Source organism: Nyctereutes procyonoides, unplaced genomic scaffold (assembly GCF_905146905.1).
Source record: "Nyctereutes procyonoides isolate TBG_1078 unplaced genomic scaffold, NYPRO_anot_genome, whole genome shotgun sequence".
NCBI classification, from domain to species: Eukaryota; Metazoa; Chordata; class Mammalia; order Carnivora; family Canidae; genus Nyctereutes; species Nyctereutes procyonoides.
The window spans coordinates 31,773,524-32,061,881 of record NW_026575043.1 but is presented as its reverse complement, the minus strand read 5'-3'; positions in this window follow the sequence as shown (position 1 = coordinate 32,061,881).

Below are 288,358 nucleotides of genomic sequence, written 5' to 3'. Positions count from 1 at the left end.
ATACTAGATTTAAAATAATATATGAAAGTTATCATTTCTTTCTAATCATGCCAAGATATAAGTTTTCCTGAGCCAAATAATCCCGATGGGTTTGAGGATGGAGACACTAATTGGTATTTAGCTTTGAAGTTGTGTTAATCACCTGAACCAGTGTTACAATTTATCGTTGTTGCATGTTCATGTCTGGATGTGCTCTACTTATTCTTAGGTAATTACAAATACACAGAAAACAGAAAAATCTTTGGAGCATATGCACTTCATAGAGAGTGTCTTTAGACCTAACTTCTGTGAGATTCCTGTTGATAAGAATCATGTGGTGTTTCGGCAGAACTATTGCAGAGTTCTTAACTGCCGAGAAGTGCTGTGTGTGCAAATCTAGCCTTTATACAGAGCTGTGTAATCACAAGCAAGACTACAGGCCAGTTCTCTGTGAAGACTGGTGCGGACAGAGTAGACAAAATGCAGATATCCAGGAGCAACCTGCACGGCTGTGGCCAGGAGGCAGGAGGGCTAACTGGAGGAACAGAGGTGTGACCACTTAGCAACTAGGTGACCTTGGCCTGTCACTTACATCTTTGAAAATATTTTTCCATAAGTCTTTCTCTTCTGTAGCTACTTCATTTTAAATCCTATGTTATGAATTTCATCTTTTCTCCTGATTGTTTTCATTGTATGCATCCGTATTTGGAAAAAAAAATTACAAAACTCTTGGTGATGCTCCAAAAAAATTAATTCTATAATATAGTTGAAGAAAAAATAGCAAATTCCTAGTTGTGGCTAGATTATCTTTAGAAATTCAGGTATAGGATCCCTGGGTGGCTCAGCGGTTTAGCGCTGCCTTCAGCCTGGGGCTTGATCCTGGAGACCCGGGATCGAGTCCCACCTTGGGCTCTCTGCATGGAGCCTGCTTCTCTCTCTGCCTGTGTCTCTGTCTCTCTTTCTCTGTGTGTCTCTCTCATGAATAAATAAATAAAATCTTTAAAAAAGAGAGATTCATGTATAACTTTATATGTTATCAGACATTACTATTATTGGAAGAAAATATGTATATGACAACTACGCACGTGTGTATGTTCACAAGATGGATTAGTCTAAGAGTTAGACCATCTAGTATTTCTTTCTAGACTCTAAGTAGAAAGCAAATCATATCTGCCTTGCGTATAAATGGACAAAATATAAGGTACATCAGTTTTATAAATATGTATATCATGAATCACCAGGTATTAATCGTGGAGGTTTGCATAATTCTTGATATAATACCCAAATTATTTTTAACATTTTTTTAAATTTTTATTTATTTATGATAGTCGCACACAGAGAGAGAGAGAGAGAGAGAGAGAGAGAGGCAGAGACACAGGCGGAGGGAGAAGCAGGCTCCATGCACCGGGAGCCCGACGTGGGATTCGATCCCGGGTCTCCAGGATCGCACCCTGGGCCAAAGGCAGGCGCCAAACCGCTGCGCCACCCAGGGATCCCAATACCCAAATTATTTTAATTCATTGAGAAAACAACATTTGGCAGTACAGTAATTTTATTCTGAATATCATCATTGAGCAAAATATTTTAAAGTATGTTTTTAAAAATGATATTAATGTCTCTTCCATATTTTGTGCAGGTAATTTGCAAATTATCTACAAGGAAACTCAAACTTGAGTGTGGATAACATAACTGAGCTATTTAGGAGAATATATGAGGGGACAATTACGTTGTATTTACTGTACATCATTCTGTTTAATTTTTTAAAAATGCAACACTTGGGGGCACCTGGTGGTGAAGCGTCTGCCTTCGGCTCAGGTCTTGATCTCAGGGTCCTGGGCTGGAGCCCTGTGTCAGGCTCCGTGCTCAGCGGGGAGTCTGCTTCTCCTTCTCCCTCTGACCCTCCTCCTGCTCATGCTTGCTCTCTCGCTCTCAAATGAATAAAATCTTAAAAAAAAAAAAAAAGGAATGCAACACTGAATTTTTAAGCCATTGGTAGTGGCTGCCTATGCAGATGAGAAATGTAGGAAGTTAAGATAGTTGGGATTTTCTCCCTCCCCAGAGAACCCTGGGATATATGAAGTCATGATGAGAGTCAGAGTGGCAAAGCCAGGGCATGAGGGGTGAGAAGAAATACTTACAAACTTTAGTTAACCCAAGAATTAGTGACCTGGGATTTTCCAACATTGTCTCATGGGCCAGAATTTCTGGAGATCTCTGCTTCTATCTCCTTCTCCGCAGGTTTGGTGTCCTCTCTCCCATAATAAACACTGCATTGAGTCTCTGTGAGAACAGTGTAAGAGGAAAGGCAGCTAAAATACTCCAGAAAACACGGACAGTGATATGCCGTCTGTTGTAATATTGAAATACTCCTACGTACAGGGAGGCGCTTAAGAAGAGAGAATTTGGAGACAGAATAAACCTGAGTAGATCTCTATCCATCATGAACTCGTTGTGCATCACTCACTCAATAATTTTAGTGTAGTATCCCTGATTTTTCTACTCTAATGGGAAGATGGTGTTCCGCATTTATGAGAATGTTTTAAGGACAACGTGAAATAACGATGTGCTGTGTCCTCAGCAGAATACTGGACAGAGCGTTTCATCACCTCTGGTTGGAAACCAGATACTCAGGCAAGGGGAAGGGTGGTTACCAACTGTACAGGTAAATGGTGAGAAATGTCCACAGGTGACTCTGACCTCCCATCCCCCTGCCCTCCAAACCATCTCCATCCCATATAGGAAGTCATTTTCCCATACATAGTACAGATGACTTGTGTTTTATGGGGATGTGTATTTTTTTTTACTCTAATTCAGTTATGTGTTATATTTTTCAACATAATTGGTTTCAGTAATTTTATTCGGGTTCCTAAAATTTAATTAGCCATTGTCAATGATTCCATTTCACTTTCCCATATAACACAGAGGCCTCACAATATAATGTTTTATGTCAGCCTGTACGATGTAATAAATCAACACACCGTGGATAACCTAAAGAGAGATGTGAAGAGAAATCCACTTAGGACTTATTAAAAAACCATTTGGGAGTGGATGTCTGCCTGTTAATTCAAAGATTAATTGCTGAACATGATGGACAGCAGTGGGGTCAACTTCAAAACTTTGAAGAGAAAAGAAAACTAAAAGCTTGTTATTTTGACTTTTCTAGTTTTAAAACATTTTTTCTGCTACCCAATGGGGAAACCTTTTGAAAAGCCATCTATTAAGATATCAGCTCTCCATGGCTTGTTTTCCATAGTTTCATTTTAAAATAATTTTGTAGGCAGAGATTTTATTGGAATATTGAATTTCTAGAAAAAAAGTAATAAAGGACAAGAACCATATTTTTTGTGAATTCCCCACTTGCCAAACCTCTGCCATGAAGAAGGGAGCCTCTGGCTGAAGGGCTGTTCTCGTGGTGTTGGGAATTAATGATGCTTCGTGCCTTGGGGTTAAGTTCTATAAAGGCAGGGAGTTCTCTTGTTCTCCCGCACAGACCTTGCTGCTGGTCGTGATCCAGGACACACCTGTGGAATTATTTTATTACTATTATTTTTATGGATTTTTAAGTGTCCTTTTTTTTTAAATTAAGCTGGGGATACTTCCTTCCTTCTGTTATTCTTTCATTTCATGCTAAAAATAGTGCTCATGAAGGTAAGAAATCTAGTTCCGAGAATGCTGGCCTGCAGTTCTGTGTTAAATACAACAGAAGGGGCTCATCGTGAACCCATAAAACATTTCTATTCTATGTTCCTTAGAAGACTCAGAGTCCATGATTGGGGAACTCATGTTTTATCTGTTTTTAAAAACTCAAGGGTGCAGTAGTTCTCACCTCTCAGCACATGTGTGGTGTTGCCACCTGTGCGATGAGCCCTTATGACCTTCATCCTTACAGGTGGATCTGCCTGCTGTCAGTTCCTAAGGTTTCAAGACGGCCTAGTCAGTGCCCTTTCTTTTTTTTCTCCCTCCCTCCTTCCCTCCCTCCCTCCCTTCCTCCCTCCCTCCCGTGTTTCTCTCTTTTTGTTTCTTTGTTTCATTTCTCTTTATCAATCTTTTTCTTCCTTTTTCTCCCACTCTCTTTCCCTCCTTCTCTCCCTCTTTCTTTCTTGCTGGTAAAATGTTTTTTGCTTACTCTAACGACTGATACCCTTTAACACTGGCTTCATCTGGCATTCCTTACCTTTACGACAGAAAAACTCTAGGTTGCATGAGCTGGCAAAGCAAAGTTAATAGCTTCCTTTGATTCTTTTTTTTTTTTCTTGATATGGCACAAATGGGTTTTTATACTCATGGCTTATTTACAATAATCTCCTTTAGCCACTTGCCCTGGAGCAACATGAAAAGACAATTCAAAAATTAGCCATAATAGTGACTCAGCAGATGTAATTCCCAATCCCCATATTACAGGCTTCTGTAATGGAGCATTGCTCCCTTGATTCACAGCATGTGAATACCAGAGGCCCTTGACGTTTGTGCAGAGAGCTGTGTTAGTGGAGTTGAATGATCATTGCTTGATTGTCAAATGTCACCTAATAGATTGAGTGCATGAATATTAAAAAAAAACAGCCTATGTTCATATATAAGAATGAACATTTCAGAATCACACCTTTTTGCTGTTGGGCCAGTATTTGTAGACATCTAGTCCACATTTCTCATTTCATGGGCTCACAGTGAATTAGCTACAGATTGGGCTAAAGTGTAGATTTTGATGTGCATTCTCTAGCATCACTTTGCTACCAAAAGGAGAGGATCTTGGGGGACAATCCAGAACATACTTATACTGAGCCTTCATTTAGGACTATTTATGTAGTTTTTCAGTCTGCCCAATAACTAATCTTCAAAACTCTCATCTCCCAGTTTTTCCAGTAAAGTCTATTTCATAAGAGCCAATAAAGTGAGATTGTTATCCATTTCATAAATTTTCAAGAATGCTGATGCTAATTCATCTGGTTAAATGCCTTCAGTAAACATGGGGCCCTAATAAACTCCAAACACGGTGCTAGACAGGAAGGAAAAAGAAGTAAACAAGATACAATTATTGTACTGAGGTCACTGATGTTTAGTAAGTAGTTAGGGCTATGCAAGAACTTCCCTCTGAACACAGTTGTAGAACTTCCTGATTTAAGGGCATTCCTAATTACCAAGCTCATGGATTCAAACTTATTAACTCACTTTGATGCCCTTCCATTCTTAGGATAGAAAGAAATCTAGAGAAGCTGCCCAATCAGAATATCTTGAAAGCAAAATAGACTTCAGCATGATGACCAGATTTTCTGATACCAGGGAACATATTACGAAACTTAACTGATTTTCTAAGTAGATGGTGTATGAATGAAGGAACTAAAGCCACCTTCTCCGGAAGGCAACTTTTATTACACACCATAATGTAATACTTTACAATATTATATTGCATTTGAATTGCACAGATCACAAATCTCTGGCATTATTGACATTATTTATCCATCTCAGAAGCACTGGTTAATTTCCAACTTTGTGATACATGCTATGAAGTATGGGTGTCATAAAATTGTGTGTGCATAGATATGGCTGTGCATGTAGGTTTTTTTAATTCCTTTCTTCAAAGGACAGTAAAACCTGACTTTATTAGTAGCATAACCAGCTCATAATCAAAATCTCTAAATATGAACTAATCTGGGATGGATTACAAATAGTTTAAATTTAACATTGTCATTTTATAGTGAAAATAAAGGGTTATGGTAGTTTTCTGGGTGATCAAATTCATTCCAGTTCACTTCAACTATGTATATAATCTTTTTTCAAAAACACTCCTAAATGAATGGAACAATTACAAAAATTTTTAGTAACTTATGATGTGCCAGCCATATGCCGGGGACATAGCAGTGAAGGAGATAGTTATGTCTCTTGCTTTTGAGATATTTATATGCTGATGGAGTAGACTGATTTACAAGAAATAAAGAAATGAGTTAATTATAGATTGTTAATGTTAATTATAGATTGTTAATAAAACAAGGATTTTAAAGTAAATAATGAGAGATATATTTTATTGAGGTTTAAAAATCTCTTAGAAAGTATCTTTTTTAAACATTTTTAAAATTATTTATTTATGATAGTCACAGAGAGAGAGAGAGGCAGAGACATAGGCAGAGGGAGAAGCAGGCTCCATGCACCAGGAGCCCGATGTGGGATTCGATCCTGGGTCTCCAAGATCGCACCCTGGGCCAAAGGCAGGAGCTAAACCGCTGCGCCACCCAGGGATCCCTCTTAGAAAGTATTTAAACTAAGTTCTGAGAGAGAAAATGTATGTACCCACAGAGAAGAGTGAGATTTCGAGCATGGGAAGAAGTGTGAGCAAAATCTTGAGATAGGAAAGGAACCAGGGAAGCAAAGTTACTCATCGGCAAAAGCTTAAAATAAAGATTACTGTGGACTCACCCTAACAAAGCTTAGAAAAAAGTCATGAAAAGATTAGATATATCCCAAGTCACTGATCTTCATACTGGAACAAAATCAACATTCTAGAAATATGCAAAATCAAGCCCTCAACAATATAAATCTTACTTCATCAAAATTTACCTTGAAAAGGAAAGAGCCAGAAAGTCACAAATGGGCTGAAAAAACGGCAATGCAAAGACCAACCAAAGCCCCTCCAGCCGTGGTAGTGAGTCAGGACTGTCTCATGTAAGGGGAGTGGTTACAGAATTTGAAGCCAAGGTGAGGCATGGCCCAGTGGACCCCTTTGTAGGATACTCTAGTGAAGAATATGGACTGGAGGGGAAAGAGTGCAACCTTTCTTGGGAAGCTGTTGTCATGATCTGAGTGTCTCCTCTACAGACTTTCTGCTACATGTTTGATAAGGAAAGCTGATTTTCCTGTAATAATTTTCCTGTGAGTGATATACTGTATCTTTATCCCAATTTAGTGACTTTTCTGGCTCTTAAAAAATAGGAGGATTAGTACAAGCACCATTTCTAAAGGACGTGTCTTTAAAATTCGTGTATCATCATAGATGAGAATAGTATATAACCTGCATGTTTTAAAAATGAAGTTTGAAAAAAAAAGAAAGAAAATAGCTAAAAGACGAGCCATTTTAAGAGATGTTTAAGTTATGACTATTGGATTTTACCCAGAAAAATGAAATATGCCTGAGTTGTAGTATTCTTATAACATTAAAATATATTGGGTCTTTTAGCTTATTTCTTCAAGCTAAGCAGTTTTTGTCTTAGACTATTTTTTATGGTCCCATCTGTATTGCTTTGTGACTCACATTCAAGATGCTGATATTAAAAAAAAAAAAAGTAAATATATTGCCTTCCACTTAAAATGACTTGCAAATAAAGCATGACTACAAGTTCAAAAGAGCTAGGACTGATATTTTTATATTTTGCTTACCTTTGTAACTGTATTATTATCCTATATAAATAGCCATGAAACTCTAGCAACGTGGCTTGGCTTTGCTAAAACTCTGTGAATTGGGGAATTTTGCTATTTAGTAGAAAATGAGATATAAGTGTAGCTCTTAGTCTTCTGGGAATAGTTGCTCCCTATTATCACTGAGGGAAGTGGTAAGAGGTGATTTTTTTAAATTAATTTTTTTAAGATTCAATGTAGTTAATATACAGCATTACATTAGTTTCAGGTATATAATATAATTATTCAACAGTTCCATACATTGTTCAGTGGTCCTCAGGATAAGTGTACGCAATCCCCTTTGCCTATTTCACCCACCCCCTACTCACTACCCCTCAGGTTGTTCTCTAGAGTTAAAAGTCTTTTTTTAGTTTGTCTCTTTTTTTCTTTGTTTGAAAAAACAAATTCTACACATAAGTGAAATCATATGGTATTTGACTTTTTCTGAGTGGCCTATTTCATTTAGCATTATATATTGTCCATGTTGTTGCATATGGCAAGATTTCATTCTTTTCAATGCCGAGTACCATTTCACTGTATATATGCCACATCTTCTTTATCCATCCATTTATGGATGGACAGTTGAGTTGCTTCTGTATCTTGGTTATTGTAAGTAATACTGTAATTAACATAGGAGTGCATAAATAGTTTTAAATTATTGTTTTCATATTCTTTGGGTAAATACCCCATAGTGAAATTAGTGGATCATATGGTAATTTGGGGAGAACACGGTTTGGTGCCTATCAGAGTATATTCATCTTTCCTGTATTTAATTTGTTTTTTCAACTCCTGAATCTTGTCTGAGAGAGGAAGGCTGAGTAATTGATCAACTATCAGGGACACACATATCACAACCAAAGGCCCAGGAGAGAATCTTATTGCTTATTTCTTTTTTAAATTCAATCAGGTTGATTAGGTCTCATTATAATCTGTACAGCTATTTATCTTATTTAGTGAAACATGTTTGATATATCAAAACATATTCTATACAGTTCATGCTGAGCCTTTAAAATAATCTTAGTACTTAAATTATTTTTAATGGTAATTGTGACTTAGCAAATAGAAATAGATGTTAGTGTGACTCATTAATCTCCATCTCCCTCAGGGTGATATAATCATTGAATATACAATTTCCAAAGTTTTTATTAAAAATTATACTTTTATCCCACATGAGTCAATTACACAGATAAGCTTTATTATTTAAAATAAATAGTTTTAAACATTACACTTACAGTGCTGTTTTCTATAGTTGTCTATACTTTTCATGTTCATAGACTGAAATGATCAGTCAGATAGACATCTAAGAATTATTATCAGGAAGTATGGTTTCTATAATGTCTGATAAAAATGTATAAGCAAATTATTATAATAGTAGAGGGCAAGTTGGATCAAGAGGAATATAAGATGGGTAGTAGATGCCAAAAGGCTCTTAGTTACATAAAAATAGGAAACAACTGAAAGAGATGGGGGAGGAGCACCCAGGTGGCTCAGTGTGTGAATCATCTGCCTTCTGCTCAGGTCATGATCCCAGGGTCCTGGGATCTGGCCCCAGTTGGGCTCCCTGCTCAGTGGGGAGTCTGCTTCTCCCTCTGTCTCTCCCTACTGCTTGTTCTCTCTCTCTCTCAAATAAATAAAATCTTCAGAAAGAAAAAAAAAAGGTGGGAAAGGAAAGAAAAAATATGAAATGTACCATTTTATAAGATTGGTTTAAGATTAACTTTGATTTCATAGATGAACATATGAATGTCTAAAAGGGAGCAAGGGATTTGAAATATCATAAAACACCTCTTACGTAATTTAAAAAGAAACTATCTTTCCAAGATGATCAGAGAGAAATGCAAAACCTATATATAAAATACATATTGCATACCACAAAAAGATTTTAAAATGTGTTATATATATTTTACTTATACATATTATGCATATTTTATATACAGCTGGCCCTTGAACAACATAGGTTTGAAATGGATGGGTCCATATATATGCAAATTTTTAAAAATAAATACAGTATAGTACTGGTAAATGTATTTTCTCTTTCATATGGTTTTAACATTTTTTCTAGCTTATTAATGATAAGAAGATAGAATGTGGTACATGTAACATACAAAATGTGTATTAGTCGACTGTTATCAGTAGGGCTTTCAGTCAACAATAGATGATTAGTAGTTAAATTTTGGAGGTGTCAAAAGTTACACATCGATTTTTGACTGCATGAGGGGGTTATGCCCCCAGTCTTCACATTGTTCAAAGGTCAACTGTATTAATTGTATAACGATAGGGGCGCCTGGGTGACTCAGTAGGTTAAGTATCTGCCTTCAGCTCAGATCATGATCTCAGGGTCCGGGGATCAAGTCCTGCATCAGGCTCCTTGCTCAACTGGGAGTCTGCTGCTCTCTCTCCCCCGCCCCTCCCTAATTTATGCTCTCTCTCAAATAAATAAAATCTTTTAAAAAATTATATAACGATAGTGTTTTTTAAATAGGAATAAAGGGTACTCACTGTACTAAACTGAGGCACAATTGTGCCTTGTTTATAAATGTTCCTTTAGGAAGTTTTGAGACTATAATTCATATATATATATTTCTAACCATAATTGGAACAAATGCTTTTCGTGTTAATGGAAAGTTTCTCTGGCTGGTATTTAATAATATGCATTTTTTTTTTTGGCATCTTCAAGGAGGTTTGTTTGCCTTCATTTTACCACATTATTTTTTGCCACTGGGCATTTGCCATTTCTTTTCTTCAGTACTGTCATCTTTGAACATGAGCGTGAATATCGACCTGTTCACATTAGAATTTATCTGAACCTTCCATTCCGAGATTTCCAGTGTGCATGGTGTGAAATTTGACTTGTGCACTGTGGCAATCAATATGATCTTCTATATGAGTTCCAATACTTAATATCTTGAGATTTTATTAAATCTGTGATGCCTCTATTAAATTAAATGTCAGCTTCTCTTAACCATTACTTCCAGGCTTTCTTGACACTTTGGATTTGTGGAATATGCAAAACTCTGCCATCTGGAGGATGATCTAGAATCTGTTTTTGCTGCCACTGCTCTATTTTCAAAACTTCTTTCCCAAGGACTGTTCTCTCCAAGAAGAGAACAGGCCATGATTTGTGTTCTTACCAAATGTACCCTGTTTCCTAGAAGTTCTAGATTCAGAATAAATATAGAAACTTAAGTACTCATGAGACTGTGTAGGAGAAAATATTTGACCTTAAAATCTGCTAATGCAATAAAGTATTTTGGTTGGCTCAAAACTTATATTCCTATTTTAGAAAGTTGGAAGAAAAAAAAAAAACAAAACCTTGAATCAATAGCTTTCTCTAAACTTTCAGTGGTGATGGAAGAGTCTAGGTTGATAATTTTGATGCAGTTTCAATTGCTTGATTTAATGGAAAATTGGTAGATTATCTATTTTGAGAGATTGATTTAATAGATTATCAATATTTTCATGATTTTAGTGATAATGCGGGCAGATCTACAAATCACTGTTTTAAGTTATATAGCCTTGCAATTTTTAAAATACTTTTTGCAAATTTAGTGGTAGAAAAATCAACTGTAAGTTAAAATAGTTTTCTAAAATTAAATATATTATTTTACTATATCTCATGGGCTTACTGAAAGTTAAACTATGAATTAAATAGAATAATGGATATGATATTTCTCGTCACTGGTGTTCTTATCTGATTGTCAGAGGAGATTGTAGATGTAGTCGATACATTTCATCCCCCTCATGTTGTCATAGCACTTTAAAGTTCACAAAGTATGTATATAAGCACTGTCAAATTTTGTCCTTTTAAAGATTTTGTAAGTGTGATTTCCATGCCTATTTTACAAAGATGAAAATTGATGTTTCTCTTGATGCTCTTGCCTTCCCCTGTGTTGGACAGCAAGAGAAGAGATTTGCATTCAGGTTGGTTCTTTCCTGTTGAAAAGTATGCAGTTCCTGTTTGCACCAGACATGATGATAGTTCAGAGGATGCAGAAATAAATAACATGTACTCCTTTAATTTTTTCTCCGTTGTGTCTCCCTCTCCTATAATGGCTGGGAAGCTCTATGCCATGAGGTGATATAGTGCCAGGAGGCCCAGCTGCTGTTGTGGGTCTCCACTCCAGTATCAGGACAGGGAGAGACTGCCCCTCCCAGCCTCTGCTGCAACAGATGTTCTTGCCTGGCAGGAATATGTCAGCTGGTGGTTAAAGAATCAAAAACATTTCATCTCTGCTTCTAAGTGGTATCTCCCTCAACTCATATGCTTTGTTTGAGCCAAAGGTTGCAATGAAAATTAAATTATGAAGCCAGGCAGACGTGATTCAACCAGTGGGTCATGAGCTAGACCTCTAGGTATAGGCTTTGGTTCATTCTTCCATTGCTGGCAGTGCCTGAGATGATGCCTTTTGTGCAATGGCACTAGCCACTTGAGAAATAAGCCAATGTGACACTTACTTTTTGTTCTGGATGGAATATGGAAGCAGTGCCTGTTATAGCTACCTTTTTCACAGACAGTTTTACTTTCTTCTGGAAAATTATAGGCAGAAGCCCTTTGGTTTTATGAGTCTTCAAAACCATCTGTGTTTGAGGTACTACAAAAATACTGTTGGGGCTCCTTGTGGCTCAGTTATTTAAGTCTCTTCCCTGAGCTTAGGTCATGATCTCAGGGTCCTGGGGTGGAGCCCTGCATGGAGTCGATGCTCAGCAAGGGAGTCTGCTTCTCCCCCTCCTTCTGCCCCTCCTGCAGCTGTGCACAAGCTCATTCTCTCTCTCTAATAAATTGTATTTTTTTTTTTAGATTTTATCTGTTTGAGAGAAATACTACAATTCTCTAAACTATTACATTGTATATTAGAATTTGATATCTCTGTTCCATAATCATCAAGTAAGATATAAAGGAGCCTTAGAATGTACAAGTACAAAGAGTTTTTAGATATTGCCAGGCCAGTTGGTCCTGTGGGCTACAGCAGGTAACCTATAATTAACCTTGTATTACAAGTGAACACTGAAGCCGGGACCCACAAAATGATGGAGGCTAGTGGAAACAATCAAGTAGCTGAGTGCTGATGAGCCCTTTGCTCTTTTGTCGATTATTTTAGAATTTTTATGTCATTACAATCTTATGTAGGGTTGAAAGCAATACTTTCTTTTTTCATGTGTGGAAGCTTTGTGAAAGCAGTTTGGAGTTCATCAAAAACAGGTTGGAAGGAAGATGGAATAGACATATTTTTCTTTTTTGTGTATTTTTTCTTACATGTATGATATTTTCCCTATGTTCCTTATAGGAGATAGATAGATAGATAGATATAGATAGATAGATAGATAGATAGATAGATAGATAGATACACACACAGGCCTCTGAAAGAGAAAATAAGGCATCTTGGCTAGGGATTTTGGAATGTGGAGAAAGTCACTGTCATGGTGCCCCTGGGTTTTTTTTTCTGTGCTTCACGTATCCCAAAGTGTATGCTAGAGAAGATGACAACATGGAAACACCTAATGGGTTCAAATTAAAAAAAAAAATCTCCCTTGAAAGTCTGCTCTTTCTATCCCAAATACCAAGATGGAGGCAGTGTAGCAAGATAGAAAACTTGTAGGCAAACACCAAAGAAAAAACTGGGGCCCCTCCTACCCAGGGCAGCAAAGGGGAAACCTCCTTGCCATATTTGTAACACTGTGCCCCAAACATACCACCATTAGAAGCACAGCAATAAAGCAGTGGTTGGAGGTAAATGTATAGCATGAAACACACGCATTAGAAGAAGAAAATCCAAATCAATTATGCAAGTTCCCTCCTCAAGAATGTAGAAATGAGGATCAAAATAAATTCAGAACAAGGAGAAAGGAGAAAATAATAAAGATAGGATCAGAAATCAATGAAATTGAGAACAAAGGGAAATCCACAAGGCGTAGGAAAATCAATGAAGTGTTTTATTTTAAAATATTGATAAAATTGACAAGCCTCTCGGCAAGTGGACAAAAAGAGAGGGAAGCAAGTCAGGAATATCTCATCAGACTCTGCAGATATCCAGAGGATAAGGGAATGCCAGCAACAATTCTGTGACCCAACTTCGACAACTTACATGGAATGCACCAATTTTCCTGAAAGCAACGGATACTAGAATTTACCTGATGGGAAATGGATCCTCTGAATGGCCCCATAACCCGTAAAAGTATTGCACTGGGATTTAAGACTGCTGTTGGACCACTTTGGATTCACAGCTCAGAATCAACAGGCAGCGAACGGAGTCAGTGTGCTCCTTCATTCTTGGACCTGAGTACCGAGGGATAAGTAGACGGGTGTGCCACGGTGGGTGGATGCAAGACCAGCATGTTGGCAATGTAAGAAATCTCTTAGTAGCGTGAGGCCCTGGGAGTAAAGTCAAAAGAACACTACCACAGCTTCATTCAGGCAGCATTACAGTTGGGGATGGCCCAGACCCTATAGGAATGAAGGTTTGGGTCACACCCACGTGTCAAGAATCACAACAGTGGAGGAGCTTGATTGAGGGCAAGTTTAATAAAGATGAACTTTTCAACAATCTGTGCTGCAGCAATTGAACATCCACATACAAAAGAATGAATCTCGACGTGAGTCTCAGGCTTCACACAAAAATTAACTGGATTATGGACTCAACTACGAAAGATAAAATTATAAACCTGTTAAGGTAATAACTTAGGAAGAATCATTCAGATCTAGACTGAAACAAAGAGTTCTATGATGTGGCCTCAGAAAGTATGATTCATTAAAGGCAGACGGGAAGTTGGGCTTCATCAAGATGAAAACTTTTGCTCTACAGAAGATCCTGTTAAGGAGATGGGAAGGGATGCTTCAGATTGGGAGAAAAAATTGCAAACTGAACTAATTTGCAAACTAATAAAGACTAGCATCGAGAATATACAAGAGCTCTCAATACAGAACAATAAAAACAAATCAAGTAGAAAATGAACAAAAGACAGGAAGAGATATTTTACAAAACTTCTAGACGAAGAAGCTCATGAAGAGATGTTTAAGGAAACATAGCCATTAAAGAAATGCAAGTTAAAACCATAGTCAGGTATGTGTGCACCCCTGTTAAGGTGGCTAACATGAGTAACTGTTACCACACCAAATCCTGGTGGGGAGGTAGAGACACCATGACCATGCATTGCTGGTAGGAATGTAAAATGGTACAACTACTCTAGAAAACATTTGGCAGTGTCTTGCAAAACTAAGTAAGCCTCTACAGTATGACACACAATTGCCCTCCTAGCCCTTATCCTAGAGAAAATGAGACATTCACACCAAAACCTGTTTTCAGACCTTCCTGTCAGCTTTCTGGAGAGTAGCCCCACCCTGGAAAGCCTCCAGGCATCCGAAGGATTAAACAAACAGATGGTACATTGAGGTTGTGAAATACTACCCAGTAAGAAAAGGGAAGGAAGTGTTGACGCATGCAGCAGCCTGGATGAGTCTCTAGAGAAAAACGAGTGGGAAGGAGCCGAACCCAACAGCGATGTACCCTACCTACAATTCCACTGATATAACATTCTTAAAATGGCAAAACTCTGAAAATGGAAAACAGATGAGTGGTGGCCACTGTGGTGTCTAAGAAGGGTGTGTTTCCTGATTGGATAGGGGCCCCCAAATGTGGGTCAAGAATGGGGTGGTGGGAGCGAGTGGTGCAGGAGGTGATGCAGAACAAAGGAGATGAAAGTTCTAGAATACAAGGCAAGGGAGATGGGGCAGGACCACAGGGGAGCAGATGTCAGCAAGAAGGCAGTGGGTGGGTGCTGTTGGTATAGGGGGAAGATGACGAGGTTCCCTCTTAGGGAACTGTGCCTCATTGTAAGGAGCCCATTGGTCAGCGAGGGCCTGTGTGTCCTCTAAGCTGGGCCACTGTGACCCTTTCTAAGTTGCATTGCTCAAGACTATTTGCCTAAAAGTGTCCTCTAGACCTAGGAGGAAAATTTGGGCAAGGGCAGGAAGCACGTGGTGGGTATGACTAGAAGTCAGAGTGAAGGACCTTTGTGGTGGTGAAAACAGTCTGAATCCTATCAGTGTTAAGATCAATATCCAGGTTGCGATATTGTCACATGATTTTTCCGAGATGTTACTATTGGCAGTGACGGGGAAAAGGGGCAGGAACCACCTGTGTTGTTTTTTTAAGACAACACGTAGAGCTACAGTTATCTCAAAATTTTAATTAAAAATACAAAGTAACCCATTAAAAAAAATGAAGTTGGCTCCAATCCCTAGTGTTACCAAATGTGATAATGAAATCTGAAACTTCTTATAAACAATATTTTATCTAAATTGAATCAAATTTAAGTGAAATACATGAGCTCAATTTTTAAAGGATACCAAGGGGAATCCCTATTTAGATAAAAAATATGCAAGTCGTGATTTAAATATTGAGCACGGTTCCATTAAAAAAAAAAATCCATGTATTTTGTGTCTGTTTGAGGGAATGTGCTTTCATGAGCCCCACTTGTCAATGTGACATGCCAAGAGATATGTTGCCTGAGAGAAGACATGACACAGGATTTTCGGAATCCCTCTGCTCCTGTGTCTTGGATTTCACTGCGCCTCCGAATGCACCTCTTTGGTGGGTGCATCCTGCTTAATGCATCTCTGCCACAGTGCGCGTCAACACGTCACTCTCTGGTGAAGGCTAAAATTACTTAGCAGGCTGTTTCGCTGGTGCTTGTATCTGCTGGAAAGAACCACTTCCTCTTCAGCAGTGGCCTCAAAGAAAAATGTCAGTGATGGATGTGGGTTAAATTTGGGTTGCAGTTTCAGTGGCCAACAAGAAGATTTTTTTTCAGGGGCTAATGGAGATTAATCTCTGGCTTCCAAGTGGAAGTGGTAAAAGTATCATCTCAGGTCTCTTACAGAAAGAGACCATAAGAAATATTGTTAAAGGGTGGTGTTAAGACTTGTACAGTTGTCTAATAGAAATTTGCTAGCGTCTCATGTTATCGTATTTACTAGTGTGAAATTAATAGATCAGGGATGCATTTAGACGTTTCTGAGTTACGTAATTCTGTATTCTTCAAGGGACAAGCTGCGTGCATCTCTTCTTCAGTGTAAACCCAAATTCACTGGTATATAAGCAATGGGACCCATGGCTTTCTGGCCTTCAGAAGGCCAAAGAACCCTCACCACGTGCCATCTGGTTTAGCCATAATGGAAGACTGGCCTCAGGCTCAAGGAACCAAGGCACCTGACTGTTGAGCTTGTGATTGAATTCTGAATATTAGCATTTGAATGACAGTCTGTCCTCCTGGTTGGAAACTCATTTTACTGGGAAGAGTAAAGAATCTCAAAGACATTTAACTGTAAAAAGTATGAATTTGCTAACGAAAGACCAGTCAGTTAAAGCCAAATAAAAATTTTGCCTGAGTCTGGCAAAAGGATTCCTCTTGATTTCAGATGGTTTCCTAACTAAATGTTCAACACTTCGCCGTACAGTTAGAAGGATATCATTTTGTGATATATCTAATTTATAGAATTAGGGTCATAGGTGAGGTGGGAAAGACATTAGGCTTCAAAGCTGAAGGCCGAGAAAGAATTCTTGAGACATCTTTGCTGCAAAATGGTGGTTTTATTAAAGCAGGGGTACAGGACCCCTGGGCAGAGAGAGCTGCCCTGGGGTCATGAGGAATGGCCCATTAGATACTTCTAACTTAGGGGGGGGGGCGGTTAGGGAGAGCTTTGATCTCTAAGGAATTTGGGAAGCAAGGTTTCCAGGACCTTGAGGGGCCTGGCTATTGTTGGGAGAAGGTCATTTATTACCAGCTAATAAAAACTGGATCATGAGAACCTTCAGATGTATGTTTGGGGTCATATGCTTGGGGGATGATCGCAAACTTGTATGGGTGGGGGGTTAGAGATAAAACTTGTTTCTAAAGGAATTTTTACTTGTGAAAGCAGACTCCCAGGCTCCTGGGGGTCGGGCTAGGATTGCCTGTTGCCCTCATCAAAGTGTCCACACCGAGGCCGCTGAGCCCCCAAAGGAGGATCCCTCTCCCTGGTTCAAGGACTTGTCTGTGGGTTGTAGGGAGTAAGAACATTTCATAATTTCTCTTCTGCCTTTATTTCCCACATCAATAAGGTGTACCTTTGTTTCCCACATAAATAAGCTTTTTTCCAAAAGCTCATAAGGTCTGTTGACCTCAAAATAGTTATTTGACTAGCAAAACAAGGTGATTTGGGAACTGGGAGTGGCAGAGGAAGGGCCGTAGGAGATGAGCAAACTACTCAACCCAAAGTCAAGTCTCAAGAGAAAACAGCAAGGGCAGCTTTTGTTAGTTTTGGAGAGTTAAATAGAAGTTCATCGCAGAAGAAGGAGACTTCAGGCCTGTGGCAATAGTGTTGGCTGCCAGCAGTGGCTAGTGTGCCTTTGCAGGGCAGGGAGGACTCTTCTTTTCCTTAAAAGCAGGAGAGGAACCTCCTACATGAAAAGATTGTTCCTGGTTAGGATGATCTTTCCTGGTTTCTGCTGGTCCTGCAGCAGCTGCAGCAAGTGCCCCAAGCGTGAATCAGGTCAGGGCTTCCTGACTCCCTTGTAAGGCGGTTTCTTTATCATCTTTTCTCAGGTGGAACCTGAATTGTCCCTTATTTGACCAGGGGAGGAATGACATACCATTGTTTATCTTTAAATACAAGCCACACCACGTGAATTTGCTGAGATCCAAGGGGAGAGGATTTAGGGCTTTCTTGCTATTTCCACTGCTCCCTCAGATCGAGGCCACCATAGGTCTGATGAAGTTTTGGAATATAGATGAGGTCCCCGGGAGCCAACGACTCAGAAAGAATTCTTGAGAAGTCTTTGGTGCAAAATGGTGCTTTTTTTAAAAAAAAGCCCAGGGACAGGACCCACAGGCAGGAAAAGTAGTTGCCCCGGGACTGGGAGGGGTGGCTGATTATACACCTGGGAGTTGAGAGGGGTTTGGGGCTAGCTTTACTCTAAGGAATTTGGGCAGCAAGGGTTCCAGGACCTTGAGATGACTGGCAATTGTTGGAAAAAGGTCACTTATTACTTACTGTCTAATAAAACCTGAGTTATGACACCCTTCAGATGTGTATTGATGGGCCATGTGCTTGGGGGATGATGGCCAACACGTATCTTGGGGGGGTTTAGAGACAAAGGAGATTTCTAAAAAAAAAATTTATACATTAAAGTAGACTTACAGGATCCTTTTGCCCTTAACGAGGTAAGAACATTGAGGCAGTTGAGTCCCTAGAGGAATGCCCCTCTCCCTGTTTCAAGGACTTGAAGTGCTGCCCCAGTCTTGTGCTTTGTCCTCAGCTAGTCCTCTGTTCCCTTGTCAAGACTGGGCTACCAGGGAGGAGGAGCTCTCTTTTGCAGAGTCAGGAGCTAATCATGAAAGGGGACCAACTGAGGACTGAACATAGGTTATATGGAAATAGGATGTTAGCTCCAATGTATAGTGAAGTAAGAATGTTGAAAAAAATCAGCTGTTAGCAAAATATCTCCAAATGGCCATCTCATTTCTGACATAGAGAAATCTGTGCGGAGGACCTTGTAGATAATGGTGTTTAATCTAATACTTATGAGAAGATTACAGAAGCTACTCAGGACATCGGGATCCTGCAATAAAGTACGTGAATGCTATCTTCTCCTCTCCCATTAGTTGTACCCAAATCAAAAGGTTTGTTTTCCACCTTTTCAGAGTTCAGTGGTCTTTAACTCACATCTATTCAGCTTCGTGCCCGGAATCTGTGATGCTTCAGGATTTACCTAAGGAAAACCTTCAGTTTGTCTCTTCTTGGTTGAAGATTATTTTACACCTGGATGGTGATGGAGCAGAAGGCAGGCTGAGGACCAAGCAGGAGTTGACACCCCACACCTTCCTGCCATGGGATGTATGTGACATTCCAGAGGCTCTTCTGGGTCCCCTAAAGCTAAAGGAAGGGAAAACACATGGTTAACTGCAGGGCAGGAGGCTCCACTTTTCCAGTGTCTCAGTGATTTATAAGGAAAAAACATTCTTGACACCCTGACTTCAAGAGATCCATAGACTCAATTTCCTGGAGCCCTAACTCCACACTCTCCTCCATGAGTGATGTGGGAAACTGAGGCAGAAGGGAGTGTAAGTAAAACTAAATGTCCTTATAACCTGTAGCCCACTGACAAATATTGGAGGTGAGCAGAGTATCTTGTGTTTCCAGGAAAACTCCCAACTGTCTACTCCTTGATGCCTTACAAGAAGGAAAAATAATCTCAACTTCACAATAGTTAGGCCTCCAGGATCCCAGAGTCTTCTTTAACATATGAAAGCCCTTTAGAAACCTCCCTGTGTCCTTACCTCCCCCAAGTCTCAAATATACAATCAGTCCCCTCACAACCCTGGGGCACACAGGTCCTCCTGTCCCTGTGCCTTAATAAAATCATCTTTGCACCAAACACTTCGCAAGAATTTGTTGGCTGTGAGCTCTGGACCCCGACAACACTCCAAACCACATCATGAAGATCCTATGAACTACATGGGATTAAATGACTCTGAATTTATAATCTTTATGATCTCAGGTAATGATCAGATTATGTTTTCTTCTTACTTTGTTCTTGAAGATTCTTTACGCTTTGTTAGAAAACTTGGATTTAAATCCTGTCTCTGTAATTTCCTATTCTCTCTATGTGGATAAATCACTTGACCTCAGTTTAAAATTATTTGGTCTGGTGATTATTTCATTGAATTTATGTAAATAATATAGAACTGTGTCCAGCATTTTGTGAACATCAATAATTATTAACTATTATTTCTTGTTAAGCATAAAAGTATATTTTTCTTAAAACACATTTTTATTCCAATTTAAATTATATAAAATGCATACTACAAATATGGATTTTTATATTAGTATACAATATTTTATATATTGGTATATATATACACACACACATATATATATAAGATGTACACATGTATATATTTAAAGTGTATACTCAAATATTTTATAATTTTCCATAAAAATTTACAGGGTAAATATTATATATTAAGCTTAATGCCGAATTTCTGGGAATAAAACAAAACTTTCTTTTAAAAAAAATCCTTAACAAATGTAAAAATTTCATTCTACTTTGTCCTACTTTCTCCTTTCCTTTATGTATATGCTCTGGATTCTTTCATACGTGGAGGCCTTCCTCACTTCTGATTCCTGGCCATTATTTCACACTTAAGAGAGAAAACTTGAAGTCCGCTGGGAAGCACCCTCTGGGCCAGCAGAGCTTGTTGCCTGGAAGGTTTCACGTAGAGCCTCAAGAGTGACCTTGTCTGTCCTTGGAAACCGGGAACGAAAGTCTGTACACCTGACCGGTCTGCTCCCAAGAGACAACCCTGTGGTCAGTCTCCTGCTGGGAGATGCACCTGCCCTACAGGTGCAGTGGATGACGGTTCCCCTATGGGAGTTAGATGATCTCATAATTAAATCCCATTCTATTTGCTTCAAATGTTTACATCTGTTTATAATCACTCTCTATCCCCTACTCAAGGACATCCCTGTCTATTCCTCATGTGCCCAAGTCCCAAACTGCTTTACGTTTCCGCAGTACAAAAGGGCTGCAGAAGTGTGCACACAGGTGTTTGTGTATGAGTGGTGTGTGTGTGTGTATGTGTGTTGTACTCTTTGTGATTTTCTGGTTTTCTGTTTCAGATGCCTATTTTTATTTTATGGGATCTTGTCATTCTCCATATATGGTCTTGGAGCTCAGACTGGTGGTTTGGGTTTCACTTGGGCTTCACCTTAGTATATATTAATCCCACTTTGTGAGTTGGCATCACTCATACTTGCAGATTAATAAGCTTCTTGATCACCTAAAGTTATGCGAATTGGGTGTTGAGAGGATGGGGTTATAATTATACATGTTAAAACACTATTCAACACATTTCCAACTTAAAATAACTTTAGCCTTACAAATTTATATCAAGACATTTCCTGACTATGCAATTTTCAAATATGAAGAAGAGATGAATTTAATTAGAAATAGAAACAATGCAAGATAGAGAAAAGCAGAATCAAAGATAGGATACACAAAGGTGTGATATACTTAGGACGTTAAATTCAATACATTTTTTTAAAGATTTTATTTATTCATGAGAGACCCACAGAGAGAGGCAGAGACACAGGCAGAGGGAGAAGCAGGCTCCCTGCAGGGAACCCAATGCAGGACTTGATCCCCATATCTGGGTATCATGTCCTGAGCTGAAGGCAGATGCTCAACCACTGAACCTCCCAGACATACCAAATTCAACACATTTTCATGTAAATTCACTAAAAATAGGTGAAAATTTTCAGATTAAATGTCATATAAGGATTTATTATGTTAATTATTTATTCACGAGAGACAGAGAGAGAGAGGCAGAGACACAGGAAGAGGGAGAAGCAGGCCCCATGCAGGGAGCCTGATGTGGGACTCGATCCTGGGACCCTGGGATCATGACCTGAGCAGAAAGTAGATGCTCAACCACTGAACGACCCAGGCATCCCTGTCACATAAGGATTTAGCATTTAAAAATCTTTATGGCATGAGTTGCTCAGTGGTCAGCTTATTTAAATTTTCAGTCATCCCTCTGCAAATCTCTGCTTCCAAACTCCTGCTGTAGGACATTTTTTTCTAGTGTAACATATAATGTTTTTATTTATTGTGTTTATCCTTTACGACTTGATCCCCTACTCAACCCGACTGAGTATGTACCCTGCACAAGGTGGAGATACTTCCTATTTATTCATGTGCCCAGTGCCCACTCTAGTGCCTGACAGTAGCAGTTACTAATCTTTGTTGAAAAAAATAAATGAATTGTTTCTAGAAATTTTTTAAAAAGTAAAATTCATCATGCAGAACAATTATAAAATAGAAATGATGAAATTGGCCTGAAAAACATTTGTGTTTATAATGTAAAGAGTTATAAAGGAGAGCAAAAGGTGATTTTTTTTTCTTTGGGGGGGGGACGGGGAGTGATGAGATTATTCCATGTTTTGATTGAGATGATCATTATATGATTATATGTGTCAAAAGTCCTAGAACTGTACACCAAAAATCTTACTGTCAACTTTTGAAAAAGAAGTTAAAAATCAGGTCCATATTCACAAAAAAAGTATGAGAATCAAGGTATAAATGTTCCAAATAATATTCTTTGGAAATATACTAAAAAAAAAAAAAATGTGAAGCACATAATTTGCCCGTAGTCCCAGGATGGGAGGGAGAATGTGCATCTAAGGCCATGTTAGGTAAACCTGATCTTTCTCCCTTCTCTACAAAGGAGGTGAGAACATTGGAAATTCATAAAAGTATTTCTGGATGTGTTGCTTTGCTATACTTTGTAAATAATTTTTTCTAATCACATTGGTGGTGTCTCTCCACAAATTGAAAGGAACCCTTGCCTGAGGCTGACTTCACATACATGGGCTTGTGACGTGAGCCATCCTGATAACCCGGGAAAAGAGATTAATGCCGGAACTAGAGTTTCAGACCATCCTTGCTTTTAATATACTTGTACGCTCGGAATAGTTGTAGAGATAGAATGGAAGCAGTAAATAGAAACTTAAAGAGAAAGTAAAATTGAGACTCGGTATAAAGGGTTTATACATTAGAAATCAGACATAATTTTTTTCTTTCTATGGATGTTGACACAAAGTCATTCTCACATTTTTTCTGATGATGTTACCAGAGAAAAGGTTCCAGAAAAATCTTCATCCTTTGAGATAGCTGCTGTACAAATAGTTTTTTTAGAAGCATTATTTTTTAAAACGTGAAACATTTCCTACTAATTATTTTAACAAAAATAGTCCAGAAAAAGTACCATTTTACTTATAACAAGATCAGAAAGACATTCTGTGTAATACAGAAGAAAAGGAATCTTGATTTTTTTTTTTTGTCTTCTGAGAGTTGTAAGCTATTTTTATTTTAGAAAAGTTTCAGAAATAGGCTTTGCTCTTAATAGGTGGATCAACCGTGGTTCAGAATACACATAATACCTTAGGGTCAGCTGGCCCTGCGTCAGTGTAACTGACTTCAGTGTTTTCATGGGCTTATTGTAATTCAGAACCCACTGAAGTCCTAAACAAAGCAGCATCAATGAGATTTGGTAACAGATTTCTGTAAACAAGGCTTCATGAACAAAACATACAGGAATAAAGCATCACAGTTATGAAAGGAAAGTATTACTGATTCAGGAACAAGAAATGTTTTCCATAGTGATCGCCTCATCATCCAGCCCCTTCTGAGTTCCCATGCCATCAAGATCATGCTTTTTTTTTTTTTTTTTTGTCCTTTTTGTGTCTGGGTTATTTCATTGAGTACAATGTCCTCCACTCCTCTGTTAGGTTGAAAATAACAACTTTTCCTTCTTTTTTATGGCTGAATATTTCATACTGTGAGTGCCTAGGTGTACAAACACACGCATTTTCTTTATGCATTCATCCATCAGCAGACACTTGTGTGTGTACAAGAACATATGGCTCGTATAAAATTCGTGTATGTTTTACCATATTGATAGACACTTACATGGACAGATTGATTAATTGATGTTGTTTGTATAGATATCACTTTAAGAAACCCACAGACTCATATATGCACATTCTGTTAGGGGCTCATAAGATATTGAGCAGAGAAGCCCTGTGGTAATGATTGCCTCTGTAGGTGATGTGTCTCCCCCATTTTTTTAAAGGTTTTATTTATTGATTCATGAGAGAGACAGAGGGAGAAGTGGCCTCTTCATGGGGAGCCTGATGTGGGACTCAATCCCTGGATCCGGGATCATGCCCTGAGCCAAAGGCAGACACTCAACCACTGAGCCACCCCAGGTGCCCTATGTCTCCTCCATTTGGGTACCTTTATACCTTTCTGAATATCTTAGTTCTTATTCTGATGGGCTTTGTACATGGATTTATTTGATTTACCTTGCTTGGTTGAGATCATGCTGTAGTCAAAACGAAATGGCTTATATTCTATGATTCTGTCCGTTTTGAGCATAAACATTTCCTCTTGATTTGGGGCAAATTTATGCCTTCAACCGGCTCATGTAGTCAGAGCAGCTAGCTTTTGGACCTGGTCATGGAGCAGCTTCTAGCCCAGGGCTCCTATTCACCGTCTCTGCCCACGTCCTCATGCTGAAGGCCACTGAGGGCTGGGCTGGAGTCCACCTGGTGCCAAAATTACTTAAAAAATTTTTTTGGGGTAATAATTAAGCAGAAAAGTGTGGCTTTACTGAAGTAGTTTTTCCAGAAAAACATTCAAATCAGTGATTTGCATCATTACATGATAGTGTTGGGGAAGTTACCAACCATTGTTGGTTTATTCCAGTTACTCATCCAATTAGTCAGCCCTTAGTCAAAATTTAACATTTATTAAATGTTAGGCACTATAATCAGAGCAAGGACTGTACAAATGGATAGAACACAATCCATTACAAAATTTGCACATGCACTTTAATTTGACTTTTAGGCAAAACAACAATAGCCTCATCAAACTTTAAACATGGAGCAGACTTGAGTAGAACCTTCCTCTCAGTACAATATCCTCTTTTCTTTCATCCCATGACGACTCCAGATTGCTGTTCCTTCCTCTAATGGCAAGTGTGAACATATTGTAATCAATAGCTTTTATGTATTAGGACCATGCGTCTGTATCAACGAAGAACACTTTTCAGTTCTAAATATAAAATAAGGCCTTATTTTAGGCAAAAATAAGTGAGTAATAATAGGCTAGCTTTAAATCATGGAACTGATTTGAGACTTTAAAAGAAAATTGAAGCGTTAACAAATGGATCCTAAAATAGCAAGTCCATTAAGTCAGTACTTGGTTCATACTAATGCATGGAAAGAAATATGTAATAAAACTTGGAAGTGTGAGGATATAAAGAGAAATATCCTTCATCATGAGCATTGGAAATAGGCTGTGTCTCACTGCTCAATCAAAAAAAAAAAAAAGATTATGCAAAATAGAAGCAGACTGCGATGGGATGGATACAACCCAGTGGGGGCAGATAGGAGGCTCCTTGAGGTCTCAGTTGAGGGCCAGTTTTTTTTTTTTTTAAAGATTTATATATTTATTTTATGATAGACATAGAGAGAGGCAGAGACCCAGGCAGAGGGAGAAGCAGGCTCCATGCAGGGCCAGTTTTGAAGTAGAGATCTGTAACCAAGTTTGCTCTGCTGTCTGCTTTATTCAATGTTGCATCCTTACTGCATGGAGCAGCACCTGCACGTGTAATATTCAGTGAATATTTGTGAATGAATGAAATAAAACATCCATATTCGCAAACTCAGACTGCAACTACAGGTGTAACCAGATCTGATGGTTTTCTTTTATAAAGTTATCTTCTGCATCACAAATTTATATACATACATAACATTCAATGGTCTCATCCAAATCCGTAGTGGGAGAGCTGACAAGAACAGTTGTATGACATCACTCAGGTAAAGTAAGCTACAGAGAGTGCTGTTCTGGAAACTAGCTATTGCCTAGTAGCGCCTAAATGCAGAAGCTTACTGCTGCACGGTATTAGCTCCCAAGTGGGGTTTTCAAAAGGCAGATTTTCCTTTACAGTTTGGGTATTTTTAATGGGAAAAAAAAAAGCATCAGTAGATGTTAGAGTTCATTGCTAGGTTATTGCTGTGTGCATCTTAAAAATATAAAATTTCATTTTTATAGCATTTCAGAAATTTTCTTCACAGGTGTTATTGTTCAGCTGTTTGAATAATGTGTCAAAAAGAAAATAAAAGAACATCTTCCTTCCCAGGTGCAACTGTACTTAACTTTGAGTTCAATTCTCATATACACTTCACTACGGCAGTGTTAATAAAGGGAGTTGCTTGCCACGTCTAGGTGTTTCAGTTGTGTAACAGCGGGCTGCTGTTCTGGAATGATCACACTGTCTCCTGCAAATTACCTTTAATTCTTTCGGAAAAGGAGGATGCTCAGGGACAGGCCAGCGCTCTTAATTACACATTTGTTCCCTTAAAACTATCCATTCAGTATTTACTGACATCTACAAATATCCATTCGGTATTTACTTCCACCTCACTTTACCCAGGCTTGTTAGCGATAGGAATTTATCCAAAAGAAACAATACTGAACGAAAACAAAGATTTGATCCAAGGAGTCTACATAATATGAAGAAGGCAGGGCAAGAAACAAGAACAAAAAAAGAATCTGAACATCCTACACTTTTAACAACAAGGGTTAAATCTAAAAGATACATTACAGGCACAATTCTCTGTACCTTGAAAATGATGTTGTGAAGTAATATCAATATAAAATATACACATGGTATTAACTTTTTTTTAAAATCTCTGGTTGGTGTCATGAGAGAAATTATTTTTTTTTTAATTCGTTGCCTGTCTGGAGAGAACATATAACCCACTGTGTATCTGTATTTAGGATACAAGAGGATTGGAAGCTCCATATATTTGGAGCTATTGAGAAAACAATTGATCTCTAGTTAACGATCAGTTTGTTCTGTATTAGGATTTGAGGGCTTCACGTTTTTCCTTCTTTGTTTCTCCAGATTTAGGATCCTCCTGTTGTTTACACCACCTGTTGATCATTTCTCTTTGTCTGAACTCTGATTTGCAGTGGATATTTAGAAGAAGCCAAAGATTAGCATTACACGCTGCCTGGTGTTTCTAAAAAAATGCACTAGACATTTGGCATTTGTCTCGATGCAGTTGTAATCTACTGCCCCCCGCCCCCCTCCCCCACCAAGATAATTGTGTCTCTGCCTTTCCTGCCCAAATGGCAGGAATACGGGAGCATGGGCAGTCCTATGGAAGGATTGAGATCCAACACATCCAAGCTGGGAATTAAATGCTGGGAGAGTTCAAGAGAGAAACCTGAAAATTTTTGCCATGATGAAAGCAAGTTGGGTGACAGGTCAGAATCAATTATTAGGATATACCAGTGAGAAATAGGGAAAAAAAAAAAAAAAAACAACGTAGGAGACAAGTACAAGGTCAGAGTTGTAGGATCATGGACTGTTAGAGTCTCTGTGTAAACTCCACCTTTATGACCCTAACTCACTCTTTTGAAGAAAACAGCCCTGATTCTGAGTGATATACTCTATTTTTAATCCCTTTAAGGGAACGTCTTCTCATCATGAAACTTCTCTCAATTTCCCTTCAGTGTCATTGAGATCAAAGGGAAGTGGAGTTTACTGCTGGTCTCCAGCCGGCCCTAATTTACTGGGGCGGCTGCCTTGGGTAACTCCCCCTAAAAAGGGTTGAGAGCAACCGCAAGACCATTAACCTCAGTAACATGGCTCTGAGCGTCTTTGTAAAGTACACCCAACACCTGAAAGAGCCCCATGTTTTGATTAGGAAACTGTAGACAACGTTCTATCTCGTGTGAGATCTGTGTAGACTTCTCTGGAGCGTTCACTTGATTGCTCAGGGCTTCAGATCTGAACTCTCGGAAGGGGCTTAAAGGTGTGAATTCAGTTTAAATCTAAAACATTATGATGGTCAAAGTCATTTTTTTTATACAGGGCTTTTTAACATCTAACTTTATTCTACTTTCCTCACTGAAGTGGAGCTGACACACGACACGACATCCATTTCAGGTGTGCACCATAGTGATTCCACATCTGCCCGTGAGATGCTGGGCTCAGCACCAGCGTAGCTGCCGTCTGTCGTCATACGACACTGTTATGGCATCGTTGACTATTCCCTTGGTTGCACCATTTGCCCTTGGACTTATGAATTCCATAACTGGAAGTCTGTACCTCCTGTTCCCTTTCACACCCTTCTCCCCTCCCCCCCAAACTATTCTCTGTACTTATTGGTCTGTTGCTGCTTTTTGTTTTATTGTTTAGATTTCACATACAAATGAAATCATACAGTATTTGCCCAACTCATTTCAATTAGGAAAACATCCTTCCATCCATGTTGTCACAAATGGCAAGATCTCATTTTCTTTATGCCTGAGTAATATTCTGTTCTAGGTATACAACCACATCTTCTTTATCCATTTAACTGTCCGCGGACACAGGTTGCTTCCTTGTCTTGGCTGCTGTTATAAATAGTGCTGCAGTAAAAAAAAAAAAAAAAAAAAGGTGCATATATATTTTCTAATTAGCATTTTTGTTTTCTTTGGGTAAATATCCAGTGGTGGAATTATCGGATGATATGGTATCTCTAGTTTTAATTTTTTGAGAAACCTTCACACTATATTCCACAGTGGCTGCAGCAGCTTGGATTCCTACCAACACTGTTCCCCTTTCTTCACATCCCTTACCAATAACTGTTGTTTCTTGTCTTTTTGATACTAGCCATTCTATTAGGTTTAAAGTGATATCTCATTGTGTTTTGTTTTGTTTTTTTAAGATTTTATTTATTCATGAGAGGCACACAGAGAGAGAGGCAGAGACACAGGCAGAGGGAGAAGCAGGCTCCATACAGGGAGCCCGGTGCAGGACTCGATCCCAGGACCTTGGGATCACCCCCTGAGCCAAAGGCAGATGTTCAACCACTGAGCCACCCTGGTGTCGCTCATTGTGGTTTTGATTTGTATTTCCTTGATGATGAATGATGCCAAGCATCTTTTCATGTGTCTGGTGATCACTGTATGTCTTCTTTACAAAAATGTCTATTCATGTCTTCTGCCCATTTTTAATGGAATTTTTTTGTTATTGTTGAGTCATAGAAGTTCTTTATGTGTTTTGGATACTAACCCTTTAAAAGATATATCATTCACAAATATCTTTTCCCATTGAATAGGTTGTCTTTTTGTTTTGTTGAGATGTTTCTGTACTGTGAAAAACTGTTTTATTTTGATGTGGTCCCAATAGTTTGTTTTTGCTTTTCTCTTCCCTCTGGACACATATCTAGAAAACTGTTGTTACAACCAATATCAGAAAGATTAATGCCTGTGCTCCGTTCTGCAAATTTTATGGTTTTGGCTGTCATGTTCAGGTCTCTTTAAGTCATATTGAGTTTATCTTTGTGTATGGTTTAAGAAAGAGGTCCAGTTTCCTTTTTTTGTTGAAGAGACTTTTTCCCCCCCATTGGATATTCTTGCCTCCTTTGTTGAAGATTGACTATGTAGGTGTGGGTTTGTTTCTGGGCTCTTTATCCTGCACCACTGATCTCTGTGTCTTTTTTTGTGCCAGTGTCATACTGTTTTGATGACTACAGCTCTCTAGTGTTATCTTGAAACTTGAGCTTTGTTCTCCTTTCTCAAGTTTGGTTTGGCTATTTGGGGTCTTTTGGGGTTCCATACAAATTTTAGTAGTGCTTATTCTTTGAGCAATGCTCGATAAGAATTGCAATGCATAGCTCATGTAGGACTTTGTTTTGATTTGTACATTTTATAAAACAAATTAGAGTGATAGACATTCAAAAATAATGATAATGACGAATATTTTTGAGTCAACTTTCAAGTTTACAAAGTAGTTCTATGAGTTGTTTTTCCAGTTTTTAAAACAGTCTTCTCAATAGATTATTCCATTTCTTATCTTTTTTGACAAGCCACTAGCTGAGAATTATACACCCAGAAAGTTTTAAAAACAGAATTGAATACTCTTATTTACTAATTAATTCAGCATAGTTTATTGAACATCTAAGGTACACAAAGCTCTGTGCTAAGTACTCAGTTGTGAGTGGAGAAAGAAAGCAGAAAGGAAGGAAGAAGAGTAAAGAAAATGGTAAGGATATCTATTCTTGAAACCCTCTAAAGGCCTTGGTTTATCCTATTGAAATGTTTCTGAATAGTTTGTGTAAATTGGCTTTCATATACTATCAGTTCATTTGTTCTTGCAAAAAATTATTGATTTATTCAATAATTGTTTAATAAAGTCTTCATAGAGAAGACTCGGGCAGCTTGCTCTATTAAGATGCATAGATAGATATGTAGATAGGTAGCACAAAATCCTTGAGAGTCGGTGCAGAATTCCAACAATTAATAAATAATAAAACAATAAAACAGGGTTATAGACTCGACATAGTGTGCAACAGCGCAGAATGCCTGGGCTTGCTCTAGTCTGGAGTAGGGTGGATGAGGAAGGGAAGTCTTTATGAAGGAGTGATACTTGAGCTGAGATCTGGAGGCAAAGTTGGAATTAAGTGAGCAACAGAGAGGAAGGGAGGGAATGCACTGTAGGAAGAAGAGACCCCATGTACAATGGCTTTGGGTATATAGTGAGCCAAGTATTTAAATGAGACGGAAATCAAGGACTGTGGCCCAAGATCGGGAAGTGAGGGGCCTAATAGGTAGTCATGTTAAGGATCTTGGTGTAGTCCATAGGAATGAGGGGTAGCTGTTGATATTTAAATAGGGGAATTAAACTATTGAATTTGAATTTTTTTTAAAGATTTCATTTTTATTTATTCATGAGAGACACACAGAGAAAGGCAGAGACACAGGCAGAGGGAGAAGCAGGCTCCATGCAGGAAGTCTGATGTGGGACTCGATCTCGGGACTGCACGATCACGCCCCAAGCCAAAGGCAACTGCTCAGGTGCTGAGTCACCCAGGCATCCCTGGGTTTGAATTTTTAATTATTGTTCTTCTTGAAGACTGGAAAACAAGTTCCATACTAGTCAACGTGGACATGATCTTTGTAAAGCCACTTCATCAGTTCAGGTGAGAAATGATGTCTGCATGGATGGAGCATACTTGATGAGATGGAAAAAAGTGAATAATATTTATAAATATCTGAGGAGCAAAACCATATTGGTAAAGTTATAGAAATGGTAAGTACAGGGGAGGAAAATATTAGAAATGAGTCTGAGATCTCAATCCTATATAACTGAACATATAGCATAGCTTGAAAGGGAATATTCTGGAGCAGGATCCTTTTTTTTTTTTTTTTGTCATTGTTTCATAGAATAGGGAGTGAAGCAATGATTATGAGTTTTATTTCATGTATGCTTTTACAGACTTAGAAAAATCTAAGTTCCAGGTTTCAAATGTATGAATTTGATCCACAGAGATGAGAACTGATGTGGAGGCACTCATGGGCTTGGTCGTAGTACTGGGTATGAGTGAGACTTCCTGTGACATACTTAAAGGACTGGGAATAAGATTTCATTTAATAGGGCACCTGGGTGGCTTAGTCAATTAAGCATCTGCCTTCATCTCAGGTCATGATCTCACGGTCCTGGGATGGAGCCCCACATCTGGTTCCCTGCTCAGCGGGGAATCTTCTTCTCCCTCTGCCTCTGCCCCTACCCCTTCTCATGTTCTCTTTTGTGTGTGCGCGCTCTCTCTCTCTCTCTCTCAAGTAAATGCATAAATATTTTTAAAAATATTTCATTGAATAAAAGGATAGGATGAGACTGCCTAGGAAAATGAATAGTAGGGATCAGGGACACAGGAAGGAAAACAGTTATCATGTCTGAAAAGGTAAGAGTTTCACAGGAAAGCAAGTGTGTTATCAGAAATGCAGTGCTGAGGACTGATAGGATGGGGAAAACCCACAGAGCATTACATAGGGTAGTGTGGATGTCATTAAAGAGCTTAGGAAGCATTGCTTTGATGGAATTATTGGGGGGAGGAAGCAGGTTGTGCAGTTAGGGCAGGGGGAAGGTGAGGAGGAAAAGGCAGGCACATGGAATCCTCCCCCCCAATACTGTGATTGTGTGCTTCATGTCCCTTGCTAAACATGGCTTCTGCATTTGTGAGTACTTGGGATCAAAAAGGAGACTCTTTTGGAGGTGGAGAAAAGAAAAATGTTGGAGAAAATAACTAATATTTAGTATGCATTTAGTAGTCCGATAGCATCATACCAACTCAGGTGTTCCTACACTAGATTATTAATATGCTACAGTTTTAGGATCTTTTTTTCCCCCCACTCAGTATCTTCTTTAACATCTGGCTGCAGTCTATTATGGATAAGTTAACTTGCAAAAATCCATTATGTGCTTCAAAATTAGTTCCGTAATTGTATTATCACTATGGAAGAATTGGCTACATTTCAGCATAAAATATAAATGGATCTGACTTTTCTCATTAATATTTGATGGTACATGGTTTAATATTGAATTGAAGCAGAACCCTGAGGTAGTCCTGAAAAGGACAATTTATAAATGTGAATTTAGCCAGGGACTGATAAAATAAATCTTAGTTTTAGTTCTTCTAGCTGAATGTAGCTTACTAGACTCTGTCTACTCATAAGGCATATTCAATTAAAAGCAGAACATCTTTATTACTATGATGCAGAAATAATCAACGTCTCTCCATTTAATGTTGTTCAACCAATGTGGCTTATGGAGAATCAGCAACACCCTATCTTTCTGGCACAAACTCTAGCCTCTATCTTTGTAAACAATTGACAGATGCTGAGATATACTCTTGAATCCTCATTTCTTTCCAAGGTGGGGGTTGATTGACTTTATCCCTATCATATGAAATTTCAACATTAACAAATGGGCTACTTCTGTTAGTTCCATTCACGTTGCTTATCCATGTAGCAAATAAATTCTATTGGTTGTCTTTGTTCTGAGAAGATAATGTCTACCAGTAAACTACCTTATTTTATGTAGAATCGTATCAGATGGTTGTAGATTTACTGTGGTTGATTTTTTTTTTTTTTAGAAAACAGAACTTGAAAGGCACCTAACAAATAATGCCATCTCTTCCTAACTAAGCTGTGGGTTTATTGTAAGAAATTCAAAACCGTGGTGTTAAATAGTAAGAGAAGTACCTGCATGCCATTTTGTTTTAGGAAATCCAAAAGGCCTTGAGGATTGGGCATAGTTATTCGTAGGCGCTGTTCTTATTCCCTCCCCATGGCTATCAATCTGCAATTTAGGAAAACATGCAACAGATGTTTTGTAAATTGCTTCTTTCCCCCATTTAACCCCATTTCTATTATGGGAGAAGCAAGACTTGTTACATAATCTTTGGGACCCTGTACAAAATGACAGTTTGGGACCTCTTCTTCAAAGATTCTGAAGAATTTCAAGGCAGCAACAGCAGAGGACTAAACCAAGTGTGGTACCCTTCTAAGTATGGAGGCTGGGCAGCTGCACAGTTTGCCAGTGAAATCGGCCTGGTAATGAGACATCTGAACAGTCCTGAGAAATCTAAGCCAGGATCTAAAAGTCCATTCCAGGGGAAATCAAATACAGAGGTTCTGTGTGTATCTCTTACAACACATAGTCCTCTCCAAAAGAAGTTCACTGTTCTTATCCTTGCAATAATTTTCTGAACTTAAACATCTATATAATTTCCATGCACATCTACTACATACATACATCCCCCCCCCCAAAGGTTCTTCTTGGCATTGCATATCAATCAGATGATCTTGGACCACCTGCTGATGAAACTCACTGTTTTCAGAATATATTGTGTAGCCCCTTTTGAAGGAAGGCTCCCTTTGTGTAGTTTTATGGCCTTTAGTCTAGAAAAAAAAAATCAAATGTGAGTTTCACAGTTATATACACAAGGGCTCTTACCCCTTTGGGGCTTCCAAACCTTGGTTTGCCCAAACTGTCTTTTCATGAGTGTTTTATTGAAACCTGTGGCCCAAATCAGGTGGATGCTGGGAGTTTAACACTGCAGACTAAAATGAAGTTTGAGCATTGAAATGAAGTGTTAAATGGAGTATAAAATTGCAGTGAGCCTGTTTTGGAGTGTGGGCTTGCCTCGGGCTCTGAGCTGCTATCAGGAGCGCTCAGACTCTGGGTTCTTCTCAGGTGGACAGAAATTGCAGACTCCTGCCTGAGAAGTCTTAAAGTGAAAGAGATGGCAAGGATTTAATTTTTTTTCTTTTTTTATTTATGATAGTCACACACAGAGAGAGAGAGGCAGAGACACAGGCAGAGGGAGAAGCAGGCTCCATGCACCGGGAGCCCGCCATGGGATTCGATCTCGGGTCTCCAGGATCGCGCCCTGGGCCAAAGGCAGGCACTAAACCGCTGTGCCACCCAGGGATCCCTGGCAAGGATTTAAAACCCTCATCACATCCTGGCCCTCTGTTTTGTTTTGTTTTTCTTTTTGTTTTTCTTTTTTTAAAATATTTTATTTATTCATGAGAGAGAGAGAGACAGAGACAGAGACACACAGGCAGAGGGAAAAGCAGGCTCCCCCCAGGGAGCCCCATGTGGGACTTGATCTTGGGACTCCAGGATCACACCCTGGGCTCAAGGCAGGTGCTAAACCACTGAGCCACCCAAGCATCCCACATCCTGGCCCTCTGATTCAAACATACTTTTTACTTTATCTTATCAGTTTATTAATGAAGATGATTTAGGAGTTTACAAATATACATATTCAAATGGAAACATCCATATTAGAAATTCCCTTTGATTCTGTCTAAACTAATTATCTTACTTGATAGGCAGCTCTTTATGGAAAGCAGTCTTGTTGATACGGGTGACAATGATCATTGTCTTAACACATGAGTCTCGTTCAAAATGTGCAAATAACAATCAGATCTGAAAGACAATAAAATCATGAATAGGGTAGTGATTGGTTAAAGTTTTGATATATGTTTATATATCAGCCACAACTAGCCACAACTTTCTTTAGGTTTTTAACTCTTTTTTGGGGGGAGGGAGGTGTTCATATGCTTTAAATTTTCATGAAAAAAATGCATATCCATCCGCAGCAAGAACAAGACAATGACAGTGACAGTGACATATAAAAGCTACACACACAGATCAGTTACAATGCTTGTTAGGAGCAATCTCAACAATATATTAACTGATCTACTTCTGTCTATTGATGGTTTGGCATTTATTTATGACATACTGTTTCTTTACTATGTAAATACCACAAAGGTATTCCTAAAATTGAGTTAATGCTCTAAAGTTATATTTAGAACACAGTTACTTCCAGATGAACCTAGATGTAATGTCTGTAATAATGAATAGCAATAGTAAACAGGCCCAAGATGTTGGCAAAGAAGATCAGAAGAGATATATTTTGAGAAGATGCGTTCTCTATTTAAAAAATGGTAATTTGTCCTCTAATGAACATTTTATGAGGTGGAGTCTCATCACTTAGCAGACTTTGAGACCATGATAGCCTTCCTAATTACTCTGTTAATGGTGGTAGCATAATGGAGATGGTGCTTATAGGCACAAGCAAAGTCAGGAGATAATTACTCTGGTTCTTGAGTAGAGTGAAAAAAAAAATCATCTCAGAAATACCCTGTGACAAGCTCCACATTGAAGCACATCTTGAAAAATAAGCTTGGATCATTCGCTGTTTTTAGCGGTCTGTCATTATACTGGCTTTTTAGTTTCCAGCAAAGCAGGTCAAATTATCACAGGAGTGTACAGGTTATCAGATCCTCTCTGTGAGATATTTCAGAATGAATGGATATCCAGAAAGAAAGAAATATGATATTTACGAGTACATAGGTGTGTTTAGTATATAAGATGCCTAACTTGCCCAAACTGAAAAGCATGAGTAGATCGAAATCCACATGTTGGCACAATTTCTCTTTTTCAAAATATAACACATCATAGGGCTATTTTACAAAGGACTTTTTCTAATGCAGCTGGTATCTTATACTAACAGATTATAAGCTACCTAAATAAAGACAAATTGGTTGCCAGGGCACTTATATTGGACTTTTTAGGTCTCTTGCTCTTTGATGGCCAACCTAAAATCAAGACTATGTCAAACTGGAAAATACCAAGAAAATCAGAAAAAAAATGTTGATAAGGGACAGTACGGTAAATGAGATACTCTGATTCTCCAGACTGGAAAAAAAATATATATATATATCTAGATAAAATATTTTAAAAACATATTTTAAGAACAAATCTGTGAGCTAATAAATAAAATGAAAGATTCTGCAAATCTTCTAAAGAATGTAGAATCAGAAATGAGAGCTTTAAAGCAAACCCTCTTATTGCAGGATTCTTCTAAGCCTTCAGGTCTTACACTTCTGCTTCCAGAGCCCTGGGGATGTTAGAAGGAAGACCAAGCCTAGGTCTTCCCAGTCAGTCCTAGTTAATAAGGAGGCGCATAAATACAATTAGGGAACCAAAGAGATCTAGAAGAGGAAGGGTGAAAAAAGAAATGCATCCCTCTCTATGGAAATAGAGAGTGAAATGCTGGTTTTCACAATGGGGCTTGAGGGAAGAAGTGTAATTTTACCTTGAAAATTTGGAATCAGAAGGTAGCCCACAAGCAGATTCCCAGTCATGATACTCTGTATTCTGGAAAAAAAAATCAGGCATGTATATAATTTCACATGTACGCTGGCTGGTGATGTCCTCATTTGTCTGATAGAAGCAAACTAAAGTTATCTATGGATGAATTCAACTTTAACCCAGGATTAAAATTTCCGTAGAAAAACTGCAGTTGGCACTGAACAGTTTATAGTGAAACAGTACAAAATTAACAAGAAAATGAAGCGCTCTGAATGAAATAATAGTTATAACAAAAAAAAGACCCACAGGTTCAATACATTAGAAAATGCCGATACAAAGTATCAGAAACAAAGTAACAATGACATAAATATGAAAGAAAGGAAACAAAGTAACAATGACATAAATATGAAAGAAGATCTACCAAAGTTAGTTTGGAACTAGTCCTCTCATGTTAGTAGAGGACATGACAGTATAATGATAAAGCAAATTAAACACATCCTTCAAGTTACAAAAATAATAACAAAAAAGTCAGGGGACACAGTCAGCAGGAAATTAGGCTGAAAGAAGCAGAGCCAGAAACTGGTTAGAATGTGTGTTTTATTTTTAATCTGCTTTATCATTAATGGAGAATATAAAATGTCACCATGTAAGAATTATGGAAGAGAGATCAAAAAGTCATGTTTAAAGAGAAATTTGTTTTATTTTAAGAAACAGAAAATGGGGAAGAGACAATATAAAAATATCGAATAGTTTTCCCTGAATAGTTGAAAAGTTGAAAGACATATATTCAGGTTTGCCCAGCAGATTCATAAAATTTATATAACGGTGTTGCATTTGTCTCATTGTAATAAATTATTAACATAATCTCAAAAATATAAAGCAAGAATTTCCAAAGAACAAGAAGAATTTGAGGGCGATTTTATCATATATCCCTTTTTTAAAGGTTGAGTAATTATGTGACATTTAGGAAATTTACCCCAGGACTGTTATAAAGGTGGATTCAACTCGTACCCAAAGAATGGTATCATACTGACTTCACACCCTGACCACACTGAGTTACATTAAAAAAATAAAATGCATGTATCAAAATTTTGGTTAATTATGTACCTCTAAATAATACATGATCAGAAGTCATAGGGCAAAATAGTGTATGTGTAGAACCAAAAAATAACAACATATCTAGTATACAATGTGACTTTGAGGTAGAACCAATAGGTATTTTATAATCCTAAAGGCTTTGACTAAAAGTGACCACAAAATCTAAAACTTGATGAGCATCTAATTTTAAAACTTAGAGCAGCAGGAGATACCTGTGTGGCACAGGGGTAAAGCATCCAACTGGTGGTTTTGGCCCAGAACACCATCTCGGGGGTCCTAGGATGGAACCCTGCATTTGGCTCGGTGCTCAGTGGGGAATCTGCTTGAGGTTCTCTCCCTCTCCATCCCTCTTCTAACTTGTGCTCTCTCTCTATAAAATAAGTAAATGAAATCTTTTAAAAAGACAACTTAGAACAGCTGAGTAACTCCCAAAATATAAATGCATAAGTAATACCTATAAAAACAAATTAATGAAATAAATATTAAAGCTGTAGTAAAAGTGATTAGTGAAGATGTTGAAGGAGATTATTCCAAGTGATTAAAAAATTGGGAAAAATCTAGAAGTATGAATTGTACCAAAGAGAGAAAGCACAAATAAATTATAGTGGGAATGAATATGAGACTATAGCCAAAGATCCTAAAAAAAAATTAAAAAAAAATTAAAGGAGTGATTATCATAAAAAATATCAATATGTTGGCAAATATAGATTACTAGAAAAATACAATTTTCCTAACTAAAGAAGCAAAAGAAACCTCTGTTGTTTTTTTTTTTTTTTTTGCTGAATTCCAGTGAAGTTAACATACCATGTTTTATTAGATTCAGGTGTAAAATATAGTGATTCTTCTTCAACAACTAAGGACAGTAGTTAAGTCATCCTGTAAGATAGTGTCAGGACTAGAAACTTTTGCGGACAAATTATATATATATGAATAAATAGTCCAATGATACATCTAATAAACCTGAGAATAATAAAATAATGAATTTTTTTCTGAAATACTTTATGAGACAAATATAAACTTGGTAAGCTATCAAGTATATATAGTGCAAGAAACTAAAAGTACAGGCCTAGTAGTAAAGTTTCTAATGAGAATATGAACATATTGAATCCAGAAGTTATGAAGATGTGTACTTGTCTTTATTCCCAGAATGTAAGTTTGGTGTAGTATTAGAAAAGTGATTGAGGTAATACACTGCATTAAAAGAAAGAGGAAAACATGATAGACTCAGCAAATTTTTAAATGCTTTTGATTAATTTTAATACCCATTAATGACCTAAACCATATCAGTAAACTAAAAATATTGTAAAGGTCATGTATTTCCAAACACAAAATCCTTTTAATGGTACCACATTTAACGGTGATGTGTTGAAAACATTCCTTCACAGTCCAGAACAAATCAAGGACGCCCACTCTGACTGCTTCTACTTTACACTGTAATTGAAAATTTTACGAGTTTGTAAGAAAAAAATCTAAATTTTGTAAAGCAAGAAATTACACTTTCATTACTTGCATGTTATGCAGAAAGCCCAGAAGAATCCATAGGCAGAGGTTTAGAATTAATGTGTTTTGGTAGGCCTCTGGATGCAAAATCAATTTACAGAAAATTTGTTTTTGTTTTGTTTTACTAGCTACAGTTAGAATCTATATTTAAATAGGTACTGTGTGACATAACAAAAATACTATGATGTGCCTTAGAATAAATATTATTTATGAAAAATTACAAACCTCCTTTGAACAACTGAAGACACAAGTATTTATCATCATATGCCTAATTATGGGGTAGAAATAAATAATTATAAATTATATGCTATACTATAAATTATAAAGATTTATTGTAAATAATTATGCTAAATAGAATTGTATATGTAAATAAAAATTCACTAGAAAGAATGTAATGTACAGAAACAAATTCTCCTGAAAATTGATAAATAGAGCTTGGATAGAGATTAGAGGGTAAGGATAGTGTTGGGATGAAAGAAAATCACTTTTATGTGGATTAGTGATACTAATGGAAACAAACTACAGCACATCTGTAGGGGTGCTTGGCTGCTCAGTTGGTAGAACATGTGGCTCTCAGTCTTGGAGTCATAAGTTCGAGCCCTGTGCTGAGTGTAGAGATTACTAAAAAAAATTAAGCTTAAAGAATATTCCCAAAGCACATCTAGAATATAATATAGAAGAATATATTAACATATTTATAACATGATTTTGGAAGAGGTGTCTCAACTCAAAGAGAGCACAAACCATACATGGTATAAGGGACCAATTCAATAGTGTTGACTCTGAGAACTTCTAATTGTCAAGAGAGTCTACGCCATACCACCCTGAACGCAACTTCTTGTCTAATTGTCAAGAAACCCTAAAATGAAAGTGAAAACATAAGTTGTGAGCAAGGAGAAGGTATTTGAGAGTCACATTCAGAATATATAAATGTTATGCATTAATCAGTTTGATGAATATTGCTAACCAATTAGAAAAATTGGACAGGAATACATTATCAGGAATACATTATCATGGAAGGATCCAGAATATAGTAGGATGGCTAAGGATTAACTTCACAAGCACCAATAATTCTAGAGAAATATTCTAAAAATGAGAGAGAGAGAAGAAACAGAAGAAAGACTGTGTATTTTTAGGTTAGAAAGAAGCACTTGGCAGCGTGTGGCCTCATTGGTGAATGAGGTAACCTGGCTTCCCGCAGGTGGGTGCATCAGTAAGATCTTGGAGTCATAAGACCGTAATGGGACTCTAGGAGAATGGGACTGCCAACACTTCCCAGTGAGCTCAGTTCCCACCACGAAGGATATTTAGACAAACTAGAGGCCAGCGTGAGAGTGAGAAAATCTGTCATTTCCTTTTGAGTCAAATGTGTGGGGAAAGTACATACATAGAGCAGGTTTTCTTCCTACTTAGTTTTAGTGACAGAAAGCCCACTCTTTAGGCAGTATTGTCAGGTTTCCTGCCAATTTCATGCATCACAAACATCTGCAGTGTATATTCTTGGATCCTATTGGGGTCTTTTAAATCACCATTACTGAGGGACCTATTTCAGAAGTGCGAGGCGCGTTGAGATTTCAGCACCTGTCATGGTTGGTTACAAACTCAAGTTATGGCTCAGTAGACATGCTGAGTAGATGTTCCTGGAAGTTGTCTCACAGAAAAAGGAAGTTTCTGGGTAATTCCGCATAATTCGGACTGTCTGCCTATGCACTCGTCGCACATCGCGCATCGTGTGTGTGTTTGTATATGCGTGGGGATGTGTTAACTCTTGCAGTGAGCTTATTCATTATCAAGCCTAAATTCCTACACTTTCCACATCCCTGCTTCAAAGGGTATGCGAATTTTCTAAATATATATATATATATATAATGGGTTTTATGCTCACTACAAACATTCTCTTCCCATTCCTTCTTTTCTCCTACGTGAGATTACACACTTCTCTTCAGGGAAGTCAACGTCAGATGGTTAACTTCACCTCTCTGTGTAGATGATGATTGGGTACTGAGGATGCAGGATGGTTCTAGCTGGGAGCCTACAGTTAAACACGTTCCCCTTTGCCAGGCAATGATGATAACTTAGTGGATGTAAAGTCATTTGTCTTGTTACATGCACACTTTCTTGTTTGTGGACTTCGTCATGAATCTACCAGTGGCCTTTATAGATGGGTTGACGAAGCATCTTCATTAACTCCTAATTACCTCCTATATGAAGACACTTGTCAAATCAAGTGGAGCCAGTATTAATAATAAATGACTGCTGCCTGAATGCAGTCTATCTCTGAGGTGGTTATTTATTCATTTTTCCTTCTTAGCAGTGGGTGTAGTGTAGTAATAGTAATGGCACCTTTTTTTTTTTTTAGGGGGGAGGATGATGTAGCCCATTTGAATCTTTGATCAACCACTTACCAGCTATGTAAACAAAAATAAATTTATGAATTTTAGCATAATTTTCCTAATTGGAAAATGAATGTTAAATACTACTGAACTCTAGATTGAAGTGAACTTACAAAATGTGTTATGCACAAAATATCTGAACGTTATTCTATAGTCTTCCATTGAACATCAGAAACAGTGTCACTGGGCCCAGTGCAGTATTCCATTTAGGACTTTATAAATGAACAACGAGATTTCTCTCAGTGTCCACAGCTTTCTAATCCAATAGGACCTGCAATGGACCATTTGGTAGGGTTTAGTTAAGTACTGTGATAAAGACATATTTGGAGGATCTTAGGAATTGGACAAAGGGAACGAAATCTTGAGAAGTGTTAGCGACCTAGAGTGTTAGCGACTGCAGTGAGGAAGAATGGTCCATCCAAGGGGAGAGGTGAGAGTATAGAACTTCCTTTTCCTATCAATGCTTTTATCTGCCCAACCTCATCCCACCTTCTGATGCTGAGTTTGAATTCTTGTTTGAAAAACATGGGGAAAAATTCTTGTTTGAAAAACATGGAAGGTGGGACTTCTGGGTGGCTCAGTGGTTGAGCATCGGCCTTTGGCCCAGGATGTGATCCTGGGGTCCTGGGATCAAGTCCCCGATCAGGCTCCTTGCATGGAGCCTGCTTCTCCCTCTGCCTGTGTCTCTGTGTCTCTCTCTGTGTCTCTCATGAATAAATAAATAGAATTTTTTAAAAAAAGGAAGGTTGCATAAGAATTGTTAAGATGTCTATTTCAACTTATCATAGAAAATTATCCCTGAGTGGTTTTGTTATCACCCATTGGTGTTCTTTTCCTTGCTGACAGATTGAAAGATTAAAGAACAAAACAAAACATTTACTTGGTCTTCTCACTGGCATAAGCTTCAGAATAATTGTTCGTTTCTCTTCTATGCTACTTTTATGAAAGGAATGATCCCGAAACAGCATAGTCATTTACCCACACTCATAGCTGGTGTCTGTTCCCAGACAGTGGGTGTCATTACCTCATAACAGGGTGAGATGCAGCCCTGATAATGGTACTGCCAACAAGATTTCATGAGTTACATAAAGTGGAATCAATTCCACGTACCATTCCTGTCAAAACCGCCCTTGTGGAAATAATGGGTTTTTATTGTTTTCTCTTAGATTTTTTTTTAAATATAAAATACTTAGTTCACATGTACAAAACTAGTGAACGCAAAGCTGCATCCCTTGTGGAATGGATGTTTTGTGGGATGCAGGGAGATGAGTCTTAGGAAGCTGCGTAGAGACAAAAGTCTGCGCTTCACACAAACCTGTGTGGTTGAAGAGGTTAGGGAGAGGAGAAGAAGCACAGAGCCCTGGCTCTGCCATGTGCAGGGACGTGGGAAAGTGCATATGCCTCTGAGAACATGGGGGATCGCTGTTTCAACCTGCTGGGTCCTAACAGTCAACCGTCCTTCTCCCCAGCTATCCCTAAATCTGCTTGAATGTGCTGAGACCTATAAAGCATAAACTGTGTGCATCCTGAGGCTGCCTTCTAATTAAATATGAAGGCACCTATCAGCAAAATGGCAAAATCATTCTAAACATCTTTACAGTGCTGCTTCTTCCTTCTTTTCTTTAATTGAAGAATAATTGGCATGCAAGATTGCATTAATTTCAGGTGTACAACTGAGTGATTTGATATTTGTATACATTACAGAATGGTCACCGCAGTAAGTCCAGTTACCATCTGTCACTATACAAAACTGTTTTGTTGATTCTGTTCCCTATGCTGTACGTTCCATCCCCATGCCTCATCTATGTTTTAACTGGAAGTTTGTACCTCTTAATCCCCCTCACCTATTTCATCCATCCCCCCACCCACTTCCCCTCTGCAACCATCACTTAGTTCTCTATAACTTTGAGTCTATTTCTGTTTTGTTAGTTATTTTTTTAGATTCCACATATAAGTGAAGTTATATGGTATTTGTCTTTCTCCGACTTATTTCACTTAGCATAATACCCTGTAGCTCCATCCACATCAACACAAATGGCAAGATTTCATCCTTCATATGGCTGAGAAATATTCCATTGTGTGTGTCCACAGACACACACACACACACATCACATCACATCTTCTTTATTCATTCATTCATCAAAGGACATTCAGGTTGGTTCCATATCTTGGCATTTTTTCAATAATGGTACAATGAACAGAGTGGTATGTGTGCCTTTTTGAATTAGTGTTTTCATTTTCTTTGGAGAAGTACTTAGAAGTGGAATTATTAGATTATATGTAATTCTATTTTTAATATTTAAAAAGGGTTTACTTATTTATTTATTTACTTACTTACTTACTTATTTAGGAGAGTCACAAGCAGGGGGTGCAGGGGGAGATGGAGAAAGGAATCTCAAGCAGACTGCATGCTGAAAGCAGAGCCTGACATGGGGCTTGATCTCATGACCCTCAGATCATGACCTGAGCCAAAACCAAGAGTCAGTTGCTTAACACACTGAGCGACCTAGGAGCCCATCTATTTTCAATTTCTTGATGAACCTTTATATTGTTTCCCATAGTGGCTGCACCAATGAATTTAGTTATTTTGACTGGCTTGTAATACTGTTAAATATATCTATGGAAAAAAAAAAACACTTCATTTTAGGACATATTTCTCCATCCTTTTTTTTTTTTAACTTTTATTTATGATAGTCACACAGAGAGAGAGAGAGAGGCAGAGACACAGGCAGAGGGAGAAGCAGGCTCCATGCACCGGGAGCCCGACGTGGGATTCGATCCTGGGTCTCCAGGATCGCGCTCTGGGCCAAAGGCAGGCGCTAAACCGCTGCGCCACCCAGGGATCCCATTTCTCCATCCTTATTCTCATTAATTTAGTTATCCATGAGGTAACTGCATGCCACTCACTGGTTTAAGCTTTACTTGCATTCTCCCATTTGAGTGTCATTTTACCTTGACTTATAATTGTTGGTTGCCCTAATTCACAGAGAAGAAACCCATCTCAAGTCCAAGGGACTAAGAAGAGAGAGACTTTTATTTTAAATTAGGTCTCTGATTCCAAAGTATAGCAGGTGTGTCCTCTTCCTTTGTATGTACCTGTTTCCACTTAGTCATCTGGCGAATACCTTCTGAAACTGGTCAGAAGATTTGAAGTAATAGATTAGTTCATTAATCAATCTTCAAGTGCTCCCAGCAAACCGGGCACACGTCTAGCTGCTGGTGTTAGGGCAGTGTACAAAAATAAAATCCTGCCTCTCGTGGAAATAGCTTTCTAGATAAATAGAAACATGTCTGTTAAGTGCTTTATTGACTGTCTACCTGGTTGGCCAAACCATAAAGGGCTTCTCCGTCCGATTTTTGAGAGTAGGTACAATGTGTTTCACTTCTGATTCCCTTCTGTCTGACTCAATGAGGATTTAATGAATCGGTATGTAGATTAGACATGTAGATATATAATTTTGTGCTTCCAAGGGCCGTGACATGTCACATACTGCCTAGGTCTAAATCCCAGAGAAACAACCTTTTTTCCTCTTCAAGTAATGTATTTGCTCTGTGATTCAGTCTGACCATCTGTCAAGTAGTGTAAGAATAATGTCAACGTGTAGGTTTTAATAATAAGTACATGAATGGGCACGTTGAAATTCCTTAGAAGAGTTCTTGGAGCAGACTGAGGTCTCAGTCACTGTCACCCATGAGTCACAGGCAGCTATGACGTGACGTAGAGAACACAGGACTTGGGATCAGAAGTGAGCCTCGGTTCTAATCGTAGGACTTTGTTGTGGCTTCACCTTCTCTGAACCGATGTTTCTATAGTGATATAAATAGGAAATTGTCATTCTGTTCCTGAGAAAAATTTTATTGTGAGGATTAAGTTCAACATGAATTCATTCAAGAACTATTGTATAACAAAGATGGCAAGTGATAACACTGTGGTGCTTGCTAGAAATAGGAACAAAAAAAGACATAGGTGTGTGTTTATGGAATTTGCAGTGGAAAGTTAATTAGTTGTTCTGGATATTTTCTCCTTTATGTAGCTTGGGTTTGGTATATCAGGCCTAGATGAGATGAAATATTTAAAGAGTGACTTGTGTAGCCAGGAGTAGCATAAGATGATTCATAGTTGGGTTTATCAGGGTGAGAACTAAAATTTTTTCAAAGTATTATAACTAAATCACAAAGATTTCTTCTTTCTATATTGACAAGCCTAAAGAATTATTTTCTTTTAAAATTTGAATTTTACATAAACCTTGTTTGTCATCTCTCTGAGTACTTAAATTATTTTAATGACAACATCTGAGGATTTATCTTCAGAGATTATATATATCAAATGTATGTATTTCCCAACAGCAAAATTAAATTTGTAGGAAAAAATGTGCAGAAATCAGAAGTAGGGGATCCCTGGGTGGCTCAGCAGTTTAGCGCCTGCCTTCGGCCCAGGGCATGATTCTGGAGACCCGGGATCGAGTCCCACGTCGGGGACTGCTTCTCCCTCTGCCTGTCTCTCTCTCTCTCTCTTTCTCTCTCTCTCTCTCTCTGTGTGTGTCTCTCATGAATAAATAAATAAAATCTTAAAAAAAAAAGAAATCAGAAGTAGTCTGTATTTGGCTTTGACTTTCTGTAGATCACATTTTCTTTTTATGCTAATGCAATGAAGAATGACCTTTTATTGGAGATTTCAAGCATTGATGCAGGCAGGCTGGGTCTGAGGACCCAGGGGGGCTCCCACAGGACCAGACAAGAGGGCTCCTGGCTGTATACAGGATGGAAATCAAATGCGAGCCAGGCGGGAGTGAGAACAGAGTTTGTTGAGGGTATAGTGAGACAGCAGTACAGACAGTGTGTCTGGGAGACTCAGAAAGGAGAGTCTCATCTTTTTGCAGGGTCTGGGGACTCTCTTGAGGATTGTGATCTGGTGTGCGTGTCCTCTCAGGCATCCTGGAACCGGTTGGAACAAGGACAGGTGTCCAGGTATCTTCCATACATCACTTATTCCGTGGAGCCAGGGGCTCTTGGCGCCGATGTGTCTAGCGTCCGTAGTGATGCTCCCGCTTGGTCACTCCTTAGAGGTTATCTGTTGTGCTGGAAGACTGAAGAAATTACCAACTCCTTGTCCCTTACAAAGAGGATATACCTCACTTGTACTATGGGGCGGGTGTAACGTGGGAGTGTGGGTCCTAGCAAGAATAGAGACAGGAAAAGGAGCAAAAAGCAGATTTTTTAAATGGAATTTTTAAAGTAGAGAGATAACGTACACATACTTTTTGGATATGAGTTTAGAATTTACTTATTTTTTAATATAATTCACAAAAAAAAACAACTTCTAATCATCTCAGGTTTGAAGTTTCGGGGACAGAGGTTTCTGAGCTCATTAAAACTTTTGAAATTATTATAAGTATTATAAGGCATTTTGGGAAACTTGTAGGAATAATTATCTATAGGCATCAGGATCCTTGCTGTCCTGTTCCCTCCAAACTTAGCTAAGTATCAGTGGGTGTAGTGTGCAATTCCGTACCGATGAACACACTAACATCTTAACGCTGACTTCCTGCAGGTGCAGTGAGCAAATGTGTGCAAAAGCATGGGTGTAACATGGTGATTCTGGGGGACAGCAGTAGCAGCGATCCAAGGGGGACCCTGGATGTTTGCACAGTAAATGGGCTTTTTACCACCCATGAACAACAGTGTAAGGATGGTCATACGTGCATCTCGTGCCCAGACTTGTTATGCCCATCTGTCTCCGCCCACGCAACTTCACCTTCAGCGCTAGGATGCCACTGTGAGGAAAGGTTAGCCTTAGAGCAGGAGGTTTATGATGGAACGCTGCAAGGAGACAGGGCCTTCCGATTCCCAGAAATTGCATTTCATGTGTCATAACCACGCATTTGGCAAGGCCTTATCAGGGCATATGTTGAATTAATTGGGCTGCCTCATGCCACTTAATTAAAGCCTGAGGAATTGTGATTAGTTGCAGGGCAGGAATGGCACAGGCAGGTGTACCGTGCTGGGTCTTGTTTCCTAAGCATCTACAGATTTTGTCTTTAGCGACAGCGTGCGTGGAGCCAGTCAAGTTTACCCAGAGGTATCCCTGTTCAATAGGAGAAGAGCTAACAAGCCCAGAGGATTTAACTGTGAGTCTGTTCATTAGACAAGACCCAGTTCACAGATCACTTGCAATGTGAATTTGAGCCCAAACTTCCTACAAAGATCAAAGTCTTTTGTCTTTCCATTTGTCTTCCCACGTGACACGTTGCATTTTGCAACTGGAAGCCCAGTACTTAAAAAAGAGTTTGCTGTCTGTCCTTTGTGTAACATTTTAAAAGCCTTACAGGGAGGATGGATCCTGAGTTAACTTGTTAAATGCAAATATGGCATATGTCATTTGTATTTAAATGACTTTAACATCCTACAATATTACCTAGAGGTTTGCCTTCCAAATGGGTATGAAGACTATTTTAATGAAGTCAACTACAACCAAAAACTAATCTTAGGAGACTGTATAAATTGGCTTAATGTATTAAACTCTATGGAAACATTGATTTAAAAAAAAAAAAAAAAGGAAAGGAAAATGTTACTTGTTTGACCACTCCATGAATGCATTAAAATTCTGTTTCTTTTAGTCAAAAGACGTTGACTTCATTCATTTTTTTCTTTTTTTTTTAACTGCGTCCCAGTTTGTTATTTATTTTTTTTGTTCTTTTTTTCTTTTTTTTTAAGTATGGAAGCTCAAGTATAAGATGTAGATTTTCTTTTTTTAAGCTTTACAAAAAAACAAAATAAAACAAAAAACTCCTTTTACATTCCATAAAAATTGACAGAAAAACACCTGGCCAGAGGAGCAGACGGTCAGCAGGCCCCACTCTGCGCCCCCACCATGTGGGCTCCGTGGGAGAGGGGCCAGTCTGTGCAGGACGACGCTGAGGGCCACCTCCTTTCTCCGGGAGCTGTCCCCTATCCCCCCGGCCCCAATCCCAAGCAACTTCAAAAGCCAATAATAATTTTCTTCCCAATTTTATTTCTTCTCCCAAATAATGTGGAGACCATTTCTTTGTTCACTAGGCAATCCATCCTTTGCTTCTGAGCATCTCTGTCTCCCCTTTGTAGCCTCTGTCTTCCGCCCATCTCTTTTCTTCTCTGTCACCTTTGCACATATAGTGTACTGAGCAAATGGAAATGATCATGTTGGAACCACGTTATGGGAACAGGGGCTCCCCGATACCTGTGCTGTTCTTCAGATGCAGTGGAGACGCGGTCCGTGCTCCTGCTGCCTGGGCGAGCATCGTTCCAGGTGTGCACACTGGATCCCACCCTGCCCCTGCTCAGGAAGTGCTCACCTGCCACCGTCCCTTAGCGTCCTGGCACTATCCAGCTTTCACCTTCTCCTGGATTATTTGCGTTGGCCTAAAAGCAAGTTGTACTATTGACTATCTTTCAAAAGTTGACTACATCCCTCTCTGGGGCTCTTAGGCTTCTCTTTTCTTCTTTCTGGCCACTTAGGAAAGAGACATGTAGGGCATGTCTCCATGTCCTCAGGTCTCCCTCTTCTATCCCTGATTTACTCCAGCCAGTCTTTCCCCACCCCGTGGTGAATTAAGGTGGTGTACACCCCCGATTTGTCAAATCCAGTGACTGCTCCTGGGTCATTGCCTTCTACTGAGGCCTGGCCACGGGCAAGCACAGGTGACCACGCCAGGTCCCCTGAGATACCTTCTTACCTCCCCAAACAACTTTGCAGTCTTCCTTTCTTTTGCCCCTTCTGAGCACAGGGTTCGATTCTTGAACTTTCTCTTTTCTATTCAGCATTACTTGCGAGCATATATGTTGTCCTAGGCATCAAATGGCTTCGACATGCGTATTATTTCTGCGTCTGCAAATACAGACTGGTCTCCTGAGGTTCATATCATATGTTGAACTTCTTGGTCGACCTATCCTCTCGAATATTCAATAACTATACCAAACTTACATCAGAGGGCTAGACTACCTTTCCCCTTCTTGCCCACGCCAAGCTTCACCTCACCAAGTCTTTCCAACCTCATAACTGCATTATTCACCTGATGGTTTATCTCAGATGTGGAAGTCATCGTTAATTCTTCTGTGGGCCTTGGTCCCAGCATCCTATTCATCTCCTAGTCCTATGTTGGATCTACTTCTAGAACATGCCCTGAATCTAGCCATTGTACATTTTTCCTCTCCTTAACCATGGAGCCTTAACCAGGACCACTGCGTACCGTTGTTTGTGTTGTACACAGCAGCTTAGATTTCCAGCCCCCAGCATCAGTCACGATACCCAAGTGGCATTTAGGCTCTATGTGTCACGTGATTTTATTAATGGCCCTTCGCCCTCATTTCAGAACGTGACCAGGTTTCCCGGTCATTACACAGAATTCTCAGTGGGGCCTCATGGAGTCAGTCTCACCCTCATATTCTTTTTTATGGCAAACATTAGGGCTCAGTCTCCTTTGCCTTATCTTACAGCCCTCCTGGTTCTCTTACACACATGCACACACATGTTCAAACGCACATGTACATAACCTACACACAAGACACACATGCCTCTACACACATGTGTGTACAAACAACCCACACACAACACACGTGTATATGCAACACACACATGTACACACAAACACACATGCATTTATATGCAGGGAGATTTTTAAGGTAGAGAATATAAAATCTTTAGATTCTACTAATGTGGTGGTACCTGGGGGGCTCAGTGGGTTGAGCGTCTGCCTTGGGCTCAGGTCATGATCTCAGGCCCCGGGATCAAGTCCTGCATTGGGCTCCCTGCTCAGTGGGCAACTTGCTTCTCCCATGCTTGGGTGCTCTCTCTCTCGCTCTCTTGCTCTCTCTCCTTCTCTTTCAAAAATAAATAAAATCTTAAAAAAAAATTCTACTGAGGTGAAGTTACAAAGTGACAATGGTTTTTTCCCACAAAGCTCTATGGCCTAATTTTTTCCAATTCTTCTACTCTTGGTTTCATGGTGAATTTCAAAATTATTTCAAAGATGATTTTTTCTCTGTGCACATGCTGTTGCATCCTCCTGGCTCTGTTTCATCTGTGCCTGGCATCTTTAAGTTTTAAGTTCTGTCCCTGGCCCCTTCCTGTGCACCTCCCCAGACTGGCCTCAGTGGACTGGTGAGGGCTGATAAGGTCTCAGGCCTCAGCCCCTGCTCTTCCTCCAGGACCAAGGCACATGTGTGCACTCCCTCCTTGCAAGTACGACTCCCATGCACCATGCCTGCTGTTTCCTCATACCCCACCCCTGCACTTCCCAGAACGTTTCTTTACTGCCTGCACACGTCTCAAAAATTGAATCTTCCAGAATTGTGTGTTGAGAATCGTATTAGAATCTCTCCCCTCTTCTGTCCTTCATTTGCCATCTGGTCCCATCGGTGGTGGGTTTACACTGAGACTCCACTGTCTTCCCTCTACCAATACTAATCTACTTCTAGTTTTCCTTAAGCTCATAAACTCCACTCCATAACCTCTTTCTTCCTCAAACTCTGTTTAGAAGCAAATCCAATTTTCTAAAATACTGCAATTATCCTATCCCTCTTCTTCCTAAAAACCTATAGCAAATTCTGACTACGAACAGATTAAATCCAAGTCATTCTATCCTCAACTTATCTCAAAATCCAGTTATAGTTTACCTATCCAAACATAACCGCCAACTTTCTGCAGCATATTGCAGACAACACGATGAATCAGGATGCTTCAAGCTTGCCTAGCTGGACTACGCTGGTCAGTGCCCATGGCGTGAGGTATGGGGTGGGCTGCACTGTTTCTAACACATCTTGAATTTGAACTTTTAATTATTCACAATGTTCTTGATCCAGCAAGGTTAAGATCTAAAAATATCATCTTTTGCACAAGCCTTTCAATAGTTCGAGTCCCATAAATGTCACAAAACTTTTCCTGTTTATCAAAAGTCACAGAACGGGTTGTCTTTATCGTATATTCCAACATATAACTTTTCCTCATACTGATTGTTTCTGTATGTTAAAAAGATCCTTTGAGAAAAGAAGTCTTCTTTTATACTTTGTATGCCTTGTGTTGTCCAAGTAGTAGAGGATTATAAACCTCTGTTCAGTTGAACTGATCCTCTTTGCCTTAAGTCTGTAACTCACCCTTCCACTGACAGCTCACTACTAGACAGGACACCTTGCCCTTATTACAAATGTTTCCAAATGGTGCGATGGATCCAGGCTTCCAGATGCTGCTTAATTGGAGCCCTGACCTCTCTGAACCACAGTCCCTAGAAAATAGCATCTTCCAAAACCCTCACTTAAAAGCAACTTCTTTTTTTTTTTTTTTTTTTTTTTTTTTACCATTACCACATATAAAGTCAGGGGCAAGAGTTGATCCTTCCTGGAAAAACCTAGCCTGGGAGGCATCATTTCTTGATATGGGAAATAACTATTGTTCCTGGACCACCTATGAATAGATTTTTACAGCTTAATTTCAGTTAGTGAAACATTCCTGTTTATTGAATTGATGCATTCCTTTCACATACATTTTTAAATTGTAATGAATACATTTTTGTGCACGCGCTCAGTAACAAGCATGTTGCTTTCAAAGCAGTTTTGGGTATTAAATCGATGCTTAGATATGAAAAGTTTTTAAAAAAAGATAAAAGAAATTCAGACTAATTAGCATTTTGGGTAATTTTCTGTCCAAATTACAAATTTATTTCAAATTTAATATTCTTAGCTAATCACTGAAATGGCATATTTGCATGGTTGACTACATTGCGATGTGCAATGTGCTTGACTTCAAATGCACAATATATTGTTTGAACCATTATGTACTTAACTCAGTGAACCAAATAGTGAAGTGGTTTAATTTTTTCACATTTTACAAATGGTGCCACAAACTTTATTGATCAATCAGCATACTTGAGTAGTGCAGTTTAATGTGCATTGCTGAATGAGCCGTATACTTTACAAGAACAGCTTTATATGTTTCTGGGATTTAGCTGCAAACTCTCCTAGCCAAAAGAAATACCTTAGTGGTTCACTGGCAGTGCACATTGCCTAATTGTGATTCCAGACTTTACTGGTAAAGCTGCCTTCTCCATGTAACTCAATTCCTGTAACAATTAGCAATTCGATGCAAATGAAATTATAGGCATAAATGAATTCATGGCTTAGGTAGTGACATTTTAAGAGACATGGGAGTCAAAATATGTAGTTAAGGAAATGACAAGAGGGGATAAGTGTTACCCAGTTCAGCTGTTTGGAAAGAAATTATTTTTACCAAATAATTGATTTTGGGTAAATTCTGATTAAACCCCAACCCCTCTCTCTCTTTCCCTCCACTCTGTCTCTGTCTCTCCTTCGAATGAATTCCTTATAACCTCATTTAGATGCAGCCCACAGGTTAGATGAGTCTACAAGTAATTTCAACCTCATGATAGTTGAAAATCAAACAGCTATCGTGGTCCCTAATATTTATACTTAAAATTTTTTTGCCTTATTAAATAAAATGTCCCCACACCTCTCTTACATTTTTTGTTCTACGCAAACATGAATTGATAAACATCCATTTGTGTTCTAATAAATTTCTTCCCTATGTCACTGAATGTTGGTTCAAATTATGTACTTCCTGAAAATTATGAAGGTAATTGAAAATTATGAAAAATAACTTATTGAAAATAATTATAAACAATTAGTAGCTCTCCTGACTTTGGTCTGTAGAAAATTTTGATTCCTCAATAGATTCATTTTAACTAGTTTTAACAATATTTTACAGATTTTTTTTTTTTTAGTGACTGAACTTCGTCTTCTCATTTCTATAGTTGTGTGTATCTGTGTGTGTTTGATTTTAGATTATTATTCTTTTTTGATGACTTTTACTTTTTCTGAAGATATAGTCAAAATTCTCCCCTCAAATTTTAAGGCTAATTTGACACAGATTCTTATAGCTCTATATCCCTTGGTTTTGTGTTTTATTGTCACTCCAGTGATAGTTTAGACTGCTCCGTGTTACTTTTAAATTAATGTCCCCTTTTCTGAATTATTATCTTTTTTATTTTTATTTTTTATTATTTTTATTATTATTAGCTTTTTTTAAATTGCTTTTGCCACAAAAATACTTTTGATTGGCTTCCTAATGAAAGAACTAAAGCTGGAGAGTATAGAAGTTCTACTATTAGCGCCAATATTATGTAACTTCAGAAAATTAATGTAAATTAGAAGTAAACATTTTAAAAGAAGGAAATAGGTGAATATTCCTGTTTTTACCAACCACTTTTTTTTTCCCCAAAGGTAGAAGTAAACCCAGGCCAAAGAGATGTAGCACTTGTTGATTTATTGAACCAAAGAATATCCAGATGTACAAATTCTTTTTATTTGCACTCCTTTTTGTGTAGGACGTAACTTGCTTGCCCTGCAGAATGTACCTTTGCTGATATCTTGCTCTGTTGGGAATTTCACTGATAACGCTCTGTAACAGTCTCAGGAATCCCAGGAGAGTAAATGTTACCAAGTAGTTATACTTTCTTTGTGCAACAAGTATTATTTGGGTGATTACAGAAACATAGTGAAAAATACAACAAATAGAAGTCCAGTTGCTCGTTAATGAGACTTGTTATGAAAAATATTGTTTTGAGAACTTCCTCATCCTCTTTTTGTTGTTTTCCTCAAGGTATGTTACCAGAAATGTATCAAGTTCTTTTCTGGGTAAAAGTTGTGGTGTTTTGTTTTTGTTTTAAGTTGTGGTGTTTTTGGATCTATTTATTTGAGAGCAAGCAAGCAAGTCCAAGTGGGAGGAACAGAGAGAGGAGAGAGAATCTGAAGCAGGGTCTGTGCTGAGCGCTGAGCCTGATGAGGTGCTTAATGTGGGGCTCAATCTCATGACCCTGAGATCATGACCTGAGCTGAAACCAAGAGTCCGATGCCTAACTGACTAAGCCCTTTGGAACTCCAGTTCCTCGATAGGAGATTTAAGAACCAATGGCAGACTTTGCCCTACTTTAGCGAAGAAGTCTTGGAAGATAGATCTTTTCCTTTACCTGTAATTCTTAATTACGTTAATTTTCCAAATAAAATTGGTGAACTCTGAACAAGATCTGTGGATTATAGTGATGTCAGTATCCTGGTTGTGATATTTATTATAATTTTGCAAGTTTCTCTCATTGGAGGAAACTACACAGGCTATGTCTGTATTATTTCTTACAACTGCATGTGAATATTCAATTATATCAGTAAAATTTATGATAATAAAACATAAGATTACGTCAAATGTACAAATTATAAATATTGCATAGTGAGCAACATATACTTGTAATGTTGGTAATTTAATGATATTTCTGGTGTGCATAAAAGCAGATCATGTGACAGAATATTGTCTGTAAGAATTTGCTTAAATTTCTCAGATCCTTTAGATATTTACATTTATTTCTTTACAAGTATCTGAACTCTTTAAAAAGATTAGTGTGTTTGATCTAAGGAGAATAAGAAAAATAACTTCTTTAAAATCCACATTCTTTTTTTTTTTTTTAAGATTCTAGAGATGTCATAATCTATCCACATACCCTTGCACCAGTGGATTCTTCAGGTTAATAAAAAAAGGCAGAAAAAGACTTGTTAGGATCATGTGCAGAATCTTGTTTCACGTATTAAATAAAAAAGCAAATATAAGCCAGAATTTCCTTCTGTCTAAAATCAACATTTTTAGAAAATCATAATTAAATAAGAAAAAATACATATATTAAGAACATGATGTCTATTAGGTGTTTAATTGGCATATATATATATATATTACATCTACAACTATAGCATAATATCTCCATGAGTTCCCTCAAAGACAAAATATGTTCTATTTAAATTTAACATGGAAATATAGACACAGTATTACTACGGTGTCAGAAAGGTGTGAGCGGCACATCTATAATGTAACAATCAGAATGCTGCACTTACATGAAAATTACTATAGATGGAATATTCAGTAAATATTGTTTGACAGTACTTTCTTTTTTCTTTTAGAAAAATAACCATATAAATAGATTATTTTTAAGACTTCAGAGGAGCAGAATAAGATCAATCATAATATTTGACATATTGAGCACTATTACCATTGATCATACATGGGCTGCTTCTATTTCATTTATTTCATTTTTATTTAATAATGTACAATAATACAGTAAACACCATGAAATCACTGCCCATCCCAAGAACTGAAGCATCACCTAAAACTTACACTTCCCTATGTATTTTTGCACTGTATTATTCTCCTACCACTCCCAAAGGTAACTACTATGCTTTCTTTAAAAAAAAATCATATATATATATATATATATATATATATATATATATATATATAGGGGGACACAAAATCTGGCTTGGTTTTGCCTGACTCTTAACTCTGCAAAAGGGATATTGTCCTATATTTTATCTTTTTGATATTTTCATCTTGTCAGCAAAACATTTTAAAATTATACTGTACCACCTATAAGTACAGTTCATTCCTCTCACTAGGGTATGTAGTTGAAGAACAAACCTATACCTGCTTCACTTTTACATTCTCCTGTCTACTGGAGGTTGATTGTATTCACTTGTTTGTACTGTTACCATCCAGGTGTCCATGAATATTATGGTCATGATACTCTCCCAACCCTGGAGGGGTCAAGTCTTTTCCTTATCAATTTGAGTTTCACACTCATTATTTGTTGGCTTCTGTATTGCAGATACCTCTTCTCAGTTTGTAGTATCTTTTCCTTTCTTAAGATTTTGTTTCCTTAAATGTATAGTGGGGTTACTGGATCATATGGCAATTTGATTTTTAACTTTTTGAGGAACCTCCACACAGTTTTCCAGAATGGCTGCACCAGCTTGCATTCCCACCAACAGTGCAAGAGGGTTCTTTCTCTGCATCCTCAGCAGCATTTGTTGTTTCTTGTGGTATTGGTTTTAGCCATTCTGACAGGTGTGAGGTGGTATCTCATGGTGGTTTTGACTTGTATTTCCTTGATGCCCAGTGACGTGGAAGATCTTTTCATGTGTCTTTTGGCCATCTGTTTGTCGTTTTTGGAAAAAGTCTATTCAGGTTCTCATTCCATTTTTAATTTGATTACTTATTTTCTGGGTGTTCAGTTGGAGAAATTCTACATATATTTCCAGTAATTACCCCCTATCAGATATATCATTTGCAAATACATTCTCCTATTCAGTAGGTTGCCTTTTAGTTTCATTGATTGTTTCCTTTGCTGTACAAAAGCTTTTTTATTTTGATGTAGTCCCAATAGTTTATTTTTGCTTTTGTTTCCCTTGCCTCAGGAGGCATATCCAGAAAAAACAATATATTTCCACTGCCAATGGCAAATAAATTACTGCCTGTGCTCTTTCTAGGAGTTTTATGGTTTCAGGTCTCACATTTAGGTCTTTCATCCAATTTGAATTTATTTTTTGTGAATGGTTTAAGAAAGTAGTCCAATTTTATTATTTTGCATAATCCTGTTGGCTTTTTGATTAGGACTATAGTAAATATAAAGACTACTTTGGAAATAATTGGGACTTATTTCTTTATTTTTAGAGAGAGGGCATGAGGGGCACCTGGGTGACTCAGTGGTTGAATGTCTGCCTTCGGCTCAGGGTGTGATCCCAGGGTTCCAGGATTGAGCAACCTCATTGGGCTCCCTGTGAGGAGCCTGCTTCTCCCTCTGCCTATGTCTCTGCCTCTCTCTGTGTGTCTCTCATGAATAAATAAGTAAAATCTTAAAAAAAGAAGGCATGAAAGGGGTTGGGAGAGTGTCAGGGAGGGAGAATCCAAAGCAGGCTTCACACCCAGCATGGATCCCCATATAGGGCTTGATCCCATGACCCAAGCTGAAATCAAGTCAGACAACCAACTGAGCCATCCCAGCATCCTAAGAATTGACATTTTTATAATACTAAGTCTTCCTATCCATGTTTATTAGTTTTCCATTTATAATCTCATGCATGTTAGCCTTTATTTCACACCATGCTTCAAAACACATTACAAATGGATTAAATAGGTAAATGAAAAACAAGTTTCAGCAGAAAACATAAGCAGATATGTTTAAAATATTTGAATTGAGGGTATACTTCTGAGATAGACACAAAACACAAAAGCTTTTTAAAAAATTGACAAATTTGATTAAAACATTAAAAAAAATAAAAAAATAAAAAAAAATAGGGATGCCTGGCTGGCTCAGTTGGTTAAACATCTGAAACTTGACCTCACCTCAGGTCTTGATCTCAGGGGCTGTGAATTGAAGTTCCGTGTTGGACTCCACACCAGGTGTAGAGCCTTCGAGAGAGAGAGACAGAGACAGAGAGAGAGAGAGAGAGAGAGAGAGAGAGAGAGAGAAAGAAGAAAAAGAAAAGAACGAAAGAAAGAAAGAAAGAAAGAAAGAAGAAGAAGAAGAAGAAGAAAAAGAAGAAGAAAAAGAAGGGAAGGAAGGAAGGGAGGAAGGAGATGCAGTGCAATTAGAGAATAAAGGAAGTACATTTCCTATATATTAACACAAAATAAAAAATAAACCTCTAGGAGGAGGGGCAAGACGGCGGAAGAGCAGGGTCCCCAAATCAACTGTCCCCACCAAATTACCTAGATAACCTTCAAATCATCCTGAAAATCTACGAATTCGGCCTGAGATTTAAAGAGAGACCAGCTGGAACGCTACAGTGAGAAGAGTCCGCGCTTCTATCCAGGTAGGAAGACGGGGAAAAAGAAATAAAGGAACAAAAGGCCTCCGAGGGGGAGGGGCCCCGCGAGGAGCCGGGCTGAGGCCGGGGCGAGTGTCCCCAGGACAGGAGAGCCCCGTCCCGGAGGAGCAGGAGCTGCACCAACCTTCCCGGGCGGAAAGGGGCTCGCAGGGAGTTGGAGCAGGACCCAGGAGGGCGGGGATGCCCTCGGGCTCCCGGGGACACTAACAGACACCTGCGCCCCGGGAGAGTGCGCCGAACTCCCTAAGGGCTGCAGCGCGCACGGCGGGACCCGGAGCAGCTCCGAGGGGCTCGGGCGGCGGCTCCGCGGAGGGGGCTGCGGGGCGGGAGCGCGAATCCACCAGCGCAGGCCCCGGAGCACAGGGCGCCGGGACACAGCCCAGGATCCGGCCTCCCCCGGGACAGGCAGAGGCCGGGAGGGCCCAGGACAGCGAGGACGCTCCTGCCCCGAGCTGAGCAGATCAGAGGCCCCGCCCCGGAGCCTCCAGGCCCTGCGGACGGAGAGCCCCGTAGTTCCTGCGGAGGCTGAATCCAGGCTTCCAGAGCTGCCATAGCCACTGCGGCTGTTCCTCCTGGGGCCCCACGGGGTAAACAACCCCCGCTGAGCCCTGCAGCAGGCAGGGGCAGAGCAGCTCCCCCAAGTGCTAACACCTGAAAATCAGCACAGCAGGCCCCTCCCCCAGAAGACCAGCTGGACGGACCAGTTCCAGGGGAAGTCAAGGGACTTAAAGTCTACAGAATCAGCAGATACTCCCCCGTGTTTTTTGTTTTTTTCTTTTTTCTTTTTTCTTTTCTTTTTGATTTCTGATTGCTTCCCCCCCCCTTTTTCACCTTTATTTTTTCTTTCTCTTTTTCTTCTCTTTTTTCCTTTTTCTTCTTTTTCTTTTTTCTTTTTCTCTTTTCTTTCCTTCTCTCTCTTTCTCTCCTTTTCACAATACAACTTGTTTTTGGCCACTCTGCACTGAGCAAAATGACTAGAAGGAAACATCACCTCAAAAGAAAGAATCAGAAACAGCCCTCTCTCCCACAGAGTTAGAAAATCTGGATTACAATTCAATGTCAGAAAGCCAATTCAGAAGCACCATTATACAGCTACTGGTGGCTCTAGAAAAAAGCATAAAGGACTCACGAGACTTCATGACTGCAGAATTTAGACCCAATCAGGCAGAAATTAAAAATCAATTGAATGAGATGCAAACCAAACTAGAAGTCCTAACGACGAGGATTAACGAGGTGGAAGAACGAGTGAGTGACATAGAAGACAAGTTAATGGCAAAGAGGGAAACTGAGGAAAAAAGAGACAAACAATTAAGGGACCATGAAGACAGATTAAGGGAAATAAATGACAACCTAAGGAAGAAAAACCTACGCTTAATTGGGGTTCCCGAGGGCGCCGAAAGGGACAGAGGGCCAGAATATGTATTTGAACAAATCCTAGCTGAAAACTTTCCTAATCTGGGAAGGGAAACTGGCATTCAGATCCAGGAAATAGAGAGATCCCCCCTAAAATCAATAAAAACCGTTCAAGTCCTCGACATTTAATAGTGAAGTTTGCAAATTCCAAAGATAAGGAGAAGATCCTTAAAGCAGCAAGAGACAAGAAATCCCTGACTTTTATGGGGAGGAGTATTAGGGTAACAGCAGACCTCTCCACAGAGACCTGGCAGGCCAGAAAGGGCTGGCAGGATATATTCAGGGTTCTAAATGAGAAGAACATGCAACCAAGAATACTTTATCCAGCAAGGCTCTCATTCAAAATGGAAGGAGAGACAAAGAGCTTCCAAGACAGGCAGGAACTGAAAGAATATGTGACCTCCAAACCAGCTCTGCAAGACATTTTAAGGGGGACTCTTAAAATTCCCCTTTAAGAAGAAGTTCAGTGGAAAAATCCACAAAAACAAGGACTGAATAGATATCATGATGACACTAAACTCATATCTGTCAATAGTAACTCTGAACGTGAATGGGCTTAATGACCCCATCAAAAGGTGCAGGGTTTCAGACTGGATAAAAAAGCAGGACCCATCTATTTGCTGTCTACAAGAGACTCATTTTAGACAGAAGGACACCTACAACCTGAAAATAAAAGGTTGGAGAACCATTTACCATTCAAATGGTTCTCAAAAGAAAGCAGGGGCAGCCATCCTTATATCAGATAAACTAAAATTTACCCCGAAGACTGTAGTGAGACACGAAGAGGGACACTATATCATACTTAAAGGATCTATCCAGCAAGAGGACTTAACAATCCTCAATATATATGCCCCGAATGTGGGAGCTGCCAAATACTTAAACGAATTATTAACCAAAGTGAAGAAATACTTAGATAATAATACACTTATACTTGGTGACTTCAATCTAGCTCTTTCTACCCTCGATAGGTCTTCTAAGCACAACATCTCCAAAGAAATGAGAGCTTTAAATGATACACTGGACCAGATAGATTTCACAGATATCTACAGAACTTTACATCCAAACTCAACTGAATACACATTCTTCTCAAGTGCACATGGAACCTTCTCCAGAATAGACCACATACTGGGTCACAAATCGGGTCTGAACTGATACCAAAAGATTGGGATTGTCCCCTGCATATTCTCAGACCATAACGCCTTGAAATTAGAACTCAATCACAAGAAGAAGTTTGGAAGGACCTCAAACACGTGGAGGTTAAGGACCATCCTGCTAAAAGATAAAAGGGTCAACCAGGAAATTAAGGAAGAATTAAAAAGATTCATGGAAACTAATGAGAATGAAGATACAACTGTTCAAAATCTTTGGGATGCAGCAAAAGCAGTCCTGAGGGGGAAATACATCGCAATACAAGCATCCATTCAAAAACTGGAAAGAACTCAAATACAAAAGCTAACCTTACACATAAGGGAGCTGGAGAAAAAACAGCAAATCGACCCGACCCCCAGCAGAAGAAGAAAGCTAATTAAAATTCGAGCAGAACTCAACGAAATTGAGACCAGAAGAACTGTGGAACAGATCAATAGAACCAGGAGTTGGTTCTTTGAAAGAATTAATAAGATAGATAAACCATTAGCCAACCTTATTAAAAAGAAGAGAGAGAAGACTCAAATTAATAAAATCATGAATGAGAAAGGAGAGATCACTACCAACACCAAGGAAATACAAACGATTTTAAAAACATATTATGAACAGCTCTACGCCAATAAATTAGGCAATCTAGAAGAAATGGACGCATTCCTGGAAAGCCACAAACTACCAAAACTGGAGCAGGAAGAAATAGAAAACCTGAACCTGAACAGGCCAATAACCAGGGAGGAAATTGAAGAAGTCATCAAAAACCTCCCAAGACACAAGAGTCCAGGGCCAGATGGCTTCCCAGGGGAATTCTATCAAACGTTTAAAGAAGAAATCATACCTATTCTACTAAAGCTGTTTGGAAAGATAGAAAGAGACGGAGTACTTCCAAATTCATTCTATGAGGCCAGCATCACCTTAATTCCAAAACCAGACAAAGACCCCACCAAAAAGGAGAATTACAGACCAATATCCCTGATGAACATGGATGCAAAAATTCTCAACAAGATACTAGCCAATAGGATCCAACAACACATTAAGAAAATTATTCACCATGACCAAGTAGGATTTATCCCCGGGACACAAGGCTGGTTCGACACTCATAAAACAATCAATGTGATTCATCATATCAGCAAGAGAAAAAACAAGAACCATATGATCCTCTCATTAGATGCAGAGAAAGCATTTGACAAAATACAGCGTCCATTCCTGATCAAAACTCTTCAGAGTGTAGGGATAAAGGGAACATTCCTCAGCATCTTAAAAACCATCTACGAAAAGCCCACAGCAAATATCATTCTCAATGGGGAAGCACTGGGAGCCTTTCCCCTAAGATCAGGAACAAGACAGGGATGTCCACTCTCACCACTGCTATTCAACATAGTATTGGAAGTCCTAGCCTCAGCAATCAGACAACAAAAAGACATTAAAGGCATTCAAATTGGCAAAGAAGAAGTCAAACTCTCCCTCTTCGCCGATGACATGATACTCTACATAGAAAACCCAAAAGCCTCCACCCCAAGATTGCTAGAACTCATACAGCAATTTGGTAGCGTGGCAGGATACAAAATCAATGCCCAGAAATCAATGGCATTTCTATAACAATGAGACTGAAGAAAGAGAAATTAAGGAGTCAATCCCATTTACAATTGCATAAGATACCTAGGAATAAACCTAACCAAAGAGGTAAAAGATCTATACCCTAAAAACTATAGAACACTTCTAAAGAAATTGAGGAAAACACAAAGAGATGGAAAAATATTCCATGCTCATGGATTGGCAGAATTAATATTGTGAAAATGTCAATGCTACCCAGGGCAATTTACACACTTAATGCAATCCCTATCAAAATACCATGGACTTTCTTCAGAGAGTTAGCACAAATTATTTTAAGATTTGTGTGGAATCAGAAAAGACCCCGAATAGCCAGGGGGATTTTAAAAAAGAAAACCATAGCTGGGGGCATCACAATGCCAGATTTCAGGTTGTACTACAAAGCTGTGATCATCAAGACAGTGTGGTACTGGCACAAAAACAGACACATAGATCAATGGAACAGAATAGAGAACCCAGAAGTGGACCCTGAACTTTATGGTCAACTAATATTTGATAAAGGAGGAAAGACTATCCACTGGAAGAAAGACAGTCTCTTCAATAAATGGTGCTGGGAAAATTGGACATCCACATGCAGAAGAATGAAACTAGACCACTCTCTTGCACCATACACAAAGATAAACTCAAAATGGATGAAAGATCTAAATGTGAGACAAGATTCCCTCAAAATCCTAGAGGAGAACACAGGCAACACCCTTTTTGAACTTGGCCACAGTAACTTCTGGCAAGATACATCCACGAAAGCAAAAGAAACAAAAGCAAAAATGAACTATTGGGACTTCATCAAGATAAGAAGCTTTTGCACAGCAAAGGATACAGTCAACAAAACTCAAAGACAACCTACAGAATGGGAGAAGATATTTGCAAATAACCTATCAGATAAAGGGCTAGTTTCCAAAATCTATAAAGAACTTATTAAACTCAACAGCAAAGAAACAAACAATCCAATCATGAAATGGGCAAAAGACACGAAGAGAAATCTCACAGAGGAAGACATAGACATGGCCAACATGCACATGAGAAAATGCTCTGCATCACTTGCCATCAGGGAAATACAAATCAAAACCACAATGAGATACCACCTCACACCAGTGAGAATGGGGAAAATTAACAAGGCAGGAAACCACAAATGTTGGAGAGGATGCGGAGAAAAGGGAACCCTCTTACACTGTTGGTGGGAATGTGAACTGGTGCAGCCACTCTGGAAAACTGTGTGGAGGTTCCTCAAAGAATTAAAAATAGACCTGCCCTACGACCCAGCAATTGCACTGCTGGGGATTTACCCCAAAGATCCAGATGCAATGAAACGCTGGGACACCTGCACCCCGATGTTTCTAGCAGCCATGTCCACAATAGCCAAACTGTGGAAGGAGCCTCGGTGTCCATCGAAAGATGAATGGATAAAGAAGATGTGGTTTATGTATACAATGGAATATTCCTCAGCCATTAGAAACGACAAATACCCACCATTTGCTTCGACGTGGATGGAACTGGAGGGTATTATGCTGAGTGAAGTAAGTCAATCGGAGAAGGACAAACAGTGTATGTTCTCATTCATTTTGGGAATATGAATAATAGTGAAAGGGAATATAAGGGAAGGGAGAAGAAATGTGTGGGAAATATCAGAAAGGGACACAGAACATAAAGACTCCTAACTCTGGGAAACGAACTAGGGGTGGTGGAAGGGGAGGAGGGCGGGGGGTGGGGGTGAATGGGTGACGGGCACTGAGGGGGACACTTGACGGGATGAGTACTGGGTGTTATTCTGTATGTTGGTAAATTGAACACCAATAAAAATTAATTTATTAAAATAAAAAAAAGCATAAAAAATAAAAATAAACCTCTAAAATAAGAGTACATGTAAATGCAGATGACACATTGAAACAAACTATTACATATATAGGAATATTTGTCTATATAAATATAATGCATGTATATATGAATATACACATTTTTTAAGATGATATATTTTTTAAAATTTTTTATTTATTTATGACAGTCACAGAGAGAGAGAGAGAGAGGCAGAGACACAGGCAGAGGGAGAAGCAGGCTCCATACACCGGGAGCCTGATGAGGGATTCAATCCCGGGTCTCCAGGATCGCGCCCTGGGCCAAAGACAGGCGCCAAACCACTGCGCCACCCAGGGATCCCAATATACACATTTTTATATAAATGTAAATAAATACACAATTACTGAGTATAAGGAAAGGCTATAATAAAAATAAGAAAAAAGTCAAGATTCCAGTTTAATAAGAAAATAATAAAACTTACAAATGCAAAAAACTTAATAGAATTATAATGGCCATAAACAAATACAGAACTACGCTGCTCCTACTTTCCTGTTTGACAAAAATGAAAAAAATATCCTTAAATAATATGCTGCTTAGCCTCTCATATGCTCTTTGAAGAGTATAAACTGGCAGAGCTTTGGAGAAATGAATTTTACTGCCTTTCAGGTTGAAGATGAACATGTCCCCTTTCACCAGGCCATGTTCTCTGAATTCACTTTGAAGAAATATTTTTGTTTTTGGATGACTATATGAATCCAGGATTTCTACCACCAGTGTTATTTCACTATAATGAAAATATGAACTTTCTAATAGGCTGACAAATGTGGGTGTTTATTTTTTTAAAGGTTTTTTATTTATTCATTCATGAGAGACATAGAGAGAGAGGCAGAGACACAGACAGAGGGAGAAGCAGGCTCTCTGCAGGGAGCCCAACGTGGGACTCGATCCTGGGGCCTCCAGGTTCATGCCCTGGGTCAAAGGCAGGCACTAAACCCCTGAGCCACCCAGGGATCCCCAATGTGGGTGTTTAAATGAAGTGTTGCCAGTCTGCACTAAAGATTGCCCTCGTAGTGATCTGAAAGATTGAGATAGACTCTCCTTAACTGCCGTGAACAAACTCCAAATACACTATCAGTTGATGAAAGATACAGAGAATACCAGCTTGAAAGTAGGACTTTGTTTGTGTGAAACACGTACTCACCTGTGTGGCACCTGCAAATCTGTTTGGAAACATAAGTGTATGTGTATCTGGGCCTGAGCTTTAACTGGTGTGTGTTAAATCAATGAATAGAAACAGGACCAGAGACTGTACACAAAACACACAATAAATGAGCTACTCTTGGGAGAAAAATAAGGTTGGAAGTGTTGACAAAAGGGAACGTTGTATATTTTTCACTGTGTTCCTATTTGTGGTTAATGTTAATGTTTTTCAAGAGAAATATTAGTTTAAAAAACAAACAACTGCTAAGTCTTCATAACACTGTAATTTACTGGACTCTTCGGCAAGCTCATCTGTAATAAGTTATTATTGAAAATGATATATAACCATCGTAACTTCTGATCTCCAGGAGCACAGACATCTGATTAGAGCCCGTGGCTTCCCTAATTCCTTGCTTTGATCCAATAATATTTACTTCTCTCACCGAAAGCAGATTAGAAACTAAAGTTTCCTAAAATGGACTATATTTCTATTTAGGTAATAAATCCAAGAATTCTTATAACTGAGAGCCTTTTAATTTGAATTTGAGTGTTTTCTTGTTACACATTATTCTTCTGTAATTGGAGCCTGTCTTCTTCACTTGGGTACTGGAAAATTAGCTGAGAAAATTATAATCATTCAGACTCCCTCTCATACATGTTGCTCAATGCAGATAACTCATATTTATTTCTGTATTGTCTTTATTCCCAGAGTAGCAATTTTTAATATGTCCCTGCATGTCTGATTGGATATCATTAGGAGGCTACGAAAGCATGTCTAGAATTCAGATGCGTGAGGGAAATAACCTGCAGATAAAGTTTCAGGTACTGTGATATTTATCCACAGGCAGATATCCACAGTGAAACTTCTAAAATGTTCCCTCATCTTGACTCATAATTGAGAAAAGCTCCATGGACAGCTTCCTGCTGGAACAGTAAGACACTGGAACAGTAAAACATTTACTTCTGGGCCATTGATGCAAACTTTGGATCTCCTTCTTGATGTTCCAGATGCTGCTCTGTGTAGGATATTGGCATTATCATGGTGCCAGGAACTGACGTTGCAGAGAACTGATTGCCAACTGCACATCTGCCCAAGGGTGACCTTCTAAGCATGGTTGCCAGCATAGAATATTTTCTGGTTTGGGTTTTTTGAGGCTGCCTGCTCCGATTTAAGAAAAAAAGTATTTTCGAGAAGTGGTAACTGGTTTCCATAAATTCCTTTTACGGTATCCATCATGGGGTAGTGGAGAAAAGTAGAACAGCCAGGTCAGGCATTGGCTCTCATGGTATTGATCGTATTGCTGGAGTGCCATCTCATTTGAAATTTATCCTGAGATATAAGATGATGTTTTGAACACTCAGATTTATGAATTTATTCCCAGAGCCTGCCTTTCTCTTTGAGCAACATTGCAACACTGAAAGGGTTTTAAAACAGATTTTTAAACACAAATAGAAGGAATTATGGTCTATGAATCACCTAGTATCCTGGAGTAAATGTTTGTGTTCTCCAAAATTGGTATGTTGAAATCCTAGCTCCTGCTGTGATGGTGTTGGTAGGAGGGTCCTTTAGGAGGTGACCAGGTCATGAGGGTGGGACCTTCATGGAAGAGATCCATGTCCTTGAAGGAAGAGACCAGAGGGCTTGCCCTCTGCCCTGTGCAGTGGATACAGTGAGCATGTAGCCATTGGCGAACCAGGAGGGAGGCTCTACTCAGACCTGGGATTTGCTGACACCTCAGTCTTGGGCTTCTTAGCCTCCAGAACTGTGAGAAAGAAATATTTGTTGTTGAAACCACCAACCGATGATATTTTGTCACAGTAGCCCAAAGTGAATAGAATACCTGGTATTTTGAATTTTAATCTGGTTGAAGAAGGCTCTAAAATTCTGTAGTTTGAGATAAGAATCAACCTCTGGAAATATGGATACAACCTTCAAATGGGATCTGAATAGTTCAAGTATAAAATAGTGCAGCAATACAGATGCATTGAGGTTTTAGCTGCTTTTCAGTCATTTTTAATTTATTTTTGCTTTGTGGTTTTCATAACTTCCAAATCCAGATTAGTAGTTTCCTATTGCGTTATTTTGAGGATCTCAAGTTTGACAACATGACACTGTATGTTTCTAGATAGGGACGAGTGAGTAGAATTTATCTTTAAACTCTTATTTTCTTCTCCTAGAGAAGAGAACTAAAACAATAACTTCTACCTTTATGTTTTACACATTATGCTACACTCTAAAGAGTGATTGATTTTTTGACAGCCAGCTTTGTGCTTTAAACTCATGCAAAACTACTTCGATTTTCATCTCTTGCATGAGTGCCTTGCTAAAACTGGTCCAATTTCAACACTTCAGAGCAAGGGGAGCCTGCACAGTAGGAGGCACAAAGAAAATTTGTATCATTTGTTTAAGAAAACAATAATAGGGAAAAAATAATGTCACTGTGAGGAAGGACTGTGGTCCAGAGCATAGATTTGATTTACTATACCTTCTAAAATGATCGTATTTCTTTTAGAGTTTCCCATTGTGTTGGATGCCTGACTTCTATCAACACCCACATTTCTGCACATTCTAGATTCTGTGAAATCATTTTTTCCCATTAAAAATTAACGGGTTCCCTTGTTTCTGACATTGTTTCTCAGGGCAGTGAATCCACTGGAAGATCAAGATTACATTTCAACACATGGATCTCACTTGTTTCTAGGAATATCAGGATGTGAAAAGACAGAAAACCCAGGTAGTTGATGGCAAATTTTATTTTTTTTCCCAATTGTTGCACAAAGAATAACCCAGAAACTTTGGAAACTTGCCTATTTTCTTGTTCATCTCCCAGAGATCCTGCTTCCATAGGCCTGAGGTGGGATCTAACAATTGTCACGTTTTTCAGTATCCCCATGGTGTAGAAAAGCACTGTCCAAGGAGGAATGGGAGTGGTTTCCTTCTGTTTACTATTTGTACAGGTCCATGCATGTTAATGTGCAAAAGCTGAATTTTCTTAATGCTGAAGAGGGTGGCATATCATTCATTCTACCAAATGGTGTCAAAGGATGAGCATAAGTGAAAGAGGTCCCGTGGCGAGTAATAAAGAGAACTATCACAGTGAAGAAAGGTGGACCCTACAGAAGGCCCTCTGGAAGGTAGCATGCTGCTTCGTGTGGGGCTGGCTCTGTGATCTCCTGCAGCCCACTGCATTTTGATCCACAGCCACGTGGCTCAACCATCTCTAAAGAGAATTAAGGATGAGCCATCAGAGTATTCCATTCTGTGGACATTTAATTGACGTATTTAAAGTCCATACAAGTATCCAAGACTACGCTGGTTTTTAAGCAACGCTTTTAACCTGAATTTAAACTATTTTATAGAGTTAAAGGACAGGTGAAATGAGAAGAAATACGAACATTTAGCGTTCAGAGAGGCAGTAAGGTATGGGTGATTTCTTTCAAACAAAGGAATCCATTCGAGAACATACTTCGAGCCCAGTGTTCAGTGATGTGAATGAAAGCTGTTTTGAATTTGGAAATAAATGAGACACTCAGAACTCACTTTAGACAGAGCCTGTGTTTGAGGCAGCCTCTTAGAGCCATAATTTTGATTATTATTGTCGGTTAATTATCCGTTTTCACATTTATCGAGTGCCACTATTGTGGTAGCCACAGGACAAACTATGGCTTTGAAAGCACTGTTTCCTACTGAGTGGATGTATAGTTTTCAGTTTGGGATCAGATAAGGCTTATGTCAAGCGCTATACCTACATGAACCGTCCTGAGAAAGGTAAAGAGATTGAACAGCAAACCGCTGTAACAACAAAACCTGGTAAATAACCATTAAGTAGAGGTTCTTGGAGAGTCTGGTATTGTTATTCACATAAATTATCTTCCTAAGTTGCAAACTGGGACCACAATTTCCCCCCGGTATCTTCATCACAATTTAGATTCAGCAGAGTCTCCTTTTGCCATTTACAATTCCCTGCCTGCATTTAATATTTATGCAATATTGAATTAAATAAAATCCTGGAGTTCTGCTCTTGTTCATTTGTTGTGTGTTTGGGGGAAGCTGTGCAGAGTTCAATAGAATATGAAAATACACAGTATTATACTCATTATGAACATAGCTGCTTACTGATAGACCATCCAGGGAAATAAACTTCCCTTTCAGGCAATGTTCTTCTGTTTTCTTTCACCAACTCATACTTGTTTTGTTTTCCACCATGAATGCAAGTTGTTGCGAAAAAGATCTATAAGCACCCACAATTTGCTTCAACATGGATGGAACTGGAGGGTATTAAGCTAAGTGAAGTAAGTCAATCAGAGAAGGACAATCATTATATGGTTTCAGTCATATGGGGAGTATAAAAAATAGGGAAAGTGATTATAGGGGAAAGGAGGGGAAATGAGTGGGAAATATTGGAAAGGGAGACAGAACATGAGAGACTCCTGACTCTGGGAAACGAACAAGGGGTGGTGGAAGGGAAGGTGGGCCGGGGGTTGGGGTGACTGGGTGGTGGGCACTGAGGGGGGCACTTGACGGGATGAGCAGTAGGTGTTATGCTATATGTTGGCAAATCGAACTCCAATAAAAAAATATACTAAATAAATAAATAAATAAATAATTTTTTTAAAGAAGAAAAAGATCTATAAGCAAACTTTCTTGTAATATCTCCATTCTATTTCCCCTGAAAAATATCTGCTAAAATTGTGGACACTCTCCCATCCTAGTTCCATATGATCCCCCCCCACCCAATGTCCTCCTACTGGTGTTTAACTCCTTCTACTTATCCTAAGTTGAGAACTCATCATTACTTCATGCTAACCTTCTGTAATTTTGTCTCCTATGTGACATTCCACTAGACCTTCAACACTCCGAATGTGTATAAGGCCTCTTCTGCTTTATGTGTGACAATGACTCCAGTCTTTTAAGTCTAACCAGGACTTTTGTCTAATGCTGTATTTTCTAAGGACGTTTTCAACGCCTGGGACTATGATATATGTATCCTAGAGTCCCCCTTCTCCAGAAGACTTCCTCTCTTCTAGCATCTTCTCTAACTTTTCAATTAAAAAACAAAACCTTGGGTGTTCCTGGGTGGCTCAGTTGGTTAGACATCTTGACTCCTGATCTCAGCTCAGGTCACGATGATCTCAGGGTCATGAGGTCAAGCCCTACATAGGCTCTGTGCTGGGCGTGAAGTCTGCTTCAGATTCTCCCTCTCCCCTCCCAACCTGCTCGTGCACACACTCTCTCTAAAAAAGTGAAATTAAAAAAAGTTAAACCTTAAAATTATCAAAGCTGTCATGGGACAGCACTGCTGAGAGTTTAGGCAGTTGGATCTAGAAGTGATAGAGTCCTGGGTTCTAACCTCTGCCTGTCTTTCTTAGCTATGTAACCTGAGTGCAATATCTACTTTGTCTTGGCCTCAGCAGAGTTTGCACACACATGGATCACACCCAGCTAATAGGATCAAATTCAGCATTTGGGCTACAGAGCACAGTGCCTGGCACAGTCCTCACTCTTAGTTACCCCAGGAACTTGTGAGCACTCCCATACCAAACAGGTGACATTAGAGAAACTATCTCCTGTCATTCTGTGAGAAAATCTTTGTCCCCAAGGACAAGGAAAAGCAATATTCCATCACTTTGCTCATTTCATCACTCCTGGATGCTAGTAGTTTGAGTCTGTTTTTTATTGTGTATTTTATATATGTTGTCTACTCTGTAAAAGCATTTTATATTTGTCTTTTACATTGAAGAGTATATATTAAAATATATCTGAGTATTTGTATGTACAGAACACCTTTTTTATTCTTAGACTCGGCATTTGAGCTTTCCCCCATTCATAAGCAAGTTAGAGAAACCAGGGCATCTCATATAGATGTTTCCTTAATTTCTGAATAAAATATCCTGAAAAACCCAAAGCATATTTAAGATACACAGATGGCATCATTAAAAAGCATTTTAGTGTTATCTTTTCATCTGCTTTATTATTTTCTCTGTGTCTGTCTTTTTGAATAGATAATTAGATTCTGATAAACAGATTCTTAGAATCCCCATTCCTCACCTATGAATTAATCACCGACTGGAATGTGTTATATGTGCAGGCATGGTCATTTAGGGAGAGACTGAGCCTGGCAGGGGTGGTCCTTTCTACATTCCCATTCACCTAAAAGCTCTTTTTGGATTGGGTTTCTCATCCCTCCCACACTTTCCTCTGGTAGATTTAATTTTACCCTTTCCTTTGTTACAGCCCTTCCCCACCCCACCCCCACTGGGATTCCCCTCTACCCTCCTCCCCTCCAGAGTTTGTTTTGTGGTGTTACAGCGGTAACTGCAGTTCTGAACTGTTTTTTCTCTTCTTTTTGTTCTCCTCTGGAATGTAGACTGTACATTTTTAATAACTCACCTTTTTTCTCCTTGCTCAAAAGTGGGATATGTGATTACTGTGACCCTGGTTGGAAATTAAACTTGTTTTATGCAAAAAAAAAAAAAAATGCCCAGCCCAACTATCTGAAGGAAACATCTGCATTTGAGGTAGCATGAGTGCTCATGAGGCAAATGATGTGTCATGGTGATATATTTAATTAGGAATACATAAAGGGCAAAGGGACCTATGTTTTTACCCATGTCAGGTGGATACTCTTGATTTATCTCTGTAATTTCTCTCTAAAAGGATATTTTATAGTCGTGTAACTGAATCTTTCACAGTCTGCTAAATAATTTGTAGATTTGTTCATTAAGAGCCATCTTTTTGATGTTTATTTAGAGATCATTTAAGTAGAAATAAACCACAATAGAACTGTTCTATGTATTTACGCTCACCAAACTTATTTGATTTTTAGAAATGTCCCATTAAGTATATTTAATTATTTTCTATTTTTTCATATCTGTGCACTACGATTTGTCCCACTGAGAGTTGAGTTAACTGCATTGAAACTCTAAGAAGAATTTACCATATTTTTCAAGCTTGAGTAGGAGAAGGAATTACTCAGGAGAAGAACTCAGGAGAATTTAGTGCTAGATATCTAAACAAGAATAGTATATGTAAAAGTAAATTAATGAAACAGCTTTCATAAATATCTAAGAGCTGGGAGTATATTTTTCACTATCACATTTATCTAATTAACTACTGTCGATATATTCTAAAGTAGGAGCAACTTGTCATATGTGGCCTATACCTGTTTTCAGTTGGATTTTTACAACTAGGGAATGGTGATGTTTATGTTATAGCTTGAAGCCTTTTTCTAGCAACTGTGACTCCTTGTGACTTGAAATGGACAAAGGAAATTCAAGGTACTTTGGAACTTTGTGTTCTTGAGCTAAGCAGTGGGCTTAGTGTTAAAATCGAAAATCTGTAGGTGAGAGCCATCTGACAGCTTCGATAAGCATCTGTGGAGTCCAGTGCCACCCGTCATCTTGGTTCAAGCCACAACAAATAACCATGGACTGAGGCGCATTTATTTCCCACAGTTCTGGAGGCTGAGAGTCTGAGATCAGGGTGCCAGCAGGGCTGGGTTCTGGGTGAAAGTCATCTTTCTGGCTTGCAAATGGCTATCTTCTCATTATATTCTAGTGTGGACAAGGAGAGGTGTGGGGGCCAGGGAGGGAGAGAACAAGATAACATACTTCTGTTACAAGAGCACTAATCTCATCTACCAGGGCTCCACACTCAAAGACATACTACCTCCAAAGGCCATGCCTCTTAATACCATTACATTGGGGGTTAGGATTTCAACACCTACATCTGGGGAGGACACAACCATTCAGTCCATAGTATCCACTGATCACAAAGTCCTTTCTCGCTCCTGCCCAGCAGGAGATGAACATCTTTTGTAGATGTCTGCATGCTCTAATTATGAACAATTACTCCAGATGTTTCCTTGCCATTGGGGGATAATGATAGCATCTCATTTTGCATAGATTCTTCGTACTTAACTCTTACAAATCAGGGAACTGTGATTCTCTGATGATTACAAAAAGTCTACGTGCCAGGTGGAATTGAGAGATTAACAGAGGTTTGTTAAACAACCAATTAAACTAGTGAAATAATTAAAACTGATTCTGCATTCTAGACATTGACAGTAATCTACCTTTTAAAACAGTCTAGTAGGAATGGGGGATGGAATAGAATTTTAAAGCAGCCGTTAATTTTTTTTTAATTTTGATTTTTTAAATTAAAGACTTTTGAAATTTAATTCATCCCAATGGAGTATTGGATACATACCTAGCTAATAAATGGAAAGTGAGTGGTTCTCAAGTGTCTTAAATAAGAGAGAAAACAAGCACATACCCTATAATTTTGGAGAAGAGTGTTTTCTTATTGAGACATCAAAATTCTGATTTGATAGATGCAAAGTTTGAAAGCAGAACTGTAGTAACTTATAGTCACATTAGATATTTATACTCAACTTAAATAGTACCTACACACTGATGATTAGAGTTGATTTGTTTTCAAAAACTTGGCACATATGCAATAGGAAGGAGAAAGCACAGAGTGAAAGATCACCTTAAGCTGAGCTCTGCTTGGGGTCTGCCCATATAAATTGACATGTTGAAGTGAAGCAGAGCCACTTGTTGGACAATGAGGACAAATAACACTCTAGTAATCGGGTTGATTGAAACTCCATATAATCACCCACTGTTCATTGGCACATGTAGTTTATATATTATTCTTGTACGTGTCCATATAATGTCTGACTATCTGCTCAAACAAAATACTATTTTGTTTGCTCTGTAAATCAATGGAGACTATAGGCCAAGTGATTTAAAAAAAAAAAAAAACAACTACATTCTCATACACCAGGCAAACACTGATGACACGTTTTAGAAGCCCTAAATATACTTTTCTTCTGACCTAGTAAACTTTCAGGGTCACTTGTAGGTAGTAGTCTCTTGCTGATGATGTGCAGAATAGAAAAGTACACAGTACAAAAGGATATTGGGTTGTGACAAGGGAAATAAAACAGAAGACCGCAATGATGAACCAAATAACAGTATGAGGACGTTCAGAAATTCAACGTAGAAGCCATTTAAAATGAGAAACTTAGTGTGGTTTAAGATACTTTAATTATAATGGTAACACACAGTATTTATAGGTTAATAAGAGAAACATGTACATGTGGACAGGTAAGAAATGTTTAAACCAGTGATACTTTTTGATGAAGAGCCACATTATAGCGCTTTTAGAAGGATGAAAATTTAATTCTGTGTGTACACTGTGCCAATTTCTAGCTTTTAAGACTGCACCGTAGCTTTGAAGGTACAATAATTGGGGGAAGCTTGATAATATATACCATGGACTAGCTGTACTATTTTTTTACAACTTCTTGTGAGCTTATAATCATTTTGAAAATGGTAAAAAATAGTAATAAAGAAAATTGAGGGAAATGTTACAAAAAGCAACATGCTGTAGCGTTTTCATGAAAGATCATAAGAAGCATTGTACAAAATATTTTGCAGATTTTAAAAATGCCTGCATTCATACACCTTTCAAAATTGTTTTAGAACTATTATATAGATTATTACATCACTTAGCATCACTTAAGCTTGATAGTAGGATCAGTGGTATCTAAACATTCTATTTTTAGGCATTTCACAATGTCAAGTTACAAGACTCTAGATAATATGTTGAAAATGGAATTTAACTTCTAACATGCATATATGATCTAACTTAATTGGGTTTCTTTTAATGGATAATGACTTGGTTGATGCAGATGGTGCACAGTTATTGAATACATAGAAATAAGTGACAAGACTCAAAGAATATTTGGAGTCAGTGATGAGTGTGTAAGTTTCGTACCGCTTCATGTACTAAGAACAAATTGGTGATGTCGGCTAAATGAACAGTCAGGAAGTCAAAAGTAAAATAGAAATAAAAATAAATCTTTCCTACTCAAAGTTATCTAGAAGTGTAATGTTCATTTAATAAATTAGACTTTCAGGTTCTTGTTAAAGAGGATCATGCAGGGATCCCTGGGTGGCACAGCGGTTTGGCACCTGCCTTTGGCCCAGGGCGCGATCCTGGAGACCCGGGATCGAGTCCCATGTCGGGCTCCTGGTGCATGGAGCCTGCTTCTCCCTCTGTCTATGTCTCTGCCTCTCTCTCTCTCTATATATATCATAAATAAATAAAAAAAATTAAAAAAAAGGATCATGCACTGATTTCAAGGTCAGTGATTTTAACATTAAACTAAACCTTTTATTTCAGAAAATTAGTTCATTTTCTTAACAAATTAGCATTAAATTTTCTCAGTATTGGATATGGTCCTTTAGGAGATAGTATTTTGTTTGAGCAGATAGACATTATATGGACACGAACAAGAATAATATATAAACTACATGTGCCAATGAACAGTGGGTGATTATATGGAGTTTCAATCAACCCGATTACTAGAGTGTTACTTGTCCTCATTGTCTTGTACATATTCAAAATGGTATCATAAAGCTAAATTATTAAGCATTTTTGTTTTAATTAGGGAGAGAGTCCAGATTTCTGATTTACCATTATGTATATATCTTGAATATCATTGGGATATTAAATAGCCTATATAAATTTTCATTGTGCTTCATTGTTGTTAAGGTTCCGGTGTATTGATAGTATTCCTTGAATATACACCAAGTGCATTCAGTCTTCAAAGTTCTTCCTACCTTTGTTGTTTGAAATAAACATTTTACAGAAAATAGGGCATGATTTGTCTCCTTAGGCAGTCTGGTTCCCAATCTTGTCTAGCAGTGATCATTTACATATGATGTTTAGGTAAGCAGTCCTATTTATAAATATACAGAGAATTATAGATTATCAAATTTTAAAATGATCTGTTTAAGTTGAGAGTTTCATAGCACAGAACAAAAATAAAGATAACTTACTGGATATCCTCCTAAGAGAATGAGTGATCTTGGCCAAACCGTTTCAAAACATTTTTTACATTTATTAAAATAATAACTCAAAGTCTCAGATTGCTGAACTGTGTTCTTTGCAAATAGCAGTTAATTAGAAAACAACATTCTCTCAAAACCTACTTTGTTGAGGGTTTTTATCAGGAACTGATGTATAATAGTAATAAAAAATGGATGTTGTACTTTGTCAAATGCTTTTTCTGCATTTCTTGAAATGATCATATATGGTTCCTATCCTTTCTCTTGCGATGCATCATGTTGATTGATTTGTAGTATTGAACCACCCTGGCAACACGGGAATAAATCCCACTGATCACAGTGAATGACTTTTTAAAAATATTGTTGGATTTGATTTGTTAGTATTTTGTTGAGGGTTTTTGTATCTGTGTTCTTCAGGGATCTTGGCCTGTAGTTCTTGTTTTTAGTGGTGTCTTTATCTGGTTATGGCATCTGGTAATGCTGGCCTCATGGAATGAATGTGGAAGTTATCCTTTTCTATTTTTTTTTTTTGAATAATTTGAGAAGAACAGATATTAACTATTCTTTAAATGATTGGTATAATTTGCCTGTGAAGGCATCTGGTCCTGGACTTTTTTTGTTAGGAGTGTGATTACTGGGTCAATTACTTTGCTAGTTGTTGGTCTATGCAAATGTTCTATGTCTCCTTTTGAGTTTTGATAGTTTTTATGCTTCTAGTTTATCCATTTCTTCTAGGTTGTCCAATTTTTTGGCATACGGTTTTTCATAATATTCTCTTATAATGGCCTTTCTGTAGTGTTGGTTGTTACTTCTCCCTTTCATTTATGATTATGAGTCCTTTCTCCTTTCTTTCTTGATTAGTCTCCCTAAAAGTTTATAAATTTTATTGATATTTTTCAAAGAACTAGCTCCTTGTCTCTGATGTTTTCTATCATTTTTATTTTGTTTTCTTTTAATTTCTCATTTATTTCTGCTCAAGTCTTTATTATTTCCTTCTTTCTGCTGGTTTTGGATATCATTTGTTCTTTTTCTAGCTTCTTTGTGTATAAAGTTAGGTTGTGTATTTCAGATTTTTCTTTTTGAATTAAGACTGTATTGCTATAAGATTGCCTCTTGGAACCATATTTTCTGTATCCCAAAGGTTTGGACCATTGTTGTTTTCATTTTCATTTGTTTCCATGTACTTTTTAGTTTCTTCTTTGATTTCCTGGTTTACCTGTTCGTTGTTTAGTAGCATGTTGCTTAAGCTCCATGTATTTGTGGTCTTTCCAGATTTTGTCTTTTGGCTAAGTCCGAAAAGAAGCATGGTATGACTTCAATTATCTGGAATTTGTTGAGACTTTTTTGGGGGACCAATAAGTGATTTTTCTTGAGTGTGTGATGTTCATTTGAAAAGAATGTGTATCCCGCTGTTTTAGGATGGAACGTTCTGAATGCATCTACTAAATCCATCTGTTCCAGGGTTTCATTCAAAGCCATTGTTTCCCTGATGATTTTCTGTTTAGATGATCTGTCCATTGATGTAAGTCGGGTGGTAAAGTTCCTTACTATTGTTGTATTACTATCTATTAGTTCCTTTATGTTCGTTGTTAACTGTTTTATGTATTTGCAGTTCCTATGTTGGGTGCATAAATCTGCAATTGTTATATCTTCTTGTTGGACTGTTCCCTTTATTATGATAAAATGTCTTTGTCTCTTTGTTTTAAAGTCTCTTTTGTCAGATATAAATGTTGCTATTCAAGCTTTCTTTTAACATCCATTTGTTTGATCGATGATTCTCTATCCCCTCACTTTCAATCTGTAGGTGTCTTTAGGTCTGAAATGAGTCTCTTCGAGGCAATATATAAATGGGTCTTATTTTTTTATTCATTCTGTCACCCTGCATTTTTTGATTGGGACATTTAATCCACTTACATTCAAAGTAGTTATTGATAGATATGTACTTATTGTCATTTTATTATTTGTTTTGTGGTTGTTTCTGAAGATTTCCTCTGATCCTTTTTTTTTTCTTTTTCAAGGTTTGCTGATTCTCTTTAGTGATATATTTGGATTTCTTTCTCTTTATTCTTGAATGTTTATTAGTGGCCTTTGATATATGGTTATCAGTAGGTTTGTGTATAACCTCTTTTGAAAATAGCAGTCTATATTAAGTTGATGGCTGTTTAAGTTTGAACCCATTCTTTACTCCTCTCCTCCCCACATTTTAGGGATATGTTGTCATATTTTACATCCTTTTATTTTGTGAGTTCCTTGACTAACTTTTTACAGAAATATTCATTTTTTACTGCTTTTGTGTTTCCTACCTTTACACCATCACTCTTTGTCTCTACTTTCTATTCAACATGTCCTCTTTAATATTATTGCTGGACTGGTTTAGTGCACATGAACTCCTTTAGTTTTTGTTTGTCTGGGAAACTCTTTATCTCTCCTTATTCTGAATGATAGCCTTTCTGGAGAGAGTATTCTTGACTGCAGATTTATTCCTTTCAGCACTGTGAATATGCATGCCACCTTCTGGCCTGCAAAATTTCTGCTGAAAAATCTCCAGCTAGCCTTATGCATTTTCACTTATGAGTAATGGTCTTCTTTTGTCTTGCTATTTTTAAATTACTTTCTTTCTCACTATATTTTGCCAGTTTAATTACAATATATCTTGGGGTTGGCCTGCTTTTGTTTATTTTGATGGGAGTTCTCTGTGCTTCCTGGATCTAGATGTCTGTTTCTTGCCCCAGATTAGGGAAATTTTCAGCTATTATTTCTTCAGATAAATTTTCTGCCTCTCTCTCTCTCTATCTCTTTCTTTCTCTTCTCCTTCTCTTACTTATTCTTTCTTCCTTCCTTCTTCATTTCTCCTTTTTTCTCCTATAATATGAATGTTATTACATTTGATGGAGTCACTGATTTCCCTAAGTCTGTTCTCATTTTGCATAATTCTTTTTTTCTCTTTTGTTCAGCTTGATTATTTTCCAATACTCTGTCTTTGAGATCATTAATTCATTCCTTGGCTTCTTCCAACCTGCTGTCCATTCCATCAGATATGTTTCTTATTTCATTTACTAAGTCCTTTATGTCTGCTATTTTATTCTTTATCTCTGTTTAAAGGTTCCACTCATGTCTTCCACTCTTTTCTCAAGTCCAATGAGTATCCTTATGATGATTACTTTAAATTTTCTATCAGTCGTGTTATGTGTCTGTTTTGCTTAGATCTCTGTGGGCTTGTCCTATTATTTCATATGGGATGAAATCTTCTGTCTCCTTATTTTATCTAAGTCTCTATATATGTTTCTTTGTGTTAGAGTCAGCTATGTCTCCTGTTCTTGAGGGTAATGGCTGTATAGGAAGAGATCCTGTAGTGTCTTTTCTGTGGACTGTCCCCTGTATCCCAGGACCTTGTATTTCGGGGATGTCTACAATGTGTGCTGTGTATGCTCTGCTGTTTTGTCCTTGCTACTTTATTCTTCAGGCCAGTCATCTGCAGAGGTTCTTTTTGTTTGTTGTGGGCATTGTATGGTCCCTGGCCTGAATGGGGTGCATTTTAATTAGGTATGCTCTGGTTTGTTTGTGAAATGAGATCTTTCACCACTACTGCTGGAACCAAGGCTCTGACAAACTTCTGTGTGGGGTAACATGGTGTGCGCAAGTGTTGGGGCCAGTCTTCTAGAATAGGGAGCTGCCATGCTGGAATTGAGGCAGGTATGACTGTGGATTGAGACAGTTCCATCAGACTGTGGGGGGTGGGGCTTGGTGTAAGCAAGTTTGGTAGCAGATGTGGTTCTGCACAGATTTCTGCAGCTGTCTCTGTGTTTTTGCTGGGGAAAGGGAAAGGGAATGGCACCTGCTAGTGCCTTTGTCTCCAGAGGGATCTCTTCACAAATGCTGTCTCCCTGGGATGTGGTCCAAGATGAATGAATAATTTTCCCACTCTGTGCCCCAGGTACTCCTCAGATTGTTGTTCAACACTGTTTGTCTGTGGGTTGCTTGCCTGCCTTCTTTCCCAGAGCAGTGCAGTGCCCTGTGAGCTCTATCCCAGCCAAGCCCACTAACCTTTAAAACTCTAGGCTTTGAGCCCAGCTTTACAAGAACCCATAAAATTTGGCCCTGCTGGCTTTCTAAACCAATTGCCATGGAGGTTCATTTCCCCTGTGAGGTCCCCTGTGTGGTGGTCTGCTTCTTACCCTTCCCCACAACCCTGGCTCCCTCTCCAAGACAGTGGCCAAGTTCCACTTTTCTCCCAAACCACGCCTCTTCACTTCCTAACTTCTTCCCTGACTTCTTCTTTCCCTTTAACTGGGGAGCTTGTTCTTTCAGTCTTTGGGTCAATTTCTAAGGTATTTAGGATGATTTGATAGGTATTTAGTTGTGTTCATAGAACGAGGTGAGCCTAGGATCCTCCTACTCTGCCACTATCTTCCAACCTGACCAAGAAAAGTGTTTTAATTGTTCTATTCTGCATGTGTACAAGTAATACACATGAAATTTCTGAAAGCAACCTAGTTTTGTATTTTACTATTATATGAACTGTATAAAATACTAGCCTATTTGATATTACATTTAAGTCCTAATTTTTCATAATACTATGAAAAAAGTGATCCAGAGGTGTGTATATGTGACTTTTGAGTATAATTATACTTTTTTTTTACTTTTACTGATTTCTCCATAATTTTTAAAATTACTTAATTTTCTTAGTTGCTTTGGTATTATTTGTTTCAACTACAATATATATATATATATCTATATATTTTATTTATTTTTTTATTTATTTATGATAGTCACAGAGAGAGAAAGAGAGAGAGGCAGAGACACAGGCAGAGGGAGAAGCAGGCTCCATGCACCGGGAGCCTGACGTGGGACTCGATCCCGGGTCTCCAGGATTGCGCCCTGGGCCAAAGGCAGGCGCCAAACCGCTGCGCCACCCAGGGATCCCTACAATATATATTTTAAAATTAGTAATGATGTGCTATGGCTTACCGATTCTACAAATAGAATATCCTTAATATCCATGACATTTGTAGCTAACATTTTCAGTGAAACCTGAGTTTTCATATAAAAATTAAGTACATTTGATAGGAAAAAGTCACTTTTTGAATGTTCAGTATTATTTCAAAATATGGAATTAATGTTGCCTTTTAAATATAGAGTGGTAACATAATTGTGAAGGGATTTGATTTCTTTTTATGATATTTCTTTTGATTAGTAATATGGATATTTCTATTAATGTTTAATAGGGCACAGATTGCTCAATACTTGGAAATTAGTATTTCTTATTAAAAGTGCACTTTCTGTTGCTCACCTCATTAACTGAGCAATTAGAAATTAAGCTACTTGTATTATAATGGTGAATAATGTAGGTGGATGAATTGTCAGAAAGGTGTCTTGTTCTACTCAGTTTACCCTCAGCCATTTGCCAAGGAATGTGTCCATAGATAATCATTCTAATGTACTTTCCAATTTGTCTGAATTGAATAATTTTTAAAAGGCATTTTACAGAACAGTCAAAGCAGGAAAGTGCTTATTTAACCAGAGTAGTGCTAATGGCTACCACTTATTGAGTGCCTAATATGTGTCAGGATGTCTGCTAGAAACTTAATTTAAATCCCCGTCATTAAAATCCACAGCCATAACACTTGCTTCCGAATGCTATACCAACTTTTCAAATTAGAAGGGAAAGAAAATTTAAAAAGAAATGAAAATAAAAGCAAAGCAAAACCAATCCAGAGAGGAAAAGAAAACACAAAAGGGATCTACTGGACTCTCAAGCCTCTTTCCTTTGGATTACCCTTGGCTCCCAGCAGGTTTAGAATGAAGGTAATCTATACTTTGATTTTAAATTTACGTCTAGTAAGAAGACAGAATAGATCTGTTTTTTTTTTTCTTTTTCTCATCACAGATTTAAAACATTTACTGATGTAGTTAGAGCTTGCTTTAATAGTGAATCACAGAGCAAGTGTTATGTCCCTGAACCGAGTGAGACTCTCACTGCTCATCACCGTCTCCAGGCCAGCATGACGTTGGCTGGTGCCATCAAGGACTTAGACCAACTGAGAAGGAAGAGAAAACCATGGTAGAATTTTATTAAGATAATTTTTTTATTAGATCTTACAAGTAAAAAGAAAAGTAACCAAATAAGAATCATTAAGAGGTAAACCATTGCTTTGTAAGGGTAGTTTGGAAGATAATTCCATTTTGCCTAAAGTTGACAAATAAAAGGAAAAAAAAGGATTAATTTATAACTGCTAACTTAGAATGAAGTTAGGAAAAAAGGCAAAGGAAGGCCTGGATTTCATTGAATTGTGATATTAAAAATAATAAATATATACTAAACTTCTACCACATAATATTATGAAGTATCACTTGCTTTCTATTCCATTATTATGATAATAAAGCAAAGTGATATGGGATTCACAACGTGAAAAATATGATCTCAGGATTAGAAAATATTTTAGTAGATTTTATTAAATATGCTTTATCAGGGATCCCTGGGTGGCGCAGTGGTTTAGCGCCTGCCTTTGGCCCAGGGCGCGATCCTGGAGACCCGGGATCGAATCCCATGTCGGGCTGCCGGTGCATGGAGCCTGCTTCTTCCTCTGCCTGTGTCTCTGCCTCTCTCTCTCTCTCTGTGACTATCATAAATAAATAAAAATTAAAAAAAATACGCTTTATCACAAATATTAATAGAAATATCAGCAAATCTGCTTTTCACAGTGGATTATAAGGCTCTAGCTTAGTGTAGTTTGGAATGCTATATTATTTTCTTTTAGGAGTTACTTATCATTTAGTTTTCTGTTTGGAAAACTTTGTTAGGCGTATTATTTTTCAGGTAGTATTTCATATTCAATTATCTTCTGCACTCTAAAGAGTCACATGTTTAATACATACTATAACATATGTGCTTTTTTTTACATATGTGCTTTTGAAGTATTTTAGAATTCAATATTATATGGATTTTCTAGGAAAAAATAAGGGATTTTTTTATCTTATAGAGTTTAGCTTATTATTTCAACTCTAAAGAGACTAAAAAAGAGGATAAACTCACTACTAGAGAAAAAATGTGGTATTGCTCAACTGCCCTTAAGGTCTTTCCTTTTTTTTTTTTTTTTTTTTACAAATCATTTTATGTCATATTACGAATCATTTCTATGTACTTTTGAACATCATAATGTAATTCAAATTTGAAGCTTCTGAGATTTTTGCTAATAATTAAAACTTCTAAGAAATGATGTATTAAGATGTCCTGGTAAGTAATAGAATGCTATTTTGCAAAATTTGAAACTGTGACACATACAGTTGACATGAGGCTTTTAGATCACAGGTGATAAAAGTGCTGGTTATGACAAATTATAAGAATTTATTTACCATAATTTCTAGAATAACAAATGTAAGAAATGCTTAGGATGTCACTTGATGTCTCAAAATATGAATAATGGCTAGGGTAAATTGCCTTGGCAGGCTCCCTCAATTTCAACAGTATTAAAATATGTTTTAATATGAATTAAAATACCAGATTGAAACAAACCTATACATATTTCCTCATTCTCAGTAGGTAGCAGCACAGAGCCACACTTAACATACAACTGAAGAATTGTTATGTAGTAAAGAGAGATGCATGTTTTGGTTTTAGCTTTTTAAAATTTATTTAATTAGAGTAATATACATAGTTTTGGAAGTCAAACAGCCCTTTCTGGGCTTATTAAAAAAAAAATAACATCATCCCATTCAACTCCTAGTCTGATTCTTAATATAGAATATTTCCTTTGTTTTTACTGCCTTCTTCCTAAGTAATTCTCTTACACAGCTATTTTTAATGTTTTTGAAATCAAACATCACATATGAACTTTTTGAATATGGTAGTAATAAGGCTTGGAAGTGGGGTGCCTGGGTGGCTCAGTGGTTGAGCATCTGCCTTTGGCCAAGGGTGACTCGGGGTAGGTGATCAGAGGCACAAAAGTCTGTAAAGTCAGTAAAATGTCAAATCAACATCCCCTCTTTGTCTATGCCCATCAGGGGAAGATTGCATTTTGTGGACCGCTCCTCCTCCTCCCACACACAGCCATCCTCTGAATGCCATAGTAGCAAATGTCTTGTGACCAGTATTTATATCATCGCAGATCTGTTGACTGGTAGATACCGAGCAAAGTGGTGTCCTGTGACTCACGTCCTAACTTACCCACATCCTGGCGGGTTCTGCCAATAAAAACTTGATTGCTTTCATGATTTTCGTAGTTTTTAGAAATTCTCTCAAGAGGTAAGCCTCACGTTTTTATTAAACTTCTGTAATGGCTCAACATGGTAACCCATATTAGGAGGCATCCTTCCCCTGGCTGGCCATTCCCTAGGTAGGAGGCATCCTTCCTCTGGCTGACTGTCCCCTAGGTAGGAGGCATCCTTCCCCTGGCTGGCTGTCCCCTAGGTAGGAGGAATCCTTCCCCTGACTGTCCATTCACTTGGTAGGAGGCATCCTTCCTCTGGCTGACTGTCCACTAAGCCTCCTGCAGGGCAGTTCATCCTGGCAATTTTTCCAGCATTGCCTACGTGCCCCTCTCTGGTGCTGGAATTCTTTCCTTGTTCTATTTCATATCTTGCTCTTAATTGATTTACATCCTCATTTTGTTGGAAGGGATCCTTAAGTGGTTTTCTGACAAACAAACAAACAAACAAACAAAAAACATTGGCGATGCATTTCCTTATCCCCTGACTGTGTACCAACTGGCTTATTTCACAGTGTGAGTATTCATGGAAATGCATCCTGGGTTTTAGAAAGTGTTTATCCATCTCCTTCAGCTTTTCAGTGTTTTTCTTGAACAATCTGACACTATTGTGAATCCTGTTTTTTTTTTCTTTTTTTTTTTTTTTTACATTTTTAGAATTTTCTTGGATCTCTTCTATATTGTTTTGAACAATTTGATTTCACAATTTGATTATTTTTGTTCACTTAGTTTTCATTTATTGTGGTCACCTTTTCGATCTGAAAACTCATGTCTTTTTTTTACTGGAAAGTTTTCTGAGTTTTTGGTTAATTCCCACCCTCCCTTCCCCCTTTCAGTTTCCCTATTATGTGACTTCAATTAGCTGGATGGCGGCTGCCTGGCTTGGTCCTCCACTGCCTTATCCTTATTTATTTTCATTTACTTATTTACTTTTCTCTTTTTGTTCTGCTTTCTGGGAAACTCCAATTCTATATTCCAGCATTTAAAATCATTTTCATTTCTGTTGTCAACTATTATTATTATTATTTGTATTATTTTATTATAATGAAATCTACCTATTCTCTGAATATATTCTTTTTTAAAATACATTTATTTTTTATTGGTGTTCAATTTGTCAACATACAGAATAACTTTCTAAGGATACTTTTGTGGTAATTATACTGTCAATATCCATCTGAAGAAAATAAGTATATAAACTTTAAAATTGGTGTCCTTGCTTCATCACTGGTTCCTTTGAGGTCCATCTTCTGTTTATTTCATTGACCTCCTATTCTACATTTTTTTTCCTCCAATGTCCTTTATTGGGTGGCAGTTCCTACTTAAGTGTGAGGCACTAAAAAGCTGTTTAGAAACTGTGCAAAGGGGGCAGCCCGGGTGGCTCAGTGATTGAGCGTCTGCCTTCAGCCCAGGATGTGATCCTGGAGTCCCGAGATCAAGTCCCACATCGGGCTCCCTGCATGGAGCCTGCTTCTCCCTCTGCCTGTGTCTCTGCTTCTCTCTCTCTCTTTGTGTATCTCTCATGAATAAATAAAGTCTTAAAAAAAAAAAAGAAAAAAAGAAACTGTGCAAAGTGTGCCTGGGTGGCTCAGTCGATTAAGAGGCTGGCTCCTGGTTTGGGCTCAGCTCACAATCTCAGGGTCCTGGGATCCAGGCCCACATCGGGCTCCATGCTCAGTGCAGTCTGAATTTTCTCTTTCCCTCTGCCCCTCACCACCTGCCACTCATGCTCTCTCTTTACCTCTAAACTGAATAAATAAATCAATCTTTTCAACAACAACAACAACAAAAAAAAAACCCACACAACAACTCTGTCCATCCTTACAAACTGCTGAGCATCAGCCTATGTAGATATGATGAGAAATCCTGTGTTTCTTGGGGGAACTTCCAAACCTCCGTTTTTGTAGTTCTGTGTTGTTCTGTTCCTGGGGGCTGCTCACATTCCCCAAAACAGCTCCACTCTCATCTTAGAGATAGAATCCCCACTCTGCATTCTAGAAGGCCATGAGGAACAGGGCTGCAGTATGTGGTTTTAATCAATAGATAGTGTGCCTTGCTCTTATTGCCTGTCTTCCTAGAGCATCTTTGTTCCAACTTGCAAAGAATAAACTTTCTGCCTTCCCTTCGTTAGTTGAGTGGTAAGGATCCCTGAATGAGGAGACCAAAGAGGAAGTCTGGGGACCTAATTGCCCCTTATGCTTCAAACTGACGATCCCTCAATCCCCCCATTATTCTCTGCCTCCCATTTATTATCTGTCATTCATGCACACACACACCTGAGAATACACACTCCTCTGAAGGCATCTGGCATCAACAATTACGGAGCTTTTAAGGGATTTTGCAGTGCAAATTGGTTTCCTTTTTTCTGTCTTCCCGCACAACAGCCCGATTCTTTTTTTCTTTTCTTTTTTCATATTTATTTATTTATTTTTGGTTCTGTTAGCCTGTTAGCACTGGGCCATCCACTTTTGATCATACAAAACTAGATTGACATCCCTCATCTGTTCTAGTCCTACCTTGCTCCAAAGAGGATTTCACTTTCATTTCTTGACTGAAATATTCATGGAGAGTCAGTTTAAAAGGTTGGGTTACAGGAGCATTCTTTGATAGAACAAGTTCTAGTGATAATTAATCCACAAAATGCTTAATTAAGGACCTGGGATGCCATTTATTCATTCAGTTAGGGACACCGGATGCTGTTCGTTCATCCATCTGTAGTACACGTACTTTACCACATGTCCTTTTCCAGGTCTCCCATGCTAATGGCAGGTTTTATAACTGGGGTCTTCTCCTGAGCTTACAGTCTCAAAGGGGATTAAAATGCTAAGTAAAGGAAATAAGAAATGAGACTGTTGCAATTGAGGATCAGTGTAAAAAAGCTGAAAAAGACAATGTGATCGTGACCAAAGAGTAGCCGTAGTGGGTATACCAAGGGAAGGGCATTTTTGATATTTCTTTTTTTTTTTTTTAAGACTTTATTTATTCGTGAGAGACACAGAGGGAGAGGCAGAGACATAGGCAGAGGGAGAAGCAGGCTCCCTGCAGGGAGCTCAATGCGGTACTTGATCCCAGGACCCCAGGATCACGCCCTGAGCCATAGGCAGACATTCAACCGCTGAACCACCCAGGAGTCTCCATTTTTGATATTTCCGATGAGGATGTGATCCCAAGGCTCTGACACGTGATGGGACAGGGTAAACGAGCAGCAAAGGAGACTAGAAGTGAGATTGGGCCTGCCATTCTGGAGAAAGGTAGCCAAGCTGACCGTGGTAGGAGGAGAGGTGTGAGCTGCTAGAAGGAGGCCTCATTCCTTGGTCCTATAGGCCACAGTGTGCGGTTGGGGTTTTGTTCTACATTCAGTTCAAGGACTGAGCAAGAGAATGATGTTCACCCACGCAGCCCGTATTGACTGAGCTCCTACTGTGTGCGAACCAAGGCCCTAAGTGCTAGGAAGAGAGCCTGCACCTCTAGGAGAACAAGCAAAGGCACTCAGGCTGCTTTGAAAGCTAAGGCTCAGAACTGATACAATGTCCATCTGGCCACTCTCTGTTAGTCAACGTTGCCCTTACCTGGGAACAAGAATTCCTGTCCCTCAGGGTCCTTCTAGTGGTACGAAGAATCAGATGAGCATGAGACAGATTCACAGGAGAAAATGCAATTTAATAGACGTACCTATAGGGAATCCGCACAGACATGGGAATCCCAAAGACAGGCAGGCGGGGTGAGCCTGTATGTCATCCTGAGCTGAGGAGCAGGGGTGGGGTCTGTGACTTCAGAGGGAAGGGGTGCCCTTTACCAATGATGAGAGCAGATGTCTGGTAATTAGATTTTTGCCCTACCGTACAGATGGGTCACTCACAAAAGGTATCTCAGCAAATAACCCTTATTCTGGGAAAGACTCCCTCCTACCCCAACTAGATTCTTCTATGTAGTTAAAGGACAGACAAAAGCTTCTCTTCAGCCCACAGGATCTCAACTATCTTTAACTCAAAATAATCTTTGTGTTAAATCAGGTGTCCCGCTTGGGGGTGCCCTGCCCTTGCCGCCTACACCCAGATTCAGACACAGAGGGAAATAAATGCCATGTCTTCACGGGATGATTTACAGAATCACTTTGCAACAATACAGATACAGGAAGGAATAAAAATTCTGACCACATCCCTTAGTCCATATTTATTTTGTTTTGTATGTTTTTTGACTGATTGTGTAGGAAGCATGCCCCGATGCCACATGGGGTAAACGGAAGGGTGTAGGTTTTCAGTTCTGGGAGGCTAACCAGAATGAATACGTTCCAATGGTAAGAAATCAGTTATCTGTATTTGGTGAGATCTCCTTGTTTTTTAAATACCAGGGCGTACCAGATAACTGCCCATGTATTTCCACGATAAATTATAGTGCTCGTAAATATGGCTTTGTAATGATGTTTTGTAGAGCAGGCCTTGTCGTTGAAACCTTCCTTGGGTAAATTAGAGAACAGAGTTTTTGCTATGCTAGGAGAAAGATGGTTTCTAAACCTGCAGCCCTAAATCGAGGAAGAAGTCCTCTAATAATACATCAGGTTGTAAATAAATTAGGTCATTTTGCCCAGGTTAGCTCAGTTTCCAGGAGGGAGCAAAGGAGACTATGTTTCTGACAGCTCTTTCTACGGAGTCATAAACCTCAGGCCTCCTGAGCAAACTAGGTCTTAGAATGTTGGCATGTTCAGTGGATGGTCCAAACCAGAGAAACTACCCAAAGGCAAGTCTTGACTGCACCCTGGGCATCAAGAGCATAAGAACGCTGCTGTGATGGCAAAGGTGAGCGCATTGCAGGTGAGGTTTTCTCCGCAAAGCACTGGTGACTTGTTAGAAGCAGCCTCCTGGCACCCACAGATGCGGAAACCCACCGTGTCCAAGACAGTGGCCACTGGTCACGTGTGGCTATCTAAGTCTATTAAATGCAATGAGATAGAAGTCTCTGAGTCCCATCAGCCACCTTACATGTTCAATATTTAAAGATGTTGATACCCCTTGTACCCCTTCAATGATAGATGGTCAACTCAATTCCAATACAAACCTCGCTGTGTGTTTTTATATGCGTTTATTTGAATGGGTCTTGACCATGGGATAGACCGCGTAAGTGCATATGGTTCCCTCACGCCAGGGGTGTGCTGGAGTCTGCTGGTCCTGGCTGAACCAGACAATGCTTGGCATTTCAGGAATTTGCAAGCATGTTGTTAAATGGGGCTAGTGTTAAAAATTAATTATATATACTGGTAAGTGATTATGTACTTTAAAGGGACACCTGGGGGCTCAATCAGCGAAGCATCTAGCTTCAGCTCAGGTCATGATCTCAGGGTCCTGAGATCAAGCCCTGAGTCGAGTTCCCTGCCCAGTGGGGAGTCTGCTTCTCCCTCTGCCTCTGGCTGAGCTTGTGCTTTCTCTGTCTCTCACATAAATAAATAAAATCTTTTGAAAAAATAGCGAGTTGTCCAAACATCTTTCACTATATCATGTGTATTTCCTGAGGATGTGAAAACTTTTTATATGTATTTGACTTTGTGTCATTGTTCAGTTAGTTACTCATTTTTATATCTCAACAGATGAACATTTTTCCTTCAAATATTTTTTTACATATTCCTCAATAGGTTTTAGTTTTCTAAGTCAAAGTTAGAATTAATTTATCCATATAAAAGAAATTCAGAATTAATTTATCCATTCGAAAAGAAATTCTATCTGGTATGTACAAAATATTCACAGCAGCTGCAGCAGCCTCATTCATAATAGTGAAAAACTGGAAACCAGCCAGCTGCCCATCAACAAGAGATGCATTCAGATGGGATACTTCTCCGAGTATCAACATCTCAAAGAAACAAATCCCAAAGACTCATATGAATGGATTCTTAAAAGATGGAGTGAAAGAAACCAGACATCGGCAGAGACAGACACACACACACACACTGCATACAGTATGTCCAAGAAAAGGCAAACTTCATATATGGTGATAAATTCAGAATTTTCAGAATCTGGTTGTCTCTAGGCTCCAGAGGATATAGGAAAGAGACCTATGCAGTGGTGTGCTGGCAAATGTTTAACTTTCAAAATAGAGACACATGCCCGTCTCTATAAGTTTACTTACTACTTCACTGATTTAAAAACTGTGACAACATTTACACGTAATGATTCTAGAGTGATCGCTATTGTAATTTTTATAGAGCCTTTTACTGTTGTCTTTGCTGATATTTCTGAACTCTTGTACCTGTTGGTGACCTGTGACTGCGACACGATTAGACAAATAGCGATGCATCTGTCTCTGTTCTTTCCCAATAAACGTCACCAAAGCTGATATGTGATGGGCTGTCAGCTACTCCACCCTTGTGCAAAATGTATTGACTGAGTCAGAACCTCATCAGCTGCAGCACTAATGTCACGCTGCCGCTTTGATGTTACTGAACGTGCTGTTGAGAAGAGACGTACTGTGACTCATTGTATGTACTTCCAGTAGATGTGAATCTCCTCAATGCCGTCAATAATTGTAAACATGGACAAATTAGGAATCAACACATTCACACTATTCCCTTTATGTTTTTAAGATTTTATTTATTTAGAAGAGAGACAGAAAGAGCACAAGCATGGAGGAGAGGCAGAGGCAGAGGGAGAAGCAGACTCCACGCAGAGCAGGGACCTGACATGGGGCTCCATCCTAGGACCCTGAGATCATGACCTGAGCCAAAGGGAGATGGTTCACGCCGACTGAGCCACCCAGGCACCACATCACTATATTTATTTATTTATTTATTTATTTATTTATTTTTTATTTATTTATTTATTTATTTATTTATTTATTTATTTATTTATTATTTTTGATTATTATTAATAATAATAATAATATTTTTTAGTGAGAGGATGAGGCTAGACCCCTATCTCATTCTATAAAAATAAATTGTAGGGCAGCCTCGGTGGCTCAGCGGTTTAGAACTGCCTCCAGCCCAGGGTCTGATCCTGGAGACCTGGGATCGAGTCCCACGTCGGGCTCCCTTCATGGAGCCTGCTTCTCCCTCTGCCTGTCTCTGTGTGTGTGTGTGTGTGTGTGTCTCCCTCTCTGTGTCTCTCATGAATAAATAAATAAAATATTTAAAATAGATAAATAAATTCTATAAATGAAAGATGTTTTAAAAACAAAGTGGGGGTGGAGGGGAGAGGGAGAAAGTCTTATGCATTGAAATTAAGAGGAGAAAACATGTAATGATACCATTCTTTCTTTTGGTTCATATTAGGGGGAGTTTGTGGGCACAAATCTGTGGTATGGGAGACCGTAGATGGTTGCAAGTATCTTGTTTGGCACCATTGTTCTAAGTCACCAGGAGGGGATCCGTATGCTTGGGAGATTTCAGAAGGCACTGGGCTCTTCGTGTTAAGTAGCTACAAAGAGAGTGAAAAACTAATAACTTGTGATTTTATTTCTGATACGTAGTGTAGCACAGGATCAAACTGACAGGACCCATGTGGTCTCATAGCACATCATCCTATAAATATATTGGAGGGTTTAAAAAGAGTATCAATTAATGAATCAGAATAGCCACCTTGTAATCACAGATCTAAGAATCTAGGAAAGCCGCGTGTATGTGTGCATGGGTGTGTACACATGTGTAAGATACCAGGATTGCTGGGCCCAACATTCTGGGTGAGATTTGGAATGTTATTCTGAAGAACAGTTCTTTACTCCTTTTTTTTTTTCTCACTGTGCAGTTTAAAATCTGTTAACTGGAAACTGAGGCATTTGATTACTAACATTCGTCTTATAAAATAAAAATTAACAATATAATGTTCTCAAAATCTTGCTGTACACAATTCTGTAAAAATTTGTGATGCTGTTTCCCTTCAGCAGATTTGAAAATAAAGAAAATTGTATCTTATTTAAATTGAAATATATTTGAAATTTTATATTAAGGTATAATTTTCTGATATATTGAAAGAATTTATTTATTTTTTATAAATTTATTTTTTATTCGTGTTCAATTTGCCAACATACAGAATAACACCCAGTGCTCATCCCGTCAAGTGCCCCCCTCAGTGTCCATCACCCAGTCACCCCCACCCTCTGCCCACCTCCCCTTCTACCACCCCTAGTTCGTTTCCCAGAGTTAGGAGTCTCTCATTTTCTGTCTCCCTTTCTGATATTTTCCACTTATTTTTTCTCCTTTCCCCTTTATTCCCTTTTGCTATTTTTTATATTCCCCAAATGAATGAGACCATATAATGCTTGTCCTTCTCCGATTGACTTATTTCACTCAGCATAATACCCTCCAGTTCCATCCACGTCCAAGCAAATGGTGGGTACTTGTCATTTCTAATGGCTGAGGAATATTCCATTGCATACATAGACCACGTCTTCTTTATCCATTCATCTTTCGATGGACACTGAGGCTCCTTCCACAGTTTGGCTATTGTGGACATTGCTGCTAGAAACATCGGGGTGCAGGTGTCCCAGTGTTTCATTGCATCTGTATCTTTGGGGTCAATCCCCAGCAGTGCAATTGCTGGGTCGTAGGGCAGGTCTATTTTTAACTCTTTGAGGAACCTCCACACAGTTTTCCAGAGTGGCTGCACCAGTTCACATTCCCACCAACAGGGCAAGAGGGTTCCCCTTTCTCCACATCCTCTCCAACATTTGTGGTTTCCTGCCTTGTTAATTTTCCCCTTTCTCACTGGTGTGAGGTGGTATCTCATTGTGGTTTTGATTTGTATTTCCCTGATGGCCAGTGATGTGGAGCATTATTGAAAGAATTTATTAATTTAAAGTTTCGCCGTGGTGGATATTCCAAGAGTGCCAATGTGCAATACACATCAGAAGAAGCTATATCATGAACTTTAGATACATATATCTGAGTGAAATTAAAGAGTGGCTACATTAATAGTGTCATGATTTAATGTTGCAGTAAAACTATTAGTGATAATGTGATTACATAATTTCTCATCAAACCAGGAAGCATCTTGTGAGAGAAAGAAGGCACTATTAGTAATTTTGCAGGAAAAAAATTAAGTGTGGATTGAAACTGCCCGGAGCCAGGATGCACGACCACAGTGGTCATAGAAGAGATATGACTTCTTCATGGTCGGCAAATCCTAAGCTGTGTGTGTGTGTGTGTCGTCGGGTGTATGTGTCGGGTGAAACACATCATAGTTGGTCAGAGTGACTTCCTTCCAAAGTGGATTGTAATCTAAGCTCCTTCAGTATTTCCACCAGGATGGGGAATGATTGTAGGGATGATGGTGAAGAGCGATTATAGGATGACGATGAAGACAAAGTCAAGGGATAGACTATGAGGCAGTATTGTTGCCTGGAATCTCAGTGTCCTGAACGAGACCCAGTTTCTGAGCTATAAATGGAGGGAGTCAACAAAATGTAGGCCTTGGCCATCATTTACATGGGAAGATCCAAAATGACTTTCACAAAAAGTGGAGGATTCCTGCAATTGAATCACCCAAGAGTAGATCAGAATTTGCATGTGAGAAAAAATGGAGGTGAAGTCAGGCCACAGGGATCCATCTCTTGGTCCCCCCTTTTGTTTCTGTTTTCAGAGGCTCAGCAAGGCACCCAAAGTTTTCCACAACATACTTTCTGAATATGTCTGGAAAAGCAAATGAACATTTCAACAAAGACTCAATTTTCCTGGGTTCATTTCACCGTGCTTCCATGAGTCCACCCATCATGAAGTTTGAGCAAATGAGACATATGACACAGCCTCACGTCAAGACTCTATGCATATTGCTTGCATGGAAATAGACTCACACAAAGCTGCTTGGCCCTCAATTTTAGGGAGGGATGTTCACCAAACCGGAATCAGGGTCCATTCCAGAAATAGAATCCATGGCAAAATATACTGCTGCGTACTAACTACTAACTAGCATTACCTTCTCTCCTCTTGATTTCCATTGTTTTTCTCATTCATATGCCCATTCTCTGTATCGTTTCCACTAGTATAAACCTGTTAACTTCCTGGTACTGTATTTAATATGCACTTGATTCCATGGTTTGCAGCAGAGGGAATTTCTGGAGAATAGGGTTGGCCACTAGAGTCACCCAGATGGCCCTGGAGACAGATGCTCTGACTTAGCTGCATGACTTTCTGTGCCTCCATATTTTCATCTGCAAAAGGGAAACAGTTGTGCTGTTTTAAAGAGTTGTTACGAGGACTAGATATAGTAAAAATAAGGAAGCCTGCTGTCCTAAGTGGCTAAAAAGGTGTCAGGAGGCTCATGCTAAAGAGGTAGAAGTGCTCCTTCTTACAGAATTTCAGGAAACAAAAAAAAAAGGATTTCAGGAAACCATACTGATCATGACAGAAAACATTTTTTAAAAATCTGTATATTTTGCCCCGGGACACACTTCAAAGTAAGACCCTCATGTAAAATAAATAAATAAATAAATACATACATACATACATACATACATACATACATACATACCTGTTAAGAAAGAGAATCTCTTCCCCAAATATAAATCTTCCCTTTTAATTCTTTTTACAGCAGCTTTATTAAAACATAATAATCTCATTTGATTACTTGTGTTTAAGAAGAGAAAATAGCAAGGCAAATACTATATAATTTCACTCGTGGAATTTAAGAAACAAAGCAGAGGATCATAGGGGAAGGGAAGGAAAAATAAAACAAGATGAAATAAGAGAAAGAGACAAACTATAAGAGACTCTTAATCATAGGAAACAAACTGAGGGTCGCTGGAGGGGAGGGAAGTGGAGGGATGGGATAATTGAGTGATGAGCATGAAGGAGGGCATGTGATGTAATGAGCACTGGGTGTTATATACAACTGATGAATCACTGAACTCTACTCTGGGACTAATAATACACTGTATGTCGACTAAATTGAATTTAAATAAATAAAAATAAATAAAGAAGGGAAATAGCAGTGTTTGAAACAGTGATGAGTGTTTTTGCGTGTGCGTCATTTAACAGAATTCTCAGGCAGTCTAATTTGAAAAATGTTCATTTATTTCTATTGCTTATTAGTTCCTATTGCTCAATATAATGTACCTTAATCGATCATAACCATTTTTTTTTAGAATTTACTCATAAAGTACATGAATGATGAGCAGGTCAGATACTTGCGTTGACTTCTCTTTCACGTGCATCACTTGGTAAAGAGTAATTAAAGCTTTCATTTTTAAAGCATTGAGGTGTGAATATAAAAACAGAAGACCCTCTGAACATGAAAAAGTGAAGATTTTTAGAGCATTATGCATTGATACAACCAAACAATATATGTGCAGTGACAGATATTTTCAGAGTTTTTACAAGGGCAAAAAACAATTTTTCACTTTTTTCATTTAAAATTGAAATGTATTTTGAAAACATGTTTTCTATGTTGATATTGTCTCAGTGAGAGAAAAAGGAGATAATCATTGGGAAATTATCTCCCTTATTCCTCAAGATGACCAAATGCATGGCTTTAGCAGCAATTTACACAGTCAGATTTGTCTCCCAGGTTCACTTCTTATTTTTGAGTGTGTATTAAGCTGAATATTTAGCTTTTAAATATTGATGAACCTACACCCTTCAAGTGAAGGGACTGTATAAAGAAGAAGAGATCTGAAAAATCTGTACCTGTCCTGATTGCTTAGGAAAAATCCCTTGCCTTTCCTGTTCTGTCCGTACTTTTAACTTCCACTGTTAATTCACAGTATTATTGGTGACCTTATGTGCGTCCCTGTGAAAAGTTAATTTTCCAAATAAAATTTTATAAGCATAATCAAGTTTACGACAATGGGAGGGTGCAGGATTGTGTCTACGTCTTGCATAGCAATGTCTGAGAAATACGTCTGCTTGGTTATTTTCATTCAGACTTGTAATATGATGGGGAATGAGAATATATATGCAAAAATAAAAGTGTTCTATAAAAGAAAGGCAAGAAGAAGTTACATTACATATCCTCAGAGCCTTTCCACTTGAAGGGCATTTGCTATTTGCCCATGTAAGGAAAGCTTGGCTAACCTGACTATGGCTAAGTTTATCCTGCTACAACAGCCTCGTTCTGTATATTTTATAAAGCCCAGAAATGGTAAACAGAGGGTTTTCTATGTGCATCCAGTTCGGTGTTAACGGCATGGGACTGTCAACAGATCTAAAAAGGATGATGTGAGGCCAGACTGAGAACTAGATGTGCAGTTGAACTAATATTTAAACATTTGTAGATGCACTGCCTTTCTCCTTTTTCACAGGTGATATACATTATTTTGTTTTACATACAAGGAAAAGAAGCCCTTGCAAATCAGGTCATTAGCCCCGGATTATGCAGATACCATGTAGCAGATCTGGAATTAGAACCAACGTAACCGCTCTCTTCAACACCCTCCCCTCTCCCTGAGACTGCTGTCAAGCACCCTATCACACTCCTTCATGTGGTGTTATCTTACATTTGGTGGTGACTTCAGAAATCCTGGATGTCCCTGAGGCTGAGAAAAACAGGTGGAACTCTGGGGATGTGCTGCTGAGGTCACAGCTGGATGGGATTTGAGGAAGAGGATCTACACAGATGCTCAGGACAAGATGTTTGTAGAGTTGCACATAGAGTTAGGGAGACAGTGACTTTACCGCCACAGTCCTGGCTAAGGGGGATTGTTACCAGGTGATTACAAGATGACCAGTATCTCTCAGCTTACGTCAAAAAGTCTAAAAAAGGGGTTCAGTGGTTTAGCACCTGCCTCCAGCCCAGGGCGTAATACTGGAGTTCCAGGATCGAGTCCCACATCAGGCTCCCTGCATGGAGCCTGCTTCTCCCTCTGCCTGTGTCTCTGCCATTCTCTCTCTCTCTCTCTCTCTCTCTGTGTGTATGTCTCATGAATAAATAAATAAATTTAATTAAAAAAAAACACCACAAAAAATTTTTTAAAAAGTCTAAAAAAGTGTGATGCTAAATTTCACATTCTCCTGCACCGAACATAGTATTGCATTTTATCCATGTAACCTTTGTCGTGCCTTGTAAGTTCGAATTGCTTAGCACATAATTGAATGAACAAGGATGAAGGTGATGTCCTCAAAATAAGAGATTTAAGAGATGCCTTTCATTTTGGTAATGCTGAGGCCACCGCAAACATGAGTGAGCTCAGGGCAGAGGACTGCCCGTTGCACCTTTGCAAGACCACCTGCTCCTGGTGGCTACATCTCACCTCAGTAAACACCAAGTGATTATTTAAATTTAGGGATAAGCACTTTGTACTAACAAGAAAGTTGTTTTAATTTTCTTTCTTTGATTTTCCAAGTCAACAAATTAAAAATTTTCAAATTCTCAATGCTGTTTTCCTGCTTCGTAATGGCTTCATTGTCATATTTATCCCACTTAGATGTTCTTTATCCTGCTTAGATGTTTGGAGCTAATGAGCCTAAGATCATGGAGTTGAGCCCTCTGGGAGCCAATTAGCTTTCATATATTTTATAATTCCAGACGGTGCCTAAATCTTAGGTGGGAATCCACAGTGGATGTGTTGATGACCCAAAGCTACAAGGAACAAATCTTGAGCGTTGAACTCAATAGGCCTGTGAAAAAGCTCTTGAGGGGATGGCTCACTTGCCAGTGGTGGGGAGCCACACTCCCACTGGTCAGAGCGTGGTGCTCTATGACATCTCGGAGTGAGGGACCTGAGAGACAGAGTATTACAGCAACTTGCCGTGGAGTCCTCGCTGCAGAGTGGTTAAAGCATGTTCAGCTTCCAAAGCAGAGAAGAACAGAGGAGGGAGAAGGGAGGGAGAAAACTCTGCTGCTCAGTAGTCCCATGTGGGCAAGAAGGAAGAAATGAGAGAGCACAGGAGAAATAGGACAACTAAAATCTCCAAATAAAACAGTAGCAATAAATACTAATGTATCCATGCATACTCATTTAACTCACCGGTGAAAAGACAGAAATGACAAGTGCATTTAAAGCAAAGCCAGCCACGCTGTTTGTAAAATACATCCTTAAAACAGAAGTACCTGTACGGTTTGCAAGTAAATAAGTGAAAAATATATGCCCATGGAAACAGGAATAAAAATAAAAGTGGTAGTGCTATATAAATACCAGATAGCACTGGGTTTATGGAGAGAAAGATCTAGAGGCTCAATGGGCATATGATGATAAAAGCGTTAAACCCACGAAGAAGATGAAAAAGTTCTAAAGTTGTATGGACCTAAATACATTATCTTTAATATATATATAAAAGCAACAGAACTGCAAAGAAAAGTGGGCAAATATACCATGATTATAGAAATTTCTCCCCTACTTCTCTCAGTAGTTGGTGCATCAGAATGACCAGAAAATAAACAAACAGAAGTCTACATAAGACAATTTACAAGCTTTATCTATTCAATTGATTTATAGTGCTCTAACAAGTGGAAAATACATGTTTGCTTCTCAAGCACATTTTTACAAAAATTTATAACGTATACAACCATAAAACTGGTCCCAACGAATTTCAGAAAAATCTATATCACAGAGAATATGTTCTTTGAAAACATTGCTATTAAGCTAGAAATCAATGACAAGACATCTTATAAAAATTCATATACTTGAGACTAAACTTCTAAATAACTTTTAAGTCAAAGAAGAGCTCATAATAGAAAGTAGGTAATACTTAAAATTGAAATGAGAACTTCACATATTGAAATGCATGCAATGTACCTAAAGCAGTATTTTTTTTAAAAGATTTTATTTATTTATTCATGAGAGACACAGAGAGAGAGGCAGAGACACAGGCAGAGGGAGAAACAGGCTCCATGCAGGGAGCCCGATGTGGGACTTGATCCAAGAATCCCGGGATCACGTCCTGAGCCAAAGGCAGATGCTCAACTGTTGAGCCACCCCAGTGCCCCCTCTAAAGCAGTATGCAATGTCAATTTAGTATTTAATGTTTAAATTGAAAAAAAATACTGTAAATTAGCAAGTCTCCAGTAGTATATAAAGGAAACAAACTGGAAGGAAGTAAAAGGAAGAAAATAATAGTTAAGATAGAAGTTAAAGGGGATCCCTGGGTGGCGCAGCGGTTTGGCGCCTGCCTTTGGCCCAGGGCGCGATCCTGGAGCCCCGGGATCGAGTCCCACGTCGGGCTCCCGGCGCATGGAGCCTGCTTCTCCCTCTGCCTGTGTCTCTGCCTCTCTCTCTCTCTCTCTCTGTGACTATCATGAAATTGAAAAAAAAATAAAAAAAAAGATAGAAGTTAAAAAAACAATATATACAATAAAGATCTTTTGCCCAAGGGAGCAAAAGATCGGTGGATGATATAAATGGACAATATTAGATATGGAAAGGGGAGCTTAATATATAGATCCAATAGAAATTAGGTTTAAACATATTTTGAAATACCATGAAGATATATTTATGTCAAAAATTCACATTTTGAAAAGTAAAAAAAAAAAATCAGATAATTGAAGTTATAAAGACTAACTCAAGATTATATAGAAAATTTGAACTTTTTGGTAAACATTACCTAACCAGAATGGGTGATTTAGAATATTTAGACCAAAATAACTCCACACTCAAGGAACAGTGAATACTTGGGGGATCACCAAAATCACTGGTCTCCTGTCAACCATGAGGCTTTTCTGGGCAGTGGTCTGTTTAGCCAGTGTGCAGTCCTTACCCTGCACACTGTTGTGGGGGTCCTGTTGTGCTGGGTGGTCACAATCATGGACACGTCACCTTGTGGCTGTCCTCCTGTCCCCAGTGGCACATGTCCTGCTCCTTAGCCCTAAGTGACAGGAGCTGGTGTGTGGTTGACATGGGCATTCTTCCCAGGGACAGGCCTGGAGATGAAGCATGCACAGCCCCCGTGCATCACTGCGGAAAGGCAGCCACTGCACTGTCACCGCCGCCCTGATTCATCTGCCTCTCCCCATATCTCCCTGTGCACGTGTGCACCTGCACAAATATATGTGTATTTCTGCTAAATGGCTTTCCCCAATTAAACTGAAACTAACCTCCTGACATGGGACATCCCTGGATGGTTCTCAGACGCCCCCCACCTCCCCCTGGCTGACAGGTGCATGCGTTCTCCTAGGCCAGCCCCATTGATAAGTATTCAGAATATCACTCCTGATCATAAGCAACTCTCTCTTTCCACAAATGAACTGATGTTGGTGCTCACTTTCTATCATATGTCTGTCTTCCTTCTGGGTTAACGTGCAGAAACCAACCTTCTTTGTTCCTCTGAAACCACTTTGACTGGGATACTCATACTGGTTGCCTGCCCCGGTGACTTTGTGGTTTGCAATTTTAAGTTTGAAATGTTAATATTTGATATTTGAGAGGAATCCAGCGTCACTCATTGCTATTTAGAAATATTTATCATCCCTTGCAAATATATTAAAAAGCCCTTCATTCAGAAGCAATGCTTGGGTAAGAAAGAAAGAGGAGAAAAGTAATCAGGATTGACCTCTTAGCTAAGCACTTACACTAGATCGGTAGCCTTATGTAAATTTGTCCTCAAATGTTCATCATTTCCAAATGAATTATTCACTTCACAACTTCTTCCTGTGTGTTTTATCACAGGGAATGCAAATGATTACATTGCAGTGGAATTTAATTTCCAGTTGAAAAAAGTTATCACTTTACCATTCAGTTGACCAATCGCACTGTCTTCACTGACGTTTTTCTAACTTCTGTTTCTGTGCTGGAGGAGGGGCATCCTACTCCCCGGGCTCCATCTCCTCCTCACCGTGACCTTGTCCCATTCCCCACACAGGACTTCCGTGTCCTCTGGTAGGTGCTTGTCCTCCCCTCATCCCCGTTCCCCTCGCCACTGCTTTTACCACCTTCCTGGCCTCAGGGTTCAGGGCTGACACTAATCTCTGGTTCCTCCATGTGCGTTGTCTTGTGTTCTTAAAAAACAGCTGTGTGTTCTTATTAATGACCTTCTCACAAACCCAAAACTCTCCAAGGGTAGAGGTGGTAGGGATTCCAGGATCTACAGTCTTGTCATTGCTGAGAATCCTGAGAGCTGTGCCTTTAATTCTTTTTTCCTCCCCAAATCCCCACTGCTTCCAGTGGAGCATTTTCTTCTTAGGTCTAAGATGATGTAGTGGTCATTCTTGCCTACCCTTCACATCATATTTCAAATATCGTTTCCTTAAAATATCTTCAAATACTTCAGTAATTTTTAAAATTACTGCTCATTTTTATGTTTTCTATGATTAAATATTTCCTAAGGACCTTAGCTGACCTTCCAGATTGTTTCTTGCTGTTGGCTTTAAGTAGCTTGTAGTAGTAGCCTCTCCACTTGTTCACTGTAGTATTGAGGAAGGAACAGGTGAGACCAGGTAGGGAGAGATAGGTAGGGGGCCATGACCAGACTCACAGGAATCCCAGATGGAGAAGTGGTATGCACGAGATATTCACCTGATACTTACAGATCCACCTCCTTTGGCCTAAATGCTACAGACAAGATATTTACCAAGGTCCTTAATCAATTTTATATAAAAAATGGACCATAAAAGCCCTCAGTGGGTACCCACTGGGGACCCCTCTGACTCCAGAGAGCTTTCCCTTTCCTTTCTGTTCTCATCTTCACTTAATAACTTTTCACTTCATTTCATCGTCTGCAAGATTCATTCTTTGATTCCCTGAGACAAGAGCCCTGTGACAGTACGTTCTGGCATCGGTCCTTTTTCCATAAAGAACTTTACTTACATTACTAATTAGCTTCATGTCCCTAAATTGGATAGATTTTTCCCCTAGATACCATTTTCTTTGTTTTCTCAATTGCTTTGGAAACATATGACCTCGCAAAGCTTCTCTTCTTTGGCTTCAGCCTGAGTCTGAAGGTCTGAGAACCACAGACCAGGACCTCTGATGCCCAAGAGCAGGAGATTCATAATCGTGTTCCGAGAGAGGCTGGATTCCCCCGTGCTCTACCTTTTGTTCTGTTAGAGCCCTGGATGGACTGGAGGGGGCCCACCCATGTTGAGGAGGGCTGTCTACTTTACTCAGTTCATCAATTCAAACACTAGTCTTCTCCAGATTTACTCGCAGACACACAGGAGATAATGTTCCCAGATACTTGGGCATCCATGAACTCAAGTCACATTGACACATAAAATTAACTGTCACAGAGAGTGAGTTTGGTTACAGATCTATGAACTCAGAAGTTTAAAGACATCAATTTTAAAAACTAAGATATGATGAATATGTGCTGATTTAATATAAGAATTATTTAGAGGTAGATATTGCCAGCTTAATAGCAACACAGACTTTCTGTTTAAGGTTGTGAACTTACCCTTAAATGCACTTATATTCATTACATCACTTGATACTCAGTGGGAAGGAAAAGAACAGATAGTTCATATACAGGCTGACCTTGGACCCACACAACCCTTTGCATCTTAGTGCAGAGCCAAAACTGAAGTGAAAAGACCAGAAGATACTGGCCTGTTTAGTGAGAAACCAGCCTTCTGGATGACTCGGGTTGGCCTCAGAATCTGACAGGCGCACCCAAGGAGATTTGGGGGAGGGGGCAGAATCTTGAAAAATACAAGGTTACATTTATCACTCTATTGGAGCAAAGCTGCGTCAGGACTCAATATACAAAGGGAATATTTGGGTGGATATTTTTAACTTCTGGGAGGCTGAAATCTGAAGGAAGAAAAACCAGTTGAGCCACTTTTAATCTGTGACATTGATGTTTTGTTTTGTTTTGATTTTTGATATGAGCTTTCCCCCAAGGGTAAGAGGTCTATAACTGCCCTGTTCAAACTCGGAAGGCAGATTGCCACCATATATGCAGCACTCTTAGGCTGGGTGTGTACCTATGTAGGAAATATGGGGCAATGCTTTATCAAATTCGGGAAATAGGAACTAAGTAGTAAAAGCAAGAACATACTTCTTGCCCTGAAAAAATGTTTAGAAGTTTACTCATCTCTTGCACTGCATTAATGATTGGATTGCATGAAAACTGCAATATTTAGTATAAACTTACCAACAGAAAATTTACCAATTTTATATTTTGAAATATCTATCTATATAAACCTTCTACTAGTTTCTCAACAAGAATGCATTATCAAATGATCCTGTGTTCTAGGTATGTGGCTATAATAGTTTCTCTCTAATGAGCCCTGCTTCCTTATAGGTCTCTGTTACATTTTATTAATTAAGCTTTTTAGTTATTTAATTTTTTAAAGATTTATTTATTTATTTATTTATTTATGATAGACACACAGAATGAGAGAGAGAGACAGAAACACAGGCAGAGGGAGAAGCAGGCTCCATGCGGGGACCCTGACATGGGACCCCATCCTGGGACTCCAGCATTGTGCCCTGGGCCAAAGGCAGGCGCTAAACCCCTGAGCCACCCAGGGATCCCCTAATTAAGCTTTTTAAACTAGTATTTCACATTGAGTGAATCAAAATTCATTATATGGCTTTATTACTATAAATAAAGTTTTTGGTGTAGTTAAAAATTCTTTTCAGTATCTCTTCATACCTGATACTTATTATTAAAATTCTACTCCTGAGCATTGGTTCTGAATGATTTTCTAGCCTGGAAATAAGATCTGAGAATATCTAAGGAGTCTGTTCCTTCAATAAACTTCTCTATCCAGAGAGAGGACAAAGGTTTACAGAACAGGAGAAAAACCAATTTCTATAGGAAATCTGTGGGTGCTGTAATTCCAAAAGATACTAGAAGGATTTAATCCAGGAATAGTTATTTGCAAGGAAGAATAGAATCCTGTCAGAGTCAGACAGTTTTAGTTTTGAGTTCATTGCCTGGCTTGTTCTTCAGCTCTGCGACATCTAACAATGGCTTCATTTTTCTAAACCTTAGTGTTCTTATTTTGTAAGATTTGGATATTATAGTACCTGCCACATAGAGTTACAAAAATTAAAGATGACAAAGAGCATCCTTATTGTGATGAGCACTGAGTGATGTACAGAATTGTTGAATCATTGTACATTCAACTAATAGAACACAGTCCGTTAATTATAATTTGATAAAAAATAAAGAATACAGATGATTCTTGGTTAACGCAATAACTGCCATAGTCTGAGGTTATGATCACGTTGAATTACCAAACTATTGAAAGATACACGGCGATCTCATGCCATAAAGTTTGGAATCTGTACAAGATTATACACTTCTGAATCAGTTTAACTCTCAGAAGCTAGGATATCTTCAGCCTGTCATAAATCTATATTTTCTGGAGCCAGTAACTTAGACTTGGACACTTTGAACCAATCTCTCTCCGTGATAATACATGCTTAATAAGATTTTCTACTGGCAAAGTGTTAATAGAATGCTTACTGGTAGTCTCATTCAGAATTACTAATTGAAGAAGACAACAGTGCACTTATAAGAGTTAAAAGGATAAAACACTTGTAAACTAATAATTTTTCTGAGATTCAAGGAAGAGCTTTTATATATTTAAATATATTGCATTTTAACCACCAACTCACTTTTAGAGCCACGATGACAAAAAGCAGAGGACTTCAACAATGAAAAGCTTTGGGTAGAACTCAGATGTCCCCAGTTGAGAACACTTGTCTCTTTGGATAATCGGATGTGGGTCTCACCTTCATCTCAGGTGGCATTGTGCACTGGGCATCCCCTTTCCCTCCAGTTTCTGAAATGCCCAATCTACTTGGTCTTTTTAGAGAAATGTGTATCTCCATCTATTCGCTGAGGAAGATGTTGGAAGATCATGACAATGACACCATCATGGCCCTGACTCTCTCATCCTTGGTCATTCTGCCCACAAGGGTGACTCTGGATGACAGAGGAATCTACAGATACTTGAGCAGGGATGCCTCCACTTCTTAACGTTGTCCATTGCTATTATTAATGTTGTGTCCCTGTGACTTACCTTCCACCACACCCCAGCTGATGACTCTCATTGAGAGACATTGTACTCTGCAGGAAAAAGTGCTTTAACAATTAGGATTATCTGCCCTGAGAGAGGGGAGCTCTCATGCCTGCAAACTTCTCAGTCCCTGGGATTCAGCAAGGGGCTCTGTTGTGATCTCAGCATTAACTTTACAAAGGAGCCCACTTACCATTGTTGGCTGAACTCTCTAGTGATGCCCATGACATCATCAAACCTTTCACAGAAGTTACCCCATGGGGCTGATCTCAGAATTCTCTACTGGGGAGAGAAGAGGACAAAACGTTTAATGCACTGAAGGGGCAACACAGAAAAACTAACCTTTTATTTCTCCAAAAAAAGGACACAGGAGAGCACACAAACCCACTTTTCTATTACCATTGTCATTGCATTGAAAGAAAACACCTTTCACTATTAACAAAGTTGGGAAGTCATGACAGAAGAAGGAAGGACAATTCTTTCAAGCGAAAATAACTTAGCTTAGTAACTCATTTGATCATCTTTAATTTCCCGTGTTTCCACCTATTGCAATTCCATCAATGAGTATCAATACTGTGTGGATTGAGGCCCCCCAGAGGGGCTCAGTCGGTGGAGCATCTGCCTTCGGCTCAGGTGATATTCTCTGGGACCTGGGAGTGAGCCCCATGGGAATCCCTGCTCAGTGGGGAGTCTGTTCCTCCCTGCCCCTCCCCCGCGCCCCCCTACTTGTGTGCTCTTGTCCTCTCTCTCTCTTTCTCATAAATCTATCTATCATCTATCTATCAAATCTTTTTAAAAATTGTATGTGGACCAGCACCAGGCAACAGCTATGTTACAACAAAAGCCCTTAATATTTTTTTTTTTTCTGCCAAAACACCAAGTTTCACTCTTCTGGAAGTGTTTCTGGACCACCTTGAAATCCACATTCTTTGTTCTACAAGAAAGCCTCTGAGGGGAGAAGTAAATAAGGATGATGATGTAACTTAAGGCTTTTGGGTTTTTAATATAATAACACGAGGAGTATTTCTGGTTCATTAGCAAAATTCTCTATTACTTGAGAATTCTGTGTTGGCTTCTGTGTTGTTTTCAATTGCAAGTAATGGAAACACAGCTCACACTGGCTCACAAGAGCCAAACAGCAGTGGGGCTGGCTCGGGCATGGCTAAAAGCAACAGTTCAAATTGTATCATCTCTACGTGATCTCTGTATTCATCTTTAGGTTCTGTGCAGTTCTGGGGTGTGGTGGTTAGTTTCATGTATCAACTTAGGTAGGCCCAGGGGTACCCAGACATTTGGTCCACCATTATTTTGGATGCTCCTGTGACGATGTTTTTGGATGAGTTTAGTATTTAAGTTGCTAGACTGAGTAAAGCAGGCTGCTCTCGCTAATGTGATGGGCCTCCTCTATCACTGGAATGCCTGAATGGGGTGAAAAAAAAAATGCCTGAGCAAGAGGAGTTCCTTTCCTGACTGCCTTTGAACTGGGATTTCAATGTTTTCCTTCCTTTGAACTCAAACTGAAACGTGGGCTCTTCCTGGGTTAAGCCTGCTGGACTTTGGCCTGGAACCACATTGACTCTCCTGGTTCTCAGGCCCCAGTTTGAGATGGAAATTATGCCACCATTGGTGCTGGGTCTCCAGCTTGCAGACTGCAGGTCTGGGGACTTCTCAGCCTTCAATGCTTTGTACCTTTTTCTTACAATCTCTCATTAAATGCTTGACCCTTGGACGACTCAGGTTTGAACTGTGCAGGTCCACTTATATGCAGATTTTCTGCAGTACTATAAATGCTTTTCTCTTCCTTCCTTATAATTCTGTTGACAAAATTTCCTTTAACTTTCTGTAAAAATACAGTGTAAAATACATATACCAAATAATCAACTATTTATGTTAACTGTAAGGCTTCTGGTCAACAGTAGGCTGTTTGTAGTTAAGATTTGGGGGAGTTAAAAGTTCTGCATGGATTTTTGCCTGTGCAGGGGCCCAGCAACCCCGCTCTCTCTGTTTCTGAGGGTCAACTGTGTGTGTGTGTGTGTGTGTGTGTGTGTATGCACATGCACAGAATTTATACATTAAACACTCTATTGGTTCTAATTATCTGGAAAATGGTGACTAATTAATAAATGGTGACTTGATTTTCAGGGAGGCCCTTTCCGTGTTATGTGCAAAAGTGGATCTTGATCTTTACAGGATTGCATTCTATTAGTACAATAATCTAGGAGGAGCAGTACTACTTTCCTGATGTCTTTCCTTCTATGGGTGACCCTCATTGGTTGGACTTAGATTATATCTGTTACTTAACCAGTTACTGTGTGTATGAACATGGAAAACATGGGTGCCGCCTGTAGATCATCGGCCAGCCTCCAGGACTGAAGGATGGATTCCACTTCTTGGAACCATTTGCATGCAAGAGTAATGGCTTCCTGAATGAATGATCATTGGGATGTTGTTATCAGCTGCTTCAACAGTGGTGAAGAATCTGCCCCTTGCTACACTGTTCACAACTAACCATGATTTCCTGTTAAATCAACACTGTTGGCCTCCATAATATTGGACCACTCACTATCACAGATATTTATACATACATTTCTTCTTAAACTCCTAACGCAAAGCACTTGATCATTAGCTTCCTTTTGTTTTAGGGTTTTCCCTTCCTTTTTTTTCCTTATTAATAATCATGTGGCTCACTCAGTCTTGGAAAGAAGATCCTAGCACTTTTGCTTGATTAAACAAAGTTAGATTGGTAGGAAGGTCAAATAATTTTTCATAGATCCCATGGGGCTGCATTTTCTGTGTTAACATCATGACCTAGTGCCACCTGATGACTTTAGGTCCATTGGTGGAAACAAGGCAAAGAACTTTAACATCAAAGCTGCTCTGAAAACCCAGAATGAGTCATTTAAGTGCCCAACAGAAAAAAAGAAATTTATATAAATCACATTCAAACATCCACACTATCTGTCAGATAATTCCCCAAATAGTCATACTAACTGAACCTCTACATTGACAATTGTTAGAGCAGCGCACCTAGAAAAGTCACATGCAAACCAAATTATATTTAGCACAAAGTCATAAGGGTCCGTCCATGTGGTATCATGTGTCATTGAAGTATAGCTGACACGATTTTATCTTAGCTCCAGATATACAACCTAGTGAATCCGTAATCCTATATATTATGAAATGCTCCCCATGGTACATGTAGTTACCATAAGTTACTACAGTATTACTGACTATATTCCTTGTGCTGTGTTTTTCATCCCTATGACTTATTTCTTTTATAACTGGAAGTTTGTACCTCAGAATCCCCTTTACCTATTTTTTCCAGCCCCCTACACCCTCTCGTCTCTGTTTCAGTTGCAGTTTGTTTCTTCATTTTTTTTAGATTCCACATATAAGTAAAATCATATGATATTTATCTTTCTTTTCCTGACTTATTTCATTTGATGCAATATCCTGTAGGTCCATTTATGTCACTACAAATGGCAGGATTTTATTATTTTTATGGCTGAGTAATACTCCATTGTATATATGTACCACATCTTTATCCATTCATCTACGGATGCTTCCATAAATTGGCTATTGTAAATAATGCTGTGATTAACACAGGGGTGCAGTATCTTTTTGAATTAGTGTTTTCCTTTTCTTTGGGTCAATACCCAGTAGTAGAATTACTAGATAACATGAAGTTTCTATTTTCAATTTTTGAGGGTTCTCCATCGTGTTTTCCACAGTGGCTGCAGCAATCTGCATTCTCTCCAGTGGTGCACAAGGGTTCCTTTTTCTCTGCATCCTTGTCAGCACTTGTTATTTCCTGTATTCTTAATTTTAGCCATTTTAACAGGGGTGAGGTGAGATCTCAATGTTGTTTTTGATTTGCATTTCCCTAATAATGAGTGACATGGAGCATCTTTTCATGTGTCTGTTGACCATCTGTATGTCTTCTTTGGAAAAATTTCTATTCAAGTCCTCTGCCCATTTTTAAGTGGATTATTTGGGGGATTTGGGTGTTGGACACTATGACTTCTTTAAATATTTTTTGATATTAACACCTTATCAGATATATCATTTACAAAGATTTTCTACCATTCAATAGGTTGCCTTTTTGTCCTGTCTGTGGCTTCTTTAGCTGTGCAAAGGCTTTTTAGTTGGATATACTCCCAATAATTTGTTTTTGCTTTTGTTTCCTTCACCTGAGGTGACAGACCCAGAGGAGTGTTGATTAGACTCGTGTCCAAAAGATTAGTACCAATGTTGTCTTCCAGCAGTTTTATGGTGTCAAGTCTCACATTTAGATCTTACCTCCATTTTGAGTTTATTTTTGTGCATGATGTGAGAAAGTGGTCCAGTTTCATTATTTAGCATGTTGCTGTCCAGTTTTTTCAGCACCATTTGTTGAAGAGACTCTCTTTCCCTATTGCATATTTCTGCCTCCTTTGTCATAGATTAATTGACCATATAATCGTGGGTTTATTTCTGGGCTTTCCATTCTGTTCCATTGGTCTGTGTGTCTGTTTTTGAGCCAGCATCACACTGTATTGATTACTATAGCATTGTAGATTTCTTTCCTTTCAAACACTCAATAATATCCCATATATATATATATATATATATATATATATATACTACATATACTACATATATATGAGAAATTGTTGTTCAGTGTATATAGAGTTTCAATTTGGGAAGACGAGAGACATTCTTGAGATGGACGTGGTGACAGTTGCCTGATAATGTGAATATATTTAATACTCTTAAAATAATATGCTAAAAATGTCTAAAATGTTAAATTTATGTTTTATATATTTTACCACAATAAAAAATACTCAAATGAAAAATGTCATATTTTAAATTATACTATAGAGTTGATAGTCTTTTAGCAGATAAAATCATCCATTTTTTTTCACTTGTCCAAAGAATTTTAAGTATGGGAGAGTTGTGATAATGCATTAAGTTACCTTGTAAGGCTTTGTTTTTTAAAAAAAATATTTCAAGGTGATAGATGAAACATAGTACTCGTAGCTCCACTCTGGCAACTAACAGATAAATAAGACATTATATTAAAATAAGCTATCTCATGAGGAATTTTATGCTGAAGGACTTGAATTTTGTTATATTCAGCCTTTGAAAAAAAAATAAGTGCACTAAGATGACTTATTTATCCTGTAAAACATCATTTTAGGGAATCATGAAGCATTTGACATATAAGTTTGATATCTTATCAAATCAAATAAATGTTAGATGCTTAAGAGAGATACCTTATCATTCTATCTCACTGGAATGCCAGTTACAAACCAAACATAGCATTTCAAGAAGATAAAACAACTAGTAGAAGTAAACATTAGGTAATTGGGCCCTTCAATTGTAGAAGGGATGATGGGGATATTTACCCTTTCTACTTTTTTTATTCTGGAACCCCCAACAATAAATAAAAGGCTTTTAATGGTAATTTTATTTAGGAAACTAGAATAAAAACCTAATGTGCTTTATTGATATTTTAAAAATTCAAAGATCAAAAGAAATATTCTGTATCCCGATGATGTCATTATCTTAGTGTGGTATTGCACTATAGCTTTGCACGAAATGACCATCAGGGTAACTGAGGAAAGAGTGTGTTGCATCCTCTGTATCATATGACTGCATGTGAATCTATAGTTATTTCAAAATAAACTATTTAATTTTAAAAAAGAAACTTATGTAGGCAACTGTGTTGAAGACCTAGGTCATCCACAACAACTCAAGCTAATGTGAAACTTCAGTGTAATTATTAAGGAACCATAACTCTCACAGAAGAATAGAGAAAGCAATAGCAAAATTATTCAGATCTACATTTCCTGGCCTCTCTTCCTTTTGCAAGTGTTAGAAAGTGGGATTTAGAGCAAAAGAAGCTGTTTATAGGAGAAATAGAGACATGAGACTTCTAGAGTCATCACTCATTGCTTTATACTTAGAATTATTTTCTGTTGATTTTTAAGAAAAACAGTTCTCACCTTACTGACCAGAAAGAGGTGTTAATTGGTAGTGCTGGCATCTTAATGTCTTCTGGAAAAGAAAAGTCTAATCTGGTCTCTGAGAAGTAGTTATTCCTTTTACTTAACAAATTGGCTCACTTGGTGGAAGGAGAGATGGACATTCTAGATTAACTACTTTAAGAATCTCTGGTGGCAAAAGGATTGGCAAATAGAAATATAGACAAAAAATATATATATAGACCACTAGATTCTGGAATTACTTGAATAAGAATGATAATTTTCTTATTTCCTTCAGAGGTCAGCATGACACTATTTTTATTTTTTAAAGGAAGGGCAGCTATTCTTATCCATTCCCACCACTACCTCTACAAGAGTATCTTCATAAATTATTCCATAGTAAGGCTGGTAAAGATGTGTTTTGGTAGTGTGTTCCTGGCTAGTCCAAATCAAAATATTTTTTTAATAGACAAACACTATTTTTCTTAACTGGCAAATATATACAGCTTATAGAAACACCAAGAGATTACCTTCAGTGGAGTACTTTTCTTTAATACTTTGAATAGTATATGATTAAATTATATTTAGCCCTGAATTTTATAATGAGAGATAGAGTATCTACTTAGTGGCTTTCTGTCATTAGGGTCATTACAGTCTGTGTCTGTTGTTGTCACCAACAACAAAATTGGAGAGAGAATTTGTGGGGGAATGAATGAATTTGAAAACATTAAGCATAAAGAAGGAAGAAATCATGTGAGAGCTATTTTGAAAGAGAAAATAAGATTTAATTTTGACACAAGATACTGGCCCCGGGGCACGGAGAGTTCAGGTTCAAGGACCCATTAAAAAGATAAGGGAACGGTTTTAAGCCTCAGGAAAAAGTCTGTTTAGAGGAAAAGATTAATTGCACTAAAACAAGTTGATTTTGAGGCAACAGTGTGTTACCTACTCTGATAACTAGAGTGTGGACGATGCATCACTGGAACAAAGAAATCACTGGGTGTCAGAAGCAAATATACAAATGAGTACCAAAGCAGAGGTGAGGGACATGAAGAAAGAAATAAAAGATGCCATCAGATGTCAAGATGAGGTTCAAAATGTGCAGTCATCAAAACTGAGAAAGAAGGAGATTTCGCTGACAACTGGGCTTTAAAGTCCAGTTAGGGGATCCCTGGGTGGCGCAGCGGTTTGGCGCCTGCCTTTGGCCCAGGGCGCGATCCTGGAGACCCGGGATCAAATCCCACGTCGGGCTCCTGGTGCATGGAGCCTGCTTCTCCCTCTGCCTGTGTCTCTGCCTCTCTCTCTCTCTCTGTGACTATCATAAATAAATAAAAAAAAATAAATAAAAATAAAAATATTTAAAGTCCAGGGCTATAGATAAAATATGGACCTCAATAAATAAGATTTTTCTTTTCTTTGTATGATAGGCTATAACTCTTAATTAAGAAAGAATTCATGTCTATGCAGTCTAGCCAGCGTGTGCACTGCAGAAATTCAAAGTGCATGACTGATGAAGAAATGTGAGATAGGAAATGCAATTTCAAGGATTATTTCAAATGGAAACTCAAACCTATTATTGTATAATAAAAAAATAAGGAGAAAGCAAATATCATATTCTATGAAAGTCATGAATATTTCTAGAACCCATTTTCTAATACAGAAATGTTAAATTTGGTAATTTTTATTTGTGACAGTTTCCTCACTGTTGGGTGTAGGTTTCATTTCAAGCCATCACGCATGCATTTCTCCCTCCTACATTTACAAAAAAAGCTAAAGGAAATTTCCTCGATGCCTTGTGCATGAGACTTAATTACTGCTAGACAGAGTAGAGGGAATGAAAGTGAGTTAATCAGAGTTAGCACGAGTTGCTAGAGCTTATTTAACATATGTTGAATTGGATATGGATTTGTGAAAAAGGTGAGACAAAAGCTCTGAAGAAGCAGAGATGGAGAGAGAGATGAGTTTTTCCTTTTCTAAGTCCCAGCAGGACTTGTCATCCATACTATGTGTCATCTGTTGTTCGTCAAGTTGGGCTTGTGTTGCTAGCAATTTTTCTTGTGCATGTGTTTTATTTCTCTGTCATGATAGTGACACAGATGAGAACAAGGACGACCTTACAGTCATTGCCTTGAGAGCAAGCACAATGGTGACTGGCAGCCAGGAATTGGGTTCATATACTGTGACCCCATCGCCTTCTAGCTTTGTGATTTAGGGGCAGCTTTATTCTTCCTATTCTCACTTTTTTTAGTTGTAAAAACTGGCGATAATAGCTTATCTCCAGAGCGTTACTTTCAACAGCTTGGTACGTGGTAGGAGTCTCCTAGATATTATTTATTGTCAGACCTAGAATATTCTCGGTTTGAGAGAAAAGAATGCTGGAGAGAGAAAGGATCAGTTATTGAAACCAATGGGATATTGTAATTTAATGGTTTTTGAAGAGCAAAGAATAAGGTTGGGGAATCATTGTAAGAGGCAGTATAACAGCACAGGTAAGATACCACAGGACTCCTCTCAACTCCCATTTTCTTCAGCCCTACAATGATGAAAATGATAGTACCAAGCTTATAAAGGTGCGTGTACGTGTGTGTTAGTTCAGCACAGTGCCCAGTACACTGTTACTGCATATGTAGCACACATTCCCAGGGATTGACATTATTTAGGTCATGATTTTTCAACACAGGGATTATCAGATTATGGTTTCATCATCATTTAGGGAACCCGGTATTTATTGTGTATCAAGTCATTTGGAAATATCTTCTCCCATTCTGTCGGCTGCCTTTTAGTTTTGCCAACTGTTCCCTCACTGTGAAGAAGCTTTTTTATCTTTTTATCTTTTCTGTTCCCTCGGTCTATGTGTCTGTTTTTGCGCCAGCACCATACTGTCTTGATGATCACAGCTTTGTAATGTAACTTGAAGTCCAGAGTCGTGATGCCTCCAGTTTTGTTTTTCTTCTTTAGGGTCGCTTTGGGTATTTGGGGTCTTTTGTGATTCCATACAAATTTTAGGATTGTTTGTCCTAGCTCTTTGAAAGATGCTGGTTGTATTTTGATAGAGGTTGCATTAAATGTATAAAATGCTTTGGTAGTGTACACAGTTTAACAATGTTTATTCTTCCAAACCATGAACAGGGAGTTTTCCCTTTTTGTGTGTGTTCTCTTTAATTGTTTTTATAAGAGTTCTTTAGTTTTCAGAGTAGAAATCTTTTGTCTCTTTGGTTAGGTTTATTCCTAGGTCTCATATTGTTTTTGGTGCAATAGTAAATGGGATCCGTTCCTTAATGTCTCTTTCTATTGCTTTATATGCAACAGATTTCTGTACATTGATTTTTATATCCTGAGACTTTGCTAAATTCATGTATTAGTTCTAGTAATTTTTTGGTGGAGTCTTTTGGTTTTCCTACATAGAGTATCATGGCATGTGCAAATAGTGAAAGTTTGACTCCTTCTTTGCTGATTTGGATGCCTTATATTTCCTTTTGTTATCTGATTACTGAGGCTAAGAATTCTAGTACTATGTTACATGTCTGATGAGGGGTTAGTATCCAAAATCTATAAAGAACTTCTCAAACTCAACACCAAAAACAAACAAACAAACAAACAAACAAACAGAAAAATAATCCAGTTAAGAAATGGGCGGAAGACATGAGTAAATATTTTTCCAAAGAAGACATCCAGATGGTAAGCAGACACATGAAAAGAATCTCAATATCACTCATCATCAGGGAAATACAAATCAAAAGCACAATGAGATATCACCTGACACCTGTAAGAATGGTTAAAATTAACAACACAGAAAATAGAAGATGTTGGTGAGGATATGGAGAAAGGGGAACCCTCGTGCATTGTTGGTGGGAATGCAAACTGGTGCAGCCACTCTGGAAAACAGTATAGAGGTTCCTCAAAAAAATTTTTTTTGGTTCCTCAAAAAATTAAAAATAGAATTAGCATATCATCCAGTACTTGCACTACTGGATATTTACCCAGAAGATACAAAAATACAGATTTGAAGGGTATATGCACCCCAATATTTATAGCAGCACTATAAATATTAGCCAAACTATGGAAAAAGCCCAAATTTCCATTGTTAAATGAATGGATAAAGAAGGTGTGGGAGATATATATAATGGAATATTACTCAGTCATCAAAAGGAATGAAATCTTACCAAGTGCAACAACATAGATGGAACTAGAGGATATTATGCTAAGTGAAATAACTCAGTCAAAGAACAAGAAGTACCATATGATTTCACTCATATGTGGAATTTGGAAACAGAACAGATGACCATAAGGGAAAAGAAGAAAAAGGAGAGACAGAAGCAAGCCATAAGAGATTCTCAACTACAGAGAACAAACTGAGGGTTGATGGAGGGAGGAGCATGGGAGATGTGCTAGATGGGTGATGAGAAATAGTAGGGTACCTGTTGGGATGCCTGGGTGGCTCAGTGGTAGAGCATCTTTCTTAGGCTCAGGATGTGATCCTGGGGTCCTGGGATCCAGTCCCACGTCAGGCTCCCCATAGGGAGCCTGCTTCTCCTTCTGCCTGTGTCTCTGCCTCTCTCTATATGTCTCTCATGAATAAATAAAATCTTTAAAAAGAGGGGGGGCATCAGTTGTGATGAGCATTGGGTGTTACATATTAGTGAGGAATCACTGAATTCTGTTTAAATCTGTATTACACTGTGTTTTAGCTGACTAGAATTTATTTAAGATTTAGCTCTCTTAGAGAGAGTGCAGGAACAGGGGAAGGGGCATAGGAAGAAGATTTCTGTGCTGAGCACAGAGCATGACATGGGGCTTGATCTCATGCCCTAAGCCAAAATCAAAAGTTAGATGCTTGACCTACTGAGCTAACCAGGCACCCCTTAACTAACTAGAATTTAAGTAAAACTTTAGAAAAAAAACTTGTGTATCAAGTTGCAACACTACTTTCAATGTATTTCTGTTAACCTCAAGGACATATGCAGTAGAGTGAAGGAAAAACTATGAAAATGAGCTGCTTGGGTATCCACGTAAAGAGACGGCTATTTAATGATTATTTCATGAGCCTGCACAACAAATATCTCAAGTACTGAATGCATAAAAAAATTATGAAACACACATAAGTGGAAAAATGTCATTCTTCATAGATGAAGTATATAGCTTACATATGGGATTTAATTTAAATTTAATTTTTGGATTAGCAACTTGAATTTAAATTAAGCCATTTACCTTTCTATTTTTACTCCTATGAGAGAGAAATGATGAGAGATATGGAAACAGTTACCATAAATAGAGCATGCAGTGAGCCTTGCATGCATGCATCATATGATGATGCAAAAAATTAGTTTTATTAATGGGAATCGTATCTATGAGTTTCCTTCTTTAATTTTCACATAATTGCGTATATATTTTCTGAATAAGTATAACTAGATGTATGAATTTTGGCAACAATTCCAAAAAAAATGTTGATTATACAAAACCTGGCTTTAAATCTAAGCACGGTGAAAGTAAATGAGCATATTGCGTTATAGTTTCACGTAACAATTGTTTTTCTAGATTTTGTATTCTTTCATCAGTACTTACTGTAAGTGAATATTGATCATCTCCCACATTAGCACGAGGCACTCTAGAATTTCCGACCTACTGGCGAGGGAAAGAAGGTCCTGTATGACCTGTCGGTCAAAAGTGAGCCCTGCTCTCTATGCTCAGTGTGAGAGCAACTTTCCTCACACAAAGTAACAGATATATCTGTAAGAATCCATCCCAAATATTCCAAGACAGTATTTGCTTTACCTTTTAAAAAAGCGTCTTGCAGTTATCAAAAGGAGGTACTAATTTTAGAAGATGGATGGTGAATCTGTGCAGGTGTATTGTATACCTGTTTTCTCATCTGTATCCTTACACAGTAGAATACAGGTAATCTGTGTGTGTGAGTACAGAAAACATATGCTATAGGGAGTAAAGAAAAGAAGATGTGGGGAGGGGTCTCATGTATGAAATGCAGAACTGATTTTATTCACTTTTTCCAAGAAAAAATTGACTAGTGAGAAGAAAGCAAGCCACACCTTGATAGGCAGGTCAGGAAATCCCTGATATCAAGATTAATTACGTACCTACAGATTAATTTATTTGGGTTCACCTTTGAAGCTCCCACATTTCCATGCTAGAACATTGGGAGGGAAATGTGATCAAAGTTGGGAAGGGCATTAAAAGAAATAATTGACCCAGAATACAGCACATGCTACCGTGGAACATTCCAGGTCAGCTTCCCAGACATTTAATATCCAATCAGAGAATAAGCTCAGTGCTTTGTTCCTCGGTGACTGTGTGATATATTTTGTCTTCTGGGCCAGTGTGAGTCCACTCTTCTACCTGCCAATCTCTTTCTCTTATAAATAGTAGTGTAACGGAGGTCAGCTGATAAAAAGTCCTCTATGAAACTCCCCAATGATTTTGGTTATGAAAGAGACAACAGGAGGATTCAAACATCTAGCCCCCTCTTTGAAGGGATAGGGATTTAGCTCTGGCTGTGCTGTGGCGAGTGAACTAGCTAATGAAGTGAGGTGCTGGCTCTGCATTTTTTCTCCTCTCTCAGATATTGAAATGAATACCCACAGACCAGGATAATTAAGGAAAGAAAAACAGTCCCTTTATCCTATTAAGGATATTATTTCTTAACACACGACAGTTGGCTAGCCACACATCTCTTTGGAAGACTAACATAAAATAAAGTCTATTCTACTCTTATTAACTATTTTTTTCAGTACTCCCGAACACTTGGGATTGCAGTGGTTTGTCGTCTTGTTTAAATACAGTATCATGCTGTGAGAAGCTGAGAATAAGAGGGGAAAAAAATGAAAGAGTATGTGTCCCATGAAAATTGTTCAAAAAAGTTGTGATGAAATGTGCAGGTGTTTGTCGTTGGCTTGAGAGTGCTTTTCTTTTTTTTTTTAATTTTTTAATTTTTATTTATTTATGATACTCAGAGAGAGAGAGGGACAGAGACATAGGCAGAGGGAGAAGCAGACTCCATGCACCGGGAGCCCGATGTGGGATTCGATCCCGGGTCTCCAGGATCGCGCCCTGGGCCAAAGGCAGGCGCCAAACCACTGCGCCACCCAGGGATCCCGAGAGTGCTTTTCTTATATTTGCTGGGGTGTCAAGGCAGTGTAAGAAAGGAGCCTGCATTAAAGCAGGTACCAAGTATTCAGGGATTATGTGACAGTCATTAGCCACCTGACCCAGTCTTTACTGTTGCAGACATCCTGTACTGTTCTGATCATTCCCATTTCCAAAGGGATTAAATTAAGCCTACGCGAGATCAAATAGCATGGGTAAGCCATACTTCTGGAGAACGGGAAGGGAGAGGTTTGAATCTAGATCTGATACCAAACTAGATGATCCTTTATTCAAGTCATTTAGTTTCCCAACACAACATTTCTTAGACAATCAACTGCAGATATCACCTAAAATGAGAAGGAGATGCTAGAAGAGGTAAAAAGAAAAACGTGTTAAGATACTTGGAAATTTGTATTCATTAGAAATGCCAATGTAGCTAATGAACCCTGGGGGCTATGTTGATGTCTACGTGACTATATATGTCTGTGTCTGTACCTGGAAAGGTGCAGATGGAAAAGTGGACAACAGGGAGAAGGAGCATATGAAAGTGCTTTGAACTAGAACAGGGTATGTCAAAAATAAAAGTTTAATTTTAAATTATAATAAAGACATCATGTTCAGCAGTGAATAAAAAAATTAGAGTCTCTAATCTGAGAGGTTTAATACAAGACTAGATCAAAACAACAACAAAATATATTAATATCTGCTATGTTCATTTGTTAATTACTATAAATCTGGCCCAGACTGTGAAAGTGATACTATTCCATTTTGCTAGGAAAAAAACCTATATTTTTTTCTGGAGGAGGGATATTGTTCTAGACATCTGTCAAAATAGGTTTATCAAATGCCATATTAAATGCAACAGATTGCATCTGCTCTTCATTTCTATTAGTGTCAAAAAATAATGGGAGAATTTAGTTTGATTGTATAAGTAGGTCAGCTCTTTTATAAAGAGTAATACCTATTATATCTACCATATCAAATCTTGTGCTTAAGGCACTAAAAAAAGTTTCATCAAGCATCTTATTGGTCTCGCTGATAGATGATGAATTATCTTTCTCTTAATTTTTCTGACCTTTATCTAAATATGCAAGTATTTCCTTCTGCCTCAATTGTATAATATTTCATTGGTATATAGGTGATATCCTGAACATTCTTTTGTGAGATATAGCTAAAAGCCATTTGGTCAATTACCAAATTATTAAAATTTGTCTATCTCTGACTAGTTTATGTTCACTTTTATCTAGATGTAATTAGAAATTGATTTCTAAATGCTTTAGGTGACACTTACCTTGATCTATAGCTTACTGCCTCTTAGGATCTCTATTTGCCAGGTTCTTTGCAAACTGCTTTAAATAATTTTTATTGAATCATGATTTATAGATGATAAAATGATCACCTTCCCTCAACAATTTGTTTCACTTTTCATGTGAAAACATATTCTCCTGGATAACATGTCTTGTATGTGTTAACCCCCATAAGCACTACTCGTGACAAGAAATCAAAGCTTCTATGACCCCAGAAGTTTTCTTTATAACTTCTGAGCTAATATCCCACCAATGTGTAACACTACGCTGACTACTATCAATGTAGATTCGTCTTCTCATTTCTTTTATTTCATACAGATGGACTCATGTGTTATGTACTGTCTTGTATCTAGCTGCTTTTGCTCACCCTAAAGGCTATGAGATTCATTCATGTTTTGTATATCAGAAGTTACTTCACAAACATTTGGACGGACCACAATTTGTTTCCCTTATTCTTAGTGATGAGTATTTAGATACTGTCCAGTCGGGAATGTGATAAATGAAGCTGCTAGGAACATTGTTTGGCTGGCCCTGTGCATCCTTCATCTTGTGTGTCCATATACTGTTGACTGGGATTGCTGGGTCATAAGATAGACATGTATTCAGCTTCAGTAGGTGCTGCCGTGGTTCCTCAGAGGGTTTGTGTTTGAAAAAGTGGGAACTCTAGTCCTCAATGTGCAGGAATTCAGCTGATCCACAATCATGTCAACACCTACTTTTGACAGTTGTCATGTCAGTTTGACATGTTTCAACATGATTTTACTTCAATAAGTGTTATAATCCTCATTTTCCAAACAAGAATCTGATGCTCTGAGATATGAAGAGAGCTAATAAGGTGGAGAGCTGAGATGGGATATGGGTTTATGTGACAAAGAAGCTCTTCAACACTAATTACAGAGCTTCTCCTACCTCAGAACAAAGCCAAGTTCTGGAAAGTGGAAATGCCATCTCTACAGTTCTATACAGCACACAATAATATAGTTGTACTAATTTGCTTCTCTTTAGTCGCAAACACATTAAACTATTTCATGATCTCTTTGCAGCAAAAAAAATGGTTATAGTTTCTGGTATTTGAATAGTCAATGATGTGAGAAAGAGGAAAGAGCTTTTTTTATAATTGTTAGGAAGCACATTAAAAAAAATCTTAATGTGTTGGTGATCTTAAATAATTACATTTCCAACTTTAAATTGCAAGAATTCAAAAATAGGTGAAGATTCCTATTGTCATGTTTTAGGATGAAGAACAAAGGCCTGTTTTGCTCAATCAATCTAGGCATAGGACTAGAAAATTTGTAAAGTAATGTTAAGGTTCTTTTTAGCTAATGAGCTAATTTGGTCAAAATCTTAATCTCCTGTGAAGCGGACAGGATTGGAAGGCTCCTATTTCTTTCTGTGCTCATCATGTACACACTCATGTCTACCAGTAGAGATGTCTGGGATATTCAAATCATTTGTAGATAACCCTCTGATGACAAATGGGCTATTGGCAAACAATCACATGTGACTAATAAAAGGTGTGCTTAAATTTATAACCAGGAAACACATATGAATGGCCCATGGAATTCCCGCCATGCTCATCGAGCTGCCTACTGCTGTCTTTGATGTGGCCATTAATGCTGGAATCAACCGTTGTCCCTCCAATGGTTCTATTAGTGGCATCAGATCAATATCCACATTGTAATAATCTCTTGACAGGAGAAAGTCTATATGAAACAATGCTAGAAGAAGTTTCTTTTATGTGAATAATCATTTTTCTCTTAAGATTTTTTCTTCTCTTTGAATTGTTGATTATGAGGAAATGTTCTTTACAAATCCCATGTAATTCTTTCTACAGCACTGGTCGTATTGAAAGTCCTTCAGGAAACAAAGGGTTGAGTGCATTATGGTACAATAGTACAGGCGGAACAGAGATATTGAAATAATGAGAACTTTTTTTTTTTGCAAATATAAGAAGAGAGTATATAGCAAATTATATTGAATTTTTTAAGAAATTGGAAAATTCCACATTAAAGAACTTTGAGTTTGTTAAAAAGTTATCATAAAGCTTTGGGAATTGTCTTATGGTGACTAAAATAATGGGGAGATGATTATTTGAGACTAGCTGTGCAAAAATGAGAAAATGTTTATGGACTACTTAAGCACATTAACGAAAATAGTCTTTTAACTCCAGTAGAGCTGCAGCAAGGGTTTTCTGGATGAAAATGTATATTTAAAGTGAATATGATTTTGTGTCTGTTTAACAAAATATTTTTACCACTCTTAAGATTTTTATTTTCAAATTTGATGTCAGAGAAAGAAACTAAAGATCAAAATGGAAATATACTAAAGAGTCGTAATTAAGAAAGATGATTGCTTCTATGACTATTAATGTTTGCTGCATCCATTTTCCAGAGTAGTTGTCTTCTTTTTTTCCTTTTTAGCTCTAGAGGGAGGAAAAATATCATCTATGACCTGAACACTCTTCAAAAAGTATGTGGTATGCATTTCCCTTCTCAGAAAAACCACCACATAGTAGTTCAGCCTACAGTTACAGAACTTGTCCTATGTTCTTTTCTGCACACCAATCCATCAGCCAACCTGCTGGCTTCCCCTTCAGATCATGTCCCCCATCCAGCCAATGTCCGGCTGCCCCTAGGCTAGCCCCCTACACCTGAGCATCACCACCTGCTGCCCACGGTCCCTGCACCTGCTTCTGTTCTTGCCCACCTGCAGAAGATGCTTCCCACACCCCGCAGAGTAAAACATGCACCATGTCATGTGACCCCTCCACCCTCAAATTCTAATTCTAAAATCTCAAATCAAAAATTCCTTTCAATGGAAGATGCCTGTCTTTTTCTGGAAAGGGACAGAATGCTTTTTATTCTTTGTGGTCCACGCACAGTCTTTGCTACACATTTTTTTTTCTTTGTTTCTGATGTTTTAGTAACAAGCATTTAAAGATGTAAAACAAACAAACTAAAAGTTGCTGGCTTCTAGGTGGGGAACAGCAATGGGTGGGCCAGCATTGGCCCCAAGGGGGCAGTTTGCTGACCTTGGAATCCTGATCTGCAGGGGGTTGTGAAAAGGCCCTGTGGCATCCCATCCAGCCTAGCAGCTGCTCTGACATCATCAGCAGTGTGGTTACCCATGGCTCTCTGTCCTCCAACTGCATCATCCTCTCACCCTTCCAACTTTCACTTTGGTGAGAACGTTGCTCTTGATGTTTCCTGTGACCAGGGCATCTCACCTCCAGGTAGTCACATGCCTGGCTCTTCTACTTCTCTCATGTTAGTATGAAATGCATCTCCTAAGAGGGCATACCTCAGTACTCTACCTGAGACAGCACCTGGTTCCTGTTACCTTGCCCCTGTCTCTTTCTTCAAAGCTCTTCAGAACTTAGTGTCTGCAACACCTCACTAAGTTATAAGTCCTCTGCTCATATGGACTTTGACTATCATGTTCCTGTTCTTGAGAAAGTGGCATAATGGGTTCTCAATTATTAATCAAATATAGGAAAAATATAAATGTACCCATCTATTAATGTCAAAAGTGATTATAATGTATTAATTATAACTTTAATGCTGACATTATTGTAATGACTCTATACCAAAATGTAGGCTTGATTAATTTAAACATCACAACGAAGTTCTGAGGCACAGAAGAATCCTCATGACCAGCGGCAACTTGCTGGGATGTCAGCAATCTCAATTGTAAATTTTTCAGAAAAAAAGGAACTGTATGTATAAGTGTATATAGAGAGAAGAAAAATGACAAAATGTTAAAAATTGTTCATTATTGGTGAAAATATATGGGTAAATACATGGGATGATTCTTTTCTGTGGCTTTATTTTCTTTCAAAATAGAAAGTTCCACAAAGTACATTTCTGAAGTGACTAGGCTAAAACGATCCCATAATATAAGTTGTCTGAACCAGGGCAGTGCTGAGATGAGAGTGCAACACAGTAAAAAAAAAAAAAAATCACTTATATGTATTTACCAACTGAATTTATTGTATCATGATACTGTACTTATGAAATAGACAGAATTTTTGAACAATAGAACTCTATAAAAAAGTGAACATATGTCCATATACATAAGGCAAAAAAAATCCCTCTCTTTATCTGAAAATAAAAATGTAACAGAAGAATTAAAGTCTGTATATGGTATTTATATAAGTACCATATTTTTTCAATCCTGTCTCATAATTTTTAATTTATTTGTTAAAATAACCTTCAGTCTTTAGTAGCATTTCATGGCTAACAAATATGAAATTGTTGAGGTCTTTGATGACTTTTCTCTGTAGGCTATTAATGTGTAATGGAGAAAATCCTATTTATACATATTCTAAGGTAAGCGCCACCCAAACTCCACTAAGTGGAGGATAATCCCAACATGATTGTTTTTTAGTATCGAAGTACATCGGTATTTCAATCCCAGTCATTTTCTAGGCACTGTCCTCTTTCTCCATGTGGAGGACTTCTTTATGAACATAGTTTTATGTAACAAAATTCAAAATACAGAGAAAGTTACCTTTCTTTGTGAATTACCTTTCTTTGTGAGTCTTATGAATGTTTTGCCAAATTTAGATGGTTGGAAAAAACCCAAATCAAAAGATTCTTTCCATGGGGGTGTCTAAAGAGCATTTATAGAAATCAAAATAAAATCTTACTCTTTCCCTAATCATTCTTTTAACTTGTTATACCTCCCGCCCGTACTTTTCTAGGGCCTTATTCATATAACTTTTCCTCTTTGCAATCTTTATTCTCCATTACTATAATCCATGAAGAAGCTCCAAAAGTTAATTTATTGTGGTGTTATACTTGCAGAAAGATTGTGATAAAGATTATAAAGATTGTTTTTTTGAACAAATGCTACCACATTTTAGAGGACTAAGTTTATAGAAAGATACAATATTGTTTTCAGACACCTATTATCCTACAAAGTAGTTCCCCCATAGGCTCAGACATTTCTAACATCTTAGTAGTGTAGAGTTGCTAAAAGACAGCATTCCCTACTGCCTAGACATTTGCCCCAAATATTTATAGTTTAAAAAAATGTAGTTCAATATCTCTTTGTGTATATATTCAGATATTTTAGGTTTAGACACCTTCTATTCTAAGTGCAATGATAATTTATTTATTCTTAATTTGTTGCTTCAAAAATTTAATTCAAACTATCATCATGATAGCAAATGATTTTACCTTATATATTGAATTACTGGGCTCCCTATTTGAATTAATCATGTTAGCTTTTTGCAATCCAACCGAAGACACTTCTAAAACGTTCACTTTGATTTATGAATTGTATAAAAATAATCCATTATTAAAATGAATTTGGCTCATTTTCTCTTTGACAAATCTGATAGAAGTGGCATTTTTCAATGATTTTTAGATTCTTATCTATTAATGGAACCAGTATCTGTGGCATAAGTTGTGTTGGGAATGTGAAGCAACCACGGCATCCAGAACACCCAAGTGTATTATCATGAAGGGTAATTTGATGTGAAACAATGTCACGCTTCTGAATGATGTGTAAGACACCCCATGCAGTTCCCTGTGTCACGTCTTTGCTTCAGGGCACGGTCTCTTTGAAGGAAATCTTCACCTCTGTAATTCATGCTGTCGCTCCTCCGGCGGTTTTCTCTGCTGATTCTGCTTTCCACGTGGCCAGTGATACCCATGGTGGGAGCCAACACACATTGTGTGCAAGTAACATTGACTTTCTTGAGAAATAGATTCCCTATTTATCGTCATGTGTGCAGTTTGGGGTACTGGGCTATTCATCCCTAGAGACAGGGTTTATGGCTGAAAATGAAGTTGGCACTAAAATACTAAAACAACAAATGAACATTCATTGTGGATTTACAGCAAATAGTAAATGACAAGCTCCATGCAAAAGCCTCTGACTGTTCTCTGTGAGCTGGAGCCGGGATGCTGTGCTTAGAGTTCACGTAGTCACTTCACACCCAGCAACACTATAGAACTCCCTCATTCAACAACTGACCCCACCAGTCATGATTCCATCTGGGGAAGAGAGAGAGAGCCCCTGCCTCAGCTGGCTGGTGGACCAGGAGGCCTAGGACGACGCCTCTGACCACCCCTTCCAGCACAGGAGGGCGTATGTGCTCTGTGTGCTATATTGGTTGGAATTACCTTGTTCTGGAAAGAAAGGGTCAGGAAAGAGAGATGTCCTTTCAACTTATATATAACCAAAAGTTAGAGTCTACGCAAATCATCCTGACTTGTGTTTGTCTATCTATTCATAGTAATGTTTTGTTAAAAATGAGAAGTCTGGAACAAAGGCCAGAGCAAAGAGATGATAGAAAACTAGGACATTCCAGGACAAACAGAAAGTGAGGTCTTCCCGGATGTCATGATAACAAACTTCATTAGAGACCGATGCTATCCCAGCCATGCATTTGATACTGTAGGCCACATTTTTTTTTTCTACTTAGAAAAGAAAAATACAGACTTAGGTTTTGCTAGTGTCGTGATCTAAAGATTTGGTATTTGTTTTAGTTCTTGAGTTTACTTCCTTTAGTTGTTTGATTACAAGTTCCCTGTACTTTGTTTTAAAAGTCCAACTGTTGCATGCCTGGGTGGCTCAGTCAGTGAAGCGTCTGCCTTTGACTCAGGCCATGATCTCAGGGTCCTGGGATGGAGCCCCACATCATGCTCCCTGCTCAGTGGGGCGTCTGCTTCTCCCTCAGCCTCTCTGCTCGCTCTCATGCACTTGTGCTATCTCTCCAGTAAATAAATAAAACCCTATTTTAAAAAAAAGAAACCATTATTTTTAAATGATTTAGAACTTTCAGAATTCCAAATGAAATCAAAGCAAAAAATGTGTTTACCCAAACTCAATGAATCACAAGTCACAGAATTTCAGATTATTTTTCTTCCCAGCATGGCTTTAACTTATTCTTGCTATCTGAAATGGTCTTTCTGTCAAACTTCTGTCATCTTCATGTATTTTACTTTATTTTTTTAAGACTTGGGATCCCTGGGTGGCGCAGTGGTTTGGTGCCTGCCTTTGGCCCAGGGCGTGATCCTGGAGACCCGGGATCGAATCCCACGTCGGGCTCCCGGTGCATGGAGCCTGCTTCTCCTTCTGCCTGTGTCTCTGCCTCTCTCTCTCTCTGTGACTATCATAAATAAACAAAAATTAAAAAAAATAAATAAATATTTTTTTAAGACTTACTTATGTTAGAGAGAGAGAGTATGTGTGTGTATGTTCGTGAGCCAGGGAGGAGCAATGAGAGAGGGAGAGAATCTCAAGCAGATTCTGTGCAGAGCACAAGGCAGGGCTCGATCTCACAACCCTGAGATCATGAACTGAGCTGAAACCAAGAGTTGGATGCTTAGCCAGCTGAGCCACCCAGGAGCCCCTCTTCATGTATTGTAGGCTTCAGTTTCAATGTCATGTTAGTAGAGCACTCCGCCTTGCCACACAATCTGAAATAAGTCCCAGTTCCCAGTCAGGGTCTCTATTTTAGGCTCTGGCATAATTTCTAAAAAATCAATTTTCTTCAATCTTTATATTTTTTTTTTCTGAGTGAGTGTGCTTCCCTCCCTGCCACTAGAATATAAGTACTCAAGAATAGTTACATAATTATATGCCATTAGCAACCAAGCAACAAGTTTTCCATGGGCCAACATAAACCTGTTATAGGATAATTGCTGTATGAGTGTTTCCTGTAGACAAGACTTCCTAGAGATGTACCTGGAAGGGTTGAAGGGGGCATCTCCTCAATCCGGTAAGACAGGGTAACAAAAAGCCTGCTTGTTCTCGATGCAATAACTCTTCTTTATCTACAGGATTTTAATTTTTTATAGCTTTTCATTTTTCTGTAGTATAGGGAAGTTAACCTTGGGACATTTTTTTTTTTTTTTTTGCATCCTGACATTAATTTACTTCCCTGATGCTGTTGGCATGAACACAATTTTAAAAACATGCACCAAATTCCACAATCTATTATCTTATGCTCTCCATGTGTGTTGTGTCAGGTTAGAAAGACAGCTTCACGCACCACTTGTGGCAGGTCAGTCTCACCTGCATAGGGCCCTCTGTTCTTTTCTCTTTTCTGTGTGTGTGTGTGTGGGGGGGGGGGCTCAGCATGCCACCTGGCTCACAGCAAGCACATGAGGAGCTGGAGGGACAGGTGAATAAATGCTGCATGAGCACAACTGCCTCTTAACTGTGCCTCTGCCCCTTGCTATAAGGGATCTTTGTGCAGTAGCTTAATATTCCTGAAGTACAAAGTGATGAATCTCTTATTAGAAACAATTGCCTGAATATCTCAAAGATACAGAGCCCAGGTGATTAGAGTGGCGCACGGTCTGTCTCCTCCATGGCCTGTATCACTGAAGAGTATCAAACAGGTGTCCTATTTTCCTGGCATTGGCACTTATGATTCTGGCATCTTCTTCCTTTACTTTATCCTTCTTTGGTGAATTTCATCATCTGCTGAAGTCCTGTCCAACCTTCTGATGCTCTCTGAAGCCAGCTCTGACTTCTTCCAGACCTCGCCTCTGTTGCCATGTCCTCTTCACTCTCCCACATTATACTGGTGTTGTATCATCTTAAGTCATAGCTCTATGTGAGCAAGAGCCTGCTGATCTCCAAGATGGGAACACTCTCCAAGAACAGGGGTTTGTGTCTACTGTTCTTTCTGCCTTCCACATATCTTAGCTCAGGTGGATATTTTTGAAGGATGTTGACTGAAAGGACTTATTTCCAAATGGGTGGCATGTTTCTCGCATAAATTCCAAGCTAAAATGTATCTTCTAAAAATTAGAATAATCAGAGGTGCCTGAGGGGCTCAGTTAGTTGAATGTATTTTTTAAGGTTTTATTTATTCATTAGAGACACACAGAGAGAGGCAGAGACATAGGCAGAGGAAGAAGAGGCTCCCTGAGGGGAAGCTGGATGCAGAACTCGATCCCAGGACCCTGCAGTCACGTCCTGAGCCTAAGACAGATGCTCAACCACTGAGCAACCCAGGTGTCCCAAGCATCCGACACTTGATGTAAGCGCAGGTCATGATCTCAGGGTGCTGGGATTGAGTCCCACATCAGGCTCCCTGCTCAGCGAGGACTCTGCTTCCTCCTCTTCCTCTGCCCCCACCTCTGCTGGTGCTCTCTCTCTTTCCTACTTTCTCTCTCTCAAATAAATAAATGAAATCTTTAAAAAAAAATAAAAATAATCAATTATCAATCTTAAAATAGATTATCTGTCTTGTTACTCAATAATCATACAATAACATTCATTAGCAAGGATTTGAGAATAAAATTCTATTTTTTGTAACAAAGATCACAATATTTACCTTTAATATGGATGCTTTGGTTTCCAGAATGGGTTGACAAAATGTAGTGCAAAATATGAAATAGGAAAGTTTTGAATGTAATAATTTTTTGACCCATTAACATCAAAGGACTTTACATATTTACATCAAAATCGATTTCACATGGATTTAAAACTTTGGTACAGGTTTTTGTAATATGAAAATAAATAGAAGTATGCCAAAAATAAGTTTTCAATTTAAAGGAAGAGAAATAAATGCAATGGAAACATGAGAGATTTTCTGCGTATAATTATTTAATATCTACGTCAAATGCTACAAGAGGAAGGTGTAGGGAAGATAGATTTTTGCATCTACCTTTTTAGGACTTTTCAGCTGGGCCTGAGAATGACACTGACATAAAACATTTTACCTGGAGAACATCATACACATTTATGTATGTTTTATATGACACGTAACCCCCATAAGAACTAAAGGTCCCAAGAAATGGTGAAATCTACTGGCTATGGGAGCAGATTGAACAAAGAGGACAGCTTTCACATGGGCATTTCATCTCCTGCTTCTAGGGAAAGGAAGGTTAGGGTGTTTTTCTTATATTTGCAGTTTTCCTAAGTGCCCTTAGCTCAAAATAATCCTTCTGCCAAAGTGGCATATTTTTGGGTGGCATATTCTGTGACCCTTTGAAGGATACCACAATCTGAGAAAACAAATTTACAAAAGATAAATAAAATATATATATATATATATATATATATATATATATATATATATATATAGTGAGCATTTTTAAAAGTTACATAACAGATCAAAGCAATGAGTAGCTTGACAACATTGGTACTTTGAAGAAGGTCCAGCTTGCAAAAACCTTCAACTACATTTATATTTTAAAAATACAGGCACGTGGTGGCTCAGTGGTTGAGCATCTGTCTTGGACTCAGGGTGTGATCCTGGGGTCCTGGAATCGAGCCTGCTTTGTCCCTCTGCCTGTGTCTCTGCCTCTCTCTCTGTGTCTCTCATGAATAAATAAATAAAATCTAAAAAAAAAATACAAAATACCAAATGTCATAGGACTTTCGTTAAAAGATAACCAATGAATGAATTTATTTGAGCATTTATTGATTTGCATTGGATAGCACCGGATTGAAATGGTTTGGAGCACACCAGCTCCAGTTCCAGGAGCTGGAACAGAGACTTTTATGGAAAAGAGGCACAAACAGACTCAGGGCTCCATGAACTGGTGATTGGGGAAAGCCTGGTTGGCTCTTTGTGATTGGTCATCCTTAGCACTTTGATTGTGTGACCTTGTGGCATTTACAGGCAGTACGTTGGGTGTTCACTCCATGGGCTGCCTTGCCATTAGCACCAGCTCAGTCTCAGTCTAAGTAACAGCCTCCTTGTTGAATCCATTCAATCATGGTTTTTTCTAGGAGACTAGATAAATCTTGGAAGTTTGCTGGCATGCAAAGTACCGCGACCTTTTAGGAAAGGGGTCCACCTGCACAATCTCCTTCCTGCATATTCCTTTAGGGACGCCTATGCATCCATTGCATCCGCACGATCTTTCCTTCTTTCTTTCTTTCTTTCTTTCTTTCTTTCTTTCTTTCTTTCTTTCTTTCTTTTTCTTTCTTTTTTTTTTTTTTAAGATTTTATTTATTTATTCATGAAAGACACACACAGAGAGAGAGAGAGAGAGGCAGAGACACAGGCAGAGGGAGAAGCAGTCTCCATGCAGGGAGCCCGATGTAGCACTCCATCCCAGGTCTCCAGGATCACACCCTGGGCTAAAGGCAGATGCTCAACCGCTGGGCCACCGGGGCTGCCCAATGCGATCTTTCTAACACAGAAGCAAACTCATTCCTGTTTTGTCACCCTCCCCACTAACATCATATATTCCCGGGGCTTGGCCAATTTAGATACAGAAGTTCGATGTGTTACTGGAGGTCAAGAAAAACACTAAAAATCAGCCAGGAGTTCGATGGTGCTTCTGTATCACCAGTTAGGAAGCATAATCAATGATCTACCGAATTCACACATTTTACCAACATTTACCAGACGCAGCTCTATGACTGTTTGTATGAGAAAGCATGAACTGGATTCTGCATGAAAGCCCTGGTTATGGGTCTTTGAAATATGATTTCCTGGACTCTTGCCCCAGTCTGCAGAACACATTTTTTTTTTTTGGGGGGGCAAATCTTTGTATTTAAAAGGCTTTTGGAACTTGTGGAACTGTTTCTAACTTGCAGAAAACAATGCCTTTTTCTGATGAAAGCTTCTCTCAAGCAAAGACAATCTAAAAGAAGTTAGTTCTTTCAGTAGTACATATATTTGAATCCTGCCTTGATTTTAACACATAGGCTCCATCTCTCCTTTCTGCCCCTTCAAAATTTTTGTTACATTTTAATGATGCCACACATATTCTATAAAACGTAATTTACAGAATCATGTGTTCTGTGTGAGCTCTCTCAGCAGGAGAAAGTAATGACGGGAGGCCTACTCTTGAACTATGCCGAAAATAATTTCATGGAGTTATTGTAGCATGCTGAGTATTAGAAGGCCTTTTAGATTTCAAACTGGTATTATAATGATTTATAATATCCAAATGCTCTGAAGTGGCCATTCGTTGAGCATCTTGTTATGCAAAATAGTCTCCAAGCATTTTGCAAAGTCATACATTAATCACTTTGGTCCCAAACAAAACCTTGCTCACCTAGCAACTGTTTCTGGGTTATTATGCCTCTCTTTAAGTTAAAACTATTAAATCAAAACCCATGTTCTCTTGAACACATTTATACTCTTATTTTGAAAGAAAAAAACAGTATTTTGATTATATGAGTACTTAGATTTAAGAAATGACACTGATAAGTAATTATATTGGCTTTAATTTCTTCTGATAACAGTACTATTTTAGTCAATTTAAAATTCTCCATTTTATACTGGTATTTTTTTTTCCTGAAATATAAACTTACCCTTCATTGACTATATTGGCATATATACTGGCAGTATAGGCTTTTTTATATTTATGTCTCTAAAAATCAGTTTTCTAAGGGCTTTTAAGGAGACAAAAGCAATATTTTTAGTTTTTTTTTTGTTCCTGTGTGTGTGTGTGTGTGTGTGTGTGTTTTAAGAATCTCTCAACTTTTTAGAAGGTAAGTGATCACAAAATCTATTCCTTGACGACCGCAAAGACTTTATCATTCCTAAAAGGTCTGAAGTGTAATATTCAAAATAGCTCTCAAATTTAAATGACTCTTATTACTTGGATTCAAGAAGGTCCTTTCTGTCACTGAAAGGTTCTTTATCTCTTTCTTTCGTTCCCTTTCCAGTTGCATCCGCCGTAGATGTGACAATTGTGTGACACAGATCACCAGTACTCAGCCTTTCCACATCCTGAATGCTGCATTCTCTCCCAGATCAGCAATCACATGCTCAAATCACATCAGAACCCACTACCAATCTACTGCTATTAATTCTTGAGTTGAAGCCAGTGTCTAACTTCTGATTTAAAATTGCGTAGTCTTGAAATAAAAAAAAAAAAAGAAAAAGAAAAAAGAAAATCACATGGTCTTGAATCCCAAATCTGCAAAACACTTTAGAATCAGTCAGCTCCAACATACCAGTTTCATAAGCCCGTAAATTAGATGATAAGCAGCCCAAGAACTTCATCCAAGGCCAAGTAGCAAAGTGGGCTGACACTCTGCTTTTACTAAACTGCTGCCCCTCCACCCACTGCCCTGCCTTACTTACTACATCATGGCTTAAAATATGCACATTTGCAAAGCTGAATGACGTTGTAGGGGTGCTGATGAGGAAAATGAGAGGAGACCACATAGGAGCTGGTAGGAATTTGAGGTGCCATCTTGAACAGAAGAATGCCAGATGGTAAATGGTAGATGGAGAGACAGTAAATCTTAACCTTGTGGTCAGAGTGCATAGAATGGATGGTTGTCTTCACCAGGGCTATGGAAATCATGGATTTGCTTGGCCACAGACGGCAAGAGGGTGGCTGGGAGGAGGGACCTAGAGGAGGAATAGTACTTGGGAGGTTGGCATTGCTCATGGCGAGTTTGAAGGGAGAACAGGTGTTCAGGTAGGGATGTGGCTGGAAATGCCAGCTGGTTTCTGGGGACACACTGCCCTCTTTTTCTCTAATCTCGCAGTTAAGCCTGAGGGTGGGCATGGTCTGCTCTCCAGCCTCACCACCACCTTCTGGGAGACATTCACGCTAGTTATAAATTGAACACCTCCTGTCACATCGTAAAACATCACTTCATCATCTCAGTGCTCAATTAGGCAACGGTGTGATTTGACTTTGTACAATTTCATGTCTACTGACAGTTGATGACAGTGTTGAAGTATCAAAGTAAATCTAAGTATTATTGAATTCACAGTATTTTTTCTTACCATTAAATACTTTTACTATTCAGTTAATTATAGTAAGCTTTTCTCCTATTTTCACTTCACACCTGAGTGTTGTTGGTTCTTTTTTTTTTAAGATTTTATTTATTTATTAATGAGAGACACAGAGAGAGAGGCTGAGACACAGGCAGAGGGAGACACAGGATCCCCGTGGGGAACACAATGTGATTCGATCCTGGGACACAGGATCATGACCTGAACCAAAGGCAGATGCTTAACCACTGAGCCACCCAGGCACTCTGTGCTTTGGTTTTTTATTAAAGAATGACTCCTGGTAATTGGCAGTCAGTTATACACACACACACATCCACTCTTGTACAGCAGAATACCATATAATTTTATATTTTTGTCCATTCATGCTTCCCTTCTGTTTACATTAGTTTCAAAATTCAAAGTATCACCCTTTTGTAAATGATATTTTCAGGAGTAAAATTTGTTATTTTGAAACGTGCAGTCTTTTACTTAATAAATACCTAAGCACTTCATTATTCTAGTATTGTCATATGCGCTGTAGTTCAATTAGATCGCACCATAAATCTGTCTGCAAGTGTATATTTGGTGACAGTGCTGAAGAGCTGAATGTAATTTAATAATGCATCTTATTAGTTAAAGGCTCTACTACTATGTCCTGGAGTCCCATCATAATTAAGACTTTGTGAAACACTACTAGTATTCTTAGCTGTTTTTTCTAGACCTTTTTGAGTTTGTCAGAGAACACATTTCCAGAACGCTGTGTGGAGTTGTAATCTGTATATAACTAGAATCTCTGCTTCTACTATTTATTCCACTTAATATTGGGGAAGTCCAAAGCAGGTAGAAAATCTTAGATTTATTCTTCGTACTATACAGACCTTAGAGGAGGTGCTATTGTATCAATCTAGGAAAATAGTTTTAATATTCACAGTCAATTAAATACTTGAGGCCATGGTACTAACCTGAGATGTTACCTTTATCCTACCTCCCAATTTTTGAAAATGTATTAACTATTTACTGAAATCTTACTCTCTAGGAATAACTTCTGACATTATTATTATTATGATGATGATTCACTTATTTATTTCTAAGAGAGAGAGAGAGAGAGAGTGGGGGGGGGAGGGGGAGGGGCAGAGGGAGAGAGAGTCTCAAGCAGACTCAGTGCTGAGTGTGGAGCCAGACATGGGGCTTGATCTTTTGACCCTAAGATCGCGATCTGAGCTGAAACCAAGAGTCAGATGCTTAACTGACTGAGCCACCCAGGAGCCCTATTATTATTGTAATTGAAGTATAGTTGAAACACACAATGTGACATTATTCTCAGGGGTACAACGTAGTGATTCAACTTCCCTCTGTGTTTTGCTGTGTTCTCCACAAGTGCAGCTGCTGTTCCCACACGATGCTAGTACAGTATCAGTGATTCTATTCCCTCTGCTGCACCTTTTATCCTGTGACCTATTCCTTCTGTAACTGGAAGCCTGTATCTCCCACCCCACTTCACCCATTTTGCCCATCCTCCACCTCCCTCCCTTCTGGTGACCATCAGTTCTCTGTGTTTATGGGTCTATTTTTGCTTTTTGTTTATTTTGTGTTTTAGATTCCACACATAAATGAAATCATATAGTATTTGTCTTTCTCTGACTGTTACTTAGCACGATATCCTCTGGGTCCATCCATGTTGTTGCAGATGGCAACAACTCATTTTTGATGGCTGAATAATATTCCATTGTATATACATTCACACCTTCTTTAGCCATTCATCTGTCGATGGATACTTGGGTTATTTCCATATCTCTGCTACTGATGGTAAATGATGCTGCGGTAAATATAGGCATTCATGTATCTTTTTTTGAGTTGATATTTTTGTATTCTTTCAGTAAATACCTACCAGTGGAATTACTGATCCCAGGGTGGTTCTATTTTTAATATGTTGAGGCCCCTCCATACTGTTTTGCAGAGTGGCTGCACTACTTTGCATTCCCAACAACACTGCAAGAGGGATATTTTTCTCTGCATCCTCACCAACACCTGTTGTTTCTTGTGCTGTTGATTTCATCCATTCTGAAAGGTGTGAGGTGATATCTCATGGTGGTTTTAATTTGCATTTCCCTGATGATGAGTGATATTGAGCATTTTTTCATGTTTCTGTTTGCCATCTGGATGTCTTTGGGGAAAAATGTCTATTTAGCTTCTCTGCCCATTTTTTAATCAGATTATTATTTCATCTTAAGTTGTAGAAGTTCCTTACATATTTGGATACTAACCGTTTACCAGATATGTCATTTACAAATATCTTCTCCCATTCGGGGGTTTATCTTTTCATTTTGTTGATTGTTTCCTTCACCGTGCAGAAGCTTTTTATTCTGATGCAGTCCCAATAGTTTATTTTTACTTCTTTGCCTGAGGCAACCTATCTAGAAATATGTTTCTATGGCTGATGTCAAAGAAATTACTGCCTATGTTTTCTTCTAGGAGTTTTATGGTTTTAGGTCTCACATTTGGGTCGTTATTGCATTTTGAGTTTATTTTTGTGAATGGTATAAGGAAGTAGCTCAGTTTCATTCTTTTTTTTAAATTTTTTTTTAATTTATTTATGATAGTCACACAGAGAGCGAGAGAGAGAGAGGCAGAGACACAGGCAGAGGGAGAAGCAGGCTCCATGCACTGGGAGCTCGACATGGGATTCGATCCCAGGTCTCCAGGATCGCGCCCTGGGCCAAAGGCAGGCACCAAACCGCTGCGGCACCCAGGGATCCCGGCTCAGTTTCATTCTTTTGCATATATATGTCCAGGTTTCCTGGCACTATTTGTTGAAGAGGCAATCTTTTCGATTGTATATTTTTGCCTCTTTTGTCACAAATTAATTGACCATACAGGTGAGGGTTTATATCTGGGTTCTCCATAATGTGTATTGATCTATGTGTTTGTTTTTGTGCCAGGACCATTCTGTTAAGCTCTAATTTATAACTCCCCAAATGTAGGAGTAGTGATATAACTGTTTAAAAAAGTAAAAATTTAAGTAAATTTTTGGTGTTCATAAATATAGTGGTTAAGTATATCCACTTTCACGTGAAATTATTTGTACATAATTACATATTACATAAAATGAAATTATACAAACTTCTGTTTTATTCATTTTCTGTCTCCTCACTCTTTTTTTAAGATTTTTTTCTTTATTTATTCATGAGAGACACACAGAGAGAGGCAGAGACATAGGCATAAATGCAGGCTCCATGCAGGGAGCCTGATACAGGACTCGATCCCAGGACCCCAGGATCATGACCTGAGCTGAAGTCCGATGCTCCACCATTGAGTCACCCAGGTGCCCCTATCTCCTCTCCTCACTCTCAAGGCATTAAATACTACAACTCTACTACAATTTCTGCTATATTTTATGTGTGTAATTTTTACTCAGAAATCAGGATGTGCAACTCCACTGTGTTACCAAATAGACTCAAAGTTCAGTATAGAACAATTTGTTTGGGGCGTCCAGGTGGTTCAATTGATTAAGCATCTGCCTTTGGCTCAGGTCATGATCACGGTGTCCTTGCTCAGTGAAGAATCTGCTTCTTCCTCTCCCTCTGCCCCTTCACCGCCCCCACTTATGCTCTCTTTTTCTCTCAAATAATTAAAATCCTTAAACAAATAAATAACAAAATTGTTTGTTTAAAATGGGATTAATGAGGGTTAAGCAACTCTTCAGAAACATAAGAAACTCCTAAGGAAAATCTAGGTATTTCTGGTTCAAAGGAAGTACTCAAAGGAAGCCAATACTCAGAGCCCAAGGACAATCAAGAGTCTACTGTAATAATTGTACTCTTCTATGGTGATTGTTGATCAAATCACCTGAGAAGCTCAATTTTATTCAGTCCATGCAATGTTCTTCTTTATAGTTCTTAATAAAGTATGTTAGGGACCAATCTATGTCAAAAGTTTACAAAATGTGTTCTATAGAGCCTTAGAAATGTGCAAAAATGTCCCAGATACCACAGGAAGGCAGAATGGGTGTGGAGGGTGGTGAAGATCCTATCAAACCCCATCCATAATGATATATTTTATAGATGGATGTTGAGCTTACATTTTATTGTGAAAAGACAGATGAATATGCTGATTATTTTTTTTAATTTTAAAAACTCTCCTCTTTATTTGTCCTTAAAGTCAGATAGTTCTTAATTGTCAAAGAGGTGTAGAAATCGACATTTGTGCATTTCTTGATTTTTAATTTGTGTAGATATTGTTCTATATATTCATAAAAACACATTGTCATCAAATTTCAGTGGTATGTTCTAGATGGTTATTAGTTCTCACCTTTCTTGTGACACTATACTCGCTACTAGTAAATGTAAGTCATTTTAGAAGTATTATCTATTTTTTTGTGTATTTATTTCCACTTTTTCAATAGTTCACAAAGTTTGGTTCTGCGAAACACATTTTTTTTTCCATTAATGAAGTGCACCTGTTAGCATCATATTCTATGGAGTTTCAAGAAAACATGTTTAAGTGTTTGAAACAAACTATAGCTATTTTCAACTATTTCTGTGCCTATATCCTGATATGTACACACACAGCACACCATCACCTGTGGAACTGTAGATGATGAATAATTAAGACATGCTCTTCAACTTTGAGGCAGATTAAAACTCAATACTTAAATGTCTTAAAAATTTGCATCACCGTATCATAAAATTATCCATTTCTCCTTTGAAAAAGGAGATGCACAGTTTGTGAAACAAAACTAATGATGATGTAGCATAACATTCTGAAAGTTAAGTTTGGTGTAGGCTCAAATGTAGCCTTTGATCTACAGAGTTGTCCTTATTTGTCTTGAATCTATTTATCATATTTTAAAACACCATATTTTTAAAGTGTCATTGAAGGAGAATTTAGGGGGAGGGGCAAGATGGCGGAAGAGCAGGGTCCCCAAATCACCTGTCCCCACCAAATTACCTAGATAACCTTCAAACCATCCTGAAAATTTACGAATTCGGCCTGAGATGTAAAGAGAGACCAGCTGGAATGCTACAGTGAGAAGAGTTCACGCTTCTATCAAGGTAGGAAGACGGGGAAAAAGAAATAAAGGAACAAAAGGCCTCCGAGGGGGAGGGGCCCCGCGAGGAGCCGGGCTGAGGCCGGGGCGAGTGTCCCCAGGACAGGAGAGCCCCGTCCCGGAGGAGCAGGAGCTGCACCAACCTTCCCGGGCGGGCGGAAAGGGGCTCGCAGGGAGTTGGAGCAGGACCCAGGAGAGCGGGGATGCCCTCAGGCTCCCGGGGACACTAACAGACACCTGCGAGCGCAGGAGAGTGCTCCGAGCTCCCTAAGGGCTGCAGCGCGCACGGCGGGACCGACCGGAGCAGCTCGGAGGGGCTCGGGAGCGGCTCCAGGGAGGGAGCTGCGGGGCGGGAGCGCGAATCCAACAGCGCAGGCCCCGGAGCACAGGGCGCCGGGACACAGCCCAGGATCCGGCCTCCCCCGGGACAGGCAGAGGCCGGGAGGGCCCGAGACAGCGAGGACGCTCCTGCCCCGAGCTGAGCAGATCAGCGGCCCCGCCCCGGAGCCTCCAGGCCCTGCGGACGGAGAGCCGAGAGCCCCGAGCCCCATAGTTCCTGCGGAGGCTGAATCCAGGCTTCCAGAGTTGCCATAGCAACTGCTGCTGTTCCTCCTGGGGCCTGGCAGGGTAAACAACCCCCGCAGAGCCCTGCAGCAGGCAGGGGCAGAGCAGCTCCCCCAAGTGCTAACACCTGAAAATCAACGCAACAGGCCCCTCCCCCAGAAGACCAGCTAGAGGGACCAGTGATACTCCCCCGTGTTCCAATACAACTTGTTTCTGGCCACTCTGCACTGAGCAAAATGACTAGAAGGAAAACCTCAACTCAAAAGAAAGAATCAGAAACAGCCCTCTTTCCCACAGAGTTACAAAATCTGGATTACACTTCAATGTCAGAAAGCCAATTCAGAAGCACTATTCTACAGCTACTGGTGGCTCTAGAAAAAAGCATTAAGGCCTCACGAGACTTCATGACTGCAGAATTTAGATCCAATCAGGCAGAAATTAAAAATCAATTGAATGAGATGCAATCCAAACTAGAAGTCCTAACAACGAGGGTTAACGAGGTGGAAGAACGAGTGAGTGACATAGAAGACAAGTTAATGGCAAAGAGGGAAACTGAGGAAAAAAGAGATAAACAATTGAAGGACCATGAAGACAGATTAAGGCAAATAAACGACAGCCTGAGGAAGAAAAACCTACGTTTAATTGGGGTTCCCGAGGGCGCCGAAAGGGACAGAGGGCCAGAATATGTATTTGAACAAATCCTAGCTGAAAACTTTCCCAATCTGGGAAGGGAAACAGGCATTCAGATCCAGGAAATAGAGAGATCCCCCCCTAAAATCAATAAAAACCGTTCAACACCTCGACATCTAATAGTGAAGCTTGCAAATTCCAAAGATAAAGAGAAGATCCTTAAAGCAGCAAGAGACAAGAAGTCCCTGACTTTCATGGGGAGGAATATTAGGGTAACAGCAGACCTCTCCACAGAGACGTGGCAGGCCAGAAAGGGCTGGCAGGATATATTCAGGGTCCTAAATGAGAAGAACATGCAACCAAGAATACTTTATCCAGCAAGGCTCTCATTCAAAATGGAAGGAGAGATAAAGAGCTTCCAAGACAGGCAGGAACTGAAAGAATATGTGACCTCCAAACCAGCTCTGCAAGAAATTTTAAGGGGGACTCTTAAAACTCCCCTTTAAGAAGAAGTTCAAGTAACTCTGAACGTGAATGGGCTTAATGACCCCATCAAAAGGCGCAGATTTTCAGACTGGATAAAAAAACAGGACCCATCTATTTGCTGTCTACAAGAGACTCATTTTAGACAGAAGGACACCTACAACCTGAAAATAAAAGGTTGGAGAACCATTTACCATTCAAATGGTTCTCAAAATATACCCTAAAAACTACAGAACACTTCTGAAAGAAATTGAGGAAGACACAAAGAGATGGAAAAATATTCCATGCTCATGGATTGGCAGAATTAATATTGTGAAAATGTCAATGTTACCCAGGGCAATTTACACGTATAATGCAATCCCTATCAAAATACCATGGACTTTCTTCAGAGACTTAGAACAAATTATTTTAAGATTTGTGTGGAATCAGAAAAGACCCCAAACAGCCAGGGGAATTTTAAAAAAAGAAAACCATATCTGGGGGCATCGCAATGCCAGATTTCAGGTTGTACTACAAAGCTGTGTTCATCAAGGCAGTGTGGTACTGGCACAAAAACAGACATATAGATCAATGGAACAGAACAGAGAACCCAGAAGTGGACCCTGAACTTTATGCTCAACTAATATGCGATAAAGGAGGAAAGACGATCCACTAGAAGAAAGACAGTCTCTTCAATAAATGGTGCTGGGAAAATTGGACATCCACATGCAGAAGAATGAAACTGGACCACTCTCATGCACCATACACAAAGATAAACTCAAAATAGATGAAAGATCTAAATGTGAGACAAGATTCCATCAAAATCCCAGAGGAGAACTCAGGCAACACCCTTTTTGAACTTGGCCACAGTAACCGGAGAAGGACAAACGGTGTATGTTCTCATTCATTTGGGGAATATGAATAATAGCGAAAGGGAATATAAGGGAAGGGAGAAGAAATGTGTGAGAAATATCAGAAAGGGAGACAGAACATAAAGACTTCTAACTCTGGGAAATGAACTAGGGGTGGTGGAGGGGGAGGAGGGTGGGGGGTGGGGGTGAATGGGTGACGGGCACTGGGGGGTACACTTGACGGGATGAGCACTGGGTGTTATTCTGTATGTTGGTAAATTGAACACCAATAAAAATTAATTTATAAAAAAAAAAAAAAAAAAAAAAAAGAAGGAGAATTTATACTGTGCTTCCTTGTTAGGACTCTGGTAAAATGGAATAAAAATTTGCAGGTGAAAATGATTTTCTGTTTCTCGAGTAAAGACTATAACCTGGACCATATGTGATGGCATACATTCATACAGTTACGTTTTAAGCTGGGGGGTGTGCTTCTTCCAAAACTTACATGCATGATTGTACGACTTACTCTATGGAATATGCAGTAATTCATTCCAATATGAGTATAATCCATAAGACAATGAATTGCTCTTATGTTCTGCCCTTGAAGAGAGTCTTTGTTTTTGATGTGACATTGATCAGTAACTTTATCCTGTAGGAAAATGGAAATATCATCACTTACTAGAAACAGTTGAAGTTGCCAGAACCTGTGGTTGACAGAAGGCCAAGACACCAGGGTGAGTAGTGGTTGTACTTTTCTTAAAATTATATCTTTTATATGTTTTCCTCTTCTTCGAAGAAGAACAAGATATTCCATCTGTCTTTCATCCTAAGTTCATTAGCTATGTACAGAGTTTACGTTCTGGACTGTGCTCACCTTCCTTTAGCAGATATGTGTCTGTCTGACTCGTCTAAGCCAGAAAGAGAGAAAAGAGTTAATCACAGAGTATATAAAGTCTCTCCCCAGAGAAGTGAAATGCCAGTATTTTCTCTTTTAATACATTAAAACAAGCAAACCTCCTACCCAGTTTAAATGTATTATTCTTCATTGATTCTCTCCTTCTCTTGGAGGACATTCTGGCAGTAAAGCAGTAGACACATTGCATCCATCATCATGTGTCAAAGGGCCACTAGGTCGATGGCTCTTGTTGAACTTTGCTGTTTCAGAAAACCATAGCTGAGTGTTATAGGCAGAAGTTTGACATTTTCAGGATGAAAATCAATTTTCTGTTATGTGTTTCTGAAGTGAGGCTTGTGCTTTGCAGAAGAAATGGCTTTTGGAATTTTGGAGTAACAAAACAGGAATTAAGATAAAATTTGGCTAACAATCGCTTCAGTGACAGCAAGGAGAAGTGCATTTTAGTGCTCTAATAATATTTTGAATCCATGGAAATAGATGTAGAAACATATGGAAATAGGCACAGAATAATGTCTTTTAAATCCAAGTAGTATTGAATGAAATTTTTATTTAAACGGCTCAGTTAAAAGTGGAAGATGATATTTCAGAAAAACAAATACAATACTAAGTTTAAAGGAGAAATACATAACTGTAATTTGCATTTTGTGAAAATATATAGTAGGTATATATATCTATTGAAAATATATATAGCGTGTGTATATTTTTATGAAAAAATATATAGTGTGTATGTACATGTATTCCTGTATTTTAAATTCCTTTTGCTCCTAGAAGAATGTAGGCTCCAGAGAGATAAAGAACCTGTTTCTTTCATCTGCTAGTATATTTATAGCATCTATCACAGTGCTATGGCACAGTAAGCTCTCCATAAATATTTGCTACCTCAATATTTTAAAATATTAAAAATAAGAATATTTTTACAATGTTATATTTCATAATGTAACTATACGGTGACACCAAACAGTTTTGTGGACATATTTATACTATTTTAAAAATGAAGAGTTGAAATAATTTTCCCTCGTCAGCGATTTTGACTGCAATTTTTAAGAATCAACTCAAGTTGTAAAAATGCTAAAGGTATATATGTAAGATGTCTGTGCTACGTATGTCTCAGTGCATGTGAGGCTTTATATTCCCCACAGTAGCTTAATTTCTCATATAAGCTTATTTAAATTCCAGTGGAATGATATATTTCAGGTAATAAATTTTTCATGCAAAGGAACATAATTCTTTTTAATTATGATTCAGTTTTGATGATGAGTGCATAGAAGCATGAGAATCATGGTTGAGAAGAGATAAATTTCATGTCCTAAAGTTTCTTGCTGTTTATAGTTGAAGGTAAGCTCACAATGAATTTTATATCTTAGAGCATTCGGAGACATGTCATGTAAATTGTTTACTCTTGAGGAATTATTAATCACGTAAATGTATGTTAGCAGCTGTGCTGAGGTAGGTACCTGTGCGGTAGATAGACAGACTCCTAGACCAGCATCGAAGTTTGCAGCACAGACACTCTTGACAATAGTTCTCCGTCCTCTGCTCTGAGAGCAAATTCTTCGCGTGTATCTCCTCATCTCTGCGTGCCTTTGTATGGGAGGAGTGTGCTCAAGGGTGGAACAATGACGATGAGACCATCACAACTCTCACTAGACATAAAATGGGTCATCATTAATAAAAATATATAGAACATCTTTTAGTGTTTCTTTTACATTTTAGGTAATTCTTTGGTTCTTATTCACAGAAAGGTACACTGTTGGTGGTGGTGCTGTTATATAAGAGATGAGCGAGGACACGGTTGACTTGAGAACTTGAGAGATTTGGCAGAACCTTTCTCAATACAGATTTTAACTACCTAAGCTTTCTCAGATGTTACCTGCCCTCTGCCCAGATGTATTATTTGATTACTCGTAGTATTTTGCATATTTAAGTATTTTCAATTATTTTTTTTTGTTCAGTACATTAAAAATATCCAACAGGTGAATCATTCAAAGCAACATCTACCTCTATAGATAGTATTAATAGTGCTCTTGGTTGCATTAATAGGGCAAGGCACACAGCATTGACCACAGAGGATGTTTTAGATACTGTCAGTGAAGGGCTGTGGACCAGGGGACGTCCAGTAACCTGTTGCCAAACTGGGGCACACTGTTCCTTGAGTGTGCCCACGTGGGCTGGCTCTGCCTGTGGAGAATTGGCTCACTTGAAAGCTTCGGTTGGGAAATGTCAAGCTGTGGTCTGACTCCGCACCACACCACGTCTACTCCAGTTCCTGGAAGGCATCTGGGCTGGGGTGAGAGTATGCATGTAACTCGCGTGACTTACATGTGCTGAGGCTGCAGATCTTATGTGCTGAATGAGTCTCTGTGAGCTAATCCTAGGGAGTCTCTGGTGCAAACATGTGTCCACTTAGCCACGACTATTTTTGTACCCACAGTGAGATGAAATGAAGGGAATCACCAAATAAGTTGTGCACACTTCTAAGCCCCTAATTTTTTGGTAATTTATCTTCTTTTTCTGTTATCAACGTGTTTTTTCAAGTTGAAAGAACAGTTTGTTCAAAGGGGTATAAGTGATGCCAGTTGCATTTTCTAAGGGAAGCCTGCAGGTCGAGGAAAGCAGTAATTTAAGAACTATAAGAAAATATAGCAGGTCGTGTCTACATCTAACGGGGTTTATAATTGTGTGATCAATCACATTAATGTAACTAAAGCCTGGTATTCCTGGCTCCATTTAAATTAGATTAAAAAATTTTAAATTCTACAGCATAGATTCTCTCCTCAAGTACATTTGTCGCTGTTTTGATGTTAATTATCCACATCACTCAAATAATTACCACCTAACTTGTTTATAACACAAGGTATGCTGTAACTACTACTTCAAGGAAGCTAAGTGGTCCTTTTATCGGCTAGGGCAGTTGGCTAAGTGGCTTAATTGTATCAGAGAAAATCGCTAGAATAATAAGTGAATTTGCAGAGAGTTAGATAGTATCAGATGAAGGCAATACTTTAGAGGAAAAACTGCAATTCAGTTAAAAAATATTTTCTTGCAGGTTCCTAAAGCAGCATTTGCAAACTGGCAATCCTCACATAACTGGGCCTGAGGTACAATCTGTTAAAAAAAAAAAAATTCCTATGTCAAAAACATTTTGGGAACTCAGGGAAATGATATGAAAATTGGCACTGCATAGTTGAAATCCATATGATGTGTAATAGGAATCAATGCTCATAGAAGGTTTGCTGTTAAAAAAAAAAAAAACAAAACTGTTCAATTTTGTTTCCCTAATTTATTTGATTAAGTTGTTCTTAGCTGAGTTAGTTCTTAGTTCTTTTTTTTTTTTTTTGGAGATTTATTTATCCATTTTAGAGAGCGAGCGAGAGAGCAGTGAGCATGCATATGTGTGGGGAGTGGGGGAGAGAATTTCAAGCAGATCCCTCCCTCCTCCCAGCACATATCCCAACCTGGGGACCTGAGATCCTGACCTGAGTTGAAATCAAGAGTCCCACAGGAACCAACTGAGCCACCCAGGCCCCCCTAGGTGGTTGTTTTAACCAACTAGCAAGGTTTTATGCATTTTTTTTCTTCTATAAAGGGCCATATAATAAATAGCTGAGTCTTTGTGGATTGTGTGGGTCTCTGTGGTAACTACTGGATTCTGCTTTTGTAGGGCAAAAGTGGCCTTGGATCTTACATAAACAAATGAGTGGCTGTGTTCTGATAAAGCTTTATTGCAACAGCCCGTGGGCGGGATTCAGTCAGTGTGAGCTCGTTTGCCAAATCCTGCTGACACGATGCAGAGATACTTTGGGAATTCTTGAGAAAAGACCTTTATTCATACACAGCAAACTCTCTAGAAGGGAAGTTTTCAGGATGTAACCCATCCTCTTTGATGACTCTCATCCCTGATGACTACATATCAATAAAGACGGACATGATGAACAGAATCTTTTTTTTTTTTTACAGAGAAATCAATTCTATCGACCCTGCTGCCCACCTGTGGCATTAATATCGCCTCTGTGCTAAATAAAATGTGTGATGTTATTGCTGCATAAGCATTAAGACTGTGTCCGAGGAGATTAGAGGACGCACAGGTTTTGGTTACAGGTGTCAGGCAAGGCTTCGTGTAAGAGATTGTGCAGAGAAACCTGACACGTGTGTGCATGGCCTTCGGCAGGCAGTGCCACAGCAGCGTGGGTCAGGAGAGAGCACAGGTGCCCATGGGAGGGTGCGGGTGGGGGTGGGGGCTGCCACCATGGGGCAGCATGTGCCTCCTACAGCAAAGGGCCGGGGGCAAACACGTGTGAGGCTGCAGACGAAATCTGTATCAACAAGGTACTTGTCGTCCGAGGGAAATGCCAAGCCCCTGAAGGGTATTAGCAGGTGGACACACAATGTTCCATTTGGTTAAGGGGATACCCGTTTGCCTTCAGGTCAGGCGATGCCTGATGATGCCTTGTGTCCATTCTAACTTGAAGCATAAGGCAGATCTTGCAGGTTGCAAACGGGTTTGAATGTTTCAGGGACCAAAGGAGCATAATCTGGACATTTGGGGTTGAGCGGATATCAATAACAGTTAAGCCTACAGCATCCCCCTCTGCGCCCCAAGACAAACCCAGTGTTGGGCAGCTCGTAGCATGTTGTCAGCAGTGGATACTCATCGGGGCTCGGGGCCAGGGGGCTGGTTTCCTCCCCCACCTGGGGTGGTGGTAGGGTGTCTGCTGCCTTTGCAGCCCTGCACCCTGGACTTGGAGCTGGAAGAGGGCACAGCTGTCTGGGGGGCAACCCTCTTCACTAGAGGGGAGCTACGCTCACCAGAAGCACCATCTGATCTCTTCACTTCCTTCAGTGGCCCAGACATGGGTCAGAGGGCCATTCCGTGTGCCAGGGAAATGGGAAGAAAAAACACATCTGTTTGCGGTTCCTCCCTTGCAGGTAGGGAGCAAAAGGACATGAGAGAAAAGACAAAACACAAACAAACAAACAAAAAACCTGGCTTTTGAAACAAGGTGAGCAAAGCTGTATCAGATCCAAGTGGAAACTATTTGAGTCAGATTTGGCAAAATAGTAAAAAAAAATTCCATTTTAAATTACAGTAGCATCTGGTTTTTTTTTAGATTTAGTGTGTATTTGTGGTTCCTGAGTGATGTATCATGAGACGGAAGTGCCGTGCAACTTCTGAGGATCGGCAGCCGGCTCTGAGCTAGGATCCCACGTCCACTGTTGAGTAGCAATCTGGCTGCGCTAAAGCAACACAGGACATCAGCCTACCTTTCATCATTTCCGAAATGAGCATAATAATAATTGCCTTTCACACTGTGCAGGTTTGTTGCAAGACCCGGATGAGGTGGTATTTTTAAAATTGCTTCATCAACAGCGAGATCCTCTAAGTCCAACCTCTTGATGTCTCCCTCTGCTGGGCCTGCACACACGAAGCTGCCCCTCCAATGCCTGAAATGTTGGATGCTCTGCTAGAGATGCATCCAGGGCCTCTCTGACAGCTTCTGTCGCTCAGTTTGTTTTTTTCTACTTAAAGCAGATTGAATCACGCTATCAGCTGCTACTTCTTTAATGATTACATCCTTTTCTCACTTCGAAAGCTTTTAAGCCTGACCCCAGACCCTCTGAAAGCCTGTCAGGTACCATCAGCTGTTACTCTGTTTGTCTGAACAGTGAAGCTCTTATATCAAAATTAGAGAAACCATCGTGGAGGCAGTTCTGTCTTATAATTAGTGACTGGAATGACTTTTGGGTCATTAAGAATAAGGAGGATTTCCATCACTTAGAGAACTGAAGAGTTATGGATCTTTGAAATGTTGTAAGGTCGGTGATGCTCCTCTCAACTTATCTGACAACTGTTTACACCCATCACAGCAGGAAAATCTCAACCAAGTAGCATTCACAGATTGGATCAGAAATCCAAACACAGCACGCATCCCCCCTACTTGTATTTTTTTTTTTTAATTCATTGGCTGTCCACCCTAGAAGAAAAGAAAATAATAAAATATTTATACACACATATCTATATATGATTTTAAATATACATTTTAAAGTGATAGAGTATGATAAATTTACCAATAGCCTGCATAATATTTATACGTAGTATGTTTTAATGATTTTTATACACACATCTCTCTCTACTTTGACGCATGCGCTAGACCCCTTCTAGTGAGAGTAACCATAAATATAACTCACATTAGCATAAACAATAAAGTACATTATTGGCTTATGACCCTGAGTGTCCAGAATTCCTCAGGAAATGGTTGATCCAAGGCCTTGGTGATCCTGCCCTGAGTTTTAAGACCTGATGTCATTATGACTCCTGCCCTCTCCATGGTCTGCGTGCTCCCAGATTTATATCCTTTGCATTTCCAACAGATCCCCAATTCTTCTCTACCCAGCGCATCCTTGTCCCACACTCGCCTCTGAACCAGCCAATACCCTTGGCTAGTGATTATTGGATTTACTTGGGTCACATGCCCCACATCCAGAGTAGGTACAATAGCTGTCAGAATGCCCACATCGCAGATCTAGAGACTCCTGAGAACAGAAGGAAGGATGCCAGGTGGCAGTAGGTAAAGTGCATTCTGCTTCTGTAATAAGAGAATCGATATCAGGCATGCATGTAGGCATATTTAGTGTCTGGCTTCTAACGCCTGTTATAAGCAATAAATCCAAGTGTCCTCCCATAAGCATAGGAAAGAAGTTTGTGGTCATGAACTATTAGTTTGAAATGCTTAACATTGCCACCTGGAAGGGGGGGGGGGTTGGTGGTTCGGAAGATTAAAAAACACAGTGACTTCATATGGTTTAATCGAATGGCAAGAAGCTTTATCGGAAAACTGGCTCTGATTACTTCACTTACTCCAAAGATCGTAATCATCAGCGCATGTAATATCTTCCAGTGTTTAACCATCTTCCTTACTGTATCTATGCGGCATGAATCTCATTAATTTTCCCTGAGGTATGCATTTTCTTAATTTATTCCAAAAATTTAGCAAGAATGGAACTTCTTAAAGTCAGTCATTGTATACTTTGTTGGAATATTTAAGGCTCAAGGTTGGTCTACCATATAATTATCCTCAAATGTATGTCTAAGATGCAAATGATCTGGCTGTGTTCACGCATTGGACTGTGGGTCCCTGATTACTCACTTTCATGTGCATGAAAACAGACCCCTTTATTTCTAGGGAAGCATTTACTCTCTTCCTGGCTTTCCTGGATTGGTTTGTTGCGGATATCTGGGCCCTCGTCCTTTCTGGACAGTGGTAGGTGAGTCAGTCCTAACTTTGGCTTCGTGTACTGCTGAGTCACGTGGATGGGGCCCTGGTGAAAAATATCTGTATTTAGAACCTTGTCAGGAATCAATGGCATGTACTCTTTATTAACAAATATATATCAGGCCTTGGTTTTACAAAATATTATTTAAGGAGTTTTGCCTCTTTACCTCTGTACACATACTAAGTGCACAGGAGCATCAGCCCATCCCTCAGGGAACCGAAGGGGCTTGCTGCCATCTGTGATTTAGTTGCCTGCAGAATTCTTTAAGGAAACTGCACCAAAGGCCACGTCACTGTTTCTACCAAAGGGAAGAACAGTATTTTTATGTTAAAAACGTAATATTTTTATAAAACAATCTATAAGGGCCTTGCTGAAAACTACTTCTTTGCTTCTCTGTGAGACCTAAAATAGATTTTGTTTTTCCCATCAGTGATTTATTATTAAATATACATAACTGAAAATGACTGCTTTTATTTTTTTCATTCTTTTTTTTTTGCATTTTTAAATTTAAATTCAATTTGCCAGCATGTAATATAACACCCAGTGCTCATGCCATCAAGTGCCCTCCTCAGTTCCTGTCACCCAGTTACCTATCCCCCTGCCTACCTCCCCTTCTGCAACCCTTTGCATACCACCATCCCCTTCATCTCCCCTTTCATTTCCCAGAGTTAGGGGTCTCTCATGGTTTGTCTCCTCTCTAATTTTGCCACTCGGTTCCCCTCCTTTCCCTTATAATCCCTTTCACTCTTTCTTATATTCCACGTATGAGTGAAACCATATGATGATTGTCCTTCTCCAACTGACTTATTTCACTCATAATACCCTCTAGTTCCATCCACGTCAAAGCAAATGGTGGGTATTTGTCGTTTCTAATGGCTGAAGAATATTCCATTGTATACATAGACCACAGCTTCTTTATCCATTCATCTTTTGATGGACACCAAGGCTCCTTCCACAGTGTGGCTATTGTGGACATTGCTGCTATACACATCGGGGAGCAGATGTCCTGGATTTTCACTGCATCTGTATCTTTGGGGTCAATCCCCAGCAGTGGATTTGCTGGGTCATAGGGCAGATCTATTTTTAACTCTTTGAGGAACCTCCACACAGTTTCAGAGTGGCTGCACCAGTTCACATTCCCACCAACAGGGCAAGAGGGATCCCTTTTCTCCACATCCTCTCCAACATTTGTGGTTTCCTGTCTTGTTAATTTTCCCCATTCTCACTGGTGTGAGGTGGTATCTCATTGTGGTTTTGATTTGTATTTCTCTGATGGCTAGTGATGCGGAGCATTTTCTCAGGTGCTTGTTGGCAATATCTGTGTCTTCCTCTGTGAGATTTCTGTTCATGTCTTTTGCCCATTTCATGATTGGATTGTTTGTTTCTTGCTGTTGAGTTTAATAAGTTCTTTATAGATCTTGGATACTAGCCCTTTATCTGATACGTCATTTGCAAATATCTTCTCCCATTCTGTAGGTTGTCTTTTAGTTTTGTTGACTGTTTCCTTTGCTGTGCAAAAGCTTCTTATCTTGATGAAGTCCCAATAGTTCATTTTTGCTTTTGTTTCTTTTGCTTTCGTGGATGTATCTTGCAAGAAGTTACTGTGGCCAAGTTCAAAAAGGGTGTTGCCTGTGTTCTCCTCTAGGATTTGGATGGGATCTTGTCTCACATTTAGATCTTTCATCCATTTTGAGTTTCTCTTTGTGTCTTGTGCAAGAGAATGGTCTAGTTTCATTCTTCTGCACGTGGCTTTCCAATTTTCCCAACATCATTTATTGAAGAGACTGTCCTTTTTCCAGGATATATTCTTTCCTGCTTTGTCAAAGATGAGTTGGCCATAGCGTTGAGGGCCTATTTCTGGGTTCTCTAATCTGTTCCATTGATCTATGTGTCTGTGTTTGTGCCAGCACCATACTGTCTTGATCATCACAGCTTTGTAGTACAGCTTAAAGTCCAGAATTGTGACACCGCCAGCATTGGGTTTCTGAGAAAGACTACTTTTATTTTTTCCCCTTTCAGAAAACTGAGAGCTAAATCTGTGGTCACTCTTTTCTTAAAATTTTTGATGAAAATAATACATTTCTTAATGATAAAAATGAGTAAAATATAGAACGTGAAAAGCGATAACATTATATTCTGAAAGAAATAAATGAGTAAATAGAAGTGACACCTATATCATAATCCACTAAAATAACCACTGTTAATATTTAGGCCTAATGTCTCACTTATTTTATTTATTGTTTGTGTGATGTACCATGTCACCATCAGCCTCCCCAAATCCTCTTTGGCATAGCATGGTGTCCTCACTCGCATGTCAATCTACACCTGTGTGCTGGCATGCCGTCTCTCTGAGCTCTCCTGCTGGACCAGTCCTGTCCCTCTTCCAGTGGATGTAAAAAGTAAGCAGAATGGCTGGCCCCCAGCAGGACAGTGTCACTGTCACCAGCAGCTCAGGTGGGGTAGTGAATCTAGAGACCCAGCCTGGCAAGGATGCCCATGGGTGCAGGAGGCAGGCACTGTCATCCATGGCTCACACCAATTTATTTGACTGGAGAAGAAATGGCCTGAAGTAGAAAGATGTCAGTGACAGTCAAGAGATTCTCATATGTGCATGCCTCATTTTCTATATTTACAAGGAGCAAATATCTCTCTATCACCTGCTATGTCCCTGTCTGATGACCCACTGAGTCTTTCCTTGTAGTGGTCTACAGAAATTTCTGAGGCTGAAGGAGTGGCAAGGATTCCAGACTGCCTCTGTTGCTGCCGTGACCTCCCTAAGCCATGACCTAAATGCTAGCTGCTTTCCTTGGAATCAAGCACTAAGCATGTTATACTTCAGTAATCCAAATTTTAGAAAGCATTCTTTCTACACTGATTTTTAGTTATTTTCAACGAATCAAAAATCTATATTATTTGGTGTGAACCTGCTTTTTGTTGGTGGTGGTTCTTGTCTTAACTTCAAAGAACCATTGGTCTTCTTGTACATTTTATTCTTCATTTGCCTCATGACATTCGATTCATATGCACATTGATATAAATGTAAATCTTTGTCCGTACATATAAGTACACTTAGGGGTTCACAAATGTTTTTAAGGTTGATTTTCTTTTCACTACTATGAGTTTTCACTCTAAAGTACAATATACCTGTATATATCTGCCTGTAGACCTGTCTTTAATCAGAGGATTTCTTCATGGCTTAAAATACTGAAGCTTGAAAAGTGTTCATAGTTATTAAAGTAACTATTATATATGAAATCAAAGAAGAACTGTAAGGTCTTTATTTCTCATAGATATGCTTTTTTAATCTTGAAGTGGCTCTTAATATCCTGAAATACAAAATTCATTTTTTATATATTTAAGGATTATGAAAATTTTCTTCCAGTTAAAACTTCAAATTTGTGTGTCTGGGTGGCTCGGTCAGTGGAGTATCTATCTCTGGCAGAGGTCATGATCTCAGGGTCCTGAAATTGAGCCCCACATCAGGCTCCCTACTCAGTGGGGAGTCTGCTTCTCCCTCTTCCTCTTCCTCTGCCTCTGCTTGCTTTCTCTCTCTCTCAAAAAAAAAATATTTTTAAAAAATAAAAATCCTTCAAATTGACTCACAGTGGTCCCAAATTTCCTGAAAATATGTACAAATAATGTACTTCAAACTGAAACCAGAAATTGGGTCATATTAAAGGAGATTTTATGTGTTAGTGACCTATGTAATGAACTTTTAAGTTGTGGTTTCTCACTCTATGAGTACAAGTTCCATTATAGTCATTTTCAGAATTTAGCTCAATTTGTAAATGTTTCAATGTGTTTCTCTTCGTAAGGATATGATGACTTCTGCTTCAGTCCATAGTTGTAGCGGTCCCTTGAGTAACTTGTTTCAGCAGAATCTGGTTCCTTACATTCAGTATGGGTCCATCACATGGCTGTCCATACAGCACAAAGCCAGAGATGTAGAACCCAGATGATCATGTCCTCTAACCCCAAGAAGCAGTATCCGTGCTGTTTTCACTGCATGATGCTCTTATGTGGAAGGTACATGATGAAGCAGTGGTTCTTCATATGGTTACAACTACGGAGATAATTAGCAAGTGAAGGGTGGTTTAGATGAGGCTCGGGCTAAGCACAGAGATGCCTTTGAGAGTGCATAAGCAGCCCTCCTCTGACTACACTGAGTCTCCTTTGCCCCATAATGATGACAAAAATTCAGTCAATGCAAAAAATCAATTTAGAGAGACAAGCCCTTACTCCAGACTGACATCAGAGCCCATTTCCAAGATGTAGACCTTGAGGAGGGAGGGAGCAGGCTGGACGTCAGCCTCCCCCGGGTGAGCCGATGGGATGTTGGTGGGCCGGATATAGCTTGGGTAGCCCGGGATCCTATGTGCATCTAGTGCCTCAATCTTTTTTTTTTTTCTTTAAGATATTCTTTCTTTCTTTCTTTCTTTCTTTCTTTCTTTCTTTCTTTCTTTCTTTCTTTCTTTCTTTCCTTCCTTCCTTCCTTCCTTCCTTCCTTCCTTCCTTCCTTCCTTTTCTTCCTTTCTTTTCTTTCTTTTTTCTTCTTCTTTCTTTTTCCTTTCCTTTCCCTTTCTTTTCTTTTCTTTCTTTCTTTTCTTTTTTTCTTATTCATGAGAGACAGAGAGAGAGGCAGAGACATAGGCAGAGGGAAAAGCAGGCTCCCTGTGGGGAGCCCAATGTGGGACTCAATCCCAGGGCCCGGGATCACAACCTGAGCCAAAGGCAGATGCTCAACCACTGAGCCACCCAGGCTTCCCTAGGTCCTCAATCTTGCTCTGTCTTTGCAGGTTAATATGTTCTTACTGATAAGAGACTTTTCAGAAATGGTAGTAACACACATGTAATCAGATAAAGTAAGATCAGTTATATGATACAACATGAGGATAATTATCCTTTCAAAGTAAAATAGAAAAATTTTTCATTTATTATTTTAGTTTTTAACTCTATTTTCTATTTTGAAAAAATCATCAATATTTCCATTATCAGTATGTTCTTCTCTAAGCATAAGGTTCAATATTTCCATTGAAATAAAGGCGGCTTGATGGTGTGAGGGGAGGGAAGTATATATCGCTAGCCCAAAACAGTTCATGGAATTTATAATAAGCGTATGTGTATATACAGAGATACATGCCCACCACACGCACGCAAAGACACGTACAGTCACAAAGGGTGTGCACTTTTTTATTTCATGCTATAGTTCTTGAATTCAAGTTCAAATATTACAGTTATTTTTTCCAGTCGAGTACTAAGTGCTTTCTATTTTTTAAAGATTTATTTATTTATTTATTTATTTATTTATTTATTTATTTATGAGAGAGAAAGAATGAGTGGGGGAGGGGCAAAGGGAGAAGAAAACAGACCCCCACTGAACATGGAGCCCCATGCAAGGTTGGATCCCAGGACCCTGAGATATGACCCTAGTCAAAACCGGAGTTGATGCTCAGCCACCTGAGCCACTCAGATGCCCCACTAAATGCTTTCTTAGGACAAATGTGAATTGTTCTTCAATTAAAAAATCTTATCAAGATGTTTATGTCTTCTTATTTCTTTGCACCTGAGTTTCTGTCACAGTCTATATTGTCCCCCTTTCTCATTGGGACTGTTTGCAGTCGTGCCCTGGAGATGCGCCAGCTCCCAGGTGGTCCTCCTTCCCTGCCCAGCAGGAAACACGGGCCTGCTGAGTAATCTCCTCCATCTGCAAACCTTGGCTTTACATGTAGGAGCTCTACTGACCTCCAGCCTCTGCCCAGCTCTACAACTTATGTTACGTCATTCCCTCTTTTTGCTGTTATCAATTATACCCAATTAAACATGAATGTAAGAATTACAAGTATATAGTCCCTTATTTAGACTTTATTTTTTTTATTTTCTTTATTTGAGGGAGAGTGAGCAAGAGAGAGAGCTTGAGCGGGAGAAGAGGCAAAGGACGAGGGAAAAGCAGGCTCCCTGTGGAGCAGGACTCAATTCCAGGACCCTAGAATCCTGACCTGAGCCAATGGCAGATGCTTCACCGACTAAGCCAGCCCCTGGAATTTTTAAATTAAAATAAATTATGAGCATAATTTATTTTTTGTAATATGCCTGGCAGCCAAACCCCTCCTGACCTGTTGTGAGGTTCATTTTGACTCTGTTTGCTCACTTATTACAATGTTTGTGTTTCACTGTAGAAATGTTGTTTGGTTATGAGATGCAGCTCCAGACCCTGGTGAGTTTTATATAATCTGCATATGGAATAAATTACTTTAAAAAATAATCTGCATTTTGGCACCTGCCTGTTAGCAGGGTTCAGAAATGGGATGTGCATTTACAATTGTGATACTTGATACAGCCAGACCTCCGTGCCCGTGTCTGTGGTTGGAAGAGTTCAATCCACACTACACCCTCTGCACACCCCCTTCCCTGAAATCTAACTCAGTCTTTACTTCTTCCCTACTTACCCCTCAGCCTTCTTGAGATGGATTATCCTTTCACACCCTGTCTTTATTCCCACTCTGGGTATTACCCTGTATGGTACGTATCTATTCACACAAGTCATTCCTGATAGATCTCAAAATCTGTGAGAACCAGCACGGTAGGTTTCTCATCTTTATATCACCACCATAAATTCTGCACATTATCTTAATAAACAGCAGGGACTTCATACACGTTGATTAGCATTTGTTGAAAAAAATACATTATGGGAAATAAAGTTAGTCAGCAAGAATGAGAGTTTTATCTTTCCCCCCAAATATTTGACCACATGGGCTTCTGAGACAGAGCTCTCTGGTGCCCTATTATTATTATTTTTTTTTTTTACCTCTGGCTTTTCCAGAATAAATTTAAAACGGGGGTATTATCTTGTTGAATGCCTGACAAGATGTCAAGTCTGTTTATTAACTGCTATCGAACTCACCAAGGTAGAAATACTTAATAACTGTTACCCACATTCATATATGCCGTTGTGTCACATTTATTAGTTATTTTTTTACATTTATTAGTTATAATGAAGAAGCTAAATTTTTAAATACCTTATTTAAGGTTACCCAACAGATTACTTGTTTCTCCCAATTTTCCTATCTTTTTAAATTTTGAGAATACATATATACTCAAATGTTTTGAACACATTGGCCAATGGCATTGTTCCGTCACTTGAAGGAAAAAAAAATCTACCATCTGTAAGAATGTAAATGTAGATTTTTGACAGAACCTAAGTGCATCCCTTCTGGATCTTATGTCTGATAGAAATTACTCTCGACTATAAAAGGCAACTGAGAAAGAAAAATCATTGGCAAATTTGACATTTGTTTCTTCTTCTAAGCTGTTACACTTACAAAAAGAGATGGCGGGATTTGATGGAAGACACAGTGGCATACGTACCTTTGCTGAATAGACAGATGCTTGGCTTTATTCAAAAGCACTATCCAACTATTAACTGCAATATTCAATTTATCTACTTCAGGAGGGTGAAGAGATAAATTGACTGCAAATTTGAAATTGGGATTCTGAAGAGTCTCGGTTCCCATTCACACATGCGGTGCATTTGATTTTCTTATTTTAATATTCATCAGCTTCAAAATCTAACTGAGGGCTCTTGGCTTTTCATTCCTGCTGTGGAAAGCATTAACAATATTGCATTCGTGCTTCTATTTTCTTTCTGAACAACTACTAGTAAAACGTGAATACTAGCGATGGTGAACGTTTTTAAAAGATATTTGGGGTTTTATTTCTATTCCTGTTCCGTCAAGGAGTCATCCCACTTAAGTGAAATATTACACTCTCCTTTTTATGTTCTATATTGTCTTTTTGATATTGCACGTTTATGGAAGCTGCCAGTTAACAGACTATGTAATTTTTCCCCTCCAGTTGTGATATCATGTCAACTATATAGCTTTATTATGTGCATTTAATTGAATCATTTGCCTGTGGCATATTTTTTGTGCAAATAGACGGTGACTATAAAATATGGAGCAACGTGTTTCTTTAGGGGCACTCTGTATCTGTGTTTTGAAATTTAAATGGCTGAATTTTATCTTCACTTTGCTATTGCCAAAAAGCAAACAGCTTAAAATTAGAGGTAAGGTTAATAGTGTCTCAGAGCTTTTAGAAATGTTGTTTTGGCAGGCCATTTATCTTGTGTGCAATTGTCTTTATACCATATTCCAGTAACAAAGCCTCTTCTGACATTAAAATGCTTTTTGTTGTTGTAAATGACTGAAGATCAGTAGATTTTAGTACATACCTGTAGCTTCTCTAGCTCGCGCATCCAGCCCTTGTCTACCCTAACCAGATTCAGATTTTTCAGCCCATAATTTAGGTGCGAATGCTCCCTAATGTGTGGGGGATGTGTGGGATGTGTGGGGCCCTGGGCAGTTTAACCAGTAAGTGTAGGGTAGATGGGCATAACATCCTCTTGGCCATAATTCAAGAATGAAAACATGATATAAGTCGATCAGAGAAGGACAAACATTATATGGTCTCATTCATTTGGGGAATATAAAAAATAGCGAAAGGGGATAAAGGGGAAAGGAGAAAAAATTAATGGGAGATATCAGAAAGGGAGACAGAACATGAAGACTCCTAACTCTGGGAAACGAACTAGGGGTGGTGGAAGGGGAGGTGGGTGGGGGGTGGGGGTGACTGGGTGATGGGCGCTGAGGGGGGCACTTGATGGGATGAGCACTGGATGTTATTCTATATGTTGGCAAATTGAACACCAATAAAAAATAAATTTATAATAATAAAAAAAATGAAAACATGATGCCTTTCACATTGGTGAGAGCCAACTGGTCTCAGTTCTGGGGCTTTGACTCTAGAAGAAGCATGTAAAAGTAACTCAGCAAACCCGTGAGGTCCCCAAGGATGTTAACACCACAGAAGCAGAGCTGAGAAAAACAGAGCTGGGTACTTTTCTCTGGTCACAACTTTGAAACTACTTGACAAATAGTTATCTGAAAACTTATAACTGGAATCGTCAATTATATGAAGCCATAACTTTGCCTAAACTAATTTGAATTGTTTCTGTCACTTTCAATATTGATTTTTAACTGTTACAGAGGGAGTTGGGCTTTTCACCTCCTAATAGTATCTGTTCTTATGAAAAAGTATTCATAAGATGATTGTATTTTATTGCTGTTATAGCTTCTGTTGCCTATTTTGAGAATTGGTGTTTTTTCTATTAGTGTATACCTTTTGATATCCTATACCATATCTATAACCAGGATTTTAAGGTGTTTCACTGAAAACAAATACATTAATTTTTCACATTAAAATACTGAATAAATGGGGACGTCCGGGTGGCTCAGTGGTTTACCATCCGCCTTTGACTCAGGTCGTGATCCTGGGTCCTGGGCTGGAGTCCGGCATTGGGCTCCCCGGAGGGAGCCTGTTTCTCCCTCTGCCTGTGTCTCTGCCTTTTTCTCTGTCTCTCATGAATAAAAAATAAAATCTTTAAAAACAAACAAATAAAATAGTGAATAAGTGCTAGAATTGTTTTTAGCATTTATAAATTTATTTTTTGTCATTTTCTATTATGGAATTTCCTTTTTACTTGAAATATAAATGACACACAATGTGACATTAGACATTAGTTTCGGGTGTACAACACAGTGATTCAACATTTCTATATATTACACTATGCTCACCATGAGTGTAGCTACTGTCACCATACGATGCTATTTACATGCCGTTCACTGTATTAAACACTATTGACCAAGACTTTTGTCCCCATGACTTATTCATCTCATAATTGGAGTCCTGTATCTCCCACACTCCCTCACCCACTTTTCTCATCTCTTCACCTCCTGACATTCATCGGTTCTCTGTACTTATAGGTCTCTTTCTGCTTTTTGTTTTTGTTTTTTTGCTTATTCATTTCTTTTTTTTTTTTTTTTAGATTCCACATGTAAGTGAAGCCATATGGCATTTTTCTCTGACTTATTTCTCTTGGCATAATATCCTCTAGATCCATTCATGTCACAAATGGCCCAGTGATATTTCATTGTGTATATATACCACATCTTCAGTCCTTCATCTGTCAATAGAAGATTGGATAACTCTCATATCTTGACTATTGTAAAATATGCTACAGTAAACACAGGGGTGCATATAACTTTTCAAATTAGTGTTTTTGTTTTCTTTTGGTAAATGCCCAATAGTGGAATTATTGGATTCTATGGTAATTCTATTTTAATATTTTGAGGAACCTCCATACTGTTTTCCAGAGTGGCTGTACCAGTTTGCATTCCCACCAACAGTGCATGAAGGTTCCTTTTTCTTCCCACCCTTGCAAACGCTTATTGTTTCTCGTCTTTTTGATTCTAGCCATTCTGATTGGTGTAAAGTGATATCTCATTGTGGTCTTGATTTGCATTTCCCTGTTGATGGATGATTTATTTTCAATCAATTAAGAAGTATTCATTGAGGGACTGCCCCAATTTTTTTTTTAAGAGAGACAGAGAGAGACAGTGTGAGAACACCTGAAGTGGGGGTAGGGAGTGGGCAGGGTAGAGGTGGAGGGAGAGAATCTTAAGCTGGCTTCATGCTCAACATGGAGCCCAACACAGGGTTTGATCTCATGACCCTAAGATCATGACCTGAGCTGAGTCTGATGTTTGGGACACCTGGATGGCTCAAAGGTTGAGTGTCTGGCTTTGGCTCAGGGCATGACCCCAGCCCTGGGATGGAGTCCCACATCAAGCTCCCTGCGTGGAGCCTGCTTCTCCCTCTGCCTGTGTCTCTGCCTCTCTCTCTCTCTCTCTCTCTCTCTCTGTCTCTCATAAATAAATAAAATCTTTAAAAAAATGAATCTGATGCTTAACTGGATGAGCCACCCAGGCACTCTTAGACTGCTCCATTTTTAATACTTTTAAGTGATCATTAATTTTTTTGTCATTTAAATTCATATAAATTGGCTGAATATAAATATATTTGTATCTATTATTTTTTTTCTCTAAGATAATTAAGACCAAAAGCTAAAATGAACTCTGCATTACTATCCTATGATAAAGCTCATATTCATGTAATAGTAACAGACAAGTTTCCCTAGATTTTAGTCTTATTTAATTTCCAAAATTTATTCAGTCTTTTTTTTTTCTTAAGATTCTGACATTAACTGCACTTGAGCTTCTTCTCAGGAATTTTTGCTGAGAGCCTATTGCATATATCTTCATAAAAACTTGTTGGAATAGGCTGCTTTATAAAGATCATTTCATGTTTTGTGTCTGTGATATGACTTTTGAAGATTTGTTTAAGGAAAATAAAGGCTAAAGTGACATCTTAAGATGGATTACTATTTCTCTGTCCTTCTGAAATTTACTGAATTTACTGAAATGGATTTTTCACTAAAATGCTGAAATGCATTTTCTGTAGTGAAACTTTAACACATTTAAGGGCTGTAATTTACTTTTAATTATAGATATGAAAAGTTAAATTTTAATACTGATGTTAACCAGCTACTATGAAATCATGGGGTTGGTTCTTCCAAGAAGTTCAGCTATTTCCTGGGTTGTAAATTGAAATGTTCTCCATTAATTTAAATGAGTTAATATGATGATTATATATCTTTTGAGTATTGGGTGTATCCTGTAGGATCTAGTCCACCTTGTCTGACAAATGTTAACACTTTTCTCAATGTGGCTTAATATTTATTTGATTTATATACCTCATTTTTTTAGTACATCTGTGACTTACTATCTTCTGGGTCTGTTCATAAATGTTCTTCATACATTTTGACATAAACTCAATCTGTTCATAAATATTAATACCTCACATCAAGGTATTTTGTCATTCTTCTCCTAAAATGTAGTAAAGGATTTTGTTGGAGATGGTGTTGAAGTGGAAAAAAACAGAGATAATAAGTAGCATTTGTAGTAATAGTTGAAGAGTGGGAGTAGAAAAGCTCATCAGTATCTGCAAGAAATATATTTTTTCCTATTATTTTCTTTAGCTTTTAAACATAATTAAAGAGTAGGATTAAATGGAGCAAAAGATGACATGGATAGAGTTTGGGAAGAAAAAGGAAATTATAGGAATTTTTCCTATGTATAGGAAATTATACATCAGAAAACAGTAATTACTACTTCTGAGTTACCAAGGGAAAAGCAAGTGGAATTTGGAGATCTCTCCAAGATAGAATAGCATCCATGAAAGAGAGACAGGACGATACGGAGGAGAAGAACGGAGACTTGGAGTGGAAAGGAAGGTTGGACAAAACAAGGAAGAGAGGAGGAGAGAGGAAAGAAAGGAGAGAAATATACAAATTTACTCAAATCTGTCTACATCAACTGGAAACTGAACATTTCCCTAGCAGTTTGCATTTCCTTGCTACAACATATTTATCCCTAAAGTCAACATTTTTATTTTGAAATTAGTTGCTATTTAAAATTATGGAAAATAAGTCCTATGGTGTCTCTATACTTGATAAATTTTTATCCATTAATATTTTATTATATATCTTTCCTCTATCGTACAACTATGTATAATATATATATGAAGATTTTACTCTGACTAGGTACCATGAAAATTCTTGATTTTATTCCTTTTGATATTTGTGTTTGTCAAATTAATAGAATGTTTGTCCTTGGGACGCCTGGGTGGCTCAGTTGAGCGTCTGATTCTTGATTTGGGTTCAGCTCAAGATCTGAGGTCGTGACATCAAGCCCTGCATTGGGCTCTGTGCTCAGTGCAGAGTCTGCTGGAGATTCTCTCTCTCTCTCTCTCTCTCCCTTTGCCACTCCTGCTCATTCACTCTTTCTCTTAAAACTAAATAAATGTTTTTAAGGAAGAGGATTATTTGTCCTCAACTGATAGCAAAGCAAACAGGTACAACTTACCACTTTATTCAAAAAGGGTAAACACACCAAACATATTTAATGTCTTCTGTTTATATTGCTAAATGTCTATTCTTCTAACTCAGTAATTCTACTTTTACTTAAATTTTAATTGATGGTAAAACATGTTGAATAACACACTATTAAAAAACAATGTTTTTTGAGTGGGAAATATCAGAAAGGGAGACAGACATGAGGGACTCCTAACTCTGAGAAACGAACAAGGGGTGGTGGAAAGGGAGGTGGGTGGGGGGTGGGGGTGACTGGGTGATGGGCACTGAGGGGGGGCACTTGAAGGGGTGAGCACTGGGTGTTATTCTATATGTTGGCAAATTGAACACCAAAAAAATACATTTATTAAAAAAAACAATGTTTTTATTAGGATTTTTTTCAAAGTACTTCAGATAAAAACCTCAGAAGTCATAAATTGTAACATTTGAACACCCAGTGGATACAAGCAGTTTATAAGCATCTCTGTCTGAAAGGGGCAGGTGGCAATCTGACTCCCCCCCGCCCCCCCGCCCAAGCTCTTCAGTACTTTGTTACCTTCCAGCAATTTAACTGATACCTTCTTCAGGTTGCACCTGTCAACTGCTCTCACCAAATTTAGGACTTTATATCTGTTTGTAATTAATAATTACACTTTTCACTTTCTCAAATATTGGAGAGAACAGTCCATAGAGGTTCTATAAATCCTTTGAAATATTGATAAAGTCATTTAAATCTATATTCTCTTGATAATGAATAACACACATTTTAATACAGATTTAAAGAAAATAACCTTTTTTAAAAAAAGATTTTAATTATTTATTCATGAAAGACACAGAGAAAGAGAGAGGCAGAGACACAGGCAGAGGGAGAAGCAGGCTCTATGCAGGGAGCCTGATATGGGACTCTATCCCTGGACTCCAGGATCATGCCCTGGGCCAAAAGCAGATGCTCTACCACTGAGCCACCCAGTTGTCCCAAGAAAATAACCTTTAGTGTAATTAGATTTCTTTTAATACTTAAAATACATATATATTATATTATATATAATATATAAAAATGTATATTTATAAATATATATTTTAATATTTAATATATATATATATAAACTACATGTATAGTTAAATATTTTCATCTATATATTTCTCTATCTACTGATAGAAGCCTTTCTTCTGGGGAAGGTCTGCTGACCTAAGAAAACCTGGTATAGTAACTTATGGAATCTGTATATAATGAAATCTGATAAATAATCTATAGTTCATAATAAAATGGGCTAGCTTTCTACCCATCAGTAAAGTATATTGGTAATGATAATACAGCCACATGGTAGCAGTAGGTCAGGGTTTCTCAACCTTGACACTAGTGATACCTTTAGCCAGATAATTCTTTGTTATGGGAAGGTGTCTTGTATATTTTAGACTGTTTAGTCATATCCCTGGCTCTACTCACTAGATGCCTGTAGCACAGTACCCTCCCCCCTAAATGGGATAAACAGAATGGACTCTACATAGTGCAAGATGTTCCCTGGGGAACAAGGTCACATCCAGTGGATAGCTACTCCATAGGTGAACTGTCTTTCAACATTAATCCCTGGCACAGCTGTATTACATTAAGAGAAGTGAGATCCAAATTACTTTTAAAATGAAAAATGAAAAAAAAAAATTAAAAAAAAAATAAAATGAAAAATGAGCTGTTTAAGTGCCCTAGCCTATGGAAGAAGAATTTTGTTATAAACAAGCAAAAGTATATGTTTAACATGCATCATGTGCTACCAATGGCCTTTGCTTTTTATAAACTTAGATATTATTAGGTTGTAAAGTATAATAATATTATTAAAAATTTATTTTTTCTAAATGTTTTTCATTTTAGCTGTTGACTCATTTGTGTTTAGCATTTATTACTAATATGTTTAAAATAAACCATTCTCTCTGAGCACTTGGCTACCTCAGTTGGTGGACCATGTGGCTCTTGGCCGTGGGGTCACAATTTAAAAAAAAAATTAATTTTTTAGATTTTTTTTTATTGGAGTTCAGTTTGTCAACATATAGCATAACACCCAATGCTTATCCCATCAAGTGCTTGGGGTCATGATTTTGAGTCCCACATTGGGTGTAGAGTTTACTTCATAAAAAATTTAAAGTAAAATAAAATAAGCCATTCTCATTATCCTGATGGTTTAAAATATATTAGTATGCAAAAAGAATAACATTCTTATAATCTAGTCTTTTATTCATCTATAATCACTGTTGCAACTAGCAAAATATTAGAAAATAATTTTATTGATGAAACTCACTTGGATTTATAGATCATATCTCATCATACATAAAATGCTCATCATTGAAACTTTTTTAAAACCGCAAAAAATAATTAAAACCTATTTTTAAGCTTGTAATGTTGTAGCTATATATTGTTTTCTTGGGAAAATGTTCAAGGTCAAAATCTAAAGAAAAGAATGAATAGATAACAAAGTTAACCATTAACAGCAGGATCATACTATCGCTAATCTTGTATTTCTTTTTAAATTTAATGTATATTTTGAGTACTGTGCAATACTCGGGCCATAAGTGTACAATTTGATCAGTTTTGGTAAGTTGCACCACATCATCCACTTTACCATATCGCTGGTGCCACTACTAGGATATAGAGTATTGCTGTTGGAATACTCTTCTTGCCAGACAGCAGCTGTTGTGAGTTTGGCCTGTAGTAGGATAACATTCAAATGGAAACATGCAGTATACACTCATTAGAGTCTGAATTACTGCATTCAGCATGTCTTTGAGGTTCACTCATCTTCCTGCATCCATGGTCACACTACCTTCCTAAATGGTGTAGTATTTCCATAGTATCAACATGCCTCATTCTCATGCTCATGGGCATTCTGTTTTTTTCCAGCTTGAGAGTGTGATGAATATTATTGACGAACATTCGTGAATAAATCTTTAGATAGTCAATAGTTTCTCCATTTCTCTTACGGTTTTGTCATAAGGTAAGCATATATATATTTAAATTTATGGAAAGTGTCAGATCTACAAAGTGGTTGTACCATTTTGCACTCCCCTCGGGAATATACGAGAGTTCACCTCCCTGCATATCTTTGCTGACAAATATATTCAATCACTCTTTTTAATTGTAGCCGTCCCCATGGCTGGGCAGTGTAGAGACTTTGTGGTTTTAAGTTACATTCCCTCTGATGACTAAAAATGTTGACCACTTTTTCATGTGACTATTGACCACTGAGATGGATTGCTTAATGAGGTGCCAGGTAGTGCCTTGGCCATTTTTAATTGATATATTTTTTTTCATTATTGATTTGAATGGACTGCATAGATGTGCTAAGAATATTTTCTGCCAGTTTATGCCTATCTATGCACTTTTTCAAACTTGCTGCTTGCACAGCTTCCTGCTCCCTTGTACCTGCAGATTACAGCCTGGAACTCGACTTCCTACCTTCTCAGCTTACCTAGCTCCTGTTCTCTGTGTTCTGCTTGAGCACCCTGTCCCTGTACCCCAGTCTGGAAGGAACCTCCACGCAGAGCGTTAGGGTCATTACATAGCTCATTTCACTTGTTCCTCTTTTGTGTGTTCACCGTGTGTGCTATTGCTGCCTGCTGTCTCATGTCAGAAGGCCATCATTTATTTATTTTTTTCTTGTTTTATAGCTGTTTATGGCAAACAGGCTAGTCCAGTATGAGTTATGAATTTCTCCCTAATGAGCAAAAGCAAGAATGTCCTTTTATTGTTGTACTAATATTTTTTTAATAAATTAATTTCTAACATAATTACAGGAAGAGATGAATTGAGTCAATATCTTTAAGGAGTCTTATTTATTTCAGAATATACATGTTCAAGTGCAGGTTTAATTAAATATTGATTTAGAATGTTTTCATGTCTTAATCCTTGGGAACTCACTAGAATTAGCTTGAAAACTATTCCAGGCATCAACAAATCACAGAAAAATAATTAACATGCTATTGAGTCTAGAGACTTCTACCATGAATACAGATTTGAAAAATTCCAAATCATCTTTTATCTCATTCAATTTCTATGACAGAATGATGCTAATAATTTCATGGGAGGAAATCAGTCTATTTGTGGATTCTCTGGTAAAATGATTTGCAAATATATTTTAAATGTAGGTTTTATGACTCTGAGAAAAATGTCATGATTTTAAATCATCTCATAGTTTGTTGAAGTAAATTGATACTGTAATTAGAATGCTTGATATTATTTAAAGTGTATGAAGACTTACTTGATTCAGATTTATCATGGAACAGAGCTTGAATTCTGAATGTTGTGTAATTAGAGCTGTTATTTGAATTTTCTGTTTAGAAAAAATATTTTTAAAATAAAATTTAATTAAGATAATTATTTTTCCGTAGATAATTAAGTGAATACAGAAGCAGATTATAAGTCCACGAGTCTTATCAAACTAGTGCTTTTTGGTCATAATTTTTCTTGAACAAAAGTTCTTATTTAGAGACAACTGAGTCTACAGAATTGTAAAAGGAGCACAATAGATGCTTTTTAAAAGAGATTCTTTGATTTTTTTTTTTTTCTTTCTGGACTTCTTTTTCTCCAAGTAGCTCAGAAGAATGACTTTAAATTCCTATTTAAAATGCTGTGCATATTATCTTGTAGTTATAAGAAGTGAATAGCATTACATATGTACACTTACTCCTTTGGGATAATTGCTTATTTGTAGTTTTTGGTTTTGTTTTAAAAATTTATTTATTTATTCATGAGAGACACAGAGAGACAGGCAGAGACACAGGCAGAGGGAGAAGCAGGCTCCTCGCGAGAGCCTGATGTGAGACTTGATCCTGGATGCTGGGATCATGACCTGAGCCGAAGGCAGCTGCCCAACTGCTGAGCCACCCAAGCGTCCCTATTTGTAGTTTTTGGGGCAGTGATAAATGACTTAGAATATTTATACATCTTATATTATATACATGATATAAAAATTAATAAAAAATGTGGCTTTAACAACAATTGGTTGCGAGCCTTTTACTATAAAATATACAGAATTCATAATAAATTCCTGAGTATATGCAATATTTTTGATATCTTTTTATAGTTTTAATTTATTTATCTCTAATCTTTTATTTACTAGCATTAATTTGTCTTCTTTTTTTTTAATTTTTTTTTAATTTTTATTTATTTATGATAGAGACAGAGAGAGGCAGAGACATAGGCAGAGGGAGAAGCAGGCTTCATGCACCAGGAGCCTGATGTGGGATTCGATCCCGGGTCTCCAGGATCGCGCCCTGGGCCAAAGGCAGGCGCTAAACCACTGCGCCACCGAGGGATCCCTAATTTGTCTTCTTTAGTGAAAAATACCTACTCAGATATTTTGACTGTTGGTAATATCAAGCTTTTTAATATACAACTTAATACAAGTGTTGTTCTATTTTTTTTAGTGTTTTATTTATTTGAGAGAGGGAGGCTGGAGGAGTAGAGGCAGAGGGTGAATCCGACTCCTCACTGAGCAGAGTCCAGTGTGGGGCTGGATCTGAGGACCCTGGGATCATGACTTGAGCCTTAGGCAGACACTTCATGGACTGAGCCTCCCAGGTGTCCAAAGTCTTGTTCTATTAAAAGTCCTGTTAGAAATTACTATTAGGCTGCCATTGAGAACCCAAATTCCTCCCTTTTGACTTTTCCTTCATTGGTGTGTAGCTTTCTTCCCCGGCTCACAAGGTAGCTTCTGCACCAGAGTATTACATGTGAATTCTAGATAGGAGAAAAGGCAAAAGCAGAAAGGCAAAATCTTGCTGCCAATTAAGCCTACCTCTTTTACTAAAAACAAACAAACCTGTAACATCCAAGGGCAGTTCTACTTAGAACCCATTGTCTAGATGAGCCTTTTGGCTCAACTAGTTGCAAGCAAGTCTAGGTTATCAGTGCTGTTAACCAGGTGAATGTCATGAGCAAGAATCGTTCATTAATACGTATGAACAGTATAATGGATAATCAAAATGTATGCCATAATAGATAATTATTTTCTATTAGGATAATAGAAATTAAAATGTCTGCCATAGAGAGTGAAAGAAGAAATGCACCTGCTGTGACTCCTCACTATATCAGTTGGTTACACAAAGAAACACTGAGTTAGATATTTTATTTAAGTTGCTAAGGGAAATGGAAAAGATATTCCTGTTTATAGTTTTATAATTTATAGCTACTCTATATTTCTATTTCATCTTTGGTCAGTGTGTTTTTGTTTAATCTTTTTTTTTTTTCCATTTGCAGTCTGATGGTAGGGCAGCTTACAGTCTTGTAGTTTGCGAGACTACATACTTAATTGGATTATTATTTTTAAAGATAGTTGATTTCTTGTAAATTTCAGGTAACACATCAGTGGTTAGTGTTATAAAGAAAACTATATTTTCAGTTCTATATTTATAAAAGTATCTTAACTATTTTATTATTTTCTAGAATTGTATGTATATTGACAATTTATTTAAAGAGATCACTGATATAACATTCTAGTGATAGAAACAACCCCGAGTAATGAAGAATGTCATTTGTTCCCAAAACACAGCACACTTTGAGTCCCCTTCAGAAAAGATATATTTTTATCTGACTTTATATGTTTGAGAGAGATTATAACTTTAACCCTACATGTAGTCCTATCACAGTTAAAGAACACTCCAGAGGAACCAATATACAATTTCATATTGACCATTGTCCCTGAACACCATGAAATGGAGATATATTCACCTGTAATACTTTTTGTTTTTCTTAAATCCTATTGTTTCCTCCTATCCATCATACAAACCCCAACTGCTTTATTCAGAATCCCTAAATAAAATTCTTTGTGAGTCCTCTCCTGCTTACTTCAGGAATACCCTCTCTCTTTCCTCCTGACTCTGCATCTGCTCATCTAAATATCCAGCGAACCCTGGTACTCCTCCGAGCAATTGGTAGCAGATGGTCTGCGGAGGCAGAGGATTAGAGAAGAAAGGACTAAATCATGCAAACCTAAATAGGCTTTATATGTCCAACAGAGGGAATAACTAGGAAGGGTCAGATGTTAAAATATCTTGGCCTATTATAATTTGTTCAAGGTCAGTTATGCAGAGACCTCCACAAAAGGATGCCTTCTATTTATATATGCCATTTCAAAATAAGATTCCTCTACTTATAATCCAAAAGATTTTTTTTTCTTTTTTCCTCCTTTTATCAAGAACTGCTCTTGATAAATTTTTTCTCACATGGCTCTAGATACACTTCTGGGGACAGAAATATTAAGTCTGTTATGTCTTCTTATAAAACTTGGGGTAATGTAATGAATGTCCAAATTCAAAGTTAGTTAAACAATATATTCCGCATGAATAGTGGCAAATGAAAATAAGTTTGGGACAAGTAACTGTATAGACATCTTTGTCGAAAGTAAAATATATGGGAATGTCAATAGCCTCCCACAGATTTGGAACTTGTTATATTTATACTGTGATCTCCATAAAGCAACAACTGGTCTTAATCATTGATAATAGCAATTGGTCTTATGGTCTGTACTACACACCCTTACTCCCAAAACCTAGTCTGACTCTGGCCCTCTTCCCCAACTACACTGATCCAAGGAGATGAACCATATCTACATCAATCTTCTGGATTTTTCCCCCCAAATTCTATTCCTCTATCAAGTAAGGATATCTGTAGATATGCCTGCATATGAATAGATGCATCTCCACTTACATTTAGCCTTTCCTGTGGTGACTTTAGTCATTCATAGATCAATAGTTTTTGTTCCTTTCATTTCTATAATAAGATAGCAGAACAGTTGGATGGAATGCAGGTGGGATGGGGCACGAATCAGTAAATAGGCTCTAAGAGAAATATAAAGAAACAGATGATTGCTTTGCTGGTGATTCTCTTTACATTCATTGCCTCGGGCAATAGTCACAGTGAGGGTTTGCATACAGTAGTCTCATTCTTATACCTCTTACAAATACAACCTGCCATCTCTCCTGTGTAGCATGAAGCTTTAGTCTTATGTACAAGAATAAAACATCTGAATACAATAAAAAAGTCAGAATGTGGCCTCCTTGAATAATTGCTTCCCTGTGAGATGCTGCTAAACTGGATTTGTTGTCCATGAAAGACATGTCCTGAAAAAATTTTAGGGGGTGTAAAGAAACCATAGACTTTTTGTTATGAAGAGCAGTTCCTCCTGTAAGCTAAATAAAGCTCTTTAAATGAGATTAGCTTCGCTCAAAGGCATTCCCTTTTTGCAATTTACATAACCATTTGTCTTCCCCCCTTAATTTTGAATGATTTACAAATCATCATCATCATCATATCATCATCATCTAGTGAATTAACAGTTAAGTGCTTTTATTCCATTAGTATTGTATTTTCAGAATCTATATTAAAATACCAAAAATATTTTACAATCTTTTCCTAAAAGGGCTTTTTGTACTTCGTAGGTAAATGGCACTATCCAGCATTATTATTTGAAATTATTTTAATGAATATTAGAAAACACCAACAATTGGAACAAAAACATAAATTTTCACCTTTGGCCAAAGATGGGTTCAGCAAAAGTCACTGTGGAAGAGAGAAATTAATTCTTCTAAGTCTATTCCTAGGATTCTTTAAAAGAAAGTAAAGAGGTCACCTCTTCAGAGGGAAAACATCTACACCCCCTACTTTTTGTAACAGTTTGACCTTGATTTTTTCTTTTTGTTTATCCGTTTTATTTCTAGTTACCTGGCTTTTGTTTTTGTTTTGTTTTCATTCAGCATATTTCTGTAAAGAGTTGCAATGTCATTCACCTTTCATATGCCATATGTTAGCATTAAAGTAGTTATAAACATGAGGACACTAAACAAAGCTTCAATAGTTGAGCTCCTATGTTTTAATGACATTACTTAATGTAAACCCTGGCTTTAGCATTTGACTTACCAGAATAGGAAAAATTAAGGGGACTTTTGTATATGTGTTTTGATACATAGTTCAATTTAAGTAATTACAAAAAAATCAGAATCAAGGATATAGAGCAAAAAAAAAATTTTGCTTTGTTGTTCCATAACATTTGCACCTTTTAGAAACTTCAACTATGATAAAGAAGGAAATCCTCCCATTTTTGACAACATGATGGCCTTTGAGGTGATTATGCTTTGTGAAATAACTCAGGCAGAGAAATACAGCTATTGTATGATCCCACTTATTTGTAGAATCTAAAAAGAAACAAACTCACAGAACAGAGATCAGGTTTGTGATTGCCAGAGGTGGAGGTTCGGGGGCAAAGTGGGTAAAGCTGGTCAAAAGGCACAAACTTCCCGTTATAAAATACATAATTTCTGGGGATATCATGTGCAACATGAGGACAACAGTTAGCGATCCTGTAATGCATATTTGAAAGATGTTAAGTCAGGGCATCATGAAAGTTTTCATAACAAGGAGAAAATGTAAATATGAAACTGATGGATTTTAACTAATATTGTAGTGATCACTTTGTAATATATGCATATATCAGATCATTATGTATCATGCCTTAAACCTATTCAATGTTATATGTCAATTCTATCTCTAAAAATAGAGAAAGAAAGGCTTTACAGAAAGATGTGCAAAATACCATTGAGGGTTCTTCATAAGCTGTATTTTTCCTTATTTTCCCCCCAGGATATAGTGTATATATATTTCCTTTTAATATTGTTGCCTTTGAACCTGCCTACCCTTTATTCAAAGGCTGCTGTGACCATTTCCTTATTATGATCAAGAATGACAAAATCTTCTCTCATTGGATCCTTGAATTGTTGATAGTAGAGCAAGGACATATATGTCTTATTATTGATTGTTCTGATGGAATAATACCTTTATATTTTTATGCTAGGATAGCCCTTCACTTCCTTTGGTGAAATTGTGAGTGGAAGAATTGTCCACAAAAACTATCTAGTAGAGAATCAAAAAAAAAAAAAAAGAGAGAGAGAGAGAGATGGAAGGATGGGTTGAGAGAAGGGAGGGAAGAACAAAATTTTAAAAAAGAGGGATATATGGATGGATGGATGGATGGATGGATGGATAGATGGATGAAAGAGGGTAAAATTGTATATGCATTCTTTCTATATCCCCACTCCCATTTTGTCCTCTGTAAAGAGAGACTATGGCATTTTATCTTTGAATACTCAATATCTAGTCACTAATATGACCACAAGAAACATTTAGCAAGTAAGTAAGAAAATGTTACAATGAATGACCCATTTCTTGCTGAGCCATTAGGGGAAATCTATTTCTGTCTTACCTGAACTACTTCAGTAATTACTCTGGCTGTTTTCCTTGTTTTCACTTTCAAGCCATATTATTTTTGCCATATATCAGTCAGAATGGTTCTTTTAAAACAAAAAATAAAAATAAAAAAAAATAAAATTATACCTTGGCCCTGCTCTCAGCCTTTATAACAATTGAGATTCAGTTGCAGAACATTGAAAGCATTCTATTGTAAAAAGAAAGAAATCAAACAAGGTAAAGTATATACTTTAAAAAGATGGGGATTTCTGCTTCAAGTAAGATGGGGTAGACACACTTCTCCCTGTTATTTCCACTAACTACAACCAAAACTGTTAGGATTGTACATAGAACAATAAGAAGATATTGAAAAAAAAAGAAGACTGCAGATAATGTAGTGATCTCAGTACCCAAGAAAGGACAGTGTGGTGAGCTCCCTGCATTTATTTTTACCTTAAATACTCTAGACTTGAGGATAAAAGAAACCAACAATCCATAAACACCAAGTACTGACAAGAAAAGCCAAGAAAGTTCTGCTTTCTCTAGCCAAAAGAATAGGAAAGGCACAGCTTATTAAGATAAAAACTTTTAGAGAATATATCACTGTACTTCAGCTAGAATCCAGAAAAACCTGATATTTCATCACCAGAAGTGCCGGCAAAGGCTGTGTAAGGAGCCTAGAATTCCAAATTCTCCAGGCTGTTATAAGGCAGTGCAACCTCTTCCATCCTGACCAGGCACATGTGTTGCACACACATACATACACATACACACAAGGGTGTTATCAAAGAAGGTAGAGAGAGCTGGACTTTCATTTCCTCTCAGTAGTAACTGGACACCCTTTCACCATGCTTGCTGGGTTGTGTCAAAACAAAACAAAAAAACTGATGGGAAGTGAGGATTTTGACCAAAGTTAGGAGTAACAATGTCACTGTTCCCAGGTGTTAGTGGATTCCACGTTATGAGCTATGATGGGACATTCCTGCTTCTCTCAGCTAGGTGGCATAAGCAGAAACCTAGTAGGAAGATGGAACCCAACCTTTACCCAGCATTAACAAAAAGCCCTGCTCCCTTGGTCAAGGGACACTGAATGGGGAACATGGATGGCTAACCTTACTTGGCGATAATGAAGCAGCACGTTTGACCTGTTGGACTAGTATCAAAGGCATCCAGCTACTATAGAAACTTGAAATGGTCCAGAGTCTCATAACTTAAAACCTACAATGTCCAGATTTCAATTGAAAATCTTTCATCATACTAAAAATGAGGAAAATTTCATATTTAATTAAGAAGACAATAAAGAGATGTCAACACCAAGATAACAGAAATGTTAGAATTATTTTACATAGATTGTAAAGTAGCCAACATGAAAATGCTCCCACAAGCAATAATAAACAATTTTGAAACAAATGGACACATGGATAGGTGTCATCGAAAAAACAGAAGGTATAAAGTTGAGCCAAATGGAAATTTCATAACTGAAAAGTATAATAACCAAAATTCAAATAAAAGAGAAACAAGTGACAAACCTAAATTGATAGATTCAACAGTATGATGGAGACAATGGAAAATATTGGTGAACTTGAAGTTAAAACAATAGAAATTACTCATTCTGAACAAAAGAGAGGGAATAACTGGAAACAAACCAAAGCAGTGCAATTAACAGATTGTCAAAGATCTAGGGAGTATAACAAAATATTTATCTTTGTGTCATTGGCGTTCCAGAGGAAAAAGAAAAGGACAGTCTTTAAAAAATATATTTGAGTAAATTCTAGCTGAAAATTTCCCAAATTTGGCAGAGGACAAACTTACAAATTCAGACAGCTTAATAGTATTATAAGAGAATAAATCCAAAGAAATCCACACCAAGACACACTTTAGGCAAATGTCTGAAAATTAGACACTGAACATGAAAATATATATAGTATTTTTTATTTATTTTTTATATATAGTGTTTTTATTTTTGTTTTGTTTTTAACACAACATAGAAAGTATTTTATTATTTAGAAAGCTCCTAATTCCCAGTAAACTTTCCCTGTTTCCTTAGGTTTTCCTTTAAATACCCCCAACTTGACCCTAATCTTATTTTCTAAAACTTTCAGTCACATATGTATTATACTTAAAGCACTTACTCCCCCTTCCTGATATTGGTCTTGCATTCTATACTAAACACACCCAATACTTAAGATACAGCCCCATATAAACAGAAACAGTATACAAATTATCATGACCTCTCACAATTACCTATTTTGCCTAAATCCTGCATATCCCTAACTTCTTCAGTGATCTCTCACTTCCAAATTCTGATGGTAGTTATTAGCAGTAGCAGTCTCTTGGTTCTCACCATGCCTTTCCTTTCCCTTTTTTTTTTTTCTACTTGCAATGCCAACTACCTTCTCTCAGGCTCTTGGGATTTTTGCCTTTCTGTACAATTTCAAATTAAATGCTAAATATACACCATCAGATGATCGGTCCTGTGGAAAATTGTAAGTACTTTGCCTTTCCCTATAGGAATCATCATGTGCTGGTTTTAGTCATTATTTATAAATTCCATTTACAATTTCTAAGCTTCTTAACAACTTAAACTTTCTTTTACTTTACTAGCTACCCACCATACTACCTAGCACAGTTCCGTGCACTACCTAAATCTTCCAAAAAGGGTTTGTCAGATTTCTTAAAAACTTGCCAAGGCAAATATTTTATTATTTCAAAATCATATCACTCTTTAATTTCTCGTTGTGTGTGGCTAGTCTCTACAATTAGTCTTCAATTTTATGAATATGGGAACCTTTTGTTAGATTTCATTTTCCTTATAGCACATTGCAAGCTGATATGCTATTAATCAGCAAACATGCATGGACGTCTGTTCTAGGTATGAGGAATTTATTTCTATGAAAATAATTATAGTTAGTTATAATTATAGTTAGAATTCAATAGTTAGAAGGTATTAAATTTACACTGTGATGACTTTACATGTTCTGACATAGCACTCTTTGTTATATGCACTTTAGAAAATGAATTCCTCTGGTCATGATTCTATCCAATTCTATTTACATATTCCATTTGAGATATCAGTGTACTCACGCATAGTGAATAGTACAGGTTGATAAATATTTTAAATCAAGTACCTTATTCCACTATTTTTCTACACCTACTAAGCATATATTTCTTCTTACTCTTTTTTTCCACATACAGATTTAATGTAGCTGAACTAGCATTTAGCCAATATTTGCAGTATTTTCCTACTTTTTTTTAATCCCCACCTTTTGATTTCCTTCATCCATTTCTTCTACCTCTCTCTCTCTCTCTCACTTTGGCCAACCACAAGTTTATAGGAAATAGTTACAGAAGTCTTGAAAGGAACATCTTCAGCCCTAAATGCATACATTACAAATATGAAAAGTCACAAACCAATAATCAAAGTGCTTGTCTCAAGAATCTAAAGGGTTTTTAAAAATCCAATACCCCCCCCCAAAAAAAAAACCCAAAGCAGCCCTGTATATCTCAAAGCAAGCAGAAGGGAAAAAAAAAAAGTTAATAAAATTAAAAATTAAAAACAGAAAAGCAACAAAAACAGCAGGCCCTTTGAAAATATCAATAAAATTGTCAAGTCTTTAGGAAGACATATAAAGAAAAAATACACAAGGTAGCAATTCCAGACATGAAGGATGTATCACTACAGATCCTCCAGATATCAAAAAGATACTAAGGGAATAAAACAGAATACATAAATTTGACAAACTAGAGGAGACAGACCAGTTCCTCCAAAAACTACTACAAACTACTGTAATTTATCCACAGGAAACAAATTATTTTAATGGCCCTGTAATTCTTAAGGAAATTAAATTCATAAATAAAAATGATCCCCACCCCACCCCACCCCCAACCGAATGTTTCATTGGAGAATTCTACTGAATGATTAAGGGAGAATTACAATTGTGTACAGTCTCTTCTACTAAACAGAAGAGAAGAAACACAACCTTTATTTCATTTAATGGATCTAGTATTACTCTGATACTAAAGCCAGACCAACACAGCATAGAGAAAGAAAACTATAGACGTATCTCTCATAAATACAGACAGAAAAATTCATAATATTTTATATCATGGATGCAAGCCTCTTTCAACATTCAAAAATCAATCCAAATAATCTATTACATAAAGAGATTAAACATGAAACCTCATATAATTATAAAAACTGATGCAAAAAAAATAAAAAAAAAACTGGTGCAGAAAAAAAATTAAATTGACATCAATTTATGAGAAAAATCAGAAAAATAGGAATAAAGGTGATTGTTTGAAACTTGATGAAGATCATATGCACCAATCCTACAGCCAGCATTATACATAATGAGGAAAGATTATAAGATCAGCATTTCAGTTGAAAGTATGTATAGATGGCAAATAAGAGCATAAGATGTTTGGCATCATTAGTCACTAGAGACCACAAAGTGAAATCACAATGAAATGTTACTACATACCTATCAGAATAGATATTTATATATCAATAGAGTTATCTTCTAATTTCCTTCCTTCCTTCCTTCCTTCCTTCCTTCCTTCCTTCCTTCCTCTCTCCTTCCTTCCTTCTTTCCTTCTTTCCTTCTTTCCTTCTTTCCTTCCTTCCTTCCTTCCTTTCTTCCTTTCTTCCTTTCTCCTTTCTTCCTTTTTCCTTCCTCTCCTCTCCTCTCCTCTCCTCTCCTCTCCTCTCCTCTCCTCTCCTCACCTCTCCTCTCCTCTCCTCTCTCCTTTCCTTTCTTTATTTCTTGCTTGTTGGCTTGCTTGCTTCTCTCTCCCCACTAATTAGAATGTCAGTAGGATAGCCTCTCTGGGTAATGATTTGGCGGTTCTTTTTTATTTTTATTTTTATTTTTATTTTTATTTTTATTTTTATTTTTATTTTTATTTTTATTTTTATTTTTATTTTTATTTTATTTTTAGAGAGAGAGACCACAAACAGGGAGGGGCAGAAAAAGAAGGAGAGAATATTAAGCAGACTCCACATTCAGAACAGAGCCTGATGTGGGCCTTGATCTCAGAACCCTGAGATCATGACCTGAGCCAAAATCAGAAGCTGAGCACATAACTGATGGAGCCACCCAGGTACCCCTAGTTTGCCAGTTTCTTAAAAATAAATTAGTAAATAACAATAATAAATAAATAAATAAATAAATAAATAAATAATAAACGAACCTGCAATGATGTTATGACTCTGTAACTTTACTCTTGGACATTTATCCTGGATAGATGATAACTTACATCCACATAATACCTAGAAACTAAAAACAACACAGATTTTCTGCAACAAGTGAATGGTTACAGAAACTGTGGTATATCCATACCAAGAATACCACTCTACAATGAAAAATAGCAGACTATAGACAGGCACAACCAGCATGAATCTCCAGAGGATTATCGTGAGTGAAAAGAAAAAAAAAATCTCAGTAGGTTGGGTACGGTAGGATTCCATTTAAACATTTTTGAAATGATAAAATTAGAGCAGTTGAGAGAAGATTAGTGTTTCTAAACAAGGGGTGTGAGCAAGATCAAAATAAATAAGGCTATAAAAGAACATGATGAGCGATTGCTCTGGGGACAAAATACTCCAAACCTCGATTGTATCAATGTTAATATCCTTGTTTTATTACTGTACTTAGAAGTTTGCAAGAGGTTACCACATAAGGAAACTAAGTAAAGGCACATGGGATCTCCCTCTATTATTTCTTACATCTGAATGGATGCCTACCTCAGATTTATCTATAAAAATGTTTTTAAACATGAATGAGCAGGAAAAGAGAATAATAAAATTAATTAGTAATAAAATAATTGTTCTCTGTCTTCTTACGGACAGAGTTATGTTTGGTTATAATGCCAGCATGCTGCAGCACGTATACATCAGAGGGAGAAGTCGAAGGACAAAGCCAAGATGCTGTGGCTGGTGGATCAGTTAGATGAGCCATGGAACTGAGCCACCCTTCTAACTACTCCTGTCTCTATCCTACACCTGACCTCTGGTTATGATAAATATATTTTCTATTGTTTTCAAAAAGGAAGAAAAAAAGAAAAGAAAGAAAAAGGAATATTACTGGAACATACATACACCGGCCAACATGGAAAAGACTGGAAATGCCAAGTGCTAGCAGTATGTGAACAACCAGAATCCGCGTTCACTCTGATAAATATACAAAAAGTACAGCCAGCTTTGAAAATTATTTGGCAGGGATTTTTTTTTTATATTTAAGTATTTAAGTATACTACTCCAGTGTGACCTAGAAATTATACTTTCTGTGAATTTACCCAAGAGAGATTAAAACCATGTTCATACAGGCTTCGGGTTATAGAATAAATCAGTCACAGGGATGAAAGGTAGAGCATAGGGAATAGAGTCAGGGATATCGTAACACTGTATGGTGATAGACAGTAGCTTCACCTGCAGTGTGTCAACACAAAATGAACATAACTTTTACAATTTCTAAAAAAAAAAAAAAAAAAAAACAAAAAAACAAAACAAAACAAAACAAAAAAAACACGAAGGAAAAGATTTTTTTGAATCCAAGTGAGGACAGCTGCCCAGCTGCCCAGGATAAATAATTTTCACCAAGAGAGTGCTCCAGGGAAGGAGCATTTGGTGCAGACTTATATATGTTTTTATATAAAAGTTTACAAAACATGAAGATGAAGGACATTCTGGAAAGTTACAGGCTTGATGTTTTTAGTAGACACAGGGCTGTGGGACTTTAATCTTACAGGAACCAGAGAAGCTTCTCTTTTTCATCTTGTGTTCTGAATGTTCCTTTTTGGTCATTTTAAAATTATTAATTATTATTATTTATTTTTAAAATGTATTTATTTTAACAAAGCAGATATACAGTGTATGCTCAGGTCAGAAATAGAGCCCGTGGGTTGAGGTTTGGCCAGGCCATTTTGACCTTGGTAATTGTTACAGGGTGGCCTCCCTGGGCTCCCACGGGCAGAGCCCAGGAACATTGAAAGTTGAGAATTCCCTTTATCAGGTTAACATTGCATGCAGACTCATCAAATCATTACGTGATACACCTGAAACTAATATAATATCGTGTGTCAACTATACTTCAATATTAGTAATAATATATGTGCAGACATACACAAAGATCTGTATGTACATTTTCATAGCTACTTTGTTCATAATAATCTCAAAACTTAGGCAAACCAAATGTCCACCAATAGGTGAATACATACAATGTGGCATTTTTACAATGGAGTATTATTAACAGTAAATAGAAAACAAATTATACATGCACACCACACTATGGGTGGTTACTGACAAAATTGTGTTAGGTTAAGAAAGACAATTGCAGAAAGATAAATTCTGTGTGATTCCATTAGAATACAACTCCAGGAAACACAAATTATCTGTAATGACAAAGAGTGGCTAACTGGCCCCCTACGATTGGAGGTATAGTGAGGACACAAGGAAAACCTTTGGGATAATGGAAATATTCTATATCTTAATGTTGCCACTGACTTTATGAGTATACATATGTCTGTCAGAATTTAAGATTTTATTTATTTATTTGAAAGAGAGCGTGCACGCATGTAGACTCAGGAGGAGGTGGAGAGGAGGTGGGGCGGGGCGGGGGGGAGAGGGCAGAAGGACAAGCAGACTCCCTGCTAAGGAGGACTGGATCCCAGGGCCCTGGGATCATGACCTGAGCCAACGTCAGATGCTTCGCTGACTGAGCCACTCAGGTGCCCCTCCATGAAACAATTTAAAGAGTCTTTGGAAGTCCAGGAAGGCATCATCCTAGAGCGGCACTGTCATATTGACTCCCAGATCAAATCTACTGAACCGACGGGCCAAGAGAGCTGTTATCATTTATCACCAGGGAAATACAGGTTTTCCCTATATGTTGTGGCTACACTGGTCACAATCTGAAGGCCGTCACTGGACGTATTCAGTGCAGTCTTACACTACAGAGTTGCAGGTCAGGGAAGACAAGCCTGCTCCTGTGCTCAGCAATTACTTCTCAACAACCCACCAGGGTTGTGGTGGGGCATGCTAGAAAAAGTCCCCAACTATGGGATGGACAGGCAAAATGTAAGATGCCTAGTACCATTTGAATTTAACAGTGAACGCTCTTTTAGGATAAGTATTTATCAAGTACAGCTAGGGTGTACTTACACTAAAAAAAAAAAAAAAAAATCTTATTTATCTGATTCAAGAATAGCTGAGTTTCCTAGGTTCATTTGCTAAATTGGCTAACCCTGCTCCCAGGCCAGGCTTGCACCATCTACAAGCGTCAAAATCAGATCCCATCTTTATTTCCAAATGTCAGATCTCAGATAGCTGCATCTAACTAGTAGAACCTTGTTTGCAGGGCAACCCGGGTGGCTCAGTGGTTTAGCGCTGCCTTCAGCCCAGGGCCTGATCCTGGGGACCCAGGATCGATTCCCATGTCAGGCTCCCTGCAAGGAGCCTGCTTCTCCCTCTGCCTGTGTCTCTGCCTCTCTCTCTCTCTGTGTGTGTGTGTCTCTCATTAATAAATAAATAAAATCTTAAAAAAAAAAAAAAAAGAACCTTGTTTGCAGCCTTAGCTGCATGGGAGGACAAGTGTAAGATGCAAGTGATGGTTTCCAGGCTTGCATTCTAGTAGAGTATAATACAAGTAGGTTGGGATGGGTGCTGAGGGCAATTAGCAAATACCATGCCCCCCACCCAGCAGCTTCTCATCCCTTAGAATAAAATCTGAAACTCTCACAGGCTTGCAGACTGATGCCATATGCAGACTCTCTCTGTCACTGGTTTTATGACAACCCCACCCATGTTCACTTCTCTAGCAAGCCCATTGTCCTTGTTCTTTCTCTGAACTTAGAAAGCTTGCTCCTCAGTCAGAGTCACTTGGTGACCTCTCAGTGGGTAACATGCATTATTTCCTAATCTCCAGCCCCTAAAACTATATTGACCTGTAAGAGCTACTTAATTAATGCTTGCTGATTGAATGAATGAATCTATTTTCAATTCATATTCCTTAGAAATTATTTCTCATGAATGACTTAGCAGTCCTAAGGGTCACTGAAGCCATTTATTATAAAAAAATAATTTAAAAATGTCCTTGGGTGTTCGAGAGTATTTTTTCATAAGCAGCCAAGTTTCATTTAGCTTTATTTGTTAATTTTCACATCTTTCGGAAGATGTTGGAGAACTTAACGCAGCAATTATCAGGGTTAAATAAGCCGGAGTCACACATTACTTCTAACAAATACTGCATTTCTTCTTACAAACATGGTCAAAGCTTCAAAGTGATGAATTTTATTTTTTAAATCCTGCTGACATTTTTCTGAGTATGTGAAAGGCTTTGCAGAACTTCATGAGGGAGGTCAACCTCTGACCATCTTCTCCAGTTTTTATATTGAATATTTTCTTGTTTATTTTAGCTTATGTAAGGCTTCCCATAAAGAAAGGAGACGTGACTGGCTGACTTGGTTATAATTTTGCTTGAAGCATTATAGTTTCCTTCCAGTGTTTAGTCTTTTGATTGAAATATTTGTAATGTCTTTCTTTTTTTTTTTTTTTTGTAATATCTTTTGGGTGTTAGAGTTTTTCCTAAAATTAGGTCATGATTAACTGAAACACTAGTTATAAGTTAAATTCCTCTTAAAATTTTAAGTCTAGATGACAAGTAGGGACTTATTTACCTCCTGCCCTTTGCACTTTGATTTATCATGTATCCAACTCAATCTGGCTCAGTCACGTACTAAACTACCTATTTTGTATGCTACATGGAATGTCTTCTATCATATACATACATATTTTTCCTTGGACAGTAAATGCCATCCTCATTCTCTAGAAACTTATTTCTTAAAATCCATGACCAGGAGTATTTTCATTGTCAACAATGCAAGAAGTTTGGGACTTTTAATATGTATTTTCCTTGAAAATAACAGCACTTTTTAAAATCATAAGATTGGAAGGAAACTTAGTGTTAGTTCAGCCCCTTGAACACAAAACAAAACATGATCTAGCAAATGTAGCATCTTGCCCAAAGTCACGTGGCTGGTGAGTAGCAGGGTGAACTACAGCCTGCTGGTCTTTCTTCCTTTTTTTTTTTTAAATTTTTTTAAATTTTTATTTATTTATGATAGTCACACACAGAGAGAGAGAGAGAGAGAGAGAGAGAGAGAAAGGCAGAGACACAGGCAGAGGGAGAAGCAGGCTCCATGCACCGGGAGCCCGACGTGGGATTCGATCCCGGGTCTCCAGGATCGCGCCGTGGTCCAAAGGCAGGCGCTAAACCGCTGTGCCACCCAGGGATCCCTGGTCTTTCTTCCACATCAGAATGATGTGAATTTATTATATATACATAAACGCACTTCTTTTTTTTATTATTTTTATTTGGCTGTTATTTATTTATCTATTTATTCATTCATTCATTCATTCATCCATTCATTCATTCTCTGTGGTTATTACTAACTGAAAGGCCCAGATACGAAATTTATTGAGAGCATTTTTCTTATACTTTATTACTATGCATTTTGCCTCCTGCTGTGGTCATGCTGTGAAGAAGGGACAGACTTCTCTACCCAAAATTTTGTTCAGATTTTGAGATGCCCCACATTTACTAAAAATAAAACAAAACAAAACAAAAAAACATGAAGGTTTATATATAACATGTAAAAGCTTTCTGGGGAGCACAGGGCAGGCTCCCAGGAAGATGCAAACATGGCTTGAGAGGCTGGGGACATGAAACTGGCTTTGCCGTGGTTGTGCTTAGGGCAGGGGTGCAGCTCCATGGCTCGAACTCACCACCAGCTCCAGGGAAAGAGGCCCCTTGCTTGCTTATCTTCTTCTCCAGATATGAGCCAGAAAGATGTCATCAGTGACACATCAAAAATAAACTCATGTCCTTTACTTCTGATTATATTCTTAATAATTATTAATTACCACAGTACTAGGTTTTCAGTCTTTCAGATGATATAACAATATTTAAATAATGCATATTTTAATAATGCAATAATGAATTAAAAAGTAAGATAGTTTCCAGAGGAGGAAACTCGAGGTTGTTTCACATGTTGGTTGTCTTTCCAAAATAGTTGTTATTGGCTATTTTTTTTTTAATGTGACACACATTATTACAAATACCACATATTTAAGGACAACTTAATATGATTTTAAGCCTTTGAACCTATCCATTGTGGACTTTAGCTAATATAGTTTATCTTGATTTCTAAATATTTCCTTGTCAAAACAGTATAATAATGATATTAAATAATATTAAAGCATGACAATTTAGAAATTTGTACATTTCCAAAGAATGATACATTTGATGACTTAAATTCTAAAATATCTAGGCCCACCTACTAATTAGAAAGTTAACCAACTCAATCAATGAAATCCATCTGATAATTTTTTTCCAAATTATTTTTTTCCTTCTTTTAAGTATTGCTTCCTTGTGTTAAAGTCTTTAAAGCTGAATACTATAAACCCAGCAAACATAGAGGAATCTTCATATTATCAGATTTTCATTCCTGCAAAGGTACTCCTGTGAAGGAATGTCTTTGCCACATTCTAGAAGGATCTTTGGGATCTGGCTTTTGCATAGTAATTGGGATACCTCTCATCAGAGGGTATCTCTACCATAACCTCGTTTAATGTGTGAGTTGTGAATGAACCAGTTTAATCCTCACAATAGTCCAAGGATTAGGTACTTCTGGTATGGCCACCTTGCACATGAGGCTATTAGCCATAAAAGGGCAGTGGTTTTTGTAGCGTTGTGCTGCTGCAAGGTGAATAAGCTGGGTGGTCCACCTGCACAGGCTGTGCTCTCAGCTACTTAGTGACACTAGGTCACATGGCTGACATACCCTCTCCCCTGCTGCTGCTCAATCTTGCTCTTTCTCCAGTATTTCCAGCAACTTGGTGTTGGAGCCTTTGCTTCCCTATTTCTGAGGCCCTGGCTGCTCTTCCCCGGGTATGAGCATGTCTGGTCCATTCATACCCTTTCAGAATTGTGCAGTTCCCTAACCCCTTGACCATCCACCTGATAGAGCACACATGTGCCTGCACATCCACCCAAGCACTGTTCACTTTGCCCATACTGCCTGGTTTTTCTTCATAACACTTAATAACAACTCTCACCTATACCAGAATCCCCTAAGCAGCTGTTTACAATGACACACTTACCCAGAGTCAAACTCAGAGATGCCAAATTAATCCGTTTAGAAGGAGGATGGACATTTAGAATTTTTTACAAGTTAACCAGAAATTCCAGTGTGTGGCCAGGGATGTATCTCATATTTGTTGTATTATCATATAATATGGGGCATTTATTTGTAGACCATCTATTTACTCAACTAGCATGCAGAATCTAGGTATATGAGATCACTCACATTTGTATTACCAATGCCTGGTCCAAGCTGGTATATAAATATCTGTTAAATGAATGAAGAAACAAGTATTTACTGACTAAATAAGCAAACTTGGTATGCAAGAAACTCAACCAGAACACAATTATCATAAGTCTTCCTTCAAAAATGTCAGACTTGACAGTACTGCAAAGGAACATTCTAGCTTGGGGAAAGAGGCAAAATCTTCTATGGGGCTTTAGTAGGAAGGAAATCATGAAAATCAACTTATTTGGGGGGAAAAACACAAATAGCATGGATTATTCTCAGAAGAGTTAAGAGTTGACTGTGCAGATTTGTGGCCTTTGAGTGGTGAGTTTAGATTTTGTCAAGAGAAATTGGAGAAGTGTTAGGAGCTAGTCATGTGTGAAAGGGTTTGGGCTTGGGGAAGGAGCTGAGATGACAAGGGTATTGGAGGTCACCATGGAGAGGTCTCAGCCATCCATTGTTTCCCACAGCCCCTCTTTTTCAATCTCATGATGTGGCCTCCACCTTTGTTAGTTCAGTTCTCTAGATCTGCACCTCTCATGTTTTATTTTATTTTATTTTATTATTTTATTTTATTTTATTTTATTTATTTTATCTTTTTAAGACCATTCTTCTTGGGTCTCTTGCTTCTGCACATCTTGCAAGTGAGACATTGAATGCCTTTTTTCTAGACTGTCTTTTCAAGGATATTTGTATAGCAGATGGCCAAGGAAGAGACAGAGAGACAGTGTCTCCTTTAGAGCAGAGAGCAAACATGCTTACTGTCTGTTTATAAAAAGGTGAGATGACCTAATCTCCTGTTTCTTCTTCTGCAATGGAACTGTTAACTGTGCAAGTGTCCATATGATCCTATCTGTCATGGTTCCACAGGACTTGGGGCAATGCAAAGTAACTCAAATATGCTGATAAGCAGGCTTTCCAGGTTTGAATAATAAATTGTCCTTTCTTCTCGACCTAGGAGTGCTTTCTGTGTTCTCAGCCATCATTCATGATACTGTGACAGGCTAATTTGTAAGCTCACAAGTAAGATGAAGTCTCATACCCTTCAACATTCCTGGAAGCTGTGGCTGTAATCTTGGGCTCTTTAGTGATGGCTACCTTCACAGCTTCCCATGGATTTTGACTTTGTAATTGATTTTAAATCATTTGTCAAGTGAGTGGCTGCACATAGACATTTAAAATTCTGTAGGGAACAAGGTTAGAGGACATTTGGGGAAGGCAAGGGGAATTTCCAAAAGAGTGTGGGGCACTCATGAGATTTCCCTGTTTCAGAAGAAGAAGAAAATAGCAGTAAGTAAGTAAGTAAGTAAGGTATTGCAATGAGAGAAATATATGTGCGTGAAAGACGGGTACTTCATAGGAGCCCATGTTAGAAGCATAACATGGTAGACATTTTCAGTCAAAAGTAAAGTCAAACACACACGAGGGACTTTGAGGTTAAATAGTCCGAGGATTAAGTACACAGAGATCTTAATTAGCTCTACTGTTGCCATGGTGTCTGCCACTGATAGCAAATGTGGCAGGTAGGTTCGCTGTGGGATAAGTGACAGGCTGAGACCTGCAAGCACTGGGTCTGTGCTGTCCACTGTGCTGCTAAGCTAGAATCCCAAAAGCTTATTCCAGTCTTTAATATACAAACATAAAAAATGGGTAGTGATTGTCAGGGAGTCCAAGTATATATGGGCTCAGGTGAGGGTGGAAAGGGGCAGTTTTACACTTCAGAAGACAATTTTAGTACATCCACAAGGGTATAAGTATGATGACTTTAGTCCGATCTTGTAAGAGTATCACCCAGTTTGGAGAAGTTAGGAATCCAGTATCCTATGGGACAGAGAAGTCCACTCAGTTGTCCTGTGGTCATTGGCTGGGGAAAATCATTATAAATAGTCTCCAATCTTTGAAGAGAAAGAGACTTTTCATTTTATGTGCTATCATGGTCTGGAAAATGTACATGGGTCTGATAATTGAAACTCCCCTTTTGAGATTCCTCACCCATTGGATGTTGATGCTGTTGGCAAATAAATGGACTCAGATGTGCAAGTTACTCAATCTGGAAGATCATTGTTGTGTAAACCCTGAAAGTATGGCTTTCTTTTATGTAATACAGTGCCTGATGTAGGCTTTGATTGCTGAGGGATCCTTTTCAGAGACGAACCTGATTCATGGACAGCTATCTCAAATAAACACAAGGCTAGCCATAGTACTCAATAAAGAGCCAGGTGTTCTCTGTCTCAGGTCCCCTCCACCGCTTTTGTTCTAGAGACCTTGGTTGATGTCAACAAGTGACCATTTGGGCTACCTTTTCTCTTCTTGAGCTTTAAGCTATCACTCTTATGTTTTAAATAAACAACAGAAGCACAATCCCAGTTCCATGTCCCCTCTCTACATCTGACTGTGTGTCCCTATTGTATGTAATTTCCAAGGCTTGTAAGTAACTCCCCTCCCCCCGACCCAAATCTTCCCCATGGTTATTACTGAGGAGGTCTTGCCATCATAACAAGAACCACAAGGACTCGTCTAGGAAATCATTGATTACAGAGAGGCCGAGAGCGGCATAAAATAATCACCTCATATTGTGTGAGATTGGATTCCTAAACAAATGGAATGTTTCTAAAGTTATGCTTAAATAATTTCCAGAAGTAAGAGGGTACTTCTGTAAGACCCAGGAGCATACCTATCCAATTGATTTTCTCAGCCAAATACAAATAGATACTGTAGTCTGTATGCAAGAGAATGTAGAACACATAGATCTGCCACTGTGAAGTAAGCAGCTATCTGTGGAAATGAAGATAGGATAGTATTAGGTGGAGGACTGCACAGAGATGAGGAAGTGCAGGGCCTTAAATTTTGCACAAAATGGTAGCAGTGACGGTTTCTCTTTTTGATGGGTAAAACGGGTATTTCCGTCAACAGGGGATAATAAATCCATTTTGAAATGGTGGCCACAGCCCCTTAAGACACTCATTTTTTTCTTCAGTTTTGGGATAGTTATAGGAAGGACACATCTTGCTCAATTGGCTCAGCCACTAGTACATGTCTAAAATCCTAAATGTATTTGGCACAGAGTCATGAAGGAAGCAAATTCAAGACATGAAATGTTGAGAGTGGAAGCATCAGGTAGTGGTAATTAATCTGTGCAATAGTCAAGGTATAGGACTGGTGATTCCCTTCTGAGAGTTCCAGAAACAGGACTTTCAGGCTACAGTTAATGGTGGCATCCATTTCCAAGGTAGATCTTGTCTCCGTTAATTCCCTGGGAAGGAATAGCCCAGTGGAAGAGCATGTGAAGAGGGAGAGTGTCCACTAGCAACAAGGAGACAAAGTGGCGAAGACAAAGACATGGTGAGAGCAGTATTTGAAATGCCGATTACTTAGTTTATTGTGATATCCAAAGGAAAAAGGCATGGTGGAAAGATGTTAAGTTTTATAGTATGGAATGTGGCCCCAGTATTAACTAGAAATGGAAATGTTGTTTTTGCACTTGCATGGATATCTCTCCCCCACCATTCATTCATTCATTCATTCATCCATCCATTCATTCAGATGAGGTGTCAGTGGCAGGGGAGAGAGGCAGAGGGAGTGAGAGAATCTCAAGCAGGCTCCATGCCCAGCAGGGAGCTGGACATGGGGCTGGATCTAATGACCCTGAGAATCTTGACCTGAACCAAAACCAAGAGTTGGATGCCTAACCAACTGAGCTACCCAGGTGCCCTTGAATATTCCTTTTGTGTTTCGGGCAATTATAGGAAAACTGCAGTGGACAGGATTATTCAGAGGAATGCTATGTTATATAAGCTTTGTCTTATGTGTTTTAGATCACATATTTTCTAACCAAAACAGGACAAATGAATGTTTCTTTTATTTCCAATATTAGTAGGTATCTTTGTTTTGGCATCTTGTTATTCTTTGTTTTGAACTTATGTAATTTTTTAAAGAGCTATTAATTTCATCTATATTTTTTTCTTATCTTTGAATCAAAGTATCATCTATTTCCTCAGCAAGTTCTTATAATTCAGATTTGTTAATTGGCTATCCTTTTTTTTTAATTTTTATTTACTTATGATAGTCACAGAGAGAGAGAGGCAGAGACACAGGCAGAGGGAGAAGCAGGCTCCATGCACCGGGAGCCTGACGTGGAATTCGATACCTGGTCTCCAGGATCGCGCCCTGGGCCAAATGCAGGCGCCAAACCGCTGCGCCACCCAGGGATCCCTAATTGGCTATCCTGCATCCTACTTGCTAACTAAATCTTTCATTCTGCGTTTAAGGCCACTGATTCTTCACTAATCAGTGATCAAGAAAAGTCATCAGGATAGCTGCTAAGGAAACTTGTCCTATTTTTATACTCTTTCATTATGCAAATTTTGTCTTGGCCAAAGTTTGTAGCTAACAAGACCATCAGCTATTCATCATCTCTGCCTACTTCACAGACATTAGGAGGGGATTTTGTCCAGTAAGAAGGATGTACTTAAGAAAGAGTAGAAAGGGGGATCCCTGGGTGGCGCAGCGGTTTGGCGCCTGCCTTTGGCCCGGGGCGCGATCCTGGAGACCTGGGATCGAATCCCACATCGGGCTCCCGGTGCATGGAGCCTGCTTCTCCCTCTGCCTGTGTCTCTGCCTCTCTCTCTCTCTCTGTGACTATCATAAATAAATAAAAATTAAAAAAAAAAAGAGTAGAAGGTGGAACAGGAAGAGGGTCTTGTGAAGGTGCTCCAGGAGAAGGGACAGACTAGGTGAAAAGATGGTGTCAGGGTATGGGAGACCAGAATGGAAGCCATTCAATGTTGTGTCAGGAAAGGAAGGAGAGATTAGGTTTCTCTACATTGAAGCAAAGATGATTATGTTTAACATATAGGGTCTTCCTAGGGCATGTCTTCCTTTGCTCAAAAGTCTGGGTCACTGGAGAAGCACTGCAACTTAATAAAGGCAGAGTCCCCAAGCATATTGTGTGAATTGAGACTTGGCCCAGCCTACTAGGTAAAGAACACCTTCTACCCAACATACCGGTCTAAGCTAAAAGGAACAGGAAATGCATACTGGAATGTGGAAAATGCCTATCGATCTAAGCCTTGTAGAAACAGAGATTGTAGCAGTTATGCTTCACTAAATATGGTGACTCTAATCTTCCATCCCCTTCTTGCTATTCTATTAAAAATGATGATGTTTAAGTTTTCAGGGGTGAGAATGAGATATGATCAAACTGGCATGGTAGCGGGTGGATTTTCTTTGTTGTCTTTGTGGGGGACACAGATTTTTCATCCAGAAAAAAAGAAAAAAAAAAAAAAAGACCAGTCGTCAGCACCTGGATAGCTTCTGTTTGCTCCAGGTGTACCTCATCAGCCCAGCTCAGGAGGTTGATCTGTATGCCTTCCAACTTCCCCTTGTGTTAGAAAATGGGAAGAAGACTGCAGGTGCTGGGAGGAGGGAAGTACATCTGGCTGGGTATTTTGAATTGAGTACCTCCTTGAGGAAGGTTGGTGTGTGTCCTTCTAGCTTCCTTTCTGCGTGCTCCTCCCTAACTTTCTATGTTCCTTCTGTTCTGGGATTCCAGTAACTATTATCTTTCATAACTTTAGGTGTAGTGATGATGCTTGGGGTATTACGTTAGTTCTTGTGGATTCCTAACTAATAGTTAAGAATACATATTTTTTAAATATACTGCCTAATACATATTTTTAAAATCACCCCATTAAAATATTTGTTAAAGTATACTAATATGATTTTGGCATCCTATTGAGAAATTGGCTGATACTATGAATAGCTGGTCTACCTATCCCTAAAGTTAGTACTATCAGTCTTCTAGAGTCTAAGTTCATGTGAGCCAATAATTCACTTTCTTATGTAAGTAGGCTTTTGTAGGGGCATCTGAGTGGCTCAGTTGGTTAAGCCTCTGCCTTTGGCTCAGATCATGATCTCGGGGGTCTGGGATTGAGCCCCACTTTGGGCTCCCTGCTCAGTAGGGAGTCTGCTTCTCCCTCTCTCTCTGCCCCTGCTTATGCTCACTCTCTCTTAAAAAAAAAATAAATAAAATAAATAAATAAATAAATAAATAAATAAAATCTTTAAATATAAATATATAGGCCTTTGTATAGCATGCAACACTGGAATCCTAATTGAAGGAACGTTTAATGAGGAAACCTGAATTATTCTTGGAATTCAGTTTCTATTACCTTTGGCCTGCCATTCAATCTCTGCAAGCCTCAGTGTCTTCATTTGCAAAATGGTGCAATTGAAGTATGTCCCATCCAAGGGTATGTAGAGTGTTATCAACAATTTACCATGTTAGTTGTTTTGGAGCAGATAAAATGTACTGAAATTTCTTTTAATTCTTTAGCCTATTACTTCAAATAGTATTTCAGATCCTGCCACTTAATTGTTATATTTAATACATTTTGGCCCTAAATGGTAGGGGGGGCACTTCTGACAGAAAAGAAGGCAATGTTCTGTTGAAAATAGCTTGTGTCTATTGACAGTTCAGGCAATGTAGGGAAAAAAGATCACAGATAAAAGAGAAGTATCAAGAGTCCCTGTTAGTGTTAACAAGTGTTAGCAAGTGCCATAAGCATAGTTTTATTGTATTAAATAAAGGCAACTTTAATATAGAAGTTGTATGCATTTTATATAATTCAAAATAATGAATCACATTACTCTGTAGATTTTATAGATCATTAAAAAATCTATCTTCATATCACCTATGAATTGCTGATGTGTCTACCCTAGCTTTGTAAGCTTCAGAACATCAAGTAATCGGCACCCAGTAGAGATACTGTAATCCTATACCGTTGTTAAAACTGTTCTTATGGGGGGAAAAAAAACAGAATATGAAATAGCCATTTCCACATATATTACATTTTTCATCAAAGATCTATTTTGATATTTATGCATCATTTCCAAATTTGGATTTGTCCTCAGAAATGATAGCTGGTCACGGTCCCCAGTTAGGATTTACATCAGCGTCATTGCAGATTAAAGAGCAGCCCACCATGACTCCATTATTTAGTAAATGCACCTGCCACCTATGGTTGCAGGTTCTATAGTCCTCACCCTGCTTCTGGGTCCATGGCTCTTTCCTCTTGCCCCACAACTGTTGGTGCCGAAGAGAAACTCCCATTTGGAATGCCTTACCAAGTGCATACCTAGAGGTTCAGAAGTGGTATCAATCTGTTGGATGAGATCTTGACCAAAGGAGATCAAGAGCTGTTCCTCCTGTAATGCCCCCAGAAAGAAGGTCCAGAAACATTTCATGTGGCTCTGTGTATGTTTCTATGGCATTGAACCAGCAGTCATTCCTGTTGATGTCCAGCTCAGTCATGCCTCTTTTATCATCTTCCCTTCCTCTCTGCTTATCCTGTTAGACTCCTACTCCCTGAAATAGAATATTAGCCATTCAACTGTCACCTCAGGATCTAGAGCATGGGGTTTTGAAGTTGTCCACATGATGCCTCTTCTTTTCATTATATTGTGATGATATAAAATGGGGTCAAACACATATATTTACAATAGAAGTTCAGTTGACAGGGAAACATTTTTCATAAGAATAATTTTGAGCCTTAATTGAAGCTGTTTTTTTCACTGTGTGATATTTTTTATAGGTGTTAGATCATGACATTCAAATCCAGAAGAGGAATGTAGCCTAAAAGGAAAAATTAAAAAATGAAATGTTAAGAAGAATGAATATGAATTTCTAATATTATTTTAGCGGAACTTCATATTTTAAAGTCTTTATTTAAAAAATTATTATAAATATAATACATGCTTATAGTTAACTCAAATAATATGAAACATGAGGCTAGGAAATTATTTCTAATTTTGACAAGATAATGTGGTTTTACGTTTATATTTTAAATTAAATGTTTTACAAAAATAGAAACATACATGTTTGTGCAAATAGATATCCTGCCTTTTTCCATATTCAGTGCCAATTTTCTCCTTTTATAGAATAGACTAGAAAAATATCATTTTTATGGCTACATATCATTTGGTTTTATGGATTCATCAATGTTTGTTTCATTATCTAACTCTTGATGAAAATTTATTCATCTTTATATGCTTTTCTGGATACTACCATATGATAATTAACGCTGCCAATGTCTCAACATCTTTATTTGTGTATATGTTTATTTCTTACCTATTTTCTTCCAAAAATCATTTTCTATTTTCATGCCTCAAGATTTGTTCCACTACCAATATCTCATGGTTATCATTTCCCAAAATCCTATGATTCCACTTATTCATGGAGAAGTTTAGCACAACACTCTCCCTTCATTTGTGCCATTTGTTCCTGTCATTGATTTTTTTTATTTCAACAATCCTGTAGATGATGCATCCATAAACCAATTCTATTAATTAAAATGAGAATAAATTCTCATTCCTATTTCACCTACTCATTCCTATTTCATGCCCTTCCACTCTCAATTCTATGCTTATTTTAATATCGAAATCCAGCATGTTTGAGACCTAAAAATAATTTACCCAACTGTACTTTTTGTCACAATAATCCCCATTGTGTCTGCACATCTCTCTTTATGCAATTTAAGATTTCTATCCCACAATTAAAGCCTCTGCTTTGGAAACATCTGAGCTTGTTCACCGTCATTTCTCTACAACATACTTCTGGAAAAATCTTTCCCTTAGTTCCATCCAAATATCTGTGTGTTGGATCTGAGCACGTTTGGAGAGAAAAACCTACCGCCACACCAGCCAATTTCCACTTCAATTTAAGACCAAACACACACACACACACACACACACACACACACACACACACACACAGAAGGGCATTCAATAGGGCATAGCACTTTAATACATCTTTATAATATGTTTCACTGTCCTCGTAAATGAGAATTTAAGAGCTTATACTTTCCCCTACTTTTTCACAACCCTGTCTCTCCCATTCCTGGGGTGATGATCTTACCTTGTACTTCACTGAGAGAAGGGACAGCTTCAGGCTCCCTCATTTGCAATCATGAAAAGTAAAGACCAAGGAACATCTGCACTTACATACAAATCCATCATTTGTCCCTGGTCTCAGAAAGGGCGACTGCTGTGAATTCCCCATCACTTTGTTACAGACATTTTTCCCACATCTCCCAGCATCCTGAGCTTCTCTTCCTTACTTGATGAGTCCTTCACATCTACCATGTTCATGTAATGGTCCTGTAATCCCTTTCGAATAAGACAGCCTACCCTGACCTCACAAAATACTCTTCCCTTTCCTGGTGTTCTTGTCATCATCCCACATGTCCTCCTCATGCTCCATTTGGTCTTCTGTAGCCAGCTCTCCTTACGGTGGCTTTAGTTAAGGTCTCCAGTATATGTCTGCAATGCCAGGGGACAATCACTTCTCTCTTCTCATTTGATTTCACCTCATGTGTGACACTCATATTTCCCCTCTCTCTCAAAACTGACTCTTCTTTTGCTGTATTGGTACACACCTTGAATTTCCTCATGTTGCTGCATACTCTTTTCCAGCTACCATTCCAGACTCTCTAAAAGCTGATTTGCTCCAGGTCTCAGTGGTGGGGCCCCTGTTTGCTCTATTTGCATAATCTCTTTGGATCACCTTATCTAGCTCCAAGATATTAAATTGATATCTAGTCTTCTCATCCCCTTGGAATCCTAAACTTCTGTATCCAACATGTTGTCTTCGTATAGTCCTGCGACAGGTGTCTTTGTTTCTCAAACAAAGCAAATTCTTCATTCTCTTGTCCCCACTGCTAGTCTCTTCTTTCTCCCTTCTCCCTTTTCCTCAGATCAGGAAATGACTCATTGTCAGTCCTCCCTTTGAGAAGGACTATTATAAGGAGGTGATTTTCAACCTGGTCTTTCTTTGAAATCATTTAAAAAACCTTTTAAAACACTGGTTGCTGAGTCCCACATCCACAGCACAGGTCTGGGTCTATCTAGCTTGTGCATTAGTATTTTAGAATGCTGCCACCCAGTGCAGGTGATTTTAGTTTAGCTGAGATTGAGAATCACCATAAGGGAAGTTGAACCCTTGTCCACCTTTGGAGCAGGTATTCGTGATGCACCTGAGAGCTGAATGCTAGTGCCCATGCACCAGAGATCACCTTTCTCAACTTCCGTTTGCCTCGTAGGATATAAGGTGGGATGAGGAGACCGAGGACTGGGGCAACATCATCCTTCTGAAGGACCCAGATCTTTCATTTAACCTTTTTTCTACTTGGAAGTCCATGCCAGAGTCAGTCTTGTAGTGAATCTCAGTCCAGTTTCTCTGGTTGAAGTTAAGGCAGATCATCTATGTGACAGCGTGCTCCAGCTGCCCATCTCAGCAAACAGGAGCTGGAGGATTAGTCCCTTCCTTTCTTGGTTGGAATCTTCCTGGGTTCTTCTATCACCATATCTTTTGGCGGAAAGCCACTTAACTGTCAGAATTGGTTGTCACAGCCTTTATTCTGGGGAAATGGCCTTGACACGCTCTGTCTTGGCATAACTGATGGAAAAATCCTCAAGGCCTATCTCCAGGCTTATAGAACACTGGGGAAATTTGCAAGGTGATTTGGGGTTCCTGCATTAGGCCTAGATTCAGCGGAACACTTTTCCTACCAGATGAGACAAAAGACAAACACGGACCTCTGCAGAGTAGCTTGTTGATGACACCTGCTATGGTGTTTTATGGCTTCTCCATCCGTTGATACCCATTCTGTTTTAGTTTGTTTTTCTCGATTTCCTAGCTTCTGTTTCCTAACAGACCTTTGCAAATTGGCTCCTTTATCTCCCTAGAAGCCCTTTCTGGTGTCAGGTACCGATGTTTGTTCCAGATTGATTCTTGACTCTGAATAGTGGGAATGACTGTTTTGTTTCCCTCAGGACATCACGGTTCAAATGAGGACACTGCCAGAATGCAATTGGACAGACCCTTCACACCTCCTAGGAAATGAGACCACTTTGCCTTTTTTTTTTTTTTTTTTTTTTTTGAGCCTGGGAAATGATATCTCTAGGCCACAGTAATTGGTCTATGACTGCAAGGACCCTTGTTTTCATTTAGTCTTTAGGGCATAACATTGGGCATTTCTGTTGACAAATAGAGGCTAATAGCTCTTTGCCAGTTGAAAAATACTCTGGATACTATGGAAGGTTTATGGGACTCGCTGCCGGTTCTGTTGAATACAATAGAATACTGGATTCTCTGCAGATCAACAACAATGACAATAATGATTTTATATTAAATAAAGGGGAGTCTGCATTTCCCTTTTCCACGTTCTATGGTGACAGGGAGGCAGAGCATTCACTGTATATAATATTCCAGCAGCAGAATTAATACAGCCTGTGTTGGGCCTGCCCTGGGTCTCTGCCCACCTGCCATCGTTATCACTTTGCCTTTTCCCTTGTCTTGACACATTCATCTCTGTCTCCCCTGCACTCTGGGCTCAGAATATTTGCAGTGTACCCGTCGATTAGTAGAAGTATAAGAACAAATTTAGAGATTAGAAGACAAAGGAAGTTTTGCTACTGCATTGGATGAAAACCTACAAGGTTTCTGGTATTTGAATATTTTGACATTCAAAATTGACATTTAAATAGAGTCGAACTGAATAAACTAACAAATGAGTCAATAACATACCTTACTTACTGTGAAGAATCCTAACAGATTTTAGCTTCTGCATGGAGGATAGGTCAAGCTTATGTTCTTGTAAAATGTAATAATGGTATGGATGGAAGCCCTTATGTGGTTATCCACACATCTGACCCACCTCCCCGGTCATGTGGTCATGTTTGGGCTCACTCAGTCCTTTGGCCACATCCTGCACCCATCCTATCTGCTTTGCATATCCTTCGGTTAAAGTAACTGGCCTTGACCAATGAAACCTTTGATTGCAACATCCTGGAGTTATGTTTAACCAGGGAAGAGGTTAGGATGCTGTTAGGAGTCAGAGGGACAGTGTTGCTTGCGGGACTCTCTGAGCACCTCCATGGGCTTGGGGTGTGAATTGGATGTGGGGGCTGGCAAATGTGGCATGAGGGGAGAGGAGCAAGGGGGGCTGCCGCATTAAGCCACACAATCTACCACCTGATCTCTTCCTAAGTTCCCACAACTCTTACAAAATCTGATGACACAAAAGGTATAACTGGGTTTCTTTTGAAACCTAGAAAAGGGACTGAGATTCCTGTTACAGCAGGTGGAAAATGAAGTCATGGAAGCAGATTAGGCTCCGTATCCATGTCCCTAAAAACAGGGAGTCCTGGGGAAGGCTTTGCACAGAATGCAGACCTAGGTTTTCCAGTGGTATTTCATGGGCTCTCGGGGGAGCAGGAAGCCTCAGGCTGATGATACTGGGGTAACACACCCATTAAGTAGCCTCACGGACAAGGCCAAGATCAGACCAAGGAGGTGTTGTCAAGCGATCCAGCTGCAGTATGTAGTCTACCAAATAGTCATGCACATACACCTCCGTTCCCATGCTTATTGTTACAAGACTGAACGCTTCCAACTAACGTGTGAAACGTACACATCACATAAACTAATAGGAGGCTCTTAATCCAGAAAGCCATGTGGATTCATCCAATGCTGAAGATCTTCTCTTCTAAGAATAGCTCTTGCTTTAAGCTATTTCGGCTAAGAGGGTCTCTTACTTTAGGGAAAACAATGATTTAAAGACAGGTATTTTCAAAATGATTTTAAAGATCAAGGCGATTTTGGAACCCGTTTCAAAATAAATCTGTGTTTTAGACATTTATAATTAAGAATAAGAGGAAGTTAACAAGAAGTCAAAAATTCCTCACTTATGAAAATCCACATGAGTTTCTACATAAAATTAAGTGTACGTTGCAGAGCTTCATAATTGAAAATCCCCAAATGAATGTTACGACATGACTTGACATTCACTTTTTTTTTTTAATCTTTGGCAGTATTTTGATTAAATACTTTTAAATCAAATATTTTTAACATATACATTTTAAATTCGACTTTCTAATCCTCTGTTTTGGTACTGTATCAGGTATGGTACATGATAAATTACTATGCCACAGATTCATGATGATAAGGCTGTAAACAATCTAGAGGCTGACTTCTTTACTTCAAAATGGCCCAGGGGGTGGTAGTGTAGGGCAGGTGGGATGAGGGCAAGAGACCCACGTGTCCTGGGGCCCCCCTCACCTCCTAGATTCTGCTGTCCACAGTGAGTGTGGCCACCTGGCTAGCCCATGGAGAGGAGCAAGACAGTTCCCAGCATGGATTTGAAGTAGTGACCAACAAGGTGCTTCAACATCCCTCCAAGGGGGACAGGGACACTGGCTGGGCTGCCATGAGTCTGGTTCAGCGCGTGGGAGGAAAGGATGCAGCAGAGGTGCTTCTGGCCTCGGTCACACTGTTGCTCTCCTTTCTTTCAGAGTATGCCAGCTTGGGGTTTGGGGGCTTGGGGGGTGCCTCCTGCTGTGTCTTCCTGTTATTGTGCATAAGAAAGGAGAAAAGTCTTTATGTTTTCAGCACAGCGCTCAGATGTGAAGCATAGGGTCATACACATACTTGCATATTAAAGAGGAACTTAAAGAGAAGCGATGATCGATGTAATAACATAGCATCCTGAATGTGATCCAGGAGCAGAAAGGGGGTGTTCCAGAAGAATAGGAAATCCACATCAAGCAAGGACTTTAGTTAGTAATAGTATTATAACGGTAGTACTAGTTCACTCACTGGGACGAATGCGCAGTACTAACATGGGCTGTCACTAGTTGGATAAACAGAGTGTTGGTAATATAGTCAACCTCTGTACTATCTTTGTGCTGTTCTATAAATCTAAAAGTGCCTTAAAATAAAAAGTTAATAAAAATAAATGTGCATTACTGAGTACTGAATGACTATTTGCAGACTGTATTATTTGTTTTTTAAAGATTTTATTTATTTCTTTCGCTCAATATCTCTCTGAAATAAAGAATGGGCAGAGAGAGAGGAGAAGCAGACTCCTCGCCGAGCAGGGAGCCTGATGCAGGATTCAATCCCGGGACCCGAAGATCATGACCTGAGCTGAAGGCAGATGCCTCACCAACTGAGCCCCTTATAGACCTTATTAAATTCAGGATGAACATGATGTGAAACACAGGGAACAGTGAAACAGCAATGTGAGGAAGAACTAGCTTCAGATAATATTCCTGGACTCCGAAATGAATTAAGTATAAAATAGCAAAAGATAACTGAAATGAAGATTTCATATAATGATGAAATGCCAATTAATCAGTAACCTGGCTTTTGCCTTCAAATCAGCTTGCTTATGCTAAAGTCAGCTTTACTTGTGCTAAATTGAGAAGAATTTATTTTGCTCATTGGTGTTAATAAGAATAAAAGCCTGTCTTTATTTAAAAAGTTATAGGGTTAAAATATACTTTTTCCACTAGACTAACAAAAAATATCTAATTCCTATTTTCATTTTAAGAAGACTTTCAGATTGCTTTAATAAGCTATTAAGCCATCCATGCTACTTTCCTGGGTCTTCAGACACATACTTGAAGGAAAAATTGCTAATGAAGAAAAAAAAAATTGCCAGTGAAGAAAAAAAAAAAAGAAAAAAAAAAAACGCTGATGTACACGACTATTTTCTTATTCCAGCAGAACAAGTGAAATTTCCAGTGTTGCTTCTTAGAAACCAGAGATTTTTACTTCATGAAACGTTTTAGTAATGAAAAGACTGTGTTTGACATTAGTGTTATTACCACATTTAAGATTTAAAAAAAATGTTGAGCCCGTTTAAATTCATGATCTAATTGCCATAAGAAAAGGAAACCATATTTTGTGAGATCAAGACAGTATGGAGTGGGTTGCTTTAATTAAATAAGAAGCCCGCACCTGCTGGCTCACAATTAGCAGAGCGGAATTTCTAACAATAACTTGTGTATTCTCTACATGCAGTTCATTTTCTTTTCTAATTCATTTTCAATCCGTGGAGCTAATAAGGGCGTGAATTTTCTTCAAATGAGTGACACCAAATCCTTACTAAACTCTTTAGGTGAGGATTATATTTTGTTTAGGCTGTTTTTGCATTGAAGGGACAGAAACTCTTTTAAGTTTTCTTATTTAATGAAAGGTGTATTGATAGAAATATTCTAGACCTCACAGAAGACTAATTAACCTGCCCACACCAAGTCTGGAAAAATAGATTAATCTAATTGTGATAGAATTAGAATTGGTTGCAAGCAGGCCTGAAGGCCTTACAACCAATTTGACGGCACATAAATGGAGCAAACATGCAGTCATGCAACCAGCCCTCCCTACCAGCACACGCGCTGCTGCAGTGCGGCTATTTTCTGTTGGTTCTTAATAATAATAGCAGCCATTTTTTCAGTGCTCACCATGTGCCACTGTTCCAGTATACACTGAATATCTCATTAAAGCTTCACAAATCCCTAGGAAGTGTCCCCTATATTACTGTTGTGATTTCTGTACCATTAGAAATTGAAATTAACAATTACAGATGGAGGTAGAGCCAGGACAGAAAAAACAAATTCCTTATCCTCTAGATCCTCCTGGTTCCTTAAGGAATTAAGTAATGTTTAGATATATCTTGCAATGTAATGTACAATCAGTCAGTGTAATTATTATTTAAAATATTTAATAACAGAAAATTTATGCAGTAACGTTCGTGAAAAAGCAGTGATCGCTATTGTACAATTAATATTTGGAATAAAATATGTATGCCTATACACATTGCTTAAATGTGTGAATTACTTGAAATGTTTACAGTGCTTATCTCTTGATCAATGACTTGAAAGTGCTTATTTTTTCCCCTGCTTATTTGATTTTGGTGAAATTTCCGTTCTTTATACTAAGTATGTAAACTTGTAAAATTAGAAAAGAAAGTAAAATAAATGTTGAAAATAAATAAAACACTAACTGTTGCTATTCTTTTGTTTTACTTTTATGAATGCATTCTTGGAAATAATATTTCCCTGAATGTGTTTATTACTAAATGGGTTGAAGATGGGAGGTAACTAAGAATTCTACTCTTGTGAACAATAAATTTAACCCAGAAAGCTGAAGAAAAGGGAAGGTGTGAGAAGTGTTTTAAGACTTTCTTCATAGAACTTCTCATTGTTTCAAGTAGAGTGGGATTATTTTGTAATAGAATGAGGGAGGGATGATTAGCTTTCTATTCATTCCAGTGAGATACTTTTGTAAATACTGATCTTCCTTCTGTTACCTGATATGAGTAAAAACATCTCTGTAGATGTTCAAGCAAAGAAGTTGAAAAAATAACGTGAAATATTCCCAATCATAATCACTTATGACATTTCCAATCATAATCACTTGGTCATATATTAGAATTACATAGGAATCAGTTCAAGGTAATAAGATATGGTTAACTGGGTTCAGCTGGGTCCCGTGAAGAAATTAAGATTATAAGCTATTAATAGGCAAATGTTTAAACATCGAATAAATCTGCAAAACAAGTTTTGTGAGGATAAAACTACTTGTGCAATTTACAAATTTTCTGATAAACTCTATGAGGTAGCTATGAATCTCAGCCCATAAACATGGGTATTTGGTGAATAACACGTTTTTAAAATTTAATTCTATCTGAGTGGAGCTCACTATGATCTTGAGTTCATGGATAATTAAGCCTCACTCACTCCACATGGTATTGAGTGAGGATTCTGGAGTATCAGCGCCAAAGTTTCAGATGTCCAGCCATTGGTTATTGGTCTTTGTTGGTTATTGATTAACATGCCAGCCATCATAGTCTGTTCACCTCAAGGATTCTGCAGCTTTCATGGGGACTTGTGGGCATTATCATATAGGGGCTGCTATCTATCCTCAAAAATTCATTCCCTCATCTTTTCCTAATAATGCAATTGTAGCTGGGCACATTGCAATATTTCCAGACCTTCCCTGAACATATGTATGACGATGTGACTAAATTCTTTTCATTGGAATGTGAAACGAAGTAGTATTTTAGTCCTGTACCTATGGATTGCTCATTACCTAAAATTTGTTATTTCTTTTTTTTTCATTTTTAATTGTTATTTCAATAGAAAACTTAGCCAACTAAAATGCTTTACATTTATTGGTATATTGATTTTAAAACTACTGAAAATTAAACTTTAGGTATAGGTTATAAAGTTTGACTCTTGGGTTATTTTCCAAAAAAAAAAAAAAAAAAAACAATTTATAAGAGTAAAGCATATTTTTAAAAGAAAAAAAAATCACACCTAATTGTGACACCATATCTCTACACGTATTTTATAATTATACCCTGCTTACTGACTCGTGTCCTGCTTTTTTATTGCATGTTTTACCTTATTTGTTCTATTTGCCACAGTCTTTATGATTACCTATTTAGCTAGAAAATTATGAGAGTACTTAGAAGATTTAATAAATCCGTAACCAGTGATTACATTTCAATATTGTCACTTGAATGTAAATAATGCCAAAATGAGCATATATGTGTTTACGGTCTTGATCTTGGATAATTTACCTAGAAGGATGTGCCATTTACTGAAAAAACAGGAAGACTATCATCAGAAAGCAAATTCATGTTTTTCATATTACTGTGAAATATTAGCTTTTCTCTACCCCATGGGTATTTGTGGTAAAAATCCATAGTTGATCTGGCTTTACTTAAATAATGTAAAATTGTCTCATGTATGATCTAACAAATGTCCTGATAAGCCTATTATCAATGTTTCAATCTGTCTTTCAACCCATGGCTTCACTTTTATCTCATCAGCCATGAGTAGACTGAAGCTTGACACTTGTACTCTTGGAGAAACCAACACTGGTAATTGGCCCTATTTAATCAACTATCAAGGTGATCTCTGAGCCTTTAAATTCATATGAGGAGAAATTATGCTGCCAGTAGGCTACAGCCTCTAAGTGAAAATCCTTTTGGAGGCACCACTGAGAGATGACTGTGGAATAGAACTGATAAAGGATATATTCCTAGGGTTCACACTGGAGCTAATGAAACTGATAACATTTATTGCAAAGGCAGAGAGTAGGCCCTTCCTATGTTTAAAAGGAGTCAGTCTATCTTATGGACTAGAGATTATTCTATTGTACCAAATATACTAACATTTTCTGTTTTCCCCTTATCGTTTGTTGGGGTCAATTAGATTGATCAGTTAGCCATGATGAGGTTACTCATCAAAGGAACTCACAAATAAATACGAGTCTTGGAGATAGACTTATTAATGGGATAAAACTCTGGAATGTTTTCTTTTTGGGGAGAGAATTGGTATGTTTAAGTTGTACTTTGGACAATTGCAGTTTAGTTGAGAAGTCTTTTTAAAAACGTTTATGGAGTGTATGTTCATGTCTGAACATTTAATTATATCTTCAGTTCTTTTTATTTATGTCTGTAGTTTCCTTGTAGTTTAATTTTATCTGACAGCAAATGCCTTACTTGTTATGGCTTTGTGCGTAGACGTATTAACGAGGGCTGGATCTGACTTGTAGCATTTATCAGTATATATGTGCAGACACTTCTACCATGGCTGGTGTCATGTTACCAAAGTTTGAATAACCAGCTTATAAAATTCCTGACAACTTATCAGTCAGCTCTTGTGAATCAGCACTCGCCAGGACTCCTGGGATTTCCTCTTTTTATATCCTCTGAGAATGTCCATTTCATACACACACAAAAGCCATTTCATGGATTGATTTTATTTCAAGGAGAAAATTATAAACTGCTTCACATATCCAATATTAAATTTCCTGTTACATATGCAGATGAATACACAACAGAAGGAGATCCCGATTCTGTTTAGCAGAGCCATACTAAAGAAAACATTTAGAGGCAATGGGCATTTTGTTATGAGCTTTGAAAAATAAAAATGAGTTCTGCTTAAAACTTAAATTAAGTTTTCCCAAACAGACAGATGGACTGAAGAGAATCCATCTATCTTGAGTAAGAAATATAGCAGATTCATAGTAATACTAACTATTCATAAGAGGTCCTTTAAAAATACCCTACAGCAAAAGCAAATGTGAATGTTTTACCCATGATGCAAAACATCATAATTTTTAGTAGTATTTATTATAGGAGAAAATAAATGCCTGGCTTTTGATATAAGAAGACTTGAAATAAAGGGTCTTTAAAATAAGTGAACAAAATTAGAATGAAAAGACAACAGTTAAGATATTCATAGTTTTGATAGAGATGATTTAAATGAATATCCAAGGAATATTTTTCCTTTTAAAATTATAAGATTAAAAATAAAAACATCTCAATTTTGGCATGAAGAAAAAAAAATGAAAATTTTGGAAAAAACAATCATTGAATTGACGATCTAAACTACTGAGAAAAATGAGAAAAATACATAGATTTAAGTGTGCTTTTGAAATTACTTCTAGTGTAAAGTCATACAATGAGCATCATAAAAGTTCAGGCTCTATGAAAGTATATTAAAAATATAAAATCTTAAAATTTAAAATATAAGCACAAATGAATAATAGATGTCATCAATAAATTGAATATATAAAAATAGTTATGCATCATTTTATAGTGTTTACATGCTAAAAACATAAATGCTACTTAAAAGTGAAAAGTCTGGAGATATAACTAACTATATAAACGGCTCTAAGGAAAATGTAGTTCTACTTCAAAGATGATGAATATACATTTAGTAAATATTTAAAATCATCCTGCATGTTGTAGTCTGTGGAATAAAGTGTGAAAACCAATAGAGAACTATGGAGAGTGCATATGTGTACATGTGTATGTATGCATACTTAACTGTTACTGCATTTATATATATTTTTAACAAAAGAAACTCTGGGAATCAAAATCAGATTTCATAAATAAGAGCCAAAGTTTAATTTCCAGAATTGAAAGTATTGTAAGGTAGTAGTAAATATACCAATTCACATTCTTTACTCTCTTGATCTTGGTGGCTAAGACAGAATTTGCAGTAGCCTGTTCCTTTTTTTTTTTTTTTAAGATTTTATTTATTTACTCATGAGAGAGAGAGAGAGAGAGAAAGAGAGAGAGAGAGAGAGAGAGAGAGAGAGAGAGGCAGAGACACAGGCAGAGGGAGAAGCAGGATCCATGCAAGGAGCCTGATGTGGGACTTGATCCCAGATCCGGGGATCACGCCCTGAGTGGAAGGCAGGTGCTCAACCGCTTAGCCATCCAGGGATCCCAGCCTGGTGCCTTTTTTGTGTGGTTGTAGAGAAGTGATATCCATTAAATACCAAAGATTGAGGGAGGGATCCCTGGGTGGCGCAGCGGTTTGGCGCCTGCCTTTGGCCCAGGGCGCGATCCTGGAGACCCGGGATCGAATCCCACGTCGGGCTCCCGGTGCATGGAGCCTGCTTCTCCCTCTGCCTATGTCTCTGCCTCTCTCTCTCTCTCACTGTGTGACTATCATAAATAAAAAAAAAAAAAAAACAAAAACAAAGATTGAGGGAAATGACCAACCTCTCAGCACATTTTTAATGCCAATATTTGAGTCATAAGTAAAGAAAACAAATTATATAGAAGTGATGATGAGCAAAAGTTTTAAAACTCTCAAACTGAAGAGAAGTTTTAAAACTTCTGTATGTTTCATAGATACATAATACAGCAAGGGGAAGGAGGTAGTTTCTTTTTTAAGAGTTGCCATGAATTTTGCTTTCCTTGCCCAATATTCCTTATTCTAGATCTTGATTTTTCTACTACATTTACAGAAGGGTAGAACCTTTCAAGCTGTGGATCAAAGAATAAGACAATAATTCAATAGAAAGCACAGGTAGGAATTATACCTTTGAATAGACACTTCTTACCTATTGTTTAAATATTCCTGGAATATGTATTTGACATTTAAAGGAAATGTTCATTAATTCTATTAACTTTATTTGAACCATATAGAAAGGTTGTTCAAGGACTCTGCGGCTCACGACTGGGAAGTAGCCTGAATCCTTTCATATGAAACTTTCTCATTTGAGAACATATGTTGAATAAAAGCATATGCCATATAGATCCCAGTGAGATAAAAGCTCTTAATGACGTACAGTATCTAGCATTGTAGTTTCTGTGTCCATGCTCTTAGTATTTTTTAGGTATGTAGGAAATTAATTTTTAGGAAATCATGTTGAATCTGTGTTTCTTGTCTATCTTATGTCATTAAGGACAGCAAACATTGATAAAGGTCGTACATTGAAGGATGTGAATTTTACCGGGCAGGTCATTCCAGAATATTTGGGGAAAATTATTATCTTTGGTATTTGGCTTATGTTGCATTTAGGATTTACTCCTGAAGGGATTTGCATGTATCCACTGCTATGACTAACTGAAGAAAGTTGATAATGAGAAAGGTAATAATCATCTGTTTCGTTTAGCAGTCAAGTTTATTTTCCTTGTTCTTGCTTTCCACTTTATCACATGGAAAAGCAACTTTTCTCTAAGGCAACGTTTTTCACTGTAAGCAAACAAATATTACAGATATTGAGGACATGATTCAGTTGCACGTAATTAATATTACCAGGGGATAAAAGTAGGAAGTATTCTAATTCTTATCTATTGCAAAGCAATGAACAAAATACGCCAATATCTCCTTCAAAAGTTGGTGCCTATCGTCGTTTTGACACATACTGTATCAGATGATTAAGATAAATTGTAGTAATTATCCACCAACGGATGAGACATATTATACAATTAAGATTCTTCATTGTTCTCCTATGACATACTTACTCAGATTTCTGTAGTAGTTATCTGCTTGTGATAAGCCAAATTTTTCCACTTTGCATTGTGTTTCCCCAAATTCCTGCAATTGTCCAAAACATTGTATGTCTTACGATCATAAATCTGGAATATGAGGAAACCATACATAGATTTACTTCACAGTTAAGGAATGGCTGTTTGGCAAGTCTTCTACCCAGGGGCAGACAGCATAAAAGAGTTGTTAAGAAATCTTGAGGTTGAACCCCGTTTCTATGGCTTATTGCAGATGGCCGTCAGCAAAAGGCTTAAATTCTATGTATCTCAATTTTTTCCTCTGGAAATGAGGATTATAATACTGACTTCCTCGAGTTTCTGTGAGGTTTAAGTGAGTCACTCAAGCCATTCTTTGTACATAGTCAATCCAATTATGTTAAATAATATACAGACATGGAATGAGTATAACCCATAAATAAACCATGAAATGGCTTTTCTTCTGGTTCTTTCTCTCTGTAAAGTCCTTTGTTGTGAATGACTGGGTGATGCTTCTGTTCTCTTCTTGGTACTATCTTTTCTTTTATCATCTTGTTCTACTTCTGAGAGTAATGGTGTTGATTACTTGAATCATATCTGCCATATTGCAAGAATACATATTACCAAGAATTCCATTTATCTATAGATGCTGAAGGTTGGTTTGTAAAGTACAGAACATCTTTGTCTCAACTATGAAGAGTTCAACAACCCCTACTTCCTATTTAGGAAATGTCCTACGGAAACATTTCAGATGTGACTGTGTCGCATCCTTCTATACCTTTTTCTTTTTCTTTATGATACCTCCTATCTCTTCTGGAAGGTGAAATCTTACATGAGCTCTGGGTTTCACATTATTGAGTATCTCATGAAATATGTCTTTTGTTAATGACCCATTAATTTATAGAATGTGACCTTTTCTCACTACAGAATCCTCCTGGGGGGAGCACTGAAATCTCCGAGGCTGTGGCAGGGCTTGATCTCAGCATGAGCTGGCCTGGCTTCAGTGTGGTGCACCACGGCTCCACCTCAGGCTCCCAGCCTCCCCAAGTCCCATTTGTGTAACTTTGGGCATTTACTCATCTCTTGAACTATTTCAGGCAGAATGATCCCGAAAACGCCCACCTCATAGTGTTATTATTCAGATCAAATTGGATATAATACCTAGCATAGTGATGGTATATATCAAAACCAAAGTAAAGTATGCAATTATTTTAGAATCAAAATATATGCGGTTTACATGTTTATGTGTAGTGTTTGCACATGCTATTTCTAGACTATGGATAGAGACTGGTCTAGTGGTTCATTTTATTGGATGGTATATATTGGGCACATAATAAAACTTTACACAACGTTCATTGACTTAATTTTTCTTTCTAAGAGACATAATAGTAACGAATAGTTTACTTACCCCTTAGATCACCTAATGGCTTCTTTAGGGAAATAGTAATGAGATGTGTGTTATCTTGTGAGAGAATGCTACTAGCAAACTCACCCCCAACATCCACTTAGGATATATGAGCTGTTGGTTACTACAGTTTTCATTGTATTTCCCTGTATAAATTAAGCAGATAGGGATCCCTGGGTGGCGCAGCGGTTTGGCGCCTGCCTTTGGCCCAGGGCGCGATCCTGGAGACCCGGGATCGAATCCCGCGTCGGGCTCCCGGTGCATGGAGCCTGCTTCTCCCTCTGCCTGTGTCTCTGCCTTTCTCTCTCTCTCCCTGTGTGACTATCATAAATAAATAAAAATTAAAATAAAAATCTTTAAATTAAGCAGATAATAAAAGTTTGCTAATATTCTAATATATTTAAATATATATTCTCAAATTCTAATATATATATAAATATATATTTATTTAAGTACTAGACAGAAAAGGTGAGGGATTAGAAAAAAAGTATGTTTTAAAACTGTAAATTCCAAATACAAAAGTATACAGCGGAAGAGGTAAACTAAACCCAATGATTGAAATTCAGGAACATTGATTTTAGTTACAAAAATGCTCCCAAGTACAAGAGATGCTGGAAAATATCTGGCTTTCTCCACCTGATGGAGGTTTTCTATCACTAGTAATATTCAATCTGGATGGAAATTTCTATCAGGTTGTCACTGGTATGAGTTGAGCCTCATTGGATTTTAACATCAAATCCAAGAATTAAAAAAAAAAAAAAAGTCACATGATTCTAGCACTGGGTAAACGACCAGTGCAGACTCTCACAGATGCTAAAACATTGCAATGATTAAAGCCTGCCAGCATCGGTAAACCACCATTAAAAAAACAGTACCGTGAACTGCAGTATAAAACATACTTATTCCCCTCTTGTCAATACTACCCAATTTTATTTGTCAGTGTTTTCTGGCATCTTGACAAACCTTTTCATCTGATGATTAGGCAAAATATAAAAGGAAAGAAAATAATCCATAACTGTAATTTCTCACACATCCTACCTAGCAGGATCGCCAAAGAAAATACGAGGTACCCAGTTTAATTTAAATCTTAGGTAATATTTTTATCTGCTGAATCTGACTATCCTAACTATAACATACACCGCACACAATTCCTTTGATTTTGAAGATGATGGACTCAATGACTTTTACATTTGCATAGATGTAAAATAAAAGTTTGTTCAGCAAGATTTTATTGGGTGCCACAGTTTATCCTCAAACTACCCGTAAGATTATATTTACTAATGGCATCTCTTATCCAAAGAATGGTTTGTTATCATTTTTAAATGTGTATTTATCTGTCAGATGAAAACATATATGTCATCATTGGGTTACATCTCCAACATCCACACTGGGGAACTGGAGAAGAGAAAGCTTTTTCCAGTACCTAGCTTGTGGGTGTGGTTTGTTGTTGTTATTTTAATATGTGATTCTTGACTTATTTTGTGTGTTTATTCATTTTATCATATTATCAAAGCATAGACAATGGATATGTATATGCATATCTCAATAAGCATATTCCATACAATAAATCTTTGGGTTAGATTTTTTTATTGGTTCATCCTATTCTGTGTTTTATCATTGATTTCTCCCTAAGTCACGTAAGCCCATATTGAACCATTTTCTTCTATGGTGAAGTAGGCAGGTAATTAAAATGATAATATAACTTTCTTAATGTTTTTAGTCTACAACTACTAGTCCAGACATAATGCCTGTCTGATTATGACATAGAAATTTTCCATCCATAGATTGTTTTAGAATTTAGATTTGCCCGAGAGATTCCTGGTATTAAAATATTATAATTCTCTAAAGGATAGCATGTTTTCTTCCAGTTTCTATGAAAGTTAATTCTCATAGACTCTTCTTAAAATAGTTTATAAACTCTCATAAACTCTTCTTTAAAAAAAGTTGTATAGGATTCCTGTAGACCCCGAAGACTTAATTTACCATCCCTGATTATGAAACTGTGCTGTTTTTGATGGTTAAAGGCATTGTGATCATATGTGAGGGGCACATCTCTGTGGAGGGAAGGCTATTTTGGCTTTTTTTGTCTGCATTGTTTCCTTGGGCGTTCATATTAATTCAAAGAAAATTAAGATAAAATTATTCTATACTTGTGACATACATTCAAATTTTAATATCTGTGCTTTTCCAGACATAATATACAAAGAGAAAATTTATTTATCTGTACGATGATGAATCCTAGTAAAATCTCATGCTCTGAAAGATGGAGAGAAGTAGAGTGACATAAAATTGTGCTCATAAATTAATACTCAAATTCTACCCAGGAAGCTGTGGTGTTGGGCCTGGCGCTGGCTCTGGCATGCTCTGACACTGCCCCCTAGTGGGTCAGCCAGATTGCCATGATGCAGTTCGGCTCCTCTGAGGCTTTCTAATCTTTTTCAAGGACTTGAATCACAATGACAGAACTGGTAACCAAATCAGGTAGTAAATGAGAAAGTGAAACAAGAATTTTAGGAATAAATTTTGTGTGCGTTGCTTAGTATCCCCAGGACACGTAGTAAAATTAATGGACAAAAATCCTGAGTGAGTCAATGAGTCGGCCTAGCAAATGCAACAAGTAGCCGGACTACTCCTTGTCTTTTAATTATAGTTACTTTGCACAGAAGTAGGGAAATAAGAAATTCAGCATTTGAAACTGTCATTTGAAATGAAGTTATATTTGTTTTAGTAATTGCACCCTTTGTAGTTGAGCTCTTTAAGACACGCACCACTGAGTGTGTAATCTGCTTAACTAATTACCCATAAGGATTAATTCACTTTAGACCCCTACCATAGCATTAGCATTTTTAAAAAGTACATTGCAAGACTCTCAGTATGGGAGCGCTATAGGAAATGATGTCAGATGTTATTAACACACGACCTGGGATGAAAAACTCTAATAGTTTATTTCTTTGTTGTGGTATTTGGTTGGTTGGTTGGTTTTTCCTTTCTGCTTTTTATTTTAATGGGACTCCAAATTGTTTCTTTGGAATTTTACATGACAAATGAGATTTTGCAATATTCAGTGCAATTAAGTATAGTCATGTAAATAAAGCATAGACTCGTTAGCTGTTTTTTCCACCTGAACTATAATTGAAAGTCATGCTTTGAATAATTTTGTTACGAAATCCTGGCCTGCTAGGACTCTTCATCAAGAGTAATGTAATAACATTTCATTTTTAAAAAACTATCCATTGCATTTACAAGTGATGAGAAAGAATAATAAAAAGTGGATAGAATTACAGTCAAAAGAATTAATGCAATACTTTATAAAGAAAATACAGTCTATGATGATCTCAGACATTATTCCATGGAGAACAGTTCAGTGAGATGCTATTAGGTGTTTCCATATAAAACAGTAGTTTAGTAGTTTTCCATCTAGACTGTAGTTTAGAAAAAAATAAGGGAAATGGGAGACTTAAAAACGGTGCACTATAGATGTCTTAGCACCTTGAGTATGCTCATGTCTGCCCGTGACAGGGACTTGGAATGCAGTGTTTTCCAAATTAGTCTAATATGCCATTTTTGCATGCACTATGCAGTAAAAATAATGTGGACGGTATGGACCTCTGTATTTCTTCAGATTCTCCAAATGTTTTGCTCTCTGTGACTTCCACATTGTTTCTGCTGATACGTGCTTGCACAAGTGTGTGTGCAAGGTCAAAGAGCTAGCGTGTGGTGATGGCATAAGCGCGTGAACCAGGACTTCTCCTTGACCGTGACTCATTCTCATGTCCTGCAGCTCGTAAAGGGCATCTGTGTCCCTCAAATGTGCCCCTGCAAGCTGCTACCTACAGCCACACTGTTCGGCTCTGGCCTTCAATACAAATTTAGCTCCGGGGCAAGACCTGAGGGGGCTGTGATCCAAGCCTTCTCTGCTGGATCTCAAGAGAGGTTGAACATAAGACCTCATCTTTTTGTTGTTGTTGTTGTTAAATGGCAATCAGAAAATATATGACTCTATTTTGGAGAAGTTTTTTTTAATGTTTTTTTTTTAATTTTTATTTATTTATGATAGTCACAGAGAGAGAGAGAGAGAGGCAGAGAGAGGCAGAGAGAGGCAGAGACATAGGCAGAGGGAGAAGCAGGCTCCATGCACCCGGAGCCCGACATGGGATTCGATCCCGGGTCTCCAGGATCGTGCCCTGGGTCAAAGGCAGGCGCTAAACCGCTGCGCCACCCAGGGATCCCTATTTTGGAGAAGTTTTCCCGAAACTTCCACTCTTTGCTGAAGTGATAATTGTATTTGTATTTTTTTTTTTTTTTTTTTAGGTTGGACTCTAGTAGCTGGTAGAAAATTTCAAAGCTCGATACTTTTCTTTGGCAACTAATGAAAGACTCATCTTTCTATAACATTTATTTTCCATATTGGAAATATTTTTCAAATAATTAAACCAATAATTATTTAGAATGTTGTAGGCGTCAGCATGACTTGCATAACCTACTTCCAGAAATTGTTATTTTTCTTTAAAAAATATTCAACGATGCTTATGCTTTTGCCAGTAGTTTAATGAATGTGTCCTTAGAATTTTTCCTCTAATTAAATTAATGACCCAAATTATTAAATGTGTGATTTCCTTCCTCTCCCCCATTGATGAGAGTTTATTGAAAGTTTGAACAGTTACCTTCAGAGTTGTATTGTAAACAAAAATATTATTGTTAGATAACCAGCGATGATAACATAATCTTTCTGAAGAAATGCATTTTCAGGGGAATTGACCTTTTGGAAAGGTGTGGGGTGTTCTCAGATGAGCTAAAGACGTCCCCATGGAGGTACCAACCATAGCTCAGCATGTAGTTTTGTTCTGCACATGCTGTAATAAAATATCTGTTTTCTGAAGTTTTCCTCTAAATGTTCTGTTATTTTCTTAAAAAAAAAAAAAACAGTGAGGAAAGTGAAATGCCATTCAATTTGGAATGATACAATTCTTCTGGTGATATATAAGGGATAAGATTTGTTTATATGAATGAAAAATCTCCATCCTGGGGAAATGCAAAATAAGATTCCAGAGCCATGGGATTCCTTTCAGATTTCACTTTATAATGGCATTTTTGCTTTTGCTTTTAATTGGAACTTTTGATGGACACTTGGATAAAATCAATGTGTTAATGTTACTTCAGGCAAATAGTAAGAGGTAATATTGTTTTCTCCCTTTTAGTTTTATTTATTAGGGCAATTAATGTCATTAAGCTTGTTGTTAATATTATAAAATGACAAGTTGATTTTAACTCTCTTAGGACAGCATCTGTTTCTCTTTCATAAATTATTTTTTGAACTAGGTTCAAGGTTCCATTCTGTTGATTCCAGTTATAAAATAATACAGTTTAATACTTGAACATTCCAGTCTTATAAATAGTCTTTGGCATTGTGAAGGGCGAGCTTAATGCCCAACATAAAGCAACTTGAAGAAAATTGAAATTTCAGTCCTGATCTCATTCAAATTTCCCCAGCATAAATATCAAATGAGAATAATCTCTCTTTTTTTCCACTGAAAACTTCTGAATTCCCCTAAAATGTATATTTTTCCAAGATGCAAACTGAATAAATCCTCCAAGGTTTGCATACAAACATAAAAATACTTGTTTTAGGGTTCTAAATTTTTGGAAATCAAATTGATATGAATGTTAATGAGTTGACTTCTAAATGGAAAGTGATCCCTTTTGAGAAATTGGACATAAAAAACCATTAGACTTCTTTTGGTCAATATATTCTACATTTATGGGTATATTCTTTAAGTTGTACATGTTTTTATATATGAAACACTTATAAATAGACTCCTAAAGGCCTAAGCAAATAATATAATTGTATGTAAATACACACATGTATGCATATATGTTTATACATATATGTGTATAAATTCCAATTTTACATTACTCTTATTATTGGCCATCTCCTTCCTGTCTCCCCATCTGCACAAAATCATTTTTAAATGTATGTTTCTGTGGCAGTTGTATCAGTGAATGTCAGATCATTTAATATTTGTGTAATAATGAAATGTGTCATTACAGGGAGCTGAAATAACCCATATACATATATTTCCCAAATTCAATCTAATTAACGTACTTTATTAGACTTTAAAAATTAGACACATCAAGTAAAATTATTCCTTGATTTTGTAAAAAAAAAATTGTTTTTCAACTGTAAAGTATTTCTGGACTGATAGACTGTGTGTTCTGATTTCTGAGGCTTCCAATACCCAGTTGTGATTTGCTTACATTTCCAGGATAATCATCAGTATCTTCTAGTTCCACCATTGCAGGATTGAACATTCCTTTTATTTTCCCTTTGAGAGCCATTACCATCTGCTTTCGTCTCCCCAGTACCTGCTTACCATACCAGACTCTAACTGCTCTCTGCCTTACTGTGTCGGCACTGATCCGAACAACCACCCCCAGCAGGATGAAAATGCCATCTCCCCACTAAACCAGTTTCCTGTGACTGGTCTCCAAACTCTGCGTAAACAGTGCCTGTCCATCTCTACTTGCCTCTCACTAAAAATAGCCCCTAACTTGGTATACCTCAGACTAACTCATCTGACTTGTCAGCCAAGCATATGACATTTCCTACTTCTGTCCCTTTATTTGCCCATATATTCATTTTTCCCTCTCAAGGTAACTTTAAAGGCAGGGATCACGAAATCCTATTTGTCTTTGCTTATGGATTCAGGATGTTAAAGGAGTGTATGATTTTTTTAATGTGAAAAAATGATTGAATATTCTACTAATTTATAAAGGGGGACACCAAAACTCAGAGAAGAGAAATAAATTCTAAAATCTTATGCATACCGTCTGAATAATTCGCATTCTTTTCATAAGACTATGTTAATGGGGATTAGCACTCAAATGATTTACTCATGTATATTATATGGGACCCCAAGAAATGTTTTAACCCCTTGAGAAAATAACTTTCCTTTTGGTTGGTAAAAATCTTTAATTTTGTAAATGACCTAAAACTAGCTACAAAAATAAAAAGAACTTTTTTGTTTCTGAAGCACTGGGGAAGTAATCACAGTATGTCCCTTCACCCAAGGATACTCTAGAGGGTATTTCCTATGAACAAGTACATTCTTATGCATAACCACTACCCAAATCAGGAAACTGATATTGATATATTACAACTATCTAAACATCAGGCTTTTCTTATGCAATATATATTTATTTTTCTAAATTGAATGTGACCTAATCTTGCCTCCATTAAGGATGTCAGGAAATTGAATGTCAGTTACGTTAGACATGGTCCTCTACATCTTCATATGTATCGTACAGATATTTAAAGAATAAATTTTTGAAATTGTTTTCATCCGAAAACATGTTAAATTATATGTCAAAATACAACAGTGATTACGGTGAACTAAGGACAGTCGACTAATTATTCCTCAGAGAGTTTTAGCTCTGATATAAGCCTAGACAAGTAAATTAAATTAGAACTTCATGATGTTTAGTAACGCTTGTGGGCAATATCTTCTAGCTTCTTTGTTAAGAATATAAAGAAAAAAATAGCATACTGAACCCATCCCCTCAAAATTACACTTTTGATGGATTGCATATTTGATGGCTTTACGTATAATGTAAGAATGTTTGAGTATTAATAGACAAAGCTAACTAATAAACTTCTTGACAGATAATATAAGAATGGATATTCACAGACATGCATGTATCCATTAATATGTACATGTACGCCATATATGATATACATTGAATTGTGTAAATAATTTTACAGGAAGATTGGAAGGATCTGATTTTAATTTATGTTTGGTGTAATGGTAACCAGATTATTAACTAACCGAATTCAGTGGTGTATATAAATAGGAAAATGATAGACTTTTTATCCAAACTGCTTCCAAACTTGCTCTGATCAATTTTTCTTCTGCATAATTTGACAATATGGATGGGAGATCCTATAGACTTCTGAAAATTTCAGCTGTAAGAACAGTTTCAGGTATTTTTTTAAAGATTTAGCTATTCATGAGAGACACACAGATATAGGCAGAGGGAGAAGCAGGATCCCCACAGAGAGACTGTTGTGGGACTCCATCCTAGGGCCCTGGGATCACCACCTGAGCCAAAGGCAGACACTCAACCGCTGAGCCACCCAGGCATCCCAACAGTTTCACTTTTGATAATTGAAACTATCTTTTGGGTACTCCAACATCCAATCCGATGTTATTGAAAAATTCAATCCTGCATTTATTATTGATTCTCTTCTTCCTACACTTCCTCATCTGTGGCCCAGAGGCCAATTGTGGAAATGTGATCATGATCTTTTTCTACTTTTCTTTTTTTTCCCTTTCTGTGTGTGTGTCTGTGTGTGTCTGTAATCATTACTGTTTTGCTTTTGAACCTCCATGTTCTGGCCACAGGAATGGGAGGAAAGGAGGAGAAACTAGGTCCTGATGATCTGTGGCTACTGATGCTCTTCTAGGCAGGTGTCTGTATGCTGATACTTCCATGCCACACAATTGAGTTTATTTGAATATTCTCTGGGCACATCAGTCCTGCTTTTTATCTGGATTCTTCACTAGGCAGCTGATCTTTGTGATAGCCTCTACTTCCCATCCTCTTGCATTGAGTCCCCAGATCTACTTGAACACTAGTGCCCTGACTTCTGCAGACAATACATTGAGGGAGACCCCTAGCAATGTGTTTGATATCTGCCTACATTTGCAGAATCCAAAAGGCCAAAGGAAACACATCCTTATACTTTCACATATTGAAATGTATCTTCCCAGGAGCCATCTCTACCTTTCCATGCTATTATGGTCTCTGACGTCAACCTTCCCTACTTTAGCTTTCTTCAAGCAAAAGGCATGAACATATGTTGGCCTGAAACTATGAAGTTCATAATTTTGATTTTCCTAAGAATTTATGCTTTTTACTCCAGTGAGAATATGAAATGGACTATGTAGATTAATGAGTTACCTTGGAATGTGAAAAACCATCTCCTGCTCTTATACCACACCCAGTATGGAAGGTAGAATGATGACTCCTAAAGACATTCATGTCTAGAAATGTTGAGTATATTATCTGATATGGCCAATGGGACTTTGTAGATGTGACTAAAGATAAAGACATTGTGAAGAGGAATTTATCCTGGAGTATCTATCTGGTGGACCCCACATGAGTCCTTAAAAGTGGAGAACCTTTCCTGGCTGCCATCAGAGAAGAGGAAAGAGATGATTAGGTACAGAATGATCCTGATCCATTCTTGATGATTTTGAAGGAGGTAGGAGGAGGCCATGAACCAGGGACACAGGTGACCTATAGAGCCTGAGAACTGCAAGGACATTTCTGTGAGCCTCTAGGAAGGAATGCAGCCTTTCTAACACCTTGATTTTAGCCCAATGAGAACTGTGCCAGACTTCTAACCTACAGGACTGTAAGGTAATAATGCTTTTTTTTTATTTTATTTTAAGCTGCTATACTAATAACTTATTATGGCAACGATGGAAAACTAATATACCCAGTCTCTATGAGGAGTTTTATTGCAAACATCTTTTCACTTGATCAGAATGGCATAGTAGTTGCTGAACTAGTTTCCTGTCTTTTAATATGTCCTACATACATTTGTTTAGCATCTCTCTGGATATCGGTACTTATCATTTGTCCTCAGATTTATCCTTAAATTCTAAGACAATAGGAAATGTGCCATTTAACATGTTGTATATTCCAACCATCCACACACAGCTTTTTATTCCAATGTGATTGTACCTTCTTATCCACCACGTTTAAAATATTTATCAAAATATAATATAAAATGAAAAATAAATTTATAAATAATTACAAACAAAACCTCAGAAAATATATAAAAATAAATGAAATTTGGTTTTGAGAAAAAAAGGAAAATAAAAAGAAGGGTATCAAAATATTTATAAAATAATATACAGAGAACACTGCTAATGAAGTTTATGTATAGTGCAATCTCTAACCAGAAAGTTCTCTCTTTTGAAAGAATAATTAAAATATATTTGTATTCACATAAAAGACTTAGACGAGAGTCACTGTGAGGAGGGTGGGATGCTTTTGGCCCACACTTAGCAACAGGACCTATACATCCAGCATACCTCCTGGCTTTGCAGGGAAGGAAAATCCTCGATGTGCGACCATGCAGGAGAGTGCTAGGCCCCTTAGCCTTGAGCCAGTGGCTGGTCTGTCTGGGGAGGCCAGCTTCACCCACCTGGCGGCGGGGGATTGAGGTTGGTGAGAATGATCCTCCCTTCTGCTCAGAGGAAGAGCAGAACACGTTTGAGGGCCAGGCCAGGCCCTGTGGCTCCTGCCAGTGAGCAAGAGGAGAGGCTGGGTGGTAGAGACCAGGTCAGTGAAGGGCAGGGCGGCTCAGAACTAGGAGACAAATTTAAACATATTGAAATACAGCCAGGAATTGTGGAGCGCCTGGATGGTTCGGTTGGTGTACTGTCTGACTCTTGATTTCCACTCAGGTCATGATTTCAGGGTCCTGGGATCCAGCCCCACATTGGGCTCACTGCTTAGCAAGAGCCTCCTTGTCCCCCTCCCTCTCCTGCTCCCCCTGCTCCTGCTCTCTCTCTGTCAAATAAATAAATAGAATCTTTAAAAAAATACAGCAAGAAACCAGCAGAGTGACATGATTTGACTTAGACATTAGAATTATGATTATTTAATGTCACACAATTGTTTCTATGATCTGTTTGCTGCTGCCGGGCTTCCAGTGGACACTCCTTCCAGTTAGCTGGCTGGTTATTTTCACTTTCATCCAGATGCTTTGCTGCTGATCTGCAGGGATAGGACGGAGCTAAAGGAAGATGCATGTCCTTGGCATATTTGTAAAACTTCTGATTACTATAAAAATGATTCCCGAGACTGTTAAACAGTCACCCAGAAATAACCGTCGTGTCTTTGATGTGTCATAGGAGAACGGCTTAGCACCTTTGCTATTTTCACTCACACCTAAACCTGCTTTTTCCTTTGCTTCGTGAGTAAATTGGTACTACAAAAATTATCATAAAGCTTTGTTGATGAAGGGAATCAGAAGTAAATGAAAACTCATTGCTGCATTACAATAGATTTGCTTTCGACATCTCATCTTTTGGATCATAGGATCTTTTGGAGAAAACTATGGCCCTAATAGCGTTAGGGTTTATTTTAATAATACTAGATATCTACCCGGTGGTAAAGACTATTTTTTTTTTTTAGAAAACAGACACCTAGAAACGAAGCTCTTACTAAACCAATGACACTGACCCTGATTTTTTTCTGAGCTCCACAACAGAGATTATAGGCGTGCGTGTGTTTGTGTGCATGTGAGTGATTTTTCAGGTTCATGTTCTTCCAAACATGGTATCTCTGCATCACTATCATGGCTGAAAAGTGGACGTAGACAATGCCTTTGTCTGCAGAATATGAGGAATCTATTAACTCTGTAAAAAGAAATATAAATACATTAAGTTCTTTTGAAGAATAAATACAATCATCTAAATAATTTTTAAAAATAATTCCTACAGGATTCCTTGTGTGTAATGCTTAGAAAGAATCAAATAGAGTCTTGGTTGGAGTCCTTGCTTCCAAGAGTCTTTCTATGATAATATCCCAGCTGTATATGTTTATGGGGCCTAGGGTTTTCTCAGGGCCTTCTCGATGTGCCCTTCTACTTGAATCGTACAACTTGGTGAGATAGGGACCATTATTTGCACATGGCATGATCACATGCTGCATCACTTGATTCTGGACTGCATCATCTAAAATGCATGAAACTTAGACTATTTCATATCCTGACTTGTTCCAACAAACATGAAATATTCAAGCCAACAGCCTTTTGTGAAAAATAGCATATTTTTTATCAGTTGTTTACCTTTTAATATCTTTGAAGTCCCAGAAACGATGGCTGTTGCTGTTCGAATGTCGGATTATGAAGTATGTGTGAATGTAGAAATAATTTGGACAGCTTTATGGGGAGCTTGACTTGTAATGTTATAAAATGAAATAAACAGGTTGATTTGAACACTTTTAATGTGATTTATAATGTTTACACACATCTGTTGGTTCTGCTTTTCAGTAAACCTGCCAATTAATTTTTGTAATACAAGAAATATGCCTTCTTCAAAAGGAACACACACAGTTTACAGAAAAAAAACAAAAAACAGAAACCGTTTTCTCTCTGGTGCCTTAGAACTAGTACGAGAGAAACAATGGCACAGCAAGATTCTATTGGGTAGACGTCTCAATGTTCTTATGAAATTACATTCTTACTTCCAACATGACAAGTGGCAGAGATGTTTTTTCAGAATTGGAATGAGAAAGGAAGGGGCAGGAGAATTAGGGATATCCAGCCTCAGTAATTAGGGATGTCCAGCCTTAGTATGCTGCTATCCAGCATAATGAGCTCACTGGCTCAAAAAGGACTATGGTTATAACACACCGTCATCTTCTGACTGAGTTATAAGAAGTATTGTTCGGGAAGTTGTTAGGATGGCCTGAGATGGGAGGCCTTTTCACTTAACACTGGTATGGGAAATCATAATAGTGAAAAGCATAGATTTTGTAGTCATGCATCCCAGCTTCCATACCGAAAATTTAAGTGTGCTCTCGGGCACTTTATTTTTGTTTTTAAAGATTTTATTGATTTGTTCCTGAGAGACACAGAGAGAGAGGCAGAGACACAGGCAGAGGGAGAGGCAGGCTCCCTGTGGGGTACCCGATGTGGGACTCTATCCCAGGACCCTGAGATCATGACCTGAGCCAAAGGCAAATAAATGTTCAACCACTGAGCCACCCAGGAGCCCCTGGGGCACTTTAAATAAACCTTCTGAACCTTAGGTATTACAAGCTTCGTACAGGCTCTTGATCTGGGGGTTCATGATACTGTATGTTTCATTGGATTGGGCTGAGGATAAATTAGATTGTGCACATTCCTCTTTTACTATGGTGTCCGCAATACCAGCTATTGTTAAATTTTATTAAAACAAGCTATGAAATATTCTTAGTCCATAAGAATGCACTTGGTTTCCAAAAATCTTGTTTTTGAAAACAATTTTTAGCCCATATTCTATTATTATTCTATTTCCTGTATTTTCCCCTTTTTCTTGTCGAATCTGTTCATTACACCCATTTTTTTTACTAGTGCTCCTATGCAATTAAATGTGGAATCCAGAGAAGTATGGGTTACCCATATTTTCTAGATTTTTATAACCCATCTTGTATGTATGTTTGCATGCAAGTAATTAATATGTGGACTAGAAATTGGCCTTCTACAGCATTTCCTCACTTGACTTTGCATAGGAACCTGAACTATGATTTGCATCTTATCTGACAGATGTGAAAACAAAGGCATTGCCTTACTATGCAGATAGTAATTGTGCAGGAATGAGGGTGGGCCTTCAGATTTCAAATCTAAGGCCTTTCTAACATGATGAACCAAGTCAGTATAGGAAAAATGCTCTTTGAGTAATGATGTCAATAAACACTTGCATGCACCTTAAGCAGAGTAATGATTCATACACGCCAGCACTCGTGTTACCTCTCCTCGTGCAGATTGATTAACTGGGACTGTGTAATGCAGTAATGGTGGAGAAAATTGAAAAGGAAATTTCCAAAAAGCTCGCTATCTTTAGTCATCAGATAGGACTATTAATGTGTCACTTTATGCGTATTCTATTATTTTTATTATTACATTAAACTCTGTGGCGATACAACGTGCAATAGAGTTAAAAGCTGGAAATATGGAATAAAGGAATGAATCGTGCTAATTTACCTAATTTCCTTTCACTTTATTGCACGCCACTAAATTCAAAAAGCATTTGCTTTATGGAATGAAATTTGAGCAATAGTTTCATGATGAATATTATTTTTCTATCATTTTATCTTTTATTATAGGCATTGTTTGAAAATACAAAATTACCTTAAATTTATATGCAACCAAAACATTAAATAACATTTATTAGGTGCTTACCGTGTGCTCAGCATTTGTGTGAATAGCTCAGCATTTTACACGCATTATCTTCTTAATCATCATTACAGCCCTCTTAACTATAGATTAGTGTCAGTACTATTAGAATTACAAGCAAGGAAATTTGAGTCGTAAGCAGGTTACAGTAGCAATCCCAAGACCCTCATACAGCTGATCAGAGACAGACCTTCACCTCAACCTTCTGTGTAACTTTGAATATTTTTATTTTAACTGAATCATCTATAGTACCTGTCACTCCTTCCTCAAATATACCTCACTTAGTACAGTTAGGCAACTCCAGTGACTTCCATCTCAAATAATAGTATATTTTGATTCATTCACTCATTCACAGGTGGTAATTGAGCACCTGTGATATTTTATGCATAGAATTAGTTCAAGGGCAGATAAAAACAATGTGTAAATATCGTTTTTGAAGAACTTTTGGTCTTACAGTGGAGTTGCGATACATAGATTAGGAGAGGCAGTATATTGTGTCTCTCTTCACAATTACAGGGAGAAGTAGGAAGATTTCCAAATTGCTATCTCCTGTTATCAGTTGGCCGGGCTGCCTCCAGCTGCAGTGTTCAGGACTCCCTACATAAGAACTGTTAAAAGCCTTTTAACTTTCGGTAAAAACAGTGGAGACTTCATTCCTATACTCTAGTGACGGTTCTGTAGTGGCATTCACAGAAATCACTGGAATTGGCTCTAGCCCTGTGATCTCACAGGGCAGATTTTAACCACCCCCTGGATACTCTGAGGGATTATGTGATTCAAGTACCAGATTCGGTATTTAATTCATATCGCCCAACTCAAATGTTCTCACTGACAGCTCTTCTAGGAGTCAAACATTTATCAGAAAACTAATCTTGTATATAACCAGAGGGAAAAAATCATAAAGTTGCATAAGACCCAGGATTTTGTGAAGTTGAATTCATCCAATAAGGTGCATGAAGAATATAATTTCATGATTCCCAAAATGAAAGCTTCCCCACGGTGACCTTTCTAGGATATGTTTATAAAACAGTACAGTCTACAGGAAGTATGAGAAGCAAACTCTTCATTTTAAGACCTCCACAATAAGATAAAATTTATAAGAATTTGTCTGGAATGTATATATGTACACTACATGAAGACATGCAAATATTTATTAGGTGTGCAAGAATATTAATTTGAGTTTTGTTTGTATGCTTATATTGGACTATATTAGATGGGATTCATTAAAACAAAGAAGAGGAAATGATAAATGGACAGTTGAAGTTTAAAATAGACTGAATAGAATAAAACAGGGTAAAAGAAAATTATTGTTAAAGAAGCAAAATTACACTCACACACATTTGGATATAGATGCAGCTACTCTATATACAGATAGAGATACCTATCTATAGATATCTGGTGTCTTCCAAATCCTTTTTATAAATATTAACACATTTGAATGAATTACATATTAAAACATATAGAGCACAAAAGATAAAAAATAAAGGTATAATTGAGATAAAAGAGGTCTAAGATCCAAGTCAACAACAACAACAACAACAACAAAACATTTAAAATTTGATAATATGATGAAAGGATAAAGGACAATTTATATACAATGACATACAAAAACATGTTTAAAAAGTTAAAGAATAAAGAATAATTTATATACAATGACATACAAAAACATGTTTAAAAAGTTAAAGATCACTTAAAAATGGAATAAAAATAATAGGATTTAAAAAACGATAAGGGAAAATAAATATAACTCGGTGAATACCGTTGTAGTTCTCTTGGCCCGAGTCTCTCCAGGGGAGATTGGAAAAGGGATTATTCAGGTAGTCTAAGGATGTTGGGGAAGGCCCCTAGTCTGTGCTTGCAGGGGAGAGTGGGGGAGAAGGCGGCGACTCTACATTTGGGGAGGGGAAGTGGTTGGCAAGAGAAAGGGCTGAGCCTGTCTACAGCCCTGCCAGATGACTTCAGCAGGGGTCCTGCAGCTGCTTGCAAGGCATGCTGTTGGGGGAATGTGGGACCATCAGGGCTCAGATCAGCACTTGGTGAAAACAAATTCCTGGCACACGTAAGAAAAATTGCTCAGCCTCATTAGTAACTTGAAAATGGGAACACAAATAATGACACAATTCAGATTTGTCCCAAGTAGTAGTGATATAAGAACAAAAACATCAGTTTTTGGTGGTGGTTTTTCTTCTCTTCTTTCCTCTCCTCTCCTCTCCTCTCCTCTCCTCTCCTCTCCTCTCCTCTCCTCTCCTCTCTGTCCTCTCCTCTCCTCTCCTCTCCTCTCCTCCCTTCTCTTCCCTTCCCCTCCCCTCTCCTCTTCTCTTCCTTTCCTTCCCTCTTTCTTTGTCTCTCTCCTTCCTTCCTTCGTTCCTTCCTTCCTTCCTTCCTTCCTTCCTTCCTTCCTTCCTTCCTTCTTTTCTTCTCTTTCTTTTCTTTCTTTCATGCTTAACAGTTTCACGGAATAGCAGAATACAGAAATAATGGAAAGGGAATTATAATCACTAAAGAAAAGAAACAGCTCAAAAATGAGAGACCACACGGTGAAGAGGAAGGAAAACTATGATCTGGGACAGTGGCTGGACCCAGCAGCCTCCATCTGATGATGATACAGGATGGAGAACCAATAACAAGGTGTCTTTTGCTCATTTCCTTAAGATTCATTTATCCCTTCATTCAACACTTTATTAGTTGAGCTTCACTGAGCAACTGTGATCAAGTCCAGGGGATAATGCAGTCAGCATCCCAAAGGAACATAATAAACAAGTTCCTGTATAATCAGGATCATTTCACATATTAAGAAAAAAAACAAGAAAATAAGGCAAAATCTCGTTGGGGTGGACAGAGAGGGAAAGTCAGATGGCGGAGTCAGGAAAAATTTCTTCTTCTGAAGAAGCAGCAGCTACTTCAACTGCTAAGTGATGGTTAAGAGCCAATAATGGAACTGAGGGGGATGGGAATTAATTATAATGATTATAATAGATTATGATAAAGTAGGCAGAGAGTGGGATGAGACCAGATTAGCCAAATAGAAAGAGATGAACACGGGGGGCTTTGAAAGCCAATGAGTTAGACAGTTTTCTTCACAGGGGCATGATTAAAATGAACCCTGTATTTACCAGCCTATATATTTAATTCTGAGCCACCTTCTTGTCACGTAAGGAAAAGACAACACAATATGTTCTATCAAAGTGTGCACTGGTGGTAAGCAGGTTGACCACGCAGGAAGCTCGTGTACTTTCGTTCCCAAACAGCAGGGGTTTCTCTTGGGTCAGCCCACTCCCAGGTCCAGCAGATCATGGATCCAGTGGTTGGCCTCCAAGAGTGCCCTGGTTGGGCAACGGTCTTCCTTCCTCTTGCATACATCTCCATTCAACTGAAGGAGCACTCCTCTACCACTAGAAGCTTAATTTGTCCCTTCACTGCTCATACTACATATTTCTCCCCTCTTTACAAGAACAAGAAAGACTCAATCCATCCATTCATCCATCCATCTAGAGAAATCCACAAAGAACTTTTGAATAGAAACAGTGGTTCATCCTCTTGTCCAAATGGTTATACACCTTTATCACAACAATGAACCTGTACTGAGTACCAGCTCTTTGCCAAGGACTTAGCGTGTGTTTTCCCATCGAGCCCTCATTGACTCTGAGCTGTTTTACCCTTATCATGTGTTCTGTGCACATAAAGAAACTGAGGCCAGGAGTGATTAGAAACCTGTTCATTGATCAAACAGCTAATAAAACAATCAAAATTTAAGTGCATACACCACAGATCCAAGGAATGGAGCCTTCTGGCTCTTCCTGCGAGGCCTGAGCACTTTGAGTGTTTATAACGTAGTTTCTGTTAATCACAAGATTGCAGATGTCTCTGTCTTGACGCAGACTGTTTTGTCCCTTGCCTTATGTTAATGTTGAAGTCAAATGCCTTCCACAAACACTTTGAACCAGACAGTGATTTCTCCTGTCAGAGGGTTTATTTGAATCCTTCTCATGCACTGTCTTGATGTAGCTCTACTTCTGTCAGTGCAGGGTTAGCACGCTTTTATACCAGAGGAATTGAAAATAAAATGCTATGAAATTGAGGCTCCCACACCTTCTAGACCTTCAGAACACTGCTTTGTACTGGGATGTCTATCAGATGAACCTCTATAGTAGGACCTAATTAGGCTGGCAGTCAAGTGTGAATGCTTGAATAAAAAATCATGTTGGAACTTTTTTCCCCCCTTTTTTCTCCTGTAGTTTATATGGCTTAGAAACGTTTGGAACTGTCAGCCACTTATAATAGGTTTATAATGCCCTTTGGTGAGTGATGTTGGAAATGTTAGATTCTCATCATGTACCATTAGAGATGAGGCTCTTTGTATCTCTCACCAACTTGGTGGTTTACATTTAAACAAGGTCAAAATTTATATTCGGCCCCTCCCTAAAATATTCAACTTCAATCTTCACTACAGCGCAGGAGATGTACTGTTTATCAGTTGCTACTAGTCTGAGAACACTTATCTCTTTCTATTAAAGCAAATCATCCCATCGTCACTGCTGATTTTGACATTAAAAGAATTGTGCTATTTTCTGATATTTGTGAAATTATTATCATTAAACAGACTAAATGTTATTTCTAGTGAAACAGTAAGAACTTTATCTTGGATACTGTGATGTTTTCTCAATATATTTCTTAAGCTCAACTTGTTTTTCAGATAAAGCCACTGTTCACTTCTTTTTTTTTTTTTAAAGATTTTAGCTATTTATTCATGAGAGACACAGAGACAGAGAGAGAGGCAGAGACACAGGCAGAGGGAGAAGCAGACTCCATGCAGGGAGCCCGATGCAGGACTCAATTCCGGGTCTCCAGGATCACGTCCTGGGCCGAAGGTGGCACTAAACCGCTGAGCCACCTGGGCTGCCCCCACTGTTCATTTCTACAGTGAGTTTCTTTTTTTCCTTTTTTTTTTTTAATTTATTTTCTTCCCTCTTAACACTGCAGGGTATCCTCATTTTTTTTTCTATTTTGATCCTTCCTATCAATATAAATCTCTTAAGCAGGCTGAGCAAAGCAATAGGCTATTTCCCCAAGGCCAGAAAAATAATAAGAAACCAAATAAGCTCTGGAATCCAAGTTCACTGCGTGTGTGTTCCTATCCTTTAATCCCTCTTACTGATATCAAAATGATCACACCCAAGTGTAAGAAGTCACTGAGTAGATCTACAAGGAAAAGCCTGGGCAGATCCTTTAACACATTTCTATGACATGTATTTCTCCTCTGTCAGAACAGGGGGTTGAGGCCAGGGATTGTTGATTTCTGGATGTTCTAAAGTTCTAAGAGTTTATCATCATTTGAAATCAGATGATAACCCCAAACCTTTGCAATAAAAGAAGTGGGAATGAGTGACGGTGACCAGGTCGGGAGATGGAAACCCAGGACTCGGGATTCAGTGATGAGAATGAGAGATGAACTTTTAATTAAGCGCTTGTTTGGTGTTGCTCTGTACCGTGTCCAAAGAGAAGGATTAGAGTATTTAAATAATAAGGAGTTTAATACAAACTGATAGAAAAATATCGTATTACTACAAAAACTATAAACACGGTCATGACAAAGTTTTCATGAATCTGGTTCTCTGATGTGTCTAAATGCTGCATCTGCATTAAATAGTGTACCTATTCTGTTCTTCTTTAAAAAATGACTTTTCCACTTAAAATTACTTGCCTCATAATGCAATTGAATTTTGAGGAAGATAACTATTCTTAAATTGTCATCTTCTTTTTATTATTAGATAGGCTATTTTAAATACTGCATTATTTAATAAATGTGAGATGCACATCTATTAATTGTCCAAATACCATTTTTTGGCAGGTTAAGTAGATTATATCAATATTATAGGTGCAAACACATATGATTTCAAGCAAATGGAGATGTATTAGGGAGTATTGTATACAATTGGTAATGAAGAGTTCCTTGAGAAGAAGTTCTAGTATTGCTGCCTTTCTTGGAATGAAAATTACTGAAAAAAGATTACTGATCAAAACACCTCTTACCATCATTGGAAACATTGCTTATAATTAAGCATTATATGTTGGCAATGATAAAATATTAATGGCTATCAAAGTATACTGAATAATCCCTTCCCCATCATGAATTTGCAATATGGAAGAATCTTGAAAGCTTGAGTTTGTTTTGGATCCCGTAGGATTTTTACACTGCCTTCATAAGGACTGCCAGTCACTCCTTTTGGCAATATCTGAAGAAAATAATAAGGGGTTTGAAAGAAAAATAAAACAGAAAACAGACTAAATATAGAGGATTTAACAGCACAGCTTTGGGAGAAATAGAGGAAAATAAAACACTTAGGATGGTGTTTCCTTTGTTTAGATGAGCTTTTACATGAATTTGTAATAAAAATGTTAATAATAATTGCTAAAATGTGTTAGACAATTAATATGCAAGATTCTTTTCTGTGTTCTTTACCTGGCTCATCATATGAGAACATCTAATTAGATACAATTATTACTGTTATAGGTAATGTGAGTAAACCCCAGAACATTGAAGAATGTTGGTCAAAGTCAGACATCTTGTAAATGATTAAGCTGAGCATCAAGCGTCTGACCCTGAGATCTCACTATTAACCTTAATGACCTATATTGTCCTTGTATGTGTTGAACTGTGTATCCCCGCACATTGGAGGCTGGTTTTGGTACATATTTTTAAAAAAAGATTTTATTTATTTATTCATGAGAGACACATAGAGAGAGGCAGAGACACAGGCAGAGGGAGAAGCAGGCTCCATGCAGGGAGCCTGATGTGGGACTCAATCCTAGGACTCCAGGATCATTCCCTGGGCCAGAGGGGCAGGCACTAAAACACTGAGCCACCCAGGGATCCACTTGGTACATATTCTTAATGACCGTTGATTATTGCCCTTCGATGATGCCTATCTGACCAGACTAAATAAAGCCTATCCAAAGATTTTTTTTCTTAAACCTCTGAGTAAATAGTCATATCTGAAGCTGTGTTGGGAAGTAGGTCAACAATTATGGCATGCATTCAAAAGGCCACTGAAAGTTCCAATTAAAAACAAAGGGAAAGAGTGAGAGGTTTCTTTGTTGTTTTTTGTTTTTTGTTTGTTTGTTTGTTTGTTTTTGAGCATTTCAATGAGAAATCGTCTTACCTGCATTGTGCAGAACTGACAAGGATGTCAGCATGTCAACAGATTACCTGCTAGGTGGAAAGGAGTTTTACAGTTCATATTGTTAATTATTTAAGATGCTGAAAAAGTTATTAACAATCTCTTTATTCAATATTCCTTCAAGCATCTTACAAACATTTTATTACAAGTAATATGTTAAATGATGGCAACACTTTTCATAGTTCTACTGAACTGTAAGCTTTAGGAATACAGGCACCATGTCTGTCTGTGTTTCTCAAGTTACCATCTCATAGCCCAGCATGCACCTGCCACGTAGCTCATGCTCAATAGTTGTGTTCAGTGAATGGATACTTGAGTGAATGAAATAATCCTCTCTTCACATTTTCCCCAATCCTTTATGAGAATATAAACTATATGAGGAAAAACCATAATCTTACATTAGCTTTATCATGATCACAACTTGCATAATTGTGATATAATGATGATATTGTTTTTCCCTGAAAAAAGAATATTGCTCATATTGCTCAGCAGCGTTTTTTGTTGTTTTTGTTTTTGTTTTTGTTTTTGTTTTTTTTCCCCACCACATCTTTGGGAAGGAAATGTTTAAGCTTGTATGTTTTCCAGAGGTGCAATCTAGGTGGCCAAAGAGTACTTATGCTGTGTCCGAGAAGTGAAATATGCCAGGAAATCCGGTACCTCAGCGGCCCTGTTGAATACAAAAGCCATGATTCTTGTGTGCTCTGTTAGAGTTGATTTTGCAACTTATAGGCAGAAAAACAGCTTGGGTTCTTTGAAGATATAAACAGCATAAAGATGTAGACTTTGTGACCACAGGACGAAGAGTTTCATTTGAAAATTCATTCTGATCATTTGTACTTGCCCTGAGAAGTAACTCTTAAGTGTGAGGGAGGGTGGGGTGAGTGGAGGGAAGGCCTCGGCCTTACACTGCTTTTCAGCACCCCGGGCATCATCCCTTAGCCTGTAGTAGGTGTTCAGAGTTATCTGTTATATAAACTATTGAAAAAGGCAACAGAACCACAATGAATGAAGATAACAGAATGAAAATTTCTATCTATAGTCTCCAACATCCTGTTTCTTCTTTAACCTTATGTATGAAAAGAAAATCTCTCTGCTGAGCTGAATAAAAACTAAGCCATGCCAGAACTGAATTCATAAAAGTGCTGGGAGGTGAAATAAATGCCATCAGTAAGTTTAAAGACCTCTCGATGGAAATGATACAGTAATATAAACCAATACAGTGTTAGAAGTCATATAATGAACAGTGATATGCTGCAGCATAAAAAAGGGTGATCTCTTGAGTGGGCTTGTACGTATCTTAGTGGAGTATTTTGAGATCTATCTGCATTTGATCAACGTTTCTCAAACTTCAGCAGAAGAATTGCTTGGAAAAAAAAAAAAAGAAGAAGAAGAAGAAGAAGAAGAATTGCTTGGAGAGCCTGCTGCAACAGATTCCTAGCTCCTCCCCCAGATTCCAAGGCATTGGGTTTGAGGCAGGGATGAGAGTTTGCATTTCTCACAAGCTCTTGGTGGATGATAATCCTGCCAGTTTGAATACCAAAATCTTGATCAATGCTAATTTAGATAACTTTTGACTCTTCAAATGTTCATGTTATTTTAAATCCATGTGTTATAAATGTGGTCGTTTAATGATTATATCTGAAGCCGTGTTGAGAAGGAAGTCAACACTTATGGCCTGCGTTCAAAAGGTCATTGAAAGTTTTGATTAAAAATGAAGGGAGAGAGAGAGAGAGAGAGAGAGAGGTTTTTTTTTTTTTCTTTTTTAAATTTTGAGTGTTTCAATGAGAAATTTTCTTACCTGCATTGTGCAGAACTGACAAGGATGTCAGCATGTCAACAGATTCCCTGCTAGATGGAAAGGAGTTTAACAATCCATATTGTTAATTATTTAAGATGTCAGAAAAGTTATTAATATTCTCTTTATTCAATGTTCCTTCAATTATCTTTTAAACATTTTATTGCAAGTAATATTTTAAATCATGACAGCACTTTTCATGGTTTTACTGAACTGTAAGCTTTAGGAATATAGGCACCATGTTTGTTTGTCTGCATTCCTCACAAGCTCTCCGTGAATAATGATCATGGCAGTTTGATCTTGATCAATGCTAATTTAGGTGATTTTCACTCTTCAACTGTTCATGTTATTTCAAATACACATTATAAATGTGCTGGTTTTGTATGAGTGCGTGTGTTTGCACGTGTGTGTGTGTATAATTTTCCCAACATCTAGAAGAATTTTCTTTCTTGAAAATGGAAGCGAGAGTTTTTTGTACTACCTGAAGAGACAACCCCCATTTTGGAAAACATCTGTCTTGTGGCAAAAGGAAAAGACATCACTGAAACCATGTTAAGTTTCATGTAAACCGGCTCTTCGTTTACTCGGAAGTGACGCGTTTCATGGGTCAAAGCAAGTTTTATGGCCACTCTTGAAGAGACTGGTAGGAACATACAGTTCTCCTGCAGTGAGAGGCCTCTCAGGCCCTACAGGCAAAGCCCACACACTGAGGGCTGTGTACCCCTCCCATTGGGAGGGACAGGAAGTATTTCTGATGCTGCTTCTTTTGGGACAAATTCTGAACAATCAGTTACTTACCATCTCTGTTTTTTTTTAACCTCTCACTCAATATAGACTTTGGTTCATGCATAAATATTTACCAAAGAGTCCTACTAGAGTATGATTGATATCTTTGCAAATTATTCTCCCCAAAGATCAGATATTTATATTTAAGAAGATATATTAAGTTTCCTTATAAAGCACACTGTTTATTTTCCTGGATTTCTTGGGAAGAGCTTGCTAAGTGTGGAGTCAAAGATCCGGCTTGGTTTTATGTTAAAGCTCCATGTGTCTGTGAACCTAAAGGAGCTAATTAACTTCCTTTAGCATCAATGTCCATTTCTATTTCATGTGGTGAGTGATCCTTTTTTCAGTTTGGGAAAGCTCTCATAGAAACAGAGCAGATGATATAACTAAATGTACAAACACTCATAAGAATGCAAATTCTATGGGCATCTGGGTGGCTCAGCAGTTGAATATCTGCCTTCGGCTCAGGGCATGGTCCCGTGGTCCTGAGATCAAGCTCCGCATCGGGCTCCCTTTGGGGAGTCTGCTTCTCCCTCTGCCTATGTCTCTACTTCTCTCTCCCTCTGTGTCTCATGAATAAATAAATCTTAAAAAAAATACAAATTCTGAGTTTGATTAGAATTGTTGCTTTGCGGCACATGCTGGTTTTGAAAAAATCACTAGTTACTTAAATTTCAATTTAGATTTCTTAAAAGTTTTAATGAATCTCAAACACTGAAAAAGTATGCATGACACTGATTTAAAATAAACATACTTAAAAAAGCTTTAGTCCATTAAAATGGCGGGCAGTGTGAATTTTAAATACAAGACATTAGGGAGTGGACAGCCATGAGTTAAGAATGGCCATGTCACACCTCCTGATCAAGAGTTCATGAGGTGTAATTCAGACACTTTATTTCCTAGGTTATAATGTTGTATATTTAGTTTTTGTAAAGTTAATGTTATGAAAGGCACAGGTTTGCTCTAAAGTGTTATTTGCTCCATTAATCCTTTTATCTTTCTTCTATCTACCTGTCATCTGATCAATTGATCTATAAGATGATCAATAGTTAGATATATAAATAAATAGACATTTTTGTCACTGTTGTTTGGTTCTTTCTTAAAGTATTACTTTGCGCTGGATAATTATTTCTATTGAACGGAACTCAGGTTGAATGTTTAATGCGTTGGACCATGAGTTTACTTCTTTATCTTAGAGCTTTTGTGATTTTCAAATGCTCTCTTTTGGAAGAGTGGTTTATATTTTTCATTATTCTTACCAGTTTTCCTGAAATATGCAGACAGTGTCAGGGCATTCAGAGGACTAGCGGTAGTGGCCATCTGTTGCTTTATGGTACCTTTCTTCAACAATGCATGAAGCTTATGGCTCCAATAGTACCGTATGATGCTGATAAATCATTACTTGTAAGACAAAGGCTGGGCCATTAGTTACTAGTTTTCAACTTGGTAACAAAATAAAAATATAATTTGCTAATTGAAATCTTTCCCAAACTCATGGGAATAGTTTGGATATTAAGGCAAACATGTCTCCTACTAGATTTCTCCGATAATTGAAATTATGAAGGACTTTGAAGGTAAAAATGTAAACTCAAAAATAAAATACAGATTTGAAATAGACTCTGTTACAAGAAGAGAAGGGGAAAACTTTGCTTTTTGGAAGGCAAAGGGAGTTCTATGCAAAAAGTATGGTATACAATTCATGTTTTCACCAGTCTAGGGCTCCATGAGTACTTCTTTAACCACACCTCCCCAAGCATCCCTCCATTTCCACACCTGATGCACTCACTTTTTCCCATTGTGTTGTCTAAGGGCATTATATTTGCGCCAATGTTACATTTTCTAACTGCACTTGAATCCACTGTTTACTTGTCCATCTGCACTTAGAGTGAGTTCTCCAAAAGTACTGTGATTCTCACACATATAAGAACACATCTGAAATATCAGAAATAACATGGAAACTTAAGATATAATCTGATGTAGCTAATTTAGGCTGATCAAAGTTTTTATATTTAAGTAACAGTTGTGAAACACCCACAGAATTATTTTATTAACAATCAATGCAGAGCAGCTCAGCGGTTTAGTGCCGTCTTCAGCCCAGGGCCTGATCCTGGAGACCCGGGATTGAGTCCCACATCGGGCTCCCTGCATGGAGCCTGCTCCTCCCTCTTCCTGTGTCTCTGCCTCTCTGTCTTTCTGTATCTCTCATGGAAAAATAAATAAGATCTGAAAAAAAAAAAAAAAAAGAAGAAGAAAGAAAGAAAGAAAGAAAGAAAGAAAGAAAGAAAGAAAGAAGAAGAAGAAAGAAAGAAAGAAACATGCAATGTATGTCTTGCTATACTTATGACACTTCAACCCATAGATGATTTTTAATAATGCTAAGTAATCAAATTGATTTGGACTTCATTACCTTTTACCATATATGAACAAATCTTTGGTATAGTACTTGTAAGAAAAGAACAGTTTTCAAGTATTTCAACGCTACTAATACACTAGCTTTTAAACTTTACAGACAATGGAGCTTGACACCTTTGATGAATATTTATCATATAACATTGTGTTCCTTCGTGTAATTTACTAAACCATTTTAATTAATCTTAAATATTCAGCTGAAGCATGAGACTGTCTAGAAGGTAAAGGAGGAGAACAATCCTGTAAGTTGTCATGTTTTAACTAACGAGCACCCTCGGATATAGATGAATCTATAATCTTAGAGGAGCCACATCTCTGTGCTTTCAACACCAGTACTTTAAATTAATACCATATTGAGATGTAATCTCCATTACCCTCGGCACACAGGACATCGGGCAATCACAGCAATGTGTTTAGCAAGGTGACGGGGCCATGTGATCCAGCTGTAAGGAGGAGATGACTTTCTGCACGGCTTCCTCACATTATCTTCACTTCTATAACTTTTTCAATTAAATTTCAACAAAAATGTCAATTCCAAAGTGGTTTCAGATCCCTCATCTGCCTTTTGTGAGACAACTCGGTCTGTGTGCTACGGGAGCTGCTTATTACAGAGTGTTGCTGAGTCTGCGACACCCGGGCGCTCAGTGGATGGGAAAATTTCTCAGATCTAGACCATTTCATGTAAATTATTTCCTGCATTTTCATAACTTTATTTTTTTTTATTAACCGCTTGCCAACATTTGAGTTGACTTCTTCCTTTAACTGAGGCCTAATGTGAGTGCTTACAAAATATACAATCAAGCTGAAATTTCTATTGCCCAGAGTTTTAGAGGCCAGTTAAAAGGTATTTTTAGTACTCTTTTATTCTCTCTTCAAAACCAGTGCACATGACTCAAATATCATCGGGTTTTTTTTAATTTTTGAGAATTTTTTATTTTATTCTATTTTTCGTGCACCTGAGCTCCTTTGAACCTCTTGTTTTTGGGCTACTAGACACAGACTTTTCCTCACAAGCGGGTGCCTTCTTTGAAGGAAGGCAGACTGCTTCAAGTAAAGCCTCTCAAGGCAAACTGCAAATGATCACCTGGATGAGCAAAGTCCAAACCCTGTGGCTTAATCTGAGGCAGCTGCGATGCGCAAATCCCTCTCTGTGCTTAGCAATATTAAACAGATCTCAGTAGAATTTGGGCACACAGATTAGACACAAGCGCTTTGCAGATATGAAGATTCCATTTGATGCAACAGTATACAAGTCAGCTGTCTGGGGAAGTTGAACACAGATTTTGATGAATCTTCCCAGAGTGCGATATTTTGCAGCGATCTTGTGTATTTCTATCTTTTTTCAAGAAAAAGAAAAAAGAAAACCCAATTAGTTTTATAGTGAGTGATAGGGTGCTCAAGGCTGCTAGGAGGGAATGATAGCCAGTGGTTCTCTGAGGTTAATGGTTACTTTCCCTGAAGTCTGAAAGTGCTCTACTATCCACTGCTTTTATATTAACATGCATTAATTTTGGCACTCACTCATTTGTGTGCACTATGTTGGCACAGTTGTGTTCTCCCAATGAGTTTATTTGAATGAAATAAAAGGCTAGGTTATAAATACCTACCCATAAGGTGATGATGAATCTGATCAACTTCTACACAGATTAAAGGCTTCTCTTCCTTCTTATATTTCTATGGCTTTATTGTAGTACCTGGAACATGAAATGATTTATTGGATTTATTATGGTAGATGACATGAATATTGACAGCAAGGAAGCAGATCTTTTCAACAACACCTGATACTCACACGTAGGAAAATATTAGTTGAATAGAGTGAATCTGTGAATGACAAGGTCATTGGTGAAATATATATTCAGTTACACAAGTTTTACAGTATATGAGACTGGGTGCAGAGGAAATGGAAAGATGGGTAGGGCACTGACCTTACCTTTGAAGGACAGTCAAAATGGAAAGGGGACTAAACTATATATATACAAATAACCATTTTATCAGAGAGTTTATTAAGACAAAGTAGTGTGCAGCTTTAGAATTGACTGGCATTGCATCTAACGGAGAGATTTCCAAACAGATTTTATAACAACGTGTCACTAGAGATATGCTTAAAGAATGAGTCTCTGTAAGTAACATGTGGCAGGTGAGTCTACTAGGAGAAAAATTCATTGTTTTGTGGATTTTCTAGCCATGTTCAGCTACTTGATGCTGATGGGAAGGAAGGAGGAGTAGCTACCCAGTGTTACCCCTGGAGGATGAGCCTAGGGAGAGAAGGCACCATGACTGTCCCGTTACCCATATTTCCAGACCACTGGATGATACCGGGCACATGGCAAGCTCTCAGGGAGTATTTCTGTAGTGATGAAAACGATAAAATATAGGGAGATTTATAGTAGCAATTCAAAAATTGTGGTTGGAAGCATCTAAATGTTGGATTATGTATGTGAAGGATAGTGACCACTAGACTGTCCTTAATTATGTTCCCTAGCAAATGGTGCAACTGTAGGGTAATGAGAATGGAGTCTTTTAGAGTGGCACAGAGTCTAGAGAAAGTGGAGGCAGGCACTCCTATGAATTGACATAATATGGAAAAAAAAACTAAGTTGGAGGTAAGTATGTTTTTGAGGTAATTGCTAGATTACATTTTGTGAAATATGAGAAAGTAAGTGGAGTTGCAATTTGGGAGACCTTGAATGTCAATACCTTTGCAAAGTCTTCTATCTAGTAATAGGAGATTGTTGCAAAAAACATAACAAATTGAAATATGCATTTATTTCAGACTAGAAAAGTTAAAGACTAGTTAGGTTAAAAGCTACAGACATCAGAAATAAGAATGTGGTATTTCTAGTAAATTTATGCAATGGTGGTGGCATCCCCATCTGCTCATGGGAGACTGTCAAATGCTTCTGGACATTACTATAGGGTTTATGGGGCAGGACCCCCTTTCATGTTTTCATCCCTACATGGGGCATGCAGGTCCCACACTGTTCATTCAGGTGATTTTAAAGCATCATGGCTGCTGGGCAGTGGTTCTTGGACTTAGTTATTGGAAGATCTACACTCTAAGTCTCTTTCACACTTGTTTCTACTCTTCACATCAGATGATCCTTCCTACCCTTCATTCTTTGTATTTTTCTAACTCATTCCAATACCACTTTTTTTTTTTTCTGCCTAACTTCCCCTCACCCCCCTCTGTGCTATTGATTCTTTGGTAGCAAAGCTACTGGCTCTGTCTGCAACTATCCAAGTATTCTTAGACTGGGCACTTAGGAAAGAGGTTTCTTTGAGGTTTTGTGTTTTATTTATTTATTTATTTATTTATTTATTTATTTATTTATTTATTTATTTATTTATTGTCTTATAAGCAGAGGATACCCTTGGGGGATTGGTGAGTGAGCAAAGTGATAGTTGGAAAGGAGATTATGCTTCTATGTATAATCCTACAAGTCATCTATTAAAAAAAAAAGTACAGCTGACCCTAAGATATAAACACTGTGGAGATATTAAAATAAGATTTTAATGAAGAGCAAAAATTTGGGTGTAAGAACAGAAGAAAATATTATTGACTTCCATGCAGAATTGTACTTGTATTCCCTCACCCCCTCTCCAAAAGAAAATCTGCTTCCCAGAAAAATATTTTAAAAAACTCTGTTTTTCTGTACAGCAACACATAGACTAATTCAGATCACCAGCAAAGAGTGACAAGCAGTCATGAAAATGAATGAGCCCTCAAAGCAGAAGACAGGCAAGACAGACGGTCGAGATTGACACACAATACAAAGCAAAACAGAACAAGTTATTTTTTAGCTTATACATACAATCACAAATGTAATTTTCACGTGCGTTAAATATGGCTTCTCTTCATCTTCAGGGATTGATGTGCATTGAATAAATTCAGATGGAAATGCTGGGAGGGAGGCCACACCTTGGATTTATACAGATTGGCCTCTCCTCCCTCAGTGTTGACCTGCTCTTCATCTCCTCCTCTAGCTGGTGCTTATGCATGAATTCCCTGAGAGATGTCACTCTGACAGACTTAATTTAATAGAATTAACTCTTTGACTCATCTGGGTCAAAACAGCTACCATTAGCACTAATGCATTTTGAATTATCATGAGGGAGTGTGTCCTAGGGTCGCATGCAAAAAACACACCTTGGTACGTAAATAAATAAAATCTCTTGCATTTACTCTGTGTCTACAAAATAAATTTCTTGAAATAAAATGCGTATCACCACTTTCCTCTCTGGTACATAATCTCTCAGCAGTGATCTCACTGTGTCCTGTATTCTAGTCTGTTCTCTGACCACCACTTCACTATTATTTTGTTCTTAAGCACTGTTTGTTTGTTTTTTAAGATTTTATTTATTTATTTGAGAAAGATAGTGTGAGAAGAAGGAGGGGCAGAGGCAGAGGGAAAGAATCTCAAGCAGACTCCACACTGAGTGAGAAGCTAGAGGCAAGGTGATCCCATGACCCTGAGGTCACTACCCCAAGATCATCACCCCAGCCAAAACCAAGAGTTATGGGCTTAACCAACTGAGCCACCCAGGCCCCCCATCTTAAGCACTATTTTTAATTGCCATGTTCTACCAATATTTCATATTGATTACTTCTATTTCCTGCTGCCCTAATTCCGTTTCCTAGGCCCTCCCCCAGCTGATCACTCTGTATGTTTGCAATATAATTTTCTCCTTCTTTGTTGAGCGAATGCTGTCACCATCTCACAGACTCAGCCATGTTCATTTCTGCCTGGAGAGATTTATAAGTATCTCTTTCTTTGCTCTGGATTCCCTAGAGTCTCACCTTAATGTTTATGGACTTCAACAGTTTTTAAGACCTACGCCAATTCTTATCTCAGATACTCAAAGGGATCTATGATTTACCACACTGGCTGTGCTATCTTTGTTGTCTTCTGTCTCTGAAGAAGCAAAGTCTAGAGCAAAGGCAAATTTCAGAACAAATGGTCATACAATGCATTATTTTGGGTAGGTTAGTGTAACTTGTTCATTAGATGTGACAAGTAGATGTGACAGTACTTGGAAGTTCTATTTAGAGCTAGAGGACTGAATACTCACTGTCTGCTCAGTTCCTATACAGGACCTCTGCATAATTGAAAAGGGAAAAATGAAAAAAACATTATTTAAAAATCCATATAAATGATACAGATAATCATATTTAATTTTTCTTTAGTGATACAGAACCTGGAATTAAAATGAAATGGTATGTTTTATTTATGAAATAGTTTTATCTTAAGATACCATTGTCTGAAGGAGTTCTAAGGAACAGTGTTCTCAAAGGTGATGTGCATGTGGGCACACACGTGCAAATCTGAACCATAATAATCGAACATACATAGTGTGGTTTGACTTCTTTCCTATGGAAAAAAAAATAAAAATAGCATGCTAATTTTCTTATCATTTTTCCTTCCCTCCCAATCTAAAAAAAGATTTTAGTTAATAATAATGTCACTGATATTATCCAGCTGCTTTCCATATCACTGCACTGGAAAGACTATCTCTTTCTTAGACACTTAAGAATGAAACGAGAGACAACAGGTGAGCATGCATTTCCCACTTGGCCTCAGTAGAGGTGACGAGGGAGTACATGCTCCCTGCATTTTTTGGGGGCACCCTCTGTTCCCTTCATGCGTGGACACAGCTTGGCTGGGTGTGCTACTCCTCTGCTAAATGTTAGGTTTATATTGTAGCCACAACAAATTTCTACCAGTTAGGGGCTTTAAAGAGGTCTGATTTATGATGATACAGCTCTGTAAATCACTCAGTGGGGGGGGTCTCTTTGGCCTAAAAACCAAGGTGTTGGGAAGGAGCACTGTGTTCCCTCATTTCCTTGTTCATCTGGGCTCAGAGGACCAAGGTCTTCAGTTCTGGGGTTCCACATTGCTTCCTCCTGGCTCCTTGACCCCTGCCTCTCAGAACCAGCAGTGAGCCTTCAGTCCTCCGGCTGCCATCCCTCTGACTACTTCTTCTTGTCTTCTTTCACTTTTCAGGGCTTATGATTAGCTCTGGCCCACCTGGATAATCCAAAATAATTTTCCCATCTCAAAATCCTTAATTTAATCCTATCTCTAAAGTCCCCTTTGGGGCAGTCCAGGTAGCTCAGCAGTTTAGCGCCACCTTCGGCCCAGGGCATGATCCTGGGGTCCCGGGGTCGGGTCCCACATCGGGCTCCCTGCATGGAGCCTGCTTCTCCCTCTGCCTGTGTCTCTGCCTCTCTCTCTCTCTCTCTCTCTCTCTCTCTCTCTCTCTCTCTCTCTCTCTCTCATAAATGAATAAAAAAATCTTTAAAAAAAATAAAGTCCCTTTTGCTACACAAGGTAGTGTCTTCCATTTTAGCATATTCATCACTGAGGGGCTGATGCTGTGGCTACCACCAGTTGTGTTGTCTCTCCTACAAAGCTTTGAGGACCTTGTTTCAGTGTTTCCGATTATTGAATATTGCTGTGGGGATATTTGAGAGCAATCTGACTTTTTTTTTCACCTTTGAGAGATTTGTTCTTTCAATCAGGATCCTTGCAGTGTTTTTCATTATACTTGAATTTCCCTGAATTTGAAATTATGATCATATCTAAGCTATTTTATATAAAGTTCGATCAACCGAATGACCCATCTATTATCTATCTTTTGAACATTGCATAATTTTTCCAACATCTCAGAAAAAAATCATTACATATTTGAATAAGTTTTGCATTTCATTTATTGACTTTTCTAGTTCAGGACAGCCTTATTTTTATTTTGTATTATTACTGTCCTCAGATTTTACCCTCTAACTCTTTTTATCTCTGTGTGTTGCTTTTATATTTGATATAATTAGGAAAATTCCTTCTTTACTTGCATGATTTATATTGTGTCATGACCTTTCTGTTCTTATTTATCATTTATTTTCTGGTGCTGCTTTGATCAATTTGAACCCTTTTCTCTGTAATTGTAATTTGCATTCAATTCTGTTGCTTTATCTTCTTTAAGCTTTAATTTTAGCGCACTGATTATTTTGCTAAGTTCTATAGTACAAAGTATTTGATGAAATTTTTCTTTTAATTTTTGGATTATGTCTTCTTCCAGTTTTAAATGGAGCTATCTAACTGTTCTAATATATTTTCATGAGTGCTATTTATTTGCATTTATTTACTTGTATTTGCATGATGCCACTTGTTTTTTCCTCACTTGGAAATTTAAGTAATTTAAATTTAAGTAATTCAATCTGCAACTATTTCTTCTAAAATAGCATAGGTGAATTCTCCATTACTCTTTTCCTACCATGAAACATTTACAATGTGAAGGTTGGGTGTTGCGTGCTGTGTGCTTTTATGTAAACTTGACCCTAGCTGGAATGAGTATGACAGATACATGACCCTCTGATTGCTCACCCATCCCTCCATCCATCTATCCCAGTAATTCCATTCACAGTCACTTTACTGTAATTACAAAGTCAGTTTCATTAACTAAATCAGCAGCAGAAAGTGCCATTACCCTGGGCCTGCTCCTCTGGGCTTGTTCTGGGATGCACAGTCAGGTTCCTTGGGCAGCTCCAAAGTCGCTATGGTTACTGTCTCCCTATCTCCCTCTGGGCCTTGCTCCTTCTGTGAGGGAGGCTGGGGCTTCTATTTCTCATGCTCCTCCTCTGATGTTGGGGATCTCTGTGAGTTTCCCAGGATCTGCAGAGTCACAGGGACTGGAGTGGGAGGAGGGACTCAGAACTGTGTTTAAAAACATCAGCATCTTATGACCTTTTGCATTTGCATAATTTTTGGAGAGGGATGTTCTTAGAAGTGGGTTCAGTCTACAATCTTTACCTGGAGAGCAGCTCCTCAGAGAGTCACCTCCAGGGCTCCCCCACCTCCTTGAGGGCTCTGCTCCTGTGCATTCACCTTCCATACCTCTGGATCCTTCTCCAGGAATATAAATTGTCATCAACTAAGCATTTTATTTTTTAACATTAAATATTTTATTTTCTGGGATCCCTGGGTGGCTCAGCGGTTTAGCATCTGCCTTTGGCCCAGGGTGCGATCCTGGAGTCCCAGGATCGAGTCCCATATCAGGCTCCTGGCATGGGCCTGCTTCTCCCTCCTCCTGTGTCTCTGCCTCTCTCTCTCTATGTCTATCATAAATAAATAAATCTTTAAAAAAATAAATAAAAATAAATAAAAAAATATTTTTTTTCTTTGATACCATTTATCATTTCTCTGTCTCTATTTTTCTTTCTTCCTTTCATTTTTTTCCTGTATTCTGGGAGGGTTTTACAAATTTGTCTGAATTTTACCATTCTGATTCTGTTTCCTATTCTGTGATGAGAGTAGGAAACTGAAAATGATGTATATTATGATTTTGGGTTTTTTTCTTAACTTCCTTATTTTATTTCATTAGCTTACCCATTCATATTTTCACAGGAAGCTTACCTTTTACCTGTTTTCTTATTTTAATTGTCTCTTTGTGGGATGCCTGGGTGGCTGAGTGGTTGAGCATCTGCCTTTGGCTCAGGTTGTGATCCCTGGAGCTTTGGAACCAAGTTCCACATCGGGCTCCCTGCATGGAGCCTGTTTATCTCTCTGCCTGTGTCTCTGCCTCTCTCTCTCTCTCTCTCTCTGTTTCTCATGAATAAGTAAATAAAATCTTAAAAAAAAAATGTTTCTTTGTTTACAAACATCATGCTACTCTTTTTTCAAGTGTTAGAGACTATAAAGCAAATTAGGTTTAAAATAGTTTTCATTAATGAGTATTATATAAAACATTTACATATAAATAACACAAATATATAATGTGTATTAGTACAGTAATATTTCTTTCTACATTATAATCTTTTCAGGATTGTTCATGTGTTTATTTCTTGTTTATGCATCTTGTCTTTAAAAATCAGCTGCCTATCCATTTAGATGTTTTCCTGAGGTCAGTGCTGGAGATATATTTCTTATTTACTTACTTACTTACTTATTTATTTATTTTAAATATTTTATTTATTTATTCATGAGATACTCACAGAGAGAGGCAGACACACAGGCAGAGGGAGAAGCGGTTCCCTGCAGGGAGCCTGATGCGGCACTTGATCCCAAGACCCTGGGATCATGACCTGAGCCAAAGGTAGATGCTCAACCACTCAGCCACCCAGGCGTCCCAGTAGTCTTTTTTAATTGCTTCACTGTCACCTCTGCTGGATCCTCTCCTGATTTGTAATACAATTGCCAGATAAGATTATTCCCAGACTTTGAACCTGTGACATAATCTACTTGGTAAAGGAGAAACTCTGGTATGCTCTGGGGAATCCCACACCTTCTCTGATTTGCAAATATTCCCCTAATTTCAGGCTTCTGCTACCAGTTGCTTTCAATGCTGGTGATTCTCAGTAGAGACGGGGATTTTAAAAGGTGTGTTCTAAGTATGTCTCCTGTCGGTTCTTCCTCAAATCCCTGGCACAACATTAATGACAGGATGTTAGCGGAGTGTCTTCGCAGGAAAGTTTATGTTGATTCTAAGACACTGCAATACTTCTGCAGTTGGGGGATGGATCTTTCCACAGAGAGTTATGCCCTCCTGTGAGCCCATTTCCCCTGTATGATATTTCACATGAAATCTTTACATTTGGTGTTCTTCTCTAGGTTTCAGTGATGATGTAGATACTCTCCTATTTCTATATTCCTGTGGTGATTTCTACTCTTCTCAATTCGTGATCTTAACTGAAAGTCACAGCCACTTATTTTTGTCGAATCTAATTTTAAAGATATTAATTATGGGATTGATTTTTATTTAACCAAAGAAAATGACCAAGCCTAGAACTAATTGTTTTGAAATCAAATACTTTAATCCTTGAAACAGAGGTGTCTCTCTGGAAATTCAACCATAGTCAACCACAAGTATAAAAAAAGAAAAGAAAACATTAATATTATTCATTAGTAGTTTTCGGATGTCTAATTTTGTATACCCATTGTAAAATTTCTGTTTTTGTTTGTGTTATTTTTAGCCTATTGAGGACTGGGAAGTGTTTGTGCATGACTTTTAGAAATCTACTCAACTCATAGTTTTAAGCTTCTTCTATGGGTCAGGTTAATTTCTACAAGACTGTAAGATCCCTGATACCGTTTTGTATTCTAATGGAGGAGGCTAGCCGATAATCAGAGAGAGGTAATCAGGGGAGACAGTCCTTTATATTTGATCAAAGAAGTCTCTCTAGGAAAATTATATTTGAGCAGATCTCATAATCATAAGAGAGGGAGGAGGACAGCCATGTAGAGGCTGGTGTCAGTGGGAGAGAAGCAATGAGTTAACTCTCAATTAGAGGAATCAGAGAAAGACAGTCCCATGTACTATTCAAATTGAACACTGAACCTTTGAAAAGAAAGAAGATAGAAATAACGATGATAAAGCCCACATAAAGGCAAAGGTAGAAAAAGAGAGCCTGCTACAAACTGCTTTTTCTCCTCCCTTCTTTCCATTCTTGATTTAAGATCAGAGGAATTTTTCACATTTGTAGAATTCCTGTCTTTAGGTAGATGTGGTTTCCTGAAGATGAGATTTCGGTAATCCCAACCCCTAGTCTTGAAATGTGAGTGTCTAACCTGTGTTAGATATATCCACATATATTCATTGTATTCAGATCAAAACAGTAACAGATCTTTTGTGAAGATTATGTACTTCAGACAACTCTGTTATGAACCATTCATAGGAAACATTTATAGAAAAATTTAGGTTCGGGAAAACAAGAAACTTTTTATTATATTTTTATTGATCAAATTCAAAACGACTACATACACGCTTGGCCATAATACAGGTAAGTGTTTTTAGTTATTTTTTGTTAATTTTAAAATGTAAATATGTGTGTGTATAAATCTGTGTGAATGTGTGTAAATCACTTACTTAGGGGGCATAGGTAACCAGATAGTAAATTCAGAATAAATAATAGGTTATGGGACGCCTGTGTGGCTCAGCACTTTAGCGCCTGACTTCGTCTCCTGGAGTCCTGGGATCGAGTCCCACATCGGGCTCCTGCATGGAGCCTGCTTCTTCCTCTGCCTGTGTCTCTGCCTCTGTCTCATTCTGTGTCTCTCAGGAATAAATAGGTAAAATCTTTTAAAAAATATATTAGGTTACTTGATATCCAGGCAGATGTTCAATATATTTTATGTAGATTATTTTTGTGTTGTTATGTAGTCATATGGTAAATAATTTAATACCTATAGCTTTTACCTTATTTTTTTTAATTTAGGCATTTTAAGTAATAGGGGAATAAACTTCAGAAAATCATATTCATTAACTATCTCAGAAAATCAATATGATCATGTATTTGATTACAGGATAATTGCTTGCTAGGACAAGAATAAGAATTTTAAATGTAAGAAAACAGATGATTAATTTAAATCTAAATAACTTTCCAACACTGAGCTACACTAGTGTGACCATATAACAAGACAGCACGAGAAGTCATGAGTCAGGACAAGGTGTAATTGTCATGTGTCCTCCAGACGTTTTACATGAGTTAAAATTCTGCTATTTATGTTTCATTTCAGATCTCAAAACCTCACTTGTAAAGGTGTTTTTTTCTGTGGCTTTTTAAGACACTTTTGATTATTTTTTTAATTAATTGAGATGATTAATAACTGATCCAAGTATGTATATGTGAAAAGATTAGATTTCATATACTAGTTTTTCTTCTTTCTACTTGAAAGGGACAGTTCTTATCAGCCAGCTTGAATTTTACTTCCTAGTTATGTAGGGAATATCCTTATGTCCTCCATACCCATGAAGGGAAGAAAAATCTATGTAGCTATTCCTCTCTGGTGGTGACAGTTGAATTTGTCTCCACTAGATCATCAGACATCTGATCCATGAGATGCTGCATTACGTTGGGTGCATATTCAATCAAAAAAAAACCTTGGGGATCCCTGGGTGGCTCAGTGGTTTAGCGCCTGCCTTTGGCCCAGGGTGCAATCCTGGAGTCCTGGGATCGAGTCCCCTGTGGAGCTCCCGGCATGGAGCCTGCTTCTCCCTCCTCCTGTGTCTCTGCCTCTCTCTCTCTCTCTATGTCTATCATAAATAAATTAATCTTAAAAAAAAAACTTGTTCTAATTTTAGTTGCTGTGTAGATAACTCAGGTAAAACACAGTAATTAAGCACCCTTTAATTCTTTCTATGTAAAGTGATGTTTATACAATCCATTTAAAATTATAGACGATAGTGTTTCATCTGAACTCATTAACAACCTTTTTGTTATCTGAGTTCATTGTAGTTTACAGCTCTAAAATATATCAACTCTTTTGTATTTAGCATACACAGAAAGTTAGAATTCATCGTTGATTGATAGCTCGTCTGAGAATGAAGATTCTTGAAGATTCTTCTATGGCAGGGTACAGAGCAGGTGTAGGGAGTGCTAGGTTTTTTCAGAGTTCGGGACTTGGGGACACCGCCCAGGGGAAAGGGATATGTCACAGATCTCTCAGAGTCTCGTCCAGGATGAATGGGGGCTCTATCACCAGTTTAGAGCTCATATGTTCTCGTGCCTGGAAGTCAGTTAAGTTTCTCTATCACGAAATTGGGGGACCATATTCTGTCCTAGTAAAGACTCATAGCAGATCCCTAGAGGAAATTCTATACTTTAAAATGATCCACTACGCCTTCTATGTGTTTTTTTTATAGTAAGTATAAGGATGTAGAAACAATACATAATTATTAAGAGAATGAATATAATCATTATACTCATTCCCTGTCCTCATTAATACATTAAATCATAGGTTATGACCAAATTCATCATAAAAATGTATGTTGGACATAAAAACACTAGTTGCCACCTCTGTCTATGAGGTACATGATTTTTTTTTCTATTTTGGATATATTGCCATACTTGGCCATAAACTATATTAAAAACATTGGGATGTCTTTCTGTTCAAACAATATTTAATGCCTTAGACTGTTTGCATAATCAGTCCTCCTTCATTTACTAAATAAACATTTATTCATCATCTACTCTTTTCTGAGTAGTGTGACATAAAAAGTCTGCAAAAGGCAATGCAATCTTGCTCCGGAACTTGGTCCAAGGAACTCACAGGAAAATACAGACCACAGACAGCTAACTATTATGATATGATTCATGGTCTAGTGGCATTACGAACATGTTGGAAGGAGCAGTGGGTTTTATTTGGGTCATAAGGGAGGTCTTCACGGGGTGGGAAGTGAGTGGGTAATACTGACTGGATATTTAATCAAAAAAGAATTCAAAAGATAGAAAAGAGCCAGAAGGACATTCTAGAAAATGGATCAGTATAAGGAGAGACAAGAAAGTGTAAATCCAGCTAGTTTTTATGAGAGGGGGAAGTGGTGGTTGGGGGAGTAGCATGTGGTGTAATATACTTTGAGAACAGAATGCTAATTGAGTGCGGGGAGAATTACATACACTTATTTCAACTTAATTTCTTTCACATCATCTAGACATGCTTATTTCTTACCTTGCATTTTGAAATTAGGCTTAAGATCGGGATCCCTGGGTGGCACAGCGGTTTAGCGCCGGTCTTTGGCCCAGGGCGTGATCCTGGAGACCCGGGATCGAATCCCACATCAGGCTCCCGGTGCATGGAGCCTGCTTCTCCCTCTGCCTGTGTCTCTGCCTCTCTCTCTCTCTGTGACTATCATAAATAAATAAATAAAATTTAAAAAAAAAAAAAAAGATCAAAACCATCTGAGTTAAAAAAATATTCATATAGATCATATATCTGGATCAGTAAAGTTCACTTATACTTAATTTATAATTTCTAATAGATAATGTCTATATAATTCCATGTGGAGATATGCAAAGACATTTATTTTTTCAAGAAACTTGGCATCGAGTCTTTGGCCTAAAGAAAACAACTACGCCCTCCTAGGTCTTCCCTCTGATGCAACTGACTATTATTATCAGCATCTTCATTAAATATTCCTTCTTCTGATATTCCTGTAATTACTATGGGTTTCATTTAGGATCTAGCAGTTAGATTGTTATCTATAATATTAAATTTAATTCTTACACATTTATGATGCTTTCATAAATATAAATATAATAATTATACTATGAGGTTTCATTGAAAAGTATGTTTAACAAAGAGACACATTAGAGGTTTTATAAAACATAATTTTGAAGTTTCTGTAGTTTTTTTTTTTTTTACGGTGTTTCATTCTCGAAATAAAATGTAAACATGCCACTTTATTTGCTCCAGTTGATCTTACACTCTCCTCGACTTCTGAACATTGCAAACAGGAGTTGATTTGCTCATAGTCTGCATTTCCAGTGTTTACCTGAGTTTATGCCTAAAGATAAATTTCTTCCTGATGGTTGGTATATAATTGGTAGTCAATAAATTAATAAAAATAGGTACTTTCTACCTCATGAAAAAATATTCAGCTGTTAGAAATGCTTTCTCGGGTACCTGGGTGGCTCAGTGGTCGAGCATCTGCCTTTGGCTCAAGTCATGATCCTGCGGTCCTGGGATCGAGTCCCAGGTCAGGCTCCCTGCATGGAGCCTGCTTCTCCGTCTGCCTATAAAAATAAAATCTTAAAAAAAAAAAAAAAAGAAATGCTTTCTCATTTGGCAAAATGAATCTCTTTCACTCACACACTTGCACACAACCCGTTTCATTTTTATGCATCACAACCCTTCAGTGTTGGTCATTGAGTAAGTCTCTTGCTTCCCAAAAGAATAGTGTAAAAAAAAAAAAAGTAGTCTATTTTATTCTCTGGACAACATCTTTCCTGAATTTGACAACAATCCTATGGTAGCCATTTTAGTGCCGATCTTAGACTCATGCCTACAAAGGTGAAAGACTTTTGATGACATCTTTGAAAAAATAAATTTGTTTTTCAAGTTTTTACTTAAATTCCAATTAGTTGACATACAGTGTAATATTAGTTTCAGATACACAATGCAGTGATTCAATACTTCATACATCACCCCGTGCTCATCACAGGTGCCCTCCTTCATCCTCATCACCTGTTTCCTCCACTCCACCAACCCACTCCCCTCTGGCAACCATCAGTGTGTTCTCTAGAGTTAGGAATCCGTTTCTTGGCTTGCCTCTCTCTCTTTCTTCTTTTCCTAATGGTCATCAGTTTTTTTTTTCTTAAATTCCACATATGACTGAAATCACATGGTATTTTTCTTTCTTTGACTTATCTCAGCATAATGCTCTGTAGGTCTATTCATATCATTGCAAATGGCAAGACTTCATTCTTTTAGATGACTGAGTAATATTCTATTGTGTGTGTGGGTGCATATATATATATATATATATATATATATATATATATATATTCCTCCTCCTCCTCCTCTTTCTTCTTCTTCTTCTTCTTCTTCTTCTTCTTCTTCTTCTTCTTCTTCTTCTTCCTCCTCCTCCTCCTCCTCCTCCTCCTCCTCCTCCTCCTCCTTAAGATTTTAATCCCAGTTAGCTAGCATGCAGTATGATATTAGTTTCAGGTATACAATGTAGTGATTCAACACTTCCATACATCACCCAGTGCTCATCACAACAAATATACTCCTTAATCCCCAATACCAATTTCCCCTATCTTCACACCCACCTCCAGTCTGGAAACCATCAGTTCTTAATAGTTAAGAGTCTGTTTCTCAATTTGCTTCTCTCTTTTTCCTCCCTTTGCCCTTTTCTTTTGTTTCTTAAATTCCACATAGGAGTGAAATCATATGGTATTTGTTTTTCTCTGAATTATTTCACTTAGCATTATACTCTCTAGCTCCATCTATGTTATTGCAAATGGCAAGATTTCATTGTTTTTATGGCTGAGTAATATTCCACTGTGTGTATAAGTGTGTGTATATATACATATATACACATATGTACATATATGTGTGTGTATATATATATATATATATATATATCATATCTTTATCCATTCATCAGTTGATAGATATTTGGGTTCTCTCCATAATTTGGCTATTATTGATAATGCTGCTGAAAACACAAATAATTTTTTCCCACCGATCCTGAAACCCGGCCTGCTTTCAGTTATATAATGGAGTTTGTATTTTGCTTACAGTATTCTGAGAATAGCATCCATTAAAATATATTTATTTAGATCTTGAGTTTATACACTGAGTTACATAATGTATACCACTGCATTTCTGGACAAATCTTGAAGTGTTTTGTCTTAACAAGGAAGATGGTAATGCATGTGGCCTATTCAGAATTCAGTGTTTAAATAAAATGTTAGCTTCAGAGATCCCTGGGTGGCTCAGCAGTTTAGCACCTGCCTTCAGCTCAGGGCATGATCCCGGGGTTCTGGGATTGAGTCCCACATCAGGGTCCTCGTGGAGAGTCTGCTTCTCCTTCTGCCTGTGTCTCTGCCTCTCTCTCTCTCTCTCTCTCTCTCTCGTCTCTCATAAATAAATAAAATCTTTAAAAAAAATGTTAGCTTCAAAAAATGGTAGAGATAGGCTTCAAACCTAAGTCTCCTGTCTTTAACTTTTGCACTATAGATGGCAGGCATAAATAAACCTTAGAGTTTCAGTTTGTTTAAGATGTGGGATCTCCACTAGGCAAGGTCTCACGTGTCTACTTGGAGTTATTTTATGTGCTTAAAACAATGCTGCCTTTCTTTTAGAAGTATGGTATGAGTTTAAGTGCCCTCTGATTCTCACTGACCTTATCCTAAACTGTATCCCATTCTCCTAGTTTTGCATTATTTTGGATGTTTAAATTTTATTTACCTCTTGTTCTAACATTCATTTTCCATACAGGCACATGTAATTTTGTCCCCAATTTCTGGGAAATTCACAACCCTAATCCCTCTGTTGGATTTGCTCCCATCACTGCTCGTTGGGTTTATGGTACCCCCTTGCAAAAGAGCAGAACTTTTCTTTATTGCTGCCAATGGCAATGTGTGATTTATTTCAGATATTACTTTATTAAAAGACCTCCCTAAGTTTTTAATATAAGTTTCTTTAAAAATATGTATTTGTGAACTAGGATATGTTTTATTTGATTGATCTGATTTTTTTCCCTCAAAGGTTTTGTTCTATTCAAATGATTTTTAAAATATATTTCCTAGTTTTTTTCTGAGCTGAAAGCCCCATCTTCCCTTAAGTCAGAACTCAATTTGCTAAGCCCTGTATCATCCAGGTGTCCTTTGTGGCTCATTTTCATCTTTGAAATGTTTTGAATTCTGTGCCTATTCCTAAGATATCCCTCAGCACAGTGATGGATCTGCAGAAGCCACTCAGAGAGGACGTGCAGTGGCCAGGGAATTTGAGAAACCCAGAAGTCCTGCTCTATCCCCTCTCAGCCCTCTGGTACCATTTGTAGCCCTGCACATGGTGAGAATGGCTGCTCTGTGGTCCCCTTCACATTAAGTACAGCATCACACAGTAAAAAGAGGCACATGCTGGTGCCTGGCTGCCAATTTGTACCAGCTGCCTACACATTCGGTTTATATTTTTGGAAGGAGACAATTCCTGTGTGGCCAAAACGTTATAAAATCTTAACCAGCTTGGTAGCCTAACTTCTGTAAGACAAAATAGTTTAAGCTCGCAATCCCTCAATCTTTTTAAAAGAATAATTGAACAAAGGAGAATAGAATTATACTTTGGATGTGAAATTTTCTTCAGTTGTTTGAAATCTAGTATGTGGCCAGATGATCATTCTCCTTTTCCAGGGTTAACTAAATAAAGCTGTATTGAAGGCATCCATCATGAGTGGCACTCTTCTCTTTCACGGAGCCGAGTTCTTTTAGCTCCTCAGGGGCAACAGGTGCTTGTGCTAGTGCTGTTCTTGGCTGTCCTGCACTTTTCCTCAACCATGTTCCCTCATCCACCACTGTCCTCAGGAGATGGCAAGAATAAAGAACGGGAAAAGCTGGCATAGCACTTATCAGCATTGTGGGTACACACACACGAAAAAAAAAAAGAAAGAAAGAAAAAATACAGGCAATGCTGCCATAGCAGGAGTAATAGCTGAAAAATGCTATATGAGGGCACTTTGCAGGTCATGAGGGCTTCCCTCCAACTATTCCTTAACAGAGTTTTCTCCACCTCTCTAGTTCCTCTGTTGTTTCATCTCTATACATTCCACTTGAACTGCTCACAGAAGTATTATTTTTCAGTCTAGTATACATATAGAAGAATTATTCCAATATGCTTGTCTTCATAATATGGTGCCATACTATTGAGATTTAATTCCTAGCACCACCCCAGATGTGTTGAGGCAAAATTTCCAGCAGAGAGGACTATGTGTAAAGATCTCTATCTGCATCTCCATCTCTATCTCTGTATCTCTGTCTTGCTGTTTATCTTTCTATCTCTGTCTCTACATCTCTCTGTCTCTCTGTTTCTTTGTCTCTATGTGTGTGTGTGTGTGTGTGTGTGTATAATATATAGAAATAATATATAGAATTACTTTAATTGCATCTGGCATGCTAAAGGTATATACCTCAGATAGCATTTTTCAGCCATTACTCCTGCCATGGAAGCATTGCCTGTTTTTTGTTTGTTTGTTTGTTTGTTTTGGTTTGGTTTGTGTGTGTGTGTGTGTGTGTGTGTGTGTACTCAGAATGCTGATAAGGTATATACCTTTAGCATGCCAGACACAATTATAGTATTTCTAATACATAAAGGAATGGCCCAAAAATCTTACTTGTGGATCTTAGTCCTAGGGATAGAGACAGGAAATCAGTTGGAAATTGTATTTGAGTAGCACAACTGGATAGTAGGAATTCTGGCCCAGAACAACTTATTCTTTTCTTAAATTTATTTATTTATTTATTTATTTTTTCAGAGGGGGACAGAAAGATTAGGGGGAGGGGCAGAGGGAGAGAGAGAATCTCGAGCAGACTCCACACAAAACGTGGAGCCCAATGTGGGGCTTGATCTCATGACTCTGAGATCATGACCTGATCAGAAGTCAAGAGTCAGATGCTTAACTGACTGAACCACTCAGGCGCCCCAGGAACAATTTGTTCTTAATTCTAGCTCTTAATTTTCAAAAATACAGGATGGCTTAGAGGAAGTTACTCAACCACTTGAAGCCTCAGTTCCTTATCAGTACAAAGAAATATTAATGCCATTCTAATTGCTTTCTAAGTTCTTGTGAAGATTAAAAAATCATACTTGAATAAAACTTTAAAATCAGTAAGTTCTATATTTCATTATGACCCCATGAAAAAGAACCAGTGTGTCCAAGGAGACTTTGGATTCATATTTCATAATCTAGTCAAATGTGATACTGTGTGAAAGTTGTCATGGCAATGGAGTCAGACATCACTAGAAGCAAATTAACATGAGGGATCATCATAAGAGTTTCTTGTAGCACAAGATATTGGATAAAAAGAAGATAAAGACAATTTACAGAGGATCATTAACATGAATAAGTTGGAATTTGTGTACATTATCAATCCCTTTCTGTTCAGATGAGCAGCACTGGAAGATGAAGAGCAGGGAATGATCTTTAGTGATAATAATTTCAAGGAAAAAAACGGGAGTCATTATCCTGGTTAGATTGTATGTTTAGTATGTTTTTTCCTTTTTAAAAAGATCTATTTATTTATTTATTTATTTATTTTTATAAAGAGAGATAATAGGGAGAGGGGCAGAGGGAGAGAGAGAGAATCTCAAACAGACTCCATGCTGAGCATGGAGCCCAACATGGGGCTCGATCCCACAACCCTGAGATCATGAGTATTTATCTTGTGAAACATACCACTCCTGGAATCACAAAGACCTTGGTTCAAGCTGGTTCCATGACTTTTATCCACATTATTTTGAACAATGAACCTCTTTAAGTTGGTTTCCTCATCTATAAAATGAGGGGCGGCTGAGTAGTCCTAGCTTCTAAGATTAGTCTGAGTTTTAAATGAGAGAAGAAATGGGAATGATTAGCTGACAATCTGTCACCAAGTGAGTGATCAACACATGAGTTCAATTACTTTTGTGAACATCAGGCTTTGGGGTTTTATTTTATTTTTCTTAAGATTTTATTTATTCAAAAAAAAAGAAAAAAATATTTTATTTATTCATGAGGGACACAGAGAGAGGCAGAGACATAGGCAGAGGGAGAAGCAGGATCCCTGCAGGGAGCCCGATGTGGGACTCTATCACAGGACTCTGGGGTCATGACCTGAGCTGAAGTAGATGCTCAACCACTGAGCCACCCAGGCACCACATGGCTTTGGGATTATAAAGTAAAATCTAGCAGAGAGTGTTTTTAGGCCAAGTGTGGGACTGATGTTTATAAACATTGTGGGATGTCAGGGTAATGTCTTGCTTTTTCATCCCTAATGCTTAATATAGGGTTGGACACAAAGAAATGCACTCAATAATTATATGTTGAAAAAATCAGTATTTTGAAAACATATGTGAAAACTTTGAGAAAATACTACCTTGCCTCAGCTTCTTGGATGATAAAGGTGTTGCGGTAAATGGCAGATTCAACCTATTGCAGCAAGAGTCATAAATGCAAGAAGACCCCAGCGATAGTTAAAAGCATACTTTCCTAAAATTACCTGCGCGTGTTGAGTACTTAGAATGACTTGGGAGAGAGATGGAGACTCATGTAGCCCTTCTGTGAAGTCTCCTCCCACATTTGTCCTTGGGCCCCTTACAGATCTTTGAACCCACAGATATCCTTGATGACACCACAGCCGACCCTCTCTCCCACGTCTCCCAGAAGTACTTTCTGTCTCTGTGGGTGGTGACATTCTACAGGGCCTTCTCTGCATTCTCCTCTGTCCCAACATGTCTTCAGTTATACTTTCCTTTGTCTCAGAAAATGAAGTAGATCTTTGGTTTAAATCCAGACCATGACTGTGTAGTAATCTAATTTCCTCTCTTCTTGTCTGAGATCCTGCTTCACCATATCTTTCTTACTTCCGTCTTTGCATTTTTACTATTGTCATTACCAGTTTTGTCTTTCTATAACCATAAAAAGGATGTCCATATCTTATCCAGAGAAACCCTTATACTTTTTTTTTCTATTTCTAAAGTTATGTCTTTTATTTTCACAATTCAAAGAACTATTAAAAGTTGTTCTCTATGTCTGCTCTACTTCCAGCACTTGCCCTTAACCCACTGTGCTGTGGCTCATGCTCAGGTTGCTCTGTGTCTCGTTCTCCCAGTCTTCAAATGCAGGTGCTCTTTAGCAGTGGTCTTTGGGCCACTCCCGTTCTGTTATCTGCTCCCCTCTCACGGACACAGTGGCATCAATGTCGCCCCAATAACAGACTTCCCGGGTCAGAATCTCCACTTTTAACCACCATTCCCTTAGTCATGCCCTCCACTGCTGTACATGAAATTCCATGTCATAAAACACTTCTATCTGGACATTCCTTTGGCCCTAAACCTGAAAATTAGTTATGCCAAGTGTCTCCTCATGAAAACATTTCCATATCCATCCCCTCTCTTTCAGACTTCCAGGCATCAAATCTTCCCTTCATCCTCCCTGTAAACCAACAGTGACCGATGTCTTACCACTTGTCCGTCTCTTATGTCTTGTCTATCTATAAGGCAATTTTCCTTTCCTTTCCAGATTTGCATTGCTTGGACTTTTTTTTTTTTTTTTTGCTTGGACTTTTATAACACTAAACTGATAAACTGATGTGTGAGTTTCTGGCAGTATATATAAGTTTTTGGCACTCTGAATAAGGCATATTTAAGCACTTGATCAATATTGTGATCTGATGTTATTGCTATAGAATAATTATCAGTCACCTCCGTAATCCTGTAATATATTCATTTAATATAATTTTATGAGCTTTATCTTCCTCCAATACAATGCCAGTTTTGTCCTCCACTTGTTGAAAATACTGAAATGCTTTTCACTGTGCCATAGAAAAATGCAAAAGCTTGTTAGCCTGAAATTCTAAGTCCCCTATAATTTGATCTTTACCGATTATTGGTTTATCTCCTATTTTTAATTTTTCCCCTCAAACTTTTTTCAAACTGAATTAGTGATTATTCTCTACTTCATGTTATGGTTTATCACTTCCAAAGGAAATTATTTGCCCCAGATATTTCCTTCCATTTGGAAATTCTGTTAGTGTAACAAAAGCCTGTGGAAATGCAAAAGAAGCAGGGAGGGAGAGGGGGTGGTGGAAGGAACTAGATTTAATCCTTATTGACTGAAATTCCTTTACGCTTGATGTGTACCTACACTGTGTGAATCTTCTCATGTCATGTTGTAGAAATTATTTAAGATATAGGAAACATCAAAAATGGGAATTTTAAAATTCTAACTACACTATATTGGATAAACTTATGGTCATGAAACCTTTAATAAAACCATAGTCATAATACACTACTATTTAGTTCTCATCATAAGGTATTTGATAAAGTATGTGTCTTCTAACTCTTCTAAAAAGATAGACACGTGATACTAAACCATACTTAATCTACATAGTTTGTCCCAAAGTCAGTATTTATTTACTGACCAAGTAAGTTTGATGATTAAATAAGAACCTGGAAGTTTTATAAGTAGCTGACTACTATGTATATATGTGTTGTATATACAAACTTGTATGTGTTGACAGAGCCCCAGTGACATCTTGGTTTTTGACTGTCCTTGTCCCTTTGTTCCTTTACTCTCTCCATCTCCCCATTTCTCTGCATCTCCTTGCTGCTGTCACAGTCTCTCAACACACAGATGCAAGTACACATACAGAACTGTGGAGATTCTAGAATTGTGGCATGACTGTGGCATAATATATGAAAAATGTCATGACAAGAGAATTTGGAGATAGAGGAGGAAAGACATGCATGCCTCATAACGTGGTTAGATTTTAAATCCATGGGCTCTGGGATTTGTTTTTGTTTTTGTTTTATTTTTTATTTGTTTTTGTTTGTTTTCTATAAATTTATTTTTTATTGGTGTTCAATTTGCCAACATATAGAATAACACTCAGTGCTCATCCCGTCAAGCACCCACCTCAGTGCCCGTCACCCAGTCACCCCCATCCCCCTCCCATCTCCCCTTCCACCACCCCTAGTTTGTTTCCCAGAGTTAGGAGTCTCTCATGCACTGGGATTTTAAGTAGAGACTGATATAAACGGATTCTGCTGTCAAAATTCCCATTTTGATTTTTGAAAAACAAATGAAAAAACACCACAGCCTGGAGAATGAATTGAAGATGAACAGCAGTTGACTGTTGGCAGGAGGCCAGGTGGAGAGGTTGCCACAGAAATCTAGAATAGAGATAATGAGAGCCTGGAATAAAGCAGAGCTGTAGCAATGGGGATAGCAAGAGAGAATCCCATTGGTAAATTTATAAAGTTGGATATGATGGGATTAGATGCCAATTAGACATGATCTTTAAGGAGTATAAGGGAATCAGGATAATTCTCAGATTTCTGTATGGTACGCATTTTTTTTTTTCGAAATGGTGTACATGGAGGAAGAAACAGGAAGATGAATTTAGTTCAAACCAGCTGCATTTGATATGCCAATCGGATATATATGATAATATTTAATACAAAATTGGTTACATGGGTCTGTAGTTTATGTTTGAATCCCCCCCCCCCAAAAAAAAGACTACACACACACATGATATGTACAGGATATTTATGACTATGTCTGTGAATGTAACTAACCAGAGAACAGTGTATTCATTGTAATAATATCTAAATAATTGGTTTTCTAGAAGGCAGAAAACGTATAGGTCTTCCATTTCAAAAAATCAGATCTAAACAGTGGTAGTATTGTTGTCTAAGAGGAGTGGGTAATGGTTTACCTAGATTTTTAAAAAAATAATCTTGGCTGTTTATGTTATAGCATCTTTCAAGACTATATATTTATTTTTTATTTATTGTAATTATCAAATTTACCCTTTACATGTAAAACATTCAGTATTTCAAAAATGTTTTTTGTTAAAATATCAATATGGCTTTTCTATCGAAAATGATCTGAAATTGCAATTAGAATTTTATGCATGATGCTTTTGATTCAAATATTAATTTGCTTCACCAAATTGGTGGTATTTACTTAGATACTGCTTATAAATTGATTAAAACTATAATCATTATTCAAACTCAATTACCCCTTTAAACCATAAAATCTATTAAAAGTGTGATTCTTTCTAAGCTGTGGAAAATACTGAAATTCACGTTTTAGTAGTTCATCAAATAAAAACAAATATCTTAAGAAGATCTGTTTCCTTGAGTCGATGATTTTATTTTATTTATTTTTAAGATTTTTTATTTATTTATTCATAGAGATGCAGAGAGAGAGAGAGAGAGAGAGGCAGAGACACAGGCAGAGGGGAGAAGCAGGCTCCATGCAGAGAGCCCGACGCGGGACTCGATCCTGGGTCTCCAGGATCACACCCTGGGCTACAGGCAGCACTAAACCGCTGCGCCACCGGGGCTGCCCGAGTCGATGATTTTAAAACATGCCTCAAATTGACTTGATTTGAACTACATGAACATTTGGAAGAGACTTAGACCCAGTCATTACTTCTAAATTGTTCTTTGCTTCACAAGTGATGGTAGGTTTTTTTATGTATGTGTGTATGTATGTATGTATGTATGTATGTATTTTGATGGTAGGTTTTTAAAAGTATTACAGGTGCTCAATGTAGTTCTAGGAAGGCCTGCAAATTTGTATAGGTGATTGCATCTTCATAAACACTCCCACCGACCCAGAACCCACATCCAGAAAGAGAGCATTATGTTATTCTTCTGAAAAGAATCTGATACTTTTATATCAAATATATACATATTTTTTTAATTCTATCATAATCTCCCAGTATTTTTAGTGCAAGAACACTTCTTTTAGGGTCAATGAAGGGGAGTTCCACTGAGAAAGTCTTGGTAGAGTAGATTTTGAAGGGTGGTGCTGGAGAGGTGTCTATGCAATCACACCTCGTGCTTCCTTGTCCTGGGTGCTGCTCTGTGTTCCTTCTTTCCTCCACTCCACCCTTCAGCCTGTCCACCTTACTCAGCAACCCTTTGATGGAAAATAGAGGACTTAGTACTACAAGGAGAGGGAGGGGAGCCATTTGTGGGCTTTGAAATGCCCCATTTGTATGGAGTAGTTTGCATACTAAGTGCTCAATATAGAAGTTTGAACTAAAAGTTCCTTCAAATTACTTGAATACTATAAGGTAGAGCAAGCTTATAGAAGAGAGAAGAAGGAAGAAAGTTAGGGGAGAAGGAAGACTAAGTGCCTGACTGGAATATGATATGCATGGGAGTTGACGTGATTGGTGTCATGGTGTCATGTGGGTGTGAAAGGTATATACTAATGAGCAAGATCAGGGCAGCCCGGGTGGCTCAGCAGTTTAGTGCCTGCCTTCATCCCAGGGCATGACCCTGGAGACTTGGAATCGAGTCCCACATCAGGCTCCCTGCATGGAGCCTGTTTCTCCCTCTGCCTGTGTCTGCCTCTCTCTCTCTGTCTCTCAAGAATAAATGAATAAAATCTTAAAATAATGAGCAAGATCGGTGCTATAGCAGAATGCAATTTTACTCTCATAAATTCTTTAAAATCTGTTCATTTGGAGTATGGCCATTTGATATTTTTTGATAAAGCTAGTAGACCCATTAATCTCCTTTCTTTTTTTTTAAGATTTATTAATTTATTTGAGAGAGAGAACAAGAGAGCATGTATGCAAGCAGGAGAAGGTCAGACGGAGAGAATCTCAGATTCCCTGCTGAGCATGGAGCCCAACCCTGAGGTCATGACCTGTGCCTAAACCAAGAGTTGGACGCTTGACCGACTGAGTGATCCAGGCACCTCATAGACCCATCAATTTTCTTTTTTTTTTTAAGATTTATTTATTTATTTATTCAGAGAGAGAGAGAGAGAGAGAGAGAGAGGCAGAGACACAGGCAGAGGAAGAGGCAGGCTCCATGCAGGAAGCCTGATGTGGGACTCGATCCCAGGTCTCCAGGATCACACCCCGGGCTGCAGGATAAACCACTGTGCCACCCAGGCTGCCCCCATTAATTTTCTTGAAGCCATCAGGTAATGACCTATTTTAATTTGCGAGTAAGAATATCCAGTACTGTGTCATGATTAAAAAACTTCAGATCTAATATAATATAAAATCTGCCCCCACACCTCCTCTACTACTAAACTGGGTGACCCCTCAACCAGGGATGTGGACTAAAGAGACAGCTTAGTCCTTCTTTTCTTTTTGTTTTCCCTCCCTCTAAAATGACTGCAGCTTGAGCTCCTCTGGGGAGGGAGGAGAAAGGGAAAAAGGGAAAGATCAGGAACCTTTCTTCTTGCTGGGAGCATTAAGCTCTCTGGTCGCCAGAAAGTTTGTATTCTTTCTTCCTCTCATGGGGCATTTTTGTGAAGTAAAGACTCTTATCAGAAGGACTTCTACAGCTGTGACTCTTATGTGCAAATGTTGTGTCCTATCCTGTGACTGGATTTTTACCCTCCACTTGTGGTTTATGAGTGAGCTATCCCACACAGACGTGCTTTGCCAGCCTTTAGCTCTCCAGAAGGTTTTGTTGGGAAATACGTAATTAAATTAAATTAAATTCAGCCTGGCTTCCTCTTTGGAGAGGCCCAATTTGGCCTCATGGGAGGTAGACAGTTGTCTCTGTAACTCCAGAGGTACAGCACTGACCTCCCTCTGCCATGAACAGTTAGCCGGTTTCTCATCTGACTTCAGACTCCAACACAGGACTCAGCCACCTGCTGGGAGGGTCCCCAAGAGAGCCCACCAAGCCATATTTAGGCTGGGCTTGAGTCTGAAGGTAGTAACCCCCCCCCTTTCTTTGAGGAGAAGGAAGACATTCACCCAGGAAATCTTCTGTATTACTTTTCTGTGACCCCTTTGATACAACCTTGATCTGACTGGGAGTCCAAGAGTGGTGAAAGAGGTTCTCTGGCTTCTCTTGTAGTCATGTATTTAGTGTTTGTATTACAGCTCCCTGTTTGTTCTTGTTTGTTCTTATATATTAATTTATTGGCGTGGCACTGAATATCGGGGCGGGAATTACATCACTTCAACACAATACCACAGACAATTTTACTTTTGAGACTATAAGACTGGATTAATTTAGGGAAGCGGGGAGCTTTGTGGACCACTATGGAGGGTCTGAGGCCACCCAGCTTCCAAGGCAACAGGTTGACCACAGCTGCATGGGTGCTGGTAGCTGACCTAGGAGTCCAAAGGCAGGGACCAACAATGGTTTCTTGCTCACTATAGCATCCAGATATTTGTGCCCGTTTTCCAAGTCCAAAGGGTGCCACAAGGAGGCAAGATGGCGCTTGCACACATAGTGGCTTGTGTTTCAGGACAGGAAGCCTGAGTTAGGGTGCTGGAACCTTCTGTAACTAGCCGTAGGTATGTCTGGAGATATAGCACTACTACCCTGGAAGGGAGGCATGCATGCCTGTGTTACAGAACAAAACAATATTCCTCCTTTCTAAGCTGCTTGCTATGTAAATAAAGCTGAAAAAAAGGAGCCAAGAAGAAAGGACCGCCAGTGCCTCACTGCAAGTCATGCAGACCACAAGAAAACCATGGAGAATTGTCTCCTAAAAAGCTAACCGTGTTTTATGACAAAAATATGAATTCAGTTTCTGTGTTATATTCAAAGTGATAGTCAAATATTTAGATTTAATGTTGCATTAAAAAAAACCCTTTAATTTATAGGTTAAGGTCTATTGCTTTAACTTATTTATGTTAATTTAGCTTCAGTGGGAATCCCATTGTCTTACTCTCTAATAAGAAGGAATTGGCCCCTAGGGCATGTGGAATTGGAAAGTTTCAAGATTCTGTTAGTGACAGATTGCATGATCTTATAATAGAAGGGAGATCTGGAGCTTTTCCTTACAATGATAAATAATTACAAAACAAGTTGTTTTTCGATTAAAATAATAAAATGACTTATGGGATCTTATGAATTAATAACCTTGGGGTTTTGTCGTGATACTTGGCAACTGATGTTTTCTGTTGAGGAAGAAAAGGTATATTAAATCACGCCATCTTTTTTGTTGTTGTTCTAAAATATACCAAGAGAAGTTCGTAATATTCCATGTGGTGCAAGGCCTATGTTTCATGACTGAGATGAAATAATTTGGAAATATCACAACGTGTAGCATCAGTGTCCACAGAATGTTCTGTGTTTTTGAAGAAGAAATTGTATTTATCATGTTACCCTAATAGCCATTTTGTAGACATATTTAGCCCCCGAAGGTAGACTCAGAGATAACCTTGGTTCGGTTTCCTTTCGCTAGAGTGCCTTTGACTAATGCTCCTTTCCTTTTCCCAAACTTCCATCCTCATCTGGGGACATTTATTTCCACATCCATAGATGGTTACAGCCATTTTCTAACCACTCATCCTGATAAACTTTTTCAACCCAGATTTTTCAGCGTTCAGCACTGGCTGCACACCCTTAGAGGTCCCAGAGCCTTCCAGGGCTTAGTGGCTCAGTGGTGACCCCTGTGGTTTCAGCTTTCCTGTGAAGCACCCTATGCTGTGGACTTCCCTCACCGCCATGTTTTCTGGGCTATTCTTGGAACCTGATCCCTTACCGTCCAGGATGGATATGTCTATACCGCAGGTTTACTTGTCCAGAGTTTCCCAGTGTCTACCCTGCAACTGCTGCTTGGTGTTTCTTTAGATCTTTGAGTTTGTTCTGGGCCCATTCCTTTGGTTTCTCAGAGTCATAGAGACAACAGTAAAAACCAACAAATCCAACAGTAAAAACCAGTCAATCCAATGGACCACTGACGTGCAATTGGAGTTTGATTGTCGCCAAAACATTTTCTTCCTCCTCCAACCACCAAACCATTGAGTGGCTGTGTTCCTGCTCACCGTATACAGGCCTTGGGGTCCAGTGTCCTGTGGTATCTTGGCTCCTGGAAGTGCTTGTGCATGTCCCTACCTTCCCACATGCCCAGCTGTGTGGTGGAGCTGAGGAATCATTATTTGTTCACTATTTAATGCTCCAGAAACATCGTTAGGCGGCTTCTCTTGGCCATGATGGAGAACAGTCTGCTTCCGAACATGCGTCTGGGTTTTGTCTATGTTTTTAAACACCCGCTCTCATGCTGTCAGGCAACAAAGTGTAATTTTTCTTACAGAGGAAACATTTCCAGTTGTGTTCATTAGCACTCGTCTCTTGTGTACTCTCTAGAGAATAGTGGATATTAGTTCATTGTCAAACACAGGGGAAAGATGTTGAGCCTGCGTAGGTGTGAGGATCCTTGCACTTATTTATCCCAGCTTCGTTTTAGACACACAGGACGTGCCTGTCAGTGCTGTGGTCCAGCTACCCCATGCTGGGGCCGCTGGGGACACGGGATGCTGGGGGTGCTGGGGACACTGGTGGAGATGGTGCTCTGCAGAGCCCCAGAGGAGGCGTCCATGATTTGGGGCCTCTGTGTGCAGATGGCCTTCCGTTTGCACCTTTGCCATGTGGCGGATGTGGGAGCCCCTGAGATGGGAGCTCTTGCTGATAAGAGTTCAGGTGAATTCAGCCAACGGAGAACAGCAGCTGTCCTGAGAGAAGAAAGAAGGTGAGGTTGAGGTGTCTGTCTCCTTTCTCCCCCTTGAGAGCGGACGCAGGCCCCTGCCTTCCTTGATAAAGCATCAGGGCTTCTGTTTGCTCCGAATCCTGCTCTCAGAGTTCTTAGCACTGACCTTTATTCTCGTCCCCAGGGGCCCTGAGGGGTGTCAAGAGTTTGGTGTCCCTCACTGAGACCTGTGTTGAGGCCGTGGGCACAGGGAGCCTAATGAGGAGTGACCCCAAATCATCAGGACAAGACAGGAGGGGAATCAATGAAAAGCACATTCCTGAACTTGGGACAAGTTTAAGCAGCTGGGGCCCGAGCCCCTGGAGGCCCCCAAGGAGCTCTGCAGCCTGCTCCCCAGGATTGTCCCTCTGGAGCTGGAGGGCCTGGAGCCCTAAACCAAATTTCACCCCAAATTTCCACCGCCCCCAGGCTATCAGCTCCCCTGCACCTTCCTAGATGCCTCCCGAGGCTCCAGAGGATTTCTCAAGTCACACATGAGTGGCTGGTGTCGTGCATGGAGAGGTCCACTCTCCTGGGTGGCCTAGGAGGAAAGTTTGCCTCAACTACCCCAGGGTGAGTGAACCCCTGTTGCTGCCACAGGACCTTGATGGATGTGCCCTTCATCAGGAGCCTTGCCACATGGCAGTGCTGCCAACCAGCCCGCAGCTGGCTCTCTTCCCCACCGTTGACTGGGCTTCCAGCATCTCCTGAACCACATATAGGACCCCGACCCTCCTGTGAGTGGGTCCATACCCCTCGTTAAAGTGTGTCTGTCTTTGCTGGGTCTCTTAATGAATAAATAACATGAATGTGTTCAGCAGGGTATCGAGGTAGGTGTTCCCTGTGGAAGGAGAAAGAGAAAAAAAAAGAAAAAAGAAAACATACTCTGTTTAGAACCCAATGGTCCACAAGGAGCAGATAGACAATATTAACATGAGAAAACTTAGCTCTAACTCAGAGGACAGAGAGGGTTAATGGTTGTATTTCTTGAAATAGAAAATATTTATATGCTATTGTCCCCGGGGGTCTCATTTTAACTAGAAAAGCATTTCTGAAGTTGTAGTTGTGGTTGTAGGGGGCGCCTGGGTGGCTCAGTCAGTTGAGCATCTAGCTCTTGGTTTCGGCTCAGGTTATGATCTTGGGGTCATGAGTTCAAGGCCTGCATGGGGCATGGAGCCTACATAAAAAAAAGAAAGTTGTAGTTATTTATTTTTTGGGGGGGGGTTAAAGATTTATTTATTTATTTATTTATTTATTTATTTATTTATGATAGACATAGAGAGAGAGAGAGAGAGAGAGAGAGAGAAGCAGAGACACAGAGGAGGGAGAAGCAGGCTCCATGCCCGACGTGGGACTCGATCCCAGGACTCCAGGATCACGCCCTGGACCAAAGGCAGGCGCCAAACCGCTGAGCCACCCAGGGATCCCAATTTGTTGTAGTTATTAAACATAGTAGGGTACCGTATGTTTCTGTTTGATAAGGTGTCTGGTCGGAGTGTTTTAAGAAGCATTTATTTATTTTTTCACTATAATCAGCTCGAAGGTTCTTTTGTTATTGAATGAATTACAGAGGTCAGGACTGCACATTTTGTACTATGCTTTGTAGTAGTGAAAATACAACCTATTTTATCCAAACCAAATTCTTTCTTTCCCCAATCTTTACCTTTTTGTCACTGTAGAAAAATACTATTTACCAATAGAGGGATTTATTATAGAGCAGGGGTTTGCATTGGTTTTATAAGTGTTGTTTCTTATATATTTTGCAAATAAGAGCAGAACTGGTCATTTGCAGTATCATATGTTCAGTTTTTTGGTTTTGGTTTCTTTCTCCCATGAGACGGAGTGAGAGGCCCATGGGTAGTCCTGGGAATATTGTGAGAGAGGGGCACAGTTATCAAGCCAAAGACGCATGCTGAAGAGTCATGCTTTGCTTATTTTTTTTCTGTATTATAGACACGTTTCTTTTTATTTTCCTTTTTGTTTTTTTAAGATTTCATTTATTTATTTTGGAGAGAGAGAATAAGAGTGGGTGGGGAAAGGGAAAGGGAAGGAATCTCAAGCTGACTCCTCGCTGAGCATGGAGCCTGACCCGGGGCCTGATCTAACGACCCTGAGATCATGACCTGAGCCGAAACCAGGAGTAGTTGGTCACTTACCTGATGGAGCTACCCAGGGGCCCCTTATTTTTCTTTTAAACAAATTTCAGCACACAATACAGCTATTAAGCTTGTTTCATAACAGAAGGAAATACTACGTTACGCTGCTTCTCCCCTTTGGGGAGGGCTGGTGGCATCAACTGTTAACACACCAAACTGCTTTCTCATTTGTGCAGAAATGCTTTCTCATTAATGAGTGATGTCCAGTTCCTTTTTGCTTTTGCATTTTTCTTTAAGTGGTTTTACATTATAAACTGTTTCATTTATTTTCATATCGTCATATCGGAGTACTAAAATCTGAAAGCATCTTAGGCGGTGAGATTGAATTCTTAGAGTATAGAAAAAGACTCAATGAGTCTAAGTAGCGAGAGCTTTAGGAATATAATGAATAGGTCTAATATTGTTCTAAAGTTGATATCTGATGTCCATTGATTCAATCCCCCATTCCTTCATGGATTCATTGAATCAAAAATACTTGAGCACTGACATTAAGCCAAGCACTGTGCTGTTTGCTATGGATACAAAGACTGAGCAAACATCACAGACCTGGCCTCATGGACTTGTCACAAAACTATTTCATTGCATATTAGTAAGTCCTTTAAATATAAAATAGGAATGTATAAAAAAGAATGATGCAGCATGAGTTGAAAATACACATAGGGTCACTGAACTGAGGCCAGCTGGGCTAATACTGTTGACTCCACAAAGGCAGTCGAGGCAAAGTTGCTCAAGTATTCTGAGTTAGGGAAAAGATTTATGGAAATGCCCTGAGGTAGGAACCCTTATAGTCACCGTGGGGGGAACACAGACTGGTAGGGAACAGGGTAAAAAAAATGCCAGGAGAGGTCACTAGGTGCCAATTCTCACAGAAACTTCAGATGCTGATATGGATTGTGTTGTTTATCTTATGAAAAATTGTCATAACATATCCAAATTCGCCTCTTAAAAAGATTTTTAAGGTCCTGTGTGCAGAGTTGTTTGGAGGGGCAAATAAAGAATGGGCATTTTGTCCACCAGGGTCCAGTTTCATCACTCAGGTGAAAGGCCACATCCAGAAGGAAAATCTAGACAGAAAATACATGAATGGATGTACAGGATACATCTCAGAAGTGAAATGAAAGGGACCTGGTGATTAATATAAAGATGAAGTAATCAAATGTGATTCCTATATTTTTATCTTGGGGAAAGTAGCCCATAGCACCTCTATACATTAACTGAAAGAACATTTCGGAGATGAATAATTCCTGGAAGAGGATAAATCGTATGTTTAACTTACGATGTATTGATTTGGAAGAAATTTTGACACATGCAAAGAGATGTTTCATGGGCAGTTGATTATACCAGTCCTTTACTTTAAAAGTCTGGATTAGGTCCATATAGTGAAAAGATACTAATTTAAATATTTAGTGGGTACATTTTTCTTTTTTTTCCTTTAAGCATTTTTTATGTATTTGAGAGAGAGAGAGAGAGAGAGGAGAGAGAGAGAGAGAGAGAGAGAGAGAGCAAGTGAGCCTGAGATGGGGAAGAGCAGAAGGAGAAGCAGGGAGCCCAACGTGGGACTCAATCCCAGGACTCTGAGATCATGACCTGAGCCAAACAGACCCTTCAAAAACTGACCCACCCAGGTCCCCCCGGGGAACATTTTTCTATAGAGAAGGTCTGTGAGGAAGGACAAGAGGTGTTGGCAGTGCTTGAGATATGTCCATAGCTAACGGCTGATAGAGGTGGATGAGTCTTCCACGAAGCCAGACATTTGAGAGGAATAAAAAAAAAAAAAAGTGATCTCATTGAAGGGAAAATAAGTGTTTTGAAGAAGATTAGTGTTTGACAGTAGAAAGGAAAAATCACTGAATTTAAAAATACAGAGGCCATCGATGACACTGGTGCAGAGTATTTCTCTTGGGTGTAATGGACTATCAATTGCATCAGAGCTGAAAAAAAAATTGAATCACTAATTAGAAATGAATTTTAAATATTTGTCTCAAAAAATAAATAAATAAATATTTGTCTCTATGGAGGAGAAATATATGTTCATAGATACTTGAGTAGCTCAGTTACATTTTGACAATAACACTTAACAAAACAAATCTTTATCATTAAAAAGAGGACTTCTGTAACTTTTTAAGGGTTCAGTTATAACCAACTCCCCTAATAGTGACCATTTTTAGAAAATATATATATATATATATATATATATATATATATATATATATATATTGCAATCCTGTGTCTCCAAAATATACGATTGAGTTGTTAAATGAACCTATATAATTTTTTGACTTCACAAATTTCTCAGCCACAAGTACAACTTATATGTATAAATAATTAATGCAAGAGATGGAATAGTTAGCAAATGCCAAGCTGATCGTTCTATAGATAAAAAAATAACTGGTACAGCACAAAGTAGCTCTCAGAAAAATCAAGACCTCCCAGGAAGGTGGAGGCATTTCGCAACCAGTTACAGAAATACACTTAAAGCCAAGGGAGAAATGGCTTCTCAAGAGGTCATGTAATTGGCCTCTCTTGTAAGTAATGGACCAAGTGATGTAGTACTCTTCAGGTGTTCTGGAAGTATCCACATCCATTTCTCACCTTGGTTTCGAGTGCCACACCTGGGCTCGTGTGTTTTTCATGTACCAGGGCTACGACTCTAATTAATCAGGCCACTCCTTGGAGCTAATCTGTTATCATCCTCTATTCCCCACTGTCGTTTCCTTAATCCTCCTCCACTCTCCGCCTGTCTCCTGGAAGTCATGGTCTCTGTCTACTGACGTAGCTCCAGCTCTTCTCCATTACTTTTCAAATATTATGTCTGTTTTGTTTTAATTGAAATGTTGAGAAAAAAGGAAGACTACTCTGTAATTAATTTTTAGGCCCTAAGGAATAAGTTTTTTTTTTTTTCAGTTTTAAACCAGACATTATTTAAACTATTGGGAATCTTAACATAAACAACCTTGAAGTCTCTTTACATAAATCTTTGTATCAGGATTGAAGTTACCAAAATTGAGGATGCCTGGGTGGCTCAGTGATTGAGTGTCTGCCTTTGGTTTAGGCAGGTTCCAGGGGTTCCAGGATTGAGTCCCACATTGGGCTCCCTGCATGGAGCCTGCTTCTCCCTCTGCCTGTATCTCTGCCTCTCTCTGTGTCTCTCATGACTGGATAAATAAAATCTTAAAAAAAAAAGAAATTACCAAAATCATCACAATTCAAAGAGATACTATTTTCCGTATATCGAGAAAAACTATTCCTAGATCTAAGTTAATCTGCATGCTTAGGTATATTTACCTGTAGAAACTTCTTCTATATTTGAATCTCATAATTTCTTAAGCAGCTTAGTGTTGAGATCATATATCATCTCAAGTTCAGACATGGAAGCATCAATCATTAGTGCAATGTCTCCTCATGTCTGAGATCTTAATTCCACTTTCTAGTAAGATCTTTTCCACTTTTCATACTGCTGATAAATTGAATAGTTTTTCAGTACAGTATGTTTGGTCTTGCATCTTTTTTCTATCTCCTAAATCCATCATACTTCAGTGCCCTAAAATGTAGGTGCGTGAATCTTCGGGGAGGACGCAAGAAACTTACTTGTGTTTGCTCTCCTGTTGTCCTGTTGTATTTCTCCCTTCTTTCCCCTTTGTCTTTTTCAAAAATGGTGCAGTCTTCTTCCATTTGGTTGTTTGAAGAGAAGACAATTCTTTGGGGTTGGAGGCATTACTTTACATTCCTTGCTCTTGTTTCCTCTCAAGACTGAGCATTATGCATGGTTTTACTGTGGAAGGGGAGGAGCCTGAGAAAGATGGAGAATCACAACCACTAGGAAGGAGATGGAGGCCTAATATTTGCAGACAGTTGGTGATTTGGGATGAGCTCCAGGAAGGTAAAGGCACAGCTGGGGTCAACAGGTAGCTGCATGATATCAAGGGCACGTGTGCCCTAGGCACTGGGTTTCCAGCACTGGTGAGGATGCCAGACCCTGTCTGTGACAAAGAATCAAGTCTCTCAGTCCCAAGGGGCTGTGGACAAGCTGGATGGTCAGCAAGTCAGCAGGAGCCCTGAGAACCCAGCTGTGGGAACATCACCCCATGTACTGGACACCTCAAAAGGGACCTGCTGAGTTTGTCATTGGCCACATGGCATGAATGGCAGCGACTCACATTTAAATTTCATTTAAAAAAAATCATTTAATAATAATAAAAAAGGTGATGTTTTAGCTGCTGCATTATGTTAAAAGAAGTAATAGATGGCTTGATAATTTTCATAAGATAATTATGTGTCCTCTTCCCCTCATTTATCATGCATGGGCAAGATCACCCTCTTTCTGTCCTTTGCTGCTCTGAGATTGCTTCTGTGTTCGGCCTCTGTCTTTGCTGTTCCTTTAGCCCGAATGGCCGACCAGACTCTTTGTCCTCTGGAGTCTGACCCCGTTAACACATCACCTCCTCTGTACGTTGGTCATTGGGCCAAATTTGTCTCCTGTTTCCTACGCAGGTCCACTCATCTTCATCCTGATTACACTTGCCGCACATGCACTTATCTTGTTAATGTATTGATGTGTTCTCTATGGCTTAAATCACCCACCAGAAAATAATCCCCAGAAGCTGGGGCTTTGTCTCCTCTGCTTGCAAAAGCCCTTCACACAGGCCTCCACGAGCTCCCAAATGAAAGAACACTGGCCTGCGAGTCTGTTTGAAAACTAGCAGACTTCATGAGCGTATTCATTTATTATTTTACCTTTTATGATTTTTTTTTTTTTTTTACTTTGGGTAATACGGGTGGTTAGGCTCTACGTTTCACAGTGAGTTTCCATATACATCAGATGGTCCACTCATGAGCTTGGCACCATTGTGAGGTTTTCAAGAGGAGAATCTTCTTCTTCTTCTTCTTCTTTTTTTTTTTTTCTCATCATATATACAGTATGTCAGCATACCGACGTTCCCTAGTTTCCTTGTTGTTAATGCAGATTTAGTGAAGGACTGGAAGATTTATCAAAGCTTTAAAAGAAACATTAACAAGTTTTGTGCAGTTTTCCAAGACAGGCTGTTATTTAAAAGAGTTAATGAACTACAGGTACCCAATTCTGAGAAGCAGATACAATTAAGCAAGGTATCGATTTACCCATTAGAAGACAATTAATCATTTTCACTGTAAACAAAATGATAAACTTTGGTGGTTAACCAAGAATTTTGTTTCACTCTTCCACTTTAGATTGCAAGGTTAAAACAGATTATTTTCCATGGGTAGTGATACTATAGATATTTCTCAGGGTCTTGGAATAAGCAGCACATAGGCTATAAATATGAAGAGGTACAACATAACTATTAATACAAAAATAGAAGATTATATGTCACAAGGAGCCAACCTGGACAGTAGTTATTGTAAATTTTGTTTATGGTCCCAATAAATGAACGGGAATGTGGTTTCTGTGCATTTTCTTGAACTTCACAACTGTTGAGACAAAAAAAACAAAAACAAAAATAAGCCTCAGCTTTATTGGCAGACGTGTTATTTTAAACTCCCTGCTTCTTTTTAGGGTAGAAAATGCAGGAAAGGGATGATGGCTGGCGTCTTCTAAACTCTCAGCCGTCCTTTTCCTATTAAGACACTCAAACGTTTTTGACTGTACCTTAATAATAAAATTCTCAGTGTCTCCCACACCACACGTGCACACATACACACGCAGGTTTGGAAGACAAGTTTTGAAAGTTTGAAAGAAGATTCCCAAAATTATTTGTCTTTGAGACATGTTTTGTTAAAGACTATCCCATGTTAAAAAGTGCTAGGAGGATGGCTTGAAATTTGGAAAACCCTGTCTTAGATCAAAGGAGAGCTTTGCTGTGTGTTTGGTCCATGTGCATGTATTTAGCTCTGGTTTGAACAGAGTTGCCTTGCTGTGGGGAGGCCTCTGCTATTTTTCTTCTGGAGGGAAACCCTTGCGAGGAGCTAAGGCTCCCATTCTTCACAGAATGCTCTTTCTGCTATTAGTAGGACTCATGAGAGGATTTGGCCCAGGGTCACAGAAAGGGCATCCGTAAACATTATTACTGATGATATTTAGTGATTTCAGTCTTCATTAATCCCAACTAATTATGTACACGTTTTCAGAAATCACTCAACTGATCACAAGCTCAGTGGCAAGAGGAGAAGTGGTTCGTGGGTTCAGTAGCTGGCGAGGGTTAATTGGAGGCCTGGGTGCCTTTGCCTGCCCTGGCTTACTTGTTATTAATGGTATCGTGCTCTAAGCCAAATATCAGGTGGCATTTTACAGTGACTGGGGTTTGGACACTGCAGTTACGGGAGTTGGCCAGGCTGACTCATGATAATTAAATCATGTCATCTTATAAAGGCCAAGATAGATCTTTTTTAGGCTACAGTGAGAGAACAGAAGAATGCAGAGGATTGTACAAACATCCAGATCACCCAAAACTGCGCCAAGCCATCAATATGTAGGATACCCCTGTGCCCCTCCAACAGGAGCTGGTCTACTTCACCTCTGGACCTTGCCCAGAAATCCCGCCTCTGCCACGTACTGACCCTGGACCTGCTCCTAACTGACGCCCACACAGTTAAACATCAGGACAAGGCCATGGGCATCATCCATACAGATTTACTTACAAGGGGATTCAGAATCTATCAGTGGGACATCCAAACATAGGTAGGACATTGACCTGGGCAACCCAGATTTGCAATCTCACTCTTTCAGAAGTTCACACTTACTTAAAACCACCCACTTTTAGACTCTCAAATCTAGGGCAAATATTCCTTCAGATAATATAGTGTTTTGCTATTATGGGATGTTGGAAAGTAGTCATAACCTTAAATGCCATCATTTTTGAAAATGAAGGATGCTTACTTTAGAATCAGCAAAAGTGTTCTAAAATGTCCTTTATAATTAAAATAAAAAAAAATGTGTGTGTATGTGTGTGTATGTGTCTGTGTGTGTTTTTTTCCCTGAAGCAAATCTAATCTTGTGTGTGCAAACCAGGTTTGCGTATGACACGCAGGTTCATCTCTTCAATCGTATCAATGTTGGATCAACCCTCCCACATTACTTATATTTGCATGCTGCTGACATTTTGAAGAGAGAAAACTGCTCGTTGTTTGGAACATCTCATATTTTGAATGTGTATGGCTGTTTTTGTGTAGGAATTTTTGAGTTGATCCTTTAGATCCAAGGTCACTAAGCTATCCCACGTTTGCCAAATCTAGCCTGCGACTTTTTATACAAACAAGAGAAAGGATATGTGGTAGGGATTGTCCATGGGCCCAAAGCCTAGGATATCTACCCTTTAGTTAAAATCTTTGCTGACCCTATTAATACTATTGACTTCATGGAAAACATTTAGCAGGAATAGTTTCTCAACTCAGTGGGAGCTGTGTATCACGTTAACGTCAGGAATTATGTTGTATTACCATGAAACACGCTGTTTTTGAGAATATGGTGAAGATGGTAAGAGCCAGGGTACTTCTTTCTAGAAGTGTGTTTCCCCTTTATGTGAGCATAGAGCACATTGGACACATCTGACTTCCTTTTTTCCACAAACTGGTTTTAGTAGCCACTGATTGTGCCTCCATCAAGCATTCCATTAGGGGCTTCCAAATGTGGTTTCTGATTCTACTATTCTTTCTATTTTTACTGGATGGCAGTCTTCTGGAGTAAGAAATGTCCCTCAATTTCTCAGAAAGAGGAATGGTGGTAAATGGCTTAGTTTTACCCTTAGTTGTTAATTTTCAGAATAAGGATTTTCCACCATTGACAGTTAGTGGATTTTCACCCAGTACTGAAGTCCACCTGATTCTTAACCCAGTGCTTGCTGGTTTTACCATCTTTCCTGTATTTTCCTAAAGTGCTTTTCTTAAATACGTCCTAATTAAAGCATGCCTAACAGCTCCTATAATATGCATTAAACAATTAAAGTTTTATCTTGTTTGAATTAAAAGCCTTTTGATGGTTGATTTGGATGCCTTATCATTACATCTGGAGAAATTTAAATTAATGAATATTCCCCAATAAATTTTCTACAGTAAAAATGGAGACTTCTAATCCTTCTCTGATTTTCCTGTTCAAAATATCCTCACAGAATCTTTATCAAAAGGAGCATTGGAATTTGATGTCGATGAGGTGCTACTCTGGACAGTTTTGATATTGAAAAGGCCACTTAATATTTATAAGTTCCCTGGGGAGGGATCCCTGGGTGGCTGGGATCCCTGGGTGGCGCAGCGGTTTAGCGCCTGCCTTTGGCCCAGGGCGCGATCCTGGAGACCCGGGATCGAATCCCACGTCGGGCTCCCGGTGCATGGAGCCTGCTTCTCCCTCTGCCTGTGTCTCTGCCTCTCTCTCTCTCTCTCTCTCTCTCTCTCTCTCTCTCTGTGTGTGACTATCATAAATAAATAAAAAATTAAAAAATAGGAGGAGGGGCAAGATGGCGGAGGAGTAGGGTCCCCAAATCACCTGTCCCCAACAAATTACCTAGATAACCTTCAAACCATCCTGAAAATCTACGAATTCGGCCTGAGATTTAAAGAGAGACCAGCTGGAACGCTACAGTGAGAAGAGTTCGCGCTTCTATCAAGGTAGGAAGACGGGGGAAAAAGAAATAAAGGAACAAAAGGCCTCCGAGGGGGAGGGGCCCCGCGAGGAGCCGGGCTGAGGCCGGGGCGAGTGTCCCCAGGACAGGAGAGCCCCGTCCCGGAGGAGCAGGAGCTGCACCAACCTTCCCGGGCGGGCGGCAAGGGGCTCGCAGGGAGGTGGAGCAGGACCCAGGAGGGCGGGGATGCCCTCGGGCTCCCGGGGACACTAACAGACACCTGCGCCCCGGGAGAGTGCTCCGAGCTCCCTAAGGGCTGCAGCGCGCACGCGGGACCGACCGGAGCAGCTCGGAGGGACTCGGGCGCGGCTCCGCGGAGGGAGCTGCGGGGCGGGAGCGCGAATCCACCAGCGCAGGCCCCGGAGCACAGGGCGCCGGGACACAGCCCAGGATCCGGCCTCCCCCCGGGACAGGCAGAGGCCGGGAGGGCCCAGGACAGCGAGGACGCTCCTGCCCCGAGCTGAGCAGATCAGCGGCCCCGCCCGGGAGCCTCCAGGCCCTGCCGAGAGCCCCGAGCCCCGTAGTTCCTGCGGAGGCTGAATCCAGGCTTCCAGAGTTGCCATAGCAACTGCGGCTGATCCTCCTGAGACCTCACGGGGTAAACAACCCCCGCTGAGCCCTGCAGCAGGCCGGGGCAGAGCAGCTCCCCCAAGTGCTAACACCTGAAAATCAGCGCAACAGGCCCCTCCCCCAGAAGACCAGCTGGACGGACCAGTTCCAGGGGAAGTCAAGGGACTTAAACTCTACAGAAATACTCCCCCGTGTTTTTTTTTTTCTTTTCTTTTTTCTTTTCTTTTTGATTTCTGATTGCTTCCCCCACCCCCCCTTTTTTTTTCACCTTTCTTTCTTTTTCTTTCCCTTTTTCTTCTCTTCTTTCCTTTTTCTTTTCTTTTTCTTTTTTCTTTTTCTCTTTTCTTTCCTTCTCTCTCTTTTCTCTCATTTTCCCAATACAACTTGTTTTTGGCCACTCCGCACTGAGCAAAATGACTAGAAGGAAAACCTCACCTCAAAAGAAAGAATCAGAAACAGCCCTCTCTCCCACAGAGCTACAAAATCTGGATTACAATTCAATGTCAGAAAGCCAATTCAGAAGCACTATTATACAGCTACTGGTGGCTCTAGAAAAAAGCATTAAGGACTCACGAGACTTCATGACTGCAGAATTTAGATCCAATCAGGCAGAAATTAAAAATCAACTGAATGAGATGCAATCCAAACTAGAAGTCCTAACGACGAGGGTTAACGAGGTGGAAGAACGAGTGAGTGACATAGAAGACAAGTTAATGGCAAAGAGGGAAACTGAGGAAAAAAGAGATAAACAATTAAAGAGCCATGAAGACAGATTAAGGGAAATAAATGACACTCTAAGGAAGAAAAATCTACGTTTAATTGGGGTTCCCGAGGGCGCCGAAAGGGACAGAGGGCCAGAATATGTATTTGAACAAATCCTAGCTGAAAACTTTCCCAATCTGGGAAGGGAAACAGGCATTCAGATCCAGGAAATAGAGAGATCCCCCCCTAAAATCAATAAAAACCGTTCAACACCTAGACATCTAATAGTGAAGCTTGCAAATTCCAAAGATAAAGAGAAGATCCTTAAAGCAGCAAGAGACAAGAAGTCCCTGACTTTCATGGGGAGGAATATTAGGGTAACAGCAGACCTCTCCACAGAGACCTGGCAGGCCAGAAAGGGCTGGCAGGATATATTCAGGGTCCTAAATGAGAAGAACATGCAACCAAGAATACTTTATCCAGCAAGGCTCTCATTCAAAATGGAAGGAGAGATAAAGAGCTTCCAAGACAGGCAGGAACTGAAAGAATATGTGACCTCCAAACCAGCTCTGCAAGAAATTTTAAGGGGAACTCTTAAAATTCCCCTTTAAAAAATTAAAAAATAAGTTCCGTGGGGAAAACAGTAAGTTAAAATAGATGTTGATAAAGAATTCTGGATGAGGATGATGACATACGGAAAGAGCAAAGTAGTCTTACTTTATTTACTAATGTTTCTTTTTCATTCCAGAACCAATCAAGTTAGATTTTAAAGGAATGGTAAAAATCATACCCTTTATTTTTGATTGAATTATAACCTGTTTTCTTGTTGGATTATCACAGATGATACAGCTTTAGAAATGCTGTTATGATATTTCAGTAGGGAAGAAGAGAATCGAATCAGCATTAGTGGCCCTGGGTGTTAATAAAGAATGAACTAAGAGAAAAATTGAGAAACACACACACACACACAAAAGAAGAGAGAGAGAGAGAAACAACTGAGAGTCAGTAGAGAATTAAAATGCAGTTTCAGTAGCTGGACAACTAGGGGAGAGCAAATCCATAAGCTAATTAGAGATAAGTCCCTCAGAACATGGTTTGACACAAGGGATCAATCAACAAGGGATGTGTATCCAAGTAGAGACTACATGGGTCTCAGAATGAATAACTTAATAAACACAAATTTCAGGAGTCGAAAGGCACTTGAATTTTTATCTTTATAGAATTTATCTTTATTCTGAATTGAAATAATTGGCTAATTTTGGAGCATGTGATGATTTTCTGTAGAAGATAGTTTCTGTAAAAGTATGATTCTGCTTGGATCAGAGACTGGTGGTCCTATGAAACGCATGGTTTGGAGGATGGGACAGACATGGGTCTACTAAGAAGCTCCATTCAGTGTCCGTGATTAAGATGAAAGTGGTTTCAAAACGAACTTCCTCATTGCTCTGCGATGAAATAGAATATGAACGTTCTATAATGTGAATGTGGAAACCCCAATATGCTCACCGTGAGGGGCAAAAGGTTTGAACTTCACCCCCATCCTGACTTAAAAAATAGCGCCTCATTTTGTTTTGTTATAATGACCAGGTCCATCCACACACTCTAAAGCTATCCCTCCCATCCAAGGACAGTGAGAATTATGGCCAGTGCCTTTTAGCTAGCAGAGTTTTAGTAGGTCTCCATGGGTCAAATGGCCCTCTCAAAACCAAAAATCTGTGCAATATGCAGATTTAAACAGCAACAACAACAAAGTCTAAAAACCTTCACAAAGAATTAATTTTGTCCAAAGCTAAGATAATCCCCAAGCCCCTTTCTGATACTATAACGTAAAACCTACTATGACTACCCTTATCCTTTACATGTGGGTCATTCAAAATCCACCCAGCAGGGGCACCTGGGGGGCTCAGTCAGTTGAGCATCTGACTCTTGGTTTTGACTCAGGTCGTGATCTTAGGATCATGAGATCGAGCCCCACCTCAGTCTTCCCGCTTAGCATGGAATCTGACTAAAACTCTCTCTGCCCCTCATCCCCTCTCTCCTTCTCTCTCTCTCTCTCTCCCTCTCTCTAAAACAAAACAAAACAAACAAAAAAAAATTAAAAACAAAAAATAAATCAAGTCTGTTTGCATTACTTCTTCGAAAAAGGATATTAGCATGAACACACTCTATTTCTTTTTTTATATAATAAATTTATTTTTTATTGGTGTTCAATTTACCAACATACAGAATAACACCCAGTGCTCATCCCGTCAAGTGCCCCCCTCAGTGCCTGTCACCCATTCACCCCCACCCCCCGCCCTCCTCCCCCTCCACCACCCCTAGTTCATTTCCCACAGTTAGGAGTCTTTATGTTCTGTCTCCCTCTCTGATATTTCCCACACATTTCTTCTCCCTTCTCTTATATTCCTTTTCACTATTATTTATATTCCCCAAATGAATGAGACCATATAATGTTTGTCCTTCTCCGATTGACTTACTTCACTCAGCAGAATACCCTCCAGTTCAGTCAACAAAACTAAAAGACAACCCACAGAATGGGAGAAGATATTTGCAAATAACGTATCAGATAAAGGGCTAGTTTCCAAGATCTATAAAGAACTTCTTAAACTCAACACCAAAGAAACAAATAATCCAATAATGAAATGGGCAAAAGACATGAAGAGAAATCTCACAGAGGAAGACACAGACATGGCCAACATGCACATGAGAAAATGGTCTGCATCACTTGCCATCAGGGAAATACAAATCAAAACCACAATGAGATCCCACCTCACACCAGTGAGAATGGGGAAAATTAACAAGGCAGGAAACTGCAAATGTTGGAGAGGATGCGGAAAATGAATATATTTGCAAGAACTCATAGAAATGATTATCATATATATATAGTATTTTAATTTTATTATTTTGATTTTATTGCATTTACAAATTATGAGGAATATTTGTGCTTTGTGTTTCTGATATAATATTCTAATATTTTTATAATATTAAAAAACAGTCATTAATTAATTAATTAATTAACTACTTATTTTTTAAAGCAGTCCTTTAAAGGGTATTTTGTATCTGGCAATTGCTTAGCAGATGCTAGAATGCTGTTTCTGATGTCTGCAGTTAATGGCCCAAATCACAATCTAAAGTCCTATACTTGCTTTTATGGATTTCCTTTGGGAAGATGACATTTTTTTTGCTCATTTTCACATTAATTGGGAATGACCAAGGGCTGAGTGAAGCCAAATTTAGATAACAAAATATTCTTTGAAATAAAAAGAAAACATTTTTTTTAAAGCTGTATATTTTTAAGCTTTGAAAAGACTCAACATCTGAGAATTCTCTTTGAGGTTTGGGATCATACTTTTGACATTTAGGTTTATATAATTTTGTTCCTTTAAATGAGCATAAATTTCAATTACAGCAAAATCATATACAAGAAGACAGTTATATTCCCATTGGAAAAGTGTTTGAGAAAGTTATTTTTAGAATAGCCATATGTAAGAAATATTTAACAGTTATTGCTCTAGGTCCTGATTTTTTTGTTTTGTTTTGTTTTGTCAGATGAATGGTGGTTGATATTTTCATGACATTAAAACAAATTCATTTTATTCATTTACAAAATTCAACACATTTTTAGGGTAGTTTTTTTCATTTCTTTCCCAGACCATTCCCAGCTGCATTCAAGCATGTTCTTGTATCTGGGACTTGAAGAGGCTCCAGCCTCTCTTCACATTTGTCCTCCGGAGCAAAACTCCTAATATGTTGTGTGCACTGCCTGGCACCACATTCTCCCCACCAGTCCCCTCTTCAGCCACTCCAGTCTGGCACCAGTGGCCTTATTCCGGTGGTGGCTGTGCTGTCACATACAAGAAACACTTCTCAGCAGACTTTGACCCATTTGCTCACACTTGACCACTTTATTCATTTTTTTAAGATATTACTTATTTATTCATTAGAGACACAGAGAAAGAGGTAGAAACACAGGCAGAGGGAGAAGCAGGCTCCATGCAGGGAGCCCAGTGTGGGACTCGATCCCAAGACCCCGGGGTCACGCCCTGAGCCAAAGGCAGATGCTCCACCTCTGGGCCATCCAGGTGTCCCCACACTTGACCACTTTAAACACTACCTTGTAACGGCTGCCATAACACCACATATGGTGATTTTCTTTCTCCACTGCTGATAAAAATGAACCTTCTACCCGACCTGAAGTATTGGAATTCACCAGGGTTTTTTCCCAGACTCCCCTTTCTTTCCTTTGGCATTCTCTCATTTTTTTTCTAGTGCCCCCTGGTGCCCTTTGAGACACATTCACACAAATTCATCTAGCTCTCTTTGATCAACTATTTCATTTCCAGTTCTTGGACGATAAATTCTTCTCCATCGTTAGTTTCCCTATGAGGTTGTGATACCGTCTGTCCCTTTTATGCAGTGGAGTGTTTTCCACGATAGTCTTCTGGTGCTTAGATGGTGGGCAGAGCCTTTTCCAAGTAGTATTGCATTGGCATGGAATTCCTCTCTATAGAGAGGAAGCCCTCTGTGTTTTTGTTTTTGTTTTGTTTTCATTTTTTAAGTTGAAGTTTGATTTGCCAACATATTGTATAACACCCAGTGCTCATCCTACCAAGTGCCCTCCTCAGTCACCCCATTCCCCTGCCGTCACCCACTCACCCCATCCCCCAGCCCACCTCCCCTTCCACTAACCTTTGTTTGTTTCCCAGAGTTAGGAGTCCCTTATGGTTTGTCTTCCTCTCTATTTTTTCCCACCTAATTCCTCTCCTTTCCCTTATAATCCCTTTCACTTTTTCTTATATTCCCCATATGAATGAAACCATATAATGATTGTCCTTCTCTGAGTGACTTACTTCACTCAACATAATACCCTCCAGTTCCATCCACACTGAAGCAAATGGTGGGTATTCATCCTTTCTTTGTTTTCTTTTTCTTTCTTTTTTAAAATTTTTTTTTGTATTCATCCTTTCTAATGGCTGAGTAATATTCCACTGTATATAGACCACATCTTTATCCATTCATCTGTCGATGGACACCGAGGCTCCTTCCACAGTTTAAGCCCTCTGTTTTTATGTGAGGCCCTCATGCATTCCTGAGCTAGTGGACAGAGTGTTGAAAGATAACTTCACAGAGGATACACATGAACAGCCATTCGTGATTTCTGGCTCACTCTGGATCCTTCAGTTACCAGTCTTGCATAAATTTGCTGGAAGATGCCAGTTTTCTTTTAGCTCTCCTGCTCAGCAAGTTCGGTAATTTTAGGTATGCCTCCTTAACCCCTGATCTTATACCTATTGTTTGCCCCTACTAGATATGCTGGAAAGGCACTAGGCACTATGTATGAACACAGTTATTTCTTTTTAAATGAAGAATGCCTGAGGCATGTAAGACATTACTGTCTTTGTGGTGAAAAAGCACAGGAAACCCCAAAACTCATTTTCTGATTTACTGACTTTCAGTTGGGTCGGTGACCTGTGTGCATGGGATTAGTAATTGGTTGCAAGGCCAAGATAATCTTTAATTTCAATTTTTATAACAATTTTCTCTGTTGGCCCATTAAACTAAAAATATTTGGTTATATATAGTAGTCTATATGCCTGGATTTTTTTTTTTCTTTTTGCAATGACCACCGATTCTATGGCTGTGAAAAGAACTTTTCTTCATATAATTACATCTATCTACTCAATGAGTGGAATAATATATTTATATGAATCCAGTTATTATTGTTACATTAAATTAATGTTGTCAAAGACAAATTACACCCATTTGTGATAACAGTGTTTTTTTGTGGAATGAATTAGCACTTTTAGAAAGAGAACAGCCAATACTATTGATTAAACAACACATTCCCAAATAATCATCCATGCTGAGCATGTATTCAGTACAACAGTACAAAGTGTCTTTTCAAATCATGTTCAATAGCATTTAAAATGCAAGATAAATGAAAATAAATTGGGACTTCAAAGCAAGAAATAGAAACTTCCAAAGAATATTGTGAAGCTTTGTTATTTCAAAAATGATTATTGCTAGGAATTGTATTATTTTTTCTTTTTAAATTTTTTCAGGAAGCTTTGAATTGCTATAATAGTTTAAAGCAGGCATCTGGAACTAACTAATGTTCTTTCTTAAATTACTACCAAGAAATAAAACAATACTGCTGTCTCTAGGGGATTTTTTTTTCCATCCTTACTATTTAACATTCAGATCTAATTATTTGTCACTCACCTGATGGAGAAATCCAGTGTAACACTAAAAGGATGAAGAGAGATTTAAAATTGGCCAGGAACCTTGAACAACTAATTAAAATGGTAACAGATTGGAACATAAATATCTCGTTGATCATATCAAAATTCCTAATTAGCAATGATGCTTTATGTAAATATGTACTATATATTACCTACTTAAAAAAATATGTGCACAAATAACACTGGGTGGAAATTGAAAGTAACTTGAAAATTAATTACTCCATTTTGATTGGATTATTTATTATTTTTATTTTTATTATTTTTTTTACTAAGTAGACTCCACACCCAGCATAGAGCCTAACACAGAGCTTAGACCCTAATCAACTAAGCCTCCCTGGTTATTCACTTATGCTTTCAAAGTTGAAATATGTAGATAAACTTGTTATTTCTTGTTTTGTGGTCCGTATGTCAGAACATCACGCCAGTCATTAGATGAAATGGAGAATAACTTAGAGGACACTTTCTAAACCTAGATGTATATATTTATCCCTCTCTAACATTACTCTTTGAGAAGCAATATTCCATTAAAAAAAAGTGTTCTCCATTCAACTAGGTTTAGGAAATGCTGTGATAAATGAAGTTGCACAGATGTATTTGTTGCATAACTTTTTAGAGCCTTTAATAAGTTTTTTTCATAACGAATCTCCAATAACAGGGTACAGGTTGCATATTTGCCTTTCTTCAATTTCAAATTAAAAGAATACTTAGTTATCTTGAAAGCTTTCTATTAGGTCTTTGCTGTTTTTAATTTCTGCATGCCTGCATATGTGAAAGGATGAAACATTTTATAAGCCTTTTATTCAGTGTATTAAGACTGTCAGGAGCCCTATATGGTCACATATAGATCTTCAAAGGAGTGTACATGAATCACTGCTTTTTAATTATATCTCATGGAAAGTTTAGTTAACTTTTTAAACTAAGCTTTAAAGAAAACAGACAAAAAGTATCTGCCTTGGGGTTTTAATGAGTATTCAAATAATCTGTTTAACAGAAGTAAAACAAAACTTGGCTCATATTAAGTTACTATTATCATGAGTCTTGAATTTCTATTCCATTAATGATGGCTCTACCACATTAACTCATTGCTATGTGCTTTTATGTTGCCCAAACTTGGATTTCTGTTCTGGCCTACCTTCTGGAATGTCTGAACTTCACAAAGGACTTCTTGCAAGATAAAGAAAGAAAGAGAACTGGTTCTTCTCCTCCCTGATCCATTTTCCACCACTTTTCTTCAAATCTGCCCAATGACTGGCCCTATCCTGATTTCATCCTCCACTGCAACTTGATAGACAGGGGTTGTTTTGAATAATTACATTCTCCATACTTGAGTAGGATCTGTGCACACAGTGTGTATGCCGGTGTTTGTATCATATGTGTGTCTATGTTCAAATAAGTGAATTTCCACACACGATCCCAGTTGCCTCTTATCCAAAACTACTTTTTTATTTGAAAAAAAAAAAAAGAATCACTTAAGCAAATCCATCTTCAAAGACATGAGGTAGGATAGTCATAACTGATTAAATAGGCTGGGGGAAGTCACAACCTAAGAAATTGTCGGTCTGATTTCTACTCCCTGCCCCAGCATCTACACACGCTGACAGTGAGAAAATACAAACATCTTGATGTTTAAGGTTCACTCGGGTGGTGTTTCCTTCCTAAAGTTGTTAAACCCTAACTGTTGTCACATGATTTGGGTTTCAAATAGTAGGATCTGCCCGATTCTGGACACTCAAGAATGAGAAGCAGGTTATAAGTGTTTCTTGGGTTTAGTCTGGGTCTAGAGGAGAGAACAAACAGAACTGAGAGGAACAAAATCTGATGAGAAATACATGAGGATTGCTAGATCTGAGGAAACATTCAGATTCAAGAGGTACAAAGAACCCCAGGAAGAATAAGTGTGAATACTTCCCTAGACTCATCATAGTGAACTAGAAAATGAGTAGAAGAGCTCAGAGAAACGGAACATAATTTTTTCTACTGTTGGTTGGTAGGTGAACAGCAGATGTCTCAGTAGTCTTAGTAGAAGATAAAAAAGAGACAGCAGTTAAAATAATGCAAAATAACAATTAAGATGACTATTAACTGAAATGTATATACAAATAATTCAGTAACAGGGATCCCTGGGTGGCGCAGCGGTTTGGCGCCTGCCTTTGGCCCAGGGCGCGATCCTGGAGACCTGGAATCGAATCCCACATCGGGCTCCCGGTGCATGGAGCCTGCTTCTCCCTCTGCCTGTGTCTCTGCCTCTCTCTCTGTGACTATCATAAATAAATAAAAATTAAAAAAAATTAAAAAAAAACAAATAATTCAGTAACAATGAGGCAAATTCAGTGCAATTTCAGAAAAAAAAATAAATCAAAGGAAGAAGAAGAAAGAAGCTTAAAAACAGACCAAATGATAGGTCACAAAAGCAGCTAATAAACTAAATTCACAAGTTTAAGACTAGCCATAATCATTGCTGTCTCTATGATTTTTTTTCAAAAAACTTCCATAATCCTGAAGGCACAAAATGTAAATAGTAGAATGGGCAATGATATGCAAATACAAAAAGCAATCTTCTCTAGCTATGTAATATTAGAAAACACACATTTATTTATTTATTTATTTATTTATTTATTTATGATTTTTTATTTTTTTAATTTATTTTTTATTGGTGTTCAATTTGCCAACATATAGAATAACACCCAGTGCTCATCTCAGCAAGTGCCCCCCCTCAATGTCTGTCACCCAGTCACCCCCACCCCCCCACCCACCTCCCCTTCCACCACCCCTAGTTCGTTTCCCAGAGTTAGGAGTCTCTCATGTGCTGTCTCCCTTTCTGATATTTCCCACTCATTTTTTCTCCTTTCCCCTTTATTCCCTTTCACTATTTTTTATATTCCCCAAATGAATGAGACCATATGATGTTTGTCCTTCTCTGACTGACTTATTTCACTCAGCATAATACCCTCCAGTTCCATCCACGTTGAAGCAAATGGTGGGTATTTGTTGTTTTAAATGGTTGAGTAATATTCCATTGTTCAACACATCTTTATCCATCATCTTTCGATGGACACTGAGGTTCTTCCCACAATTGGGCTATTGTGGACACTGCTGCTAGAAACATCGGGGTGCAGGTGTCCCAGCGTTTCACTGCATCTGTATCTTTGGGGTAAATCTCCAGCAGTGCAATTGCTGGGTCGTAGGGCAGGTCTATTTTTAACTCTTTGAGGAACCTCCACACAGTTTTCCAGAGTGGCTGCACCAGTTCCCATTCCCACCAACAGTGCAGGAGGGTTCCCCTTTCTCCGCATCCTCTCCAACATTTGCAGTTTCCTACCTTGTTAATTTTCCCCATTCTCACTGGTGTGAGGTGGTATCTCATTGTGGTTTTGATTTGTATTTCCCTGATGACAAGTGATGCAGAGCATTTTCTCATGTGCATGTTGGCCATGTCTATGTCTTTTCTGTGAGATTTCTGTTCATGTCTTTTGCCCATTTCATGATTGGATTGTTTCTTTGCTCTTGAGTTTAATAAGTTCTTTATAGATTCTGGATCCTAGCCCTTTATCTGATACGTCATTTGCAAATCTCTTCTCCCATTCTGTAGGTTGTCTTTGAGTTTTGTTAACTGTTTCTTTGCTGTGCAGAAGCTTTTGATCTTGATGAAGCCCCAGTAGTTCATTTCTGCTTTTGTTTCATTGCCTTCATGGATGAATCTTGCAAGAAGTTACTGTGGCCAAGTTCAAAAAGGGTTTTGCCTGTGTTATCCTCTAGGATTTTGATGAAATCTAAATCCATTTTGAGTTTATCTTTTTGTCTGGTGTAAGAGAGTGGTCTAGTTTCATTCTTCTGCATGTGGATGTCCAATTTTCCCAGCACCATTTATTTAAGAGACTGTCTTTTTTTCCAGCGGATAGTCTTTCCTGCTTTGTCGAATATTAGTTGACCATAAAGTTGAGGGTACACTTCTGGATTCTCTATTCTGTTCCATTGATCTATGTGTCTGTTTTTGTGTCAGGACCACACTGTCTTGATGACCACAGCTTTGTAGTACAACGTGAAACCTGGCTTGTGATGCCCCCAGCTATGGTTTTCTTTTTTAAAATTCCCCTGGCTACTTGGGATCCTTTCTGATTCCACACAAATATTAAGATGATTTGTTCCAACTCTCTGAAGAAAGTCCATGGTATTTTGATAGGGATTGCATTAAACGTGTAAATTGCGCTGGGTAACATTGACATTTTCACAATATTAATTCTGCCAATCCATGAGCATGGAATATTTTTCCATCTCTTTGTGTCTTCCTCAATTTCTTTCAGAAGTGTTCTATAGTTTTTAGGGTATAGATCCTTTACTTCTTTGGTTAGGTTTATTCCTAGGTATCTTATGCTTTTGGGTGCAATTGTAAATGGGATTGACTCCTTAATTTCTCTTTCTTCAGTCTCATTGTTAGTGTATAAGAATGCCATTGATTTCTGGGCATTGATTTTGTATCCTGCCACGCTACCAAATTGCTGTATGAGTTCTAGCAATCTTGGGGTGGAGGCTTTTGGGTTTTCTAGGTAGAGTATCATGTCATCGGCAAAGAGGGAGAGTTTGACTTCTTCTTTGCCAATTTGAATGCCTTTAATGTCTTTTTGTTGTCTGATTGCTGAGGCTAGGACTTCCAATACTATGTTGAATAGCAGTGGTGAGAGTGGACATCCCTGTCTTGTTCCTGATCTTAGGGGAAAGGCTCCCAGTGCTTCCCCATTGAGAATGATATTTGCTGTGGGCTTTTCGTAGATGGTTTTTAAGATGCTGAGGAATGTTCCCTCTATCCCTACACTCTGAAGAGTTTTGATCAGGAATGGATGCTGTATTTTGTCGAATGCTTTCTCTGCATCTATTGAGAGGATCATATGGTTCTTGTTTTTTCTCTTGCTGATATGATGAATCACATTGATTGTTTTACGAGAGAAAACACACTTTTAAAAACATAAGAACATATTGTCATCTTTAAACATTGTACATAGGTCCATTCTATCATAATGCAAAAATAAATAAATGGGGGAAAAATAAATAAATATGAAAAGCTATATAATGTAATAGTTCAGTGCTTAGGAACTTGAATCATCTCTAAGTCTTTCTTTGGAAAGTGTCTATTTAGGTCCTCTGCCAAGTTTTTTGCAGTTGGATTACTAATATTTTTTGGCATTGAGTTGTTCTTGGCTACATTTTGATTTTAACTCCTTAGCAATTATATCATTTGCAAATACCTTCACCCGTTCTGTAGGCTGCCTTTTTGTTTTGTTGATGTTTTCCTCTGTTGTGCAAAAGCTTTTTTGTTTTGGTGCAGTCCCAGTAGTTTATTTCTGCTTTTGTTTCCCTTGCCTGCGGAGATATACCCATAAAGATGTTACTAAGACTGATGTCCATGAGATTACTGCCTATATTTTCTCTTAGGAGTTTTTGTGGTTTCATGTCTTACATTTAGGTCTTTAATCCATTTTGGGTTTATTCTTGTGTATGGAGTAAGAAAGTGGTCCAGTTTCATTCTTTTGCATAGCTGTCCAGTTTCCCCAGCATCATTTGTTGAAGAGATGGTCTTTTCCCCCATTAGATATTTTTGCCTCCTTTGTTATAGATAATTGACCATGTAGGTGTTGGTTTATTCCTGGGCTCTCTATCCTGTACCGCTGATCTGGTGTGAATTTTTGTGTCAGTACCATACCGTTTTGATGACTATAGCTTTGTCGTATAGCTTGAAACTGAGAATGTGATACCTCCAGCTTTGTTCTTTTTTTTTTTTTTTCCTCAAGATTGCTTTGACTCAGGCAGATTTTGATGTCCAGATATTTAAGCTGAGTTTTCTATTTACCCAGAATTCATAAAATCAGAGAAGGAAATTCAGTTCCTATTCTCTAATAATAATTTTGGTCATTCAAGAGATGAGAGCAAAGATAATTGCAGTAGATCCAAGCACAACATTGTCAACGGTATACAAGATGCCATTTTACTAATATTGATTAGTGCCAATTCCAAGATTGTTGAGTAATTGACATTAAGGTTTGAGGAATATTGTGATTACTTGAATATAGTAAAAAAAGCATTAAACAGTGTTGAGACTATGCCAAGATACATTCTGAAACATATTTAAAAGATATGAGGTTAGGAGTAAAAACATACTACTTTCTTTCTGTTCTTTTCACACATGTGCAACATGTGCTGTTGCATGAATGTGCCGGTTAACTCATCTCACATATCCTTAACTTCTCTTCTAAATTGGGAATCAAAGGTGTGTCATATGTTTTTGTGGGGATCAAAATAATAACATGTAAAACATGCGAGTTGTTTACTGAACCACCTCAGTAGTCTTCTATTGCTTCTATCGTTACAATTTGCTGGAATGGAGGAGATAGAATTTGGATTTCTTCTTTCATGCACACCCCGTCACTTTTATAGCAGGAGAATTGATTCTGACATCTGATTTTTTTTTTTCTTCGTCAGATCTTTGGCAAGTATTTCTTTTTTAAAGAAAATTTCAAAACCTATGATCTATGTATCTGTATTAAATGTAAACAAAATATTTCATAAAATATTTTACTTATATGTATGTATTTGTTTATTTATTTCCTGTTGGAGTTGCATGGATATAACTTTTCTTCTCCAAGGAAACAAATTTAACGTAAAATAAATGTAGATGACTGTTAAACAAATTTACCAAGAAGTGCCATATGCTCTGAAAAATGTGTCTAGTTGTGTGCTATTGGAAATCATCTAGAATTGGGTTTCAGGGGGCTTTTAACATATTGTATGGAACTTTTTTTCCCCCAATTCAGAAAACAATGTAAGCAACTATGAACTATACTGGGGATTGTTTCTTAAAAAAAAAAAAATACACTCTTTAAAAAAATAAAACTGTCTGACAAAATGTCTAGGTGTTCCTTTGGTCAATCTTACAAACATAAAGCCCTGTAAACAAAATAAATAAATAAATAAATAAATAAATAAATAAATAAATAAATAAATAACAAAAACAGAAAAAAAGCCCTGTAAACAGTAAATTTGCATTATCAATCATTAAGTAGCTCATTACTGAATCTCTATTATATGTTTTTCACAATATTTATTTAGTGCTTGGACTGCTTACAAAACATTCCAAATGCTTATCCACCCTTTCCTATGCTCAGTCTACCATCAGTCCAATGTTTCTGATTATATCTGTTCTGCTTCTGTGCAGGCAACT